General features: G+C 47.1%; 2 long non-coding RNA genes across 4 annotated transcripts; one reads left to right on the top strand and one right to left on the bottom strand.

The window, feature by feature from the left end:
• Positions 1-23,295: 23,295 nt before the first annotated feature.
• On the bottom strand, positions 23,296-218,545 carry LOC128928160 (uncharacterized). 3 transcript variants are annotated; one of them, XR_008472876.2, is made up of 4 exons: positions 218,409-218,545; positions 211,018-211,135; positions 66,339-66,378; positions 23,296-23,488 (listed from the first exon to the last, which is right to left on the bottom strand). It is a non-coding gene; the product is annotated as an uncharacterized LOC128928160 (long non-coding RNA). The 3 variants fall into 3 exon arrangements; XR_008472877.2 differs by lacking the exon at positions 23,296-23,488 and adding an exon at positions 56,974-58,211; XR_008472875.2 differs by lacking the exons at positions 23,296-23,488; positions 66,339-66,378 and adding an exon at positions 164,272-165,522.
• On the top strand, positions 66,249-69,820 carry LOC128928161 (uncharacterized). The gene is made up of 2 exons (XR_008472878.2): positions 66,249-66,485; positions 67,744-69,820. It is a non-coding gene; the product is annotated as an uncharacterized LOC128928161 (long non-coding RNA).
• Positions 218,546-264,023: the final 45,478 nt, after the last annotated feature.

Below are 264,023 nucleotides of genomic sequence, written 5' to 3'. Positions count from 1 at the left end.
CTCTCCACCCCAAATCCACAGAATATACATTCTTCTCAGCACCACATCACACCTACTCTAAAATTGGCCACATAATTGGAGGTAAATCACTCCTCAGCAAATGCAAAAGAATGGAAATCATAACAAACAGTTTCTCAGACCACAGCGCAATCAAATTAGAACTCAGAATTAACAAACTAAGTCAGAACCATACAACTTCATGGAAACTGAACAACTGGCTCTTGAATGTTGACTGAATAAACAGTCAAATGAAGGCAGAAATAAAGATGTTACTTGAAACCAATGAGAACGAAGACACAACATATCAGAATCTCTGGGAAACATTTAAAGCAGTATCTAGGGGAAAATTTATAGCAATAAATGTCCACATGAGAAGCAAGGAAAGATCTAAAATCGACACCCTATCATCAAACTTGAAAGAGCTAGAGGAGCAAAATAAAAAAACTCAAAAGCTAGTAGAAGACAAGCAATAACTAAGATCAAAGCAGAACTGAAGGAGATAGAGACACAAAAACTCTTCAAAAAATCCAGGAGCTGGTTTTTTGAAAAGATCAACAAAATAGACCACTCGCTAGATTAATAAAACAGAAAAGAGAGAAGAATCAAATAGATACACTAAAAAACGATAAAGGGGATATCACCACAGATTCCACAGAAATACAAACTACCATCACAGACTACTACACACAACTCTATGCACGTAAACCAGTAAACCTGAAAGAAATGGATACGTTCCTGGACACTTGCATCCTCCCAAGCCTAAACCAGGAAGAATTTGAAACCCTGAATAGACCAATAACAAGGTCTGAAGTTGAGGCAGCCGTTAATAGCCTACCAACCAAAAAAAGCCCAAGTCCAGATGGGTTCACAGGTGAATTCGACCAGACATGCAAACAGGAGCTGGTAGCACTCCTTATGAAACTATTCCAAACAATCCAAAAAGAGGGCATCCTTCCCAAATCATTTTATGGGACCAACATCATCCTGATACCAAAACCTGGTGGAGACTCGACAAGAAAACTTCAGGCCAATATCCATGATGAATGTAGATGCAAAAATCTTCAATAAAATACTGGCAAACTGATTGCAACAGCACATCAAAAAGCTTATCCACTGTGATCAAGTAGGCTTTATCCTGGGAATGCAAGGATGGTTCAACATATACAAGTATGTAAATGTAATTCACCACATGAACAGAACCAAAGACAAAAACCACATGATTATCTCAATAGATGCAGAGAAGGCCGTTGAGAAAATTCAACAGCCCTTTATACTAAAAACTCTCAATAAGCTAGGTATCAATGAAACATATCTCAAAATAATAAAAGCTATTTATGACAAACCCCCAGCCAATATCATACTGAATGGGCAAAAACTGGAAGCATTCCCTTTGAAATCTGGCCCTAGACAAGGATGCCCTCTCTCACCACTGCTATTCAATATAGTATTGGAAGTTCTAGCCAGAGCAATCAGGCAAGAAAAAGAAATAAAGGGTATTCAATTAGGAAAGGAGGAAGTCAAATTGTCTCTAGTTGCAGATGACATGACTATATATTTAGAAAACCCCATCATCTCAGCCCAAAATCTCCTGAAACTGATAAGCAACTTCAGCAAAGTCTCAGGATACAAAATCAATGTGCAGAAATCACAAGCATTCCTATACACCAATAACAGTCTTAAAGAGAGCCAAATCAAGAATGAACTGCCACTGACAATTGCTACAAAGAGAATAAAATATCCAGGAATACAAGTAACAAAAGATGTAAAGGACATCTTCAAGGAGAACTACAAACCACTGCTCAATGAAATAAGAGAGGACACAAACAGATGGAGAAACATTCCATGTTGATGGTTAGGAAGAATCAATATCGTGAAAATGGCCATACTGCCCGAAGTAATTTATAGATTCAATACTATCCCCATCAAGCTAATTATGACCCTCTTCACAGAACTGGAAAAAAACCACCTTAAACTTCATAAGGAACCAAAAGAGAACCCACATAGCCAAGTCAATTCTAGGCAAAAAGAACAAAGCTGAAGGCTTCATGCTACCTGACTTCAAACTATACTACAAGCCTACAGTAATCAAAGCAGCATGGTACTGGTACCAAAACAGAGATATAGACCAATGGAACAGAACAAAGGCCTTGGAGGCAATGCCACACATCTACAACCACCTAATCTTTGACAAACCTGACAAAAACAAGCAATGGAGAAAGGATTCCCTGTTTAATAAATGATGTTGGGAAAACTGGCTAGCCATGTGCAGAAAGCAGAAAGTGGACCTCCTCTTGACATCTTACACTAAAATTAACTCCAGATGGATTAAAGACTTAAATGTAAGACCTAACACCATAAAAACCCTAGAAGAAAACCTAGGCAAAATTATTCAAGACATAAGTATAGGCAAGAACTTCATGACTAAAACACCAAAAGCATTGGCAATGGAAGCCAAAATAGGCAAATGGGATCTAGTTTAACTCCAGAGCTTCTGCACAGCAAAAGAAGCAATCATTAGAGTGAACCAGTAACCAACAGAATGAGAAAAAAAAAAATTTGCAATCTACCCATCTGACAAAGGGCTAATATCCAGAATCTACAAAGAACTAAAACAGATTTACAAGAAAAAAACAAACCCATTCAAAAGTGGGTGAAGGACATGCACAGACACTTTTCAAAAGAAGACATATATGAGGCCAACAAACATGAAAAAATGCTCATCATCGCTGGTCATTAGAGAAATGCAAATCAAAACCACATTGAGATATCATTTCACACCAGTTAGAATGGCAATCATTAAAAAATCTGAAGACAACAGATGCTGGAGAGGATGTAGAGAAATAGGAACACTTTTACGCTGTTGGTGGAAGTGTAAATTAATTCAACCATTGTGGAAGACAGTGTCACGATTCCTCAAGGACCTAGAAATAGAAATTCCATTTGACCCAGCAATCCCATTACTGGGTATATATCCAAAGGATTATAGATCATTCTATTATAAAGACACATGCACATGTATGTTCATTGTGGCACTGTTTACAATAGCAAAGACTTGGAACCAGCCCAAATGCCCATCGATGATAGACTGGACAAGGAAAATGTAGCACATATACACCATGGAATACTATGCAGCCATAAAAAACAATGAGTTCTTGTCCTTTGTAGAGACATGGATGAATCTGGAAACCATAATTCTCAGCAAACTGACACAAGAACAGAAAATCAAACACCACATGTTCTCACTCATAGGCAGGTGTTGAATAATGAGAACACATGAGCACAGGGAGGGGAGCATCACACACAGTGTCTGTTGGGGGAAACTAGGGAAGAGACAGCTGAGGGTAAGAAGTTGTGGAGGGATAATATGGGGAGAAATGCCAGATATAAGTGATGGGGGGATGGAGGCAGCAAACCACATTGCCATGTATGTACCTATGCAACCCAGCATGTTCTGCACATGTACGCCAGAACCTAAAGTGCAATAAAAAATATAAAAGATAAAAGATATATCTATATAGATATATATATAGATATATAGATATATCTATATAGATATATATATAGATATATATATAGATATATAGATATATCTATATAGATATAGATATAGATATAGATATATAGATATATCTATATAGATATAGATATAGATATATAGATATATAGATATATAGATATATAGATATATATATTTCTGGCACAGGCAGCAGGGCCAGCCTTGGAGTGCCTGGGCTTCAAGCAGCAGTAGAGGGAATACTCCAGAGCTGGTGGATTCAGGCTGTAGAGGCTGTGAATGACAGGTCAAGGCACCATCCCGTGGGCAGCAGGAGCCCCAGGCAGCTTCAGAACAAAGAAGGCCTGGTTCAGATCCAGAGCACAAGCTAGGGCCTGACTTGAGGAGCCAGGGAAAAGAGAAAGCAGCCCCAGAGAAAGCAGGGTCTCACCCTTTCTCTGCCCACCCCACTGAGCTTTCAGGGTGCCAGGCCCAACTAGAGAAATACGGAGCCTGCAGCTCGGAGGGGGAGGAGACACTGAGTAGCACCCATCAAGTATGTGATGGCTACCATAGGACAGGGGACCTCCCTCAAGAAGTTAAAATCAATATGCAATATGCATTTGCTTCCTCTCTCCCTCCCTTCCTCTCCCAGCAATCCTCCCTCCCAGACCCTCTACAGTTTGCCCAGTGAGGTAGAGGCCATCTCCTCCTCCCATTGAATCTCAGTTTTCCCATCAATAAAATGGGAGAGGAGAGCCTCACCCCGCAGAGTTACCGAGAGGACTTAGGATAAGACAAGCGTGCCTGTGCTCATAGACCCCAAGAGCTTAGGCCTTTTGCTGGTGGTGGTGATGATGATGAAGATGACGGAGGATGGTATTTACTGAGCCCCACCTCCCCCTGTGCCCCTTGCCTGATCCCAGGAATAGAATGACCCATGAAGTCACGTGGTCCCAGAGACTTTCTTCGGTGATGGTGGGTGGAAGGGCACTAGACACACTACTGGGAGTCCCCTGGGAAGGGATCAACTCTGCGGAGTTGCCCACTCCCCTGCTCTGGAGCATCCCAACAAAGCCATACCCAAAGACAGACTGGGTATGTCTTTGGGTATGAAAGATTGGGCCAACCTCCGCAGTTGGGGGGTTGGACTTGGAAGGTAGTACTGGTTCTCCTGTCATCTGGGAGCTACCACCAGGAGGCAGTGTTGCTCAGGCTGCGACCTTAGGCTCTAAACAGGTGACCTGAAGGAGCAAGGTGGGAATGCGGGAGCTGGAGGGGCCATGATTTCCCTATGGACTCAGGCCCCTCACTGAACAGATAAGGGGACCACCAAGAGAAGGACCCACCCAAGGCCTCTTGCACATGTGAGTTGGAGGCCGACCTGGGCATCCAGACTCCCAGGCCCCTTTCTGGCCTCAGCACACAGGCTCACCTAAATACAGAGAACTGGCCCAAAGAGTCAAGTTCACCTAGGCTCCAAAAACCTTCCACCCCCCAAACCTGAGCCTGCAGGGTGCCAGGCCCAGCCAGAAAAATATGAAGCCTGCAGCTCGGTGCGGGAGGCAGACACTAAGCAGCACCCATCAAGTATGTGATGGCTACCATAGGACAGGGGCCCTCCCTCAAGAAGTTAAAATCAACATGGAATGTGCATTTGCTTCCTCTCTCCCTCCCTTCCTCTCCCAGCAATCCTCCCTCCCAGGACCTCTACAGTTTGCCCAGCCAGTTTCTCCAGACGTGTGTCTCTCCCCTCCCCAAAACCACGCTCCAGCCATAGAGATCGACTCGGGCTCCCTGAACATACCTCCAATTTCCCAACTCCTGCTCAATCCCACTGTCCCCTCCACAGCTAGATGCTCATTCTCCCTATTTTCACCTGAAAACATCTTTCCTTTTATTCAAGGCTTCGCGTAATTTCTGCTTCCTGGTAGAAGCCTGCCCAGGTCCTCCCGGCTCACACTGACACCTCTTCTGAAGTCCCAGGCTTTGTATGCATCCAGTCTTAGGTTACGGGTTTCCTATGGCTTTATCACCCTTCAAGTTTTATAAAGGGAAAGCCGTGCATGCAAAGCCCAGGTCTTATTCATTTTTCCATCCCCTGGATGAACAGTTTTGTAACAGAGGACAGACACATGATTAATATTCACTGCATTAACTTTAAGTCTGAAGACTAAGTATCATCCAAGAGAAGGATTAAATTACGTTCATCAAAAGAAAAACTGAAAGAAATGCATCATCTAGGTAGAATGCAGGTCTGAGCCTTCCCTCTCCTATGCCTGGCTCCTCTGAGGAAATCTCCAAATCAGTGTCTTTCAGCAGGAGTAGTATCACCACCCTCAGGATGCTTTGGGAATTCGTAGGGAGGTTTTGGCTTTCATACAGGTGTTGGGGAGGGTCAGAAGGTGGTTGTGTTCATGGGTGAGGGACGCTTAGTGACCTGAGAGTCCCACATAAAGAATGATCTCCCATCCTGCACAATTTTTGCATGCTTTGCCAAACATTCATTAGGGGAAAAAAAGTCACTTGTAATTATCTGAGCCTGGAACCTGAATCTATTTTATGTAAACATGTAGTATTTGTTTATAAAGGTTTAATATGCACTAAATCTTACAGGAATGCAGTTGTCATGTATATTGAGAGAAGAATGTACTCTGTTTTGTTCTGAACTTCACCAAGAGTCGTTCACTATTTTTGAGTGCCACATTTCTAACAACCATGCCTGTGTATTTGAGGTGTCAGAGAGACACACCACTATACCCCTTGGTATTTTAGCTGTCACTTTCAGGGTGACTCAGCAGTTAGGGAAAAGCTTTGACTATTACTTTATGTCCACAAGTGTTGATATGCTCAACCAAATTACATATTATTTTACTGTAAGCTAAGTTTATTTTTCCTTACAGTTAGGGCATTGAATTTATTTTTAAAAATCTTATGTGTAGGTGTGTTATATTATTCATAAATTGTATTTCATTATAGAAGGGACACTCTAAAGTGTTTGTGATAAAATGGGACACTGGGTCTGAAAGGATAAGGAGCCCCTGCTCTAGATGTTTCTTTCCAACATGAGAAATGAAAAGTCCTGAGCTGTTGTTCCATTCCCTGGAACCAGAGCTGTTCTGTTTTCTACTGCAGCCTTTTCTGCGTGATTTTCTAAAAGAGAGCAGCCCCTTTGGAGGAACAGGAGGTAAAGTGATACATTGAAAATAGCAACAGGCCTGAGCCCAAGACTCTCTTTGGCTACCTACTGGTTATTTTTCCTTGGACATTTCACTTAATCCTGGTCTTATCACCCTCATCTGGGAAAAGGAGATAAATAAGATTTACTTTATAGAGCTGTGATGGCAGCGACCTGAGACAATGGGTGTGAAGTGCTTTATATCTGCAAAATCAACTTCAGTGCGTGTTCTCATGGTTCTTGAAAGAGGAAAGAAGCATGTGCCCTGAATTTCCACAATCCTTCAAGCTTCGCTCAATAACCCTAAGTGCTGTGAGTGGAGGATTTTGACAAATTCCGGACCCAAAGAGAGTTCCATTCCTGCTTTGCTACTGACTTCATAAATAACATTAGGCCCATGACTGAGATTCAGTTTCCCTATTCAAAAAATGCAGCAATTACAGAGATGGTATTTGAAGGGCCTTCTACATTTGTTAGGTTAGAATTCCAAGTTCTCTACCCTCTAACCTCTTAATTCAACTCCCAAGTTTTAAAGCCATCCCTTCTAAAAAATTAATTTGCATCAAATGCTAAACCCTAAGAACTAATAGCAGCTTCCAGCCCGGCAGCCTGATCCTCTTTCAAAGGGGCCCTTTAACATCCCCAGGACATGGTAAGAGGCTTCAGATCCACTTTCCACACACATTCAGACAGAGGCACAAAGGCACAGCCCAGCTAAGTGGTGGGTGTGGCATACAGAGTGGGCTGAGGGGGGTACTCAGGAGGGGAGGCAGGAAAGACAGCCATGGGAGTGTGGGGCGTGGGCAGGCTGGGTAAGAGGGAACCATCCAGCAGAACTTTCAAGAGGGCGGTGGGGGCTGTGGACCACTGGTGGCTGTGTGAATGACAGAGAAGGAGGGCATGGAGAGACGTGCTGGAGGAGGCACTAGGCAAAGCATGTTAGCAAGGATGTGGTCTTCAAGCACACAGAACTCAGAGAAGTAGAGGGTCTGGAGTAGGACTTGGAAGTCCGGTCTGTGGATTTTGGATATGATCAATGAACGTCACTAAAAGTCTTTTATTCAAGAGGATGGAAAAAATCGCGTCTCTCTGGGACACTGAGGCTCCTAAGGAATGCAGGGGGTGGTAGCTGAGCCAGGGAATTCAGGAGGCAGCAAGGGCTGAGCCAACTCTCCCAGCGGGCCCAGGCCAGTCTGCCAGAGCAGGAAAGAGAAATAAACACAGGCCGGACGGATCCGGAGCCGGCACGAAGCCCCAGCTGAAGGTCTCCCTGAATCTCCACACTTGGCCACGCACACTCGCAGGCTGCCTGCTGGTGGGCATGAAGGCCGCTAGCTCAGACCTGTGCTGGAAGTTCCTCCCCGGCTGGTCATCCACAGCCCCTTCAAGCACTCCTGGTCCCATACTTCACAGGGACACAGGGACGCAGGCCAACAAGAAGAGGTGTTTGCCTGCAGTGGTGTATGCTCCATGAGGCCGCTCCCTCCTCTTCTGAGAAAGCTGCCCAGCTTGCTGCTCTGGCTCCAATATAACACTTCCCTTTCAGCTTTTGAATTTCAAAGCAAACCTGAGGCTGACTGCAAACAGATGGATGGGGTTATAAAAATCCCCATGCAGGGAGCAAAGAGGCTCACAGTTGTAAAAGAGAGACTATTTTGGAAGAATGAGTCCCTGCACCCATGCTGAGCTTCTGCCTCTGTGGGCCCCTGCTCCTTTGCTGCAAACACACTAAACATGTCTTTCTCACCTTCACCTCTCCACATTCTACCTGGCCTTCAACGTTCAGCCCCAGCCCCAGATTTTCCAGAAGCTTTTTGTGACTTTCTCCCTACCCCTCCCCACTCACCCAGCCATTTGATTTTTCCCTCATTTAAGTTCTATGGTACTAACTTCCCTTCCCTCTCACAGGTATTTACGACATACATCTTGGCATTGCCAGTAATTTTTTTGTAACCTCTCTTACACTCAAAATAGAATCTGGGCTTAAGATCAGAAAATACCTTTCCCTTCTTGACTAATCCAGTATTGGACACTAGGTGGGCACTGCATCAATAGTAACTGGATGCTTTTCATGAGAATGCAACTTTATATAGCTTGAATAACCATAGACAGGAAGTGGATGGAGTCAATATTACCTCTACAAATCTGCTTTGGGAATTTGTTATTATGTGACACAGGAAGTTTCATTTTACTGGGCAGTGGGGGATCCATTTTCAGGGTGCGCTCCAAGCAGGAAGTGATTTCATTCAAAGGGATCCTCTATTATGTCCATAGAGTGCAGAAGAGTTGCTCTTGGCAGAGGGCACAAAGAGACAGGACAAATAAATAAGGAGATAAAATGGGTGGTAAAACAGGCAGGCCTTGAGATCAGACAGGTCTGCAGGCAAACCTCAGTTCTGCTATTTACAAGCTGTTTGCCCCTGTGCAAGTGACTCAGCCTCCTCCTGAATCTCAGTTTTCTTATCTGTAAATGGGAATGATGACAATATCTATCTTGCAGGGCCGTTGTGAGATGTAAATGAGATAGTGATGCTCAAGATATACCAAGTGTTATTATCAAAGACAGAGGCCAGGCAAATGGCAGGAGGGACTGGTACCTGTATTAGCCAGAAGCACTGACATCCAGCCTCGGTTGGAGGAAATGAGGACTCCTCAGAAATGTACAAATAAGGGCTTGCATTTATTGAGGACTTTCTATGTGCCATCTGGCACCTAAAGAACAAATCAATCTAAACAACATACTTGAGAGTGAAGGCCATTGCCCCTGCTTTACAGATCAGGAAACAGATCAGGAGAGGTTCAATGATCTGCCCATGGTCACCCAGCCAACGTCAGACTCCAGGACTGCAGACATAACCATTTTTCTATGCTGAAGATAAAAGTTGAGCATTTGAGTTGAAGGAGTTAATATCCAGTATAACAGGATGTTACTTGGAACTTTTTCTGGTGTCTGCAAGTCACATCTGAGGCTCCAAAGCTAAAGGTAGTATGTTCCCATTCAGAAGAAGGGAGCCAGTCCACTCCCGCGGGACTTGCTGAAAGATAGCAAAGCTGGTTTGGAACCTCATATGTCCCCACCTTCCCACCTTCCCCCAACCAGCCAACCGATGGGCCAGATTGAAACCAGCAATCCTCAGGACATGAGGAGTGGACCATCAGAGCAGAAGCTGCAAGAGGGTTGGAAGATACTCTCTTGGGAGAGCTTTGCCCACACCAAGAAAGAGCACAGAGGCTCTGGAAAAAACCCACATATAAGCCCCTAATCAGGGAAAGAGCTAGCATTTGGGTGTCTTCACACAGAGGGCACTGATGTCCTCCTTTCCTTTTCTCTCACCTGGCTTAAAGTAAGATTTTGATTCACAGACTTAGCACTTAAGTTCACATTTCCCATGGTCGGTGTGAAACTTCCACCCATCCTTGCAGGAGTCAGAAGCAGCCTCCAGAGAGGACAAGAGGCTTGGTCTTACCCTGAGCTAAGGAGAAACAAACACTTTAAATTTCGTGAAAAATTTAGATTGATTTTGATCAGGTGAGAGTTTTTTTGTACATGAAAAGGAGATAGTGTCCCTGATAGTGACAAGGAAAGCTATTGGATCTACACGAGAGGTCCTCCAGGGGTGGGGAAGGGGGTCTGCCATATAGCCAGTCGAAAGGGCAGGGGGAATTGAAAAACTATTAGTTTTCTCTTAGTGTCCCAATGAGTCCAGCTGGAGTGATAGTGGGATACATTTGGAAACCAGGCTACTGGAGTAGGCCACACAAGTAGCACAAGGCAGGGTAAGGGAAAAAGGAATTCAAACCACAGCGTCACTAGGATTCTGCCCTCAGGTACTATGGCAATCATTCTTTCCAGTTCACGTGTAAGGAGGCATGGGAAATCCATCTCAGAAGTCACTGATGGGGCACTTCAGAGCAATTAAATATGATTTTGTTAATTACATAGTAAGCTGTGTATAATTTTCATTCTAGGGTATGGCTCAAACACTCCTCAAATGAAAGTTCTGAGTGATTTAAAAAAAAAAAAAAAAACCTGAAAATTTTGTTATGTGGATATGTCTCAACTGGGTAGATCATCAGAGTTCAGATTCTGGAGTCCAGAGAGAACCAAGTCAGCAACCAGTACCCACCACCATGGCATGATACATACATCGTGATACATTTTATCAAAGGATTCGCCACAAAAGATCCTCAAAAGTAGACATGTCTCTGGCTTAAAGTAAGATCTTGATTCACAGACTTAGCACTGAAGTTCACATTTCCCATGGTCGGTGTGAAACTTCCATTAATACCCATTCATATCCATTATCTTAGAGCCTCATTTTTCTGGTGTTCCCATGCAGAGTACTGTGCATAAATTGTCTGATGCACTTCTCCAGTGACCCTGAGAGGTCAGTGCTACTGACCCTGTTTTATAGACATGAACACTGAGCTTTTGAAGGTGAGTCACCTTTTCCAGACCTCACACCTAGGAAGTGGCTGCAAGGATGGGAATTAAAATCCATAAGACTCTAAACCTGTGCTTTTTCAACGTCCCTAGGCCAGGGGCTGATCCAGCCTCAGCTCCTGACTTTTGAAGCCTAAAATGTTGCTGCATCCAGATCTTACCACCCCCAGTCCCCAGCTCAACTCCATCTTTCAGAGAAGCTTCCTCCTTCTCCAACCCCCATCACCGTATACATTACCTACCCTCTCTTACAGCACATGACAGTCTGACTATGTAAAGACATTTGTAGGTAGCCAGATCTTTTTTTTTTTTTTAATGGCTGCCTTGGTCTAAGTCCTCTTCCCTGTCCACACTCACTCCCCTGGTGACGTTAGTCTGTTTCATGGCTCTAAATACTCTGCTGAATCCCAAACCTGCACTCCAAATCACCTCTCCCTTGACACTTAGCTGCTACTGAGACCTCTGCACTTGGAGGTCAGAAAGCATCTCCCAGGCAGCATATTCAAAACCAAGCTTGTGATGACTTCCCCCAGATCTCCAGCACCCCACCTCAATAAATAGTGTCACTATCCACTTGGTCTTTTAGATGAGACGTGGTGGAGTCAGCCCTGATCACTCTCCCCCTCATCCCTACATCCTTTCCACCCTGTTGCTTCTACTATCAGAACGTATCTAGAAATGGGCCACACTCATCCCCCACTGCTTCTACCCCGAGTCAGCCACCATCATCTCTCCAGCCTCCCATCGGGTTTCCTTGTTGCCATTGCGTCCACTAACCCCAGTCTACGCTCCACAAGTCACAAATGCTATAAAATGTAAATCAGATCCTGGCATTCCCCTGCTCAAGCCCCTATGCTTTCCCATTAGACTTGGAGTGAAATCACCATTGCTTTTCATGGCCTACCCCGATCTGGTCACCTCTGGCATTATTCCCTACCCCTTCTCCTTCTCCTTGCTTATTCTATGCCAATCACAGTGGTTCCCTTGTCACTCCCCAAACATCCTAGCATCTTCCAGTATTAGGGCCTCGCACTTGGTGTTCCTCCTGCCCAGAACTTTCTTCCCAGAACATTTGCTGACTCCTTCTCATATTTCTGCTTAAATGTCACCTTCTCAAAGAGGCCTTTCCTGGTCATTTCTTATAAAATATTGTCCCCAAGACTCTCCCTATCCTTTTTCCTGTATTGGTTTTCTTTGTATCACCAGTCACCACCTGACATCGTATTGCGGACTTCTCTGTGCCTGAGGTCAGCACTCACCACCATCACCAGAACTGGAGCTCCCTGTGGCTCACACCTTTTCTGCATCTCCACTGCTCTGCTTCCACTGTCTGGCCCAGAGCCGGCTCTCAAAAAAACAATTTTGTGCTATGAATGTTAAAAAGTTTTGTTTGAGGCCGGGCGCGGTGGCTCAAGCCTGTAATCCCAGCACTTTGGGAGGCCGAGGCAGGTGGATCACGAGGTCAAGAGATCGAGACCATCCTGGTCAACATGGTGAAACCCCGTCTCTACTAAAAATACAAAAAATTAGCTGGGCATGGTGGCGCGTGCCTGTAATCCCAGCTACTCAGGAGACTGGGGCAGGAGAATTGCCTGAACCCAGGAGGCGGAGGTTGCGGTGAGCCGAGATCGCGCCATTGCACTCCAGCCTGGGTAACAAGAGCAAAACTCCGTCTCAAAAAAAAAAAAAAAAGTTTTGTTTGTGATGAAATTAGGGTTATATATTTTAATGAGACATGTATAATGTAGGTAAATTTAGGCTGGGCATGGTGACCCATACGTGTAATCCCAGCAATTTGGGAGGCCATAGCAGAAGGATAGCTCAAGCCCAGGAGTTCAAGACCAGCCTGGGCAACATGGGAAGGCCCTATCTCTACAAAAAATAAAAGGTTAAAAAATTAGCCAGGTGTTGGTGATCCGTGCCTGTAGTCCCAGATACTTGGGAGGCTGAGCTGGAAGGATTGCTTGAGTCTAGGAGGTTGAGGCTGTGGTGAGCCGTGATCACACCACTGTACTCCAGCCTGGGCAACAGAGTAAGACCCTATCTCAGACAGATAGATGATAGATGATAGATAGATAGATAGATAGATAGATAGATAGATAGATAGATGATAGATAGATAGATGATAGATAGATAGATAGATAGATAGATAGATAGATGATAGATATATTGATTAATAGACTAAATAAATAAATAAATGGAAATTGGAGGCTGGTTTCAATCTCAATTCAGGGGCTGACCCACTGTCCAGATCTCAGATGCATGCAGTGTGTCAGTCCCTGCCTGGGCCATGAGAATCCACAGAGAAATAACACTTGCTCTTCAGGATGTGACTGAAGGCTGAAGTAAAGAACTTCCTTTCTGGTCCCTATGAGTGGACCCCCAGGTTAGAAAGCAAGCTTTCTAAACCATGGACGTTATACCCTTGCCATACTAAGGGTGTTGTTCTGGGTTGTAGTGACAGAAACCTCTACCAAAACAATAATAATATTCATGAAAAGTAGCACTGATTTAGCCCATCATACACTCAGCCCTGGACAAATCCTAGGGATGCCCTGGGTGTGAGTCAAACACAGGACCTGCTCTCAAGGGCTTCACAGTCTAGTGGGGCATAAATCAATGTGTTGGTTGTGGTGGTTAACAGATGGAGAACAGAGGCCTGGAGAGGGAAACCGACTTGCAAGCTATTGATGGAGCCAGAGAGCAGGGAGGCTCATCCCATAGAGGAGAGATGGGAGGTGTGTGGAGGGGAGGTGGGACTGTGCCAGTGCTGTGTGCTGCATTCATTCAGATCACCTCTGTGAATCTCCCTAACAACCCTAGACGGTGTGGTATTATCCCCTTTGCAGATGGAGAAACTTAGTCCCTGACGTAGGGCCACACAGTGGCCTGAGTGCAGGTGCTCACACAGCCGTGGATTTGTCCAGCAGATTCAACCCTCACCAAACAGTTGTGTTTGGTTGAAAATTGCTTCAAGCACTTTGCAAACTAATATGCAAAGATATCATATTATACATTGGGGGAAAAAGTAATAAAATGGTCAAATCACTAACATCCGCGTTTTTACACAACTCTAGGATAAAGTATCAAGTTAACCTCATTTATTAAAATAATTGCCAAAGACATTTGTCTTTGGATCCATCAAATATACTGTTTGATGACATCATTCAGTAAAAGCACCTTCCCAGCTCACCTGTCTCTTCTTATCCCAAAATAAATTCTGACGTTTGTAAATTACAGAAATTATAAAGTTTTTTTAATTTGCCAGTTTCATCTTCCAAGGATAATCTAAGGCTGCCCTTAAAAGAAGCTTCGAGCAAATTTGCATTTGCCGCTTAGATTTAGATATGAATTTTAGAAATAAGAATTTGGTTTTCTGTTCACCACATGTTCACACTCATAAGTGGGTGTTGAACAATGAGAACACATGGACACAGGAAGGGGAACATCACATACTGGGGCCTATCAGGGGATGGGGGGGACTAGGGGAGGGATAGTGAGGGAGGGGGAATTGGGGAGGGATAACATTAGGAAAAATACCTAATGTTGATGATAGGGGAATGGATGCAGCAAACCACCGTGGCAGGTGTATACCTACGTAACAAACCTGCATGATCTGCACATGTACCCCAGAACGTAAAGTATAATTTTTAAAAAATAAAAATTAAAAAAATTAATTTTTCTAGAACATAAAAAAAAAATTCATTTTAAAAAAACTCCCCACCTCCACTGAACTGTGAACTCCTGAGAATTGAGACAGCATCTGATTCATCTCTGTAAGCCAAGTCTGCACTTAGCATGGGACCTGGTCCTGTATCAGTCAGTAACTGCTGCAATAATACTGCATAACAAACCACCTAGCTTAATGGCTTACAATAGAATAGCCATGCTGTTCTAATCCAGGTTCAGCTGGGTGACGATGTCCACACTGAAGAGCAGCTGGATGGGCTCCAAGATGCAGCTGAGTTTAAGTCTAGCCCATATGTGCTCATTCTGGGGTAGGCTGAAGGGGCAGTGGCTTTCTAGAGCGTGCTCTTCTTATGGATATCACCAAAACACCAGCTCCTTTACCTCCTCTGCTGTGTTACATCCGCTAACTTTCCACTGGCCAAATGAAGTCATATGGCTAAGCCAACATCCGTGGAAGGAGAAAGTACTTGTCTCAGTGCAAAAGTACGTGGCAAAGAATGTAGGTGTGTAATCCTATTACAGTGGAATGAAGAATTGGGACCCAAAATTTAATCTACCCCAGTAACCAATAAATATCGACTAAATGAAGGAGCATGTGAAATCCTGCTCTACCTGTTTGTTTCCAGTGACAGAGTCATGGGCTTCCTGTTTAATGTGTCTGACACTCAGTAGCCACGTCTATAAAATCCATGCAGGACTTAAAACCTAGATGACAGGTTGATGGGTGCAACAAACCACCATAGCACATGTATACCTGTGCAACAACCCTGCACATTCTACACATGCATCCCAGAAATTAAAGTAAAATTTTAAAAAGCAACAACAATAAAAAATGGAGTGAATAATGCTTTCCAGCACTTAAGTGACTTACCCAAAGTCTTATGGCGAGCCACTGGTGGAGACAGGATTTGAACACAGACCACTTTTTCCCTTCAATCATGAAAAGAGCCTGGACATGAGATCAGACAGACCCAAGGGCAAATCCAAGCCCTGCCATGGGCTTGCTGTGTGACCTTGGCCACGTCTCTTCCCTACTCTATACATCAGGGTTTTTCTCTGTACAAGGAGGTGGTACCAGTCCAATGCTAAGCTCTCGTTGTTCATGCCCTCTAAACTCATTCATCCATTCAACAAATATTAATGTTAGAACAGAATACAACTCAGCGTTCTGTGTTAGATCCTTGAGGCACAAGGATCTTCAGTACAGGCCCCTAACTCAAAAAATCTCCCATTCCCTCAGCCCTTTCCCCAAGCTTGTCGCCCCAAGCTCAGCTCTGCTGGGACACAACAGTGAAGCTGTTGGTATCACTCCGTGTTATAGTCACCAGCCTCAGCTGGGCTTTCAAGGCTGCCCAGCATTGATGCTTTATTTCTGCAGTCACTTCCTTCTTGAGCTCCTTGTAATGACCATTGCATACTTGCCCCATCCCCAGACGTCTAACACCCATCTCCTCCCTCAGTCTCAGCATGTAACCCTGTCTCCTACTTCCCGGTAAAAGTTGAAGCCCTCAGATAAGAGCTCCCTCAACTTCTTGCTACCCTCCCTCCATACCCACCTTCCTGTCCTCTCCTCCTTCCCCCTTGCCCCACTTGAGGCCCTGCCTCTGCTCCCCTTCAAAGACTTTTCTGCCATCTGGGCTTTGGAACTCCTCCCCTCCCAGCTATGCGGGGGTTCACAAGATCAATTTCTCTTCTCAACAGCTCCCTCTCAACCAGATTATGAGCATCAACATTTAAACACACTCAAGTCTTTTACACCTTAAAAATAAAATCCTCTCTTGACCTAACGTCCCCTTCCAGCTGCCAGTTAATTTCCCTTCTCTCCTTCCGTGCAGTCAGATCTCTTAGCTACAAGTACCAGAAGTCAACTCTTGCTGATTTAAGCAAAAATGGAACTGATTAAAAGGATATTGAAACATATGTCCACAAAAAACCTGTACATAATGTTCATTGCAGCCTTATTCATCGTGGCCAAAAACTGGACATGGCTTTAATATTCACCGACAGGTGAGTGGATAAGCACATTGCAGTATATTAAATAGTGAAGAATATGATCTAGCACCAAGAAATAATTAACCACTGTAGATAAACATGTTTACTGTAGGTAGGCACACACCTACATGGATGACCCTCAAAAGCATTAAGCTGAGGGAAAGAAGTCAGATACAATATTGATTCAATTTGTATAAAACTCTAAAATAGGAAAAACTATAGTTATAGAAACAAACAAGCAGTTCCCTTGGACCAGGAGTTGGTAGGAAATTAACTGCAAAAGGGCACAAGGCAACTTTTTGGGGTGATGAAAGTGTTCCATATCTTGATTACAAAAGTGGTCACATATGTATGCACATTCTTCAAAATTCATTGCCTTGTACCTCAAAAAGTGTATTTTAAAAGCTATAGATACATACATATATAGTTGATGGGTGCATACATAGATACTTGGTCGGCTTACAGAATTGCCAGGAGGTTGGGGTCTGCTTCTAAAACCATCACCACCACCACCATTACTACCACCACCACCACTCCCACCAACATGACCAACACTATCACCACCATCACCACCACCATCACCATCATCATCACTGTCACCACCACCACCACCACCACCACCATCATCACTGCCACCACCATCGCCACCACCACCACCATCACCATCATCACTGCCACCACCACCACCATCACTGTCAGCACGTCACCATCACCACCACCACCACCACCATCATCACTGTCACCACCATCACCACCACCACCACCATCACTGTCACCACGTCACCATCACCACCACCACCACCACCATCATCACTGTCACCACCATCACCACCACCACCACCATCACTGTCACCACGTCACCATCACCACCACCACCACCACCATCATCACTGTCACCACCATCACCACCACCACCACCATCACTGTCACCACGTCACCATCACGACCACCACCACCACCATCATCACCGCCACCACCATCACCATCACTGTCACCACGTCACCATCACCACCACCACCACCATCACCATCATCACTGCCACCACCATCACCACCACCACCACCATCATCACTGTCACCACCATCACCACCACCACCACCATCATCACTGCCACCACCATCACCACCACCACCACCATCATCACTGCCACCACCATCACCACCACCACCACCATCACTGTCACCATGTCACCATCACCACCACCACCACCACCATCATCACTGCCACCATCACCACCACCACCACCACCGTCATCACTGCCACCACCATTGCCACCACCACCACCATCACCATCATCACTGCCACCACCATCACCACCACCACCATCATCACTGCCACCACCATCGCCACCACCACCACCATCACCATCATCACTGCCACCATCATCACCACCACCACCACCATCACTGTCACCACATCACCACCACCACCACCACCACCACCATCACTGCCACCACCATCATCACTGCCACCATCATCACCACCACCACCACCATCACTGTCACCACATCACCACCACCACCACCACCACCACCACCATCACCATCACTGCCACCACCATCACCACCACCACCACCATCACTGTCACCACGTCACCATCATCACCACCACCACCACCACCATCACTGCCACCACCATCACCACCACCACCACCATCACTGTCACCACGTCACCATCATCACCACCACCACCACCATCATCACTGCCACCACCATCACCACCACCATCACCACCACTACCATCATCACTGCCACCACCATCACCACCACCACCATTACCACCACCATCACTATCACCATCACCACTACCACCCCAGCCATCACCACCACCCCTGCCATCACCACCACCACCATCACTAACACCATCACTACTACCACTACCACCACTTCCCTTTCTGTTGGTGCCATGGTGAGCCATGCTCACACCACTGTAGCCAGCTCTGCTATGCCAGGAACTCATCATTTTACAGCCACCAGTTCTCTCAGAAAACATTCCTCTTGTGTTTCACTTGTTCCTGGTTTTGAGTCTGGGATACATAAGCCTTGTCCTGTGCTCATCCCCACTCAAGGCCAACTGGGAAGACAGGTACTATATCTATCTGGTACCTTCCTTATGTGTAATGTGAGACAGGCTCTGTTTCTCAGCAAGATCCACAGGTAGGGAATTCTCCAAAAATAGGGAAATGATGCAGTTACTGGGCCTACTGAGTGAAAGGTGCCTACTCCTACACCTCACACAAATTCCTCCACAGAGTTGTCTCTGCTAGCTACCTTTGTTCCACCTCCCATTCTCTTCCCCGATGCAATCCAGCTTATACAGTCTCCTTCACTCTTCCAAACATGGCTTGCTAAGGTCACCAATGGCCTCCCTTTCTCTTAACCTAACAGACAGGTGCCTCTGCTGGCTCCTCCCTCCTTGAAACACCTTCTTTGCTTAAAAAAAAATTGGTGAATTTATTTGATTGATTTAACAAAAATAAACTATGTTCTTGTTCTAAAACTGGATCTAGTGAGGGAGACTTCTGTGACAATTTACAAGGTATGAGGGAGGCAGAAAGGGAAAGCTCATATACCATGCAGCTTGCCTCCTAAGCTCCATGTGCCTTTTCTTATCAATCAAAGTGCCTCCATCAGTCAATGAGAATTTTTTTTCAACTTTTATTTTAGGTTTGGAGATATATGTGAAGGTTTGTTACACAGGTAAACATGCATCACAGGGGTTTGTTTGTACATGTTGTTTCATTACCCAGATATTAAGACCAGTACGCAATAGTTATCTTTCCTGCTCCTCTCCCTCCTCCCAACCTCCACCATCAAGTAGACCCCAGTGTCTATTGTTTCCTTTTTTGTGTCCATGTGTTCTTATCATCTAGCTCCCGCTTATAAGTGACAGCATGTGGTATTTGATTTTCTGTTCCTGAGTTAGTTTGCTAAGGCTAATAGCCTCCAGCTCCATCCATGTTCATGCAAAACACATGATCTCATTCTGTTTTATAGCTGCATAATATTCCATGGTGTATATGTTCCAGGTTTTCTTTATCCAATATGCCACTGATGGGCATTTATGTTGATTCCATATCTTTGCTATTGGGAATAACGCTGCAGTGAACATTCATGTGTATGTGCCTTTATGATAGAAGGATTTATATTCCTCTGGGTATATACCTAATAATGGTATTGCTGGGTCAAACGGTAGCTTGCTTTTAGCTCTTTGAAGAAACTCCATGCTCCACCACAATGGTTGAATTAATTTATACTTCCACCAACAGTGTATAAGTGTTCCCTTTTTCCCACAGCCTCCCCAGTATCTGTTATTTTTTTACTTTTTAAATAGTAATAGCCACTTTGATTGGTGTGAGATGGTATCTCGTTGTAGTTTTGATTTGCATTTCTCTAATGACCAGTGATAGTGTGCTTTTTCCATATGCTTGTTCTTCACATGTATGTCTTCTTTTGAGAAGTGTCTTTTCGTGTCCATTGCACACTTTTTAATGAGGCTGGGTTTTTTTCCTCTGGTAAATTTGTTTGTTACTTATAGATGCTGGATATTAGACCTTGGTCAGATGCATAGTTTGCAAATATTTTCTCCAATTCTTCAAATAGTCTGTTAACTCTGTTGATAGTTTCCTTTTGCTGTGCAGAAGGTCTTAAGTTTAATTAGATCCCACTTGTCAATTTTTGTTTTAGTTGCAATTGCTTTTGGTGTCTTTGTCATAACATATTTGCCTGCTCCTATGTCCAGGATGGTATTGCCTAAGTTGTCTTCCAGAGATTTTATACTTTGGGTTTTTACATTTAAGTCTCTAATCCATCTCGAGTTGATTTTTGTATATGCTATAAGGAAGGGGTCCAGTTTCAATCTTCCGCATATGGCTAGCCAGTTATCTCAGTATCATTTATTGAATAGGGAGTCTTTTCCCCATTACTTGTTTATTTTCAGCTTTATAGATCATCAGATGGTCATAGATGTGTGGCCTTATTTCTGGGCTCTTTATTCTGTTCCATTGGTCTGTCTGTTTTTGTATCCCTACCATGCTGTTTGAGTTACTGTAGCCTTATAGCATAGTTTGCAGTTGAGCAACATGATGCCTCTAGCTTTGTTCTTTTTGCTTAGGATTGCCTTGGCTATTTGGGCTCTTTTTTGGTTTCATATGAATTTTAAAACAGTTTTTTCTAGTTCTGTGAAGAATGTCATTGATAATTTGATAAGAATAACATCAAATTTGTAAATTGTTTTGGGCAGTAGCCATTTTAATAATATTGGTTCTTCCTATCCATGAACCTGGGATGTTTTTCCATTTGTTTGTGTCTTCTCCAATTACTTTGAGGAATGTTTTGTAATTCTCATTGTAGAGATCTTTCACCTCACTGGTTAGCTGTATTCCTAGGTATTTTATTCTTTTTGTGGCAATTGTGAATGGGACTGCTTTCTGATTTGGCTCTTGGTTTGGCTATTGTTGGTATATAGGACTGCTAGTGATATTTGTACATTGATTTTGTATCCTGCAACTTTGCTGAAGTTGTTTATCAGCTGGGGGAGATTTTAGGCTGAGACCATGGGGTTTTCTATACATAGAGTCACAGCATCTGCAAACAGATCATTCGACTTCTTCTCTTCCTATTTGGATGCCCTTTATTTCATTCTCTTGACTGATTGATCGGGTTAAGTCTTCCAAAATTATGTTGAATAGAAGTGATGAGAGAGGGCATCCTTGTCTTGTGCCGATTTTCAAGGGGACTGATTCCAGCTTTTGCCCATTCAGTATGATGTTGGCTATGGGTTGTCATAGATGGCGCTGTTATTTTGAGGTATGTTCCTTCAGTACCTAGTTTATTGAGTGTTTTAACATGAAGGGATGTTGAATTTTATTGAAAGCCTTTTCTGTGTCTATCGAGATAACCATGTGGAAACACTCTCTTCTCTAGGCTTCGGTGACACTGCCTCCTAAATTTATTTCCACCCTTCCTCATCTGATCACTTTGTAAGATGATCCTCCTGTACCCAGCCTTTCAATGTTGGAGCTCCCCAGGGCTCAGTCTAAGGCCTCTTCTCTTCTCCTCCATTCCCATCTCTCACTGGTGACTCACATTTATCTCTCTGGCCGAGAGAGACCTCTTGTCCAACCTTCAGACCTAGTCGACATCTGCACTTAGCTGTCTCTAAGACAATAAGTCACACTCTTATCTTCCTTTTGAAACCAACAGAGAGACAGATATGTGAATCATATATTAGGAGATTAAAATATCAGCCTCAGTACTGGTGAATCTAGGTTGAAAGGGCTGCTTCGATGTATGGCCACAATCATATTTCCTAAAACTTATCCCAACACAAGTCCTTTGGGTGATGCACACGGGTGAGCATTTGGGTCAGCAGAGCGAACATATTCCTGCAAACCACTTCTGTATGCCCACTGAACTACAATCATGGGAGCAAAGAGAGTACAAACTCTGGATAAACTCTAGAAGGCAGTCTAGACACTGCCCCAACGTGCTTCCTACACAAAAGAAGGAGCAGAGCAGAGCATGCCAAGCCTACAGGCAATCCTCTCTCTCCTGGTTCAGTGTTGGCTACCTTCAGATCTCACCTTGAGTACCTTCCCCTGGGCAACCATCTCTGCAGTCCTTCCTTCTCTCCAAAACCAGGTCCCTTCCTCAACACAGCCCTTCATAGCCCCCCTTTCTTTCTTCAGGGTCCATCTCAAGTATGCTGTTATTGACTCACTGGGTGCTAATGGATGCCCATCACACTCACTTCTCGTAAGCCACAGGACCTTAGGGAGGTGGCTGCTCAGCTGCCCTTTTATCTCCACCATCTATCCCAGTGACAGGCACAAGATGGGCCTAGTCAATGTTTATATTAAGTAAATGAATGAATTTGATGATCCCTCAGTTTGTTTTCTCTCTTCTGGACCAAGCACTGTATAAGCCATTCCCTTATTCCCACCAACCTTCTTCCCATGTATGTGTGTGTCTGCGTTTGTATGTCTTCTTCACTCCAACCCACTATTATTTCTTTACTTCTCTCCCTTCCTCACTCCCACCCAGAGATTCCTGTTTTGCCAAAATTTCTCAGTCCAAAACTTTTGTGGCCACAGCGCCACCTAGAGTTCACCTATGAGATGGGCCAACCCCAGAGCCCTTGACTGCTGTCCAGCCCAGTGCAGCCTAAGGTCCACCTTATGTTCTGGGCACATCTCTGGGTCTTCACACTTCATTTTCCTGGATTCAATGCATTACCATTTCTACAATCCCCTGAGTGCCTAGTGGAGACTTTAAAACAGAAAACTGCAGCAGGGCAGATAGGGGTACAGATGTGGTTCAAAGTATTTCCCTCTAATGTTTTGATCTGTTTTTCCCTTCTCTCCAATTCTGTTTTTCTCTGCTCGACTTTAGCTAATAATTCCAATTGTTATTACAATATAGCAAATATTTCATGAACAGAAACAATATTTAAGGCCCCATGCAACATATCAAGAGGAACTTACAGTTATAGGAGAAGGCATGTGAACGGAAGCAAGTATTTCTCTTATTCTCAGCTACCATTTCTTCTCTAAAGTCACAGGCATTGTTCTGGAAGTCTGGGCGGAATACCTTAAAAACGGGTCTGGTATTCGTCATGTGGGCAGAGGTTCATGCGTAAGAAACCTCAATCCATCATTGTAAATAGTGGCAAACACATAGGGACAGCCAACCTGCCAAACAATAGAAGACTAAGTTTCAGCACATCCATTTGCTTGATACTATGCAACCACGACAAATGATGCACATAAATGTTGGATCATAATGTGAGGACTTAGTTTCAAGCTAATTTGGGGGTAGGAAGACAGCTTACAACTTGTGTAGGAAGTATTATCTCAATTGTGTAAAATAAAAATACACGTGTGGAAAGATTATGAGAGAATAGTCTCAAATATTCTTAATGGTTGTTCTAGGGGACTTATTTTTTCTTTTTATTTATTCACTAAAATCTTTGTAATGAGCTTGTGGTTCATTTACAATGAAAAATTAGAATAAATCTAAAAATTACTAGGATAATCTGAAAGAAAAGAAATATTAAAATATTAAATAAATCTGTATTAAGAGGGTTATCTCAGAGAATAAAACAGTGGTTAGTACATGGAGAGAAGGGGAGAGAGAATGGGACACGCAGGTCAAAGCGTATTAAGTAGCACATATGTAGGATGAACAAGTTGAGAGGTCAAAGGTACCACATGAAAATTAAAGCTAATAAAATGGTATTGCATTGGGAAGAAATGGTTCTCTAAATAGTCTATAAAGCTCATTATCAAACGGGGAAGTTTTTGAACTTTTTCTACTCCCAGGATAGGGTTTCGAGGTCTTCTGAGACCCACCAGATTCAAGGTCAAGAAGGAAGCACCGGTGTCTTCCCATTGCCCTGCGCTCAGCCAACATCTCTTCGGTACTTAGAAATGTGATTGGATCCCACCGTTAAGGAACATATCTCAGCCACTGCCTGCCATAGAGCGCCAGTCTATTGAGAGGAGCAAATCGAACACTTGGGGACACTGTGTGAAAGCTGTCACTGGAGGCGCAACTGCTCCCCCTCAATTCCCACCACTTTAAGATATGTCACAGCAACCACTCTGTATAGTGGCTGTGCAATTACAGAGGAGCAGGGGCTGTGGCCATGTCCACTCCCTGCGGGCATTGCTGAGCATATGGTGGGTGAGCATTGAAGATCTGCTGAATATGAATCCTTCTCTGCTGGGTTCTTGCTCATATCCTGCCCCATTTCATCCTCACAGCAACCCCATGAGGAAGAGGACATTATTATATCTATTTGTCAGAGAACAGAACACATATGCCAAGTGGTGAAGTGATCTGTTCAAGGCCACACTTCTGGAAAGCGGCAGAACTGAGATGTTGCTCAAGATCTGTGTGTTGCAAGCCCCATGTTCTCTATCTCCAGAGTGGCTGCATGAAGGAGCATATGAGGAAAACAGAAGTTTGACTGAGTTTGGCCTGACTTTGAGTCTGAACTGACCCTGAATCAAGTGTCATCCCCACTAATTCATCATGTGACTTTGGGCAAGAAACTGCTTTGAGCCCTAGTTTCCTCAACTGCATAATGAAGACGATAATAATGCTTGCCTCGCAGAGTTATTGGGAATATTAAACACACACACAGACACATGGTCCCAGATGGGGTGACTCTGATATTATTTGAATTGTTCAAGAGCACAGAAAAAAATAAGGAAACCTTCAAAATATCTTTTAAAAATGGACCATAATGTTTAAAAATAAACAAATACTGTACAAAAATAAATAAATAAATAAAACTACAGAGTAATCTCACTTAGAGATTTAGATGCAATATCCTTAGTAAAATATTAACAATCAAGATACAGAAGAACATTAAAAGAATACAGGCAGGGCATTTGGGAGGGTGAGGCAGGCAGATCACCTGAGGTTGGGAGTTCGAGACCAGCCTGACCAACATGGAGAAACCCCGTCTCTATTAAAAAATACAAAAAAATTAGCCAGGCATGGTGGCACATACCTGTAATCCCAGCTATTTGGGGGGCTGGAGAATCGCTCGAACCCAAGAGGTGGAGGTTGCAGTGGGCCAAGATTGTGCCCTTGCACTCCAGCCTGGGCAACAAGAGCGAAACTCCATCTCAAAAAAAAAAAAAAAAAAAAAGAATACTACTATTTCCAAGTGGGATTTAATTCAGAATGTAAGGAGGATAGGTCAATATTAGGAAATCTATTATTCTTCATATTAAAAGAGCAAAGAAGAAAAATCAGATGATGGTCCCCAGGGACAATGACAAGATATTTGATAGAATTCAACAATTCTTGATGAAAAAGAAATAAAATATAAAATAGAGTGGAAATGGATGGATGTTCCTAAGTACATCTTCCTTGGGATAAGGAAACGCAGTATCATCTTTAATGTCACAAAAGCACTATCACTGAAACCCAGGAGAAAGATCAGAATGGCCACTTCTACTATTATTTTTCATTATTCTGAAGACACTTGTTGCAGGAGGCAGGGATGCAGGACTCTGTCTTCTCCACTCCTGATGTTTTCTTCATCTTGGAGGGAGTCCAATCAGAATAACATCCGTGGCCCTTCTCCACCCCTCATTCACTCCACTCTAGGGAAAATGGCGTGGTTTACACTGGTAGATTTGGGAGCCTTCCTTTGGGAAAGACCTGCCCACAGAAAGTACACCTTCCCCTCTGCACCCATCCCCACACCTTAATCTTACAGGTGCAGCTGCCACTCATTCCACCACATGAGAGTGTCCACACCCATCCCACAGTGCCCACGACAAGGTAAACAAGTCCATTTTAGAAAATCCCCTTACCTCAGATACGAGCCACATTCTGCAATAACTAGTCCTTGTGGATAAAACTGGTGCTGGTTGTAACCCCATCTGCTTTGCTACTTTCCCTGTCTTGAGCAGGGAAGAGGAAAGTATTCCTCGAATCCCCTGAGAGTCCATGAGTACTACTCAATGCAGTAAGACAAGACAAACAATATTGAGTCTAAAAAATGAAATGAAGAAGGGAAAACCTGAGAAAGTAACTACAGAAAGATTAAGAGGGCCCAGGAATTCAGTTAAATGCAAAATAAATGGCTCTAATATATACAAGTAACATTCAATTTGAAGATACAGCGTAATGGAGGAAAAATTTATAATAGCAACGATAAGGGTAAAGTATCTAGGAATAAACTCAACTAGAAATGTGCATGATCTATGTGTAGAAACCCCTAAGACATTCCCAAGAGACATGAAAACACATGTGAACAAAGGGAAAGGCTAGCCCATCTTCCTGAATGGGAAGACACAACATCGTAAAGATACCAGTTCTCCCTAGGTCAATATAAAATTTAATGCAATCCCAATGAAAGGATCAACAACATTTTTTTTAACTTAATAAGTCAGTTTTAAAGTTTATATGGTAAAATGTGTGCAATAATATTCTGTAAAAGTCTAAAAAGGAAGGGTGATGAGGAACGACAAGCTCTATAGTTAAAACAACATTTACAAAGACACGCTGACTAAAACAATGTGGTACTGGCACACAGACGAAGCCACAGAACAGAATGAAAAGTCCAGAAAGAGGTGAAGATACAGACTGGAATTCAGTGTATTGTGAAGGTGGCATTTCACATCAGTAGGGAAAAGATGCATTATTTAATAAATGGTGTGGCAACAACTAGGTAGTCTTCTGGGACAAACTACATTTGAGTTTAACCTGACACCTTACTTCAGGATAAATTCCAAATGAATCAAAGATTTGAATGTAAAAAATAAAAGTTCAAAAGAAGCAAGAGAGAATGATTTTATAATTTCACAGTAAAGATGACCTTTCTAAATATGACAAAATCAAGAAGTCACAAATTTTTAAAAAGCTAATGTTTGACTATTAAAAAAAACTATAAATTTTATTTATGGCAAAAACACTCAATAAAAGTATCAATAGAATTTTTTTTTTTTTTTTTTGGTAGCTTGGCTGGGCGCCATCACTCGCACCTGTAATCCCAGCACTTTGGGAGGCCAAGGTGGGGGGATTGCTTGAGCTTCAGAGTTGGAAACCAGCCTCGCCAACGTGGTGAAACCCTGTCTCTACTAAAAATACCAAAATTAGCTGGGAGTAGTGGCAGGGACCTGTAGTCCTAGCTACTCAGGAAGCTGAGACTCCAGAATCGCTTGAACCCTGGAGGAGTGTGGATGAGACAGAGGTTGCAGTGAGCCGAGACTGCACCACTGCACTCCAGCCTAGGCGACAGAGCGAGTCTCCATCTCAAAAAAAAAAATTGTTTTTGGAACTTTACAAACTCTTTCTAACATTCTTATGGAACATGTACCCCTTAAATCTAGAATAATAGAAATTGAAAAAATAAAGTTATTACACAAATGTAAATATGTAAAAATTATTTATAAGAAAGTTGAATAATTAACTGAGAAAAAATACTTTCATATCACAGGCTAAAGTAAATTTCCTTTCAAATGTAAGCTCTGAAAATCGATTAAAAAGGTCAACCCTTCACCCCCACTTCCCAAAATAGGTAAAGGATATAAAACGCACAATTGAGAGAAAAGAAAATACAAACAACTCTTAAATGAATGGAACGATGTTCACAATTAAAATATGAGAAATGCAAATTCAGACTTCACTAAGATCTCTTTTACACCTACCAGACTGGCCACGACGAAAGAAATTTTATAATATGCTATGTTGGCAAGGACGTGTGGAAGCTAACGTCACCCTCCTGGAGGAGTATTAGCTGTCTCTGCTCCGTTGAATGGCAATTAAAGTACATATGTGCATACTCTGTGTACCAGCAACTCCCCGTTTCTAGGAATTTATCCTGCTAACACAATTATGTACCTGCAAAGTGATGTTGGTACAAATATTGTTATTTGTAGCATTGTGTGTAACAGTAAAGAATTAGAAACAAACTAAATGTTAATTAATAGGGGACGTTTAAATATATAGAGGTATACTTATCAATTCCATTCTTCACAACCGTGGAAAAGAATAAGAATGCTCTTAGCAAGTTGCTAAGGAATGTTCTGCAAAATACATTGTTAGGTGCAAAAAGTGAGATGCAGAAGAACACGGTGTGCAGTATGCTCCTGTTGGTTTGTTTGTTTTTGAGACAGAGTCTCACTCTGTCACCCAGGTTGGAGTGCAGGGGCACAATCTCGGCTCACTGCAACCTCTGTATCCCAGGTTCAAGCGATTCTCCTGCTTCAGCCTCCCAAGTAGCTGGGACTACAGGCACCCGCCACCACACCTGACTAATTTTTTCTATGCTTCCATTTGTTTTTTAAAAACGAGCAGGGCAGGGTGACCATATATGCACCTTCATTTGCAAATGAGTAAAAATACCTCTGGAAAGGGGCACTGGATCCTTCAGAAGTAGGGGTCAGGAGAAGGGATGGCTGGAAGGCTAAAGACAGGGGTGGGAAGGAGACTTTTCACTCTATATTCTTTGTAACTTCTATAGTTAGAGTCATGCAAATTTATTCAATTTTTTAAATAAATCTTTTTTAGAAAAACAAATATTTACATGTGATTTCAGTCTTTGGGGGCAGAATATCTATTCGTTTTGGGAAAACACATGAATGGGCCTTTTAGTAATATCTTATAAAGCAAGTACCCTCCAATTTCTTTTTGGGGAACATTTGAGTAGCTTAGGGTGGATATTTCATCAATGTGGTTGTGGTGAGTGCTGTGTTTCTATAGGTTTTCTTGTCCTTTAAACAAACACACAAAAATAGAAAAACTACTTCTTTGCTGTATATGAATTAGACTTCATGGTGCTTGTGTGTGTTCTTATTTAAAAGTAGTTCTTCAGACAGTCTAAGCTGAGAGTCTGGAGACATGTCCAGACATGACACCTGAAGGACCAATGGTAATAATTAACGGGGCTGGGGCGGAAGCTCTAGCTGACCTCAGTTATAATGTCCTCCACAGGTTACTTAGGCCTAAATGACTCAGGCTTTGGAAAATGTGCTGACTGATGTTTGACTGTTGCTTTCTGATGTGATTGTGTTGGGGCGCTTAGTACAAGGCTTCATTCTTACAGATACTGGTAAGGAAGTAGACATCCCTATTGTCAGTCATCTAGGCCAGCCATTGATCCTGACACTGGAAATGAGAGAAAACTCCTTCTCATTGGGCCTTGTGGTGGTAAGAACAGCCTCTAGCAGAGCACCAGGGGCCTGAAGCACAACTGCATTTGGTCCCATGGGGGAGTATGACATGAGACCCAAACAGAAGAGCTGCAGTCACAGCACCAAGACTGCATACACCCACACAGTATTCATATCCTGGGCTCTAACACTATTCCCCACTAAAAAGAATTGGGATCTTTTACAGGGGAGGCGGTTCTATGCCTCGGAGAAGAAATGGAAAGTAGGGATGGCTATCAAGCACCCTGCTGTTGCCAGAAAATAAGATTGCTTTCAAAGGTATCAGTGTAGCATTAAAAGAGGTGAGAGAGTAGCTGAAAGTGTTTTCCAATGGCAAAGTTATGATCATCTGAACAGCAAAAAGAAGAAAGGAAATGAGGAGGAGAGGAAGAAATATAGTTGCTTAGAACAAGTTAATGAAAAGCCATGAATTCATGACACTAAAAAAAAGTTAATATAAATTATACAAAAATGTGGTTGTAATTAAAAGGGAAAACAATAAGATCTATTCATTTTTATTATTCCAGTAAGTTGAGGTATGGTTACATATGGATCTTTTATTTTCTGCTAGTCATTGTATATCTTTGTAAGGTATTGCCATGTATCTGTTTCTAGCTATAGAAACAGGAAAGAAAAGTCACAGAGAAACATGAGTAAGCTAAGAAGTCACAGAAATGGTATGAGAACCAAAACGGCAAGGTGGCACCACTGGTCTCTCTGACAATTGGAAGATGAGGTTGGTGGGCCAGCCCTGGCAGGCATGTGGGCCCAGTAATCAAGCAGACAGATCACTGTGCCAGGTGTTTCACGGTGATGGATTAGCTGAATGTCTTGGGGAGGAGAAAAACATGCAGACCCAATCTCTCATCTCCTGTGAAACCTCTAGATGACCCCACTAATTACAAGATAATAAAAGGTATCCAGCAGTCTTAAATAATGCTCACAGACCAGATCCATATGTCACACTGGCAGGACAATGGGTTATGTAACACTGGCCAATGAGACTTACAATGTATAAAATTTTGGAGAGAGACACCAGGTTGCAATTAAATGGAAGACTGTGCTAAAGACCCAGACTTACAAATTTCACTGATGTAACCTGTGAAGATTAAGCCAAAAAAAAAAAAAAAAAAAAAAGGCAGCCCAGGGCCTGTTGACCAGTGGCTTTTGTTCAAAACACCTGAGAGAAGCAATCAGTTTCCATGTCCAATTAAGAATCAAATAGGTAACCCAGATCCTATCTTGGCTTATTATTACTTTTTATTTCAATCTAGAAATTATTGCACCCCAGGTAGGTTTCAAAATAAATCTATGAAAAACTAAGAAGGTATAACATTATAGAAATATTAAAAAAATAAATTAACCCATAGAACTGATGCTTTAAGAGTAAGCATAAATGGCAACATAGCCATAAGTTATAATTCTGTTTTGTATATGCTTTATGTGTTTGCTTCATGAGTTTGAACAAGTTAAAAGTATATTGCAAAATTTATTATTGCAGATAAAACTATGTAAAATGATGTGCTTAAGTTTACAGCATGTTAAAGTATTTAAATATTGCTTTGTTTCAAATTATTATTTGACGTTTAATAATACCTTTCTTAAATACCAGTGGTATTTTGGAGTCTTTCTCTCCAAGCCCAGACACCACTTGTTCGTTGTTTCAGTTATCTACTTCTGTGTATCAACTATTCCAAAACTCAGTAACTTTTTTATTATATCTCTTGATGTCACAGGTCAAGAGTTCAGGCAGGGCTTGGCAGGGCAGTTCTTCTGCTCCGCAGAGTGTCAACTGGGAACACTCAGTAGTTTTCAGCTAGCAACTGGGCTTGGGATACAAGACAGACATAGTCAAATGTCTGGTATCTTGGTGGACATAGCTGGAGGGCTGAATTCAGGTGGACTCTGTCCATGAAGTCTCAGGGTCTCTCCATGTCGTCTCTCCAGGAGAATGGTCAGAAGAATCCTCACATGGCCAAGGCTCCCAGAGACCAAAATGGAAACAGCCTGTGCTCTTAAGGGCAGGCCAGAACTAGCACTAGGGTAACTTCAGTTCTGTTACACTCTATTGGTCAAAGCAGTCACAGGCCAGACCACATTTAATGTGTCAACCTAAAGGGCCCTTGTAATAGTCCGTTTTAATGGTGCTGACAAAGACATACCTGAGACTGGATAACTTATAAAGAAAAAGAGGTTTAATGGATTCACTGTTCCACATGGCTGGGGAGGCCTCACAATCATGGTGGAAGGCGAAAGGCATGTGTTATATAGCTACAGACAAGAGAGAAATGAGAGCCATGCGAAAGGGGTTTCCCCTTATAAAACCATCAGATATCATGAGACTTGTTCACCACCATGAGAACAGTATGGGGAAAACCAGCTCTGTGATTCAGTTATCTTCCAAGGGATCCTTCCCACAACACATGGGAATTATGAGAGGTACAATTCAAGATGAGATTTGGGTGGGGACACAGCCTAACCATATCAACTCTAAAGGAAAACGATATTTATTTGGAAATGGGCACCGCAATGGGAATATGTGTGCCAAAGTAAACTATGTGCTTATCAGGTATGTAAAGAAATACAAAGGTTTTTAAAGAAAAACATGAGGAGGATTACTTAATTGTTTTGAAATAAAATAACAAGGGTGTTGCCAGTCCAAGGTTGGACAGGCAGTTGCTGGGCAGATGTCCTCATACAGAAATTTGTGTGTGTGTAAGAGTGTGATCACCTTTGTTCAAGGCTGTGGTTTTCACACAGTCTTTTCTGACAATTCTTGTTATCAGGCATTTGCACATGACAACCCTCCCTTCATGGCCTTCCCTGATTTGATTTGATTTGATTTGATTTGATTTGATTTGATTTGATTTGATTTGATTTGATTTTGTCAAAATCAAAAGATAACCCTTCCCTGATTTGATTTTGACAACTTTCACATTTTCACCATTTAATTAAGACCTTTCTCTGAAAGCATGGCTGATTAACCATCCCATAGTTAGGCTTTGATCATCCCTCGGTGCCGGGATGGACCTCCCAGTTTGTTGGTCTGGTCTCACACTGGAGAAAATAATTGCTGACTAGGAGTGAGAATCATGGTAAGAAGTGGGTCAAAACCCATTAACAACAAGGGATGTTTAGAGGGCGTGGCCCTCGGCCCGTCTACCCAGTGCCTATTGCTAAGTTCAATTTTGTCTGTTCTGTAGCTGCTAACTATCGTCTCAAAGTACTGGGCAACTATTATTTCATTGAGAGTTGTACTTCTATGGAAATTTGACAGGCAACAGAAATGAAGTTTAAAAGGAAAATAATAATAATACGATAATCTCAATTTTTATAATAGTTTTGAGCCATAAACCTGGGCTTTTATGGGTCTTGGGAAGATGTGGGAGTTGGTGGGAGGGAGGGGAGACAGCAGGGAGGCTCCTCTAGTGAGGCGGTTTGGAACTGGGTTGGGATATTTCCCTGAGAGACGGCTTCCAGGGAGCCTAGGCTGCCTAAGGGAGCGTGGCCCAGGCCCAGCCCAAGATAGCTTAACGATGGAGCTGAATTCTGGGCTTCCAGTCCTCTGAGAAGACCTGTTTTCTTGTTTGACTCAGAGACTTTGAAGGGCAGAATGAGACTACAGTGAGCAGGTGAGTCAGCAGGGAGAGGTGCTGCTTTCCTAGCTGGGCTTATCTTCTGCCTGCCTTCCAGGCTTGCCCATCCACATACCCCACATGGCCACTATGCATAAACCACTGTGGTCATTTAAAGCTCAGCTCCAAAGCAGTGTGACAAGTTGTTAAAAGCAAAGGCTTGAAGTCAAATAGACCTAGGTCCAAATCCCAGCTCCAGAATTTACTATGTGACTATGGGTAAACCACTTAACCACGCTGAGCCTCGGTTTGCCCATACAACCTCATAAAATTGTTATGAGATTCTGTGTGATAATGTACGTCATTGACTTAGTGCAGGGTCTAGGGCATAGTCATTACTTAATAATTGGTAGCCAAAAAAGCCCCCCTCTGCTCTCACTCTTCCACAGCCCACATCAGCCTCTCCCCAATCCCCCACCCTGTCTCGTACCTAACTATGGAATGACATCTCCTGTGATATTTCTGTCTCGGGTTGACACTGTCTCTACACTCTTCCCCAGAGGAGAGTCCAGCTTACAGTTGGAACTGAGGTTTATGCTCCCCCTTCCTCTCCACAAACCACAGGCTAGTATTGGTTGGGTACCCTGTAGGAGCACAATAAACACTGATTGAACTAAATGGTCAATTTATGGCTTCTCTTTGAACAGACCTTAGATGATTACCTTTTATGGGGCTTACACTTTAGACTTAAGATGTAAAACAGAAGCTCAGGTTAAGAGGCAAATAATGGGATATTTTATGTGCTGTTCTGGAGCAAAAGTCCACAGCTTTATTGCAGTGGCTATAAAAAAGCATAATTGGAAAAGCCTCGATTGAGAAACCCACAGTGGAAAGAACTCTGGGTCAGGAGACAGGAAGCCCAGACTCCCCACTCTGGGCTGCACCATTCAGCCAGGCGCCTTTCCTGTCTGACCACATGTGCAAAACCAGGGACCCCTGAAGACTCTCCCATCCTAACTGTCCATGGTTCTTGAGTCTACAAGTCTAAGATCACTCTTCCCAGCATTTTATGATTCCAAAAGCTTAAGATTCTCCAATTCTAAGACTCTCCTATGATCCTATAACACTAAAATTTGGCAGCTTCAGATTGTACTACCTTAAGGTTCTATGGTAAAGCACAGTGCTTAACAGCCTGGGTCTGGAGCCATGAGATGTGGGGTTCACATTTCAGCCCACTGCTTATTATAACGTCAGTTTGAACAAATTACTTAATGAGATTCTCAATTTTCTCACCTATATAATGGGAATAAATGCTGGCGCCATGTGATGATGGAGAGAGAATGAAAAGAAACAGCTCCCACAAAGCATTTTCTTAGTGACATAGAGAAAGCTGTCAAGAAATGGTAGCTATTGTTATTGTTCTAACATTCCATGAATGCATTGTCTCAAGAATCGAATGTTCTCCCATACTAAGGAAGTACCATCCTGTGATTCTAGGAGTCTGTGACTCTCAGATGTCATGCATCAGTCTAAGTTCCCAGAGACGAAGATTCAGAGACCTCATTCTAGGAGCAAGGCTGTCAGCACAGCCATGGCCACCAGATGGCAGGCTCGGGTTGCCAGTCCCTCCGTAGCCGTAACTGGGTAGGTCAAGGAGCCCAGCCTCTGCGACAAGCCCTCGAGTCTTCTCTCTGGCTCTCATTTAAAAGTTCCTTTCTCTGTTGTGAACAGGGGATGAAGGAGGAGTAAGGGGAAGTTGCAATTACTATATTTTTCTTATCAATCCAAAGATCCGCAATGCCAGAATGAAAGGGGACCCATAGCGGGGAGAAGGTTTTATAACGAAATGAGCTTAATACGATGCAGTCTCAACGCGGCTTACTGCGGCCAGGCTGGAAAGTTAGAGACGACGGCGTCAGCACGTTCTGGGCTTCTCGCGAAGATTACTCACCGCCGTGCTGCCTGGGAGCTGTGTGGTCCTCGGTGCCCCAGTCCAGACACTCATCTGGGAGGGCAGATCTCCCCAGCGGCCGGGGGAGCAGGAATTCTCACTGCTGCCTTCACAGACGAAAGCATCCAAGGGGTCAGGGATTTGCTTCGGGCTCTTTTGTAGTGAGGCGGGATTCAGATGGAGAATTTTCCACTGCCGGTGCTGTGTCCCTGTTAAGCGGTTGCTGGCAGCAGCGCGCTCAGCAGTGCCATGAAGGAGGGAACCAACCAGAAGAAAAGGAAGGGGGACACAGGACAGAGGCGGACACCCCTCTGCGTTAGAGCAGCCCCTCCCTAAAGGCCCCCGAATGTCAGGTCCTGCGCTGGACACTTGGCCTGCATCATCTCTAATGCAATCCTTTCAAGAACCCTCTGGGGAAGGTGTAAAAATGACAGCTCTGAGGGCTCAGAAAGGGAAGGGACCTGCCTGCATGTACACAAAGATGGAGCCAGGAGTCAAGCCAAGGCGAGTTGCAGGCCGAACCTCCCGCTCTCTCTTCCCAATGCAGGAATTGCCCAGGTAGTACAGCGCCGAGACAGGAAGGACGCCTGAGACTCCAGGTCGGGTCTTGGAGACATCGGGCGAGACTCGCCTGTGTCTAGCCCTCAAAGACTCCTAGTCAGGGCCAGGGCCAGGGCCAGCTGGGATACTAAGATGAGGCCCTCGTGGCCCAGATCCAGCCCTGAGCTGGGGGAGGCCAGCGGGGCTCCAGGGTGCCCCGGGCAGGCGCCGCAGCCAATATTGACTTTGGTAAACACCATTTTGCACCGAGCGCGGGGCGAGGGCGGGGGCGCCCTGACCCGGGGGGCGGAGGCAGCGGCTTCGCATTTAGACGAGGCCATTAGCAGCGATCGATGACTGCGCCGCGCGCTCCGGCCGCTGGGCGCTCCCAAATGAAGGTTAAGTTTGCTCTGCGCCCTGGCGCGGCCGGCCATGCGCCCGCATAATGGCCCCGGCCCAGCCTGTCGGCGCGCCCAGGTTAAGCTGAGGCCTAGGGGCCGCGCTAGCGTGCGCGGGAGGACGCGGCTTGGCTGCCAGGCCCGGATGAGGGAACCGCAGGGTAGATGAGCTTGGGACCCAGCGTGCAGTGCCCTGGTCTGTCTCCCTCAGGGTAACCCATGGCTCTGGTGGGTCCTAGATGGGTGGAGTGATGTTCCTGTGCCTTCGCTTTCGCTCCAGGGCTACTCGTTTGAATGCACAGCCTATGTGACCGCGTGAGAGTGTGCCTGGGAATGCACACTCACACCTGGAATCTGGCTGAGCTACCTGGAACAGTGGAGCCAGCCAGTCCGGGAAGCCCGAGCTCTGTGTGCCAGAATTCTGGTTCTGTCATTGCCCTATCTCTTCTTGCAAGTCCCCTCACTGCTTCAGCCTCAGACTCATGCTCCGAAACAGGTGGGTCAGAGGGCGCCTGGCCCTGGACAGGCAAGGGGGCACTCACACGCATACTTGTGGGTGGCTAGGTTGTGTGAATGCACACCTGGGATGTGTGCATGGACATGGGTGTGGGTATGCCCAAGGTGTGGCAGCAAACAGAATTAGTCTTAGTGGTTCCTCCCTGGGAATCCACTTGGGGCCTGTTGGAAGCTCTGCAGGCCAGGCAGCTTCACACCACACACCACCCTATTAGACCAGTTTCCCAGAGGACTTGAGCCACAGGGAGTGTTTAATGAATGCTCTGGAAGCGCCTCACACTGCAATGGTATCACATTAATTCTCATACCTATTCTTTTCTCCACTTTTTTTTTTTACAAATGAGCAAACTGAGACTAGGGAAGGGAAGCAACTTGCCCAGAGCCATAAGTCAGCAAAGGGACTGGGATTCAAACCATGCTCTGCCTACGGCATCCTGCTGCTGCTGCTGCTGCTGGTAACTCTGGGGATGGGCAACTTGAAATACCAGACCTTTGGCAGGAAGGGGGTGAGGACAATGCTGTGTGCATCCACCTGCGTGCTAAGAGAATGTCTTCTGGTTTCTTCTGAGATCCTTTTTCTTTTCCCCCATGTTACAGCTGAGAAACTAAGGCTCAGAGAGGGGAAGGGAGTTGCCTCAACCCAGTCAGCAAGGTAGCACTGGAGCAGGGATCAGACTCCTGATGGGTTGTGATGTGCTGCTCGCCTTGGTCCTGACTGCCTGCAATGCGTGCTACAGAGGGGGCCCAGGTTCTAGATGGCAGCCATCAGCATGTGTGTGACAGGGCCGGGGGAAAGAGACTCAGGCAGTCTCCCCACTGGGAAATGAGTACCTCACTCTCCCCATGCCTTCTTGTGGCCCAGGCCCCAGTCAGTGCACTGAGGCAGGTGGACTCATGAGCTCTGACCACAGGGGTGACAGGATGGCCCAGAGGGGTTTGCATGCCATCCCGAAGGCATTAGGGAATGCTTGGGAACATTTTGTCACAGTGAGTAGTTGCCATAGGTGCTAATGCCTGACACAAAAGAACTGTCTGCCCAAAACACCAGCCAGGCCAAGAAGGACCTGACCAGAGATTCTGAGGAGCCAGGGAAGCAGGGGGCCGCAGAGCCGGGGAGTGGCCTCCTTCCTCCCACTCTTCCCCTCAGCCCCCCAGCAGCCCATTCCTTGATCCATCCTGATAAGATAAGGGCCTGCCCAGGCCTCCTCCCCAGTGCCTCTGCCTTGGTAAATGAATGACCCATGGAGAGAAGGGGCCGGGCCCTGAGCCCTGTAAGGTTATCACTGGCAAGGTCACGCCACCCACAGGCCCACCGTGCTCTCTTGGAGTTCTGGGTGCTGAGGGACCGCCACCCGTGCTCCAACCACACGCTGTGCCACCTCAGCCTAATCCTTTGCTCTTCTCCCATCAGGCAGGTGAGGACCTTGGGTGCAGAGAAGCAGAGCAGCTTGCCTCGGTCACAACACCGAGTCAGTGGTTCTAGAGCCCAGGTTTCCTGGTCCCCTGCCAGGGGTTCTGAATGTGTAACCTCCCTTAGCGCAGCCAGGCCTGGGTTACCAACCAACATATCCCTGTGCAATGACTTCAGATGGCCGGCTTTAGTGCCAGCTCTGCCATTCAGTACCTGGTGGTGTGGTCCTAGGGGACAATGCCCCTGCTTGGGACCTCCGTTTTACCCCACTGTAAAATAAAATAGTAAGCCAGTTCCCCAAGATAAAGAGTAGGGGAACATCACTGGCAGTGCTCACCTCTCTGGGAGGCCAAGATCTCCATCCATTGCCGCCACTACCTTTTTAGGAACACAAGACATGCGTTGCTTCCTGTCCTAACATGACCTTGGGGGTGCCAGACTGCCCCCTGAGGTTAGTGCTAACAGTCACAGGGAGTGGCAGGGGGAGGCTGAGGCTTATTGTAGCTGCCTCTTCATGGGAAGTAGGAGCAGGAAAGAGCTCTGTGGATCCTGAGCCTGAAATCTTCCTCTTCCACAACTTCAAAGCACTCTACTCTCTCCAGAAACTTCTGCAAATGAGCCCTTGACACCCCAACCTCCTCTCCACCATCAGAGAGTTTATCCATTTGAAGTCTTAGACTGAGGTCATGGGTCCAATCCCCTAGTAATTCAAAGCCAAGAGAGGTACAGGATGTTGCCCCAGGTCACACAGCAAGGCAGAGGTGAAGCCAAAGCTCGCCTACTCGCTGAGACATAAAGGGTGAGCTGCAGCTGTGATGCTTTTCTCAGAGGCCGCTGAGCAATTCCCTGGCCAGTCTCAGCCCCAGCCTGCACAACAACCTCTGCCACTAAACCAACTGCTGGGGGGCTGCCCTAGCTGATGCTGTCTCAAGGCCTGGGCTAGCTAGGCATCGTGCTGAGCACTGTGGTGGAAAGAGATGAACTGGGCATAGGCCTGCCCCAGAGGAGCTCACAGCCTAATGGGGGAGAAGGCACCATCAAGAAGGGAAGGAAATCACTAGACAAATAGTGACTGTGGCAGCCACCGTGGATCGAGACAGCAGTGAGCAAAATACACATGGTCCTGCCCTCATGGAGAAACAGCACTGTTTTTAATCTAATATGAAATCAAGTGATGCAAGAGAAAAGCTCCAGGGACAATAAGCACACCCACAGGCAAGGGCGACCTACTTCTGAGTGTTGGGAGAAGGTTTCCTGAGTGCAGAGGGAATGTCGGAGGTAAGATCTGGCCTTGCAGAGGAATTAACTAGGGCTGGCCTGGAGTTGGCATTCCTAGCAGTGGAATCTGTGCATTTGAAGGCTCTTGGGTGAAGGAAGCCTGGAGCATTTCAAATAGAAGGGTCCACAGTGGTGGTGTGATGGTTCAGTGGGTACCACGGTGAAAGATAAGCCTGAAGAAGCTGGCAGGTCCAGATCACACAGGTCCCTGGGAGCCACGCAAGGAACTGGACTCTTACCCTAAAAGCAATAGCAAGTCATGGACATAAGCAGCAGAATGTGTGTTTAAGAGATCGCACTAGCAACAGTGTTGAGCATGGATTGGATTATGAGCAGGAGCAGAGAGGGCAGGCCAGCTAGGGAGGCTTTGCTACAATCCATCCATGGGATGGCAGCTCAGAAAGGACAGCATAAGTGGAGATGGCCAATGTGGATGGAGACAGAATCCACGGGTCTCGGTGAGGGCTCAGCTGTGGAGGTGAGGAAGGAGGAGGTGCCACGCTGGCTCTGCCCTAGGGATAGGCCGCAGGTCCAGAGGCAAGAGCCCTGGAACAGACCTTCTCTTTGGGGCCTGTTGGCATTTCAAGTCCCTTTAAGACACTGAACTGAAGGGGTCAAGTAGGCAGTGGGATGTACGGTTCTTATGGGAGAGAGACGTTCATGTCATTGGCAGAGAGATGGTAACTGAAGCCAAGGGCCTGGATGAGATCATGTAGGGAGAGAGAATCTTCAGGTAAGGAAGCAGAATGGAAGGAAAGGATGACCCAGGAAAAGGCTCAAGAGAAAGCGGTCAGAACAGCAAAGCCTGGCACTGGCATTCAGCTCCCGGGGTCTTTACGCAAACTCCTGTCTCTGTCTGAAAAGCCATCTCCCCACCAAGCCAGCTAGCCTTTGCCCACTCCTTCAAGGTGCTGCCCAGGTACAGTCTCCTCCAGGAAGCATCCCCAACCTACCTCTCCTTCCCAAGCTTCTTCAGACTTCCCACAGCCCCTGGGGCAGAAGATGGAAGAAAGAGCAAGGCTTTGGAGCTTGTCATATGACAGAGCAGGCTGCCCTCTAAAGCCTCAGTTTTCTCAGCTGTCACATGGAATAATTACTGTGCAGTGATTATATTTCTTGTGAGGAGCAAATCATATACTACATATAAAACCTGTGGCTCATCACAAGCACTCAATAAATAGAAACTATCATTATCTGAGCTCCTATCATGTTGCACTGACATTATCTGTTTTTGTCTATTTATCTCATCACCTGATGAGCTCTTTCAGCTGACAGAGTTTATGCATCTCAGCATCACCTGTGCCTGGCCCAGGGCCTGGCATATAGTAGGTGCTCAGTGAAATGAGAGTGCAGGAAATAAAGAGGTTGATGGGGGCAAGAGTGTTCAGGGTAGACCTCCTGCTGGAGGAGGTGCTGGAGCCAGGCCCAGTGGGTCCCAGAGTACCACCCCCACCAACTGCTGCAAGTAGTGCAGTGGGAGGGACGGGGGAGGGGAGAGGGAGGCAAGAACTGCAGGAGGGGGAACAGCTTGAACACATTTTCCCAGCTGAGGGGCTGGGGAATGACTTCTCTGCTGAACTGCGACCTCAGAGCCACATATCCTCTTTGAACTGTCAGGCAGCCCCCAGCCCTGTCACTCCCCATCTGAGCTGGGTGAAAAGTGAAACTCCAGCCCTGCCCTGGAGCAGTCCCCAGTGAGTCCCAGGCCCAGCCCCCATGTCTGGGTTTATTTGTGTGGGGCTAGCCGACCTCCTAGCCAGGGCTCGCTGCAGGTCCATGGCCTAGGCCTGTACACCCTACACCCTCCCCTGTGGCAGCCTGGGCCTGCTATAGTCGAGGTCCTCAGTGGCTTTCCTCCCACCTGGGCAGGGGCCCAACACAGTGGCAAAGCTCAGCCTCCAGAGCTGGGCTGGAATCTTGTTCTCCCACCAAGCACAAGGCTCAGGGTGCTTAAGAAAGTGTCTTCACCTCTCTGGGCCTCTGTTTACCTGAAAAATGGAGGGGGGCCTACCTCTAGCTGCAGCCCAGAGGAAGGGGCAAGGACATACTTATTGTGTTTTTCTGTGCCAGATGCCAGCATCACACTCTACCCTCAAACACATTGGCTTGAACCTTGAAGCAGGATGAATATTTTATCCATTTGACTTAAGAGGAAAGCAGGATTTAGGAAAAAGAGAGGACCACCTGTCCAAGAACAAGTGATATCACTTGTAAATAGCAGAGCCAAGGTTCAAACGCAGGATCATCTGACCCAGGGATCAGAATGGCAGGTGGCAGTGGAACATAGCACATCACCCCTTGTACCTGCAAGCACAAAGCTCATGGCCCCTCAGAACCTGTCTCCCCACCAGAAGACCAAGGGCTGCACGATTCTCACACTGACCAAACCCAGAGATCATTCCCAGTGGTAGCCTCAGCATCCAACCAGGGCCTGGCACCAGAGGGGCTCAATTAATGTTTGTTGAGTAACTGTATGAATGAGTTTCCAACTCTTTGTAGCACATCTACGAGGACAGTCATGAGGTAAGTTAGTGAAAGTGAATGGGGAAGACGTGAGTAAACGTGAAAGATTCATTTGGTTGTGAATATGAAATGTTTCTCCCTGTCGTCTTTCGTCTATTGGCCTCTCTTCTTTTCCTTTATGAATATTTATTTGATACCCACCATGGACCAGACCTGTGTGGCTCCACAGACGCAGGGATAATAAAACTTAACATTTATTTAGCACTTACTGAGTCACTCACACTAATATTTCTCTCTTTTCTTTGGTATCTAAGCTTTCTTTTTAACGTTCCTTAGAGCGTAGCTAAGTCATTGACTAAAGAAGAAACTGAGGCCCAGAGAAGGGCAGGAATCTGCCTGTTCCCAGGCCACCAAGGCTAGAAGCATCAGTCTACTGGTAAATGTTTAACATCAGCTCTCCAGAGAAGATAAAGCCTGATTTGCAGCCTTTACCAATTTCTATGCTATGTTCTCACCATGGCAGATTTCAAACTGAAAGTGAGGTCACTTGATAGTGGAGTTGAACAGAGGCTCTGTTCACTCTGTTACGGTCAGCTCTAATCAATGCATGCAAACCAGCACTGCATACTGTGGACCAGAACTGAGGTTTTCTGACAAGCCAGGAGACCTTTACGGGATACCACCAAATCCATCAGCCCCAGGGTCCATGCAGGTGTCTAGTGGGGCTGTGAGCATAGGAAGAAAAGGGGAGGGACAGAGTGCTGAAGCCAGAATGCTCTGAAAAGTTCAGTGAGTCTTCCTTCTCCACACGCTCAAGATTGCTTGTTCTACGCTCTCTCTGAGAACTTGTAAAGTTTAGACTTGGGGAGAAGAAAAGGAAATGGCTTGGTTCCTGATACCCTCCTAGATTACAAGCAGGATATGGCAATGTGAGCTCAGTCCTGCCTACTTTGCAGTTCCTGAGGGAAGAAGCCGTGGCTGGGGTTGGCCGCTCCCTGGGTCCAGAAGAGGGATCAGGTGATTTCATTTCCAGAGTACTGCATGTATTTCTTGATTGAACACTGGGTCAATTTTGCTGCTTATTTCCTTCCTCCTGGTCTCCTAGTGTGTCCAGTGACTAATCCAAGACCCAGACTCTGGCATAGGGTTAGTGATCCGTAATGCTGGGCACTCTACCAAGCATCCCTTTTCATCAGCATGGCCTCAATTCCACTAGTAGCTCTCCCTCTAGGTCAAGTCGGTGGTGTGCTATTAAAATTATCCTACTGTTAATGGCAGCAGTAAAAACAATAACTGGACTTACTCTAACATCTCTGAACTGACTACTTAGCATTAGCTTATTGCTATCCCAAACAAATAAAAGAAATATTTAAGACCCTACTGTGTGTCAGACATGCAATGTGCATTATATTTAATCTTCCAAGCAAACTGACCAGGAAAAACTGACTTATCATCCTAAGATTTTACTGATGAGTAAAGAAGTCACATGGCTAGTAGGTGACTCAGCCAGGACTGGAACCCAGGTCTATTTGTGTTCAATACTCTATTCTTCCCCATTCTATGATGATTCATCTCAGGCCAATTAGGAAAAAAATCAAGATAACTCTGAGAGAGTGGACATAGGCTAGGCATGTTAGTTTTCTATTGCTGTGGAACAAATTATCACAAATTTACAACGTATAGCAGTACTTATTTACTATCTTATAATTGTGTCACCTAGAAATTCAGGTGAGCTCATCTGAGTCTTCTGCCCAGGGTCTCACAAGGCTAAAATCAAGGTGTTAGCCATCTGGGGTCTTACGGGAAAGCTCTGGGAAGAATGATCTTCCAAGCTCAATCAGGAGGTTGGCAAAATCCAGCTCTTTGCAGTTGTAGACTGAGATCCCTGGTTCCTTGCTGACCATCAGCTCCTTAAGGCCATACATTTTCGTTCTCACATGGTCCTCTCCACTTTCAAAACCAGCAATGACACAGCAAGTTATTCTCATACTTCAAATATCTCCAAGTTCTCCTTCTCCTGCATGTCTCTGACTTCCTTTTCTGCTGCTGGCTAAAGAAAGCTTGCTGCTTTTAAGAGCTCTTCTGATTCCACTGGGACCACCAGATAAGTCAGGGAACCTTCCCTATCTTAAGGCCAACTGTACCATATAACATGACATAATCACAGGAGTGATGTTCATCAGATTCACAAGTTTCAGAAATGAGGAAAGGGCAACTTTGAGAGCCCATTTTAGATAAGCCTTGTAGGAGTGGAGGTTCTAGGGGTACTCCAGGCAGGTAAGACCGGGAAGTTTGGGAGTCGGTCCTGAAGATGCAGCCTAGAATCTGTTTCTTCAGCTCTCCAAATATTTCCGTAAGCCATGAAATACAATAGATTGCCTACTACAATAGATAAGCCGTGTAGGAGTGGAGGTTCTAGGGGTACCTTCCAGGCAGATAGGACCGGGAAGGAAAGGGGCTTCCCCCTGGAAGTCTTGAACACCTGGAAAGCACTGTGGGAACACTGGGTAGCCAAGGGGGGAAGGACATAAACAAGAAGGCAGGGTCTGTAGTGGGGAAGAAATTGGAAAGAAGGTGGCAAAAAAGAACAAAGGAAATCCAAAATAAATAAATAAATGAAAGAATTCAGCCTTACATCTGTAGAGAAGTGCAAGTTCACTTTGTTCTATCACAGGGGCTCCCAAAAGATGCTCAGTAAATATGTATGAAATCAAATGGGCTGTGTCGCTTCCATGGAATGGGTTGGGTTGAGATGCATTGGGTAGGTTGGAATTAGGGCTGGGAGAGACTGAGTTGGGATGAGTTGGATGGAGTCATACACATTGAAGTGGAGATTAAATGGCTTGTATAGATTAAGAGAACTGACCTAGGCTGGGATAGGATGGATTGCATTGAGTTTAGATGGGCTGAAGTGGAAAGAGGTGAGTCAGGGGTAGCTTGTTTGAGGCTGGGTTTGGCTGAGCTAGGCTAATTTGAATCAGGCTGGATTGAACATACGTGGGTGGGTTGGAATGATTTTAGGATGGGTTGGCTTTTAGCAGGGTTAGACCAAGCTGAGGATACATTTGGTTGGGGATGTGTTCGCTTTTAGTTCCAGAGACAGAATCTACTCTGAATAGTTTCAGAAGGAATAAATGTATTAACAGTATTTCACGGCTTACAGAAATATTTGGAGAGCTGAAGAAACAGATCCTAGGCTGCATCTTCAGGACCAACTCCCAAAGTTAGGCTGCAGAACGGACCACCAAGGCAGCTGCTCCTTTTGCAACCATCAGGAAGCCATCTGCCAAATCAGGAAGCCACCAATTTGGCTCCTGACTCCAGAAACATCCTCGCCTGCATGTGCACACTAGCTAAATGCACATTGCAGTGGAAGCATTGACAGGTTTTCTCTCCAGAAAAAAAAAAGTATGGTGAGGAAATTCTTTGGGCAGGTAACACAAAATTGGAAAAATGTTCCTAATTGTTGAACCTGGGTCATACAGATAGAGGTACATCATATTCTTCTCCCTTCTTTTGCATGAGTTTATTTCTGTGGTTATTGTTTTGAAAGGACAGCTCATTCCTTGCCTTTCTGCCCCTTCAATACACTTCTGACTTGAAGCCTTGCATGAATATATGGCATGTAATAAAGCCTACATAACATCCTCGTTCTAACTCTAGGGCGGTCTGGGAAACACAGTTTTTAGCTTTTCAGCTGCTGTGAGACAAAAGGGCACACTAGAAGGAGTGGGGGGAAAGGGGCTGAATGAATCAGTCTACAGTTTCCACCACCATTGAGCTACACAGGTTGGTTTGGGGTGAATTGCAATGGGTGAGGTTGCCTGGGTTGGACTAGGCTGTGCTAAGAGGTGTTGGATGGATTGGACTAGGTTATGTTGGAAAGTTTGGGCTATATTCAGGTGAGCTGGACTGAGCTGGCTTGGGCAGCATTGGCAGGAGTTGGATCAGGATAGGTGATTTATGTTTGGAGCCTCAGAGAGGCCATTGTTTGGGTGTCAAGCACTTTGAGAGCAGTGGCGTGTGGGGGTTTTACTCACTCAGAGCCAGGAAGGGAGGACTTGGAGGATGACATTATTGATGATAGTAGCACCTGTCACTCCACCCTCATTAGGTTTCCTCTCCACTTCCTGGGGCCAGGCTCCTGTCCCCTTCACCCAAGCCAGTCCTCTCTTCAGGCTTAGGGTACTTCCAGCGTTCATGTTGGTCCTTTTCTGCCCTCCTTAACATGAAAGCTATTAGAGCAAGAGGCTTGGGGAATAAGTTACAAGCAGAGAAACTTGCAGGATGTGTTGTCTTGGGGCAAAACCAAACCCAAAGTCAGGATATCAGAGCCATATGGTTTCCTCTCTACATTTCTGGTGGGAGGAGTTGTGGATTTTATGGAATTTGGGCCCAGTTCCGGAGTCCCACAGGTGCTGTGTTCACTGAGCCAAGGAAAATGGGTGCTGGCAAGCATACATGTTTACATGCAGAGCAATGCATATGAGCACAAAGCTTTCCAGTTTGCGATACATTTTCAGTTTACATACATTCTTTCAGAGTAGCACTATAAAGCAGGAGTAACATCCCAGAGAGACACTCATGTTCAGAGAGGCTAAGTGCCTTGCCCAAAGACACACAGCAGAGACAGGATTTGGTTTTTCAGTTATTGTTTACACAAACATTGTCTTCTTAACTAGCATTTGCCCTCTGAGGTTTGCAACTTTGTCCGCTCCGCTGTTCACGGTTGTAGCCCTAGCATTTTGAACAATTAGGGCACATGGTGGGTGCTCAATTACATTTATTCAATGCAAATATATGCTTATTAAATAAATGGGGAAAGAAATCCCAGTATCAGAAACCCATGTTAAGAAACACACAAACACACACAGCCCTTGTGACATGGGCCTTTCGCTCCAAGTCCTTAAAGTCTTATCCCATCTCTGCTCCCTGGGTTTGCCTGGACCTGACACACTGGCTCAGGGTCAAGAAAAGAGGCCTCTGCCCTCAGATCTCCAAGCATGCCTGGCACAGTCCTGGTATGGTAGGTGCACAACAAACCTCACCCTACTTCACTACCTGCCTTCAGTTAGACCCTTTTTGAGGGCAGAGAATAGAGGAGATGCCAGACAATTCCATTTAGAAAATGGGCTTGCCCTTCCAAGAGAGGATAGGATAGCCAGCCCAGACAGGGGTCTGAGACCGTATCTCTCTACTCAGTCAACCAGCCTCCAAGTAGTTACTGCTCAGAACATGATCTTATTCAGTTTGCACAAACAAGCCTGAGAGGGAGGGGCCGTTATACCCATTTTGCACATAAGAAAACTGAGACTTCTAGAGAAGAAGTCACTGAAGTGCCCAAGGTCACAGAGCTAGAGAATACAAAGCCTGGATCAGAGACCGCATGTGTGTGACTCCAAGGTCCATAGGTGTCAATGCCAGACCACTCCCAGGCTCCCCCTGAGGGACGCACCTCTCCTTCATCCCTGGGCTCTGTGAAGAGCAGGGCCATGTCCCCTCTTCCCTCCATCCTGCCTCTGCTCTCAGTCTGGGTCAGCACAGGGTTGGGGGAAGGGGGACATTTCTTGCTGGCTCCGACTGATATTGATGGATGGAGTGACTATTGTAAATGCTACCGTGTTGTGTAATCAGTAGGAAAATGTGACTCTGTCCCCAGAGATGCCAATGGCATTTTGGAGAAAATCCTATCCTTGATTTTCTGGGCCTGCTCAGTTGAAATGTCTGGGTGAGAGGGACAAGCTAGGGGCTGTGATTCCCAGGGCCTGGGCAGGCCACTTGCTGTTCCAGCCCCTGCCTGGGAGAGCAGGGGTTGGAAAAGTCACACTGTGGGCTCAATCACAACTCTGTCACTTACTTACTCTCTCAACCCCACGTTTTCCACTATGAAATGAGGATGGGAAAAGCACCAGCTCGTTGTGAGGACAGGTGAAAAAGTGCAGCAAAGCAGCTAGCACTTAGTATAGAGTCTGGTCCAAGACTAATGCGGGAGAAATATTTGTTGAGTTAGTGAACAAACGAATGAAGGAATAAACGAATAAATAAATGAATGTGTGTGAATGCATGAAGAAGCACAGGCCAGCAGCAACAGAACAACATTTGGAGTCAGGAGACCCGAGTTGGATCCATGCCTGTCACCTACTAGCTGAATGACCTTAGGCAAGTCACTTAACCTTGCTGAGCCTCAGTTAATAATGGCAATAATCCCTGCCTCTCGGGTGGCTGTGAGGATTAAATGAAAGTGCTGGGTGGGACTGCTTTGTTCATGGCAGGGCGCTGTGCAAATGTTAGTTCTAATTATTCTCTACAATTATGACTGCTCCGTGGGAGGTGCGTGTGTGAGTGAGGGTAGGGAAGGCTGCGCATGGGGGGAGGTCTGTGACCAGGCTGTGTGTGCATGTGTATTGTGTGTGGGTGTGTTTGGAGAACTGGGGCCATTAGAAAAACCATCAGCCCTCTAAGTTGTTCTTTCTTTTGCTAAACTCAACCTGCCAGGCTGACATCGGAAGCCGGAATTAGTGGGAAGTCTGGGGGGACGGGATTAGCAGCTGAACTTTCTATTCCTGGAGACCCTCTTTTCTCAGGAGGTCAAAGCAATTTCCATATATTATCCTGCTGGCAGCTTGGGAAGGTCAGGGAAACAGCAAACACATGACATGCATTCCTCAGATGGAGAAACCAAGGCAGGAGGGGCAGCCGCTGTGGCCACTCTGCCCTGCTCCAGTTCAAACCACCATCTGAAGGACTTTTCAGCCACCTGGGCCTGGCCTGGGCAGGCTCTTTCCTGGCTGGCAGCAGTTCATTCATTTGAGGGCTTATTACAGTCCCCTTCACCCCTGTTTCCAGTCCTGGGCTGTGAGTGTTTCCTGGGGAGGATTAGAGCCAGGACCCCAAGTCCCTGCTGACTAGATGCAGGCAACCTTCGGAGGGTCTGACTTCTACTCAGCGTCCACCTTTCAGCTCCGGCCAGGCTGTGGCCCTAACTCCCCTCTAGCCGACCTTCAAGTTCAGTTCTCCTCCAGAAAGTCTGCCTGACTGTCCTGTCTGGCAGATGGAGAAGTCATTCTTCTCTGAGCCACAGGTGTGAAGGGACCAGGAGGAAGGGGGCTTGGAGCCCAGCCACATTGCTCCTGCTGATGCTGAGGGCCAGGCCAGAAATGCTCTGTGAAACTGATCAGAATAAGAGCAGCTCAGACAGAGGTACTGTGAATGTGGAGCTGGTGAACTGAGGAGACTCAGAGGAAGTTCTCTGAAAGGTTAGAGCAGTGATTCTCACAAAGTGTTGTCCCAGCATCAGCATCACCTGGGAACTGCCTGTTCTACCCCACACCAGATCTACTGTGTCAGAACCCCAGGAAAAGGGGCTTAGCAAGTGTTTCAGCAAGGCTTCCAGTTGACTCTGATGCTCCAGCAATTTGAGAACCACTGGGCTCAAACTGCACCACCTCCCTGCACCTGGAGCCAGAAACCTGTCTTCCCAGCTAGGTCTCAGGAAGCCCCACCTTCCCCACACTGATTTTGATTCGTTCTGAGCTCCTGCCCCAGACCCTGGGTCTTGCAGATGGGGAAGCCTGCAGCTTTCATCTAGGGGCCTGTGTGCCCCCACCTGTAAGGAGGAGGAGGCCTTCCCAGAACCTGTCCAAGGCCTTGGAGAAAGGTTGCTGAATTGCAGGACTGTGGGCAGCCCGCAGTACAGCGCTGGGCTCATATCCCAACAGCAGCCCCAGCCCTGAGGTCCCCGGTCTCTGGTTAGCACCAGAGGTGTGTAATCCTCGGTTTGCCACCCACCCACCATCCGCTGGGGTAGTCATCCTCCAACTGCCATCCTCCCTGATTAAAGCAGCCATGGTGCTGGTACCCAACACTGTACTCCGTGCTCCAGTCGCCTGGCCTCGGTTTGTAATTCACCCCTCCCCCAACAGTCCTAAGGGGCGCTGTCCTCCCAGTTTAGCAGATTCAGAACGGAGACCCAAAGATGTTCTGTAGTTTGTCTGAGACCTCACAGCCTGTTCGAGACTATAATTTGATTCCGAGACTGTCTGATTCCAAAGCCCTCTTCCTCAGTGAGAGCAGACTCCAGCCTGGGAGCCAGATGCACGTCGGGAGGGAAAGTAGATCCAGCCTGTGTGCTGGCTCCACTACACGCCGGTGAGTGCCTTAGGCCTGCCTCCGTTGCCCCATCTGTATAGTGGGAATAATCATTCTTGCCCTGCCGGCCTCACAGGACTCCTGTAAAAATCAAGGACAGGGGTGGAAGCGAGTGGAAAACTACAGTGGTGTTCAAACGCTGTGACCAGGCGTCCCGCGTGCTTTACAGCATACAAATCGTACGGTATACAAAGTGCACCCTCGTATTGCCTCAGGTCACCCTCTCCGCAGCTAATCGACCCTCACCTGCGCAATCATTGAAGGAGAGGAGTAAGATGCCGCGTCCAAGTCCTGCAGGATCGCGGGACCCGGGTCAGACCAGCAACCGCGTGCGCCTCCGGTCACAAGCGCAAGAGGGCGCCATGGGCCTGCAGCGAGCCCAGGCTGCCCGACCCGCAGAGCGCAACCTCTAGCGATCCGCTCCGCCTGCAGTTTCCAGGCTTCGCTGAGCGCCCGGAGGTGCCTGGGGTTCCATGGCGTCCGAGAGGGATGGCGGAGAGTTGTGCGGTTTCTGAACTTGAAATATGAAGTCGAAAAACCAGCTGCCTCTTACTGCTGTGTGACCTCTTGTGGGACGTTTGGCCTCTCTGAGCTTCATTTATAATTATAGAAACAGAATTCCCTTACCCGCCGCCACTCCAAGCCAGCCCGCCGCAGGCGCCTAAGCCCATGAAAAGAGATCACTCCCTCCCGGGCGCAGTGGCTCACGCCTATAATCCCATCACTTTGGGAGGCCGAGGAGGGTGGATCACGAGGTCAAGAGATCGAGACCATCCTGGTCAACATGGTGAAACCCCATCTCTACTGAAAATACAAAAATTAGCTGGGCATGGTGGTGCGCGCCTGTAGTCTCAGCTACTCGGGAGGCTGAGGCAGGAGAATTGCCTGAACCCAGGAGGCGGAGGTTGCGGTGAGCCGAGATCGTACCAGTCTGGGTAACAACGGCGAAACTCCGTCTCAAAAAAAAAAAAAAAAAAAAAAAGATCGCGAAGACTGGCTTGCAGTGCAAACATTCACACGTTAGGAATTCGTGTAAAGCCCTTTCTCCTACCCCACCCCTCCCCACTGCCTTCGTGTACTCAGTATCTGAAGCCCCTCCGACGAGGTACGCCTGGCTTCTGCATTCCCATTTGGTGGATGCGCAGACTAAGGCTCAGAGAGGCTGCTCTTTCGGGAGTCCTGTGGTTCATCCGGACCGAGACTGACGGGCTGGTCTCCCGGCACCGACACCAGACTCCAACCCTTCTAGGTCCCGCGGCCTCGGCGCCAGCCTGCGTGGCCTGGGAGATCGGGTCTCCGCGGCGGGGTGCTGGAGAGTCGCTTCCGATCTTCCGCAGACACCGGGTTGCTGTAGAGGCTAAACCAGTTGGGGAAGCGTAGGAGCCAGAATGCACAGCCCGACCCCGGCCCGGCCAGCTTAAGGGCAGCGAACGACAGCGGGTGTTCGTCCCTAAGTTCTGGGCTCAGCCTGTGGCCCGACTGTGACCGCCACACCGAGATTCCCGGGCCTCAGCGCGCGCCCGCGTGTGTGGTCGGGGCTCCGTGGCTCTGGGCGCGGACGGCGCACCCCAACTCCCGGGTCCCGCGGGCCTCCTGCGCGCCCTCCCCTAGCGGTCGACTCGAGCTGTGCCAGCCGAGCCCCTCCACTGCGGTGGGATTGCCGGGGTCAGGCCGGGGGAGGGATGGCCCCGCGGCCCAGCCCGCGCCCTCTGCCGCAGCTGTTTGCACACATGTAATTAGCTCTAATTATCCCGGGCTTTCAGCTTCCAGACTCCGGCCTGAAAGCCGCGCGCCCGGGGTGAGAGCGGCCGGGGAACCGCTGCCCCTCAGCGCGAGCCCTCTCCGCCCCGACCGGGGACACCGCGGCTCCATCCGAGTCCCCCGGACCTTGAGCCGTGTATCTGTGTGTGCCCCAGTGCCTACACTCGTGCTTGCTCGCGAGCGTCTTTGTGTGTCCGCCGCTGTGTGTTTGAAGATGCCTCCGGGGAAGGTTCGCGGGAATCCGGCGCAGATTGGGAGAGGAGGAGTCTGGGGCTGGGGGTAGGGGGGCGAAATGGTTCTCAGCTGCTAAGGAAGGATAGACCTAGCGCCACACTCCCTCTCGTCCGCCGCGGGTCCTGAGTAAACAGGAGCCCCCGGGGCAGCGACTCGGCCGAAAATCCCGGGATTGCTGCTGTAACCGTCCAGCCCAGGCGTCGTCGACCGAGACCCGTTTCCCCCGCCTCTGAGCCGCTTCGACGCTTCTTGAAGGCCCAGGAGCCGCCACCGCCTTCTTAAACCGGCCACCAGCGCGCCTTCCTTCTACAGGTGGCAGGGCGAGGCTCCGAGGGGTTAGGGCACTCGCCCCGGGCGGCGTAGCAGGCCGGGGGCGCCACTCCCCGAGCGGGATTAACGCTCGCCTAGAGCTCAGAGGGTCGGCCGGGGCCGGGAGATCGCCTCCAACTCCCGGGTCCTCTTCTCTCTGATCTCAGAACCCCAGCCCTGGCCGACCCGGGTCCTGCGTACTTAGTGCGTTCCCGCCGGGTCCTTCCACCCCTCTCCCAAGGGCCGGTTCAGCCTTCTCTATTCGGAAAGGAACCAGAGGGCCAGGGGAAAAGACAGCCCAGCCCCAGGTAACTTAGGCAAAGGTGGGGGCGTCCGCCGAGGCCCCTGGATCCCGGTTTCTCAGCACACCGTCCGCCCCTCGCCGCTAGAGCGGCCCCTGGGCCTTCCCCGCCCTGGGCTCAGCCTCCCTTGTCCAGGCTCCTGGGCACAGCCTCTCCGGGCCTTTCTCTCTCTTCTCCGACCTGCTTCCCCATTTCCCGAGTGTCTCGCTGTGCCTTTGCCTCTGTCTCTGCCTCTGTCTCTCTGCCCTTCTCTCATCGGATCTCTGCCCCTGAAGCTACCCCCGTCCCTCGCCCCTGCAAAGGAACATACATGGGCAGAATCCGCCTTTTCAATAAAAAACGACAACTGGGAAACAGTGAATTAAAAAGCATTAACTTAAAAACAATCCATGTGTCTACAAATGCGTTCCAAATGACAGCCCTTTGGGGGGGGGCGTGTCGGCCACATGTTCTGGAGCCTCAGACACAAAATGTAGGGGGCTCAGTGCCTCACGATGGACCCCTCTCACTAGCCACCTGGGAAGGCGGGATCTGGGGATAGGAAGTCTCCTCTCCACCCTGTTATAGACACCCACCGGATTCCCTGGACCCTCCTAGTTCTGGCATCTGCTGGTCCCACCTACCCCCCTTCCCCCACAAATGTTCCCAACACTGACCTCAACTCTCCTTTTGCACCAGCCCTCCCTACCCCCACCCCACTCACATCGATTCCACCTTCTCCCACCCCAAGTCTTCCATCCCACACTCCTTGCTGCACCAGAGGCCTGCCCTGCCCCACCCTCATTCTGCCCTCCTGCCCCTAGACCACCCAGCAGTCCTGGCTCCAAGAAGTGGTTAGAACCAAAGCTTTCCTTGGCCTGAGGAGACTCCCTAGGGAGCTGCAGGCAGAAAGGGTGCTGCCAGTCCTTCGAGCTGCAGCTGCTGTGTCCTGCCCATGCTAGTCAAAGACGGTGTCTCTAGAGGCTGGCCTCCCAAGGTTGCAGAAGGAGGCTTCTGTCTTTTGAAGCCCCTCACCAAGACAGGCCCTCCCTTCAAAGTTCATCATGCTGGCCCCCTTATTCCTAACAACCTTCCTTAGCCTTTTTCTCTGGAAACTGGAAGGATTGGAGTACATCCAGTAGGCTTAATTAGAGAAGATGGGACTGGGTGGGGGCCTAGATTTCTACTGTGCCTTCAGTGTCTTCTCAACTGGGAGAGAGATCTTGAGCCCATAAACCAGAGGGAGAAGGAGTTCTGGATTCTTAGCCTTGCTCTGCTAATCATAACTTATGATGATAACAATAATAGTAATATAGTAGCTAACATTTATGGAGCACTTACTGTGTGCTCTGTATATATTAACTCACAGAAATCACGAATGGCTATATGACTTCAAGCAGTAGCTTGTCCTACCTGGATCTCACTTTTCCTATCTGTAGCAGGAAAGGGTGGAACCAGAGGCCCTCCTTGTTTAGACAGTGAGTCTGAAACACCTATAGTAGAAACAAAATCTGGACCAGTTGTATTTGTCACTGTTCCTATCTGTTTAAAATGACATAAAGGCATCCACCAGGAAAGTTCTGGCTCCAAGTTATTCCGTTCTGGAAACAACAAAACAAGAATGTCATCAATTTTTTAAAAATCATGGCTGGGCACAGTAGCTCAGGCCTGTAATCCCAGCACTTTGGAAGGCTAAGGCTGGAGGATTGCTTGAGCCCAGGAGTTGGAGACCAGCCTGGGCAACATGCCAAAACCCCACCTCTCCCAAAAAAGATACAAAAAATAACCAGGTGTGGTGGTGTGTGCCTGTAGTCCCAGCTATTCGAGAGGCTGAAATGGGAGGATCACCAGCCAGGAGGTTGCAACAAGCAGAGATTACACCACTGTACTCCCAGCCTGGGCAACAGAGCAAGACCCTGTCTCAAAAAAATAAATTTTTTTTAAAAAAGTTTAAACAATAACAGTTCTCACCAAATCAGATTATTCTCCAACTTAATAGGATGAGCCATTTAATTTTATTTTTAATAATAAAAATATTCTGTTTTCATGACACAAGGGAGTCTTTCAGAATTCACATGGCTATAACCATGTCTCATTTGATGACTTAGCAAATTCTGGAGGAACCCAATCTGAGTACTTATACAAAGCCCCTTGGGGATGCTGATATGAGAATTCTTATTCTCATATAATTTCTGAATCCAGTATCAGATATCTGATATCTTTCATTCTTATGTGATCTTTCTTGTCTCTGATTCTGAGATTCCAATTGAGAATCACTGATGTTGGTTTCTGAGAATTTTTGTTTCTGTAGATTTAAGCAATTTCTCTATGTGTGTACCCTTACACATATGTTCCCAGATGCTGTGAAGGTGCATATGCTATACACGTGTCTCTGGGGGTGGGTGCCTACGCTTCTGGGCAAATGTGTGTGACTGTGCCTTTGTGTCACGTTTACGTAAATGAGGAGATATTTGTGCTCATGTGTGGATGTGTCCTGTGCCTGCATTGATGGGCTTGCCATTTTCTGAAGCCTCCAACAGGGAAGGAGTTTCTCTGGAGGAAGAGCCCATCCAGGTCCCTGAAATGCCAGTTGAGCAATCTCTGGGCTCCAGAGCTGACAGAGCTCCTCTCCTGATTGGAGAAGAGGGACAACAGATTTTGAGCATAAACACAGATCTCTGTGCTGAGCATTCTAATTCTGCAAGTCAAGTAGAGAGCCTGTGCAGCCGCCTGCTAATTAGCTACCCTGGGGAAAAAAATTGCCTGTGTTGGAGTGGATAATGTGTTTGCCTGTTTCCGTGGGATCCTTGACCAACTGAATGCCCCCACCTCCCTCTACCCTCCCCCATGGGCCCATCTCCCTGCACCCCCAGCTAGGAAAGATGGTGCCGCCTGTGCATGCCTCAGCTCCAAATTGTCAGCTTTTTCAAACAGACCAATTGCTAAGCAAATGTCATTTGAGCTGGAGCTTGGAAGGTTCTCAATGAGATAAATGACCCATTTGAATAGATGAAGATGAGTCCCACACTGGATGAAGAAGAGCTAATAAAGTTCCCATAATATCTAGGGCAGGCTCCATGTCCCCTCCCCAGGTAATCTTCACCCTGAAGGGCAGGGGCTCTGCCACAACACAGGACAAATCCTCAGGTACCTGCAGCTGAGGATCTCAGACCTGACAGATCCCCAGACTACTGAACCTCTGGGTCCCTCTGCCCGGGTCCCTTCGGCAGTGCTATGGGTTGGTGGGGGCTGGGGGTAGCTGCCCACTATGGCCCAAGTCATGCCCTTCCCATTCTTGTATACGCATGTGTACACATGCTACACACACACACACACACACACACACCTGCAGTCTGAGCCCTTGGCTTTGACCTGTGGTACACTGTCATCTGTAGAAAGGTCCATACACAGCAGTGTACACAGTATCTATAAACCTCCATACCTCCATAGGTACATAAAAACACCTATGCAACATGCAGGTTCACCAGCTGATAGAGATATGAACTATACAGATGTCAGATATAGATACTGTTATGGAATGAACGTGTTCCCCTAAAATTCATGTAAAAGCCCTAACCCCCAATGTGATGGTATTTGGAGTTGGGGCCTTTGGGAGGTAATTAAGACTAAGTCTTGAGGGTGAGACCCTATAACGGGATTAGTGTTTTTATAATCTCTCTCCTCCTCCTCCTCCTCCCCCTCCTCCTCCTCCTCCTCCCCCTCCTTCTCCTCCTCCTCCTCCTCCTCCTTCTCCTCCCTCTTGAGGATACAGGGAGAAAGTGGCCATGTACAAGCCGGGAAGAGGATCCTCACCAGAAACCAAAGCTGCTGGCACCTTGATCTTGGACTTCTCAGCCTCCAAAACTATGAGAAATAAATGTCTGTTGTTGAAGCCACTCACTCTGTAGTATTTTGTCATAGTAGCCTGAGCAGACTAAGACATGCACTAGGAGTGACACTTGCACACATTTGCACGTATTCAGTCACACATCAGTAAAAATTATTGCCAACTCCTAGAGACGTTCCGGAATATGCACCACTGCTGCCCTCACTGCTGCCCCTTGTGTATGCAACTCTTACCATGGTGAGCATTTCACACACTATCTCTCACTGCATTCTCAGGACAGCCCCAAGAGGGAGACATTTATTAGCTCCATTTTATAAAACAGGAGGCTAAAATGAGTAATGTGCTCAGGGTTAGTTGCACAGCTGCTAAGTGATGGAGCTGGGATTCGAACCCAGGTCTGCTGACTCCAATGTGCACACTCTGTCGGGATAACAAATAATCCAGCATTCAGAGCTGGGGGAGAAGAACCTCACTGGGGTCTAAAAGAACGATCCTGTCACTCTTGTATGGCCAAAGCCTCCACTCCCTAGGGCGAGGGACTTAGGAGCCTCCACTCCTAAGGTGCTAGGGACTAAGCCTAGCACCTTATGACTCACTCACTATAATTGGGTACAGCTGTCTCCCAGAGTGTGGCAAGGTTTTCCCAAGTGCTGATGCACAGGCATCTCGGAAGCCGTTAAAGAACTGGCTTTCAACTTTTGTTCAAAATAATGACCATGAGAAAAGTCATAATATAAACTTATTCTAATACATGCCCAGCTTAAAAGACAAGCTCCGCTCTAGTGTTGACGTTTTCTGACAATACAAAATTATTTTATTCTTAGTACAAAGTTGCTTATCAGATTCATGCTGCTATTTGTTTTTAATTAATAATGAGATCATTTTATGGCCCATCTGTACCTGATTTCTAACTGTAGCACCCACTCCCAAGCCCAGGTCCTCTCATTAACAGTTAACAGGTGCCAGGGTGTGTTCTGGTTTTTCAGGCCCTGACCTGTCTAAGTCCAGCTCTTCTGAAATCTCCCAAACCCATCCAGAGCTGCCCTGGGAATATTTTTGACTCTTCATCAACCCTGGGCTGCAGAAGGGCCTGGGGCAACCCCACAGGCACGTCACACTCCTCCATCCCTGGGCCAGTACCCTGGCTGGCTCCCCAGAAGAAAAATGAAGGTCCTCCTGACAGGCAAGCATAAATATTTTCTTTCCCAGCCTGGTTCAGATGGAGATCTTTGCTCTTAATAAAGTGGCAGCTGGCTATCTGGGAGTGTCTGAACGTGGCCTTCTCTGGCAGGGAGCGCGTCATCCATCTCTGTCCTCACCCCGTCAGATGACAAGACTTTGCTGGGCTGCTCCTTCTTGGAATGTGCCTTGGCTGGCAGAAAGCAGGCAGGAAGCATTTGCAAAACACCAGTTTCATCTTCTGTCTGTGGAGGGGCCCGGAGGAGCGAGTTGAGTTTGCTGCTCTTGGCAAGCCCATCTATCAGGAGTGTGGCCATCGGGTGCCGGGCAAGGCTATTTATTTAAGCCTCACATCAGGCAGTGAGACTTAATTTATGGGGACAGGAGGGAGGGTGGTGGGGCAGGCTGGGTCTTCCCACTTTGAAAGGTGCTCAGAACAGAAAGGGCAACAGCACCTAATGGGAAATTGTGCTGTGCTTTGTAGCATGTGGCCTGGAAATGGAGCTGCAAGGCTCGGAAAGGTTTTGAAATAACATTTCAGGTTGGAGCCCTCCCTGCCCCCACCTAGAAATAGGTGTTAGGATGGAAAACAGGGCAACTCGCTTCACCTCTCATCACCAGCCAGAGCTGTTGAAATGAAAACAAAAAATTCTTCCTTAAAAGAAAACGTGTTTTCCAAAGTTCTGTGAATTTTCTCTTGACTTCCAAGTCCAGAAAAGGCTGCATGAAGTCTTGGAGCTTTGAAGCCTGCTTAGGGGACCAAGGAGGAGGCCCTGTGGGGGTAGACAGCAGCAACCTCCAGGCCATTCAGGTTTGCTCATCCACACATTCAGTGAGCAGTAGGCCTCTGGATGGTGAGAAGATACAAAGATTAAGGGTTGCCAAGGCCTGGGCCCAATTCCCCGCTGTATTGGTTCCCAAGGTTACCTTCAGAAAATTATTCAAACTTTCTGTGTTTTAGTTTCCCCATAGTAGAATGGGGACAGTAATATAGATGTCTAAGGATTGGTATAGGACACTATTGAAGCCTGCAGGTGACAGTGCCGATTATCGCACTTGCTCACAATCAGTGCTTGGCAACATGTTGAATTTGCTAAAGAAACTCACAGAGGTTTCCCATTGCCTGCAGAATGGGGCAGAGCTCCTCAGTTTTATAGTCAATACCTACTGGGATCTGATCCCAACCAATCCTCTCACCTGGTGTCCCAGGATCCTCCTACTAAAATTGGTGTGCAGGGCCTGGCCACACCCCGTTCATTCACTCTACACCACTGCACCCCCAGCTGCTTGCCTATACCGTCCGGCACCCAGCACGCCTTCCAGCACCCAGCATGCCTTCTGGCACCCAGCACTCCTTCTGGCACCTAGCACGCCTTCCTTAGCCTCCCCTCCTCATCACACCTTCTGTCCGGAGGCCCTGTCATCGGGGTGGCGAGAACTACCACTGACAAGAGTGCACACCATGGATCAGACACTGCATGTGTGTTATTTTAGATCTATGTTTTACAGGATCAGGAGACACGTAATCAAGCGAAAGGAAAGGGAGCACAGTAAGAAATTTCTAGAAGGCAAACAATATGGTCAGATTTACCATGAAGGAAAGATCGCTCTAAGCCAAAGAAGAGATTGTGAAGTAGGGGAGGAGGCCGAGTGTCAGGGAGGAGGCTGGGGGTCAGGGAGGGGGCTAAAGATCAAGGAAGAGGCTGGGGGTCAGGGAGGAGGCTAAGAATTAGGTCAGAGGCTGTTGCAGGATCCCAGCAAGGAAAGACAGTGACAGCAGCTTTTAGATGGGAGGAGATGCTGGGTTTGAGAGTTTGCGTCATTTTTTCATTCAATGCATATGCAGTGGGCACCTACTGTGTGTCAGGCTGGATTCCAGCTGCTGGGACGCAGTAGTGAACAAAGCAATACAAAAATCTCTGCCCTCCTGGAGTTTACATCCTAGTGGGAGAAACAGATCATAAACTAATAAGAAAAATGTACAGTGTGTTAGATAAGGGTAAGTGCTATAAAGAAACATCAAAGCAAGGGAATGGGATATCAGAGGAAGTGGCCAGTGACAAAATTATGGACACAGTAGCCACAGATGGCCTCACTAACAGGGTAACTTCTGAGAGGAGACTGGAAGGAAGTGAGAGTCAGCCCTGCAGACGTCTGGGGAGAGTATCCCAGGCAAAAGGAATTAGGAGCACCAAGGCTCTAAGGCAGGAGCGTGCTGCCATGTGCCAGGAGAGGGGGGGCACAAAGGGAGAGGATAAGAAGAAGAACTCAGAGGGGGGGTGAAAGGAGCTGGGTCAAAAAGGGCCTTGTCTGTCTCAGGCTCCTTCCTGGAGGTCAGGACTCTGGTGTTAGGTCGTTAGGTGGGCCCATCCCCCTCTGGCTGCCCAGTGGAGGGTACGTGTGATGTGGGTGTGATTGTGAAAGCTTTGAGGATAATGCCATGTGCCGAGTAAAACTCAGACCCTGCAGCCAGGTTCCATGACTCACAACTGTAATCCCAGCACTTTGGGAGGCCAAGATGGATGGATCACCTGAGGTCAGGAGTTTGAGACCAGCCTGGCCAACATGGTGAAACCCGCTCTCTACTAAAAATACAAAAATTGGCCAGGTGTGGATGCGGGCACCTGTAATCCCAACTACTTGGGAGGCTGAGGCAGGAGAATCACTTGAACTCAGGAGCCAGAGGTTGCAGTGAGCCGAGATCACACCACTGCATTCCAGCCTGGCAACAGAGTGAGATTACATCTCAAAAAAACAAACAAACAAAAAAAAACCAACCATACCCTGCAGGCTCTGAGATTCTCCAAGTTAAAGTCTTCAACACAAATACCCACCCTTTCTGAGACTACAGTTTGGGAGATGTTAAGATGGTAGCAGCGGTGCCCGTCTCATGATGCAGAGGGCCTTAACTCTCCCTACCGGCTTGCTGCTCCTGCCATCTGGGAACAAAGAGAGGGGCTGACTTCAGGCCACACTAGCCTCTAGGCCTTGTATCCATAAATACTGTGTCACATGGCTTGGGGTCTTTTCCTTCACAATGAATTCATCTTCATCCATCCTTCCTTTACTTATTCTCCCCAGTACTCATTTATTTGTGTACATACGCATTCCCTCCCTCGTTCTATTTATTTTTTTCTTCACTCCACACTTACTTATTTTCCTCCCTCCTTGCATTGATCATAAGAGTAACTAAATACATGATAGACTTTGCAACTCCTGGTGTCAGCCTGCCTTCTCAGCTACAATGTGCAGGATGAGGGCAGGAAGCATTCTTCTTCACAGCTGTGATACCAGCATCCGGCCCCACGTGGAGCCCATAGCACGTGCTCTATAAATGGATTCCTACACCATTCATCCACTGCACATGCATTCATTCTTTAGGCATTCCTCAAACCTCTGTGGGTACCAAAACCTGGGCCAGACACATTTTAGGAGAAGAGGGAGGAGAGGGAAGAAGAAAAAACAGGATACATTATCCCAGTCCCTGTTGTCCATCATTCCATCCATCCATCCATCCAATAAACATTTACCGACACTTAGTACCGAATTCTGAGCCGGAAACTGCTTTCATAAGAATGATCAAGGGAAGGCTGAGATTGAACCACAGCTGGGCCTCAAAGAATGGGCAAAATGTCAGGAACAGGGAGCAGGAACTGTAGCCAGGGGAAAGGGAACGGCAGGAACAGAGGTTTCCATAAACCTCACCCCGCCTGGTGGTTAGGAGACAACTGCTATCAAGAAAGCTTGGGGCAAATCATGGAGGCATTTAGTTGCCAGGCATGAGAGTTTGCTGGGCTCCAGGGGAACTTGATCTGGGCCTGTCATTTTCAATTGTGAGGAGGCAGGTGGGGCAGCAGCACTGAAGGTTTCAGGTTTGTTGCTCCTGGGCAGAGTATGATTTCCTGTTTGCCCAGAGAGGAGGAAAAGGCCTTCGAAAGAGAGTAAAGTTTCCCCAACAGGCCACACAAGCCCAAAATGGCTCAGACAAAGCTTTGTGACAACTTTAATGCAAATGAACTAACAATATATGGATTAAATCTTCCTCCCCAAAATACATGAGCCGTGGAAACAGAAAAGTGAGTGTTTAGGGGCAGGCCCCTTGAGCTGTCTCTGAGCCTTTCTTAGTGCAATGACATACTGAGGGGCGCAGGTGCCACCGTTCACCCAACAGGCTTGGACTTAATCCTTGACAAAGGGGTCTTGGCCCTCTAACACTGCAGCTCTCCTCCTCAAATCTTCTGGGCCCCGGCAGGCAGTGGCAGAGCTCCTGGGCTACTCTTGGCCTCTCTGACCAGGCAAAATTTGCTCATGGGCCTAGGTCTTCAGAAAGCACCAGCTCTTTCTGGCTAGCCAGGAAGGTGAGTAAACACCAAATAATAACAAAAACAATAGGTATGATTTTAATACTTATTATTTCACATGTAAACATATTCAGCTAACAAAACACTGAATCAGTATCTCATTTGATCCTCATCAGAAGCTGAATGGAAAGTTGGCAGAGGAGGGTGATGGGGGTAGATTATTATTACCATATTACAGATGAGGAAGCTCAAACCCAGAGAGGTTAAAGTGACTTTTGTGAAAGTCACACGTTTGCTACAGTGCTCTAATGAGCCCACTACACCAAACTTCCAAATTGGTAAGATCATGGCATCCTTTTTCAGTGAAGAGTGTGTCCCGGATGTAAATAGCCATAAGTGGTTCCTATGGTTCTGTGGTTGAGATGGGCCATAAGCAGCTGTGACCTTTCCTCCCATCTCATGATAACCTGGGGGTTACAGGTAAGGCTACAGTCTGCAACTGAGGTCTGGACTCAGCCCAGGCAAGAACCAGAGACCAGGTCTCCTGGCCCCAGCCCAGTGTTATTTCCACTCTACCTGCCCTGACACTGAGCTAGGGCAAGGCCCTCCCGGTTTTTTCAGCCTATCTGTAGTGAGAGGGTGTGGGAGAGAAAGCCTCTAGGGCCCCTTCCAGGGACCAGGCTGTAACTGTGATCAGTTCTGAGCTCCGGATGTGAAGGTGAAGAATGAGAGCAGGAAGTGCCAGGCTCCAGGGGGTGGGGCAGGCCCCGCCAGGGGAGGCAGAGGGCACTGAAGCCACCCCTGACCGACTTCACAAGATAAGGCCCACCCTCACCTCCCCACTTCCTCCTCTCCAACCCCAGGGTCTCCTCCGCTTCCACATCTTGTTGACTTTTGAATTTACAAGGTGTGCCAGTTGCCAAGGCCCCCGGTTGATTACACCCCTGGACCTGCCTTAGGAAAGCATCCTCCTCCCCCAGCCCCTACCAGCAACTGGGAGGTGGGGCTGGGAACATAAGATGAGATCTCTGAGGTGCTGGGAAGAAATTAAAAAGAGGAAACATACTGAAAAGAAGACAGAAGAGAGAACGCGAAGGTAAGTTCCATTCTGAAAAGGAAAAGGGGAAGAGCCACGTGTGACTTTATAGCCGGTTCTGAAACTCATGACTCTTGACCAGGTCTGACTCTGACCGTGGGGAAAGCTCAGGTGGGGTGAGGAGCTTTATGGTGTTTGCTTGGTTTATTGGTTCTGTGGAAGAGGATATGAGGGCCCAGGCAGTTCTCTGGAGATAGGACCCCTCAAGGAAAGGCCGAGATTTATGGTTTCCGGAAACCCTCAAGGTTACTGGCCTAGGCCTAGGCTTTCCTTGGTTCCAGGGATTTAAGGGGGGAGGGCCTGGAGGTAAAGGAAATTCCAAATCGTGGTGGGAACCATTCCCCAAAAGACTTTTATCTTCTATCATCTCCCGTGATTCCCAGTCTACTCCATGATGCTGACAGTCTGCCATCATTTTAACGAAGCTGGGGCCTGAGGCTGAAAGAGTAGGCAGGCTGGTCCCAGGTCAGACAGAATCAGTGTCAGAGGAGCAACTCAAACCTAACTCTCCTGGTTCCCACTCTGGGGCCCTTTCTCTCTGGGCTATTTATACTGGAGTGGCCTTTGAGGCCCAATCAGGAAATACCTGAGTCACCCTGACTAAAAGAAATAAACTATCGCTAAGGGCTCTGGCCTGGAGTCACCTCTCTGTCACCACATGCAGGCCTGGGACAATAGGCGCCCATCGCTCCTCAGCAAGGTGGCTTAGGTGTCCCCTCCCACAAGCATGTGACCACACCAAGGGTGCTTGACCTTCCAGGAAATGCTCCTGTGGACACTGGCCCTGGCCAAGTGGCTCTGGAAACAAATGTTTCATTGACAACCCTACTTCACAGGCATAAGAGGCTAGTTCCTGACACAGCCTTCCAGTCTTCCGTGGACCCTGTTAGCAGGATAAATTTTATTTCTGAGCTTAATTAGAGGACATGCCATAAATATTCATGCAGCAAAATGAGCCCTGGCTCACAAGTGCAGCTGCTTCCCGCATGGGGGAAATTAACATTGTTTTCCAGCCATGAGTAATGAGGCGCCACTGCTGGAGAGAGGAGCCTTTTCAACAGCCTCTCTAGGACAGAAAGGGAGAGCCATACTCAGAGGCATCCACACCCTGGGGAGCCAACACGGCCCCCACAGACCCCTCTGCATCTCCAAATGAGGGGCACAGCTGGGATCCTCAGGGGCTCAGTCCTGAAGGGGGCCCCCAGCAGGGCACTCAACAGAGCAGACAATGCATCGAGAATAGGGATCAGCAAACTCTAACACGGGCCAAATCCACCTGCCACCTGCTTTTGTAAATAAAGTTTTATTGGAACCCATTTGTTTAGATATGGCTACAACAGCAGAGTTGAGTAATGTGACAGAGACCTTATGGCCTGCCAAGCCAAAGGAAAATATTTACAACCTGGTCCTTTGCAGAAGAAGTATGCCCTAGAACTATTTCATCCTGGATATTTGTGATTATTAATATAAGTCCCATAATCTCAAATTCTCTGTAACCTTAGGAATATGGAATGGTTTTAGAGTCTCATGGTTTTAAAATCTTCCGTGCATAGACTCTGGAACTAATCTCAGCTCTATCACTTCCTTAGCTGTGTGACTATGGGCCAGTTACTTAACCTTCTCTCTGCCTCAGTTTACTTATCCTAGCTCATAGTGTTGTGAAGACTGAATGAATATTTATAAAGCCCATAAAAAATATTCAGCATAGGATAAGCTATAAATAAGTACCTGGTAAATAAATGGATTCAATCTCCTAAAATTTCAAAATCCTCAAAAAATAGGATCTTAACCTCTCCCTACAAATTTCAGCCTGTAAGATCTTAGAATCTAAGCTGTGACAGGGAGTCCCCAAGTTTCTGACACTGTACTAAATGCTTTATAGTCATTATCTCATTTAATCTCCAAAACAACTCTGTGAAGTAGGAATTACAGGCAATTTACATATAAAGAAACGGACTTTGCAAAGGTAGGAAACTAATCCAAGGTCACAAGGGTAAATTGCAAAGCTTGAACCTGCAAAGCCCAGGGTACCTGACTCCAAGCTTTATCTCTCAGATAATCCCACCCTCACCCACTGCCAAAGTCTCTCCTCTGTAACTGTCACAGTCTCTGCTGGGCACTGCCATGTCAGGAAGCTGGGGAGCTCACACTGGGATCTACTCTTACTTTTGCTCCTCCTAACCCCCTTGGTCCTAGTTTGTCTGTTTGTGGCTCTGAAAATCCCAGGCAAGAGACCATGGACATTTCTGGGAACATCTCCCAACTTGCTGGGAGCCAGCAGCAGCCTGGGCCTCAAGCATTTGCAACAAACTAGACCCATGAAAAGACAGCGCTCCATAGCTTTATGCAAACCACACCCCCAGCAAGCCCTCTCCGGTACCAACAAGAAGCAGGGACCCCTCTTTCTCCTTAAGACTCCCAACATTGCTGACTGAACTGTCACTCGGTGAGACAAGAGCCACGTCCTCATCTAAATCTTGTCATAATACTCCTAGGACTCTCTAAGCCTTGTCACCTTTCTGCTTGCTTTCAGTGTTTTGAGATCTAGCCTCCCCTCTGGTTCTACAGCATAATGAAGCTCATCATGTGCTGGTAGCACTGTGTTTATCCTCACAGCATTCTTGACCTAGTGGGTCAAGAAAGTATTACCATTCTCATTTATAAGATGATGTACCTGAGACCCAGAGGCGAGGAGGAACCGAAAGAAAGAAGAAATTATACTACAGTAGAACCTTCTGGGGCCAGGCCCTGTGCTAAGCCCTTTGTCTCATTTCATCCTGACACATGTAGGTGCTCACCCCACTTTCCAGGAAAGGGAACTGTGGCTCCTAAAGGAAAGCTGTCTTGTTCTAGGTTCCATAGACAGCGGGAGGAGGAAGACATTGATCAAGCATCTACCGTGTGCTAGGTATATTCATACATATATATGCCTTATTCTGCCAGCACACACACAAAAAAACCCTAAGTGGGGGGGGGGGTCTTTTTAATGCCTGCTTGCCAGATGTGTAAACTCAGAGGCTGGGGTGGCTGTCCCAGGAGAGCAGGGCTGGACCCCAGGCCTCGCTGGCGTGGATGAAGCACTTTTGCCCGACCCCAGCAGCCGTGGCGAGACTCAGCCCATATCCTTTCAGGGAGTGAAAAAGGAAACACTGGGCCCTTTTACAGGGTTTCCATGTGCATGACCGGGAGCCCCTGAGGATCGCCGATCTGCCACGGATGGGAGGAACAGTTTATTTTTTCTGTGGGCCTCTCTGGAGCCTTTCAAGGGTGTGAAGTTCCATGGCCTGCAAAAGCTGATTCTACTGGCTGTTCAGAGCAGGCCCTGCCTGGGCTCCAGCCCCCGCAGCCCCTGCAGACCCCAGCTTCTTCATGTGCCGCCCATGGGAACTCCCTCTGGCCCTCCTGGCCTCTCACACACTGAAAGGCTGCAGAGTGACAGGCTGGCAACTGGACTCTGATGTTTATTCACCAAACACAGAGATGGCCCTCTAGGTTCTCCTCCACCATCCAACCCTCTTCTACCTCAGGGAAGAGTGGTCACCAGCCCACTCCCAGGCCAGGATCCCAGCACACTCACCTCTGGAGACTGGCTACGACGAGGGGCATCCAGACTGCTCCTGCAGCGAGAGAGACTCTGGTTAGACACAAGGAAGAACTTGCTGCCACTGAGGGATGTTCAGCTCGGAGAGAGAAGGGGAGTCTCCTGAAGTGCCATGGCATTTCGGTAAGGACCCCAAGCTCTTCTGTAACCCCTGGGATAAGGGAGGGGTGAGGCTGCATGATTCTCAAGCCCCACTCTCTACCAGTTCTGACAATATGATAATTCTGAGGTTCCACAGCATGAGACAGGGGCTCAGAGTGGACCACAGGATCATTTCTATAGGTTTCTATCTCCAGACCTGCCAAGTGATTGACTGGACCAGACTGAGCAATTGTGTTGGGAAACTGCTTGGTTGCTTCCCTGTACACAGTCAAGGAAGCTGCACGGTCACTTTGCAAAAACGGAACTGCTGCTACTGCTTTTCTGTGGTTCCTTTTCACGCTGCCATTTTTATAACTGAAATGACTGCTTTGATTGGACTGGCCCATTGTGCATCTAACCGATCCATTGCTGGACTGAACTGACAGGCCATTCGTTGGCCACAGTCAGCTGTGGATGTGTGTGAGCTGGTTGGTGTGCAGCTTTCCGGATTAGATATTTTGACTAAATGGGCTGGTCTGAGCCCTGCAATCGCCCCAGCCCCACTCCCCAACCTCACTACCAACCTTGGCCTTTCCAGAGAATTGCAGTTCCAAGAATATCAGTCATAAATCCCGGCCAAATCCACCATGAAAGGACACACAGTATTGTCACGAGTTTAAAGCTGGGATTCAAATCAAGAAGGGAGAAAGCCCCAGTGGAGGACCTGTTATGCCCTGCAGCCTTGCCAGGCAGTCCATGTGGGCTGGACAGAGCCTGCCGCCCTGCCCCTCATCTGTGTCAGGGGATTGCTGAGTCCCTAGCACAGCCCCTCACTTGCCTCTTTAACTCACTTCCTTTCATTGCCGGCAGGTCCACCAACTTTCAATGGGGCTATAGCAAGAGGGATTCACCCTGCCCACCCCTCCTTGGCCTTTCAGGCTCGTAGTGAAAGGGACTTGTCCACAAATCAGGGATTTGCCATTGTGCCCTTTGTAAAGACTCTCCATTTCCCTCAGCCCCACCCCTCCCATCTCCAGAATCAGTGGGGGTGGCCCTGAAGGGCTGCAGACAGAGGTAACAGAGCACAGTACACCCAGTACCCTTGTTTAGAATCAGGGCTGAGGCCTCAGAAACTCCAACTTTGTTTTGGAGCAAAAAGACGACCTCTAGATTTCTCCTGCCTCCACCCTTTCCCCATTTTACAGATGGGGAAACTGAGAGCCATAGAATGAGGCCTCTTGACACCTGGTTTGCTATTCCATTAGCTCATTTTCACTCCCCATTTCTTTTCTTCTTTCAGAATTGAGGAGGCAATGGCATTTGTCATTTGTGTTAACAATACGCCACACCATTGAAAACTGTACAATGGCTGCAGCCAGCAGTCTAGGAAGTTTCGCATCTGAAATCAAAAGCTAGAGCCACGAAAACAGCAGGTCGTGGTGGAACTGCCTCTAAAATAAATGGAAACACTCGCCTGACTAATTTGAAATTCAACTCACAAAAAGGAAACAAAGCCAAATTGTTCTTTTCCTGTTTCTAATATTTTTGCTCTCACATTTGGATTAGTTAATCCAACTACCTGTTTGTGGGTGGGCCTGCTGGGGACCAGAATGGAGCGCTAACTTGCCCAAAGGCACACAGTGTGGCAGGCATGTTTGGCCTGACCCCTTTCTACCTCTCCGGCAGGCAATTCAGTGTTGGGAAAATCTTGGCTACAACGAAATGGTATTCCTAGAAGCAGCTAGGCACTGCAATTTGGTTTGTTGTGGGGCTTTGCAGTTTCTAAACTAAATGATTTATTAAGAATAGATGTGTGAGGCCGGGCGTGGTGGCTCCTGCCTGTAATCCCAGCTACTCCGGAGGCTAAAGCAGGAGAATCGCCTGGACCCAGGAGACAGAGGTTGCAGTGAGCCAAGATTGCACCATTGCACTCCAGCCCGAGCAACAAGAACAAAACTCCATCTCAAAGAAAAGGACTAGATGTGTGAGATACTATCTCACGCCAGTTAGAATGGCGATCATTAAAAAGTCAGGAAACAACAGATGCTGGAGAGGATGTGGAGAAATAGGAATGCTTTTACTCTATTGGTGATAGTGTAAATTAATTCAACCATTGTGGAAGACAGTGTAGCGATTCCTTGAGGATCTAGAACCAAAAATACCATTTGATCCAGGAATCTCATTACTGGAAATATACCCGAAGGATTATAAATCATTCTACTATAAAGATACATGCACATGTATGTTTATGGCAGCACTATTCATAATAGCAAAGACTTGGAACCAACCCAAATGCCCATCAATGACAGACTGGTTAAAGAAAAAGTGGCATATATACACCATAGAATACTATGTAGCCATAAAAAAGGATGAGTTCACGTTCTTTGTAGGGACATGGATGAAGCTGGAAACCATCATTCTCAGCAAACTAACACAGGAACAGAAAACTAAACACTGCATGTTCTCGTAAGTGGGAGCTGACAATGAGAACACATGGACACAGGGAGGGGAACATCATACACCGGGTCCTCTCCAGGTGGGAGTAGCTAGGGGAGGGATATCATTAGGATAAAAACCTAATGTAGATGATGGGTTGACAGGTGCAGCAAACCATCATGGCACATGATACCTATGTAACAAACATGCACGTTCTACACATATATCCCAGAACTTAAAGTATAATCTAAAAAAATAAGAACAGATTTGAAAGCAGCAAAAGGGGTTGATTTCAATGCTTCATCTATGGGAAGATTGCCATGATCTCTCAGCATTTCTATCCTAAGCTGCTCCCTCCCCTAGGAGGTGCTTTATGTGAACCTGGGGCTGGGAGATTCTGTGTGGGAACTGAGCTGGAGAAAAGATCATTTGAGGAAGATAGCCTCATATTTCAGTGGTCACTGCACAGACTGTCTTCATGGTGCTTGAATAAAAAGCAGGAGGTTTCATACTGAAGTTGTTTCTCTTTGGCTAGTCCTTCTACAGAGCTTTGGGGATGAATTCATTCCGAAGGCAATATTTTCTAAATTGCCAGTGTGACTCTGAAGCCAACTTCATTCTGCTTTTGGTTTATTCCTAAACTTGATAGAATCCCAAGTGTTAATCTCCGGCTGATATCTAACCATCCTCTTCCACTACGCTGTCATGGCGGGGATTTATGGCTGGGTGACGAGCTGCCACATCTCTCTGAACCCTGATGAAGACACAGATAACATCATCAACTCATCACTGAACCATCCCCATCAACCCCGCTTTAATCACCCCCAAGACTGATAACCATTGGAGGCTGTTAATACCTAGCAAATTATCTAATCCACATGTTGTTCGATCTATGTAAACTCCAGCCCATGAGGATCATAAAATAAATAAGCGTGAAATGGCTTGCAGTTTTGAATCTCCTCTCACCTAGATAGGCCAGGCTGTGTGATTTCAGCCGCTGTTATGGCTCCCACCTCCTTCCTAGAGGGAATGAGCAGCACAGGTTCCTATGTGGGCCTATTGGAGACTGTTTCTGGGATGGAGGCCACACACACACACCCCTGTCTGTCCCTCCTGCTCTCCCTCCCACATCCCAAATGAAGTCAAGGCTTCATTTCACTGATATGTTAATCACTGAAATAGTCTTTTCCTGCAAGACACAGGCATGGTGAATTAAGATGCTGGATGATTTGCAAAACGAAAAGCAAGCTGTTCCTTGAAAAACAGAGGGCTGGTAGGAATTTGTAATGATGAGAGGCAGGCAGAGAGGGGAGACAGAAAAGGAGGTCGGCAGCTCTAGGGGATGTAAGGAGCGATAAAATTAGACTGCGTTGTCTAGACATAAGCACAGGGTTACTGAGAGGTTTTGCGTGTGTGTGTGTGTGTGTGTGTGTGTGTGTGTGTGAATAGGGCCCAGCCAAATGGCCTCTAAATCCCTTTTTGTTGCTGAAATTCGTCAAGGCTATGTCTAAAAGCCTATAATTCTAAAATTCTGTAATTCATAGATCTGATACTTCTCTAACAAAACAGACACTCCCTGATTCTAAGGTTCTGTGATTCTAAGAGTTTGTAATCCAGTGAGTCTGTAATTATAAACTGCTATGATTCTCTAATTCTAGACACTATGGTTCTAATTCTACCATTCCATGATGCTAATATCCTGTGATTCTAAGATTCTATCATTCAGTGTTTCTTTAATTTAATATCCGCCATTCTCAAGTTCTATAATGGAAGAGGCCATGATTCTGTATTTCTATAAATTTATTCTTTGATATTTCTAATGCTCTACAATTCTAGTATTCTAGAATTTTGATTTCATAATCCTAAAATTCTAGAATTCTGTTTTATGCTACTAAGAATCTAAAGCATTTATACGATTTTATAAATCAATTTTTCAAGAATTCCTACAATCTGAGATTCTTACATACTGAGTTTTTAAGATCCTACAATACAAAAATCTTTTTAAATTCAATGTTCTATATTTTGAAGACTAAATTTCAAGTAGTCTTAGTTCTGAAATAATATTGTATGCTATCTTGATTCCAACATTTCTCATATTTTATGATCTGATTATTACAAAAAGTCATTTTATCTACAAAATGCAGGAATTAAGCTGCAAGTGACAAAGAATCAAGGGACCTCCACAGCTGTCCTCCTAATCAGATTGGAGCACATCACAGGACCGTGGATTCTTCCTCTGTGGCAATGGAGACCTGAAGACAGCTGCTTTACCCAGCCAGGGCTCCAGGAACTGCCTGGAAAGACAAAGGCATGGGGAGGTGGGGGCCCGGCCAGGGTCAGGCTGAGGAGTCGGCCCCCTTGCCTCCGGGAGGCCTCTCCTCAACAGCCAGGTTTCCAAACATCTGCCAGCATTTGGGTCCCGATTGCTGTCCTTTAAAAGTATCCCTCTCCTTTTCTTGTTCTCCATCAAGGGCTCCCATGACAATCATTTCAAGCAGCTAATGAGTTTCAGATGGGCTTTGGGAGCCAGGAACGGATGGACGCTCAGAGAGGATCGTTCTTAGGCTGAGTTCCGTGGGCAGGGGGAGGGGTGGGGGTCAGAAAGGAGAATCTTTTGTAGCTGAAGCAATAGGGGCCACCCACCCCTCCCAGGCCTGGGGACAGAACCTGGAAAGGAGCCCGAGCCCTGGTCACACTGCCTGCTCCTTCCCGCTTGCCCATGTTTGCTCGCCGTCAATACAGAGACCCACACTCCCTTTCTAATGCATCACCCACTGTTTTGAACTTTGATGAAATAAAGACCCAGAAGTATTATAGGAAAGATTGAGGCCTTCTTGGGGCCAAGATGTGATTACTCACCTGCTAATAGAAGGGTCCTTGCAAAAGACAGAAATCGTCCTTGTTGAAATTATGTCGTCTGTGATTCTCTCCCCTTCCCCACACGGCCCGGGGTAGGGTTGGCTGTGGGGTCCCTGGGGATTCTGGCCCCTGAGCCCCCTAGCACCACACGGGGGCAGCTCAGCAATCCTGCCACTCCCTGTACTAGACTGCTCTCTCCCTTTGGCCTGGGGCTCTGAGGAGGGGCGACAGTGGCCCCAAAGAGCTTTCTTCCTCCTGTTCCAGGGGAAGAGGAGAGGCCAAGGGCCCAGGAGAGGCATCCCAGCCTTCATTTCCGTAACATTCGGAGAGCCCAGGGAGCAGCCAGTGCCCAGAATCTGGCCAGGATTATACAGTGGGTTCTGCAGCATTCTCGCTCCCTGGCTGCCTGAGAACTTCCGCTGCTTTCAAGGTCTAATTTAGGGATTCACGTAAATGAGCAGAACATTGAGAAAGACACAGCAATGCATTTCAGAGGAACTCACACTCTCCACAACCCATCGAGGCAGGAATGTAGGGAACATTCTGCAACAGGATGTGTATCGTTTAGGGTTTGGAGTGGGTCTCTCCCGGCAAGAGAGAACAAACCTTATAATTAAGTAACTCTTCGTTTCCTTTAAGGTATCAACAACAACCACGTTCTCCCCAGTTGCCTAAATAGGACAAGTCCCGGGTTAGGCAGTTCCTGGTGGTCTGTGCTCACACATGTGCAGAGAGAGAAAAAAATCCTCCTGGAAGCTGGCCTCCCTGGCTTCCCAGCAGCAGGCCACCTCCCTGTCCCACCGCTCCCCACTCCCCCGTTAGCAATTAGGGGTAATCTTTTGTTGCCTGGAAAGTGTAAAAATTGCCGGCTTTTCTTTTTGCATGCATAATATCCATTTCCCCTCCAAGCACGTTATTTGGTTTGGGAATTACATCTATTTACAAGAGTAGATGTTGCACAAAGGTTGTGTTTATGTGGAAAATTATATCGGTGACACGGGCTGATTGGCATGTGGAGGCTGGGAGAGCAGGCCTTCTCATCAGCTTGGAATAACAAAATGATTGTATTTTCAGCAAAGCTAATTGATCACATACCTCGCTGGGCTATCTGTTTACTCAAAGGCCATCCAGGCCCTGGGAAGGTGGAGAGAAGAGAGCCCGGGGCTGTGGTCACTGCCAGGCCGACTGAGCCAAGGGCTAGGAGTGTGAGACAGAGACCAGGGCCTTGGAGACCAGGTCCTCAGGTGGTGAGGTTCGGCAGCAGGTCGGGCTGACGCCATTCTCCCCAGGAAACCAGGCCCGGAGTTCACACTGGTGACGTTGTCCTTTCTCCAGACCCCAGAAGTCAGTGTGGGGCAGAGCAGGTGTGGGGAAGGACAGGTCGGAGTAGGATCCGGAGCCACTGATGAGAAAAGGCAAGTAAATTCCCTTCTTTCATCCTTGTGAAAAGCAGTGGGCTTTAAGCTGGTGCTGAGCTGGCCGCACAGGGCTTGTGGGAGTGAAAGCTCGGGAAACCTGTCTCCATGTGTCTGCCTTGACCCAGTGACTCTGTCTTTGCTCTTCTCTGGGGAGCTCTAGATCAGGGGCCAGGAATGAGACTAGAAGGATGGCTGGGAGAGAGGAACGTTATAGGGTGGGGGACACTGTGAAGGCAGCCTCCAAATCTGCGAACAGCAAAACCTGAGTGCAGCCCTCTCTGAGGCCCTGCAGGAACAGATCTTGCTGCTGCCTTTGGGGAAAGAGGTGCTTATCTTTAGGTTTATGACCAGAATTCCTGGCCCTGGGCTGGCTGAGCCTGTGAGAGGTCTCCTAAGAAGATATTACCTCCCCTCATTGACCCACACCAGCCAACAGCTGAAGCCACCTAAAAAAACCCAGAGTTAGAATTGCATTTCCTCCCTAGAGTTAAAACTACAGTTACTTGGGAGCAGAAAACAAAATGGTTGGATATAGTTAAGCAAGTATTTGAACTGAAAATGGCCAGTTATTAGAGAAACATCTTGTCCTCAATTCACTAAGAAACATCAATTTACCAGTCACTTTGCAAACATGAAGTTCCTTTGAAAACTACTGTAATCTGTTATCCCTCTTGGGGTTTATGAAGATGACTGGTTATTTCGCAAACTTCCAGTCGGGATTCGGTCATGCTACTAGTTACTCTTTACAAACAACTTGGCACAAGCTCCAGCTCCTGGTTTGTCAGGTTAGAACTATGATTTGGTCTTTCTTCCCATTGCTGATCAAATTCAGATTTAGTTAACTTTTCCTAAAGCAAAGATGAAGAAATATTTGGGGGCAATCAATAATGATCTTTCACTGATTTCCCGGAAAAATCCTAAAATCCTGTTGGCTATTCAACCCAACAGCGTCATTTTACAAGTGGGGAAGCTGAGGCCTAGAACATTGTAGTCTTTGCTGATCCCTGCTAATGACATCTGAGCCAGGTTTGAGTATATTTGTGGGTACTTGGATCAGGTGATGCTAAGTAAACTTCAGGTACTTCTTCTTCAAGCTCAGTCATGAGATTTTTCACCTCTACCCAGGTCTGAGCCACACAGTCTGACTTTGGAAGAGTTGAGATATTGCTGTAATACCCTTCTGGTAATACTGTGTATGTGTGTTTGTGTATGTGTGTGTTTGTCCACCAGGCATTTCAAAATCTCTGGCCTTTCTGAAAGACAGGCAAATTTATTAATGCAGAGCTCTCCGAATTGTTTTATAATTGGAAACATTTTGCAATGAAAGAACATTAATAAAACCTGAATCCAAATCAAACTTCTCTGTGTATGTTATTTTTACTCCACAGTCAAAAGCTTTTCTTAGATTTAAAACTTTCACTGTGCTTATCTCTGGCTGTATAATGTTCTACAATTAAAAAAAAGTCCAGTGACTCTGAAGTCTGGCACAATAATGTACTTTCATGGATGTCTCTGTGTGTTGCCAATTAGCTTTGCCGTGAACACAGGCCCCCATCCATCACCCGCCTCTGGGTGGCTGTAACAGAGACCTAATTTGTTTCATATGCCCTGCGCTCTCTGAGCCATTCACCAGCGCCTCCAACCTGCTGAGGAGCAGCTTGGCTGAGAGATGAATGACAAGAAAACCCGAGAGGAGCCAGAGAGATCACTTATCAGAAATGGGCCCTACTCTGCTCACCCAGTGGGAAAATCCCAGCCCTTCTTGCCTCCAATTCCTTCCACACACCTCCGCCCCACCCCTTTCTCTTTCTCCTTCTCCTCTTCTCCCCTTTCATGACCTCAAAGACCCAGGACTCACAGAAGGCGAGGTTTGAGCAGAGAGTGGAAAACTTAGCCTTGTCTTCCAGCTTCCAAGGGCTGGCTGCTGTCCTCTCCCCTCTCTGCCGGGTTCCCACTCCCTCCCACCTACTCCTTTTACAAGCCCAGCGTTTAAACCTCCAGTTCCCTAGGAATTTTATGAATGCTCAGCACAAGCCAAAATAAACTCGTAAAGAAAAAGTTTCTAAAGAAGGTCATAGACCCGTACAGCAAGTGCGAAGCGGTAAATACAAAAGTTCTTGGGGTCTTTGGGAGCGGTGGGCTGGGCGGTGGAAGGTTGGGGTCAATAGAGGGAAAAGGGAAGAACAAGGAGAAAGAGTGAAGTCTTCCTTTTCTCTCCTAGTTGTAGACCCTCAGAGTCTTCATTGTTATTATTTTGTAAAGCCCTATAGTTTGTGTAGCCCAGAGAGGTGGAGGGATTTATTCAATGTCACACAGGAAGCTGGCCCATGCAGGGCGCTGACACGCATGTCTGCAGGCCTCCCTCTGCAATACTGACATGGTGAGAGGAAGAAAGGAAGGGGCCTTGGGATCATGGAGCCATCTGTTTTAACTCTCTAGAGCAGTGATGTCCAATACAATTTTCTACAATGTTAGAAATGCCCTCTGTCCCTGCTGCCTAATAGAGGAGGTACTTGCCACATACAGCTATTAAATTAAGTAACATTTAAAATTCAGTCCAACCAGCCACACTTCAAGGGCTGCAATACTGGATAGCACAGATATAACACATTTCCATCTTTGTGGAACGATCTATTGGACAGCACTGGTCTGAGGGCCACTATCACCAGCCCCCAAGGACGTGCTTGTGGTCACGGTACTAGATGGCTCCTTCCTCTAGGCTTTCACCGTGCTCAGTATGTTCACTACCCCCAAGGACAGTTGCCACTCAATTATAAATGACCATGTCCTGTCTGTCTTGCCCACCTGAATGAGAGCATTCTGGGGGCTGGAGTCTTGGCTTTCTCTTTTCACCTCCACAGCATCCAGCACAAGATAGATTCTCAATGAAGACTTAGTCTCAGAGTCTTAGAGTTGGAAATGACCTTAAAGGGAGTTTAACAGAACTACTCCCAGGACAGGGGTCCGCCCTGCAGCCTCCCAGAGGTAGCCTATCCACCCACTGTTTGCACACCTCTAGGGGCAGAGACCTCACTATCTCCACAGGCAGTGGAGTCCACTTCGGAGCAGCTGGGATTATCAGAATAGACTTTCTCAAATCCAGCTGACATCTCCCTACTTGCATCATCTACCCTTGCTCTGCCCTCCAGCATCTCACAATATTAATTTTGCTTTTGTTTCTAGGTAATGACCCTTCTAAGAGCTAGACATAGTATAATTCCTCCATGTTCCTCTTCCAACATGAAGCTCATCACTGAATGCCTAATTCTAGATGTGGGCTGTTCAGCAAGGATAGCAGATACTGACCTCCCTGGATCTCCAGACTATTCTGCTAGGGCTGGCCACACATTGAGCAACGTCGTTACTCCAGAGGCTCATCTTGGGTTTGGGTTGTGTAAACCTCCCAGGCCATATGCATGGCCATGACTAAGTTACCCCAGAGGTGAATGGGATGGAAAGGCCTCTGCCGATGCTGCTCTTTGACCTGGGTGCGCAGGGGCACTGCTCCTGCCTCCTTCTCAAGCAGCCTCAAGCTTTGAGTATCAACCTCAACATTTCTAAATCCCTCTCCATTGCCTGGGACTGGCTGGGGCTGGCAGTGTCTTACAGGTGGGATGCTGTGAGCCAGACTGAGACCTGCCCAGGCCCTGGTCCACTTCTCCCCTTCGGGGCTCTTTCCAACCCTCTACTTTATGCAGGGGGTTAACCAGATGGCCTAAGGAGCTCTAGGATTACCTTCTACGGGCTTTTCCTGGGGCTGCATGGCCAGGCCCTAGTCCCAGTAGAGCAGTCTGGCACGTCCACTGGCCAGTGTGATACTTCTTTTGTAGAATCCTATGAAATTAGGTCTCCAGAATGATGCTGACGTACTGATTTTAGGTGACACATTGTTTCCAGAGGCACCTTAGAGGCAGTCCTGGTCCCTGTGTTCACAATCGGGGAAGGGAAACAGCCTACTCTGCAGTATCTGGAGAGAAGTGCTGGCTAAGCCCAGAAGAAAGAGTCTGGAGGGCTTCCTAGAGGCAGTTATATCTAAGCTCAGCCTAAAGAATGAGCCAGGAAAAGAAGGGAAGAGAGAATTATGGGCAGAGAAAACTGTGGGTAGAAAGATGTCTGAATGTGATTCAGCCTGGCTGTGTAAGCTTGGGGAGATGGCTTAGCTTTTTTGAAGCCCTGTTTCCTTATCTGTAAAACTGAGAGAATAGTGTAGGCCTCCAGGGTCAGGCCTTCATCTAGTCATTCAGAAAACGTCCTGAGAACCTACTAAGCCAGTCCTGTGCAGGTGTCAGGGACATTCAAAAAAGTAAGCCAGGCTCCTGTTGTTAAGAGGCTCCAGACCGTGGCCATGCAGCGGCTGAAGGGGCTGCCCCAGGGGTTGGGCCCAGTTCCACAGCAGCTCACAGATGGCTGAGCTGAGGCTGGCTGGGGCAGTAGGGGCAGCTTCACTGACTCCCTGACCCTCAGACTCAATCTTGGAAGAAGGATCAGTAAGAGAGTCAAGGCTGAGAAGATGGGAGGAAGGGTAAGTGCAAATAGAGCAACAGTTGGAGCAGTGTGCAAAGGCACAGAGGTCTGAGAAAGCCTGCGATCGCTGGGGCACGGGGAGCGGTACCATATGCCTGTAGTGTATGGGGCATGTTAACCATGGCTGGAGATGAGGCTGGAATTCAAGGCTATAGCCTGAATGGCCTCAGGTGCCTTTTATCACATGGGTGGCATTCAACTCTGGAGGATTTTACACCTGAGAGTCACATATGAGATTTGCAGCTTAGAAAGTTTCTCTGGAAATGAGTGATAAGGCTGGACTGATGAGCAAGAGGCTAGAGGCTGAGAAACCAAGGGGGAGGCTGGTGAGATGTCAAGAGGAGAGACGATAGATAAGGCCACCACCAAGAGGGGTGGAGGGGCATGGCCGGACTGAAGGCCCATGCAGGAGGCGAAGATGACAGGAGCCTGGTGATTGGAGGATGTGTGTGGCAAGGGAGAAGTGGGCCCAGAAATGACTCCAGGGTGTGCCGTGTTTGCTTTCCCGAAGAAATACCGTTATTAGCCATGGCATACCTTCAGGGAAACACAGGAGGGCACACACCTGAGTCACTCATGGTGCCACTTGCATGCAGTAAGCATGTATTATGTGCCAGGCAATGTGCTAAGCATTTTACCCGCACAATCTCATTGAATCCTCACAGCAGTTCTGTGAGGCAGCTCCTGTTTTATCTCCCATTTTGAGGATGAGGAAACTGGCTCAGGAAGGTAAGGTAACTTGCCGAAAGTCACACAGCAGACCCAGACTGGCATTCAGGGCAGCCCTCAGGCTCTGGGTTCCCACCAGGCAGTCCATACCTATCCAACCACCCAGGCACTCAGGCATAGGATGGGCCTTGCATGCCTCTGCAGGCCTTTTCTCCATGAGAACCCAGTCTCCTCAACTCACTCATCCTCCATCATCCATGCATCTGCCCCAGCACACTCAATGAGCTCCACTCTGGGCCACAGCCTGCGTGAAGCCTGGAGACACGAAGGTGAATAGATTCGCCTCCCCCACCACCCCCCTCCCGCCCAGTGCATTCAGCCTTCGGCCCAGGGCCGGGCAGGGGTTCCTGGGCTCTGCAGAGGCTCCTGCCCAACTTCCCTGTCCAAAGGCACGACTCCACTCTCCCTGTGCCTCTCTCAGCCCCGTGCTGTTAGTTCAGACCCTCATCACAGCTGAGTCGTTATTTCCACCTGTTGTGCCCATCTGCCCTATTCGAGGCAACCTCTTTGTTACTGGCTGAATTGTGTCCTCAAATATCCATGCTGATGCTCTAACCCCAGGGCCTCAGATGTGACTGTATTCAGAAGTGGGGTGTTTAAGGAGGTAATTTTGAGTAAATGAGGTCATGAGTCTGGGTCCTGATCCGTTGCGCCTGGTGTCCTTATAAGAAGAGGAGATAAGCACAGACAGATCTAAGGCAAGACCCTCTGAAGACATAGGGCAAAGAAGACCGCCATCTATAAGCCAAGGAGAGGGGCTGCAAAAGGAACCCACCCTACCAACACCTTGATCTTGGACTTCCATCTTCCAGAACCTTGAGAATATGTATTTCTGTCATTTGAGCCAGTCTGTGGCCCTATGTTGTGGCAACCTGAGCTGACATACACTCCCTAAGGGACACTGTCTTCTTTACTCGGTGTTCTCCTGAGCGTAGCATTGTATCCCACCCAGGAGTAGGCTCTGGGTAAACATCTGTTGATTGAATATGTATGCATAAATGTGTGTGATGCTTGCACATGTCTGTGTGTGCAAGGATCTGTAATACACTGTGAATATGTGTTTGCAAGTGTACCGGTCTGTAAGAGCAGATGTACCTGCTGGTGGGTGCATGGTCAGGTGTGAGCAGAGGTGTGACAGATGTGGGAGCATAAGCATGGATGGTGCTGTGTGTGTGTCCATGAGCTTTCTACGCAAGTGTGCATCTGAGCATATCCACGTGCTCACCTGAAAATGAGTGTGTGCCTGTCTTTATGGGTCACAATGTGTCAGTGATAGTGAGCATGAACTCGTCTGGGTCTCTGTGTGTCAAGCGTGCCCTTGCACTCACATGTGTCTGGCCTCTTCTTCCAGTAATGTTCTATGGCTGGGACAGTGATGGGTCTCTGCCCCAGCTGAGTTCCTGGAGGGCTTCGGAGCTGCTGGCCCTCCTTGAGGCAGACTCACTCACAAAAAGGGCTTTCTGAAGTGAGGTTGGGCAAGGCAGGCCCAGCCATGAGGGGTGGTGGAGGGGAGAAACAGAAACCCTGCCAGCAGTGGCTCTCCTGGGACCTGTCCCTGTCCCCGACCCCCTGCCCTGTACACACTATGCTTAGCTCTGCAGACGGACCTTTGCCTATGTAACGTGTCCCTCCTCGGGGTGCTTGTTCCCTGCTCCTGGTTTTGTTCCTCTTGTTGAGATGATGACTATGACAATGATAGTGGTGGTATGTGAAGAGAATCAGTATGTTTCCTTCTTCCCCTTGTAGTTTCTTCTTGGCCTCCCCCTCACTCCAGCAGAAACCGACTCTCTGCTCATTGCACCATAGGAGGTGTGTGGCGGAAAAAATGTGGCCAGCAAAGGCTCCTGGTTTTTCTTTCCAAAAGCTTAAGCCCAAGAGCATGGAGAAGCCCTGCAGAGGAGGTGGAAGGAGAAACAGGGCTGTCCAGCAAATGAATGCAGAGAAATGAGATGGACCAACCTGGGGGCACAGGAAGAGGCAGGATTTCCACAGACCCAGGCTGCACAGAGGAACACAGCAAGATCCGTGGATCCCCTCAGTGGAGAGGGCTGACTGTTCCCGGGATAATGCGTATGTGAGAGGTTCATCTAGACAGACACACCCCCAATATGGGGCAGGAGCCTCCTAGAGCTACCAGGCCAGATGGGGCCATGTGACGGGATGAGGCCGTCACATGCACCTCCACACCACCCTGCCTGTTCCAGCTGCCCTGAAATACCCTTCCTCCACAGACCACTTCCTCCAGGAAGTCTTCCCTAACTGCCCCTCTCCCGGCTAGAAGGGGGACCAGGAGGGGAGGAAGGATGGGATTTTAAGCCAGACATTCTCAGTTTGGTCCCTAATTTCTGTGGACCTATCCGTCATTTCTCTTCTCTGAATCTTAATACTCCTTTCCCTAAAATAGGAACGGGAAGGAGCCCCTGATTTGAGAACAGAGGAGATGCTGGCTGTTAGCAGACTTTGTAAACTACAAAGCCCCAGGGAGCCCCCTGAATGTGGCTCCAGTTTCCCCTGTGGCACCTCAGCTGGGGCATCTTGGCCTGGCTACTGGGCGTCCTCGAGCTCCACTTGCACCCAGGCCTCCCTCTCTGGGTGTGAGTCCAGCGGTGCTGACCCAGCCTGGCCCAGCAGGAGAACCTCAGCTCGGGAACTGCGGGGCCCCAAGAGGGAAGGTCAGGCTGGCAATTTATGGTGTGTGGGACCAGCTCCCTCCTGACACATGATCTGTCAAGGGCGATGTTTTCCTTGGAAAGCTGCTCCTGCGTGGAACCCTCTTCCCGGCAAGGAGCTCTCCCTCAGGTGCTCACAGAGTTCACCGGCAGGCAACGGGGAGGCCAGGGCCTCCTGGGAAGGGGCCGTTTCCATCAGAAATGACAAATGGATTTCCTTAGCTCCAGGCCTCAGCCCAAGCACATTCTGCCAGGCAGAACGGCCTCGTGCAGGTTCTCAGAAGACCATGGAGCACTCGTGTGCTGGGAGGGAGGCCTGGCCTGGTTCTCTAACCCTTCCATACCAGACTCTCTTGGTCTCAATAAAGACAGAGATACAGGGATGCAGAGATGGAGGGAGAGAGGCAGAGACGTAGACACAGACACAGAGACATCAAAAGTCAAAAAGACAGAATGACACAGAGACAGAGACTGGACAGGGAAGGAACAGAGGAAGGGCCCGAGCCAAACTGCCTGGTGGTGGAGAGCCTCAGAGAGGGAGGGACAGAGCGAGGAGGAAGAGGGGAGGGCACAGCCACGCAGTGAGCGGCCACAGCACGGGCTGGGGCCCTGGAGAGGCAGCAAGAGATGAGACAGACAGGAGGGAGGGCCTGGGAAGAAGTGTAGGAAGAAGCCGAGAGAGAGAGAGAGAGGAGAAGAGCAGTGGGCAGAAGGCCGAAGTGGGCAAGGCTGTCACAGTCCACACAGGATACTGAGGTGAAAAACCAAATCTCTGTGACCCCAGTGAAAGAAATGGGTTGGTTCCATTCAAACCGTATGGGCCATTCAAATCTCAGGCCTGGTCATGCAAACCTGCCTGCTCACCCCCTTCCTGGACAGCAGCAAGTCCACAGATGTACAGGTAAGGGATGAGAGCGCAGGTCCGTGGGGTCCCCACGGACTATGTCAAAGGCCTGGGGTGGGTGGGCGTGAGGGGAAACCAGGGAGGTAGAGGAAAGAGCCCTTTTGGGGGGCTGCAGTGATGGTGAGATGGAGGGATGGTAAAGAGAGAGCTATCAGGAGTCCTGCTCTGAGGCCACGGGCCACTGCGTTTTTCATAGACTTGACTTGGAAAGCTAGGGCATCCAGCCTCCACTAGGACAGGAATCTACTCAGTAACTATTTATTGAGCCTCTACTAAGTGCCAGACAGTCCTCCTGTTGCTGGGGATACCACAGTGAACACAAGAGACAAGCAATGTGCTCTCATGGAGCTGCTTCCTAGGGAGAGGAGAAAGAGAGATAAGGAACAAAGACGTGCAATGCTTGGCCTGTTGGGCAGGGATGGGAGCTGTGAATACAAGCAGCAGGGGGAGGCGAGAGCCAGGAGCCTGGTGATTTTCAGCGGGTGCTCACACCAGCCCAGAGAAGACCCAGGAGAAAGGCCTTGAGCGTGGGGAGGAGCAAGCTGTGAGGATGCTGGGAAAACAGGCCTGGCACGTCTGTGGACAGCAAGAAGAGTGGGCCTGTGGGGAGGAGACACGAGGCCGGGGGAAGATGAGGGCAGGGCCGGAGGAGGGGCCAGACCTTGCAGTTCCTGCAGGCCCATGTAGGTGCTGGCTCGGGCTGTGAGTGAGATGAGGAATCAGTGGGGGCTTTGAGCAGAGGACTGAGGTGAAAGGATTTACTTTACTTAGCAGGTGACTGCCACAGCTGTGACAAGAGATGGTGGTGACTGGGACCAGCGTGCTAGCTGTGGAGGTGGTAACAATAGTCAGGATCTAGATGTTTCAAAGGTAGAATGCACAGGATTTCACATGGATGAGGAGGTGGTTGCAGCGAGCCGAGCTCACGCCACTGCACTCCAGCCTGGTGACAGAGCGAGACTCCATCTCAAGAAAAAAAAGTATTGACCATGCAGATAATTATTATTGATAATTAAGAGTCAGACAGATATGGATTTGAATTGTGTGACCTTGAACAATCTATTCAACTTCAGAATCTCAGAGGATGTACCTTCAAAAAAGAGGGCATAGAACTTCCCTTGTACAGCTGTTATGAAGAAATGAGGTCATGCATGAGTGAAATTTGTCATGTTGCCTGACACAGAGGAAATACAGAAGTGGGTGGTCAAGTGAGTGTTGGGGTTCGTTTATTTCAACTTATAAAAGAAAGAGTATTAGATGTTTAGGAATTGTGTAAGTCAGCTATTAGTAAAACATAAAATATATAAACTTACAATGAAAGGAATTACCTTAAAAACAATAGTAACATTCAAACCCCATCATTTTCTAATGATTTACACCTACTGGTATTGATACTCTTAACAGCTGTTGTATCTGTGTAGGTAGATACTGCATAATGACGTGCTACTGTGCATCCCAACTCACGTCTGTTTAGTGACATCAGGTTCAGAGCTTGGAATTCACTATGGTAAGAGTAATTACACCCAAAATTTGCAAAGGCTACCAATCAGGGTTTGCTTTATTATTTTGTTGATTGTCTAGATTTAAGAAGATGATGGAGAAAATGTAATAATGCAATGTCAACTTAAAAGTATGTCGTGTCAACCAGGCGCAGCAGCTCACACCTGTAATCCCAGCATTTTGGGAGGCCGAAGCAGGAGGATCACCTGAGGTCAGGAGCTCGAGACCAGCCTGGCCACCATGGTAAAACCCCATCTATGTTAAAAATACAAAAATTAGCCGAGCATGATGGTGGGTACCTGTAATACCAGCTACTCAAGAGGCTGAGGCAGGAGAATCGCTTGAACCTGGGAGGCGGAGATTGCAGTGAGCCGAGATCATGCCATGGCACTCCAGTCTGGGAACAGAGTAAGATTCGGCCCAAAAAAAAAAAAAAAGTATGTAATGTCTGTAACACAAAAATTTGAAGAAATTGTCTTTAGCATTCCAAACTATTATGCAATTCAGCAAGAAATTTTTTCACATCATTGATGAATGAGTGAAGTTCCAACATAATACCTTTCTTGCTGTACTTTCATCTTCCTTGTTAATGTAAACAAAATTATCAACAGAGCTTTCTGTTAGAAATACATTCATTCATCAATTGCAAGTATTAGCTGGCTATGGATTAAAAAAATCAACAAAAGCATTCTCTAAGAATTAATTGGTGCTATGCAATCAGCTATAAAATAAATACACTGTATATTTAATTACTTGTAAATTGTGTGCTACACATTCTTGGTATTAGTAAAATGCATGATAAACATATATATGTATATTATACATATATATACACATTTCTTGAGGACAGGTTTAAGTATTTACCAGTACACCACTGTTGTCAATAATTGTATGACTATTGTTATTACATATAATTCAATGTGACTTCTAGTACTGGCAGACTAATTAATTTAGACCAAAATCTCCTGTTAAGTACTATAGAAAAGCTGAACAATAATAAAATACATTTGTTTGAAGACATTGGAGAACTAAGAAGGCAGTGAAGAATTATAGGAACAAAACTGAAAGAAGAAGGAAACTCAGACAGGGAGACTTAGCATTTAAGGTTGCTTTTTTACTAGGTGTGTCTGCTGATTCTAGAGAAGACCACTGAGAGGCTGAGAAACTGAACAGAACTTTCAACAGATTTGTAAAACAAAGGAAACAAAAGCTACAGTTCAGTCTGCCAAGAAGGAAGGATTCTAGTAACACTTAAGGCTTTTAGTGGAGATCCGGTGGTTACATCCTAAGAGAAAGGGTGAACAGGAAATAGGCTGCCCTATGAGGAACTGTGGCCTAGTTTTAAATGATCTTAATCACTGATTATGTATTAAAGTGATCTAGCATAGATAGTACCCACAACCACTATTAAAAAAAGGTAAATCATCTCTGGACAAAGATAATATCAGCCCAGGCCTCAAAATTATCTCTAATTTTTCATAGACAATGCTTAGAAAACAATTTAAATTATCCAGGGATATAAGACTGCAAATTTTAAAAATATATAAGATACAACAAAACAGACCTACGGGGGAGCCAGATAATTTAGTTAATCAGGCATAAATTTTAAAATAACCGTTGTTATATGAGAAACAAGTTCTACTATTGGACAGTTCTGTAGAATGACTATAATCAATAATACATAGTTTCAAATAGCTAGAAGGAGGATATTTAATGTTCCCACACAAAGAAATGATAAGTGTTTGAGATGATAGATAAGCTTATTGCCCTGATCTGATTATATGTATCACAATATCACTATGTGCCCCATAAATATGTACAATTATTATGCATCAATTTAAAATATTTTTAAAACATTATTAATATGTTTAAGAAATTAATTAACATTTTGAGGATTTCAGCAGAGAAAATAAAACAACAAAAAGATTAATTGGAAATTTTAGAACTGAAAATTAAAATTTCTGAAATTAAGAACTTAGTGAATCAATGGATCAGTTTAATGGCAAATTGGATGTAGTTGGGGATAGAATTAGTGAGGTAGAAGATAGGTTAGAAGGAAATAACCAGAATGACATACAGAGAGCAAAGAAATGCAAAATACAAAAGAGAATATAAGACAGGCCTAAGGCCAGGCGTGGTGGCTCATGCCTGTAATCCCAGAACTTTGGGAGGCCGAGGTGGGTGGATCACGAGGTCAAGAGATTGAGACCATCCTGGTCAACATGGTGAAACCCCGTCTCTACTAAAAATACAAAAAATTAGCTGGGCACAGTGGCGCATGCCTGTAATCCCAGCTACTCAGGAGGCTGAGGCAGGAGAATTGCCTGAACCCAGGAGGCGGAGGTTGCGGTGAGCCGATATCGCGCCATTGCACTTCAGCCTGGGTAACAAAAGTGAAACTCCGTCTCAAAAAAAAAAAAAAAGACAGGCCTAAAACACCCATAATGTGAATCCCAGATAGAAAAATGAGAAATGGAACAAAATCAATATATAAAAAGATGATAAAAGAGAACTTTCTAAAATTGCCAAAAGACATCAAACCACAGAATCAATAAACTGAAAAACCCAAGAAGGATTAACTCTAAGTAAATCATGTCATATTACAGTTAAACTGCTGAAGATCAGACCAAAAAAAAATATTAAAAGCAACTAATTTTTTTTTAAAAAAAGACATGACCTTCAAAGGAGCAACAGGTAGATTGGTAGCTTACTTCTCAACAGAAGCAACAGAAACTATACTTTAGAACAACATTAAACAGCTGGAAGAAAATAATCTGAAATTCTATTCCCAGTGGAAATATTTGTCAAAAATTGATGGTAAATAATTTTTAGACAAACTTTGAGAAATAAAAGAATTACTACCAGCAAACCTGAACTATAAGAAATATTAAGAAAGTTCTCAAAGGAAAAACATCCCAGATAGAAAGTTGGAAAGGCTGAAAGAAATGAAGAACAATAAAAAGTGTGAGTCTACGGGCAAATAGAAAGGAACATTGATGCTGTAAAATAACAACAGTAATATCTTGTGTGGGTTAGAAATAGAAATAATTAAAAATATGAAAGAATCCTATTAAATTTGAGAAAGGAAAAATTTAAATTGTTCTAAGATGCTTGTACTTTCAGGAAGAAGCAAAAGTATAAATTTTTATGTTATAAAATGTTCTATAAGTTAAGAATACATTTTATAATCTCTAAATAGATAAGATATTAGTAAACATAATAAATAGAAAAGAAAAAAGGAACATAGAACAGGAAGGACAAATAGAAAGTAAATGATGAAATGAAGATTTAAACCTAAACAATTTAGTACTTACATTGATGACCTAAACTCTTCCAGTTGATTAAAAAACAAAAATTGTTAGCTCGTATTTTAAAATAAAATCAAGTATATGCTGCTTATAAGAAATGTACCTAAAATATAAATATACAGAAAGATTGAAAATAGAAGGATGGAAAAGGACGTAACATGTGCTATCATTTGAATATTTTGCCAGTGCCATAATATTAAGAGGTGGGGCCTTTAAGAGGTGATTAGGCCATGAGGGCTCCCCCTTCATGAATAGGACTATGTATCCTTATAAAAGGGCTTAATGAGGGAGTTCAGCCCTTTCTCTCCTTTTGCCTTCTGCCACGTGAGCACAGCATTTCTCTCCTCCATAGGACTCAGCATTCAAGGTGCCATCTTGGAAGCAGAGAGCAGATCCTCATCAGACACTAGATGCCAGTGCCTTCACTTTGGACTTCCCAGCCTCCAGAATTGTGAGAAACAACTTTCTGTTCTTTGTAAGTTACTCTTTCTGTGATATGCTATGATGGCAGCACAACATAGACTAATATAACATGCAAATTATAATGTTAAAAATTGGTGTAACTATACTAATATCAGACTATGTAAACTTTTAGTAAGTTTTAGTAACTTTTTCACAAATGGTAAAGTTTTAGTAAGGTTGATGGATATAAGATCAATAATCTAAAATTCAATTTTATTTCTGTATCTCTCTACCAAACTTCAAAGATGGCAGGTATTATAGTACTAAACAATGTTTAATACCCAAAAATAAATCTAATTAAAGGCATGTACAATCTGCATCAAAAACCATAAAACACTGTGGAGAGAAATTAAAGAAGCCCTAAATAAGTGGAAGGACATTCCAAATTCAAGTATTAAAAACTCAGTGTTGCAGAGATATCAGTTCTCCTCAATTTGATCTATAGATTCAATTGAGTTTTAATAAAATTATCCACAATTGCTTTATGACAGTCGTTGACAAGCTGATTCTAAAATTTACATAGAATGCATTTAGCTAAAAACATCCAAGATTCACTTCAGGAAAAATAGTTAGATTAGAAGACTTATTCTACCGGATAGACAAATGTATTACAAAGAGATAGTACCCTACAGGAATGACTTTTTTTTTTTTTTTTTGAGACAGAGTTTCTCTCTTGTTGCCCAGGCTGGAGTGCACTGGCATGATCGCAACTACGCCTCCCGGTTTCGAGCGGTTCTCCTGCCTCAGCCTTCTGAGTAGCTAGGATTACAGGCATGGTGGGGCTAATTTTGTATTTTTAGTAGAGACAGGGTTTCTCCATGTTGGTCAGGCTCATCTCGAACTCCCGACCTCAGGTGATCCACCTACCTCTGCCTCCCAAAGTACTGGGATTATAGATGTGAGCCACCAAGCGTGACCCAGAAATTACTATTTTCCTGTTGGCCACAAGGATAGAGAAATAGATCAATGGAACAAAAGTCAGAAAGACTCGTGCTTATATGGGCACTTCTTTAAAGACAAAGATGGCCCCACAGAGCATTAGAGAAAGAATAAACTTTTTCATGAATGATACTCAGTCATATAGGAGAGAAGGGATTAAGACCAATTCCTTCCTCAAGCCATACAAAATCAATTAAAAATGAAGTCTAGATCAAAAGTGAAACAAGAGGCAATAAAGACAACATAGAAGAATATCATCATGAACTAGGGGTGGGGAAAGATTTCTTAAAGAGGACACAAAAGTACTAGTTATAAATAGAAAGCTTTAATGAATTGGATTATATTAAAATCAAGAACTATGTTGATTAGAAGACTTAGAGCAAAAAGGCAAGATAAAGAGTGGAAGAAACTATCTACAACATGTACAGCTGACAAAGAAATTGTATTCGGAATATTCAAAGAATCTCTAGTAGTCAACAAGAAGAGGGTAAACCAATTAAAAAGTTAAAAAGAGATTTCAAAAGCCATCTCACAGAGGAGGAAATCTGAATGGTCAATAAATACATGAAAAGGCATTCAACCTTATTGGTCCTCAGGGAAATGAGAATTAAACCACATTGAGAATAGTACACACCCATCAAAATGGCTAAATTTACAACAAACAAAACTAACGATAATGAGTGTTGGAGAGGATTTGAATTAGAATTCTTTGTATTGCTGGTGGGAATACAAATTGGTGTAACCACTTTGGGACACCGTTTGGCATTATCTACTAAACCTGAGAATATACATGCCCTGTTACTCAGCAATTTCACTCACAGGCAGGTATTTATGTCAGCATAAATACAAGCGCATGTGAAGCAAAAGACATGCTCAAGAATGTTTATGGCAGTAGTATCTGTAATAGTCCCAAACCGGTAACAACTTAAAATGTCCAATGACAGTAGAATGAATAAATGCATTGTAGCATATTCATACAATCGCATACCATACAGAAATGAAAATAATAAACCGGTTACATGCAGTAGTATCGATAACTCTCACAAGCAAAATGCTGCACAAAAGCAGCAAGAAATTGAAAAATATGATTCTATGTATATACATGATTTTATTCACATATTTATTTATTTATTCATTCATTCATTTATTTTGAGACAGAATCTCACTCTGTCACCCAGGCTGGAGTCCAGTGGTGCAATCTTGTTCACTGCAACCTCTGTCTCCTGGGTTCAAGCAATTCTTGTGCCTCAGCCTCCCAAGTAGCTGGAATTACAGGTGCCCACCACCACCCCTGGCTAATTTTTGTATTTTTAGTAGAGACAGGGTTTCACCATGTTGGTGAGGCTGGTCGCAAACTCCTGTCTTCAAGTGATTCACCCACCTCGTCTTTCCAAAGTGCAGGGATTACAGGAGTGAGCCACCACACCCGGCTTTACATAAAGTTCTGAAATGGCCATAACACATTTATGATATTGTCAGGTAGTGGTGACCCTTGGGAGAGGCGAGAATAGACTGGGAAGGGACATAGGCAAAGATTCTGGTGCGCTGCTGATGCACAGACTTTGTAATGATCAGAGTGCATCTTCATTCTGCACTTTCCTGTAGTGTTATATTAGATAAAAGGCTAAACAAAAGAATTAATCTTCTTCCTACACTCCAGTGGTTCCATCTTCCAGATATCTTCTCTGACTCTTAAAACTCAAATTTTGCGGGTGCCTGTAATCCCAGCTACTCAGGAGGCTGAGGCAGGAGAATTGCCTGAACCCAGGAGGCGGAGGTTGCGGTGAGCAGAGATCGTGCCATTTCACTCCAGCCTGGGTAACAAGAGCGAAACTCCGTCTCAAAAAAAAAAAACTCAAATTTTATACCATAAACAAGCCCCTCCCAGAACCCTCAAACTCATTATTGTCAAAACTTTCTTCTGCTCCCACTCTGTGCCCAACCCTCTATTAGGTAGTAGAGGTACAAGGATGACTAATACAGAGCTTGCCCTACAGGAGTTTAGATGACAGGAGGAGCAAGTAAAAAATACTACGATGCTCACGGGACAACAGCAGAGATGTGCAAGCGTGAGGTGACCTCAGGCTGCTGCTGAAGGAACTGTCGTTGGAACAAAAAGAAGAGCATGGGTCAGTATCAGGTAGACAAGGTGGCATGTCCTTGCTCTACCACATTTTAGCTGGGACTCTGAGTAAGTTCCTTGAACTCTCCATCCTCAGATATTTTTTTATCAGTAAAGCAGGGATCCTGCCAAGGTATTTTGAGTGCCAAATAAAACAGGTACGTGCCTGGCACATAGTAGGTGCTCAAGAAGACTTAGCCTTTTCCCTTTCCCTCCCTAGCAAAGGAGTCCCAGAGGTGGGTTTGTGCTGGGCTTTGAAGGATGCAGGAATATCCCAAGTGAGGTTCACTTTGAGGGAACTCCCACCACCTCCTCCTTCTCTCATCTCCACCCTGACCCCAGTACCAGGCTGAGTACCGGGAGGGTCTTTACTACAAGCTTGTTGATTCAGTCATGCCCTCCCTTCAAGTTGTGAGTCTCAAAGCACAGGATGGATGTGTTCTGTCTCAGAGCAAAAATCTGAAACAGCCAAGTGCTGGTTAAAGTCATGGTGATACATGTGCCGAGTTTGGTGCTAAGCTCTGCCACGCACCAACTCTGCGACTCTGGGTAAGTCGCTTTGTTCTCCAAACCTCAGTATCTTTCTACATATAATGGGATTTTAAACTCTCCTTCACATGGGTAAGATCATAATTGACTAAAATTATGTATATAATTATGTATAAAATTAGGAAATGAAAAATGCTGTGTAAATGTCAATAGGAATAATGATAGTGAAAACATTGATTGAGTGTTTTCCAAGTGTCAGACACAGGGCATGAGTATCTTATAGACATTATTTCACTAAATCCTTACAATCCTAGGAAGCAGTTAACAATTACCAGCTCTGTTTTACATAAGAAGGAGCTGAAGCTTAGGAGTAAGTGGTCACTCAGCTAAGAAATGCTGCAGTCCAGAAGCAGATGTAAACAGTCCGACTTCAGAGGAGCTGGTGCTCAGTTACCTTATGCTGCCTCCTGCCATAGTTCAAGGGAACTCAGTCTGAAGGTTTCTCAGCCTTCTCCAGGTGAATGCCAGGTACACCCCTTGAGGGAGTAGCAGGGAGCTTTAGAATGAGGAATAGGACCTCGGGGTCATTCCCATGATGCTAGGAAACTGTCTTAGTGCATTTCTGCGCTATAACAAAATATCTGAGACTGGGTAATTTACAAACCACAGAAATTTCTTTCTCACAGTTCTGGAGGCTGGGAAGTCCAAGATCAAGGCACTAGCAGGTTTGGTGTCTGGTGAGGACTGTTTTCTGCCTCCAAGATGACATCCTCTGGAGGGGTCAAACGCTGTGTCCTCCCATGGCTGAAGACAAGAAGGGCAAAAGGCAGAAGGGGCAATTGCTGCAGGAAGCCTCTTTTATAAAAGCCTTAATCCTATTAACAAAGGAAGAGCCCTCACAATCTGATCTCCTCCCAAAGGCCCCACCTCTTAATTCCATTGTATTGGAGGTGTTTCAACATGAATTTTGGAGGAGACAAAAATATTCAAACCACAGTAGGAACCCACTCAACTCTGATCATTTTTCCCCTGTCTGTTTTCTCACTGGATGCTCTCAGGTCAGATGTATATTAACCACATGTGGCAGATAGGAAATTAGACTCCATCAGCCAGGTATGGTGGCTCATGCCTTTAATGCCAGCAGTTTGGGAGGCTGAGACAGGCAGATCACTTTAGATCAGGAATTCAAGACCAGCGTGGCCAATGTGGTGAAACCCTGTCTCTACTAAAAACACAAAAAATTAGCCAGGCATGGTGGTACGTGCCTGTAGTCCCAGCTACTTGGGAGGCTGAGGCAGGAGAATCACTTGAGCCCGGGAGGTAGAAGTTGCAGTGAGCCGAGATCACGACACTACACTCCAGCCTGAGTGACAGATCAAGACTTCTTCTCAAAAAAAAGAAAAAAGAAATTAGGCTCCATAGAAAGAGAGCAGCTTACCCAAAGCCCATTGTTAGGCCAGGAACAAGCCTGAAGAAAGGCCTCTGACTACCAACAGGGCTCTTTCAATGCTACACTGACTCAGAAACTGAAGCCCAGAAGCCAAGACAGGCCACTTGCTAAGTTCCATTGGTGTGGGTTTTATTTGGATGGGAATCACTGAGTTGAATTGCACTGGTTTAGTTCTATTCATTTGGGTTTTGTTGGATTGAGTTTCCTTGGTCGATTTCCTCCTAACCTGACCTTGAGTGTTCCATAGGCACTCTCAGTGTAATTGACAGTAACCCAACTTAAACTGGTTGCAGCAAAAATGGGATTTATTGCCTCACTTTATTAGAAAGTTCAGGAGTGGCGATAGCATCAGGAACTCCAAGGAGCAAAGGACATTGTTGGATCTCTCACACACGTGCACCTGCTTCCACTCCAGCTCTCTTTCAGGCTCTCCTCATCATGTTATTAATACTTTCTGCTGTAGACGGGCATCCTGTCTCTAGACAGCTGTTCTCCATGCCTTGGGGTAGAGAGTGGAGGGATGGGGAGGGTGGTCTCTGACAACTTCAGTCTTACATTATTCTAGTTTGATGACTCCAGACTTTCTCTTTCCTGGCCTCCATATATTAAATCCTAAAGAAAGATTTAATACATGGTCTAGCTTTGGTCACGTGCCCACCCCTGAGCCAATCTCAGGGACTTTGTCTTCAGGGTCTTGAGAGGTGCATCCTCCCTGCTTTGGGGCCTTTGAAGGTGCAAGATAAGCTAATGAAGGCCTACAAGAAGAGTCTGGTGAAGCAGTTTCAAAGCCAGACGGAGATAGGTTCATTTGCATTCATTTTCATTTAATCAAACAAATGTTTACTGATTACCTTCCTATGTGTCAGGCACACAGGTAAATAAGATCTCGTCCTGCAGTAGACTGCGAAAATGACCACAAACTCTCCTCATCCTTGCATCTTTGCAATGCCACTTTGTAAATCTTCCAACCAAAAAATGAAATGTGTTTTTGAATCCCTTGACTCTGGACTGCCCTCGTGACTCGCTTTGACCGGCGGGACATTAGTCTATGTGACTTGGAAGCACACCTTGAGAAGCACCTGTACGGAGCTTGTCCACCCTCACACAGACACACACACACACACACACACACACACACGCAACCCGTATCCAGATGCTCCCAGACCCTAGGATCCTGCTCCCAGACCCCAGGATTCTGCTCCCAGACCCCAGCTAAGAATCCACTCCTTTGAGGGCTTTCTCCACCATGCCCATAGCTTCTGTTACTCACTTCCTTCAAGACATTCCTCCAATGTCACCTTTTCAGTGAGGCCTTTTGCTGCTCTTGAGAACCCTGCAACCACCACCAATACAAAGAAGCCCAGGGTTCACCTGCTGAATGATGAAAATCACGCCACCTCATTACCCCAGTAAACAGCCAGGCAACCACAAATGCCTGAGTGAGCCCAGCCAACACCAGCAGAGGAGCCACTCAGCTGAGCGCAGACCGAAATGATAACTCCCAGAATTGTCAGCTAGATACATGATTGCTGTTTTAAGACACCGAGGTTTGCATGGTTTGTTATGCAGTAAAAGATAACTGAGACACTGCTCATAGAGCCCTCTCTCTACCGTAGAAGGCAGGCAAGTAAGTAAATATGTGAAACTAGCTTGGTATAGGGAGTAGTGAAAATGATGGCAAATGGACTTCACCTAAAGGAAACAGCTTCTGTTTAGCTCTTTCTAAGTGCTGCCATTGAGGAATGTGTACCCAGTGTTGCCAGACATAGTTTTAAAAGAAGTCAAAAATTAGGACACATATGCAAGAATCCCCAATGCTGAAATGTTAACAATTTAACTTTTTTTTTTAGATGGAGTCTTGCTCTGTCGCCCAGGCTGGAGTGCAGTGGCACGATCTCGGCTCACTGTAACCTCTGCCTCCCGGGTTCAAGCGATTCTCCTGCTTCAGCTTCCTGAGTAGCTGGGATTACAGGCATGCACCACCACGCCCAGCTCATTTTTGTGTTTTTAGTAGAGACAGGGTTTCACCATGTTGGTCAGGCTGGTCCGCCCACCTCAGCCTCCCAAAGTGTGGGTTGCTGACGCCCAGCCCAATTTACCTATCTTGAACCTGAATGGTCTAAGCATCTAGAGGCCTAATCTGGCCCACAGGCTTCTAGCTTGCAACTCTAAATTAATGAAAGCAAGGAAACGCTTTAATGGCAACAACAGTGATAGTAACAAAAACAAACAATAATCTTAAATGGGGGAGTTACATGCAGGGAGAGTTAAAGCCCCCCGAGCTACCGGAGCTCAGGAGAGGCACCTAACCTCACCAAAGGAGGACAGGAGTGGAGTGTCAAGCAAGTGCCACTGGGCTTGGGTCTTGAAGAATGAAGACATGTAAGGCAGGTGACAAAGATGCTCCTGGCAGAGGAAACAGCCTGTCTTAAGGACAGGTGTGGCAGTGGTGCCATCTGGGAGAAAAGCATCCCTGTGCCATAGGTGGGACAGCAGTAAGGGTGGGCAGAGTGAGGCTGGGACAGTGAACCACATCAGGTAAAATCTGAGCTTTACTGACTGCGGACGTGGCCAGGTGATGACAGTCATTCAGAGAGCAGCCTCAGGAAGCAGGCTCTTTCATTTGAACTGCCAGCTTGGCCATTTCCTACCCATGCAAACCTTTGGCAAGTCACTTACCTTTGTGCCTCAGTTTCCTCATATCAAAACCACTGTGACCCCATGTGAGTCAAATCATTGTTATTACTGAGCCACGAAGAACCACAGAAAGGTGTTGGTTGTTTCTGTGTTTTCTTTCTTTTGTAAAAGCAAAATATATTCATTACAGAAAACTCACAAAACATGGAAAAGTATAAGGTGAGCATGGTGGTGCACACCTGTAGTCCCAGCTACTCGGGAGGTGGCGGTGGAAGGATCCCTTAAGACCAGGAGTTCAAGGGTTCAGTGCCCTATGGTCATTCTTGTGAACAGTGAATAGCCAGTGCACCCCAGCCTGGGCAACACAGCAAGATCTCGTCTCTTTTTTAAAAATTATAGAAAAGTATGAAGATGAGCATTTAAAAATCACCCATAACTCCACCACTCAGAAGCAACCATGGCTGACATTGTGTAGCTATTTTCCAAGTCTCTTTATCCATAAGGCATGATTTGCTTGCTTATTTTCATAAATTTGAAGTCCTACGCTATATGAAATTTTATTTTTTTCTCTTAATGGCACACCATAAGAATTTTCCTTGTCCTTAGAAATTCTTCAAAGGCAAACTTAAAAAAAACTATTATGAAAATATTAATAGCATGTGTGTAGGACGTCTTCTATTGGCTTTGATACACAGAGAATAATGCTAGCACTCGTGATTATTAACACTTACTGAACGTTCACTATGTCAACACCATTCCAGGATTTCGTATGTAGGGAGTCATTTCATTCTCCCAGCCTAGAAGTATGTCATTTGAATTACCCCCATGTGCTAGGATGCTCTCTTCCCTTCTCCCTGCCCCGGCCTCAGTGGGCTCATGTGTATGGATGGCCTCCACCAGCTCCTCTGCCTTCCGGTTGGCTATCCCAAAGGGAGGCATGGCAGGAGTCTATTGAAGAGATTTCAAAGCCAGAGCAGAGGGAGTGAAGGGGAGGGGGTGAAAGTTTTAAATGGGATATTGGGGTAGGCCTCACTGAGGTGACGTTTGGGCCTTGTCTCTGTTGGAAGAGAGAAGTTGGAATTTTTTATTCCCAGGGCTCTATTCCTGCTGTGGCTGCTGCAGATGAGCTGCCTCCCTCTACCCAAAGCCACAGCCCCCCTCAAAAAGCCCTCTCCACACAGCTCTCTTTCCAGTTTCACTAACCATGTCCTCGCCTGGCTCCGAAGGCCTAGGGGTGCTAACAGCTCCCAGGGTTGCTAGTCCTGGAGTACTCTCCCTACACCCTGCGTACACTTTCCTTAAAAGCTCTTTTATAAAACTCTTGTCAAATTAACCAGGTTGACTGGGCCATCTGTGTCCTGCTGGGGCCCTGCATAACATGTCGGGTGAAACATTCATGTGCACTGATAATCAGCCATTCTAGAGTGATACAGTGAAAACAAGCCTTCTTCCCTGGTTTTGGCAGGCTCCCACGTTGACTGCCCAAAGGTGGCCATCCTCGAAAGGTGAATTATTTGTTTAAACATAATAATTACTGACACATATAGCACTTTACAGACAAAGAAATTGAAGGACTGAGGCTAAGTGACTTGCCCATAGTCACACCGCTCCTAAGTGGCAGAGCTGGGATTCAAACCCAAGTAACCTGGCTACAGAATCTGCGCTCTTAGATATACTTATAAACACATTGCCTCAGTAAATACACTAACATTTACATCTGTCTTCATCTAAATGTTGTCTGTTGATTTTATACAAATTGAAGCACATTAGATCTAATAATTGATTCCATTCCCTTAGTAATAAACCTTTCAGTTCTCGCCTTACACCTCTTGTTTTGTCTTTCATTCGACATACCTTCACATGCTTTCCCTAAATAAAGGTTTACCTCATTTTCAAATTAATCCACCGGCTTCCTTGTCTGTTGGTTGGATGCTGCCAATGGGAGGCGAAGCAGGAGATTTGTATTTCGCTTGTTTTCAATATTTTGCTATTTTAAATAATACACAATAAACAACCGTGTGCATATATCTGTGCATATAAGGGAAGTCATATCTATGGACTAGATAGGTACAAAAGGTATGCACATTTATTTTTTTCGAGACAGAGTCTCCCTCTGTCACCCAGGCTGGAGTGCAGTGGTGCGACCTTGGCTCACTGCAGCTTCCACCTCCCAGGTTCAAGCAATTCTCCTGCCTCACCTCCTGAGTAGGTATGACTAGAGGCATGTGCCGTCATAGCTGGGTAATTTTTGTATTTTTAATAAAGACAGGGTTTCACCGTATTGTCCAGGATCACCTTGATCTCCTGACCTCATGATCCGCCTATCTCAGCCTCCCAGAGGGCTGGTAAGCCACCATGCCTGGCCAGGTATGTGTGGCCAGTTTTTAAAATCTGATGGCTTTTGCAAAATAGTCATTGATGATGATTATCCTCACAATATGTTTAAATGCTTGTCTTTTAGGTTGTGTTTCATAAATTATGTATTATTTTTATAGTTAAAAGGTGCCTTAACTTTCACCCTTTTCACTGTGAAAGAGGAATTCAGCATCTTTTCAAATAAAAACATTATTTCATTGGCTCCTTGATACTCCATCCTATGCCATAATTAGCCCATTTTTCAAAATTCACTATTAAAAATTGCAGTGTGATGATCATCCTTGTACATAAACATCGGTGCATATCTCTTAGTATTTCCTGGGAAAGATTTATAGAGGTGGAATTACTGAGTCAATAGGTGTAGGCTTTTCTTAGACTTTTGCTAAAAACTGCAAATTGTTCTAGAAACAATGAGATTACCCTCCCACCAACGATGTTTGAGAGAGCACCCTCACCTACCGCCCTAGCACTTCTATCATTTTAAACGAGTGTCTACAAATAAGGAAAATGGAATCTCAATTTAACTTACATTTCTTTGATTTCTAATAAGCTAAATTAATTTTGTTCATATTTCTTGGCCATTTACGTGGCCATTTCTGCCCTATTTCTACTGGGATCTTAATGTTTCTTTTATGACAGGCACTACACCAAATGTTTCTAAGGAGGTCAAATCAACATGTTACTTATTAAATTTCTACTGTGTAGAAAGCACTGAACTAGGTGTTTGGAGAGACGTAAATGAGAGGCAATCATTATTCTTATAGATCTTGTGATTTAGCCCAGCAGACAAGCCCATACACAGAGAAAGCAATTAGAGGGCAAGCCAGACAGTCTATAATCAAGTGCTGAATGGGCAGCTTGGGGCTACGTGCTGTGAGAGCTCAAAGAGGAGAGAACCGGCTGAGCAGGCATCAGCGAAAGCTTCTTGTAGGAGGAGCCCCATGCAGGAGCTGTGACATTTAAAATATGACGGTTACACTGCGACACACATTTTTCTCTTTCCTCCAACACAGAGGATGATGTCTCAATGGCTCTCTTAGCACTCTTCAAGGAAATCAGTCTTAAAGAGATAATTTGTTGATCACTGCCAAGGCTCAATCCAGCCAGCATTGGTTGGCCACTGTCATCATCGCCATGGTAATGACAGTGACAGCAATTGACATCTGTTGTACTCTGACCACAGACAGGCACAGTGTACCAGAGCTTTATATTCATTAACTCATTTAAGCTCCCCACAAGTCTGTGAAGTAGGTACCATTGGCACCCCTTTTCCAGATGTGGAAACTGAGATTAAATAAGTCACGCATAAGGGCATTAATGAAAGTGACCCATGTTTGTCCAACTCCAACAAGCATGTTCAACATGCAGGCTTGCTGCAACTGCTGTGACCAAAATCCTTTTCCACCCACCCAACCCATCCCTTCTTCCTCCACTGGCGCCTGCAGTCACACCATTCCGGTGCTTCCTTTGGCATCATTGACAAAGCCACACTTACCTTTGAGGGGAAAAAATGAGAGTCACAGAAGTTCAGCAAAAACTTCCTGAGCATCTGCTAGGGTTAGGGTAGGCACTGGCATCCCCACCCAGTAAGGGAATGATGGGGTAGATGACCACAAGACTGGGAGTGGGGAGCACCAGGAGCTCAGAGGTGGGGTTGGGGGTGAAGCCTAGGCTGGGAAAATCTTCTGGGAGGAGATGACACCTAAGTCAGTGCTGAGAGATGGAGGAATTAGCCAGGCAGAGGGGCACTCTAGGAAGAGGGACAGCTCAGGCAGAGCCTGAGGTGGAAGGCAGGGTAGATAGGAGGGCAGATCACAGCGTGCCTTCATCACAGCACTGATCATGCCATGTTGTCCTCCTCCGTGGCCCCATCTGTTCTGCCCAACAAGCGGTGTGCTCCCCCAGGGCAATGACTGCATCTGACTCTCACCTGGGAGCTCTGCAATGTGCCCTGGCACATACCAGGCAGGGGGTATGCATGTGTGAATGAAGGAGCTGATGACCAAACAGGTGGTGCCTGTCTGTGCAACCAGACCATGCACACTCTGAAAACAGGGACCAATGTCCTTCTTCACCTGTCCCTCAATACCATGTTGTCAGGCACAAGCCCGTGGAAAATGCAGCCCTAATTGTTATGTGATCAGAGCAGACACTTTCACAGTGAGACTTGCAGGCCCTGCTCTAAGTTGCTTTACACAACTTATCCTGTCTTCTCATTGATCCTCAGAAAAACTGCGGTACCCATTTTACATATCAGAAAACCAAGGCTCAGAAAGGTTGAGTAACATGCCTAAGGTCACCTGAGAGACACTAAACAATAGAACTTTAAGGCACAGGCATGGGAATCTGACTGGACGTAGGTTCAGGCCTCAGCTGTACCACTTGGCCACTGTGGAATCATTACTTACATTCTCTAGCCTCAGAGTTGCCATTTGCAACATGGTAACAATACCAACTTCACAGGTTTCTGGTGGGGAGCCAAGTATATAAATGTAAAGCACCTAGCTCAGTGCTTGGCACATAGTAGGTATTCAGGAACTGGTGGCATCATGTTGGCCCTGCAGTCGGGAAAGCTCTCTTCCCAGGGCTGGGGGCCACGTGTTGCCCTCCTGTTCTTCCAGATCCCCTTTCTCCTCAGACATGACCTCCCCTGCCCGGATGAGCCACTCACTCACAGGAAGACATGTGAATCAGCCCCGCTCCTCTTGGGCCTGCTGTTTCCCAATCAGCAGACTTCTTCCATATAGAGCAATCTTTTCCACTGCTCCTTGCTGCCAGCAGAGACCGGCATTAGAGAGCGTCTTGGCTCCCATCGGAAGAAAAACAAACTTTGCAGAAAAATAAACACTTTTTTCAAAAGTCCTGTGGTTTTACATTCAAGACCTAATAGTTTTTCCTTTCTTTTTTTCCCAGATACCACAAATCTTCTGCTGGAGGGGAAAAAAAGGAAGAGCAACCAAGAAGGGACTTCTAGATTGTTCTTCCACACAAACATGGCCCAAGATGGCTGCATTCAAGGTCCCAGGACCCATGTCTGCTGTAGTGAGAACTCCCAGCAACAGCTCCCTGGAGATTGGGTCCTCTCTTCCCCACTCCTCCTTAGTTCCACAGCTCCAGAAAGGGTGAGTCTGGGCACCTTTCCTCACCCACTCCCATTATTCCGGGGCTGTAACAGGCAGAGACACAGGCATAAATGTCAGGGAGGCCCAGACGGAGGCTCTCGTGTGATAGGCCTGGGACAGTTCCACTCCAAAACACGCTTGTTCCCCACAGTGAGGCTGGTTGGCCAAAAGCCATCCTGTTCCAGTGACAAGTCTAAAATAGGAAACCATTTCTTAGAGAAACACAAAACCGTTGCCTCTGAGAACACAGAAGCATCCAGCAAGAAGAAACAGCCTCTGATCTGGAGGGCAATTTCTTGGCAGCCTCCATTCCACCCTTCCCTCAGCAGGGCAGGGAAGAGAAGGTCCAAGTAACCCTGGCACTGGCTGCCCATGGTCAGGGGGCGCTGTACCCCTCATGCATGCCTATGTTTGCTCACCTGAGCCTCCGGTGCGTGGCAGTGGGTAGCAGGAGAGGCTGGTGGATGTGACGATTTAGTTTCTTCTGCAGAAACTGACACTTAGTAGGTGCTCTCCTCATCTTAACCCTGGGACCCATGGCTTCTGAAGATCCAGAAACACCCCGTGTGGTAGACTATTTTCTGTGCATATCTCCACTGGTGAAAACATTTATCAAAATCTCTAAGGGGTCAAATACCCCAAAAGGCTAAGAATCACTGGCTTTTTTACTCAACTTTTAAATTAAGAGTTGAACTCCTTAGAGACGAGGACCTGTCTATTCATCTTGGTGTCATCATGGTATAGGAAAAGACCTGGCATTTTGGACATTCAATGGAATGAATGAATGAATGAATGAGCGAATGAGTAAGTGAGTCAATGGATGATAGATAGCTTATTCATCCAAGGACTTCAGAGCTTGGTAGAGAAACTATAGCAAAAAATAAAAGGCAGAAAATGATCAGAGTCAAAGGAAATGGAAAAATGAAGCATTGTAGAGGCTCTGAGTGGGCATAGCTTCTCTGGAAGGACTGGGGTGGGGAAATGGCCAGCAGAGTGGAGCTGGGACAACTGGGGGAGTTAGGGGAGGGGAGGTTCGGTAGATAAACTGGGGAGAGGGCTGGGAAGTCATTCAGGAAACAGTGAAGAAAGGAATCACAAACTTTATAGAGACATGAACTGTTTTTTTTCACTGTGGTTTTGCATACGGGGCCTAATGATTTTTCCTTTCTTTTCCCATGCAAGCTGTCCAGTTTGGCTAGAGGAGAGGATGTGCTCGAGGAGTGGTGGGAAAAAGCTTTGGAAACAGAGGCTGGGGCCAAATCCTGGGGGGCCTCACATGCCAATCTCTGCCAGCCCAGCCCTGAAGCAACAGAGCCATTCAGCATGGGGAGGAGAGGCTGAAGGGAGAGAAGGCCAGCCTGCCCCAGCTGGGGGAGTGCCTGCAGGGCTCCAAGCAAGGGGCTCCGAGGCAGCAGGGCCAGGGCAGGCTGGATGGAGAAAGGGGACAGGTGTGAGGGGCTGCGGGGGGGACGCGGGCATCTGACAGCTGACTTCACGTGGGGATGGTGAAGAAAAAGCTGTCCTCAAAGAGTCCTCTGGTTTTCCCCAGCCTCTGTGAGGGGCCGTTTTCTGTACTCAAATAACAGCACATTTTAAAAGATAAAATGAAACTCAGTTATACGAATATATAAAGCAAGATTTCTTAAATGAGCAAGACTGAAGTAAATATGTGGAATAGGCACAAACTAACGTTTCCTCCAGTTTCACCTGTTTCATGATTGCTTCCTACGCCTCTGGTTTTCTCCCAGGCCTAAGCACCCTCACCCTGCTGCCTCACAGCATTTGTTCACTAAGATTCTGCCTTGAAACCCTGTCCTCCCACTCTCTCTCAATAATAGCTCCTTCCAGCATGAAACAGCTTTCTAGCGCAAAGATATAATGCTGGATTTTGCTAACGGTCTTCAGCCAAAAGTCACTATCATCGTAGATAATATGTTAGCAACCCAAACCTTCCAACCCAGTTCTCTCACAACTCCAAACAGAAAGCTCTATTCTTTTTTTTTTTGAGTTGGAAAAAAAAAATTCTTGCTCTGTCACCTAGGCTGGAGTGCAATGGCATGCTCTCGGCTCACCACAACCTCCGCCTCCCAGGTTCAAGCAATTCTCCTGCCTCAGACTCCTGAGTAGCTGGGATTACAGGTGGGTGCTACCATGCCTGGCTAATTTTTGTGTTTTCAGTAGAGACGGGGTTTCACCACGTTGGTCAGGCTGGTCTCGAACCCCTGACCTCGTGATCCACCTGCCTCACCTCCTAAAGTGCTGGGATTATAGGCATGAGCCACCACGCCCAGCTCTATTTATTACAATAACAATAGCAGCAGCTACCACTTCTGCCTGTGCCTGCTCTGTAACAGGCACTGCTCTGAGCACTTCTTGTCTACCAACTCATTTTATTCTCACAAAAATCCTCATGGGGTGGATACCACCATCATTCTTACTAACGGATGGTAAAACTGAGGCACAGGCTTTGGCTAATGAGTGGCCAGACCAAGATTCAAACACAGGATGTGTCTTTAGGGTCCAGGTTAAACACCTTCACCTTGGCTCCTTTGGGACCCAGCTCTTTCCTTCACACAACTTCATGGATATGCTTCATTGGTGGAGTTAATCACTCACAAGACTTTCATGCAGATAAAGAGGTTAAGGGGTGGGTTATCCCTGGCTGCCATATTCCTCCAAATATATGCTTTTAAAAAATGCCAGAGGAATTATTGGAATTATTGGATGTGAGACATTTTGGGAGAGCAGATAAGTAGCCGCTCTCTATGGCCTGTCCAGTTCTCTGCACTCCATGGTGACCTGAAGGGACCAGACACCGAGCCAATCTGAAACATGGGCTTGCAAAGTAAAAATTCACATCAGTCCACAGACCCGTAATGATAACATAAATTGCAGAAGTCTTGGAGAGAAGCTTCAGAGACTTGCCTATGTAAGGTAAGTAAGATCTTTCAAGAAAAAAACCACAGGTCTTTCAGGGGCCACAGAGGGAACTTGCTTTTTAGCACAGGAGAGAAACATAATAACAGAGAAAATGACAGAGTGGCATGGGTCTCAGTGCTACGTCTGCCGCTTCCTAGCTGTGTGGCCCAAAATAAAGTCTGCCATCTAAGCTTCAGCTGGTCCTCAGGTCAACGTGAACAGTCCTCACTTTGTGTCCATAACTTTGCTCCTTTTGTGCCTGGTCTCAAGTTTTCCATGAGTTGAACTTCTACATAGTCCTCAAAGCCTTGTGGAAGTGCCATCCCAGAAGCCCCAGGTGGAATTAGCTCCCTCTCACTGGGTGCAAGGAATACTCACTTCTCTCTCTCCCTGGGGCTAACATACCCTGCTATTGTATTTTATATATTTGTTTAATCGTTTAGGAAAATGTTAATTCGTTCGATGTGATCAGCAGGTAATCTGAGCACCTGCTCCAGGCCAAGGGTTATGCCAGATGTCGGTAATATAACCACGACAAGAGATTGTGATGGGCTGAATTGTGTGCCCCAAAAAGACAAGTTGAAATCCTAACCCCATCTAGCCCCGTGTTCCTCAAAATGTGACCTTGTTTGGAAATAGAGTCATTGCATATATAATTAGTTACATTAAATGAGGTCATAGTGGAGTAGGGTGGTGTCATTACAAGAAGAGACACAGACGCACAGAGGCAGAGGTGCTGAAAGAGGCTTCTTCCCTAGAAGCTTAAGAGGGAGCACGGCCCTGCCAACACATTAATCTCAGACATCTAGACTCCGGAACTGTGACAGAATAAATTTCTGTTGTTTTAAGCCACCCAGTTTGTGGTATTTTGTTACAGCATTCCCAGGAAACAAATACAGAAATGTTCGCCACTTTCAAAGAACAACACAAAAACTGATAATTACGAAATAGTAGGAGAATACTATAATAAAAAGATGTCCTCTGTACAATCACAGAGGACACACAAGTCACTCAGCCTTTGAAGAGGATCCAAAAAGGCCTCCAGAGCAGGCACAATTGAAGCTGGGTTTTGAAGGATGAGTAGGAGTTCACTGGAGGAAGGCAGTTGGAGAAAGCACAGCAGGCAGAAGGAACAGTAGCACTACCTGTGCATCCCCTTGGTCTCTCCTGCAGGATGTGCTCCCTGCTTCCCTTAGTGAAAGTCTCTGCTTATGACAAATGCTCAGTATGTAGAATGTGCAGGAAAAAAAAAATATTCTCTAGACAAGAAGAGGGAACAGGGGATAGAGTGTAGGTGGCTGCCACCAAGAGACAGGAAAAGCTGAAATCTTCAGACCCCTCAAACAGAGAGTAGATGGAGGGTAGCAACAGTGGCCAGAGAAATGAGGCAGCCAAGCAGGGTTAGCTTTGAACACATGAACACACACACATGCACACACACACACCCGTGCATGCATACACACACACACACACCAGAATTGGGTTGTTCTCTAGGGCTCCAGCTCAGCTAGAAAGGGAAGCAATTTATGGCCAAAGGAAGTGGCCTGACAGTAAACAAAAACACAGTGACCCTGAGTTCCCACTGGACAGAAGATAGATGGTGCCATCGTAAAAATGAGATTAATTTTAATAAGGGCTTTCACCAAGCAGCAGACCCTGGTGGCCAGAGGCCTGTCGGAGCGCCAATGACAGGCAGCATTGCTGATGGATGAGGCTGACCCTGGCAAGCTGAAGACATGAGGAACAATCAGAAGCTTGGGGCTGGCCCCTGGCTGTGCTTTGCGCAGCTGCTTTCTGTGCAGATTCTTTATCATGCTGGTCAGTGTCCAGGACGTAAATGCCCATAATCCAAATCTCTGAACTGTGGCTCATCCTCTGCCACAGCAGGAATCCCCTCTTTGCTCAGCTTGATGTGGGACTGTGAGGACAGTGCTTGCACACCTCTAGTAATGAGAAGCTCACTACCTATAAAGGCTGTGAGGCAGCTGTCTGTGTGTGGTCACTCAGAAAATGTCCTTTGTCTGTTTCGTTTGCCACAGGAGAATCGTGCAAAGTCTGTGATCCTTCCTGATTTAAGTCAGCAGAGTTCGATTTAATAATCACTAACTGAGCACTCACTGTGCAACAAGATTGTGAGAAGAAAGATGGTTAAGAACCGGTTCCTGCCTCCAAGAGCTTTCAGAAGGGAAAATAGATGGTGCCCTGACCCTGGGTATTGACTGAGCCATGACCCTGATCACAGTCTGAGCCCTGATTCTCTTCTAGACTCAGCCCTAATCTTGGACAGCAAACTGAGCCCTGAACTAAGCCCTACGCCCAACTCAGACTGGGCCCAGTTTCAGTGTGAAATTTAATTTTTTTATAGACTGAGTCTAGATCCTTGTCACAATTGAGACCTGACTCTGACCTATGGCCTCATGAACAGATGCCTCTTATTAAAGAATAAACGTAAAAGGCTCAATGCAGCTCATCGCCACACCTGGAGCAGTGTCTAAATCCATGATGCTTGAGGTAGACATATTTTACACGTAGCACTGTATGGAGCTCTCGCCACTCCTCGCTCGCCCAGCCACGGCACTTGTCACTGCATCACCGTTTATGTGTGCGCCCACCCGCTGGCCTCTGTTCTCCTTGAGGACAGGGATTGTTTATTCACTTGCCGGGCTGGGCTGCTGTCATGATCCTTCCTTCTGCCTCACTCCTGAACACCTGCTGAGTGCTGGGCCCTTGTCTGCTCATAGAGACATAGAGATGAGCAGCCTCATGGTCCAGCACAGACACTATGGAGGGCCCTGTTAGATCTTTAATCATTTACTTAATCAATGAACCAACGAGAGCAATCACCTTGCAAAGATATGGGATCCCAGGGCGTTTATGAGATGAACCCCTGCCAACCGTATAAAACCAGCCCTCCTAATTTCCCAGCACTCGAGCTCCCTGGCATCAGACAGCCCAATGTCGTGTCAGCCATTTCCCCAATAATGTATCAATAGATGTCACACAATCTAGTCTAGGCTCCCGAGAGGGTGTTTGAAAAGTCAGAGATGTTTGTCTAATGCAAACCGATGTCATGTCAGGAATTAGTTTGACTAATAGGCCTTTAATGAGATCCTTCTGAGGTCTGGGTCCCAAGCAGAGGCTTCCCAAGTTTTAATTTAGAAGATAAACTATCCCTTCCCCCAGATTGCCACCATAAATCTCCCTTCCCATGTGCACTAAGTGGCAGAGCAAGGCATGGATTTGAGTCCTGTGCCCAGTCACCCAAGGGTCAAGTCCCTGTGAGTCCCCTTGAAGGCTGGAACCCCCACAGAGGAGCTGGGGGAGGTGCTGGCTAGTTTTCACTGCCCCAGATGGGGACCAGAGCTTCTCACCAGGGCCGTGGAAGCATTTTCCCAAACAGCAACAGGAAATGTTCATTTTCTCAACCTGAATAACCCTTGCAGAGTCAATTCTAGAGCAGAGCAGAGAATAAAATGTGACCATCATCCAGGATATTTCTCTCAGGGGAAGGAACATGGAAACAGAGAAGCCTGCAGAATGAGGTCATCATGCCAGCCAGGCAGGCAGAAGGGATTTTACATGAAATAATGTATGTGGCCCACCAGGCACTGAGCAGGTGCTTAATACATGACAATATTGTGATTCATGCTGATTCACTCCTCCGCCCTGAACTTACTCGAAAAGTGCTTGAGTATGCACAGCCTAGATCGGCCCACTTCAAGTGTGCACCAGGGCCTGGTGCCAGCCAGCCCCTGACTGGTTACTGGTTTATGATAAGTTCACAGAAATTGAGAGAGAGCAATTAGAAATGCTTATAGATAGCTGGCATTGCCATGACAACATTGATTGTATTTCACGGAAATATTACTGGTCAGCAAAAGATTGAATATAAAAAATAGCCTTTGCCACAAATAGTTTGAGGACTGGGGGCCATGAAAACTTCCGAGGCAGTCTTATTATTACCATTTTATACATGAAAAACTGAAGCTTCGAATGATTAACTTGCCCAAGTCCGTCCATCCAAGTGGTCTAGCTAGTCCTTGAACCCAAGTCCTTCTTGCTCTAAAGGTTTGTAACTTACAATCATTCATTCCAGAGGCCAAGAGGGTTACAAATGTGGACTCAATACACTGCTGAGAATAAAAACATTGATCTGAAACAAAGTCTGGAGCATCTTGTCTCAGCTCTGCAATCTCACACAGTGAGCTGTCTCCTTGTTGGGTCCTCAGTTTCTGTATATGCATAACGAGAGATTTATCTTAAGGGCCCCTTTTTGCTCTGGCACCCTGAATGTGATCACAGACTCCCTCAACAAAAAGAGACCATTGATGTCATGTCACCAATTTCCCTTCAAAAGCACCTGGGTCTGGGGCTTCTGCAGTCTCTTGCATACTCCCTGTATGCATCCAAGATTGGATCGCTCTGACTTTCAGGCTAGAATCTTTCCCCGAAGGGCTACTGCCATGAGTATTGGGCAGGGTCCCTCTGTTGTCCTCAGGATGCTGACCCCCTCACTCTTGCCCCTAGGGGATTCTTTCCCAGAGATGGGTCCTCCCCATGTGCTGCCTTCACTCTCAGGTGTTCAGCCTCAAACCAAACCAGATGCTCTTTCCACCTTAAAAGGAAATTTGATCTGTCTGGGTTGGGCTCACCTTTGGTGCATAAGAATAAAAGTACATATCAAAATATCTTATATACCACATAAATATATATGTATATACATACACATACCCCTACTATGTGCCCACAAAAGTTAAAAAATTATTTTAAAAAGGAATAGAAGGATAGCCTAGAAGTCATTTGTGTTTTTTCTTTAGGGGAAGCACTGAAAGTCCTTTTGTCCTCAAATGTCCAGGGATTCCAACCTGTGAAGGACTAAAGACCCAGAAAGCTCCCATCTCCTTTTACAAGAGTCCTAAGGGGGCACAGCGACTACCTAGAGGTTCTCCCAAGGCCTGTGCTGGCTCCAGCCTGTGACCTGTTGGAGCTTCCCTCTGCCTGAGACACAGGCTGTCCTGAGATGAAAGCTGGGCATCAATCCTGACTCCCTCCACACCCCATCAAGTATACAAGCCTGCCCCAGTGAAAGCTGACCCCCAGACTTCATCCAACTACCCACCCCTGAATAGAGGAAATGAGCTAAAAAACTGGGCCATCTATGTGACATGCCACCCCCGACTCCAAACTCCCACTCCCCAAGTGCTGACTCATTGCAACCTCTTTTAAGCTGTCTCTGCAACAATCGGTTGGAAAATGGAAAGATTGGTCCCTGTTGATGCTAAATGAAATGACCCATTACAGATGTGGAGAGTCCTGGAAATTTGGAAATGCATAGAATTTCCCAGTAATCAGCTCAGAGAATCATACCGCTAAACATTGAACATGCACAAGGTGTCAGGCCCTAGGTCGGACCCTGGAGACTTGAAAGTACAGGACAGTCTAGAGTCAGAGAAACCTACAAACCATAGCATCATGAATTCTTCAGGTTCTGGAATCTTTAAAAGTATAGAATCACAAGACATTAGATAAAATCTAGAATTACAGGACCTTGGAAACCAAGAACCTCAAGTCTACACAGAACCAACACAGGTTGTTAGAAGTCTCTGTACTTCATCTCTGGTTCAACCAGGCCAGCCCACCCTGCACGGGAGGCAAGTTTGGAGAAGAAAAGACATTTCCACTATAATGTCAGTGAGGGGGTGGCAACCAGGACACGTGCCAGGGAGAGGAAACTGGCCTGAAGGATGAGAACGGGGCAATGAAGTGGCTCCGAAATAAAGACCAAGGACAGAGGGAGCCCTGACAGCATAAGGAAAGGCCACAGCTGGAGGCAAACCTTCTTGACCGGTCCCATTTCCTGCTAATGGTGGACGTCCCAGGTCCCGGACAAAGCTGAGGCAAGTCAGCACATTGCTGGGCGGCTCTGATGGGATAACTTTGCTTATATGGCCCTGGAATCAACCTCCTCTTCCTGTCCTCGTTCTGGCCTCTGCAGAATGCCAGAGTAATGGAAGAGGGTTCACAATACTTTATCCCACATCAGCAAGGGCACTCCTGACAAAGACAAGCATGTAAGCAAAAGCAGAGAGGCCAGAGCATGGGGCATGTTCACAGAAGGTGAATATGTCAGGGTGTTGAGGGCACAGCGGGGCAATGGAAAAGACAAGATGCTGGACGCTGGGATAAAATGGCAGAGGACCAGGAGGCTCAGAGGCTGGACTCTGTGTGCCTCTCCCACATCTCTTGGTAACATGGTCTATGGCACTGTCGTAGGTCGGGGGAGATTGCTGACGGCCTGGTTCCCAAGAGGGCCTTGGCAGGGACCTCTTATTCTCCCTATGGCAGGTCTGTAGGATGCCCTTTCCCTGCCCCTGGGTGGCTCAATGAGGCCCTGGAGGAGCCATGTGGTGGGCTCAAGGTGTAATGTGCAGGCTTAAGTGTCTCTAAAACAACTAGTAAAAACCCTGACCAAATCCAAACCAGATGCCCCAGGGCGTGCAGGGTTGAGAGCTGTCAGCACCTCTGCATTTTCACCTGCTCATGTGGGTTGCACCTGTAGGCCTCCTGGACGCAGGAGAGCTTCAGGCTGCCCACCAAGTTCAGCCCCCAACTGGCCTGAACTTGGAGGCACTGAGGGGCTGTAGGGCAAGGCCACAGACTGATCGTGGGACAGTCCCCACCTCTGATTATTTCCCCCTTCCTCCTAATTCCCAATACAGACCTGAGGATTTATTAACATCTAATCTATACTCACTCTTGAGGAGAAATTGAACAATTACCTTTTCTCTCTGAGCCTCAGCTTTCCTATAAGCAACATGAGCACATTAATAACGGCCTCCTAGTTTACTGCTAGTTCCTTCATTCACTCGGACAAATACTTACTGGGCATTTATTGTGGTTCAAGCATTGGATGAGGTACTGGGAACATGACAGTAAAGAAAACAGACATGAAAGGCAAAACAAGCCTACTCACGAACAAATATGCAATTGATAAATTGGTTAATGCTTTTAAACGGACATGCTAGGTGCATGTGTGCATGCTAGAGATCATTCAAAGGGCGGGGGGTGAAGGAGGCGTGTCTGGAGAAATGATATCTGAGCTGAGACCTGAATGCTGAGCAGGAGTAAGCCAGAGGAAGGGTTTGGGGCAGAGTGTGTCATGCACAAGAACAGCATGTGCCAAGGCCCTGAGGCAGGGAAGCACTTGACTCATTTCCTTCTCATGAGCAGAAAGCAAAAAGAGAGGAGGAAGTAGCATGAGGTGAAGGTGGCAAAGTAGACAGAGAACAGAGCAGGCAGGAAGCCCCAACTGTGTTCAACAGGGGCTTCATACAGCTCTACTCACAGCTGTGAAAGATTGTGCCGGCCAGGTGCGGTGACTCATGCCTGGAGTCCCAGCTCTTTGGGAGTGAATCGCGAGGTCAGGAACTCGAGAACAGCGTGGTCTACATGGTGAAACCCCATCTCTACTAAAAATACAAAAATTAGTCAGGTGTGGTGGCATGCACCTGTAATCCCAGCTAGTCAGAAAGCTGAGGCAGGAGAATCGCTTGAATCTGGGAGGCAGAGTTTGCAGTGAGCTGAGACTGTGCCACTGCACTCCAGTCTGGAGTGACAGAGTGAGACTCCATTTCAAAAAAATGCATCATGCCAATGGGGGTTTGTGATCATGGATAAAACTTCTTCACCTCCGGTCTGCAAGAACTTCTAGGATCTGAGGCTTCAAAGACAAAGGAATTGGCCCAAAGTCATCTGGCCAGTAAGTTCCAGGATCTAGTATATAAGCAGGTCCTTCCCAGGCCCTGGACTGCCTCCTTAACAATCAGAATGTGCTTACTGCCATCCTTGACCTCATTTGGCCCTTCCAACCCTTGGGGAGGGAGGCAGATACAGGTCTTCAATTCCCTGACCCAGTTCAGGAAGCCCAGGCCCAGGGAGGTGAATGGGCTTACCATGCATCATGCAACACATCAGAGGAACATGGCCCCACTAACTTGTCCTCTGACCTGAAGTTAGATGAGATTCCCCAGAATGAGCCCTTTATTAAGAACCTGGCCCTGTGGGAATGGACAGCCTCAAGGATGGAGATACAATGTTAGGGTGGAGAAAGGAGGCAGAAGTCACACCACATGAGCACAGGTATGAGGCTCAAGGTGCCAAAACTTGTCCAGTGGACAGAGGTCTGGGAGTGAGGTGGAATGAAATATGGTGGCACATCTGAGAACACCATGTAGGCAACTGACCGCTGTGCAAAGCCAACGGTTATGAAGATTGCCCTTGACTTGTCCCAGCCTTTCCTGGGGACCACATCCCTGCAACGTACCTGTTTTCTCTGCCCCAGAACATACCCGCCAAGACTTAAAGGCAATATCTCTGCCCTGTGTCTGAGCAACTCCCAGCACAGCTGCCCAGCTCCTGCCATCATCATTGCCAGGACAGAAGCCCAATCCCTCTTCATCTCCCTTGGACAGTGTCCCTCCCAGCGAGAGTCACAAATTCCACCTCAATATAGTCTGAGCAGTTTGGAGTCTGCAGAGGCTGCGATCCCCTTCTTTCTCTCATGATCTCTCTGTGGGTTCAGCCCAGATTTAACTCCTTCCACAGCCATGTGACACTCAGGACCATTCTCACTCTTCCCCTGGAGCTGCGGCAGCACTTGGCCTGGTCCCTCTGTCCCACAAACTGCTCCAGCCTCTTTCCTGGGCAAACACCTGCCATTCTTGAAGGCTTAGCTCAGCCATCTCTTCCCTGTCTTCCAGAGCTCAGAGCAGGTACCCTTGTCCTCCTCCAGGAAGCCTCCTCTGATATCAGGGAGGAGCCTGCCCTCTGGGCTCCTGCAGCCCCTCCTTCTCTTGCCTCTCCAGGTGGACTGTGAACCTTGTGAGGGCAGGGTTTATGTCTTCCTGGTCCTTGCTTCCTGCAGCCTGGCACGTGGTAGGAGGTCAGTAAATGTCTAGATCTCTTCCTTTCTGGGAAGAGAGCCCAGCAAAAGGACTTGGAACATGAAAAAACCAATTTGAAATTTGAACAGTAGTTGTTTAAATCCCCCAGTATCTAATAGAATAAAGTCCTCTCAGCCAGCCTTCCCCAGGGTCGTGGCTGCCCCAACCCCACCCTCTCATACTGCAACTGAGATAACCTGGGATCATTCATTCATTCCCCACCCCCCAGGGCCACATGCTTCCAGCTTCCCTTTCCTCTTTCCCTTCTCTCCCTCTTGGCCAGTGGAGCAGAATAAGTGCAAGAGGAACCTCATCTCTTTCACCAGCTGTGCTGGATGTGGCGTGACTATTCGAACCCTCACCTTAAAACAGGAGGCTGATTCCTGCTATGGAATAGCCTTCAGAAAATGTCAATTTCCCCTTTCTTGCCTTCTTTCCCTATATACATTGTTTTCCTCTCCCCATAGCTGGAGTTAATCCCTCACCCAGGAAGCTTTCGCTGACCTCCCCCTCCTCAAAGTTTGCCGAGCTTGAAAACTAGGTGGCCTCCAGCTCACTCCTGTCCCTTAATCGAAGAGCTGCAGGCAGGATGGAGCCGCCTCTAAGCCTGGATAAAGGTGAAATCCAACAGTTGGGAGAGGTTATTTTTGGACCTGACACAGATGCTAAATGAAGAGCCCCCAGCCTTCCAAGCAATCTTTGCTTTGTGCTCCAAGGCCCAAAACTAACATTTTCATAATAATTTTCCAGTATCAAAGTGATAGTTTTGATTCAAGACAGCTGAACCCTGCAAAACTGTGTGGCAGCCTCTCCCACCCTCGAGCCAAACATGTGCCTCTGTCTCTATTTTAACACCTTTGATAATCATCGAAAAATGCACGGCCCAAGCAGTTTTCTCGGCTTTCTGACCATAACAGCCGCCTCTGGAAGGAGTCTGCCGAAGTCTGTTTTCCTTCTGCATTACTCTGAGCCCAGGGCTTAGTTCTCCCAGCTCGCCTGGCTTTCCACCCTCCCTCTCTGCATTCCATTAGTTATGTCTGATTAAGGAATTGGCCTTTCTAGTACTATTAAAAAAGGGGGAGCCCAAGAAATACAGTAACACAATATCATGGAAAACTGATAGAATCTTTTCAAAACTATAAAGATTGCTCACCCGGAGGAACATCTGCACAGAAAAAGAAAAAGGTTTTAAACAAACTGGAAAGGGGTCGGGTAACTTGTAAAGGCTGGAGTGCTGAGGAGATGCTGGCGCGTCCTCAGCCTGCTGTCACTCTGGAGGGGGAAGGACATCCTCAGAGGAGCCAGCTCCCTCACTGAGAGCTCCCACCATCTGGAATTCATTGCAGGATGGAACACTGGAGTTTGCAAAAAGAAACTCAGCCTTACAATAATTGTTCCTTAAATCATTAATATGGCCCGAGCACCAGATGGAGAGTCAGAGGACTGCAGGGGCCCAGGACCAGCATCCTGGCCCACCCCCATGCCCTCTCCCTTGGAAGCTCCACCACCTCCTCCTGGGAAACCACCTCAGGTCAAATTCTAGGCTTTCCCCCAGCCAGGCTCCGGCCGCCCTGGAGAAGAAACTGCTGCAAAACCATGATTTGCAAAGATCCTTTCGGTTCCTGGTGCCTTCCCGACTCAAGACTTGGAAAGGGCTGACGCTCACACAGCAGAGTCCCCGCATGAGACCTGGCCCCCTAAGCACCCACACTCCCCGGAGGACCCAAAGCAGCTTTGGTGGTGAGTCAGCAAAGGCAGCATCCACCACGGCTCAGGGAACCTGCGGAGATGACCTCACACACTGGGTCACATTAAGGCACGGCATAGCCAGCACAGGCAAGGCCAAAACTGTCGATCTAGTCCACCACCAGCATCCTGAGGTGGAAGGAGTTCGTGTGGGCCCTAGTCACTGGATCTTAGAGTAACAGGATCTGCAGATCTGAGCATCCAGCTGAGCATCCAGCTGCCTTAGCAGCAGAGAGCTCTAGAAACTTCAGACTCTCCCAGCCTTCCTCCTTGGCATAGAGAATCCCAAACGCTGAACTTGTCTTCACACTTGGATGTCTTGATTTGCTGAAGAGGTGGTAGTGGGGCTTAGGAGGCCTAGAGATCCAAACAGGTGCCTGAGCCTCCAGGGACCAGAAGAGCCCTCAGGACAGCAGGAGGGCTCCCACCCCTGGACAAGAAGTGCCTCTGGACAAGGGTCTCTGCTCCAGAGTGCGGGTGGGGTCACAAGGGGAACATGCTCCCATTGCGGGTAGTCAGGGCCGCTCCACTTCCTGTGCCCCTCTGCCCTAGGAACTGCCCCAGGCCACTGCTCTGTGCTTCTGACCCTGACTCTCCATCCGGCCTGCCACTCCCCCTTGAGGGGAGACCCATATATCCAACTGCCTGCTAGACACCCTCTCCTTGATGTCTCAAGGCTCTGAAACCCAGCACATCCCAACCAGGACTCTTCGCCACCGTGAAGTGGCTCCTCCTCAGAGAAAGCACCGCCACCCACCAGTGCCCCACCCTGAAACCACGGACTTCTCCCTGACACCTCTCTTGCCCTCTCCTCCAACATCCAGTTTCCAAAATCTAAAGCCCCATCCATCCTTCCTTCCACGGATTCCTCAAATCCATTCACACCTTTCCAGCCTCACTACCATGCCCTAGTGCAGGCCCCAGCATTTCATGCCTGGCTAATCTCAGTATTTATACCGGGATGATGTCCAGACCCCCATCTACCCATTCATCCTCCACCCAGCAGCCACAGCCATCTTCCTGAAACACAGAACTCACCTGGGCTCTCTCTGCTCAAAACCCTTACATTAATTATTCATAGGAAATACTCCCACATCATCACTGTGCTAGTCCAGATGGGATAGGTTATGCCATAGTAACTAATATCTCAGAATTCTCAAAGCTCAACAGTGTTTCTCACTCACACATGGCCATTAAGGTATATACCTAAAGGACTATAAATCATTCTGTTATAAAGACACATGTGCACGTATGTTCACTGCGGCACTGTTTACAGTAGCAAAGACCTGGAACCAACCCAAACACCCATCAGTGATAGACTGGACAAAGAAAAATGTGGCACATTTACAGCATAGAATACTATGCAGCCATAAAAAAGGATGAGTTCGTGTCCTTTGTAGGGACATGGATGAATCTAGAAACCATTATTCTCAACAAACTGACACAAGAACAGAAGATCAAACACCACATGTTCTTACTCATAGATGGGTGCTGAACAATGAGAACATGTGGACACAAAAAGGGGAGCATCACACACTGGGGTCCGTTGGGGGGTTGGGGAGGGATAGAAGGAGGGAGGGTGGGGAGGGATAACATGGGGAGAAAAGTCAGGTATAGGTGGTGGGGGGATGGTGGCAGCAAACCACCTTGCCATGAATGTACCTATGCAACAATCTTGCATGATCTGCACAGGTACCTCAACATCTAAAGTACAATTAAATAAAAAGAGTTGATGAGGGCTCACTCAGGTCCTGGGCTGCTGGAGCCACTGCCATCTTGAAAGCTTTCAGTCACTGTGATGGAAGGAAAGGCTGCCTTGGAGGGTTTTGCATTGGCAATTAAATACTTAAGCCTGGGTCTGGCGTGGTGGCTCATGCCTGTAATCCCAGCACTTTGGGAAGCAAGGCAGGCGGATCACCTGAGGTCAGGAGTTGGAGACCAGCCTGGCCAACATGGTGAAACCCCTTCCCTACTAAAAACATGAAAAATTAGCTGGGCATGGTGGTGCGTGCTTATAATCCCAGCTACTTGGGAGGCTGAGGCAGGATTGCTTGAACCCAGGGAGGCAGAGGTTGCTGTGAGCTGAAATCGTGCCACTGCACTCCAACCTGGGTGACAGAGCAAGACTCTGTCTCAAAACTAAATAAACAAATAAATAAAATTACTTAAGCCTGGCAATGGCACATGTCACTTCTCACATGCATTGGCTGGAACTGGTAACGTGGTACTATCTACCCACAAAGGAGCCAGGAGGGCACCCTCGTATGTGCTCAGAAGGGGAGAGCTAGAAAGAGTTGATAACACCCCAGTCATACACTCCCTTCAGGGCCTTGAAAGTCCACACTCTCTGACTGACCTCTATGCCTTTCGAAAGGCTATTCCCTCTGCCTGAAACCCTCATCCTCACAGATCACTTAGGTAACACCTGCCCATCCTCAGTCTCGCCCTGAGAAGCTGGCTCTGGATCTCCCACTCTGCTGGGAGCCCCTCCTCCCAGCTCTCAGCTCTGCTGACACTCTGTGAGAACTGGCTACTCATTGTCTGCTCTTTCTTAGGCCGTGAGCTCCATGAACACAGGGGCTTGAGAACTTTGATTACTACCCTACCCCTAATGCCTGCTCAAGTGCCCATATGGAAGGATATTCAGAATGTATTGCATGAATAAATGAATGAATATATGTATGAGAGAAATAGATTAAGATCCAGTGGCAGAGATATCAGGAGTGCCAGGGAGCCTGGAGGTTTGGGAATAAAGCCATAGTCCATACTGGGTGAGCTCCAGAAGGCAGATGCCATGGGCTGGCTAGTGGAGTGAAAGAGAAGGTCTTTGACAGGGCTGCCAAGAGGAAGGGGAATGACGACTCGCAGCAGTCCAAATAAATAAATAAACAAATAAACTAGTCACCAAGTCCCAGGCTAAAAGCAGAGTCCTTGCAGAGCCAGAACCACAGCTGCCCTCTGACTGTCCTAAGCCCCTCTTCCATCCTCTGGCCTCCTCCAGCCTCCTTCACCTACAGCTGGGGCAGCTAAAAGGCAGAGACCCTTCAGCACATTTTACTTATCTAGACTGGGTGCTCTCCAGGAACAGAGACATGTCTCTCTGGCTCTCCCAGCAACTAGCACTGTGCTTGGCACATAGTAATAGCTCAGTTAGTGCTTGTCAAATCTGACTCTGATCCATTCTTTACTCTCCAAGCTCAGCCTGCCTGGTATCTGCTGTCCCTCTGGTCACCAAGATGTTGGCCCCTGACACCTTCCCCCATTCCACCCCACCCTACCCCACCCTGATATGTCCAGGGACAGACAGGGAGGTGTACACTGAGCTCAGACTTCACCCCTCAAGCTGTGTGAATCTCAGCCAAGCCTCTCTGGTATGTAAAGCCCTTGGACCAGCCTCCAGGGCCAGAGAAGACATGGGGTCTGTTCAGTGTAAGTGACATCTGGAACTCCAAGCTGAGAGCCCCGTGGATGGTGTCCAGGCGCTCAATGGGACCCACTGTGGACTGTGGTCAAAGCCCAGGGAGCTAGGATTTCCACACTGATGTCTTCATTCTCCCCTCCTCTCATACCCCCAACCCCTGCCCCAACCATCCTGTCAGTCACCAAGGCTTTCCAGGGCCACCTCCTAAATATCCACTCACCTGAATTCCCATAGCAGCTAGAGTCATCCATCTAATGCCCAAACGAGTTTAGCTCATGGCCCTGCTTAGAACCTTCCACCCTGGCATCAAGATGAAGGCTTTCGTTCATCTCTGGGTTCAGGCCTGACTCACTTGCTCCCTCCCAGTCTCGTCTCTCACCACCTCTCCCTCCCACTCCACCTTCCAGCCACATGCACTTCCAAAAGTACAACATTTCCTAGGCTTTCCAACTCAAAACATGCTGTCCCTTCTACCTGAAACTCCTCTCTCCTAGAAAATATCAATTCCTTTTTCAGCCTTGGCTCAGTCTTCACTTCCTCTAGGAATGTCTCCTGAATCCCTGCCCTGTAAGGAGTCAGATGCATCTACTCATTCATTCAGTCAGTCGTTCACCTGTCTCTAGTATCTACCTACATAGCCAAAAACATCTGTTGAAGAAGAATGAAAGGGGAGGGGGGTTGACTAGCTAAATCAATTTGGAACAGAACTGATAGGACAGACAAGAAAGATGGAAGAAGTGGCAGAAATCTCCGAATATTGAGTGATCTGAGAAGGCTTCCTGGAGGAGGAGTGGTTGGAGTCAAGTCTGGAAGGATAAAATGGCTTAGTTAAGTGAGCAGTCTAAGACTTAAGACAGCCCCGCATACCAAGTTAATGAGTTTGGACTTTATCCTGAGGTCAGTGGGGAAGTATCAGAGGATTTTAAGCAGGAGATGTTTATAATTAAGCCATGATTAAATCTCCATGTTAGAAGAGTCTCCCTGGCTGTGATATGTGTGTGGAGACCGGTTAAGAGGCTCCAGCAGCCTCTGTAAGAGAGATGCTGACAACCTGCTCTCAGGGGAGGGATGGAGATGCAGGCTGGATCTGAGACCTGCTCCAGAGGCGGTGGGGATACTTCGTGATTGACTGGATGCTGGAGGGAGAACCGGGATAACAGTGCCTCTGGGTTTTCCCACCTGGAACTCTTACACTGTGAACAAGGACTGGATTTTCTTTGGACACATTATACATGGAAGCTTCGTGTGGGAAACGGGGGTGAAGGTGGTCATAAGAAATCACTTCTGAGCACTTAGCAAGGGCCAGAGCACATGTTAGGTGTGCGTTAAGATGAATTGACTTAAATTGAGGTGATTTGCCTCCTTTCCCCAATGGAGTAGAGTGTCTCACTTGTGACAGCCCAGCTCACCTGAGGGTCAGGATGGGCATGGAAGCTCTGCTGGGAGGAGGACCAGCCTTGGCGAAGGCCTGGAGATGTGGGGGCATGCCTACAGCACACGGGGCGGCCAGTGCCATCCAGAGACGAAGGGTGGACAGCTGCCCTCTCAAGAACCCAGGCTTCATTCTAAAATGGAATGTTGGGTGTGCTCCTAATTTGTCTGCCAAGGAAAAGGGTCTGGTGGCCCTCGCAGACAGACAGCAGAAAGGGCATGAGTGGCGCTCCTGGCACCCTGACGCCAGACAATTACCCACAAGGAAGTCAGATAAGAACAGGGCATGTGGCAGCCAGAGACAGCCCACTCCAGCAGCCCAAACTCCAGGTCCAAGACCTGACAGACAGCAGGTTCTCAATCAGCATCTCAGATCAGTCCTTCCTCTGCACTCTGAGCCCAAATTCCCAACATCCAGGATGAAGAGAAACAGAGACCCTCTCTAGTGCAGTCCTCTCCTGCTCACCCGCACACCTCCCACCCTCCGCCCCAGGCGAGTGAGCCAAACACACTTCCCTGGGCCCTCTACACTCCCTCCTTCCTCCTGGCTTGTGTTCATGGTTCTCCCAGTGCAAGGAACATGGCCTTCCTCCCTGACTCCTTATCCAGCTTAGATGTCACCTCCTCCAGGAAGCGCTCTGATGCCGCCAGGCTGGAATCATCTTTGGACTCTTGCAGCCCCCAGCTCCAGCTCCCCTGAATCCCTGCAGGTGACCCCCTAACAATGGCTGCCTTATTCATTTCCGACCCAGGCACCTCACCCACTGAGACCTGGCTTGGTACGCTGCTGCGTTGCCTCCCTCCCTGGGCCACCACAGCTGCTCTTCCTTCACCCAGAAAGTGCACTCTTCTCACATATTCCTTCTGCCCAGCTCAGGACAGAGGTCACTTTCTCAGAGGCCATCCTATACTCCACACTATGCCAAGGTCCCCCACACTCAGCTCCCTCAGCCCTGTGGCCCTTCGCTTTGCCGCTGCAATCATACTTCTGTATCCTTCCTGTTTCGGTGAGTGGCAGTGAGGCACAGTAGTTAAGGGCATGGACTCGGGGCCAGGCTGCCTGGCTCACCTCTCAGCTCTGCCATCCACCAGCTCTGTGTCCTCAGGACCATCCCGCAGCCTCCCTGCACCTCAGTTTCCTCACCAATAAAATGGAGATAACACAATTCCCTACTTCAGAGGCTGGTGTGAAGTTTAACTTGATAATGGACATGAAGGCCTGTGGCAGCCACTGCTCACAGCTATCCTCATCCTCCCCTAGAACTGATGTCCCCTATGCAACTAGCTTTGCCCAATGATTTGAGTTACATGTGCCACTTCCAGAGGGAGCTTAAAAAGACATTTGCCATGTCCCTTTGCTCTGCCTCTGCCTTAGCCTTGGTCTCCAACTGAGATGTGCCAAGCACCTCCTGCTCACCCATATGCACACATGCCATGAACCAGAAATAAGGCTTTGTTATTTCAAGTCACCAAGATTTGGGGGGCATTTGTTTCTATAGCATGGCTGTCCTGAATGTCTCCTGAATCCCCGCCTCTCGAGAGAATTTCAAGAAAAAGAGTAACCACCAGCTTCAAACTCAGCAGAAGCTCAGGCAAGATGAGGACTGGAAAGTGTTCATTTAGCACAAGGAGGTCCCGAGCAGCCTTGGTGAGCACTGGGTCCCGGCAGCCGATAGGTACCAGCCAGACTGGGATGGGCAGAGGGGTGAGTGTGGTGCAAGCATTTAGAATAGGACCTGGCAAAAACTAAGCACTTTCTGCCTGGTAAGAGTTACCCACTATTATTGTATTTTCTGTGTCTGCTTGCCAGACTCTAAGAGCAAGGCCCAGCTCATCTCATTCACTGTGGTAGCCTCAGCCCTGGCACAGTGCCCAGCACATAATAGTTGCTCAATAAAATACTTGCTGACTGACCGGCCAATGGTCAGGTAGGGGCTCTGCTGAGCACCTGCACCTCACCCACTTGGCCAGGCCCCCACCTGTGGCTGACATACACCCAGAACCACCCCTCTGCACTCCCATAAATCCCAGTGGCCTAGATTCTTGTGAACAGCCACCGGAGTTCCTCCATCCTAGCAACGCCTGTCAGTTGTGATGGAATAATCTGGTCTCGCCAAAGTTGTGGTCTGCCGTGGCTCCCTCATGGACATTCCTCCTGGGCTGGCACAGCAGGCGGCCTTTCGCCTGGCAGTTAGTTGCCAAGCAGTTCCAGGTGGTTTCATTCTACTCTGCACAGTTAAAACACTGTCGGTGACTGAGAGGATTCTTGGTTCTGATTAAAGGAATACGGAGAGATCTTGCTCAGTCTCTTTGCAGCATCTCAGGAGGCCTCACTCCCTGCTTGCATACCTCTGTTGACGGGGACCTCACTACCTAAAGGTTTTTAACTCCGTCGTGGAGTGGCTCTAACTGCTGAGCTCTTCCCCATGTAGGACTGGATCTGCCTGCCTGTAACCTACCTTACCCCAGCCTCCAGGGCAAACGTGCCCCATGTGGATCATGGCAGCTTTACCTGGCCTGTGACAATTCTGCAAGGTGAGGAGACCATACTCTCCACCCACACTCACTTCCCCTCATTTTCTTCTCCAAAACATCCTCAGTTTCCTCCTTTCTCTGGATTTTTTTCTATTGAGATTTTAATAAAAACTTTTAAAATCTCCCATATGTGGGATTTTTGTCACCATGTATCATCAGTCCAGTCCATATTCTGACCTCAAAATATGCAGAGCTGAATGGTGGGTGACTCTGAGAGCCAACAGGTCTGATTTTACTGGGGAAGAAACTGGGGCACAGAGAAGCAAGTGACTTAGCCAAGGTCACATGAGGAGTCAGTGGCAGAGGAAGGCCAGGAGCCAGGGCCGGAGGGGAAATTACCGGCCCCAGATGAGCTGATGGAAAGAAATCAGAGGCAGCAAACATGTGCTCAAGTCATTGGGATTCTTGGTATTTCTAAGAGCCCTTGGCCATCCCATCCCGGGGAAATGAAGGCAGGGGAAGGGGAGGGAGGGAGGCTCCAGAGTTCAGGGCTAGCCCTTCATGCAGCCACTGCCCAATGGGTGGGAGGATGGGAAGACAAAGCTCAAGACAGTGACACCTCCCCTGGTGTATTTCTGTGCCAAAACACCCACCATTAACTTAAATACAGCCATGGAGAGTTCTTAGTGCAACATATCAATGGCTGTTCCTTTAGGGAAAGGTGTAAAAGGCCTCCAGAAATGTCTCCAGGAGAATGTCCACTCATGGTATCCTTGGTTGGCATTCAAGCTACAGCCCTGATATTAATTTTGTGTGATCCCAGGTTAATTCCCTAACTTCCTAGGACCTCCATTTTCTGCATTTTCTCACAATAAGAAAAGCTACACTTAAACGTCTAGAGCCCCTTCTGGCTCTATCAGCCACTCACATCTAAATATGAATCAGTACCTCAGAGTAGCTCTGGCAATGAGTATATCTACAAATGGATCCGTCATGGGTCTTAGTTGCAAGTAACAGAAATCAACTCTGGCTAACTTAAAGGAGAAGGAGAAAGAGAAAAGGGAGGAGGAGGTGGAGGGAGAAGGAGAAGAGGGATGAGGAGAAGGAGGAGGATGGCAGCAACCATGAGGAAGATGAGGAAGAAGAAGAGGGGAGGCAGAGGAGGAAATGCAGAAGAGGAAGAGGAGGAGAAGGGTTTACTAGGATGCTTTTGGATGGTCGACAGGATTCAAGGGAATCCTGAATGAAGAACCAGGCTCAGAAAACAGGCAGGAACAGGGAAAAGTGTCACAGCCAGGGTTGTTCTCCAGAAACAGCCAGGTTCAGACAGCGTGTTTGCTCCTGCTGGGATAAATTTTAATCATCTCTGCTTCTATGCATCACTAGCTCCAGATTCAGTGCCCTGGATGGAAGCACCCAGCTGGAAAAGCCAGGGGTCAGAGGGAGTGTGTGCACCCGGCCTTTTTGGCTTCCTCTACTTAATTGCACATTAAGCAGAGTGGGCGATACCATATCGGCAGAAAGGTTTGAGCCCTGAAAGTCTCCACCGAGTGCCTGTTGGGTGCCACTTGACCCCCAGGACAGCATCTGAGATGTGGCAGGCAGGCAACGAACGTGATTCTCCCAGTCCACATGCCTCATTGTCTCAGCCCATCTTTACCACAGGCCTGGGGGCGACGCAGGTACTGCCGAGGTCCCATTTAAGAGATGAAGTATTGAGGTTCACAGAGGGATCAGCCACACGTAAAATTAGGCCGAGAGTGTAAAATCAGGCCTATGTGAGACCAAGCCTGCCCATTTGCACTGGCACCTGCTGCCTGAATCAAGCACAGCAGTCCCCACTGATCCTGGGAGGATGCACTCCAAGACGCCCCGCCCCAGATGGAGACTGAAACCACAGATCATCAAACCCTCTGTATGCCATGGTTTTTCCTATACATGCATACATCTATACCTATGAGAAAGCTTAACTTATAAATTAGGCACATCAAGAGATTCGCAACAATAATAACAAAACAGAATGACAATATACCATAATAAAAGTTATGTGAATATGCGCTGTCTCTCTCAAAATATTGTACTGTGATTACTGCTCTTGGACCACAGTTGATCACAGGTAACTTGAACCATGGAAAGCAAAACCACAGCTACAGAGGGACAACCATAGTGCCTGGCTGCACCGTATGTATCTTAATTCCTGTGACCTTCACCATAGCCCCAGGAGGTGGCTGCTACGACTATCCCCATTTTACAGGTGAAGAAACAGAGGCATGGAGGGGTTGAGTTGCTGGTAAGTGGCAGAGCTGGGATTTGAACCAGGCAGTCTGGCACTACCATCTGTACTCTTAACTCCCCCAGTGTGCCGCCTCTCATGACAAAGAACTTTCCCCATTCACTGTCCCCCTGCTGTCTCTCCCTGACTCTGGGAAGCTGCCAGAGGCAGATTTGGGTGGAGCCCCACCAAACCCCTGAGGCCAGGCCTTGACTCAGTAGTGAAGGTCCACGTGTTCTCAGCAAAACCACACCTTCTCTGGGCCTGGGATATGCCTCTGCAAAAGAAAAAAGCAGAAAGCAAGAAGGACTCATGGGGTAGTGAGCTCTCTATTCCTGGGAGCAATCAAACAATACTTGCATAATGATTTCTACTGATACCCTTTTTCTGTTGCATCCCAGACTGTGAAACCCTCAGAGCAGGGACTCTGATTCATGGCTTCATCCCAAGTGCCTAGTGAAGAACTCGACACAGTGGCTGGATGGAGTAAAGGGCAGGGAAAGGGAAGAAGACATGGAGGGACAGAATGGTGAGATGTCAAAGAAGGAAGAGACTGGTCCATGCCCAAGCTAGAATTCTCCCACCAGCAGCCAGTGGGGGGTGTGGTGGCCATCCTTACAGATGCTCCTTTCCCATCTGCCCCTTCAGCTGTCTGCCCCTTCATCAGAGCCACTTCCTTCTTTTTCCTATCCTATGCCCACAGATGGGAACACTATTCCCAGCCATGCCGTAACCCCACAAGCCACCTCCCCCTGGAAGTCTTCCGAGCTCTCCATGCTACCTCTCCCCTGGGCTTTGCTTAGCTCCAGTGTCATTTCCATGACAGGTTGAGATTGGGGTGGTCCTCAGTCAATGTCTCCTCTCCAAGACCTGAAGTAGTGGAAAGTAGAGATTAGGGCCAGACACATCTGGATTCTACCTGTGGCTTTGCCAGATGTCATTCTGTCACTTGGGGCAAATGGTGTCCCTGTGTAGGCCTCAGTGTCCTCATCTGTCAAATGGGAGCAATAAAGATACCACTTCACATGCTGGAGATGAAGAAAATGACAGAACAGGTGGAAAGCTTCGGGCAGCTGCAGGAGCGCTGGATTCGGTGACCCCTCAGCAGCTCTATGAGACAGGCACTGCTGTCCCACCTTAAGAAAGAAATGAATGCACCGAGCTGCTCCAAAGTCACACAGCTAGCAGTGAAGGTGGAATTCACAGCCAGTGCCATGGGGCTTGAAATCTTCAGCTCTGGTATGCAGAGAATCATAATAGAGGTAGAATAATAACAGAGTTAACTTCCGTTGAGTGTTGACTACATCCTGGCATTGTGCAAAAGAGTGACATCGATTTATTCCATCCTTATGACAATGCAATGATGTTGCTTCAGAAGCTGAAGCTCAGAGAGAAACCCCAAGGCCTACAGCTGGAAAATGGTAAAGCCAAGATCTGAATTGAGGCAGCCTGTGACCTCTGAGCTCTTAACCACTACAGCTGGTGGCACTGTGCTGTGGCCCGAGAGCTGAGCAGTCCCTCCCGCTCCCTCTGAGCAAGTTCAAATGCCCCCCGCCCCTCGCTCATTCCCCCACAGGCCCCTATTTTCTGGCCCTACCTCTCAAAGCTCTTCTCAAACCGCCCACACCACACTCACCCCTCCGTCCATCCCAGTCTGGCTGGTACCTATCAGCTGCCGGGACCCAGTGCTCACCAAGGCTTATCGGGACCTCCTTGTGCTAAATGAACACTTTCCAGTCCTCATCTTGCCTGAGCTTCTGCTGATTTTGAAGCTGGTGGTTACTCTTTCTTGAAATTCTCTCTTCTCTTGGTTTCTGGGACAGTGCTCACTCCAGTTCTCCCACTGTCTCCCTCACAGACCACTTCCTTTTCTGCTTTTAATTCTTTGACTATACACCTTTTCTGCATATTCAGTTCCCCAAGGTTCTGTCCGTGGCTCTGAATGCATGCCTGATGGGATTCATGGTCAGCGCCAATCCCTCCACAGCCTGTGTCCTCTCCATGGTGCCCGCTGCCTGCCCTTGGGCAAGTTGCTCCAGCTGTCTGAGCTCAGCCTCCATCACACCAAACTGACCCCTTCTCCCCTATGGGCTTGTGAGACTTGAGAAGCACCCAGGACAGAGGTGCTGGGACCTCTGCGCTACCGCCCTCTCCACATGTGCTCCCCATCGGAGGATGGAGTTAGGGTGGAGGAGCCCCCTCTCCTCCTGCCCACTCCTTCCTGCTACTGCCATTTATAGCTCAGACACAGAGCTGATGCCCTGGACCATTCAGTCTTTGGCCCCTGAATTTGAAAGGGGCCCCCACTAAGTGTTTGTTAGGGGGTGGTGTCTCGCTGTTCTCTTCTTTACATTTCAGCCGAGAGCCCGCACCATGGAGTTGTGAGTGGGGGTAAGACACCCCAAGCCATGACTGCACTCGCCCCCTCCAGCCATGGTCCCGAAGTTCTCCGCCCTTCATGAAGGCCACTTGCACCATCATCAAGTTAAGTGGACATTTTCCTGGTAGCAGAGTGGGGCAAAGGAGCAGGGCCTTTTGGGTGGGTCTCAAAGGACCTCTGGCTTTCCCCCTTCCCCTTCTCATCCTGGAGATCCCATCCTACACCACTACCGTTCAGGGGGAAATTATACCAGGTTCTAATGGGAGCTGAAGGAAAGCGTCCCCTCTATTCATCCCAGCAGCTGAGAGGCCTCTTGAGCAGCCATTGTGCCCAGCCTGCCGCCTCCACCTCAATTGCTATCAGGTGGTCTGGTGTGGCCCCTCTCCCCCTGGCCCAGGACGGGAATGGGCTCAGGCAATGGGCCGGCCCACAGAGTTCTCCGTCCATCCTCTCAAGGAGCTTTTGTTGAATAAAATAGCACCCGCCACTCGGCCACTTTAAACCAAGGCCAGGCACTTGAATGTGAAAACGGGGCCCAGGCACTGGGAGCACAGGGACAATGGCCACCCTCAATTAGCTCACTGAGGTGCCCCAAATGGACTTGGGGAGGGGCCGCAGCCACAGCCCATTCATGCATATTTATCACAAGCTGCTGCACATCGGTTTGCATGGTTCCCATGACAGCCCCAGGGGAGGACAGAGGGGCGGGCTGGGGCCCTGCAGAGGTGTGGCTCAGGGACACTCTGGGGCTCACCCCAGCTATTGGAAAACTGCCCCCAACCCCATGTCCCCTTGTGGCCCACATAGGTTGGACATCCTAGAGCAACAGGGGCAAGGGACATTACTCTTGTGTGCTGGGCGTGCCCACTAGACAGGTGAAGATTTCGCAGCCCAGAGCAGAGGAAAATGAGCTTTCTCTTATTTTTAATTTCTATCTCAAATGGGAGAAGGTGGGTAATAATAAAAGCATGTATTGAATGTTTGCTAAGTGCCAGGATGGGTGTAAATGCTTTCAACTGTCCTGTCAATGCCGTAAGATAAATGCTGAATTGACTTCAATTGAGAAAACTGAAGCCCAGGAGAGGGTGGGTAATTTTTCCCAGATCACTGGTTGATGTAAGTAGCAGAGCTGGGATAGTCACCCAGGTTGTCATTCCCCATAGCTGGTGCCAGGCCTTCCTCCCTGCTGGTGAGCAGGAAGTTAGGGAGGGGGCTCTGCTGTTTGTCATCAGCTCCTAGATGCCAGGTGCCATGCTTGAGCCAAGTTCGAATCTCAGTGGCTCCCCAGGAGAGCCTGTGCAGGAGGAGCAGCAGCTAGACCTCCCCTCACAGCATCCTCCTCAAGAGCCCAGCAGAGGTCTAGCAGGCAGCTGCTGCTGCTCAGCTCCTCAGCAGAGCTCTGAGGTCCTCCTCTTTCTGTGGAGTTGAGCTCCTGCGAGGAACTCACAGCAGCAGCTGAGAAGCAGGAGAGTGTGGAGGTAGACAAAGCTGTCTCCCCAAGCCTGCAGAGCAGCGTGGCAGTGAGAACCCCCAGGTTCCTCCCAGTCTGTACCATGTTGGTGCTCCTGGCTCCACTGTGCTGTTCTGGACAGGCTGGCATGGCCCACTGTGCTCCTGCTTTCCCCCACGCAAGTGTGCTTGCCTTCGTATCTCTGCTCACGCTGTCTCTCCTGCTGGGAATGTGAGGGTTGAGTAGAATTTGATTACTTGGTTTGGACTGGGCTCTGCTCCACTTGCCTGGTTTGGGTTGGATGAGTTGGTTGAGCTCCATGTGTACCACGCTGAGCGAGGAGTTGTGTTCCATTGCATTGAGTTAAGCTGAGTTGAGCTAAAGTAAACTGAGCTGAGTGGAGTGAAAATGAATTGAAGAGATGGTTCCATAGACTGACTCTTGTACTAACTTGCTCTGTTACAACAAGTGAGCCTCAAGCTAGTGATCTCCAAAGAAACCCCGACTCTGAAAAACTAGGATGCCAAGAAGCAAGAGTCCCCGCACCCCCATAGGTAGAAAGTGTGTCCTTTCCACTCTGTCCCTCATTCGCTGGTGGACATGACTCCTCCTTGGTCTGGGAAGTAGACACGGGGCTCTGGGACAGTTTCCTTATTTTTCTCAGCAACATCCTTCAAGATCAGAGGAGCAAACAATCACGATGGCTGGTAGAAGCTAACATAAGTTCTCAACCTCCTTGACTTTCATGTCCAGTACAGATTCACAGCAGCCAGAAGCTCTTCCAGGAATAGCATGACAGACTCACAAGTCATCAGGTCTGATATTTCCCCCACTCTTCATTGGCCTCAAAGCCAGGACCCCTGCACATCTCCCCTGAAGGGGCCGCCAGCCCCTGCTCAGGTGCTAGCGGCAGGAAGCCCAAGACCTCGGGGAATCACAGTATTACCTAGTGGTAAAGAAATCCCTGGCATACCAGCACTGTAACCTGAGCCAAATAACTGTCCCTTTCTGATATATTTTTTTGAGAATAGGGTTTTGTCAATATGACAAAATGTGTAGCGCACTTAACATAATACCCAGCATACAGTGAGACCGTCATCAAAGGCAGTTTTTATTACCATCACTAGTCCTATTGGTCTATTACTGTTATTACTGACAATACTGGCCATTGTTTAGCAGCCTAATGGCCAAAAAATGCTTCTTGATTACCTGAGGTCAGGCAGGCCCTGGGTAAATGAATGAAAAGGTAAAGTTTCTCACCAGCCTGAGGTTTAGCACCCAGCCTCATTCTCTACTCCCTCCCTTTCCTTATTTAGCCCCTTCCTTGCAGCTTCAGATGCCAGGAACAGCAGACTCCCTCTGCTCACAGATGGTCCAGTCTAGCTTGGACACTGCTTTTCTGGGGGAGCAGCCTTGGGCACATCCCTTCTCTCCTCTGGGCCTCAGTTTGCAGAGCTATACAATGGAGGATCAGTCGAAACTTTCTTTGAGATGGCCCACCCCTCAGATACCCCAGTCATCTATCTGAGCCCTCTGCTGCTCCCTTCCCCAGCCCATCTCCTCAGCAGAAATCTATACATTGGCCCCTTTTCTTCTGGACAGTCCTGAGGACCTTCCCCTCTGATGATTTGCATCAATATTTTAAACCTTCCATGTGTTTGGTTCCCAGGGAAAAGGAGTCAGACTCAGCCACCACCTGCATACTCACAGAGTGTGACACTAAAGGCTAGAATCAGAATCACTGTTTATATCCTGGTAAGTCCCCAGTCATGTAAAGGGCCCTCACCGCCCACCTCACCCCATTCCTAGCCACTGAGCAGATTAAAGATAACAATCAGGCCTCAGATCCAGGTCTTCTGATTTCCAGTCCAGTACCCCTCTCCCTGCCAGCAGTCTATCATTCAATACACAGTAACTAAGCACCAAGTACTGCTAGGCACTGGGAGTATCAAGGTGAGAGGGACTTGGCCCATACTACTGACAAATTTTAAGAAAGTTCCTAGAAAGAGATTCATTCATTCATTCATTCATTCAACAAACACATAAGCACCTACTCTGGCCAGGTCAAAAGATCAGCTCAGACCCAAAGGCTGGCTTCCACGGCTCCCATGGCCAGGCCCCTGCGGTGGGGAAGAGGCCTGGTGGTTGGGCAGGCCACCCACCTCCTCCCAAAGGGACCAGCAGGCATGAGCTCATGTCTGCAGAGCCCTGCAGCTTTCACAGTGGGCTCTGAACACAAGGCCTCCTTGTGATTCCAAGAGGGATGTGGCGGGGGCAGCCAGCCCATGAAGCCCTGGGCATGGTGGGGCTGTCAGCAGACACTCCCGAGGCCGAGGGTGCTGGGCTTTGATACGGCATTAATGCGCTAATATCTTAATCCAGCCACCACCGGCCAGCTGCCTGGCCACACAGCAGAGCCCTGGGGACGGGTTTCCAAATTACATTATTGAATGTTTACCTACTGAGCTGTCCAAAGAGTGTTTAACACCAGCTGAGGGGAGCAACTACACACGGGACGGCCCCACACCCACAGCTCTCACGTACACCACACGCACACATGCACCCGCCTGCAGAGACTCACAGACACACAGGTTCACAAAGCTGAACAGGCAGCATGTCCCTTAGAAACACAAGTGCAGGCACATGCACACACACAGAGACCCCACACTTCACAGCCTTCACAAACCCCTGAAAACTCATACCATACACACACACACACACACACACACACACACACATTCCACAGGCGGTTACAGAGCCCTATCTGGCCACCACACCAGAATGCATGTTTCTCCTCACCTTGCACAGTCATCCGGGTGGAGACCCCTGTCAGACAACCCTGAAAAGTCGCTGCTGCCAGGGCCTTGCAACTAAGAACCCAGCCTCACTAGGCTCCCTGGCCCCAGTTTCCAAGTTCAGACACCCCCAGGCCTTGCTAATGGTGCTGATAATATAGCTGTGGAGATAACACAGGCAGGGAGTCCTGCCCTCGGGGATAAGCAGGGTTGACTTACCACCTGGTCCTGCCCTCTTGCTGGGATCCCCACCACCATCCCTCCACCCTCTTCACCTCTTGCCATGCTAAACACGTCCCCTCTTCTAAGCCTTTTGAAACGCTCCTCATGCTACCTGAAACGCCCTCCCCACCTCACATCCTCAAGTCCAAGCTACTCATACTTCAAGGTGAGCTCATCATCCCTCTTGAAAAAGCTCTCCCCACTCCAGCCAGCAGAGGGAAGGCTCTCCTCCATGGATCCCCAGATTGGGCCCTGACTTGAAGGTCAGAGCAGGCACTGCCATGACATGAAGATGGTAATAGCATCTACCTTGTGGGGCTATAGTGAGAAGTAACCATTGATTCATAGGCTGGCATGGAGTCATCATTCAATTAAAACTATCTGTTACACATGTTATTACATGCTGGCAGCCACAATGACTGGCTCATGAAGCCTGTGCCTGGTCCCTGCCCTGATCTGTGAACTCCAAGAGGTGAAGCCACCATTACCCTTTGGCCCACAGTGGGACTCAGTGTTGGTTGAGTGAGTGACTAAGAAGTTCACTGTCTGCCCTGCACTGTCATGACCAAAGAATGGATTTTTCTAGAAATAGTTGAGAAGGAAGTCTAAAAAATTAACTGAATTAAGTAGGGGTGAGGTGGGTGCCGAGATCCACCTACCCCTGGCTCTGCCATAGCACTCTGTGACCTCCAGTGGGTCCATTCCTCTCTCTGGGACTCAGTTTCCTCACTTGTCAAATAAAGAGGTTGGATGACAAGGTCTCCCAGTCTCTTCCAGCTCTGAAGTTCTGAAACTCTAAGCCCTAGTCACAACCTTTTCCTAGGGGTACAATCCAGATACAATATCGCTGGGAAACAGGACATTTCAGCAGAACCATCTGGGAAGGAGGAAGAGGCAGGAGAGAGAAGATGAGAGAGTATTGCAGTGGGGACACAGCAGAGGCAAAGGCACAGGGGCTGGATGCTATATGGGTTTTCTGGCAACAATGAGTAGACAGGCATAGAAGGAATGGAGGGTTGGCCCAGGGGGTGTCATGGATGAATGAGGCCAGAGAAGTAGACAGGGGCTGCCACAGCAAAGGCCTTGCATGCTAGGCTGAGTAGCTGAGGTTTTATCTTCTAGCCCTTTCATGATCATCGGAATTACCTGCGGCTTGTTAAAAATACAGGTTCCCAGGTCTCCACCTCAGCCCTATTGAGACAGAGCCTCTTGCCAAGGGACCTGGGAATCTGGAAGCTGTATTTCTATGAAGTGCCCTGGGTGATTCTTATGAACCAGGCAAGTTTGGGAAACACTGCTGGGTGAGATGCCAAGTAACTCAACAGTCTTTTACCTTGGAGGGACACACCCATGTGCTTATCACAGAAAGTGAACATGAACCATGGTGTGGGCCTATGCGACAGGCTCGGGTTGCCTGGGTTAGAGTCCTACCTGCCTCCTTCACTTCTTATCCCTGTTGCTTTGGCAAATGACATGACCTTTCTTTACTTTCCCACCTGTAAAATGGGAATATTCTTAAAGGCCGCTGTTATTAGTTCATTCTCACACTGCTATGAAGAACTGCCCAAGACTGGGTAATTTATAAAGGAAAAAGGTTTAATTGACTCACAGTTCGGCATGGCTGTAGAGGCCTCAGGAAACCTACAATCATGGTGGAAGGGGAAGCCAAACATGTCCTTCTTCACATGATGGCAGGAAGGAGAAGTGCCAAGCAGAAGGGGGAAAAGCCCCTTATAAAACCATCAGATCTCATGAGAATTCACTCACTATCATGAAACTAGCATAAGGGTAACCACCCCATGATTGAATTACCTCTCACCGGGTCCCTCTCATGACACATGGTGATTATGGGAACTACAATTCAAAACAAGATTTGAATGGGGGCACAGCCAAACTATATGAGCTGATCATGTAGATCAAACAAGCGGGCTAGGAATGATGAAGCTGTTTCAGGAAACATGGGTGAATGTGCCACCACCCAAGGGATTTTAGGGAGGAGAGGAGCTGTCTGTGAGTGAAGAGATGGTCCAGAGACAGGCAGAGAAAGAAGGTAATTGGCAAGGGAAAGTTTCCATAGACTCCCTTTTGGTTCTCCAGGATTCATTTTTTATCCATCCATTCATCCAACAGTATTTATGCATATCTACCACATGCCAGTTGATGCTAGGTGCTAGAGATTCACATAGGAATCCTTCTCTTTACAGACTTTACATGCTAAAGGGAAGGTTAGAAAAATTGACAACTAATTAAAATTAGTCTGAGACATAACAAGAGATATGAAGGACACCAACAAGAGGCCAACCAGAGAAGACTTCTCTGAGAACAGAGGAGTTGGCATTTATGAGGATTCGCCTCAGGAAGATGAGAAATAACTGTGTGGGCAGAGGGAACAGCATGTGCAAAGGCCCTGGGAAGGAAAGTTGCTTGGTATGTTACAGGAACTGAAAGGAACTGGCCTAGGTGGAGCCTGATGAGTGAGGGGCAAAGAGGCACAGATGAAGTTGCTGAGGTTAACAGGCTGGCTCATGCAGGACCTTCTAGGCATGGCTGGAAATCTGGATTTTATTTAAGTGCAATGAAGAGCTTTTAAGCTGAAGAGTGGCATGATTTGATTTATATTTTAAGAAAATCCCTCTGGCAGCTTTGTGGAGAATGGAGTACAGGCAGCGAGGGGAGCAGGAAGAGGTAGACAGATTCAAGGGGCTGGCTCTGCACCAGGTGGTGCAGAATGGATGGGACTCATAGATGGATTCACTATGGGGAAGGAGAACAAAGAGTTGGGGGATCAGGAATCACACTCTGGTTTATGGCTCAAAGAACTAGGCAGATGGTGGTGCCACATATAGAGTTGGAGGAGTTTGGGAGGCAAGGGCGCTCTTGTCAATTGGCCCATGGCATGTAAGATCCCCCGTAATTAGAGAGACTTAAACAAACGTCATGTTGGAACTCAGAGGGATTGCCTTTCCCACCGCAGGCCTGGGGTTCTCCGGCCTCCCTGCTAAGAGCTAATCTAAGGAAAGAATAAGATAGCCATCACATGCCACTTTATTCCAAGAAATTCCTCCAGGGAATGTGTATATAGCCAGTGTTTAAGATGGGGTCTTGGAGCCACATTTCCTAGGTTCAAATCCCAGCTCTACCACTTCCTGGCTGTGTAACCCCAGGCAAATGATTTGCCCTCTCTGTGTTTCTGTTTTCCCAGAAAACACAGGATGATAATAGCACCTATTTCCTAGAGTTGATGCGAGGATTAAAGTGCATTGCTGTGCTTGTGGAGCACTTAGGTGAGTGCCTGGCACGAAGTAAGTGTGGAGACATGCCAGCAAGTGCCAGCAAGTGACACCTACTCTGTTTGTAGCTACAGGCCAACTTGCTGATACTCACTTGCTAGGGAGGCAAGGGGTCCAGTGGCCAGAATTTGCAAGTCTGGGCTCCAGATCTGCCTCTTCCATTTAGTAACTACATGGCTTTTAGCAAGCTGCCATGATCTGCTCTGCAGACTTGGGGCAAGCACTCTGTTAGATGGTGGACAGGTGGGCCCATACAGAGAGAAGTGCTTTACCTCTGGGTTCTGCGCATGGGAGACTAGGTCACGGACCTGTCCTGGACAGTGGATCCAGAGGACAGGGCCTTGGGGATAAGGTACCCATTCAGGGCTCTGTGGCAGTCCAGGCCAGGCTCTCTTTGCTCTGATTCTCCCAGGGCCCAAGACGAAGATTTATCATCCTTCACAAATAATAACAACGATGTCCAAAATGCTTCCTTTTTCTTTTTTTCTTCCTTTACCTGATGCTGTCATGATCCAGAATCTCCGTGAACTAAGAGCCATTTGGACAGGTCAGGGACCGGCCTCTGCATTTTGGAGATGAGGACAGCAAGGATCAGGAGATGTTCATGGTCTTGCAGAGCTTGTAGTAGGGGCTGGACAAGGCCTTCTGACACCAAGCAAAAGCGCTTTCCCCAACATTACAGGTCCCACCACCTCGGCCCTGGCCCCCTCCCTGCTCGTGTGGGGCTGTCTTTCCCAAACTCCAGCTTCAGTGTGAGTCTCTCCTGTTGTCTATCTCCTTCACTTCTTTCACATTCTCTTTCTTCTTAAGAAATGTCTCAGATATGTATCTGAGGCTGTAGACCTGGAATTCCAATGTGCACCCAGACGCCTTCTGTGAAGGTGTGCATTCTAGCCCAAGCTTTCCTGGAAATGCCTGCCTGAGTGATACCCACTCCCCACAGTTTTCCACAACTGGGCCCTTGCTGGTATTCATTTTTGGGGAGTTTTCTGGGCTCCAGATAATTCCAGTTCAGCTCTTGGAAGAGAAAGTCAAAAGAGAAATGGAAAAAGAAAAACAATTTCCTTACCCCAACCACACATTTTCATAACCTGTTCCAAACTCCCCAGCTATGAATGACTTAAGTTTTACTGTTTTACAAGCAACTTGCCCTTAAAATGGATGGGAAGAAATGAGAAGGAAAGGGTCCCTTGAGGGACTGACCAAATACCAAAAAGTGAGATCCAAGGACTACCAGCCACAGTTCCCTCCTGCCTTTCTGTCTCAATCTACCCAGGATGCTCTAGGCTCTGGGAGGCAGGTGACGGGCTAAGCAGAGTTCTGGCTTCAGAGCCAAAAGATCCACACTCGTGTCCTACATCTGCCCTTATGTAGACCTCAGTTTCTCCATCTATACAAGCGGGGGTTGGAGGAGATCATCTTTAAGGTCTTCCCTACTCTAGAGACATGATGTGTGAAAGTTAGGCTGAGGACCTGGAAGCCATGAGGGAATGGCAGTAAACAAAAATCCATGTGGGCACTGGACTGGCCAGAGACACCCAGAGAAAAATTACACACAGTTCCCCGGTCAGCTTAGAGGGGAAGTAAAGGTGGGAATCAATAACCTCATAATATCTAGGATGTTCTAGCAAAAAACACCCTCTAGAGCTCTCTTAACCCAAGCAAATTTCTACTGGTAGACAAGGGGAGAGGGGGTAAGGGGGAGGGAGAGAGGAAGAGAGAGAACCCATTCCACAGATCACAGATGGGGAGGTGGAAGACCAGGGAAGTTAAGCGACTTGCCCCAATCATACTGCCCACAAGGGCAAAGGGCGGCACTTAAAGAAAGAGAAATGCTTTAAAAATATACTGGCATCTAAAAATAGCACGCAGCTTGGCCTGGCTGACTCAAAGGGGTCATGTTTTATGGCTGCCCCCATCTGCTTTTCTGGGATGATGCCGCTCAGCCTGCTCTGGTTATAGTTTTTCCATGAGCTCGGCTCAGAGTTTCCTGTCCCACTGGTGAGCCCATGGGTCAGTGCCTAATTTTCCAACGTTTATCTTTCCCACTTACAATTTCCCCATGCAAATGGCCAATTCATTTGGTCTCTTGTGATTCTGACTTTAGAGCTAGACTACGGGGTAACCAAGCAAGAAGTACTCCTCCACTTCTCAGAAAGCTCTACAGCCATTTGTAAGCACCTTAGGCAACAGGATTGAGCCCATCCTGAGCTACTCCCTGTGCCCCACAGAGACAACGCACTAGTCTGCCTGCCGGGTCCCTTTCTCTCCATGGGCCCTGCAGCCTCAGGGTCTGTGGCCTCAGTTCCCTCATTCATCTCCCCTCTGCAGCCTAGCTCCACACTAGCTTTGTAGCCTACACCAAGGAAACAAGGCAAATTTGGCAGCTTCCTTCCCTTCATAGCACCTACAGTCTAGGAGGAGACAGAAGTGAGTGGCGCACACGCCATGGGCGCATGGAGTACACGGAGGAGACGGTGGGCTCAGCCAGGACCATTTTAACATGGAGGCTGCCGTGGAGATGTCTGCTCTGCAGCTTGGATGTGGGGATTTGGGGACCCGAGGAGGAGTCAGGGTCGGTGTGTCCCTGGCTGCCTCAGTCCACTATGTAAGCACTGAAGGATCCTGGTGACACACTCCACATTGGGTTTGATCCCCTCTTGGACCTATTCCCAGTTGTTTCTCATGGGACTGTCTCATCTCCTCAGGGTCCATCACAGGGTCTGCACAGAGAGGCCCAGGAGGGTATACGGACTTGAGCTGAACAGAAACACTACTATGCCTTGCTAGCCAATTCACTAGCATCCTCAGGGAGGAAGGCAAAAGGAAGGAAAGAAGGCACAAGTACACAGGGTGATAGGTTTGGCTCAACCATACAGAAGATGAGTGTGTTGGCCGGGCGTGGTGGCTTACACCTATAACCCCAACACTTCGGGAGGCTGAGGTAGGGGGAGCACTTGAGGCCAGAGTTAGAGACCAGCTTGGGTCACATAGTGAGACTCCATATATATATGGAGTGTGGTGTATATACATATAAACGTCTATATAGAGAGAGAAAGAAAGAAAGAAAGATGGAGAGGGAGACTGGGAGATAAAAGTAGGCTGGGTATATATACACATGATGTATGATGTATAAACATACATACACATGTATATATTACATATACATATATATAGAGAGAGAGAGAGTTGTGGGGGACTGGGAGATAAGAGGAGGCTTGGTCACCTGGGCAAGTGCTCTGTGAGCAGGTACTCAAGCCCAGTTTTTTTTCCCCAACCTTGGGAATCAGATAATTTCTTCCTCCCCCTCCTCCTCCTATACCCAGGGGACAGCCAGGAGTGAGAGTAGCATCAGTGGCAATCACTGCACTGGAGACATTAGAGAAAGTCTCTAAAGGAGGCTACTTGAGAATTATTTGAAATTGGTTGGGATTTACAATTAGCATGGTCTATTGAAATTTCAGTTTCAAACCAGAACCTTAAACTATCTGAAGCATCTTGTTTCCTTCTCAATTCACCCCAAAGCAACAGTATAGTCCCTCATACTTGTATGACTGTCACAATCATTAAGTCATTTCATGTTCTGATGAGCAGTATAGTTCCATTGGACAAATGAATAAACCAGGCTCAGTGAAGAGCAGTCACTGAAGTTAGAAAATAATAAAAGTGGCAGAGCTGAGATCAAACACTGAGCTCCTCCCGGGAAGCCCCCATTGCTTTCCCCATGGGTGCCCTGAAAGAGTCACATAAGGCTGGACTTTGGACTTTCTAGTTGGAAATAGAGCCACGGCTGACTCATGCATATGCATAGGGTTTCCCTTGGCTCCTTTTAATTTTGTCCCTGACTCTCCCCTATGTGATCTTAGCCAGTGTTTGGGCTATAAATATTGTCTCTCTGACCATGACTCTAAAATCTAAATCCTTAACCATGAACTCCAGATGCATCAATATGGGCATCTAATTGGCATCTTCCACTTTCCCGTCCAACTCCTGATTTAGCCCCAAATCCTACTTCCCAGTCCTTCTGCACCTCAGTAAATGTCTCCAAACTTCCCAAGGTTGCTCACCTAAAAATCATCTTTGATTCTTCTGTCCCACACGCCCCTCATCTGATCTATCAGAAAGCACTGTTCCTCAGAAGCACATCCCAAATCTGTCCACCTCCCTTGACGGCTGCTGAGACATCTCGGTCAGTCACTGCCATCTTTCTCCTGGACACTGCAATAGCTTCCAAACAGGTCGCTCTGCTTCCACATTTCCCATGTGTCCCCCAACATTCTCCACTCTCTAGCCACAGCAATCCTTATAAAAGGAAATCAGAGCAAGCTATACACTTGCTACAACCTCCATTGACTCCCCACTGCAATTAAAGCATAATCCAACATCCTTCTACCAGTCTACAAGACCTACTTAATCCAAGCTTCTGCTTCTGGACTCATCTGCTCCCTGTCACCAGCACCATCCACCCTGGCTTTCATTCTGGTCCTCCAACACACCCAGCTTGTTCCAGCCCCAAGATCTTTGCAGTAGCTGCCCCCTGCTTGGATCACTCTTCCCCAGGAACATTACATAGTCAGCAATTTTTTTTTTAGTTTTGTAAGTGCTCTCCCTTCCTAAATCTACCTAGCAAAGTAGCCAACCCCCAGCCAAATGGAGCCCTCCTGCTATCTCAACTCAGGGGCATATTGTCTGTCTCTGACAAGCAAAGACCTTGTTACCTTGTCTGCTCTGACTTTCTGAAACAGCTGGACCCAGGGGAGGGGCTGAGTGAACAAATGGATAAATGAATGAAGCTGCTCACACCTCATAGTATGAGAACTGAATGCAATATTCTGAAGCAGCAGGAACAATTCATGCCTCCCTGAGATATATACATGTGCCTATAATGTACATAATATCCACAAAGGAACAAGAATTTGAGGGAACAGAAACATTCACTAGTGATATGGCTTTGGAGGATTTTTTAAAATCCCTCTGTACCTCAATTTTCTTATCTGAAAAGTGGGAATAATACTTACTGCACTGAAATAGTGGGAGGATTTAGTATCTGTAAATCACCAGTGACCAAGCCTGGCATGTAGTAGGTGGGGTCACTAGATGGCATCTGTCGTGATTATTTTTCACTGTCATTGCACGCCTCTCAGATTTCTTGCTTGGTAAAACAGGCCCAGTGACTCCGCCGCCCTGTGGCCTCCTTCTCCTAATCCTTCCCTTGTGTTGCTAGGAATTGAGGCTTTGAAGTGAGAAAGAAGCTCAAGCCCTGACTCTACCACTTACAGCTTTATGATCTTGGGCAAGTTACTTGAGCCCTCTGAGCTCCACTCTCTTTATTTGGAAATGGTGCTAATAATAGCAGTTACCTCCTGGGGGTGCTGTGAAGACTACATGAAGTCAAATAGGAAAAAAACGCACCATACATGTTGGAAAAGTGACCACTATTATTATCTATCATACACACCTGTGCCTGTACATGCACGCCCATGTGCGTGCACACACACACACATACACCCAAAACTCTTCTCTCTTGGCTGGGTCCAAGAGCTACTGATGTGAACTTTAGGAATGGAATCAATTAGAATTATTTTTGAAACCTCATCTGTTTTGATTTAACGGGAAGCTTCTGTTCAATGAAATGCAGCATTAGTCAATGAAAAATCAAAGGCCCTGGATTTCAGGGCTCAGCTGTCCATGAAGGCCAAGCAGAGACTCCCAGACCCCACAGGCTTTCCAGGTCCAGCCTTCACTTACACACATCCCTCTCCCAAGAGCTGCCTTGTCCTGACGGATCTCTGGGAGGAGAGAGACCTCTCTGTCCCAAGCCCGGGGCCACTGTTTGCAGGCCCTGAGTCATGCTTCTCTAAGCACTGGGCATCCCTCCCTGGGATGTACTTACCAGTATCTGCTTCTGTGTCCTCCTGATTCCATATTGAGGACAAGAGCTGCCTGATTTTTATCTGTAGCTCCAAGGCCCAGCCAAGTGTCTAGCATAGAAAAGATGTTTGATGAAATTTTTTATGGTAAAAAAATGAGTGATAATTGCATGAATGAATCAATAATTTAGTTGCAATGATTGTAACTAATATTTACTGTGCCACTTACCATGTGCCATTCACCATTTTAAACGCTTTTCATGTATTGATTCATTGAGTTGTTATAACAACCCCATGAGGTAGTTTCTCTTATTGAGCCCCATTTTACAGATGAGAAAACTGAGGCATAGGAAAATCAGTAACTTGCTCACAGTCACATACAACAAGTGCAGTAACTGGGATTCCAACCCAAGGGGCAGGACTCCAAAGCCAGCATTCAAAATGCTGGCATTATGCCACTCATTCATTCATTCATCAAATACCGAAGACCTCTATTGTGCCCAGCCCTGGACTGGGCTCTAGAAACACTCTGATGGTTTAGACCCACTTCCCACAAGGAGGTCACAGTCTAGGGGAAGAATAACAAAAATGGGTCATTACAGTGGGGCAACGGAGGGGCGAGTGTGGGGAAGTTCCTCAGCGGGGGTCACCACAGCCAACCCTCGTCAGGTTACGGGAGACTTCTTGGAGGAAGTGGACCTTGACTGTGTTGGCCAGACATAAGAGAGAGAAGGGGCACTGCAGGCAGAAAGACATGTACATACTGTAGAGGTAAATAAACCTGCTGCCTCTGAGAACAGCAAGCACCTGAGGCAAGGGAGTGGTACAGGTGGTGAGTAGGAATGGCAAGAGAAGAGGCCAAGAGGCCATCAGGGCCAGGTCACGGAGGACCGGTGTAGTCTACAGAGGAACTTGGACATTACCCCAAAGGTGTGGGTACCCAAGGAAAGACTCTTCCTATTGGATTGCATGATTTAGTGAATTAATGCAAGAGGACGAGGAAGTGCGGAGGCACTTCACACAGTAGACATTCTCTACACACACTTGCCATGAGCATATACATCCGCCATACACCCATGCACACCCTGCTGTGTGGCACCAGAGTTAGGAACATGGACAAGAAAATTGAGGACTGGAGATGATGACTTTTAACAGATTCCAGATTTGGGTCCCTCAGTATGACCACTTCCTTCCAAAGGAGGGTTGTACCCCAGGCCTGGAGGCATGCCCCCCACCACCGTTCCTATAAAATAGGAATGCCCCCCACCCTCACCTACAAAAGATGTTGGCAGTCATTTCACAGGAGTCCAGTATAGGGACCATAGGTGTCCATGTCTGAGGTGAGGTGCTACAGCCACACCATAGGCCAAGACCCACATCTCAGAGGATAATGATGGTGACATGGGGGAAACAGGCTTTGAAGTGAACAATTGGCTTTCCAGAGAGCTCAGTGATCTGTGGGCTTGAGCATTCACAGCCTGAAGGGAAACCTGGAGACAAGACCAGAGGACCTCACGTCCTGAGATGGTCAGGACATGGACTAGGTCCTTCTTGAGAGTCCTCCTTCCCTTGCAGTCTCCAAGGTTTGCTCTGGGATTCTGTCATTGTCTTTCTGGCTCCAGCCTCCAGTTTTTGAGAAAGTAATTCTAACATTATTCCCTGCCATGTGATTCCACCGCGAGGCACCGTAGAACAGGTCCAGAAGCAGCTAGCTTTGCAACCAGATGTCTATAGGTTTGGATCCTGACTCCACTACCATCGGCCCCATGTGCTCACTATGCTTCCTGGCCATGTCAATTCACCCCTCTGAGCCTCACTTTCTTCTTCTATGAACAGGCGTCAGTCATGCCCCCCTCATAGAGTTATTGTGAAGATTAAACCATTCAGAATGCAGAACTCAGAAGGGAAACCGGTGTCCTTCCCTCCTTTCTGCTCTATCCTCCTGCAGTGAGAGGCTGTGCAAGAACTTTGTGAAGTAGGTGGCATGTTTTCCGTCAAGGAGTCTCCAGCCTTATCCCAGAGAGCAGCTCGCCACTTCCTGTGCATGCAGATGCAACAGTGTCCAACTGATGGGACAGGTGAAATGGACAGAGTGGGGTGACTATATTGGGGTGGAGAGCCCTCCCATGGGCCTTGAGACTGCTGGTGAATCTGTCCCCAGGTTGGAAACCTACACCAGCCCCAATGACAATCCTGTTCTGCAGGACTCAAGACTCACAAGGGACTGGCCTGGGAGAAGTCGTGGGATTTTACTCCAAGCAGGGCCCAGGCACTCGTACCTCACCAAACTCCCAGGGGTTCTCCTGGTTGAAATGACAAGGACTCGCTCCTTAACAGATCTTGGGTCAGCTCCTCTGAGCCCTCTTCTGGACTAGGCTCTGAATCAGGGCTCTATCCCTGGCTTGCTTCATGCACTTTCAGCAAGAATCCTGCTGGGTCTGTTTAGTGAAAATCCCCAGCCTCTGATCACCCTCGATATATGATCAAATTCCTCATCCCCACTCTATATCCAGCTTGCCTTCCGCAAGAATCCTGGAGTCAGTTTCCCCAGAATCCCTCTTCCCCTTGAGGTTTCTTTCCTCTTAGTAATTTTCATACACTGCCCCCCGCCACTGCACCTTGGCTATAATTCACCATTTGTCCTGCTGTATTCGGAGTTGAGCTTGATCTGTCTCCCCTCCTGCAAAACCTCCATTGCAGTAGACCAGTAGTCCCATTTGGATAAAGTCTTCCTTGCCATTTTTAACAAGGGTCATGAATAATATTCCTTCCGTAGAAACTCCCAGGAACTGACACTGTGTTTTGGACCATTTAAGAACGTGTAGTTTTTCATGAGAGTGCAGAGATGCGGTCAGAGTTGGAGGTGCCCAGCTGGCTAAAGAACTCCTCTGCACTGGGGAAATGAAACGGCTCCATGAAGACTGACAAGTAATTCCTTTAGAAGAGGAAGTGGAGGTGTCCTTGACCACGAGTGGGGAAAGCAAATGCTATTTCCATCACCAGTGAACCAGCAGAGGGACACAAATGGAATCTTACCTCCTCGGCAACCTCACTGTGCCTTCCCTTCCCTCTCTTCTCCTCTCCTGTCCGAGCTTTCTGATTCACCAGTCCCTTCCCCAACATTTCCTCCTTCTCCTTCTCAGCCCAACCGCTGTGAACCTTGAATAAGAGTCTTTCTCTAGGTCCCATTTTCTCCTTTTGTAAACTGAAAACAGTAACCTCTCGCATAGCTACTTCTCTCTCTCTCTCTCTCTCCCTCTCTCCCTCCCTCCCTCTCTCTCTCTCTCTCTCTCTCACACACACACACACACACACACACACACACACACCCTTGATGAATCAGTGGTTTGTTGTTTATTCTGTTAACATTCAAAGGACCCTGACCTTTTAGGAGTTCCCCAAAAACATCAAAGTGCAGGAGCCCACATGACGAGGGATGGACTGAACCATCATCATGATTTCACGGGATGGCATTTACTATGCGTGAGACACTGCTCAGTGCTTCAGACATGATGGCTTATAAAACTAAGCAAACATCAACTGTCTTTCTCAAAGAATAGGATAAGCAAGAGGGGAGAGGGAAATGTTAGTACTACATTGAGTTTATATGTTAATTTGGGGAGAATTAACAGCTATGCAATCCATCAACATGCTGCTTCTATTCCTTCATTAAGGCCTTATTTTATGAGATTTTATTAAAGTTTAAAATTTTTCTTCATAAAGTTCTCACACTCTCTTAATTCCTACTTTATAGTTTCTATTGTTATTGTAAAAAGAGGGCACTGAGTAGTTTTCTAGTTAGTTATTATTGTTGTAAAGGAACACTTAATCTTTTGCAATTATAAAATATGTCTGACATCAGAAGGTACGAAGAATGAGAAATGAGCACCCAATACCTACCATTCTGATAAAAATAAAAACAATATACATACAGCTGAAGACCTCTGAGCACCTCCCCATATCCTCGTTCCTTTCCCTCCCACTAGAGCTAACCACCCTCCCTGGCAGGCTGTACCCTTTCTGTTCATATCTCATGCTCTTACACTCCTTCACACATTGTATAGTATCGTTTTGCATGTTTTTGAGTTTGTGTGAACATAAACGTCATATAGTATCATTTTGCCTGCCTTTAAACTTCATGCAAATGTTATCCTACTGTATATCCTTCTGCGATTTGCTTTTTTTGCTTTGTCTTGTTTTGTTATTGTGTTTGCGAGGTTTCCCCACATTGATTCGTGTAGCTCTGGATCCGTTTGGTTTTTTATTTTTGCTGACATATACTACCTTACAGTATAGAGTTATACCACAACTTATTCTCCAATCCTGCTCTCAATCAACATTTAGGCTGCATACATTTTTTAACACTTTCAGACAATGCTGAAAGAATATTCTTGTGCATGCTTATGTGAGAATTTCATATATATATATGAGATGTGTTCGTGTGTGTGTATCTTTATCAGATATTACCAACTTGCCCTTCCAGGCAGTTTCACAAATGTCCTCTCCCATGTGCAGTGTAGGAGAGCTCCTATGACTCCACAGTCTCTTCAACACATGAAATTGTCAGACTTTCACATTTCTGCAAATCGGATAGGTGCATAATATAATTACAGTGCAATTTTGCTTTGATTTTCACTGCTTAATAGTGTGCCCGAGCAGCATTTCAAATATGTGTTAGCCATTCAGGTTTTGTCTTCTGTGAATTGACTCTTGGTATACTTCGGCTATTTTTCTGTAGGGTCCTTTGCATTATCTAATTGCTTTGTAGGTCTTTTCATGTATTCTGCATACTGGTCACTTTTTTGTTCAATGTGTTACATATATCCTCTCATAAGCTGTAACTTTCTCTTTTTACATTGTTTGTAGTATCTTTTGATGCGTATAAACGTTTGAATTTTAATGTAGTCGAATCTATCCATGTCTTCCCATACTTGTTTCTGTTTCTTTGTAAACTGTTTAAGAAATCGTTTTATACCCTGAGGTCAGGAAGATATTCTCTTATGTTTTTATCTGAAACATGGTTTTCCATATTCTTCCATATTGATTCTAGGATTAATTTTTGCATAGAGTGAGAGTTAGCGGAATAATTTTACTTTCTCCATGGAAAGAGAACTATCTGTAAATAGATAACACCTGTCCCAGCTGATTGAATTGCCCATCACCCACTGGTTTAGAATGTCACCTCTGTCATGTAAAACAATGGATCCCAACCTTTTTGGCACCAGGGACTGGTTTTGTGAAAGATCATTTTTCCACGGACATGGGGGTAGGGATAGTTTCAGGTTGATTCAAGTGCATTACATTTATTGTGTACTTCATTTCTATTATTATTACATTGTAATATATAATAAAATAATTATGTAACTCACCATAATGTAGAATCAGTGGGAGCCCTGAGCTTGTTTTCCTGCAACTCGACGGTCCCATCTTGGGGTGATGGGAGATAGTAACAGATCATCAGCTTCTCATAAGGAACGTGCAACCAACCTAGATCCCACACACGCACAGTTCACAATAGGGTTTGTGCACCTGTGAGAATTTAATGTCTCTGCTGATCTGACAGAAAGTGGAGCTCAGGCAGTAATTCGAGCAATGGGGAGTGGCTGTAAATACAGACGAAGCTTTGCTCCTGCTCACTGGCTCACTCCCCACTTGTCACTCACCTCCTGCTGTGCAGCCCAGTTTCTAACAAGTTACAGATTCATACCAGTCAGCGCCTGGGAGCTGGGGATCCCTGATGTAAAAAGTTTCCATAGGGGTAGAGGTCTGGTATTAGGCTCTCTATTCTGATCTGTTGTTCTATTTATCTAATCTTGTACCAAGTACCAAATTATTTTATTTACGAGATTTTTTTAAGTATTTTATTATTTAAATAGGTAATACATGTATATACGGCAAAATAAAATATGAAATAAAAAGTGTCCATTCCACAATCTTTCCCCATCCCACTTCTAAACAGATAAACACAGATTTTTATGTATATTCAAGCAAATATAAATAATCATCCCTCCATCTTTTCACACAAATTGTGTGAAATTTACACTAGATTTTTTGCCTTCAGTATGTCCTGAAAATCTCCTATATGGGTACACTGAGAGATCCCTCATGTTTTGTATAGGTTTATGGCTTTCTTGTCTGAGAATAATATATGTACCATAGTTTATTTAACCACTCCCCTATTGAAGAGCATTTAAATTGTTTTCAGTCTTAACTATTACAAAGAAATCTGCATATGTCCCTTTCCTCTGCATATTCTGCAAATCTATCTTTAGAGTAAATTCTTAGATTTGTCAGATCAGAGAATACATACATTTCTAATGTGAATCGGTTTTCACCAGATTGTCCTTCATGGGGACCAGACCAGTTTAGACCTTATCAGCATTGTTTCCTCAGCCTTATCAACAGAGTATAGATTTCAAATTCTTTGATTTTTTTACATCATTCTGACAGGTGAAAAATTGTATCTTGGTGTTGTTTAAATCTACATTTCTGTTATAAGTGAGGTAGCACCTCTTTTTGTGAACCACTTGATCATATCCTCTGCCAGTTTTTCTATCAAGTTCTTGGTTCTTTATCTCTTTGGTTTCTAGGAGCACTTTATAAATTAGGAAGATGAACCTTTGGTGAAATATGAGTATCAAATATTCTCTCCCAGTTATCTTTGACTTTGTATTTTGGCATAAAGATTTCCTTAATGTGGTATAATTTTTTTATTTTTTTTCTCTAAGGTCTTTTCTATTTTAGGTCATAATTTGAAAGATCTTCCTGAATCCAAGATTACAAAAGGATTTTCTCAAGTTTTCTTCTAACATATTGTGGCATTGTTTTGGCTTTTCAGTCTTTGATCCATTTGGAAGTTATCCTGGTATATGGTGCTAGGTATGAACCTAACTTTGTATCTTTTTTTCCATATGGCCAACCAATGACTCAACCACATTTATTGAGCAGTTAATCATTTCTCCCATTGATCTTAGAAGCCAGTTTTTTCATATACTAAGCTTCCATGTGTGTATTCACTTCTATTTCTGGACTTTCTATTATGGTTGATCGGCCTGTCTTGCTCTTCATGCATCAGTTCCTCACCGTTTCAGTTACTGAGACTATTATGTTTTAATATCTGATAGAGCTAGTCCCCTGATATTACTCTTCAGAGTTTTTCTGAATGTTTTTGTTTCTTTATTTTTTCACATGAACTTTAGAATCAGCTTGTCTGGCTAAAAAATAAAACTGCTAGTATTTTATTGAGCTCACATTAAATTTAGAAATTAACTTAGGGAGAATTGACATCTTTATGATGTTGAGTCTCCCGAGCCAAAAACATGGTCTTTCCAATTATTCAAGTCTTCTTTTGTGTCCTTTAGAAATGTTTCAACATTTTCTTTGTAGAGGACTTGCTCCTACCTTTAACTTTATTGAAAGGTAGATTATTTTTGTTGTTGTCATTGTCACTACTCTTGTAAATGAGACCTTTTCTTTCATTCTGTCTTCCAAATGGTTATATTTATACATGACGGTAGTTAATTCTTGTTTTTTAACTTTACATATCCCTCCTTACTAAATTTTCTTACTGTTGGCAATAGTTTTCCTATAGTTCTTCAGGGCTTCCAGGTATATAATCATCTGCAAATAGTGCTAACATTACATCCTCCTTCCCAGATTTTATCTCTATAGTGTTTTTCTTTTGCCTTGTTTAGTGGTATAGAGGCAGTCCAACAAATTACATGCTTCTTCTTTGCCTAAATTCTGAACTCACTGAGAATAAAACGGAAGACAAAATATAATTTTATTGCTGGTAAAGTTTAGGTATTAGAAATTTTGGCTTCTGCTTTCCCTACCCACTCATTCACAAGCAGAACTGGCCTGGGTGCACCCCTTTAACCATAGACCATGGGCTCTGACATGGAATGTTTCCATCAAAATTAATTTTTTATATTTTCTTCAATTCATATTTCTTCTTTGACCCAAAAAAGACTTTGTTCGTTTTAATTTTCAGATAGAGGATGGTGTGATTTGGCTGTGTCCCCACCCAAATCTCATGTCTAATAGTAATCCCCACATATTGGGGGAGGGACTTGGTGGGAGGTGATTGGATTGTGGGGAAGGTTTCCCCCATGCTGTTCTCATGATAGTGAGGGCGTTCTCATGAGATCTGATGGTTTAAAGGTGTGTGGCAGTTTCCACCCCTCCCTCTCTCTTCCCTGCCACCATATAAGATGTGCCTTACTTCCTTCCCCTTTACCTTTCACCATGATTGTAAGTTTCCTGAGGGCTCCCCAACCATGTGGAACCATGAGTCAATTAAAATCTTTTCTTTATAAATTACCCAGTCTTAGGTAGCTCTTTATGGCAGTGTGAAAATAGACTAATACATAAAATTGGTACCAGTAGAGTGGGTACTGCTATAAAGATACCTGAATATGTGGAAGCACCTTGGGGACTGGGTTACAGGCAGAGGTTGGAATAGTCTGGAGGGCTCAGAAGACAGGAAGATGTGGGAAAGTTTAGAACTTCCTAGAGCCTTGTTGAATGGTTATGACCAAAATACTAATAGTGATATGGACAATGAAGTCCAGGCTGAGGTGATCTCGGATGGAGATGAGGAACTTATTGAGATCTGGAGTGAAGATCACTCTTGCTATGCTTTCACAGAGACTGGTGGGATTTTGCCCTTGCCCTAGAGATATGTGGAACTTTGAACTTGAGAGAGATGATTTAGAGTATCTGGTGGAAGAAATTTCTAAGCACCAAAGCATTCAAGATGTAACCTGGCTGTTTCTAAAAGTGTACAGTCATATGCATTCACAAAGAGATGATCTGCAATTGGAACTTATGCTTAAAAGGTAAGTATAGCATAAAAGAAAATTTGCAGCCTGGCCATGTGGTAGAAAAGGAAAACCCATTTTCTTGGGAGAAATTCTAGCCAGCTACAGAAATTTGCATAATAACAAGGAGCCAAATGTTAATAGCCAAGACAATGAGGAAAGTGTCTCCAGGCCATATCAGAGATCTTCATGGTAGCCCCTCCCATCACAGGCCTGGAGGTCTAGGAGGGAAAAATGGTTTCATGGGCCAGACCCAGGGCAGCATCAGGACATGGTGCCCTGCATCTCAGCAGCTCCAGCTCCAGCCATAACTAAAATGGGCCAAGGTACAGCTCAGATGGTGCAAACCCCAAGCCTTGGCAGCTTCCATGTGGTGTTGGGCCTGTGGGTGTGCAGAAGACAATAACTGTGGTTTGGGAACCTCCACCTAGATTTCAGAGGATGTATGGAAATGCCTGAATGTCCAGGTAGAAGTCCACCACAGAGGCAGAGCCCTCATGGAGAACCTCTATTAGGGCAATGCAGAGGGGAAATGTGAAGTTGAAGTCCCCAGACAGAGTCCCCACTGAGCCACTGCCTAGTGGAGTTGTGAGAAGAAGGCCACCATCCTCGAGACCCCAGAATGGGAGATCCACTGACAGCTTGCACTGTATACCTAAAAGAGCCACAAACACTTAACACCAGCCTGTGAAGGCAGTCATGGGGGCTGTACCCATGTCACAGGGGTGGAGTCACAGGGGTGGAGTCACAGGGGTGGAGCTGCCCAAGTCACAGGGGTGGAGCTGCCCAAGGCCTTGGGAATTCACCCCTTGCATCAGCATGCCCTGGATGTAAGACATGGAGTCACAGGAAATTATTTTGGAGCTTTGAGATTTAATAGCTGCCCTGCTGGGTTTCAGACTTTACATAGGGCCTATAGCCCCTTTGTTTTAGTCAACTTCTCCCTTTTGGAATGGGAGCATTTACCCAATGCCTGTACCCCCATTGTATCTTAGAGGTAACTAGCTTGTTTTTTGTTTTTTATTTTACAGGCTTATAGGCAGAAAGGACTTCTCATGTCTCAGATAAGATGTTGGACTTGGACTTTCCAGTTAATGTTGGAATGAGTTAAGACTTTAGGGGACTATTGGGAAGGAACAATTGGTTTTGAAATGTGAGAAGAACATGAGATTTTGGAGAGGCCAGGGCGAAGTAATATGGCTTGGCTCTGTCCCCACCCAAATCTCATGTCAAATTGTAATCCCTACATGGCAGGGAAGGGATCTGGTTGGAGGTGATTGGATCATGGTGGTGGTTTCCCCCATGCTGTTCTCATAATAGTGAGTGAGGTCTCACAAAATCTGATGGTTTAAAAGTGTGTGGCAGTTCCTTCTTCACTCCCTCTCTCCTGCTGACATGTAAGACATGCCTTGCTTCCCCTTTACCTTCCACCATGATTGTAAATTTCCTGAGGCCTCCCCAGCCATGCAGAACTGTAAGTCAATTAAACCTGTTTTCTTTATAAATTACCTAATCTCAGGTAGTTCTTTACAGCAGTGTGTATTAATAACAGAGAGGCTTTTTTGTTTTCTGATTTTAGTATTAATTTCTAATTTAAATTTATTGTAATTAGAGAATATTGTCTAAACCATCACTTTTACTTTTGTATTGATATATATTAGTTGATGATTTGATACCAGTATACAAGGTATAATGATCAAATCAGGGTAATTGAGATATCCATCACCTTAAACATTTATCTTTTCTTTCTGTTGGGAACATTACAGTGTCCATATTACTAATATTTTTATTTTTATTTTTGTAATTTATCAAGGTTTTTTTGTTGGCCTAATATTGTCACAAACATTTTATGACCAAATCATGCATGTTCAAAATCACTTGTCTATAGCCTTTATAACTGAAAAATTGTTCATTGAAGAGCACTTGGGCTGGATATAAAAATCCTCAGGTATCATTTTCTTATCTTGAGGATTTTGTAGCTGCTACTCTCTGACTTATAACATTAAAAGTTAATTTGAATGAATCTAAGGCTATTCTTATCTCTTTTTTTCCTCTATACTTGACCTAAACTTACCTGGATTATCAAGATTCTTTCTTTATCTGTAAGGTAGAATACATTTACCAGGCTATGTCTTGGTATTACCATAAATTAATATATATAGTCAAGCCTACTTTATTTCAGAAAGTAGCCTCTTGAATTAAGCCTTTAATTATTAATTCTGTACTATTATTTTGGTTAACTGCTTTGAGGACTCCAAAAGTGCACAAGTTGAATTTTCATTGCCTGTTTTATATATTAATCATTTTCTTTCCAATTCTTTTTTAAAATACTGTTCTGTTTCATTTTGCTTACTTTTCTCATTTTTACCCTCTGGTTCACTTACTGTTTTCCTCAAAGTACATTCTCCTTTGTACTCATTTTAAGCTATCTTCATTTCTGGATGAATTTTTTTTTATACTCCTTTCTTGGATTTTATCAGCTAATGTATTATTTCTTTCTATGATCATATATTTTCTTCCCTGGGCTCTTTCATCTTTACTTTGTTGTCTTACTTCATATAAGCAATAGCTTCAAAAAGATGTTTTAATTTCAGGATAATGTTTGGTCACAATTTTTATTTGCTCTGTGGCAACCTTTCTCTGGGGAGGAGTCTTTGCCCATTAATAAACTTCTGAATATTTTCTTTTTATCTTAGTACACAAAATTATCTTTGTATTGATGCATTTCTTATAATATCTTTGTATTGATGCGCTGTTAGGTCCTTGTTATTACTTCCCATAGCACGGAAAATCTTTGCTAGCACTAAATAAGTTGAGTTCCCTTTTCCTAGACTTTCCACCACCAGGCAGGAGAATACTTTGGTTGGGGAAAGATGGAATCTCTCACTTTCTGGTTTTCACTAGAAGGGCCTCTTCTCTGCTGCCACAAAAAGACATTGCTTCTGAAAAGAGGTTCACCCTTAGATTTTTTGTGTAGCCCTACATCTTCAGTGTTTCTCAACCAAATCAAGTACAGGAAGTCTTTTCCCTTTAGCACATTTCACTCCAAGTATTGCACCTGTTTTTGAAAAGAGGAGATACAGTTTTTGCATCTCTGAATAGGCACTCCTTATCTTTAGGAAGAATATTTTTGCCTGGCTATCTCATCAAAGAAATCTTTCTCGGAGCTTCTTTCTCTTCATTTCCTCCTATTTGTTTTCTTCCTAATCTTAGCTTCTTTGGACAGTTCTTACACATATTTGGGAGTCTTGGGTAATACCTGTCCTCAAGTTTTGCCAAAAACAGAGTTTATTTTTTCATCCTTTTTGTTGCTTTTGGATGATTTCTAAGAGAAGGAGAAATATGTTGATTTATACAACCATATCTATTCCAGATGTACACACTGTCTTAATTACTAAGATATAAAAATAAGTCTTACTTTTTGCTAGGGCAAATTTAACCGACTTGTTCCTTTTCTTCAATTGTTTAACTGTTACTGAACCTTAGTTCTTTAATATAAACTTTAGAACAAGTTTTAAAAATTATATACACACATACACACACACATTGTTGGTATTTTATTTTAATCCTAATAAATATATTATTAATTTAGAGAAAATTGACACCTTTATAACATTTAATCTTTCTATCCATTAATTTTTTTTAATTTATTTGGATCTTTGTTATCTTAAAGTTTTATAATTTTTCCCAAAAGGTCACTTACATATTTTGTTAGGTTTATTCCTAAGTACCTTATGTTTTCTGTGCATATGATAAATGCTGTCTTTTTAAATTTTTATTTTTAATACTTTGTTGTGGTATATGGGAATACTATTGATTTTTATATATTGATATTATTTGTAGTGAGTAAATTCACTTAGCTCTCATTCATTTTAATAGTTTGTCTGTAGATGCTTAGGTTTCTACATAGATCATTATGTCCTATCATAATCATTCACAATCTAGTTTATTTCTTTATCTTGCCTTACTATTCTGCTGAGGAATTACAATGCAATTTTGAATTAAAGCAATAATAGCAGATATCCTTGCATGTTTCTTATTTTAAAGAAAATGCTTCAAATATTTGCCTGCCAGATACTGTGTTAGCTGTAAGTTATTGGTAAAAACTCCTTTTTAGGTTTAGAAATATCCTTTATGTTACTAGTTTGCTGAGATCTTTATCATAAATGGATATGGAATTTCATCAAATCCTTTTTATGAATTAATTGAGACCATTTTTTCTTTTAACTTACTAATATTTGAGATTGAGTTAATAGATTTCAAAATGTTACATAATCTTTGCATTAATGAAATAAACACTACTAGTCACAATGTGTTAATAAACGGCTGAATTTGGTGATTAAGGGATCATTTATTAGTCTTATTTGTCTTCACAATATCTTTTTTCAACATTTTATTTTTAATGATTCTGGGTCGTTATGTTTTAAGCGTATTGGGGTAAACCACATGTAGCCAAAATGGGGTAAAAATAAACATATTTGTTTATTTTTGCCCAATATTACCATCTTTATCTTTTAACTAGAGAGTTTAATCCATTTATATTTACTAGAGCTCCTCATATATCTAGGTTTACATCTACCATCTTGTTATCTGCTTTTTGCCTAAGCTGCTTCTCTTTGCTTCTTTATTTACTCCTTTTCTATCCTCTTTTGATTTAATCAAGGTTTTTCTTTAGTTCATTTTTCCTTTACTGGTTTATAAGTTATACATTTTATTTCTACTTTTTTACTAGTTACCTTTAAATTTTTAATATGAATTCTTAACATAATCTAAAATGAAGTAATATTTTCCTCCTCCCCAACAATGCAAAGACTTTAGAATGTTTTGACTTAAATTACTCTTCCTCAATATTATACATCTTATACAATATTATTTTCTAGCATTTTAGTTCTATCTTGATTTTTGACCCCCAATTAGTCATAATACTTAATATTATATTATTGTTTGGCAGTCAGTGTTTATTTAAATGTATCCTCATATTTACTTTTCTTACCCAGCATTCCTTGTTGCATCACATTCCCTCGTTCTAGGTTCAATAACCTTCTTCCCAAATATGCCTCTAAAAGTTCCTTTAGTAAAGGTTTTTAGTGATAAACTCTCTCACATCCAAGATCTCCCCTTGTTTCTCCTCTGTAATTACTGGGACATGCTTTATCGTCCCCATATCCTACTTTATCTCTTTGAGGACTCTTTTACGCTTATTTTACATTATTGTTCCTCCTGATCTGCTAGTTCTCTCCCTCAGATGCAATCATCTGTATCTCAGATACAATCAAGGACTGATGGGGACTGGGGAGGTGGAAAGCTCAAGGGCTGACCCATGCACTGTGCATGTTATTATCAGTGTCACTGGTGTTTCCTACCCTGCAGTGGCAACAGGATTGGCAGTGACCCACTGAGGGCAATGTGGGGGAGATTCAAGGGTGCCACATTATCCTATGGTCCCTATACTCCTCTGCCTTACTTCATGACTGGCTTTGTGCCCTGGGCTCCCTGAGGAGAGAGATCTTTTCTGTGAAAGCCAGAACTTTTGCGTTAATTGCACTGTCATTTGGGGCTAGTTTCTTTTTTAGAGCAAAAAAAAAAAAAAAAAAGTAGATCAGAAACAGTCTCATTTGATGGTCTGTTTTCAAACTGTTGCCTTTTTATCAACCCAAACCTCAGCTCTGGGGAGATTTAGAAGATCATACATTTCTTGTATTTGTTTAGTGTCCTAATCAGGTCCCAGTCAGCTTTGCTATCCAGGCACAACTCACATCACAGCCTTCCACAAACCCACAACAAACGCCTTAAGAGCACTTCAACGCACATAGAGCTCCAAGGTCTTCCGGAGTCGCCTACCCCACACTGGCCACCCCACACGCCCAGGCACAAAGTCAGACACATTCAACACTCCCATGCATGTTGCATGCAGCCTGCGTCACCCACAAGCACACACATAACCACACATGCATGCTCATCCTGGCATAGGCTCATACACTGGCCTACAGACAGACAGGTCAACACACAGTCTCCTTGGGCAATAAAACCCAAAAGCAAAGCCAAAGTCCCTGACTACACAAAGCTGGAGCCAAATCTTCAAACTCCCCTAGAGCCTCGGGGGTGAGTATAAAGGCAAGCCTCACACACCATTTTTGAGCCCTAAGGACAAATTCTTCCTGCCTTACCTTTGAGACCAGGAACCGTACTCATTTAGTGGTGGCTATAAAAGTCTTTCATTACAGACATTTTGGTGTCGCATTTTTCTGAACGAAAATGGAGTCTATTCCCTTTTCCAAATTCTGAATAAACACACACAAAAATTTCATAGATTCACAGAATAGAGGTGCTTTATGGACAAAAGATTTTCCTTCAAGAAAAGCTGCAATGCTGCACCCACTCTCCATGTGCCCCAAAACCAGTAGTGCTCCATGTAGAATCAAGGCTCAGCCTGGGGCCATGATCAGTCTCAGGATATCACTATGATTAGGGCATCTATCATTCTGTATCATGGATGAGTTTTTAAGATCATGGTTCAGCACTTATTTGACTAAGGAAGAGGAGACCAAGAAAGGGACACAACTGCCCAGGGTCAGTCATGAGGACACTGTGTGAGGGCAGTACTATCAGAGGTGGGATGTGGGATCCCGAGGTGTACAGGGGCTCCATGTTTGTGGAGATAAACACCAAGGATGGTTCTGAGTGACCTCATCTCTCAAAGGGGGATCAGGATGGTGGCTGCATGAGGGGTAGATTGAGGCTCAAATAAGACGCATGTATTGTCAGGTGTGTAGTAAGGACTCAAAAAATAAGCACATACATTCACTGCAGCAGCCAGCCAGCCTCTTATGTCCTGTGGCACACCTGGTACTGCTACCTCAAATCTTCCACCAAAGAGAATGTGCCACCATTACCATGGTCGTAAGTGTGTAAAGAAAAGAGGAAGCACCCTGGGGGAGGATTCCTAGTCCTAGCCTCTCACCCCACAAAAAACTCACTCCATGACTTTAGACAAGTTCTATCCCCTCATTATATGAAATTGGCCAGGTCACTGAACTTTTTAAAGTTAATTTTAATTTTAATTTTAAGTTTGGGGGTATATGTGCAGGATATGCAGGTTTGTTACATAGGTGAAGGTGTGCCATGGTAGTTTGCTGCACCTAGCAACCCATCACCTAGATATTAAGCCCAACACGCATTAGCTACTTTTCCTAATGGTCTCCTTCCCCCCACCCCACCCCCACAGGCCCCAGTGTGTGTCATTCCCCTGCCCATGTCCATGTGTTCTCATTATTCAGCTCCCAGTTATAAGTGAGAATATGAGGTGTTGGTTTTCTGTTCCGGAGTTGGTTTGCTGAGGGTAATGACTTCTAAGTTTTAAGGGACAAAAGTAGTACAAGCTTAGAAGCCTGCTTTCAGAACTAAAGAAAAAGCACACCAAGCACTACCCAGAGTGCCACACAGCTAGCTCTCAGTGCCATTGCGACTTTTCAGTTTGAGAAGTGAAGTGGCTTATTGACACGCTTTAATAGCAGGGGTCTGAATTGTGGCCTGGCCCAGGGGTTGTTGCAGAGCCCAGAAGAAGCCTCAGTGAGTGATCTGGGAGGGTTGTCATGGGCCTGAGCTGATTGCTCTTCCCTGTTCACCCCACACCCCAGGCCTGGCTCCTCTGTGTCCTTTCCGGAATGAAGCTGAAATGACTGTTCTTCTTGTGGCCTTGTGGGCGGCTGTCAGGTTTATAAGGACTTGGCTTTGACAACCCAGGCTGCTGGGTCTGCAGCTGGAAGAGTGTTTGCTGCCCAGGGCCTAGCCAAGTGAGGTTGGGCCAAGTCAGCCAGAAAGAGATAAATTAGGGCTCTGTCCCAAAGAGGTGAGAGCACCAGACACATGTCATGTAACACAGTAACAGACTGACAGGGGATATGGTTTGGCTCTGTGTCCCTACCCAAATCTCATGTTGAATTGTAATCCACAATGCTAGGGAAGGGACCTGGTGGGAAGTGATTAGATCACAGAGGTGGATTTCCCCCTTGCTGTCCTCATGATGGTGATCAAGTTCTCATGAGAGCTGCTTGTTTGAAAGTATGCAGCACTTCTCCCTTTGTGCTTGCACTCATGCTCCTCTCTCTCTCCCTCTCCCTCCCTCCCTCCCTCCCCATCTCTCTCTCCTGCCACCATGTGAAGACACATTTGCTGCCCCTTCACCCTTCCACCATGACTGTAAGTTTCCTGAGGCCTCCCCAGCCATGCCCCCTGTACAAGCCTATGGCACCATGAGTCCATTAAACCTCTTTTCTTTATAAATTACCTTGTCATAGGTAGTCCTTTATAGCATTGTGAGAATTGACTAATAAAAGAGTAGTGCCCCCGGCCCCATTTCTTTTTTTATATCGGTGCCACTTGGTCCACAGTCTAGCAGCAGCCATCAGCTGTCATGTGGAGGTAGGTCAGAAATGCAAATTCTTGGACTCCCATCCCAGACCTACTGAATCAGAATTTCCTGGGATGAAGCACAGCAATCTGTTTCACAGCCCTCCAGGTGATGCACATTAACGTTTAAGAAGCACTGCTCTATATTACCTCCCATTATATTATCTCTATTTATCGTCATTTTCCAGAAGCAGCAGCTGAGGCTACAGCAGGTCAAGGAACTTACCCAAGGTTTTGAAGCAAGGACGTAACAGAAGTAAAATTCAAATGCGGGTGCAGCTGACTCTTCCCTTGCCCATCTTGGGGTGTTGAGTTCCTTGGCCTAAAGGCGAGCTAGCAGAAGTTGGTGACCCCTGCTTTTGGAGGAGCTTCCTGTCTAAGGTGGTCTTAGTCCATTTTAAATTGCTATAAAGGAATACTTGAAGCTTCATAATGTATAAAGAAAAGAGGTTTGCTTGGCTTACAGTTCTGCAGGCTATTCAAGAAGCATGACGCCAGCACCTGCTTCTGGTGAGGGCTGAGGAAGCTTCCAATCATGGCAGAAGGTGAAGGGGAACCAGGTGTGTCACACAGCAAGAGAGAGAGCAAGAAAGCAGAGAGGGGTGCCAGACTTTTAAACAACCAGCCTTCCGGTAAACTAATAGTAACACACTCTACTGCAGGGAGAGTAACAAGCCATTCATGAGGGATCCACCCCCATGACCCAAAGACCTCTCATTAGACCCCATCCCCAACACTAGGAGTCAAATTTCAACATGAGATTTGGAGGGGACAAATACCCAAACTATGTCAGGTGGCAAACTGGTGGCCTCAGCCCTGGCCTGTGACTTGAAGTTTAAATTTTAAGGCTCAACCCAGGAGTTCTACTATGGATGAGTTGGTAAGTGATGAGGTCTGGTGGGGAGATATGCTGAGGAGAGAAGAGAGGGCCAGAGCCCCCTCTTGGAGAGCACTTCAGCTCCTGCCAGCTGCCCCTTACAGTACCTGCCCACATGATCCCCCCATGGCAGACCATCGCACCTGCCAGATACTGAGATGAAGCTGGTCCAACCCACGAGACTGGAGCTACCCAAGTACATGGCTGGTCTTGCTCTTCTCTGACTCCAGTGCCCAGCTGAGGGCCTGGCTGATGGTCTGTGAAGCTGCATGGTCAAGTGAAGCAAGGAATAAGCCACTCCATTCTGGCTGATTGACTAGGGAGGGCACCAGGCAAGACCTTGCAGACCTTAAGTTGCATAAATATGTGGGCAAGAAGGAGGTTGTGGGAAATGTGTTCCTGGTGACAGTTACAGACTGAGGAAAAGCATGGTGTAGGAGAACGTGGAGTGGTTGTTTCAGCCTCTCCCAAGTGCTCATGAGATAAGAGCATGAAAGGTAGATTTGGAAGCCATCATGAAAGGCCTGCACTGTCAACAGATAGATTTGGGTTATTCTATAGGTCCTAGGGAGCCATGGAAGGCATTAGAACAGAAGAGTGATGGGATCATATGGAGTACTGGGCTGTAGAGGGACTGAGCAGAACCCGTGTCCTGAAGCCTATTCTGTGCCGAGCGCTGCACCTACTGCTTGCCTGAGTACACCCTCACCTACCTTAGAACTGAGGCTCAAGGTGTCTGCTCAAGGGAGCACAGCTAGTAAGCAGCAAAGCAGAATTTGCACCAAGTCTGTATGACTCCAGAGCGCAGGTCCTGGCTCCTCCGCTACGGCTCAGTCTCTGCCTTAGCTCTCTCCAGGGGTTGGCTCCTGCGTGGGAGTGGGGCTTGGAGGCTTCCTGCCTCTGCCTAGAGTATGAAGTCAGTTCTGGGACCCTGGCCCCTCATGGGGACTCCCATGGTGTCAGCCTGGGGCTGAGGGGTAGAAGCAGGTAGAAAAGATGCCCAGGAGAGGTGGGTGTGGGCATGAAGGGCAGAGCTTGACTGGGAGGTGAAGCCTGTTCCCAAAGCCCTTGGCAGGACTCCTGACCTGACCTCTGAGCCCTGGGCACGGAGGGCCACCTTTCTTCATGGGAATGCAAGGAGGCCGGGGACGAGGGGCGGAGTGGGGGTTGGAGGATGGGGTGGGGGGTGTCCAGGGCAGCAAGCGCTAGAAGGCAAAGCGTGGAATTGCGACAACCCAGTATCCCCCTTTCAAAGGGACCAGAGACCTCCACGATGTCTTTGATTCCACGAGATCTTAGAAACAGAGAGAGAAAACAAGAGACAGACTGTGCCCCACCGAGACAGAGGACAAGAGAGAACCCTGCGGGCGGGGGGAGACAGAGTGAGGGCCCGCGCCCCGTGGGCGCTGCAGGCCCGCGCTGCCTCGCTAGCTCTGCACGCAGCCACCGCCGTCCAGCCAGGGCGGCAAACTGGAAACAGCTGCGGAGGTTTTGGGTTTCCGCCCGGCCTCCCCCTAGCCCCTGGCTCTGGCCCACCCGAGCAGTTCCCCTTAATCCCGCTCTCTCGGGAAGCTGTGCTGTGAAAATCCTCCGCCCTGCTCTGAGAGGTCAGCCCCCGGCTGGCGGCGGCGGGCCGCGGAGCAGAGGTGCGGGCCTGGAGCTGCAGACCCTGCGGAGACCGCCCGGGCGCCGCCTCATCTAATAAGCGGGGCTGATAATGCCTTCCGCGCGGGACCGCAGGGACGCCTCTCCTGGCACCTGGAGGGCGCACCCAGAACCTTCACCAGTCCCGTTTTGCCGGGATGCTCCACCCACTGAGCGCCTTTTTCTAACTGTTCTAATTCTCACAAAAGCGTCCTAAGGGCAGGACAGACCTGCCTCCTCCTCTTCTCCTTCCCTCTCCCGGGGTCTGGGGATGAAGCCAGTGCCCGGCCAGTTCCCTGGGGCAAAGACCCAGTAAGCGTCCCCCGAGGGGATCAGTTGCCACTCCAGTCCCTCCAGCACTTCCTGATGCCCTCCCGTGCGCCAGCCCTTCACTGCATCCCACTCAGCACCTGCGCTCAGGAGCTGGGAGATCAAATGTTGTTCAATGGGTCACAGGACTTTGCCTCTGAAGCTGGGAGATCAGACAGGCCTCATTGCTCCCTCTGATCTTGAGAGGGCAGCCAGGCTCATCCATTCAGCGCTCAGAGAGGGCAAAGGGCTTAGTCAAGATCACACAGCAGGTCTGTGAGGCACGTGGGCCCCTGGGCCATGACTCCTGCCATTTCAGGTTTTGTTGCATTTTATTTTGAGCACTGGCTATCCCCACTGAAAGACCCAAATTGGGATTTGAGTCCCTGCCCAAGCTGATAGCTAGGGCTGCAGCCAGCTCCAAAAACTGCTGACTGGGCAAGGTTTTCCTGAGTCCCCTTTGCCCCAGCCCTAGGCTCAGCTACAACACGGAGCAGCACAGGTCAGGGCAGCAGGTGCAGATGGCAGAGGCCCTGGCGGGGAGGCAGCCACTGCACTCACTGTTCAGCTGTGGGCATTGCTGGCCCTGAGGATGTGCTGTAGCCAGGCAGCAGGATCTCTGATGGCCTCTGTGGCCCTGATGCTCGGACCCCAGAGAAGGGCTTCTGGGTTCCGAGCTGGCCCCTCACCGCCAGCCCTCAGTCCCCCTCCTTCCTGCCACCCACTACAAAGGAAGAAACCCTTGGGAAGAATTGGGGTCCCAGGAAGCAGGCATGCTCCTCCAGGCCTCCCTGCCTCTACCTGCTGCTGGCTGTGCACACACAACACAGAATCTCACACACACACCATGCAGTTACACATGCCAACACACCTCCTCACAGACTCACATGCACACTACACACACAACACAGAATCACACACACACACCCTGCAGTTACACATGCCAACACACCTTCTCCTCACAGACTCACACACACACTATGCACACAACACAGAATCACACACAGGCCAACACACCTTCATCTCTCAGACTCGCTCACACACACACACGCACACTCACCGTGTCATTGCTGTGCCGTTTCATGCTCATGCACAGAGGCCTCGCACAATCACACCCACCCACACTCAGTTTCCCACACATTGCAAGACATGTCCTCTTGTTCCCACGCACATGCAGCCTCACACTCTCTCACACCTCTCCCAGGCACTCCATTCCATCTTACTCTCCCAGGGATACACCCTACACACAAAGTCCCTCAGTGTTCCTGGCAGGGCAGCAGAAGGGACCCTGGCATCCCCGGCCCTGCCTTCCCCACTTCCCATGGGCTGGGCCTGAGAGGAAGAGCTCCACATGGGATTCCTTACAGGAGAGTGTGTGGTGATGCAGCCTAGTCCCCAGCCACATGCTGGCTGGTTGCTCCCAAACATGAGCTCTTTGTCCTTCCATAGGCTGAAGGCTGATGGCGTTCTTAGGGGGCTCAGCTCCACTGTCTGCCTCCCACCCATCCTGCCCTGCCCTGCCCAGCAGCCTGCCAGCTGCCCACCCAGCAGAGGAGAGAGATCAAGCTTGCACTCCCCACCTGAGTCTCAGACTCACACCCGCCCTCACACCCTCACATATACCAGAGGTGCCATCCTGAAAACCCACTCCCAGCATGACACCCTTAGACCAAACACCATTGGTAGCTCCCATTCCACTGCTGGGCAAAACCCAAATTCCTTAACCTATCATTCCAGGCCCCCTGCCCCAGCCTCCCACTCCATCCTCAGCTAATGCTGAAAACTCCCCCATTTCATACACACACACACACACACACACACACTTTCAAAAGCAGCTTCACTTCCTTCAAGGTGGTCTTCTCCAGGAACACAGGAGGGAAGCAGCAGCCCCAGCCACACTCAAGAAGCACAGGGCTCAGTTTCTCCATTTGAACAGAGGAGCTGGCCAGCCATGCATGGCCTACCTTGCAGAGCTAGTGAGAGGGTGTAGTGGTAGTCTTTTGGAAACTTAAATGGCTGTGTGCATGGAGGTGCCACTTAGTATTATAGTAGCTACTCCCAAGAACTTTTCCCTTCAACGATCTCTCTCCTCTGGGCCCTAGACCAGGGCAAGGAGCCCTGCTTGGACCTTAGGCTCTGCTGTTCCCCGGCCACAAGACGTTAGGCAGGCCCATTCCTCTTTATTCTCTCTGGGTCTCAGTTTCCTATGTGTTAAGAATAGCAGGATGAACTTGGACATTCTGTACTGTTCCTTCCATTTTTTTCTGTTTGTGGGATCCATGGGTACCCCTCTTGCAAATGAGGTCAAGGGGAGCGAGCCACGAAAACTCAGAGCGTTCATTCCCAAATTCATTTAAACCTCACTTCACACATAGTTACACACCTGTTCAGCCACAGACAGCAAGTGCCACCCCTGCCCCCCATTTCACATACCAAGCTAGGGACTTGGCACTAAAGCTGTCGCAAGTGAATGAGGCATTTACCATCCCTGCCCCGGGCACCCACAGTCTATCAGGGAAGAAGAGAAACTGAAGACATATGACATACGTTGCAAATGCACAGTTTTATGCAAAAAAGAAAGAAAGCTACTGAAGTTTGTAATAGACAGACCTCTCCTCTAACAGGGGCAGACAGGGCATCAGGGAAGCTCCCCACCACCTCCTCTTCACCCTGGAAGAAATTATATTTAAGGGAGACCTGAATGGTGAAGAGAGGAGTTAGGCAGGGGAAGAAGTTGGGAAGAAATCCAGAGAATGCAGAGAAGGACTGAGTGGCTGGAGATGGTGAGGGAAGAGGGATGATGGTGAGGGTGCAACGAGACATAGCTTTGGTTGTGGGAAGCCAAGGAAAATCTCATGTGCCACCTTCTGCATCTCTGTGAATTAGGGAATAAGGTGTCTTCTGGGTAAGGAGCTTGGACGGAAAGGGTGGGTGGAGATCTGAAAACATAGAAGAGAACTTGTGCACTTCACCAGAATGGCTACAGACTGTGTTTGGATCCCAGTTGGAGCTGGTAACCATGATGCAGAGTAATCCATGATCCTACTCTCTCCCAGACCTCGTGCTGAGCGCTGGAGCTCATGTGAAAAATAATTCTCTGAAGATTCCTCTCTATTTGCTTCTTTTATTTTATTGGAGCAAGAATGGATGCCTGGCCCCTTCAGAAATCCAAAGCAGTAAAACAGTCCATTATGTACAGTTGTATAGGTTGTTCACTGTTCAAGACACCCTGCCAAGAGGGGAATGGCAGCTGAAAATTTCAGTTCTTGTTTTGCTCTCCAAGCTATGTGCGTTGCCATGAGTTGTGTCTTTTTCTGGGGGAAGGGGTGCAAAAGGGCTCCTGTTTACAGTTTTTACAAAGACACCATCCCCTCTCCAGCATCCTAGCAATGAGCATACTAGCCAATGCCTGCACAGGGCACCTTTTCCTAATTCTCACGAGGTGTGCCGGCACCACAGGCTCTCAACGAGTCAGGAAAGCTAGAGATGCACTTTCTTTTCAACAAGCCTAAGAAATGAGCAGGTTAGATGTCAAGGCATCTCAGCATCTCCCCCAGGAGGGAGGTGTGAGCATAAGCTGCAGGCTTTTTGTAGAAAAGCTCTTTGATACCCAGCCTGAGGGTCAAAGAAGTATGAGCCAGAGAAATTGCCGTTTAGAGTCCCTCGCTGCGAGAGCTGGGAGGGAGCTCTGGGCCATCTTATTTCATCCCCTCATTTTTTAGATGAGAGAGCAGAGGACCACAGAAGTCACATGGCTTCCCTGAATCTGCCAGGATGTAGAGTAATCCATGATCCTCCTGTTCAGGACAGTGGCAGGGCTCTCCCCACTGCTCCCTTGCCAGGCCTGTCCCCGGAGAGCAGGAATCAAGCAAGCCTGTCCCTTTCAGGACCCCCAACACACACACACACACACACACACACACACACACACACACACACAGGCACCCGCAATCTTCGTGCCCTGGTGGCTGCCTCCAGCGTGGGACAAGGGCCAGGCTCCCTGTTCACCAGACAGTAAAACTTGGAGCTACTGGGCAGGCTCCCGGACCTTTCCACACCACCCCTCCCAAGGGATTTCAATTTCACTTTGCTTTTATCCAAATACGTCCCTGTGCCTTATCTCACAGGAAACAGAGTAGCACCTCTCCCAGGAGACTGAGCAGCCCAGGGGCTATGCAGAGCTTCCCAGGCCAATACTGCCAGGCAAAGACAGAGGAGACAGCCTCAGGCTTCTCACAGGCACCCAGCTCCCCCCATCACCACCACCACCTTTCCTCAACACGGACCCAGACCCATCCTCATCCAAGGAAGGACTGGTTAGGAAGGGACACACCAGTTTAAACGGAGACCTGCAAATTTTGCAGATTGGGTTTTTGTTGTTATTATTACTGTTGCCGATGTTTTTAAACCATGTGATTTTGGTTTGTTTTTTCCATCAGAGGGATGTTTCTCCATTTTCTTTATCTCTTTATCTCTGTGTCTCAGAGCGTCTTAGAAACTGCAAGAAAGAGGCCACTGCCAGTCAGGGCCACCCAACTCCAAGCAGACAAGGGCTGCCAATATGTAGGAGCTTGGGGGTAAGACCAGAATGCTGCATCTGTGACTCAGTCTTTTTAACCTTTTATTATAAAACAACAGACAACCACACAAAGCAAACATTTCATTTAATGAATCAGGCTAAGGTGAATACCTTTGTAACCATTCCCAAGGTAAGAAATAAAGCGTGTCAGCCACCACAGAAGCCTCTCCAGGTGCCTCCTCTCTCTTCTGCAAAAGTAACCACCAATTCTAACTTTTATAAATACTGTTTTCTTGCTTTTCCTTATAATTGGATCACCTAAATGTATATCCCTAGACACAATCATTCAGTCGTGTTCATTTACTACATTTGATGTTTCAGGTCTCGTGTAATCCCCAGCCTTCCGCCTCCGTCCCTTGCTTTACCTGACAGTTTATCCATGGAAGCACCCTGGCTCTTTGACCTACAGAGTTTCCATAGTCTGGATTTTGCTGCTGGCCGATTCATGATGCCATTCACCATGCACTTCTGTCCTGTTTTTCCTTCAAATTGTCAGCTGGATCCAGAGAGCAGATAACACTTAGGCTCAAACCCCTTTGGCAAGATGATAGATGGGGTTGCATGCTTTTGTCAGGAGCACACAGGGTCCAGCTACATCTCTTTCCAAGATTGTTAGCAGCCATCGACATTCAATGTCTAGCTCCATTAATTCTGCGGGTATTGCAAAGTAATAGGTGATACCAAATTCTGCCTTTTTTTTTTTTCCTTGATTAGTTGGAACACTTTAACTATGACCTATTCTTGATGTCTTACTTTCCATCATTCAAGGCCATGGATTTGGATCCTGGGAGGAGGAGGATGCCTCAAAGTTGGAAGAGGGGCAATGGCAATGATGTGACATGTTTAATCTCTGAAATCTCTTGGCAGCTTAGAACATGAGTCCTGGAAGTACCTCAAAGGTGCAGTCCACTGCAGTTCCACGCCCAGAACAAGAAGCCACTCTGCAGGATCTCTAATAATTGCCTGTTCAGCTTCTGCCTGCCTACTTCCCAGATCAGGGAGCTCACTGCTTTCAAAGTCAGTCCATCTCATCTTTGGGAATACTTGACTATGCGAGGGTCTTTTTACAGGCTTGAGAGCTTCCTCCTTGTGCCCTCCGTCAGGGGTCCCACAGAACAGGTCTGCTTGCTCTGCCAGGGAACAGCCCTTCACAGACTCCTCCCCCAGGAAGTCTTCCAGCTGCTCCTCTCCCTCTTCCTCTTCTTCTGGCTGTAATTTCACATAAAATCCATAGCTGTGGAGCTGTGACTGATGTTTGCTCAAAATTCCAAAGCAGGCTTCTCTATAATTTTCAAAAGGCAGACAATCATTTGGAGGCAATCAAGTCCAAGTGTCAAACACTAACGCTTCATTTCCCAGCCCAGTCTCACCACAGCTCATGGCAACCACGGTGAAGGAAAGCCCACGGGCGGGTCTTCCATTGTGCAACCCCCTTTCACGTTCATACCAAGAAGCCACATTTCACAGACACCGAGATGTAAGACAGCAGAGATGGATGAGGTGGCCAAAACACCCTCTTCTCCAGGCGCTTGGCAGAAGCAGACAATGTGAATCAAAAATAAAATCAACACAACGCAAAAAACATCAGCCAAACTGTAATTGAAAGTTGCTTTTGAAAGAGAGGTCCTGAAGCCATCATCTTTCCTTTTTTTGAAACCCCCGATGTCTCCCTTGGTCAATGACATCACTTCCACCCAGACTCTCCAACATACAACCTCAGTCATCCCCAAACTTTCCCTCACCCTCAGCCGCTACATTCAGTTACTCACCAAATCCAGCCCTTTGGCCTCAGGAGCATCTCGGCAAACACCATCTGTACTTTTCCACTTGCTTTGTACTCGCTATTCCACCCATCACTCAAGCATCCCAGCCTTCAAAGTTCACCCCACAGGCCTCTATCCCAAGCACCTGTCCTGTATCCTGACCCCCTTCAAAAACAACCCTCTATCCAGCAGATTCTCAGAACTGTATTTCTTGAATAAAATAAATAGATTCATTAATTCCATAAACATTTATCAATCCCCTTATGTGCCAGACACTATCCTAAGCACTGAGGACCTAGTCATAAAAGCAATGGACACAATCTCTGTTTATGATAATGGGCAGAGTCAGACAAGGAATTAAACAAATGAGTGAATTAGATAGTATATTAGGAAAATGCATGGAGAAAATTAAAACAGGAAAAGGGCTTTTCCTGTGGTGGGGGAAGAAGGGAGGGCCTCACTATGAATGTGACGTTTGAGAAAAAAGACTTGAAAGAGGTGAGGAAGTAGACCTACGTAGGTATCTGAATAAATGAATGAATGAGAAAATGAATGAGCAAACAAGCAAAAATAATTGAATACAGTGATGAATGAATGAGAGAATCACTGAATGAAAAAGTTAAAGTGTGAATGAGAAGATAGGAATGATTTCTAGTGTGCTATAATGAATTGAATTGAATTGGTCAAACTACACTGCCTGGAAATAAATCACCAGCTATTTCTGTGACTTCCTGGAGCCTGCTTGGGCCTTGAAAATGAGCCAAATGAACTTGCAAAGTGGTTCCAAGGGCCTTTCTTCTCTTGACACGTGCCAGCCTCCAAGGGTTCTGCAGGCTGTACCCAACTTGCTCACAGCCACAGGGGCTTGTGCCAGGCTGGCAGTGTGAAAACAGCCAGATCCTCCTTGGAGGGCAAGGCTGCAAAACATGGTCCAGTCTGACTCCAGCTGGACTCTGTACCCATCTGTACTCTGTGCCCTGCCTACTCCTCCTTGAAGGTTGGTAGGCTCCACATGCCTGGTGGCCCTGCTCAGGGATGCAGGCAAGGGAAGGTGCTATGGTGATTTCCTCTTCAGTCCCCCAGAGGAAGTAGCAGGGGTCCAAAGACGATGCCTGTGAGTGGTGCTCCCAACACACTGCACAATCTGGAAGGATTATTATTTAGGCTGGGCAGGGGCTAGAATAGAATACTAAGGACTCTGCTTCTACTCATCCTTGACTGTTCAGAAATCTGTTAGCAAAAACAGAGAGGCAGGCTGGACACACTGAGGGAAGCGCCACCCTAGGAAAGGACAGTCATCAGGAGGCAGGATAGCGCAGAGCTCAAAATCAGGGTCTTTGAAGGCAAACACAGGTGGGAATCCAATTTTGGTAGCCTTGAGTCAGCTACATCACTGCTCTGAGACTCAGCTTTCTCTAAAATGGATATAAAAATAAATACCTTAAAAAAATCAAATGAGACCATGTTTATAATAAAGCTCTATGCATAAAGCTGGCACATGGTAAACACTCAGTAGATTATCATCATCAGCATTAATAGAGTCTAATATATCATTAGTAATAATACTGATGATCTCAATATAGCACAATAAAATAACACGTTGCACATATTCTTAACGAGTATCATAAGCTTAATCTGAGCAAGCAGTGTGTCGGAGGTAATGAAAAACCGCAATAGCAACACACTGCTTGCTCAGAGTGCAGGATAAATGGTGGGAGAAAAAAGACCTGCTGTTCTCTGAGCTGGTTGGTTATGTGCCATGGGGTGGACTGTGTCAGGCCCTGGGCCTGCCCTTTGGCAGAACAGGGATAGCTGGGATGAATGCACAGGAGGCAATCGGGGAATGAGGGGCTCACAACCCCACCCTGTGAGAAGTGGGTGCTGCTCAGCCTGCAGGAGAGGAAGCCACAGCCAGCTACCCTCATTGTCATATAATCTTTAGAGCTGGCCCACAGCATAGGAAGCTGAAGCACTGGCGGGGCAGGGGGCAGTGGGGAACCAGAGGGAAGAGCTAGGGCTCGGGGAAGGGGTGAAGGCACAAAGGAGGCAGATTTCAGCTCTGTGTGAGAATGAACTTTCCTTTGGATCAACAAGACGCCTCTCCAGTGACTAGCTCTGTAAGAGAGGGAGCTCCTCACCACGGTAGAGTAAAAGAGTCTGGGACAAGCTCTGCCATAACAACAGGGGGTTCTCCCTAGTAAGGAGGTTGATCTCCATCAATATCTACCCATTTTCTGACCTGACACTGAGGGTTTCTGATTCATGGCACATTTGCCCTCATGACTCGTCCAGCCAGCCAGCCAGCCATTCATTCTCCTGCTGCTGCTGTGGTTTTCTAGGACATAGAAAACACAAATTCAGCCTTCCTAGGGTTAACGATCTAATGCAGTGACTCTGAAACTGTGCCTGCACCGCCCACAGAGGGACAACTGGATAGCCACATGCAAAAGAATGAAGTTGAGCCCTTACTTCACATCATATACAAAAATTAACTAAAAATGGATGGAAGACCTAAATGTTAGAGCCAAAACTACAAACTCTCCAAAGAAAACATGGAGAAGTCTCTGAGGACTTGAATTTGGCAATGAGTCCTCAGGCATGACCCCAAAAGCACAAACAACAAAAGAAAAAAAATACATAGACTGCACTTTACCAAAATTTTAAACTTTTGTGCTTCCAAGGATACCATCAAGAAGCGGAAAGACAATGCACAGAATGAGAGAAAATATTTGTAAATCTTATGTCTGACAAGGGACATGTACCTAGGACATATAAAGAACCCTTGAAACTCAATAAATTTAAAAAGTTAATTTTAAAATGGATGATGGATCTGAAAGACATTTCTCTAAGTAAGATAGAAAATGGCCAATAGGCATATAAAAAGATGCCCAGTGTTATTAATCATCAAGGAAATGCAAATCAAAGCCATCATGAGACACCACGTCACACTCAGGAGGATAGTTATAATCCAAAAGTCAGAGAAAACAAAGAAGGGAGAAATCAGAACCCTCGAACACTGCTGGTGGGAACATAAAATGGTGTGACCACTTTGGGAAAATGTCTGGCAGTTCCTCAAAAAGTTGAACATAAAGTTACCATCTGACACAGTAATATCCAAGAGAAAGGAAAACATGTGTTCACACAGAAACTTGCGTACACATGTTCACAGCAGCACTATTTATAATAGCCACAGGTGGAGACGACCGAAACGTCCACTAACAGATACATGGATTAACCGAATTCGGTTTTTCAGCCATAAAAAGAATAAAATACTGATACATGCAACAACGGGGATGAACCTTGAACTTTGAAAACTTTATGCTAAGTGGGAAAAGCCAATCACAAAAGACCATACACACACTCTATGATTCCATTTACATGAAATGTCCAGAATGAGAAATCTGTAGAGACAGAAGGTAGATGAGTGGTTGCTTAGGGCTGGGGAGGTGGGAGAGTAAGTGAGTGAAAGCAAAAGAATATGGTGCTTCTTTTTAAGGTGATGAAATGGTCTTAAATTGATGGTGGTGATGCTTACACAACTCTGACATACTAAAAGCCATTAGGTTATACATTTTAAATAGGTGAATTGTATGGTACATGAATTATGTCTCAATAAAGCTTTCATTAAAAAAGGAAAGGAAAAAGTAGAAAAGAATCACCCAAGGAGTGCTTGCAAACATCACTGGCAGGGCTACAGGCCCACAGTTGCAGATTCCATGCTGTTGGGGAATGCGGTCCAGGGATCATAGATTTTAGAGCTCCCCAGGCGGCTCCAAGGTGTAGCCAAGGTGGAGAACCATCAGTCTGGGGGAACTAAGACTTCCCGTTTTCTGAAAATCTGCAAGCTGCCTTACATCCACCCTCTCTTGCTGTCTTCACCACAAGACCACGGCATCACATGTTCCCAGTCTGCTATCAATTCCAGACTCCAAGAAGATCAGGAAAAATAGAGCTTTTCCATAAATTTGCAACAAATTAATATGGTGTCAAAAAACCCAGCCTGAACCTACATGAGGCTATTCATGATCTTTACAAATTCTACGTAATGTGAGTGAGTATTCATCCATTTCACTGCAGAAATCAGCAAGCGTTTGTTTACAGGTTGCTCCCCTTACCTGGCTGTGGGTGTTTTATAAAGTATGGTATCTACAACATTACTTCCTCAAAATCTGAAAAGTTCTGACTTCCAAATACATCTGGCTTCAAGGTCAAAGAAGGGACTGTGTACCCACAGTGTTCCCATTTTACAGATAGAGGAAACTGCATCTGGGAGAGGCAAAGCAACCTGCCTGAAGCCTTCCAGAGCCTGGACTCAAACCTTGGTCCTTCTCTGCAGTCAGGAACACACTCCGTGCCTTGCCTGTGTCCTTCTCTGCTCTTTGTTAACCCAGGGTAACTCAGGGGCTTCTACATGTCCTGTTGGGTGGACGCCTGCTGCTCCAGACCCATATAGGGCCAGTTCTTTGGCAGTGCCTCGCCCACCACACGAGGGGCCTGCCCTGCCAGAGTGGGAGCTAGAGCTGGAGGCTTCTTTGTAATTTGCTTTGCCAGCCTGACCTCCTTGTCTCTCTCCCAGCTGCAAATGGAAAATCTGAGAAGGTGGTCTGCTCTTCTGGCAGATGTCAGCCCCAGCAGGCTGGGATGGTGCAGCTCAGCAGGAAAAGGCCCGCTGCAGTCTGGCAGAAACACATATTGGGGAACTAGCAGGGAGGAAGATTGCTAATTCTGTAACACCAAGAGTCATACTAAATATCTTGTCTGCAACAAACAACAAAGATGCTTCTCACCTGCCAGTGACATTTGTTAATATATTTAATAACAACAATAGAAGCTACTACTTAAGGAGATCCTGCTCTGGGCCAGCAGCTGAACCCAGCACTTTCAGACACTGACATCCTCCAGAGTGTGACGTATTATCGTCCCATTTTTCAGAACCAAAACTGAAGCTTTAAGAGATGGTGTGAATCATGTGAGGTCACACAGTAAGAACACAGCTGAGCTGGACTGGATGCAACCCCTCCTGATTCTGAAGATCAGCTCTTTCCTATGACCCCACATGGAAGGTAATTTTACCCAAACGCCTGGCCTGTGAGAAGCTGAACCATTGCTCTCCTCAAGCTAGAGTTACTCAAGGGGAAACAGTAGAACAGCTTTAATTCGCTCTACTTCCTTCCCTCTCCTTTTGAATTGGAAATGCCCCCAAAACCATGTAACCCTCTGCAACTTTCCTCTCAAGAAGCTCTACATGTGTTACTAGCCCATTTCACAGATAAGGAGACGGAGGCCTGCAGAGAGAGAAAGTAGATGCACTACTGTGCTCAGTAAGGCTCCTCCCCTGTGCGGCTCTCAGCTGAATGCCAGTTTCCTGAAGCTTCACAATAGGGTGAACCTGTGCTGGGAAACCACAGTCCTTTTGCTTTAGTGGACAGAAAGACAGCCTAAGACTATAGGAGTCACAGGAGCACACTGCTGTGTATGGGTCTGCCATTCACTCATTTGCTCATTCAAAAACCCTCCATGCAGCTCATCTCTGACCTCTGGCTGGGCACTAGAGACTCCTCAAGGGATCAAACACACCTTGACTCCCAGGAGCTCAGAATCCAGGTGATCAACCTGCACATCCCAGTTCCGACTCAAATATAGGGCAACCCACAAATCCTCAGTTCCAACTCAAATATGGAGTGTGAGGAAAGACAGTTTCATCAGATCCAGAGGACACATAGAAGGAGACCCCAGCCTGCCAGGTGTCAGTGAAGGGGACAGTTGAGCCGAGAGCTAAAGGAGGAGCTGACTTTGCTCAGGTGGACAAGCTGGCAAAGGCACCCCAAACCAAGAGCACAGTATCTGCCACACCCAGAGTCAGGAAAGACAATGGGGACCCCTAAGCCAATTAGGGTGGCCAAAGCACAGAGCAGCATCCTGGACCGAAGACTGCACCAGTGTCTCAGGACCATCTCCTCAACTAAGTTTCCATAGAGTCATGACAATAAGAACCCTACAGAAGGGATGGCTCTTGAAGGTGGCTGTTACTTTTAAGGAACCGACATCCTAAATAAAGTTTTCACCAAGGAGAAGACCCTACCCTGAGCCCTGAAGTCCAGGCAGCCTCTACAGCTTTCGACCAGCCAGTGACGACTTCTCTTGGTCATTAATCACAGCACGTGCTAATGTTTGATAAATTGCCCAACAGTTGCATTAGCTAATAACTCCCCGAACACAAAACCAGAGAGTTCATCTGTTTTTATAAGACGCCCAAGAGCATCCTGGGAACAGGCACGGTGGTCGTGAATAGAAGAGAAACATTCATTTATGGTAATTGGTTTCAGCTCCTCACTTGGCTGCTTGTCCTGACCTAAATGTATCCAGTTGTTCCCTCTGCCTGGCTCTGGTTTGGGGGTCACTCCTAATGGTTTAATTCAACAAAAAATGTCTGCCATTTCCTGTAACCTCTGTCTTTTTTCACCCTCCTCCCAAACGGTTTTCTTGCAAGCAGCATCTCTGCAAGTCACTCCCAGAGCTGTTTCCTTCTTGGGGAACAAAGTCAAGATTGTTGACAGAGAAAAAAGGTCTTAACTCCAGGCCAAGAAAAAAAGGTTGGGGGAGGGGATAAATGAAGGTAATAATCATTTGTTTGTCTTCCACCCGGACTTCACAAAGCAGGTTTTGTCCAAGACTGGTGGTCAGGGACTCTGACACAGAACATGGCCCTGGTGACCAAGGGCAATTTATGGGGAGGGAAGGAATACAAATCCTCATTCACAGAGCCGGCTGTGGAGGAAGTGACTGGGAGGAACATTTGTGCCCAGCCAGCTAGGCCCTCCCTCTGTCCCTCCCACGGGTCTGAGGCTGTGGAGGGCTAGGGGAGAGGCTCGCTGGGTGCTGTGAGCTTTGGCCACACTTCAAAACCAGTGTGGCCCTGCCTCTCCTCGGGACAGCTTTTTTTTTCCCCAGTCATGAGCATAAATGGTACCCCTGCAGGGCAGTGCCTGAGAGGGTCAGAGAAGGGCCGGTCCCTCAGGCCAGCTGGGCTCTCCCATCCCTCAGGTGGATTTATGAGCCTCTGCTGGCATCTGGGCCCAAGAGTGAGCCAGGGCTGGAGGGTGGGGGCAGGGCGGGGACCCGAAGAGGATCTGGAATACATTGTGCCGTCAGCAGGGACAGCTTGTAAACTTTGTTGGGATGCATCTGGTAGAAAGGCGTTGTATAAATATTAGATCATTATCAGCGTATTGTGTTTCCCTCTTGGGCGGAGGAGGGGTTGGCAGACCCCAGATGCCTTTCGTCAAGAAGACAAGGATGGCTTCAAGGAGTCCTTGGAAAGTTGCCACTTGCCCACAGACAATCCTGGGAGCCAGGGTGGGTGGGGGAGTGGGTCAGAAGCTGGGGAGGGCAGCGGGGACCGCCAACCGAGTCTACAGGCTCTCTGCCACAAGGATGCAGTCCACCAGGCTGACAGGGGGATTGGAGCCGCGGCCTGGCCTGATGCATGGGACGGAAAAGGCCAGCGGGGGCGGGCAGATGGGGACAACCGTGTGACCCCGTCCCTCTCTGAGGGTCCCTCTCACTTCACAGTACTGATGCCACCCTGTGCTAGGCACAGGGGATGTAGTAGTGGATTCAGCCCCACAATCTCAGGGCCCTCCTGGATAGGCATTCTTGGTTGCAGAGCTCTCTCCTATTTACCAAGAGCACTGAGCACTTCCACTTCCTACTGCCTGTGCACCTCCAACCCACAGGAGCATTTGTGAGCCAACTGCAAGTACCACTCTTCAGGAAGCAGGGCTTAGCCAGCGCTGCCAGCAACAAGTCACTTTCACACCACTATCATCATCAACATCATCATCAAAACACAGCCTGCCTGTAGGGTCCTCTGGCTGTGACTCTCCACAGCCACCTGGGTGAGAGGTGGTTCTGACAACCTGGTGGGGTCTTGGAGCCAGGATGCTACTGTATGTTCCAGCCACCCCAATCTGCTTAGGGGCCCCCATTGTCTTCCCTGCCTCTATGTGTGGCAGATGCTATGCTCTTGGCCTGGGGTGTGTTTCCTACCTTGTCCACCTGAGCAAAGTCAGCTTCTCCTTCAGCTCTCAGCTCAAGTGTTTCCTTCTCCATGAAGCCTTCCCTGACTCCTGGCAGGCTGGGGTCTCCTTCCCTGTGTCCTCTGGATCTGATAGGATTATCTCCCAGTAACTTGCACTGTATTTGAGCTAGAATTGTGGGTTTGCACACTGGTCACTTAGATTCTGAGCTCCTGAGACTCAGGGAGTGTTTGAACCCTGTGATGTCTCTAGCGTCCCTCAAGAATTCGGAGAATGAATGCATTGTGGGGGTTTTGAATGAATGAGTGAATAAATGGATGTCATCATCATCGCAACAATGGCTCCATTTGTTATTCACATTCTCAATATTAAGCCACTTCATTTTCACAGCATATCCATGCGGTTGACACTATTAGTGGCCATTTTACAGTTGAGAAAACTAAGGCTTCAAGAGTGACTCCCCCAAGGTCAAACAGCTAGTAAGGCTTTCAAACCCAAGTTTGTTCATCTCCCTCACGGTGTTACAAAGCTTTTCTGTCAGCAGGTATCACAGAGCTCAAGGGAGCCCAGGAGAAGCCAGCTCAGCTGGTGGCTCAGGAAGGACTGCATGATGAGTCAGACTTTGACAAAGAGATCTTCTGAAGACCAGACTCCTTCCCTGCCACAACTCCTTCAAGATGCTCTGCTGGCACCTAGTCCGCTCCACCTTCTTGTCTCAGCTCAGGGGCATTTCCAAGCTGCCAGCCTCATGCTGCTTCTGCAGCCTTATTTCTTAGAGCCTGGTCTCCTCCCACATGCTGTGTCGTCCAATCCACTCTGCAACTCCCTAAGGGGACATTATAGTGCCCAGATAGGAAAACCAGAGTGCAAAGACGTGGCATGACTTGCCCCAGCCGCACAGCCAGTGACTGGCACGACTCAAACTGGGGTTTATCATCACGATGTGAGACCCCCTTGGCACATGAGTGTGCTCCAAGTACAGGGCTGCACCCTGAGAAACTGGGACTGAAGGGCTGGCTCTGCCCGTGTTTCATATATGACCATAAGCAGAACCCTGCTCCCCAGACCTCTGCATATCCTCCATAGTAGAGTCAGTGAAGGGGAATTTTGTGGTTTCTGAGGTGCCTGCAGGATGATGTCATCTTGTCCCTGTGTAGTTCTGCGAAGCTGGAATGCCTGGCGTTAGCTCTATTCTGCAGGTGGGGAAACTGAGGTCCTGGGGGATTTCATGACCAAAGCATTGGAGTATGTCCAGAAGAGGAGGCCCAGGTGTGGTGAAGACAGGACCCATGAACACTGATGAGCAGTGAGGGTGCTGAAGCCATTTAGTCTCCATCAGTGTGGTGCAGTGGGGGCAGGGTAGTGGGTCTATCCCAGATGTGAGCAGAACACATCCAAGTCAGAGAAAATAGGTAGAGTGTAGCCCCCATGGACAGATGACCAGCTTCTGAGAGTCAGAGGAAGTTCAGCAGCATCTAGTCTAAGCCATACATGATATCCCTGCCAGGTACTGTTTATGTTTTGAATGCCTCCAGTGACAGAAAGCTCAGTATCTGTCAGTACAGATATTTCCATGGGTGTGTTACTCTGATTTTAGCTCAGTCAAAGGAAGCATTTTCTATGAAGAAGCAACAGGAAACGTCTAGGAGAATAGGCTGCGAGTGTCGGGAAGACATCGGAAGCTATACCCAGACACATAATGAAATCTTCCCTCCCAGGGTGCCTTCCCTTTTTCCAGTGACCACAGATGTATATGGAGCATTTCATAGTTTACATTTATCCACATGCATCTCTCTGATCACCTGGCCAGAAGACAAGGGCAGAAATTATCAAGCAGCGGGGGCAAGGAGACTGGCAGGGCCCAGAGAAGATATGGCCCCTCTGCCCAGGTCACTCGGCCAGGGAGAGGCTGCACTGGGGCCAGAGCCCAGACCTTCCCTGTCCCAGTGTAGCTGCCATAGTGGTGCCTGCCCACGTCATCAAAAAGCCACCCATGTAGGGTGCCCGATGCAGAGAACATTACGGGCCACTTCCAAATTTGGAATGGGGCACCCTCAGAATTCCAGGCTCTGCTATTTTTAGGCTGATCAGCTGTTCCACCCCTGCTCCCCCACCCCAGGCCCCCACACAGATTTCCCAAACAATCAAATCCATGTGTTGCCAGTCCCAGCCCTGGTGCTCGGCGAGGTGAGCACTAGATGCTCAAAGAGCCACCAAAAGATGCATGCCCCCCTCAACGACTGGGACAGTGTCGCCTTTTCCCGATGGTCCAGATTCCAGAATCTCCAATCACATTTCATCTTGGGGTAGACTCTCAACACCTCAAGCCCACCCACACCTCCCAGGAAACTCTAGAGGCTAGGGGGAAGGAGGAAGCCACCTCATTTGATGGAGAAGCAGACTGAGAACCAGAGAAAGATCCAGGGGTACTCTGATCCCCTGGCCCAAGTTCCTTCCAGGCCTCACAGAACCCATCTAATTGCTTCCTGTCCAAGCTGGGCTGGGAAGGGCCAGTGGTGGCTCCTGTGCCCGCTGCTTCCTCAGGAAGTGGCCCTATGTGGAGAGAGTAGCACAGTCCCACACAGACCTGGGATCAAATGAAATCCCTGCCCGGCTGCTCAGCACCGTAAGACTTGGAGCCAGAAGCTCTGCCCCAGAGTCTATGCTCTCATTTCTAAAATGTGAGTAATAATAGGACCTCGTCCATTATGTAGTCGTGAGGTTTCAATCACTATGCATACAGCGCACAGTACGTAGCAAGTACCCGTACGTCTTCAGCTACTATGACTTCTTAATGATATAAAGGGAGGAGTGGAGGCCTTGTTGAATTATCACAAAAATGGGAGGGAGGCAGCAGGGGTAGGAACATCTACATAACCCCCTTGCCTTTCAGGGCCGTCCCTGGGATTCTCATCTGGACCCCCTTGCAGCCCCCTGGCGGTGTCAGTCAGGGGTGCTGGCTATGCCCACTCCAGCAGCCCTGGCCATCTCTAGAGAGACCCCAACCTGGGTGATACTGTCTGTGGCCTTGGACCTGGGATCCCTGTTCAATGACGGCAGAGACCACAGCCCCCACCTACTCCACAGCCCCATGGCATTGGGTATACAGCAGGCACTTGAGACCTATAAAGCAACAGATTTCAGGAAGTACACAGAGAAGTTAAAAAGCATGGACTTTGTAATATGACAAACTGGTTTCCATCTCAGCTCTGCCATTTTCTGGCCACATGACTCTGGGCATGTGCCTTGCCCTCTCTGAGACTCCATCTTCTTACCTGTAAATGGGTCTGAGAATACCAACTCTGCAGGACTGCTGTGAAGGGTAAAGAGAGTAGTGAGCACTTCTTTTTTTTTTTTTTTTTTTGAGACGGAGTTTTGCTCTTGTTGCCCATGCTGGAGTGCAATGGCATGATCTCAGCTCACCGCAACTTCTGCCTCCCGGATTCAAGCGATTCTCCTGCGTTAGCCACCCGAGTAGCTGGGATTACAGGCATGAGCCACCATACATGGCTAATTTTGTACTCTGAGTGGAGACAGGGTTTCTCTGTGTTGGTCAGGTTGGTCTCAAACTCCCGACCTCAGATGATCTGCCCACTTCGGCCTCCCAAAGCGCTGGAATTACAGGCATGAGCCACCGTTCCCGGTCATGAACACTTCTTAAACAACGTAGATCCGCATCCCAGGTTGTCAACTCAATGGCTCTAAGTGACCATAGAAGCCCCACAAAGAGATGGAGAGGAAAGGGCTCCTCCAAGGTCACACATTAGCAGCTCCTGCTGACCCAGGACCTAAGCGCCAGGCCCCAGGATCTTTTCCACACAAGATAAGCAGAATCGATAAGGAATGCAAACAGAAAAATACTGAAGGCATCTCCCTAGTCCAGAAAGGTCCTGAGGCCAGTTAGGGAGAAAGGGTTTCTGGGAAAGCCCTGCCCACCAAGCCCCCCAGGACAGCGTCTGCACAGCTAGGGCCCTCTTCCCGCAGCCAGCACACACACACAGCACCAATGTGTTTGGACTTATGCATGCTCCCCGCCATGGGAACCAGCCACCTCCCTCCACCAGCTGCCCCCTAATTCTTCCAATGTGGCTGAGAGCTCTGAGACTCTGAGGGAGGGAGGACAGGAAGGAGGAGAGGGAGCGGCGAGACCACCTCTGCTGACAGCTCGTTTATAGCCCGCCCATCAAGTGCACATTCCCTAAGGGGACTGGCCTTTGGGAGCAGAGAAGCTGGGGGGCCAGCTCACAGCTACCAGTGACACATTGCAGGCGCTGGGGGAGGCCTGACCCCTGTCACTCAGCATGGTCCTGGGGACTGCCACAGCTGGACAGAACCATGAAAGTCTGGGTTGGCCCCACCAGGCAGCAGAAGCCTGGCAGCTCTGGACCAGACCTGAGCCCGAAAATAACAAACCCTCAGCCTTCCAAGCCTGAGCCAGCCCCATGTCTCGCCAGGGCAGACAGCAGATCTTGGTACCACAGGGCTGCTTGGGCTAACTGGGCAGGTTCAGGGATGGCAAGATGGAGAGGGGGATTAGTGATCCAGAGCTGCCTTCCACTCCTGGCAGCTCGTGTGGCAGGTCTCCGTGGGCAGCATCCGAAGGAGTGAGGCTGTGTGGATTGCTAATTAGCATGAGAAGACCGGGCTTCTATTCCAAGTCTCTCATTGGCTCTCTGTGTAATGCTGGGTTGGTCTCAGCCTCTCTGGATCTCTGAAGTGAGGGAGTAAGACTGTTTCTCTAAAAACAGTAAGACTAAGGTTCCCAAGAGAAAAGGACATCGAGGCAACAGTTTACCATCTGACTCCAAGTCCGTTGCTATAATTCATACTATCCTTGAAAGTTGAGCATGAATTAGGATGGGGGGAGGAGCTCAACAGACATCACTCAGAGAACAGTCATTGATGAGTGCATAGGGCAGGGACTGGACAAGGCTGGGGTCAGTGAGCTGAATCCACATCGGTCCTTGCCCTCAGGACCTCCCAGTCTGGTTAAGGACTGATTGTGACAAAAGCTATCTGGTGAGTGTGACACTGGCGGGATGGACATTTTTCCCAAGAAGAAGTAGGAATAGGCCTTCAGATTCCACAAGAGAAGCTAGGAAATCACCTGGGGGAGATGGCAGTTGAGCCAGGCTTGAAATGGTATGGTCCTTCTCTTATTATGCATGGCACAGAGCAGGGACCCAGGGGAGGGAGGGAGGGAGGGAAGGAGGGATGGAGGGAGGGAGGGTGGGAGAGAGGGAGGGAGGGGTGGGTGGATGGATGGATGGATGGATAGATGGATGGGTGGATGTATGGATGGATGGATGGAGGGGTGGATGGACATGTGAGTGGATGGATGAGTGGTAGGTGAAAGGGATGGCAAATGAGGCATGGGGATAAATGATAAGTAGACAGATGACTGGGCAGGTCCAGTCATAGAAGGGTGGATGGATAAATGAGCGAGTGGGCAGATGGATGGTTGGATGGGTGAGTAGATGGATGAGCAGATGGATGAATGGATGGATGGATGGATGGATGGATGGATGGATGGATGGATAGATGAGAAGATATAAGAACAAATGTTATTGAACTGATTGTTACAACAATTCTGTCAAATAAAAGAATGAATGTGATAGCCTCCCCTACCCCAAGTTATCAAGATGAAAAAAAAGTGACTTGTTTAAGGTCACATGGTAAGTTAACAGCAAATCCAGGACTAAGATTCAAGGTTTCTGACGCCTGTCTAGTACTCTTCCCACTCTATAACCCTACCTATTTCATTCTCCTATTCCCCTCCTCCTCCACATAAATAGTTATGGCAAGAAGAAAGGAAAGGAAAAGAAGAGAAGCAGAGAGAAAGAAGGAGGGAGGGAGGGAGGAAGTGAAAGAACCAACCATGAGTATGTGGTAAGAGTCCTGGGTTCTGGCTGCTGATCTTGGACAAACCATTTGATTCATCTTGGCTTCTTTCTCTATTAGTAAAAATGGCCTTAGATCACGGGCAGGAAAAGCGCTTTGAAAGGCATGAAAAGCCCCTGCAAATGAGAAGAGAAGAGAGTCATTTCTTTCATAGCTCTTTGCCAACTGAGTAATGCCCCCTGGCCTTCCAGACAGAAATGACTCCGAGGGCCCAGTTAGGAGAACAATCCCACTGACTCTTCATCCAGGACCCTACCCCAGCATAGAGGCTGGGAGGTAGGGGCAGGGAAGAGGTGTGGAAAGACAAGCACGGCCCTGGTGCTGGGCTCTGGGTTCCATCCCCACTGCTCTTCCCCTTCTTTGGTAGAAAGGTAGCTAGAGCATGGATGCTGGAGCCAAGGGCCTAGGTTAGAAATCAGCCTTTGCCCTTTCTTAGCTGTGTGGCCTTAAGCAGGTCCCCTAATCTCCCTGTGCCTCAGTTTCCTGATGTGTAATGAGGAGATGTACGTGCCTCACAGGGTTGTCACAAAGATTAAATGACTTAACATACACAAAGGGCTTAGAACAGCACCCCACACATAAGATGCACAATCACAATTACGTGTTAGCTGTTAATACCATCTGAGGCTTCTTGGCTTTGAGTCCTCCAGGAAGCTACCCTGACCCACAGGCTGGGTTACACTTCACTTTGCTCCCACAGGCTCCTGTGCTTCCCTCCAATGAGGCCTTTAAGTTAAGTAGTTAAGTCCTATACTTGAGCCCACTTCACAGAAAAGGAAACTGAAACCCATAGAAGTTAAGTGACTTGTCTCCCTGCGCTGATCATCCATCCTTGGCACACATATCTCCAATTACAGGAAAATCTCCCAGTTTCCAACCAGCCCACCTACCCTGGGCAGGCGGTACCATCTGAGCTGAGTTTTGCAGGGTAAGAGGTAACCAGGAGAAAGTGGGGCCTGAGATAGGAGGCATTCCAGCAGAGGCCCAGCAGGATAAAGCCGCCAAGATGAGAAACCCCCAGTGTGTGAGGCACCTCTAGCAGTTCGGTGGTGCTGGAACACGAAGTAAGCAGGGTGCCAGCAGGGGACTGAGATGCAGAGGGGGGCTCTACCACATCACCAGGGCCTGGGATGCCAGGCTGGGAGGCTCAGACATGAAGCTGTGGCCACAGGGAGGCCAGCAGATCATTTTCAGCATCACATGGAAATGGCCAGATTTCCCTTGAGGGCCCTCAGTGAGCAATAAACACTGTGCAAAGCTTACTATTATGCTAATAACAGTTTATCACTCTGTGCCATAATTGCCATTTCCAGGTCCATCTTCCACTAATTCCTAAAGTCCACTAGGGCAGGATGTGTAGGTCTTGCTCATCCTGTGTCCCTTTGCTTGCCACAGAGCAGACGCTCAGAAGATGTCTGTCCAGTGATTAATAATTACTTAACAAGAAAAGGCAGCACATGGTGCCAACTGTTGTGAATTGTTTTGCAGAGAAAAAACTCCAGAGTCAGGCAGCCCTCAGTCCAAACACTGATGCCCGAGTTTCACTGAGGAATGGCCTTGGCCAGCCGCCTTCCATCTCTGAGTCTCAGCTTCCTCCTCCTCCAAGTGAGTTTAATCATTCCTTCCTCTTGGGGTCAAGGTGGAGCTCCCAGCCTGGTTCCTGACACACAAGTACGCCCTCAACAAACAGCAACTAAAAGAACGATATGAAGATCTCTAGGCCTGGTATGGTGGCTCATGCCTACAATTCCAGCACTTTTGAAGGCTGAAGCGGACAGACGGCTTGAGCTCAGGAGTTTGAGACCAGTCTGGGCAACAGGGCAAAACCCCATCTCTACAAAAACAAAAAATTAGCTGGGTGTAGTGGCTCATGCCTGTAGTCCCAACTAATTGGGAGGCTGAGGTGAGAGGATCACCTGAGCCTGGGAGGTGGAGGTTGCATTGAGCAGAGATTGTACCACTGTACTCAAGCCTGGGTGACAGAGGGAGACCCTGTCACACACACAAAAAAAGAAGTCTCTGGGTACAAAGTTGCAAAACCACTGTCTATTTCCAACATTGGCAAACAGGACAGGGATTGTAAAGGAGCAGAATTTTAATTCTTAGAGACATAGATTTGAATCCTGATCCTGTTCTTTCCTAGCTGTGCAACCTTAGGGAAGTACATGAACCTCTCTGGTTTCATAATGTGTTCATTCCAGGCATTCTTAATAATATCAATCTTGAAGAGTTGTTGAATGGACTAAAGGAGATAACAGATATGAAAGTGCTTCGTATACAAATGTGGGCGATTATTATTATCATGACCATTCATAAAACCCAGGTGGAGCTTCCTGCTATAGGCAAGTTCTCTCCCACCCCACCAGCAGTCCAGGGGCTGGCCCAGTGCTTTGTTCCCAGGAAGGGCATAGCTGGAGGGGCCAGCTGGGTTGGGGCAGAAGCCAGGGCAGGCTCCTTGCTCCCACCATCTGCACCAAGGGGTCAGCCCATCTGTCTAGCAATGGGCACACATGTGGCCTCATCTGAGAGTATGAGGTCATCAGGGTCAAGAAGGAGAAAATTGGGGGCAGATGAGGAGAAGATTCCAGGTTATTTTTAGAAAACAGGGAAAGAGAGGAACACAGGAAGGGCCTTGTTCCTCAGCATTTCCACCATGTGGATGGCAGGCGGGAGGGCGAGCAGTCAGCCAGGACAGGGCTGGGGACAAAGATGTGTCCACTTCTGTGGCTGCTGCCACAACCACCACAGGGTGGCCATCCCCGCCCACCCCACCAGCCTAGGCCTGGTCCCAGACCTGCACTCTGCCCCTTGAGGGACTCCTCTCTTCCCAGACAAAACTGAATTTGAATGGTAAATCAGATTGAATTTTTTCATTAATTGATTATTAAATTAATTTTAAAGCATTATAAAGAACCAAGATTACAAATTCCATCCTTCAAACATGCATCAAGCAGCTATTCTGTGCTATTTCTGTGTCAGGCACTGTGAACAAATTAATAAACTTAACAAGGTCCAAGTTGGTGGAAGAGCCTTTAATTCCAGTAGGAAAGAAGGACTGGAAGCTCCATGAAAGTACAGACTATGCCTGTCGTGCTCACAGCTGTATTTCCAGTGCCCAGCACATAGGCAGCGCTCAGTAAGTACCTTCAGAATCAGCTGCAACTATCCAACCCAAGGCAGGCTGAGGGGTTATATGAAGATGCAGACACAGAGCAAAAGGGGCTTGCAAAGACTGCCAATACCAGCTGTGTGATCTAGGAAGGCTCTCAGAAGAGTTGTCAATTGTGAGCTTTGAAGGCTGGAAGGAGGTGATGGAGTATACGGTATAAGCATAATGTAGGAGGTAAGGAAGTTTAAACCACGCATGAGACATGCAAGTGGGAGAAGAAGACACGGGGCAGGAATGGATGGGTTTGGGAACTGCGTCCCCTTTGCACCTTCAACCTCAGGTGACTGCACAGCCCAGCCCTGTCACTGCAGTATTCTCACTTCCAGCCCCAGCTATATCCAGTGGGAGTTCTTGTAATACAGACCCCAGGACCCTAAAGGAAACTGCATCAGTCCAGAGGTGTTGAGCTAGCAGGACCATATCTGGGCTTGAGGAGGGACCCGCTAGTTGCAGTGTAAGAGCCCAAGGGGTGGAATCTGATGGCAGCAAGGCCAATGGGCCCTTGCAGGATGGGGCCTGCACAAAGTAGGGCATGGCACACAGTAGGCCCATAAGATATACAAATCTCCTCCTCCCAATCCTCCCTGGGGTCTCAAAGTCCTGGAACCTCTTGGGTTAACCTGCCCTGGGTCCTAGCAGGTGGCACTACAGAGTGATTAAGATGGTGACTGTTGCCACCCATTAAGAGGGTGAGCCAGATTGCTGAGACATGAATTCTGGCTCGTCCATTTCCTGTGGTTTAGGATCGGTTGCTTTCCCTCTGTGCCTCCGTTTCTTAGTCTGCAGGATGGATGTAGCTATAGTCTATAACACACAGGTTTGTTGTAACAATGAGTCAATCTATATAAAGCACTCTAAACAGTGCCTGGCACTCAGTGTTAGTTGTGCCACTATCAACCTACAGCAGGCTGTGTGCAGCACAGGGTCTGGGGAAGAGTGGGTCGAGCGTGTACAGCCCTCTCCAGCAGGACTCTTGCTGGATGGTGGAGCAACCAGAGGGTGGTGGGTTTGGTGTCAATGAAGAGACTGGGCTAGGCCCAAGAAAGCTGGAGGCCTGCTCCTCGGCAGTGAGATCAGCCCAATGCTGGATGTCAGCAGGCCGTGCGCTGTGAGCATCTTTGTGGTTCCTGTGAGCATCTTTGGGAAGAGCATGGTACTGGTACCAAAAGAGATATATACACCAATGGAACAGAACAGAGGCCTCAGAAATAATGCCACACATCTACAACCATCTTTGACAAACCTGACAAAAACAAGCATGGGGAAAGGATTACCTGTTTAATAAATGTTTTTGGGAAAATTGGCTAGCCATATGCAGAAAAACTGAAACTGGACCCCTTCCTTACACCTCACACAAAAATTAACTCAAGATGGATTAAAAACTTAAACATAAGACCTAAAACCATAAAAACCCCAGAAGAAAACCTAGGCAAAACCATTCAGGACAAAGGCATGGGCAAAAACTTCGTGACTAAAATACCAAAAGCAATGGCAACAAAAACCCAAATTGACAAATGGGATCTAATTAAACTAAAGAGTTTCTGCACAGCAAAAGAAACTATCGTCAGAGTGAACAGGCAACTGACAGAATGGCAGAGAAGTTTTGCAATCTATCCATCTAAAAAAGAGCTAATACCCAGAATCTACAAAGAACTTAAACAAATTTACAAGAAAACAACAAACAACCCCATCAAAAAGTGGGCAAAGGATATGAACAGACACTTCTCAAAAGAAGACATTTATGCAGCCAACAAACATAGGAAAAAAAGCTCATCACCACTGGTCATTAGAGAAATGCAAATCAAAACCACATTGAGATACCATCTCACACCAGTTAAAACAGCAATCATTAAAAAGTCAGAAAACAGCAGATGCTGGACAGGATGTGGAGAAACAGGAATGCTTTTACACTGTTGGTGGGAGTGTAAATTAGTTCAACCACTGTGGAAGACAGTGTGGCAATTCCTCAAGGATCTAGAACCAGAAATACCATTTGACCATCAATCCTATTATTTATTGGGTCTATACCCAAGGGATTATAAATCATTCTGCTATAAAGACACATGCACACATATGTTCACTGTGGCACTGTTTACAATAGCAAAGACTTGGAACCAACCCAAATGCCCATCAATGATAGACTGGATAAAGAAAACGTGGCACATATACACTGTGGATTACTATGCAGCCATAAAAAAGGATGAGTTCACGTCCTTTGCAGGGACATGGAAGTTGGAAACCATCATTCTCAGCAAACTAACACAAGATCAGAAAATCAAACAGCGCATGTTCTCACTCATAAATGGGAGTTGAACAATGAGAACACACGGACACAGGGAGGGGAACATCACACACTGGGGCTGTCGGGGGGGTATCTAGGGCAGGGATAGCCTTAGGAGAAATACTCAATGCAGATGACAGGTTGATGAGTGTAGCAAACCACCATGGCACATATATACCTATGTAACAAACTTGCATGTTCTCCACATGTATCCCAGCACTTAAAGTATAACAACAATGAAAAATGACCAGAATTGGCCGGGTGCAGTGGCTCAAGCCTGTAATCCCAGCACTTTGGGAGGCCAAGGCGGGTGGATCACAAGGTCAACAGATTGAGACCATCCTGGTCAACATGGTGAAACCCTGTCTCTCCGAAAAATACAAAAAATTAGCTGGGCATGGTGGCGCATGCCTGTAATCCCAGCTACTCAGGAGGCTGAGGCAGGAGAATTGCCTGAACCCAGGAGGCGGAGGTTGCAGTGAGCCGAGATCGCGCCGTCGCACTCCAGCCTGGGTAACAAGAGCGAAACTCTGTCTCAAAAAAAAAAAAAAAAGAAAGAAAGAAAAAAGAAAAATGACCAGAATTTTCCAAATTGCTTGCTTTGCCATTCTCAGCCCCCTCCTCAGCCCCTGTCCTCAAACTCTTCAGTAGAACTTTGAAAAGTATCAGGAACAAGAAGGTGAAAGTCTAGAGCCCCCAGAGAGAAGTGTTAATCTCAAGTCCATGTGGCTGCACACCTGCCAGAGCTGCCAGTGGAGAAGTGTGAGAGAGTGTGGGGTGTGTGTGTGCATAAATGTGCACGAGTGAGCATGTATGTGTCCCTGACGAGAGCAAACTTGGACAGACACAGGTGCTGATGTGTATGTCAGCGAGGGGCTGTATTAACACAGTGGTCATGGCCACTCCTCTATGTGACTGTGCGCATGTCAGTGTGCCTGTGCCTGCACCTACCATGGGTGTGTTCCCATGTGAACAGCAGCCTGGCCACAAAAGGCACAAGAGATGGCTGGCATACGTTATGTATTTAACAGCCTGGTGCACAGTGAGTGTTCATCAACTGTGATTTTTATGTCCATTTACCTAAGTGTGTAAATGCACTAAACACACTTGACAATGTGTACAGTTTGGCTGTGTGTGACTGCTACACCAGTGCTTCTTGACAGGTCCAAAGAAACTCCTACCAGGGGCAGCTTAAGGCTGAGAGGCAAGTTCCCAGCTGCCACCCAAGGATCTTCTCCAGATCTTCCAGACCTGTTGTGGGAGGCCAGAGACCAAGCTCCTAGCTCCAGTCTTGCAGCAGTTAACGAGTGTCTGTTCCTTTCTGGGCCTCAGTTTCTCTACCTTTGTCAGAAGGAGCAGCCTGGATCTCTGAGGGGCTCCCCACTCTGAAGACCCCTGGCTACACAGAGGAAGGTAATTGGGACCAGCTGCCACTCAAGCAAGCATGGAGACATTGGGGAGGGGGGTCGCTGGGTTTCCCCAGCCGCCGGACACTGTCCCGTGGCTTATGTCAAATTGTCAGACCCAATCCTGCCTTCCTCCTGGGCAGGTCTGCCTTCAATGGACGTCAGAGGTGGCCTGTCCAGCCACTGTGTTTACAGTGCTCAGACGACGCCGGGAACCTGATCTAGGCATTCCAGGGTGGGCAGCCCCACTGGGCCTGCGCTGTGTCCACACTCATTTCCTGGAGACTGAACATGGCTGGCCCGCCCAGTTCGCTGGGTCCAGCTGCCCAGCTATCCTCCCACAAAAGGTCCAGCTCTTAGAGGCAGTCATCTTGAATGGCTGCAGATGGCACCAGGGCCCAGGGAACCAGTAGCAGGACTGGGTGGGGGTGCAGGGTGCAGAGGGAGAAAGGAGGAGTGTCCTTGCTCCAGACAGGTTCTCACTATTCCTTCAGGTGAGGGTGCTCTCCTGCCCCCTCCGCCAGGTGCATGTGCCCGCCGCCTCTCTGTGCCCTGCCCGCCGCCTCACTGTGCCCTGCCCACCACCTTTTGACTGACGCACACATTCACTCACTCACTCAGTTCTCTCCATCAGGGTTTCAGCAAACCCTAAGGCCCTACGGCTAGATCTGGCCTCCGCCTGTGAGCTAAGATTGCTCTTTACATTTGTAAATGTTTGAGGGGAAATTAAAAAAAGAAGATTTTGAGGCACATGAAAGTATGAAATTCAAATTTTGGTCCATAAACAAAGTTTTTGTCCATAAACAAATTTTACTGGAACACAGCCACGCTCATTCATATTTCCGTATTGTCTGTGGCTGCTTTTGCGCCACAATGGCAGAGTTGAATAATTGTGACAGAGACCATATGGCCTGCAGAGCTGAGATATTTACTATATGCCCCTTCACAGAAAATGTTTGCCAACCTCTGATCTAAATTATTCATGAGTGGCAGTATAAATCCCAGGTCTCAATCATGGGAACCCACAGAGGAGCAAGGGATGCAAGAAACATCACTTGCTTTGTTTCCTGTAACTTAATTTCTGGGGTCATTCCCCATTTCTGGAATTTTACATGATGTCAAGATGTGGGGCCCAGGCAGGGAAGGGCACGTAGTCCCTGATAATTGACCCACGTTGCTTATACCTGAGAAACCCCACATGACCCTGCCTATCTGGCTGCCTCTGCCACCAAAATGGCAACATCTCCTGGATGCGCCCACAGCCCCTCCTCCCAGGGTGCTTGTCACCTCCCCAGCAAAGCTGCCTGGAACACAGAGACCTGGTCCTGTCTCCTCCTCCTTTCGTGTTTCTTAGAGATACTATCATTTATCCTTCTTCTCCCCTTTACTTCCTCTGTAAATGTTCTCAATTCTAAAAGCTCAGAGATTTGCAGAACAAAGGCCAGAAAGTCTTGCAGGCTTTCTGTGTCCTGCCTGTCACATACCTCCCTTGGGGCAATGAGCTCAGAGCCAGGGGCCTGGGAGAAGGAGGAAGGCCTAGGAGGAAGGACAAACAGAACCAATGGAAACTCAAAATGCATTCGTTCACTTTGTACTCCATTATCTCCAAAAGTTCATTCCCTCATCCCCTGATTCACTCCTTCAGTCATTCCTTGTGGAACACCCAAGACCCCCATCAGACTCAAAAGGAAGACAGATGAGCAAGGCACAGGCCAGCCCTCATGTTGTCCACAGTCCAAGGCAATGGCTGATAATAATTGTTTAACAACTGGCTCTTTCGGAGGAAAATGCTCTTTATCTGTAGCATTTGCTGATTTCTGTGATGTTAATATCCTGCCATGGCCAATTTCAAGCTACCCACACAAGACCACTGAGCATAGACCTGGGAAGAGATGTGTGCCGTCAACTCTCACAGCTGGTAGGAGCCAACTCCAGCACACCATTGCTCCCAGGGGATTCAGACACACAAACAGACATCGCACACACTTCAGTAGTTGTGAAATGAGAAAAGCAAAGGGACAGTGGGAGCACAGAGGAAGAGCACCAACCCTGGCTTGGAGGGTCCATCCCCAAGGGTTTCTTAGAGGAGGTGGCATTAGAACTGGACCCCAGAGGAAGAGTAGGAGTTTGCTGGGCAAAGATGGGAGGAAAGGTCTTCACAAGCAGCTCACTCCACCTGTCTCTGCTTCCTCTGCACTCCTAGGTAACCCCCACAGCCCGAGCCACACTTTTATATACAATTTGGCATCATATTTCTCCAGAGGCTCCAAAGGTTCTTAAAGCCAGGAAGCAACTGCATGGGCCACACGAGGCTGGTGGAGGGAGCTGGCTGGAGCCCACGTGAAGGTTACAGCCTGTGATCGATGTGCTATTGCTCCTGATTATCCCTGCCCCAGCTTCCTGCCCCGTAGGAGGATTTACATTGCCAAGTAGCTTGCAGAGTCTTCTGTGGGCAGAGTTTACATGGGACCTTTCACAATGGACATCTGCACTAGACCTAGAAAATGAGAACAACATCAGGTAAAGAATACGGACAGAAGAGATGGTGCTCTACATAGAAGAAAGCCCTCGTGAAGACAGGAAGAAATGAGGTTCACTGATCTAGGACAGGACAAAGGCAAGAAATACAATGGGCCACCATGGCACACTGGAAAGAGAAGTGACTAGGAGTTAGAGTTCTGGCCTCAGTGTCACCACTTTTTGGCTGTGTCACTTTGGGCAAGTTACTTAACCTCTCTGTGTTTGTGCTACTACTATCAAAACCAACTGCAACTTGGGAGTAATAACTCTTTCTTACAAGGTTATTGAGACATTTCAGTGAGATGATATAAGCAAAGCATCCAGCACACTATCGTGCAATTAATGATGGCTCCCTCTTGCTTCTTCCAGGTTCAGTTCTCCCAGGGTCTGGGCCTTGCGGTGGCAGGGCTCTGCCTCCTGGCTAAGACCGCCACTTCCTCCCTGGTCTGGTACTTTGCTTCACAAAACTCTTTCCCCAATGGCCCTCTCTGCCCTCCTGCTCCTTAACCACTCCACTCCAGTCTCTGCACTTAATTGTTCCACGTGCACCAGTCAGCCCAGGATGCTCGCCAGGCAGTAGAGTGAGGCTGCTGGGTCTTATGCCCCAAGGAAGACATAGGCAGCCAAGAAGACAGTACAAAGGTCAGGTGGAAACACCAGAAGGGGCCAGGCCCTGCCCTTGGCTGCCACCCTTGCTATCTCGCCTCTCCTGGACTATGACGTCCCTGATGCTATTCCTGGTCTTGAGGCCAGTTTCCTGTCCCACTCCCTCTAATGCAGCTATCTCCATGAGATGGGAAAAGCCAAATAGCAATTAACTAAATTTAGAAGCAAATCCTCATTACAAATATGACAGACACTCAGGCCAGGGCCCAGGAAGGGAGGTAATTCAGGATTTGGGAATGTCGTTCAAGGCCTTTCAGAATTTAGTATGCACTCAATTAATATTTTTTAGCAAATGTATACCTGTCTCTGCTCACCTCCCCTGTTGCTCACACAGTCCTGTCCTCCAGTCCAGTGAGCCACCTGTGACTCAGTCTGCTTGCGACAATTGGACCTTTGCTTCTGCTGTTCCTCAGCCTGCAGCATGGACCCTGCCCCCTGCTCTTGTTTGCTCAACTCTGCCTCATCCTCAGAGTCTGGCTTAGACATCACTTTTCCCAGGAAGACTCCTGTGCATTCCTGCGGCTTCCCCGCTATCCCAGTCACAGGTCTTACCTACTGTGCAGACTGCATTTGGGTGGTCTCCGTGCATTTCTGCCCCCCTCATTGGACTGTGAGCTCCTCCAAGGACAAAGATGGGGTCCCTAGCATCCAGCAAGGGATCTGGCCTAGAGGAAGGACTCTGAGTATTTGATGAGTGAATACATGTATTTTCAGGTCAGGTCATCCCCAGAAGCTGGGTTCTCTGGGGAAAAAGGGAACGAAGTCAGGAGCAGCAGTAGCCCTCCAGGCCACCAGGGGCGCCAGACAGAAGTTAGGCAGGAATCCTGCTGAATGCCTCCCTCTCCCCCCTGGTACTCCAAGCAAATTACTGCAGCTTCTCATGGATTCCCCAAGGAGGAGCTCAGTTTTGGGACAGTCTGGGCTGAAATCTGAGACCACAGAATCCAGGAATATTAGAGCCAGAGAGATTTTACATCTTGGAGAGCTTGAGCATCATGCCTGTCCCCATTTAACAGATAGACAAATTGAGGTCCGGAGAGAGAATGTAGACTGCCAAAGGAAAATCCAGCTGGACCAAGAACCCAGACCTCCCAAGAAAGATGAAAAACAGCTTGAGGACAAGAATGTTCAAAGCGATGAGACTTCCAGCCTGCAGTGCTGCCTGATTGGCCCGTGGGTTCTATTTTGTCTCTTCAGGCTGCATGCAGCCAGAGCTGGGCACAGGCTATCACTTGTCAGATACTTAGCAATTAATTTGCCCTAAATCTTCTCCTTTAATGCCATTGTATGCTCTGGAAGGCGGGTTGGTAGTGTAACTTCAGACAAGCTGCCTCCCCCTCTCTGCTATTGATTTTCTCAGTTACTACTAGAGGGTAGGCTCGACCAAGAGTAGCAAATAGGTTTCCTTTCAGTACCAACTTTGATTAGTAGTGGCTGCTTCTGAAGATCTGTAAGGGCAGGGGCGCTGTGAATGATTAGCCAATGCCTGTCATGGGACCAGGGAGCAGCTTTGCACTCTTCAGAGTCACCTAGATCTATAAACGCCAAACACTGACCAGGGTTCCTAAGGCCCTGAGCTAAGCCCTTTCTAGCTCTCACCATCTGGATTCCTTCTTCCTCCTATCTCTACTGCAACCATCAAAAGTGATATCAACATCCATGTTGGATACAAAGTTTTCAGAGATAATCTTGCAAGATTCCTGTCCTTGAGAAGCTCATAGTTTGGTAAAAATTTGCCCAAGTTCACACACAAACACGTGCTGTTTTCCGTCTGAGCAACAGTCTTAGGGAGAAGGGGGCTTTAAAGGTCAGGACTCTGATGCCTCAGTGATTGCAAGAACCCTCTTGACCAGCCATTCATCATCCCTCACTCCCCACCCACTCACAGGCACTTGCTGTGATGGTGAAGATTTTAGCCCTGGAGCCTTGGTTTATGTACAGGCTCTGCTGCTTCCCAATAATGTGATCTCAGACAAGTTATTTGCCCTCTCTGTCTCTCCATTTCCTTACCTGTAGCACGGCCTGGTGGGATCGCCATGCGGAGTAAATACAGGTAAATCACCTGGCATGGAGTAGCCCTCACCAAAGATAAGCTGGCTGGCCAGGCACGGTGGCTCACACCTGTAATCCCAGCACTTTGGGCGATCACTTGAGGCCAGGAGTTCAAAACCAGCCTGGCCAACATGGTGAAACCCCATCTCTACCAAAAATACAAAAATTAGCTTGGTGTGGTAGTGCATGCCTATAATCCCAGCTGAGGCACAAGAATCACTTGAACCTGGGAGGCAGAGGCTACAATGAGCCAAGATCACACCACTGCACTCTAGCCTGGGCAACAGAGCAAGACTCTGTCTCAAAAAACCAAAAGAAAAAAATGAGCAGACAATATGACTCTCATTTAAAGTCTCCTCCTTATCATTCCCCTGGCCCTGCACTCTGGGGAGACAGACATCTGTTCCCACTACCCAAGGACAGCTCTCTAGGGAAGTAGGCCACCAATACAGCCCTGCCCAGGCTTCTGGGACTGACACGTGGCACCTCCACCTGCTGCTCCTGTGAACATGGACTGGCCATGGTGGCCTGACTCCAGAGTCTATGCCCCAGACCAGCTTCTCCAAGGGAGGTTCCAGATCCCTGGAGAAAAGAAAGTGAGACTGTTGTGGGGGCGCTCCCTGCCTCTCCAGCCTGGTTGCATACCCATACGCAGAGGGGCCTGGACTGGGAGCTGTCCTTTCCCTCCTGGGAGAGCCTACCTCTGTGCAACCAACCTCAACTCTCCCCCATGTGGGTCCGAATGTTTGCTCTTCCACCTCTCCCGGAATCATTAAACATTCTGCAGTGGAAACATGGTGGGTCACGTGGCGAGCACAGCTCGCCAACCTTGGCACTTTTCCTCTGATCCCGTTTGCTTTTCTAATATAAAACTAATATGACATAATGTATAATCTAATTTGGAAATTACCATTTGCTTGGCTGGCCCACACTGCCAGCCAATACCAACAGCAAGAGAAATTATTTAAGAATGTTTCTTTTCCTTCGGAACACGGCTGATAATTTATTTTTCCGTCAGAAGATTACTTTTCTCTTTACGACATTTCCTGCCTGTGTGATTTGCGTTAACGTTCAATAAAATGGTCTGTGCCTAATGTAAGGAGGTGAGTCAACACGACTTTCTTCCCCTGAATGAAGGGAGGGTGTCAATTGTGGTCAGTAATGGGCTCAGACCTCCTGCCCAGTCACAGGTGACAAGGGGGATTTCAGTGGCTAGGACTGAGCAGATCTCAGGAAGTCACCTGCTCCCTGTCCAGTAAGCCAGCCCTGAAGGTTGCCTGTAGGTCCACGGTACCCCAGGACCCACTGGCCTCTGGGGGAATGAGTAATGCCCATTTGGCATTCCTGGGCAAGAGGGCTTAGCACCAGGGTGGACTATAAACTGAGATTGTGCGTTACTGAAATTCAGGCTTCCAATCTGTCTACACCTGCGTCTCCACTGGAATGAAGTACCTCTTCTTTTGCGCTGCCACACGTTCAGACACACACAGGTTCATTATGCACCATCTCACCTACACCTTCTGTACGATGCAGCTCAGGCCAACTCATTCCTTCATCTTTTTTTCAATAAAGATTTCATAGGCACAGCTGGCTCCTCAAGTTAAAGCTGGTTTCAAATCCTGGCTCGGATACTTAACGACTCCATAACCTAAAACAACTTTCTTCATCTTTGTGAGCCTCTGTGAATCTCATCTGGAAAATGGGGGTAGTAACAGTGCCAATGGCACTGGGTTTTACAAAGATAAAATGTGATGAAGTACGTAGAGGGTTTCTTAAGCCAGTGCCTTGCACACAGTGAAAGCTCACTGTGGTTACTGTCGCTGTTAGTCTCCAAACAGTCTTGCTCTGCTGGAGACCAGAGTTCCTAGTCTTGATAAAGAGAGTTCCTGTCCCAGGGAAAGACTTGGATTTTGGAGACCAGGCTTGTGCTATGGGACTAGTGCCTTGCTCTGAGAATTAACTAACCTGACACATGGGTCATAGCTTACCACTAACTTGCTGCCGGTGCTGAGCAGCTCACCCTTCGAAGGTCTGGTCACCGAAAGAAAGCATCTCCCTCCCATATATTTTGCAACCAGGGATACCAGAGGAGACTTTTTTCCTTCCTCCCCAGTACAGACTGGGGAGAAGGGACAGAAACAGTTCTCTCAAACCTCCCCATCTGCCTATGACCATTCTCCCCTGACCTGAGAAACTCAATCTCCAAGTTAGAGAGTTTACCCAGAGGAGCGAGAGGTCTGATTTCTTCCTGGATGTTGCAAGACTGAACTGATGGGTGTTTTGGTGAAAGAGAGAAGTTAACCATTCACTTTGCTGTAAGACTGCCTCTTTTGGTGATGCTCAGCTGGGAATGCTGGACAGGGTGGAGGGTACATCTCCAAGTACGTAGCCTCATCATTAATTTAACCAAGTTAAGTGGTTGTTTTGGTTTCATAGTATCGAGGCAACCGGCTCTTGATGGAATTGACTGAATGTTTAGACACAGCCTCTCCTGCTTGAGTGGTTGTTTGACAGAACGGAGTGGGTGTTTTGTTACTGCTTGGTGACCAGTGTGACCTGTTGCTTTTGCATAGTTTGATTGGGTTGACTGCTTGTTTAGCTGTGGTGATTGGTGGTTTCACCAAGTAGACCAGTTATTCTGTCACGGTTGGACCCATTTGACTGGCTGTTTAGGTTGGGTAGGTGTTTTGCCATTCATTAACTCTGTGGACTGGGTTTGATGGAAATGACTGGATGTTTGAATGAATTAATCCAAATATTTTGACGTTGTATGAGGCCATCGATTGGTTGTTCACAACAGCTGGGTGTGTTGCTATTATTTGACCCAGCTGACCCACTGTTCTGGCATTGTTTGACCTAATGGCTAGTTGTTGAGTTGGTTTGGTGTTTTGACTTTGTTTAACTCTAAAGACAGGTTGTTTGAGAGTTGTTTGATCAAGCTGATTGGTTGTTTGACTGAGCTGAACAATTGCTTTGGTATGACTTGACCACATTGACTTGTTATTCAAATTAAGTGGATGTTTTGTTATAGTTTGACCCAGTTGTTTTGAAGGTACTCATTGCTTGGGCTAAGTGGATAGGTCGTTTTGGCACTATTCAGACCAGCTGACTGATGTTCGGCCACGCTGACTAGTAGTTTGGTCTGGTTGCCCATTTCTGCTGTTCTTTGGCCAACTTGACTTAGTGTCTCACTGACCCAGTCAGGCATTTAGATAGGGTTTCCAATGCTGACCAGGTTTTGATTGAGTTGCCTGGCTGTTTGGTCTCAAACCAACAGAAGCCAGGGTGGCCAGCTCAGACCTGTACTTGCCAAGAAGCCACATTGGGAGGCTCCCTTGAGTGGGAGTGAGAAGGAAGCAGGGGTCGAAAGGGGTGGACCCCAAGTCTCGCAGGCAGGTGAGAACAGAAAGGCTGGCGGTAAAGCAGCTGCTGCGTGCAAGAGCTCAGGAGCTGTGGTCTCGGAGCCGGGAGACGAATGCGTTTGGCAGAACACTTCAAGAATGCAACCTCTGGGTTAAGTGGTTGAAATTAGGCCCAACGGGGCTGTTTTACTGAGAATTTACAGTCGCTCGTAGAACTCAGCCCTGATCGAGTAAGAGTCCCTCCTGCCAAGATGGAGATTTGCTCCCCAGCCAAGGGGATTCACTGACAAAAACACACCTCTCCATGCCTTTGATTAGCCCTCATCTGTGCACCTCCAAGTGGTGACCACACGGATGCTAATGTTTGTTCTCCCGGTGGGTGGGTGCCTCTCCCTGAAATCCACGGCTGGTGCAGGGAGGACTTTTCCCCTGTCGGCTTCCTGGCGGAGGCTTCAGCAGAGTCAGGGCCGCCTACGACGCATATGATGTGAGTGACGCCACCAAAACCTCGGTCCCACTGGCAGGTCATGAGAGCGGAAATGCCCACATTATACACTCAGCACACCAGATATCAGGGCTGGCGGGGACTTTAAAGAGGAGCCAGACTGGCCCCTCACTTTACACATAGGGAAACTGAGCCCCAGAGACAGAAAGAGACTTTCTGAGCTGGGCTTTACACACTCCAAGTTATTAACCCTTTGCAGTGTAGATAGGTTGAAACTGGAAAGCCCTAATCAGGGAGCCAAGGGAAAGAGTCATTTCTGGAGGAAGAGGAGAGGAAAAGGTGTAGCCAGGATGGGGCTGAAAGAGGGAACGGCTCTCTAATTCAGTGTGTGTTTAGAAGTTCTGGTCAGTGAGGCTTAGAGGTTTGCAGTGCTTGGGCCTCCCATCTCTGTTTCCACAATAGGAGTGGCATATCAGGGCACCGGAGGTGATGGTCTCAGCAGGCTCCACGTGCAGTTCATAAAGGTTAATGGGTGGATAATAAAGGGAGCCACAGCCAGGAGGGAAAGGTTCGCCAAGCCATGTCCTGGGAAAAACTGATGCAGGAGGAATGGCTGTCCTTTCTAGGGAAAACAAGGCATGGAAGAGGGTCACTGCCTAGAAATCACAGACTCTCAGTGGACAGGTGGGGTAGATAAGCTTAATGAGTGTCACAGAGAGAAAAACAGTATGGCACCCAGTAGGTACTTGTAAACGTTTCTGAATAAAATTACAAGGAAGCAGAATACAAAGAAGAACTTTGACAAAACTACTACAAGCCAGCAGGAGAGAACTCTCGGTCACTGGAGGCTTGCAGCCAGAATTCTATGTTGGGTAAACAGCTCATCGGATGAGTCGGAGACAACACACTTGCTACCTCCTTGCATAGCACCATTAAGGCAGCCTCAGTTGTGCTTCCTTACTCCGGCATTGTCATCTTGCACTGAGCTTGGGTGCCACTATGACCTCCAGATTTTTTTGATACAAAAACTGTGAAACAGGACTCACCACCCTTTACTCAAATTGTCATTTTTAAGTTCCATGTTTTCAAACACTGAATCTTTGTGCATCCCATTCAGCCAACCAGCATCTCTACTCTTGCTCCAGCTCCATGAAGCACAACCGAAAGCAGCCCAGTAGCCCAGTGAGGACAGAGCCTTGCAGCACCTCACTGTAGACCTGCCTTGGATACACTCAAGACACTAAAAGGCAAGGGAGTGGAAGGCCACTCAGCAACAATCTGACAACTGCAAACTGTTAGTTTTTAAGTGCTGCCGTCCATTTGGTGTGGACCAGCCTGAGTCCCTGGGTTGATTCTAAGAAGGCATTGGAGTAAGGCAGGAAGGGAAGTCAGCAGGCCAGCCAGGACATTGAGCCTTTGGCCAGGGACTCCAAGAAAATACTGGGGGAGGGTGGATATGTGATCAGCCTCCACGATCCCCAGAAGCTTTGGCCAGACAAAGACATATTTTTTTTTGAGACGGAGTTTCACTCTCGTTACCCAGGCTGGAATGCAATGGCGCCATCTCAGCTCACTGCAACCTCCGCTTCCTGGGTTCAGGCAATTCTCCTGCCTCAGCCTCCTGAGTAGCTGGGATTACAGGCACGCGCCACCATGCACAGCTAATTTTTTGTATTTTTAGTAGAGACGGGTTTCACCCCGTTGACCAGAATGATCTCGATCTCCTTACCTCGTGATCCACCCATGCCACTGCACAGTGGGTCCCAGGCCTCTGCCTTCTGTCTAGCCAGCCTAGGGAGGCAGTGCAAGAACTCGCAAGACACCAGCAGGGCCCTTGTCATACTCCCTCCTGCAGGAAGCTGCCTTTCCAAATAGCCAGGGCCTCACCAGACCCACACAGCACCAGGGCCACTCAGGAGCAGAGAACAGAGGATCAGAGAAGGTCAGGCTTGATGTAGATTCTGCTGGAAGGCATCTCAGGCAAAGGACCAATCATTATGCAATTGGCAAGAGGCTGTTCCTGGGACCACTTCCCATTAATCCTCTGGGTGACCTGGGTTGTGCCGCCTGACCTTGCTTGGCCTCCTCTTCACAGCTCCTCAAGTAGGAAAAGTCAGGGCTGGGAAGGACTCTAGAAATCTTGCAGTCCCACCCCTCAGTTCGCAGTCAGGAAAACTAGCACAGCAAGTCAGTGGCAGAGCTGGGGCTGTCCCCAGCCACCACCCACTCTCTTGCCGCCTGTACACTCTAGGTCATCACCTCTAAAGCTCTAGAAGCCTGACGACTAGACACAGTTTATTCCTTTGCTCGGGCTGCCATAAAAAGTACTATAGACTGGGTGGCTTCACAAACAGAAATGGATTGTCCCACAGTTTTGGAGGCTAGAAGTCCAAAATCCAGGTATGGGCATGGTGGGTTCCTTCCAAGGCTGTGAGGAAGAATCTGTTCCTTGCCTCTCCCCCAGCTTCTGGGGGCTTGCCGGCAATCTTTGGAGTCCTGGGCTTGAGGAGGCATCACCCCAATCCCTGCCTTCGTCTTCACATGGCATTCTCCCTAGGTGCCTGTCTATGTCAATGTGTTCATTCATTTGTTACACATTTGCCCAATTCATTCATCCATTCATTCAGATGAGTTACTTGCCAATCTATGCATTCATTCATTCATTTATGCTACTTGCTGGTTTATATATTGAATCTGTTTCATTTACACATTCAATAAACATTTATAATAACTACCTACTAGGTGCTAGACACTGTCCTAGGCTTGGGGGATACAGAAGAAAACAAGACAGATAAAAACCTCAGCCCTCATGCAACTTGCATTCCAGAGAAGAAAGCCAGACAAACCTTGCAAACACTGACAAATACAAGGAAGAAAATTGTCTAGGGCTATGGGATTGAGAACAGCCAGTGTGAGGGGAACACCTTTGGCTAGAGGTGACCCCTCTCTCTGGAAAGTCTTCTGAGAAAATGGCAGTAAGGCTGAGATCTTAAAGCTGAAAAGTAGTTACCCATATAAAGACCTGAGGGAAGAGCACACTAGGCAGTGGGAACAGCAAGTGAGAGGCCCTAAGATGAGAGGTGCAGGTTGGCATCCCAACAGGAAACAGGAGCACACCACAGATAGGAGAATTCAGGCCAGGCACGGTGGCTCATGCTTGTAATCCCAGAACTTTGGGAGGTCAAGGTGGGCAAATTGTCTGAGGTCAGGAGTTTGAGACCAGCCTGGTCAACATGGTGAAACCCCATCTCTATGAAAGAAAAATTAAAGTTAGCCAGGTATGGTGGCACCTGCCTGTAATCCCAGCTACCTGGGAGGCTGAGGCATGAGAATCACTTTAACCCTGAAGGTGAAGGTTACAGGGAGCCAAGATCATGCCACTACATTCCAGCCTGGGTGACAGAGTGAGACTCTGTCTTAAAAAAAAAAAAAAAAAAAAATGGAAGGAAGGAGGGAAGAAGGAAGAAAGAAAGGAAGGGAGGGATGGAGGGAGGGAGGGGAGGCAGGGATTCAAGGAGAGAGTCTTTACATTGAGGCTATTGTGAAAGGAACACAAGGAATAGAGCAGTAGCTTTGGACCAGGAGCAACAGAACTGTTATCACACTGAAGGAAAGAGGGGAAGGAGTAAGTGCTGGAACTTCAAGTCTGCTTCCTTGGGAGAAGTGATGGCCTCTGCTAGAGGCACCAGTCCAGGACACCTATAGGGAGAGAACTGTGGGAATAAAGACCCTGACCCATACTACTTCTGTCTCTGTGGGTGCCTCAGAGATAGATTGGAGGCCTGACTCCACAGAGCCCAAAGATGGGACACACAGGTCAGCCTCAGGAACAGAGCAGGTTGGAAGAAGGTGACTGTGCCCCTGAAGGGGCCACAAAAGATCTCAGCCCAGGCAGGAACACTTGGGCAGGCCCTTGTGGCTGCAGCACAGTGGGAGATGGGACAGGAAGGGGCCACTGGAGGGCCATAGGGGAGGGACACAATCGGGAGCGCAGAGGTGGAACCGGGATTTGATGCTGCCAGGGTTTGGTGGGTGGTGGGGAGAGGCGGACTTCAGCAGCAGAGTGCTGTGGACATCACAGCCACTGCTTGGCAAGTTCACTTGCCACCCATTCACTTGTCTTCCTCTTGTTGACCTCTCAGCCCTTCTGAGGTTTTAGCAAGCCTCTCTGTGCTCAGTCTTCTGTGCTATGCCCATACCAGGCCCCACTCCATGGACTGAGATAGATGCATACTGAAGGTACAAACACCCCACAGAAGCTCACCCCTGGACCAGAAACTACCAGGTCCCTGGTGACTTCTGACACAAGGTGGAGATTGTTAAGGGCCTCAGGGGAGGGCCAGGCCAGTGGGGGATGCTCAGGGTGGGGTGGCCAGGCTGCTTCCAGCTGAAGAAGCACAGGCTCTAGGCAAGACACATGATCTCTGACACCAACTCACTGTGTGGCCTTGGGAAGGTGAGCAGCCTGTCTGAGCCTTGTTTCTGCATCTGCAACATGGGGCTGCTAGTTCTGCTGCCCGTCCCCCAGGCCTGGTGGAGGTAAAGGAAAAGGCTTCTGAGGCTACAGCAGGAACAAACCAGCTGTTCACCAAACACATTTGTACTTTATCCTGGGTGCACAGCTGGAGTGTATTCCCCAGCCTTCCTTGCAGTTAGGTGGCCATATGACTAGGTTCTATGAAGGACCACCCTCAAGTCAGAAAACCCCCCCTTGTGGTCTTCTATGCCTCTGCTCCCTGCCCCCACCAGCTGAGCACAGAGGACCAACACCCTAGTAGATGGTGGAGCCACCAAATGCAAGGCCTCTGGGTCCCTGAATCACCACATGGAGCAAGAACACTTGCATTAGACTTTGTTTTATTTTGGAAGCAGAAAAATATTTTATTCCAAGAGATGGAAGAGGTAAGAAGTTCGTCCTGAAAATATACTTTGGTGTAACGTGTTGTGATACAGCCTCTCTCTGAACATGCTCTCCTACTGACTGCCCATTGGAGTCTTGTTTATCTTGCAGCAGTTTTTAAACGCTTCACTGATTCCCATGTTACAAGAAGACAGCAGCCATCTTCAAATCCACAGATTCCAAAGAGAGAATAAAGTATTCTCAGAAAAGCATCGTCTCTCAGAAGAGTGCATAAACATATCACGGCATCAGCACAGTTTAGGTTATGTAGACACATCAGTCAAAGTGTAAAAAAAGTGAAGGAAGAAATAGGACAAGATATTCAGATGTGGTGCCATCGTTTAAGGCAGCTGATGCTGGAAACGGGAAAGTCAAGAAAGAAGGTCTCCATCTGGAGGAGATTTTGCATCTAGAAGGAATTCTCTTCTCGTAACCTCAACGGCTAGCACTATAGAGCATGTCTTCTTCCTCAAGGAAAGGATGCTTCAGATACCAGCTGGTTTCATTTTTCAACTGTGGTCCAAAGAGAGGATTGAGATGAGAAAGAATTGCAATCAGCCAAAAGAGACAGCAGTAGCTGGGTGCGGTGGCCCACACCTGTAATCTCAGCACTTTGGGAGGCGGAAGTGAGAGAACTGCTTGTGCCAGGAGTTCAAGACCAGCCTGGGCAACATGGTAAAACCCCATCTCTACATAAAATCCCAAAAATTTAGCCAGCCATGGTGGCATGCACCTGTTGTCCCAGCTACCCAAGAAACTGAGGCGGGAGAAGGATCCTAAGCCTGGGAGGTCGAGGCTGCAGTGAGCCCAGATCATACCACTACACTGCTGCCTGGGCAACAGAGTGAGATCCGGTCTCAAAAGCGAAAAAAAAAAAAGAGCAGCAAATTGAACAGGTCACCAATATGGTGATGATAACTACCCTGCTAAGACTCTTAGGGATGAACCAGGAAACAAAGAAACTGACGAAGCCCCAGAACATACTTATCACGATGAGAGGCACCGTGAGGCCGTGATGTGTCGTGATTGCCCTGGAGCAGCTGGACTCTTAACATGAGCAAGAAGCCAACTACCGGGCTAAGCCACAGAAATCTGGGAGCTGGATAATTGCAGCAGCTTGGGTAGCCTTCACTAACATGGAGGCTGTAAGGGCTGTCTTGATGTGAAGGAATGCTGAGTACCCTGTGGGAGTAGGAGGAAGTAAGGTCAGAGGGGAAGCAGGAGCCCAGTCATGTAGGGGTGTGGCAAGGAATTTGGATTGCAGTGTAATTAGTGGGGTTTAAAGCAAGAGAATATTCTCTATCCCAATCTCTAATCCACTCCATCACCTAGCCTGGCCCATCCACAGCAGCCTAAGAAGTTGATTCAGTTGCTAAATCTTAAGGTTCCATCCCTGCTTGAGGAATGCAGGTACCACGTAAGCCTCAGTCTCTCTGGGAAGGGAGTTTGGGGGAGAAGCCCAATCCAGGGACAGGTTCTAAGGGCAACCGGCAGGAGGAGCCACTGCCCAAGGGGCAAAGGTGAGGAGTTATTTAGGGTAAAACAAGAGGTAGTCCCTGTGTACCCCAAATACCTACCTCAGCCCACTGCAAATGGGAACTCAGCTACTCAGACAACCACAGACCATCCAAGTAAAGGGATTCTCAGGGACACATGGCCTTCAAGGACAGATGAGAAAATCAAGAGTCAGGACCATAGGGACGCCCAGGATCAAACAGTGAGACAGGGGTGGGGCTGCCAGGAGCTAGCCTGGAAGTGCAAGGACCTGGTGCCAAAACCAGCTCTTCCATATTCTGCCTGTGACCTTGAGAATAAGAAGAACCACCCTGAATGGAGGTTGTGAGGATTAACTGAGTTAATGTAAGATGTACCCAATAAATGCCTGGTTCGTAGAGGGCACTCGTTACAAGATGCTCAGTACAGTACTGCACTTCAGAAGGGATAACCTTGAACTCACCACTGCCCACTGCTATGGGGGGGAAGACACGCCCAGGCTGCCTGAAGTTCATGCTGGGGCCTGGCTGTCTCCTTACCCCAAGCCCCCTAACGGTTACCTGGGGGTCAACTTAAACAGGAGCACTTCTTTTTGTATTCCACGGACTGCTTTGCTACACTCTGTGAAAAGACGAAAAAGGATGAGAAGAGGAGGAGGAAGAGGAGGGGAAAGTAGAGAAGGTGGAGCAAAAGAATAAGGAGAAGAAAGGGACGCAGAGGAAGAAAAAGTCAGCTTCTGTTGCTATAGGCAGCTGTTAGGGACACTGTGTGCCCCTTTTCGAAAAATCACAGGAGACTTTTTTCTCTGGCCTGAAACCAAGTGACCATCACTTTTTCCAAGCAAAGGTCCTGTGTTTATCTTGTGGGCACAATAAATCACATACCTGCTTGTGTCCCCTCAGCTGGAAGCCTGGAGTGACACAATGACCTGCCTCCACAGCACACAGGGCCTACCTCAAGGCAGGATCACTGCTTCGGAGCCTCACTCCAGCCACCCTACCTTCCTCCACTCTATAATCTTTGTCTTGAATGCTTACCCCTAACTGTATTTTCCCATGTTTTAGTATATATTTCCATAGAGATTGCTTTCAGTCATCTCTGGGGAAAGCTGTGAAGGAAAGAGAAAGTGGCCTCATTCTCTGCTCTGCTTAGACCAGCAGGACTCTCCTCCCTCAAAAAGTCGTCTGCCTCCATGAACGCAGCCGGTGAGCTGGCCAGCTTCCTGGCATGCCCGTCCAGCTGTCAGCTTGCTCTGAACTGAGGTCCCCAAGAGATCCCCAGACCATCAGTTGAGCTCACAGAAGATCACCGTCCAGGGGGCCCTTGAGCAAAACTTGGGGGGCAGGGGAAAGGAGGGGGATGTGACTCAGCCAGAAACTGGAACCCCCCCCCATGTCCCCAACCACCTCCACAACCTCCAAAGCCAGCCCTGTGCTCTTAGCTGATGCCAAGAACTGCCCACTACCAATACCTCCCACCCCCATTCAGGGCCAAGGACATGGATTTGGCTGGGCTCCTCTGCCCCTCCTTCTTGGGTGGGGAGTTTACATGTTATAGGAAACATTCTCTCTGACCCTTCTCTAAGATGCCTGAGTAGCCCCTAAACCAATCCCTTCCCTACTCTGGGATGAAATTCCCATCTTTAACATGCAGGTGGGTGGGTGACTGCCAAAGGTCACACAAGCTCAGCTCCCTGCCATCCAGCGTCCACTAACCATTTCCTGAGTACCAGCTCTGTGCCTGGCCCAGGTCTGGGGATCTTTTGGGGACCTCAGTTCAGAGCAAGCCAACAGCTGCACATCCATGCCAGGAAGCTGGCCAGCTCAGAGGCTGCATCCATGGAGGCAGACGACTCATTGAGGGAGGAGAGTCCTGCTGGTCTAAGCAGAGCAGAGAATGAGGCCACTTTCTCCTTCTTTCACAGCTTTCCCCACTGACCAGAAAGAAGAGCCTGTTCACACAGAGAGAGAGATGTGGTGATACCACGAGCTGGCGGGGCAATAAGGGACATGAGGGTTTGACACTGTTAGAGCAAAGATGACAGTCTGACCAGCTGGTTAGGGAGTCAGAGGCTTCCCAGAGGAGAGGACATTTGGTCAGGGCCATAAAGAATAAGTAAGAATTGGCCAGAATCATAGGGGAAAAAAATTAAGAACTTTTCTATAGCATTTTATTTGTTCACTTCCAGAATCTCTTTTTATCTTTCAGACTCACGACTTGTGGGATTTAGAATATGTAAATGTTTAGCTCCGGGAGTTTCTTTGACATTATTCCCATTTTCTGATGGAGATTATTAAGGCCCAGAGAGGGGAAGGGAATACCCCAAAGTCACACAGCAGGAGATTAATGAGCAGATCTTGAAATCTGAATTGCTGGACTTCCAGTCTAATGTCCCCACCACAATAACTCATTCACCCCCTTTTCCTTTTCCAACCACCATCTGGCCTGACCAACTGCCCTTTCCCTCCCAGCCAGACTCAGGACAAGTTTTATAGGGAGGTAACTGATTGGGGTGGGGGTTAGGGAGTAGAAGGGAAAGTTTAACCCCACAATGTTTTCATACTTGGGATCTGAAAACACGATTTCCCCAGCAAAGAAGCTTAGCGTTAAGCGGAAAATCGGCTTGGAAGGATGTGATATCATTTATAACAGTACATTAAATGCAAGCTGAGAACCTGATATATTTTAGGAACATTCAGCACACTCTAGACTAATAAACATTTTACAATATTATTGCACATGTTCATTTCACTTTGTACAAATAATCATTCCCTTCACATCTAATAAGTCTGTTTGACACATAAGTGGTCTTGGGCAAACACCTCAGAGGGCCTTGTTTTTCTGTGCATTGATCATTTATTTGTGTAGCCCGTCGGGACAGTGACTAATGATTTTGAGGGTTTAAACATCCTCAAACATCGTCTTTGTCTCCCTGCCTGTTATCGTATAAATGTAAAATAATTTCATCTTGGCCCCAAAATGTATTGTTTTTCATGTATGAAAAATGCCTGTCCCTCCCCTGCCTGGCGTGGCATCAATCAGTTTAAAAAAATATTTGGAGGAGCCCTGGTCTGCAGGTCTTCCAGCAAGCTCTCGAGGTCCCTGGGAGACAGGCCCAGATCACCACTTACTGGGGAATTTCCAAACAAACCTGCCATCACCACTGCATCAACTCAGAAGCCTCGTCTCCCTACAAGATAGGCATGAGTCCTTCCCTTCCAAGGCCCAGAGAACAGAGATTCACTACTGAAAGCCTTCTCCTTTCAAGTCCAGGAACATTTCTGGAGGTCTCTGGGGCCTGGCACTGCTATGCTAGGAGCTGCGGGAACATGGATGAAGCCAATGTGGTGCTGACCTACAGAGATTTAGAATCAGGGCAAGGCCACCCCTGGCTCAAAGAACCCCTGAGTAGGAAACAGAAAAAGGTGCCCCCTCTGGGTAGGCTCAGCCACTTGAACTCATCACTTTGAGAACAGATACCTTTGTATGAATTAGAAAAAACACTCTTCCCTCTAGGGAGGTATAGCCCCCACATCGGGGCACGTTCCTCAGCTTGGTGTTCCTGTGCAGTGTACAACCTAAACAACTGTACAAAGAGGCCACCCTGCTAGAGTAGAGTAGAGGTCAGTGGGTAACAGACAGACACAAAAACAATGCTATGGAATACATGTCCCATAAAAAGATAAGCCATTAGGAGTGGAAGACCAGAAGAATAGCTGATAAGGCAGGAGGCTTCATGAAGGGAGAGACTTTTGTGTTTGGCCTTGAAGAAAAAGGAGGCAAAGGAGGGGAGCATCCCACCCCACCCACCCACTGAACAGAAGGAAGAGCCTGTTCACGCAAACATGAGGTCAAGGAAGCCGGCCATTTGGAGAGACTGAGCATAAGAAGAAAGAAAAGGAGGAGGAGAGATGAGACAAGAAATGAGTGTTTGTTGAGTGAGTAAGTGGCTGAACATAGAGATGAAAGACAGCCAGCTAGATGGCTGGATGGATGAATGGGGGTGGAGACTATATTAAAAAGTTTTCGATTTCTTGAATGCCTTACTAAGAAATGTGTGCTTTTTTTCCACAAGCAGCAGGTGATGCATTCAGAACCATATTTTGGACACTCTGACCAAAATGAACTGGGGAAAGCAAGTTTGGGTACCAAGGGGATCTCCTTGGGCCTCATCTAGAGTGACCATTTGGAATCTTCTTGTAAGGGAACAGAAAGGGAGAAAAGCAATGTCATCAGCAGCCTTCTAGGGTAAATGATATATTCCCAACTGAGCCATGGGAAACTGAGGCTCAGAAAGTGATTTGTCCAAAATTACCTGTCTACACAGAATCAAGATCGACCACATCTGCCCATCTATGCAGTTTGTGCCTCATCTGCTCATGCACGTCTGCTTGAGGAGATGGCCTGAAACTGAGCCACCCAATCCCTCTTGCCCAAGGAACCCCTGCACCTAGTGAGTGCTCACTTGAACTTAGCACCAGTTGCTAAATACAGGCCGCACTGGCTCTGCGGGGCCTCCGTCTGTACCTCCTCCCTGCCCACTTCCAGAAGAACGTGGAGCAGATTCACAGGGCAAGAAATCTGGACAAGGCTCTAGCTGTGACCTCTCTCTCACCCCTCAACCACCTCTACTGCACATAGTTTCAACCAGTGTAACATGCTATCTGACCCTCTCTGGGCCTTTGCACATGCTATACTCTCTGCATGACTTTTTCATGCTTTCCCTGTCTAGCTAATATCTTCTTGTACTTCGAGGCCAGCTCAAATGTCTCCTCTGCTAGGAAGCTTCCTCTGACCCCATGGCTGGGTTGGGACATCCTCTATGCCTCCATGGCTTTTGACTTTTCTCAAGATGGCACTTACGTGTTTATATTTTTTGTTGTCTAGTTGCATCATCTTTATCTATCCCACTGTGAGCTGCTGGAGATCACTCTAAGGTTCTCAGCACAATCACAGGGCCTGGCCCAGAGTAGAACCAGAGAGCACTGGAAAGATAGATAAGCGATTGGATAGACAGGTAGATGAACAGATAGATGGGTGGACAGATAGACAAACAGCTTCTTCCCTTAAGGGAAAAAAAACTTTGGACTTGACTCCCCCACCTGCAAGAAGAGTCTCCTGATCTGGGAGAAAAATCAGTCTTAAAAACTGAGACTCTTGATGGCACAGAATAACTGAAGATAAAAACGTATAGGTGCATAGGCCAGGCTCAAGCCTGTAAACCCAGCACTTGGAGAGGCCACAGCAGGTGAATCACCTGAGGTCAGGAGTTCGAGACCAGCCTGGCAATATGGTGAAACCCCATCCCTACTAAAAATAGAAAAATCAGCTAGGCATGGTGGTGGGCACCTGTAATCCCAGCTACTCAGGAGGCTGAGGTAGGAGAATCACTTGAGCCCAGGAGGTGGAGGCTGCAGTAAGCCAAGATTGCACCACTGCACTCCAGGCTAGGTGACAGAGCGAGACTCTGCCTCAAAAAAAAAAAAAAAAAAAAATTTTTTTTAAAAAACGTATAGTGCATAGACCTGCACATCTGATTCATTCAATTTCACTGAGGTTAAGGCTAAATGATGTGGGACATTATTGTGCTGGCTGGGGTTCAAGGACAAGGTCACAGAAAGTCTTGTACATAGATTTAAGGGTCTTGACTTTTATCACAAGGCTGTTGGGGAGCTAGTGGAGGGTTCCTGGGGCATGATAAGGAGGCATCCACATCTCCTGAGTCCCCTAAGTGAGGATGAGATTGAGAGTCAGAGGCATTAGCTTCAGGTATTCCTTCTTGTCCATTCTTCAAAGGCTGATTAGACAAACAGATGGTCCCCCAGACTTGAGGATGCCCATTCTGGGGCAGAGATGATGTGTTAGTCCATTTTCACATTGCTGATAACTCTCTCAAGTTCAAAGTTCCACAAATCTCTAGGGCAGGGGCAAAATGCTACCAGTTTCTTTGCTAAAACATAACAAGAGTCACTTTTGCTTCAGTTCCTGACAAGTTCCTCATCTCCATCTGAGGCCACCTCAGCCTGAATTTCATTGTCAGCATTTTGGTCAAAGCCATTCAAGACATACTGGAGACTGAGCAATTTACAAAAGAAAGAGGTTTAACAGACTCACAGTTCCACATAGCTGGGGAGCCCTCACAATCATAGTAGAAGTTGAAAGGTACATTTCACATGGTGGCAGACAAGAGAAGAATGAAAGCCAAGCAAAAGGGGTTTCCCCTTATAAAACCATCTGCTCTCTTGAGACTTATTCACTACCACAAGAACAATATAGGGGAAACTACCCCCATGATTCAGTTATCTCCCACTTGTTTCCTCCCACAACTTGAGGAAATTACAGAAGCTACAATTCAAGATGAGATTTGGGTGGGGACTCAGCCAAACCATATCATTCCACCCTGGCCACTCCCAAAGCTCATGTCTTCACATTTCAAAACTAATCATGCCTTCCCAACAGTCCCCCAAAGTCTTAAGTCATTTCAGCATTAACTCAAAAGTCCACAGTCCAAAGTCTCTTCCAAGACAAGGCAAGTCCCTTCCATCTATGAGCCTGTAAAATCAAAAGCAAGTTAGTTACTTCCTAGATACAATGGGGGTACAGGCATTGGGTAAATACAGTCATTCCAAATGGGAGAAATATGACCAAAACAAAGGGGCTACAGGCCCCATCCAAGCTCCAAAATGATTTCCTTTGACTCCATGTCTCATATCCAAGTCACACTGACACAAGAGGTAGGTCCCCATGGTACTGGGAAGCTCTGTCCCTGTGGCTTTGCAGGGCACAGCCTCCTTCCTGGCTGCTTTCACTGGCTGGCGTTGAATGTCTGCAGTTTTTCCAGGCACATGGGGCAGGCTGTCGGTGGATCTACCATTCTGGGGTCTGGAGGACAGCGGCCCTCTTCTCACAGCTCCACTAGACCAGTGGGGACTCTGTATGAAGACATCCACCCCACATTTCCCTTCCACACTGCCTTAGCAGAGGTTCTCCATGAGCACCCCACCCCTGCAGCAAACTTCTGCCTAAACATCCAGGTGTTTCCATACAACCTCTGATATCTAGGCAGAAATACCCAAACCTCAATTATTGACTTCTGTGCACCCACAGGCTCAACACCACATGGAAGCTGCCAAGGCTTGGGCTTGTACCCTCTGAAGACACAACCCGAGCTATACCTTGGCACCCTTTAGTCATGGCTAGAGTGGCTGGAATGCAGGGCACCAAGTCCCTAGACTGCACACAGCAGAGGAACCCTGGGCCAGGCCCATGAATCCTCCTAGGGCTCCCAACTTGTGATGAGAGGGCTGCCGCAAAGATCTCTGACATGCCCTGGAGACATTTTCCCCATTGTCTTGGTGGCTCCTACTCACTTAGGCAAATTTCTGCAGCTAGCTTGAATTTCTCCTCAGAAAAGGGAATTTTCTTTCCTATTGTATTGTCAGGTTGCAAATTTTCCAAACTTTCACGTTCTGTTTTCCTTTTAAAACTGAATGCTTTTAACAGGACCCAAGTCACCTCTCGAATGCTTTGCTGCTTAGAAATTTCTTCTACCAGATACCCTAAATCAGCTCTCTCAAGTTCAAAGTTCCACAAATCTCTAGGGAAGGGGCAAAATGCTACCAGTTTCTTTGCTAAAACATAATAAGAGTCACCTTTGCTTCAGTTCCCAACAAGTTCCTCATCTCCATCTGAGACCACCTCAGCCTGAATTTCATTGTCCCTATCATTGTCAGCATTTTGGTCAAGGCCATTCAGTAAGTCTCTAGGAAGTTCCAAACTATCCCACATTTTCCTGTTTTCTTCTGAGCCCTCAAACTGTTTCAACCTCTGCCTGTTCCCAGTTCCAAAGTTGCTTCCATATTTTCGGGTATCTTTTTTGGCAGCACCCCACTTCTGGTACCAATTTACTGTATTAGTCTGTTTTCATGCTGCTGATAAGGACATACCTGAGACTGGGCAATTTACAAAAGAGAGAGGTTTAATGGACTCATAGTTCCAAGTGGCTGGGGAGGCCTCACAATCATTACAGATGGTAAAAGGCACATCTCACATGGTGGCAGACAAGAGGAGAATGAGAGCCACGCAAAAGGGGTTTCCCTTATAAAACTATCAGATCTCATTGAGACTAATCCACTACCATAAGAACAGTATGGGGGAAATCGCACCCTTGATTCAATTATCTCTCCCTGGGTCCCTCCTGTAATACCTGTAATACAAGGGAATTATGGGAGCTACAATTCAAGATGAGATTTGGGTGAGGACCCAGCCAAACCATAGCACAGTGACTGAGACCTACATCCAGGCCAACCAAAATATCACCCTAAGTCTCCTCCTTATATTCTCTCTTAGCTCCCTCTAGCTCATGGGCCCATTCTAACTCTACTTGAACACAGATAGACATGCTGTGCCAAAAGGGCTGGGAAACATATGGTCTTAGAGTTTGAGCCCAAGTCCTTCTCCCACCTACTCCAGTCTCCAAGCAGAAAGAGATAGACATTCATTAGTAGATGCCATATACCAGGAGGCCAATCATATAAATCATTTCTTAACTCATTTAGTAAGTACATATTGAATGCCTATGCATCAATCAGAGAAAGAACCAGAAGATACACAGAATAAGAAATTTAGGGTATAGTGGCTCATGCCTGTAATACTAGCCCTTTGAGAAACCAAGACAGGAGGGTTGCTTGAGGCCAGGAGTTTGAGACCAGCCTGGGCAAAAGTGAGACTCCCATCTCAACAAAAAATCAAAAAATTAGAGGGATGTGGTGGCACTCACCTGTAACCCCGGTTACCCAGGAGGCTGAGGCAGGAGGATTATTTGTGACTGGGAGGTTGAGACTGAAGTAATCCATGATTATTCCACTGCACTCCAGCCTGGGCAAAAAAGCAAGACACTGTATCAAAGAAAAAGGAAAGAAAAATATTTATTTAGTGATTGGTCTTATGCAAGTGTGGGAGCCGATTAGATAGTTCACATGTTTCCATGTGAGGACCACTGGGCTAGCAGTGAAGAAGGGAAGATGATATGAAGTAGAAGCAAGGACAAACTGGCACCCACAAGCATTATCACCACCCTAAGCCTCTAACTTCAATGATGGCTGTCCTCTTGGAGAAGCCAAGGTACATGGAGCTGCACATGTACCCAGCCCAGGATTCAGCGAAGCTGAAGAGGCAGATGGGGTAAGAGCTGGAGGAGCCAGAGGGCCCTGGCTGCTGCCCCAGGCCAACCAGGAAAGCCAGGAGAGAAGCAATCAAGAGCAAGAACTCAGGTCCCCACACTGACTTTCCCAGCCCAGAAAGAATATGGCTGCTACTTCACTGCCACCTTCTGAATCTCAGGCAAAATATCTCCTGCAGCCCTTGTTAACCTGGAACTATGCAGGGGAAGGATGTCTGGGAAACAGGGCTCCAGCTCAGCTCAGCTGGCACAGTAGAGAGCCACTAACCTGCTGGGTGCCTGCAACAGGACTACTCATAGAGATTTAGCAGAGAAAAATCAGAGTCCCTGCCACTGCAGAGCTCACTCTCATGACAAAGACAACAGATGATTTTCATAACATTGCAGTCTGAGCAATACTACAGTAGGGCACATCTAGTTGTTGAAAGTCTACCACTGAGAAACAACAGTGAATTAGTTAGGATTACGTTCACATCCAAAATAAGAGACTTAAACACATCAAACTTTTTTTCTCTCTGACTTCAAAAACAGGCTGATACAATGGATCCTACATTGTCAGGGACGCAGGCTCCTGCTGCCTGGTTGCTGTACAATATGTGGCTTCATTCTCCTGCAGTCACTTCATGACCTGAGGTGTCTGCTGGCTGGTGCTACAGACATTAGGTCACAATCCCAACCATCAGCTACTCAGGAGGCTGAGACAGGAGAATCACTTGGACCTAGGAGGCATAGGTTGCAGCTAACCAAGATCATGCCACTGCACTCCAGCCTGGGCAACAGCATGTCTACTCCCTTCAAGGAGAGTTCCTGGAGTTTCACACCTAACTTCTGTTATCAGCCAGAATTCAACATCCAGCTGAAAGAGAGGCTGGAAAACACAGTCTTTATTCTAGATGGCAAGGTGCTTAAGTAAAATTTGACAGTTCTATTAGGGAGGAAGTGGATGCTGTGGGTCAACCAGCAGTCTCTATATCAGGTAACAGACAATAGTGGTCAACATCTGAGATTCTGGAGTTACACGAACCTAAATTCCATTCCCAGCTCTCCCACTTTACAGCTGTGTGATATTGAACAAAGCAATTACCTTATCTGAGCCTTTGTTTCTCCAAGTACATGACAGCATTATCATTACATGCCAGGCACTATTCTAAGTACCTTATAGAGATTGTTCTTCTTAATCCTCACAAGAACCTATGAGTTAAGTAATATTATCATCCCCATTTTACAGATGAGGAAGCTGAGGCTCAGAGTACTGAGATAACTTTCCCCAGATTATTTTCATACATAAACATACACTTAGTGAGTGCCTGTTCAGTCCCAGGCTCCATTCTGGGCTCTGGAGATGCAGGGAAGTCAGACATGGCCCCAGCCCTGTGGGGTCCCAGCAGCAGGGAGGTAGAACTTGGCCTGTTCTTTCCACTCCTCCAGGCTGTCCCCCAGTTACACGCAGGCAATGGATTGGGCACTGGGTGTAAGGAAACAACAGCAAAACATTTCCTTCTTTTTTTGTAAGTTCTGGGATACATGTGCAGGTTTGTTATGTAGGTAAACGTAATGGTTTGCTGCACCTATCAACCCATCACCCATTAGCTATTTATCCTAAAGCTCTTCCTCCCCGGCTCCCTCTACAGGCCCCAGTGTGTGTTCTTCCTCACCCTATGTCCATGTGCTCTCATTGTTCGGCTCCCACTCATGAGGGAGAACATGCAGTGTTTGGTTTTCTGTTCCTGTGTTAGTTTGCTGAGGAAAATGGCTTCCAGCTCCATCCATGTCCCTGCAAATGATATGATCTCATTCCTTTTTGTGGCTCATAGTATTCCATGATATACACGTACCACATTTTCTTTATCCAGTCTATCACTGATGGGCATTTGGTTTGATTCCATGTCTTTGCTATTGTGAATAGTGCTGCAATGGACATACTCATGCATGTATCTTTATAATAGAATAATTTATATTCCTTTGGGTATATTCCCAGCAAATCATTTCTTTGATTTGCTTCTTCCTAGAGTTTCCAGCCTGGCCCATACCAGCTGTTTGAGAGCATCTTCCCACCCCAAACTCAGCACAAACAGCTCACAGAGAGATCTGGCTGGGGCAAAGAGAAGAAGCCAGTCAATCAATGGGTCACTCAACAGAAGCTCCTGGTCAGACTGACAACAGCCCACTGAAAACAGCAACAGTGATAGTAACCCCAAGGTACACCAGCTTGGGCCTTCTGGTCACAAAGCACTTGCACATCCACTACTACATAAGGTCCTTCTTTTATAGAGGAGGACGCTGGGGTCTGAAGAAGCTAAGTCACTTGCTAAGGTGACACAGGAGGTATTCAAGGCAGGTATTCTAGGAAGCATTCTAGAAGGTAGAGGCAGAGGTGTGGCACTGCCTTGTCCATGTAAGGACTCAGACATGGCTTAAGTGGCCTTGGTACTGACTGGGTCAAGGAGGTGAGCACAGAGGCCATTAAAGAGTTTGGTGTTTTCCAGTAGGCAGCAGAGAGCCAATGGCAGGAGCAGATAATGCCCAGTGGGAACCCTGCAGTGGGGCTGCACGTTAGGGGTCTTTGGAAAAAAGCAATCCAAGTGTTTGGGCCCAATATCTTCAGCAGCATCTCAGGGAGCTAGCTTGAGCTTTCCCAGCCACAGGCCTCAGTGTGCCCCTCTGTGACCAGAAGGCTCCTCAGTGACTGTGAGAAGCTGGGTGAGAGACGGCCATTCTCGAGGCCTCGGTCTCCACTTCTGCAGAGCCCTTGCCTCACCTCGGTCCCACTCCTGGGCACACAAGGAAGGCCACACCACACTCTGCACACTCTAGACCTCATTCTAAATCAGGCCATCTGTCCAACCTGGTGTCAGTGCTTTGCCGGGCATACCAGGAGACAGGGAGGAGGGAGCCAGGTGGATCCTGAGTTCCCATGCTGGCCCTGGATTCCCCACATGCAGGAAGGAATCACAGCAAAGACCATTCAGGGGGGTTGTGCCAAGTAAACAAGACAACCTCCAGACAGTGTCAAACACCATATGGGCACACAAAATACCCTCCATGAGTGGGGGTTCCCTCTCTTCCCCATTGCTTTGCCCAAAAGTCTGGACAGACATGATTCACAGACAGAGAATACCAGAGCTGGAGATCAGCCCCTCATGGAGCCACGATGGTTGAGGCCAGAAAGAAGAAGGGACTTTTCCAAGCAACAGTGATGGCAACCCCACTGTACACCAGTTTAGGCCTGGCTGGCAATGCAGACCCAGGCAGGCATAGCACTCAGGTCCTCTGACACCCATCTGAGGGATCACTGCCCCTCTGATCCATAACTCTATGCAGATTATGGGGAGCTTAGTCATTGATGCTGGGACCTGCAAAGTGGTAGCTAGAGTCCACTGTGTCACTGATGAGCATTCAAGAAGCCCAGCCCAGCCACATCCCCATTAACATCTCCACCACCTATTGCTTTGAGGAGCAACTGTATGATTTGTGATTTCTGACATTTGCCCCCTTCCCAAACCCCTCCTCGCTTTCCTGTTTGGCCTGTGAATTGGAAAGAGCTGTAAACAGGCAGGCAGTCTCCTCGCCCCGGGGCGGGCCTGTCAGCCAGCCAAAGAAAGGTAGGACCCAGGGGACCCCCACCCCCACCCGCCCCACGAAGCCCAGCTGAGGAGCTTGTAAAGATAGGATTTGTTTGTTTTTTTGGATCTGGCTCAGGATCTGGTTGAGGCCAGACCCTTTGGGGAAAAGCAACTTTTAAATAAATGCTTCAAGATTGTGCAAACATTTCAGTAGTATTGGAGGCCTGGCGTTCTGGGTCAGGGAGGGAAAAAAATACCTGTCAATCACTCTAGAGATGAAAACCTGATAGCAGAATGGTTGCTGAGGACTAGGGCTTGGGTTGCAAATCTCAGTTGTGGCTGGCTGAGACCGAACTACACTTAAGCCCTCTCTCAAAAAATCATTTGCATGTTAATCAACAGAGCAGCCCTGTTTGACAGGCACACAGAGCACAAGGCATTTGCAATCACATCCATTCGATGTGTGCAAAAAGGACAGACTCCTTTTTTTGTTTTTTTGTGAGATGGAGTCTCGCTCTGTTGCCAGGCTGCAGTATAGTGGTACAATCTCCATTCACTGCAACCTCCGCCTCCAGGATTCATGTGATTCCCCTGCCTCAGCCTCCCGAGTAGCTGGGACTACAGGCACGCGCCAGCACGCGCCACCACACTCGGCTAACTTTTTGTATGTTAGTAGAGACGAGGTTTCATCAAGTTGGCCAGGCTGGTCTCTAACTCCTGACCTCAGGTGATTTGCCTGCCTCAGCCTCCCAAAGTGCTGCGATTACAGCCGTGAGCCACCATACCTGGCCCAGACTCCTTTTTGAGGCAGATGGAACTGAATTTTAGTCCTGGCTCTGACACTGATTAGTTCTACAGTCTTGGGTAAGTTATTTTGTATCAGTTAGCCTCAGTCTCTTCACTGGCAAGATGGGATTGTAAGTTATTGTAAGAATTAAATGAAATACAGATTGCAATATCAAACCTGGCCCAAAGCAAAAGCACAGTAATAAATAATGAAAATATTGGCGGGGTGTGGTGGCTTACGCCTGTAATCCCAGCACTTTCGGAGGCCGAGGCAGGTGCATCATGAGGTCAAGCGATTGAGACTCTCCTGGCTAACACAATGAAATCCTGTCTCTACTAAAGATACCAAATAAACCCAAAAAATTTAGCCAGGTGTGGTGGCATGTGTGCCTGTAGTTCCAGCTACTCGGGAGGCTGAGGCAGGAGAATGGCTTGAACCTGGGAGGTGGAGGTTGCAGTAAGCTAAGATCACACCACTGCACTCCAGCCTAAGCAACAGAGCAAGACTCCATATCAAAAAAAAAAAAAAAGACAATACTATTAGCTGCCATATATGAAGCATCTTCAATGAGCAGGGACTTACATTCATATGCAGTGAGCCTCAAAACACATCCTGCCTGGCCAGGCATTCACAAGCATATCCAAAATACCTATTCCATGCCAGCTCTCTGTTGGCCAAAAGTTACACTCAGCCTCTGACCTCAGAGCTCATGGTATTGAAACAAGGGTGCTCCAAGCTGACACTCCAAGCTCGGCAAGAGAAGTGTATGCAGAGCATGAAACAGGGAAAGAACGAGATGGTTCTGCGGGCTTCTGCGAAGAGGGAGGTCTATGCTGGGTCTTGAAGGAAGAATAAATGTCCACAGACAGGCTTTGGGAAAGAGTATTCCAGATGTAGGGACCAGTTTAAGCAAAAGCTCCAAAGCAGACCCTATATACAGAAAGTTAGGATGCAGTAAAGAGGGTTATTTGGAAAACAAAGCTGGCAAAGTTAGGCTGAAGTTGAAGAGCAAAAAATCCTGCACTGAGAGCATCACACTTGGTTTTCTGGGTCAGAGGAGTGTCTCCTCCTGCTCCACACCCTGCTTCTCCTCCCAGCTGCTGTGTAACTAAGGCAACAGCCCAACCTCTCTATGTCTACATAACCCCTTCTCCACCTACCTCAAAGGACTCCTGGAAGTGAGAAGGTTTTGAGAAGGTTAAAGCGCCACCACACTGGGTACCATTAGTTTACATGTACACACACAGAGAGACAAGCACATATGCATATGCTCAACACACCTACACACAGGCTCAGGAATCAGAAAAATCCGCTTCTGATCCCAGCTTCCCCCTTTACTGCAGCATAACCCGGAGCAATCATGTATCTAATGCATATAAAGCACCAATATGACACATGACATGTGGCAGGCACATATAATATGGTTATCATCGAACATGCTGACACACTCAAACTATGTCTCTCTATCAAGAGGAAACTGGCACCTAACCCACCCTATACATTCATGAGACCGTGCAGCCCAGAGATCAGCCCCCAACTCTCTCATGTTACATATGGGGAAACTGAGGCTCAGTGAGGCAAGAAAGCATACACAACTTGGAAGCAGAAGAGCACATGGCAAGAAGCCTTCCTGGAATGCCTAAAGCCTTCCTAAAATGCGCAGTCATCATGCTGAGTCTTAGAGATAGAGCAGAACTCCCACGGTGGCTCCATGTGGGAAGAGCATTTTAAGCAGAGCGGACAGCATGAGCCAGTGTCCAGAGAGATGTACTCAGGGAAAGGCCAGTCACCTAGTCTGTCAGGGGCAGGGATGGGGTGTGATAAAGATGAAGCTGAGGAGCTGGGGAGGCTCGAAGGTCTGGGAAGGGAGAGCCTGCTGCGGCATGCTAGGGAAGCCAGATCCCTTGGGAGCGTCGAAGAGCCCGATACTGGAGGACAGCGGCGTGGGTCAGCGTTTCAGAAAGATCCTACAGTGCCCCAAGCAGGACCGGAAGCTTGGCCCAGGGCAGTGCCAGGAGGGAGGTCAAGAAGTGGGTGGATTTGATAGACTCTGAGGAGATACAACAAGACTCCTCAAAGAGCATTATTTCCTGGAAAAAAAGACAGAATGGACACAGAGCAAGCACACACTCAAGGGACTGCAGCTGTGGGATTTTGAACAGAGGGACATGCTCAAAACAGGGGCCTTCCAGAGGCCTTCTCCCCATAGCCAGCCACTGCCCCTCCTGCAAGGACTCCTGCACTGCACCCCATTCCATCCCAGAGTGGAAGGCAACGGCCCATAGAGTAGGGTGGAGGAGAAAGGCCAGCGCCCCTTGAGGGGGGTGCCAGGGATGCCCAGTCAGCGGGCAGTGGACCAACTTCTCCTCCAACTCTATTGCCATCTGGCTACCTGCCTAGGGCTGCCCTCAGCCTCCTCCTGTGTGCCTTGGAGCCAGCCCCTTGCTGCTCTGACCCTCCGTCTCCTCCTCTATAAAGGGAAGGTAACAATTCTGAGGCTGCTGGGATAATTCAATGTAGTAGCTGGCAGCTGCCATGCCCACAGGGGACGCCCAAAGGGCGTCGGTTCCTCTCTCTCAGTAAATGATTCCTTTTATGTGTGATGTGCCCTTTCCAATTTACAAACCCCCTTCATTTACCTGCACACAACCCCGTGAGATGCGTATTGGGTCTCACCACCCGCGCCGCCGGGCAAACGCTCTCTCACACTGGCGAGTAGGATTGGAACCCGGGTTCCTAAGGCTCTCCAGGCCGCCACTGTCCCCCTCCTCTCTCTGCCTCTGGCTCCTCCCTCCTAGCCTGCCGCGGCCCGCCGCCCCCTCCTTCCTCCCCTCTTCCGCCCGCCCGCTGCCCCCTGCCTCCGCCTTCTACCACCCCCTGCCCCTCGCGACTTCACCCTCCCCGCTCCTCCGGCGCCGCCCCCTCCTCCTCCGCGTCCTCGGAGCCCAAATACGCGACACCTGGAGCAATAGCAGCCGCCCGGCGGCCTGGGCCTCATTACAGGCCAGCCCTTATCGCGGCGTGCATCACATTATTTCATTTCAAAGAATCCGCAGAGAAACCCGTCCCGGCCGACAACAGAAAGTAAAAACACAGCTGACTCCCATTAGGGCCCTCTCACAGGCTCCGCGTGAGGTAATGAAATATGGAAGCGGTGAGATATGTAATGCTTTATTAAGCGGTCTCAGCTACAACGGCGTGCATGCCAATTACGCCTGCAGGCTACCGCCCGCCCCCGGCCGCCGGACCACCCAGCGCGCCTCCCCCGCCCACCCCCCCAGTCCCTGAAGGGGAGGGGAGGAGCCAGGGGAGGAGGCGGAGGAAGGGGAGGATGGGGAGGATAACGGGGGAAGCAGAGGGAGGATGGAGGAAGTGGGTGTGAGGGAAGGAGGAGGGGAGAAGAGGGAAGAGGGAGGAAGAAGAGTTAGAAGATGAGACGGCAGAGGTGACCAGTGTCAACTCTGGGTCACCACCTCATGGGGCCTGAGAGCCGACCCTGTTCTCTTCCCCCAGGCCAGTGGGGCCCTGGGAATCTCAGAGCAGAAGGACGCCTAGATTCCTGGAAGACCAGACACGGAATGGCAAAATATAAGGCTCAGAGAGGGAAGGACACTCACTGAGGTCACACAGGTGAATCCTGAACAAGGTTGGAGGGAAGTCAGGCCTCCTGTTTCTTAAACTAGATAGCTTCCATTCTAACAGACTGCCTCTTCTTTTTCCCCTAATAATGTCTAAATGTCAAAGTCCCAGCCTTGTGTGGATGAGAAACCGTGTTCATTTTTTACATCTGCCCTTGAAACGCCCTGAAATCCTCTGTGCTCCTCCCCCCACCCCCTCCCACATATACACAATCTAAATGATCCTACATGTTTGCCCAAGAACACCTCATATTCAGTAATAAGAACTGAACAGCTACCGTGGCCAGGTGCTGGGGAAACAAAAATGAAACATGCATGCTCCCTACCCTGGAAGAGCTCACAGTCGGGCAGCCATCTAAACCAATAAGAGAGAGTGTAAGGCTTAGTGGAGTACCTGTTGCATAAAGAAAATCAGGCATATCTGTCCAGAAGGTCAGGGAAGCCCCAGGAGATGTGATGTTGGTACAGTCTTGTGAGGCGAGCAGGAGTTAGGAGAACAGGAGGAGAAATCCCTGAGAAATCTGCCTATGAAAACTTTGGAGCACTGAGTATCCACAACTCATTCGAGGAAGTACTAATATTTTTAGAAGGAAGGAACAAGACCAATGTTAGCTAAAGTGTAGAGATAGAGAGCACCAGAGGTTTTGTTAAGGTAAATTATTTAAATTAGTGAAAGGCAGGGTACTCATTCATCTCTTGGTCATTGTTTTTCTTTTGACCTTGCTCCCAGTAGAATTTCTCCAAGCTATTCATACTATTTTAGAGTAGAAAGGTCCAGATCTCTGTTTCATCATACAGGCAACATTACCCTCATTTTACAGATGAGGCTCTGAGAAGTTATTTGTATTTATTACACAGGAAAAAAATGGGACTTTTATTTATTGTGAACTTAGTATGTGCCCAGTACTGTGCTAAGCATTTTATATACATTTATTATCTCATTTGAGCCTTAAAAAGAAAAAAAAATCCTATGAGAATGTTTCCTAAAACTAACTTATTTCACTCTTAATGTCTTTGGACATGTTGTTTCTCCTGCCTTAGAAGTCTTCCTTTTTTTTTTTTAACCTGGTACACTATTTAGGCTTCTGGCTAAATAATGAGCTTCAGACAAAAGAGCCAACACCACAGTAGTTCAGATAGGGTAGAAGTTTATGCACCTCTCATGCAATGGCTTGGAGACAGGCTTATGGCCCAAGGTGAATGGGGCAGGTGTGCTCACCAAGCTCATATGGGGGCTCCGGTTCATACTATTTTGTTGCCCTACCATCTCCTTATGGCCAAAACTTGTTCACCCACACCATGGCCACATTCCAGCCATGGGAAGTGGTGGCAAGTGATTTGACTTCCACTTACGTTCAGTTAGTGTAGAAACACAGTCCCACGGCTTCACCTAGCTACATGAAAGGATGATAATTATCATACCTAACTAAGTGGCCATGTGTCCTGCTAAATATGGGAGGAATATTTCTGTTATTAAAAGGAAGAAAAGAGCAAAATGGAATGAACAACATACGCCACCATCCCCACTTGTCATTTATGATCCAGTTAGAATGTTTCCTCCTCTGTGAAGCCTTCTTGGATGCCTCCCCAAGAAGAATTAATTGCCCCTTCATCTGTGTTTTTTTATGAGATGGAGTCTCACTCTGTTGCCCAGGCTGAAGTGCAGAGACATGATCTCAGTTCACGGCAACCTCCACCTTCCGGCTTCTAGTGATTCTCCTGCCTTAGCCTCCCAAGTAGCTGAGATTACAGGTTTGCCACCACATCCAGCTAATTTTTGTGTTTTCAGTAGAGACAAGGTTTCACCATGTTGGTCAGGCTGGTCTTGAACTCCTGACCTCAGGTGATCCACCCACCTTGGCCTCTCAAAGTGCTAGGATTACAGGCATGAGCCACTGTGCCCAGCCCATCTGTGATTTTATCCAGTCTCCTGTATTTTGCTGCTTTATATGTCTCAGTTTATAGGCCTATCTCCCCAGCTGGCCCTTTGAGCTATCGGCTTCTCATCTGTAATAATACACCCTATAAATAATAATCACTTGCTACGTCCCAGGCACTCTGCTAAGCACGTCTGGTGGTGGTGGTGATGGTGGTGGTGGTACTTGTAGAGACAGGATTTCACCATGTTGCCCAGGCTTGTCTCAAACTCCCAAGCTCAAGTGATATGCCTGCTTGGCCTCCCAAAGTGCCGAGATTACAAGCATGAGCCACTGAGCCCAGCGAGCTAAGCAAGTCTTCTTAATCTTCCCACAACCCTGAGGATTTCTTTCTTTGTAAAATGAGAATAATAATGATATTGACTTCCTAGGGTTGCTGTGAGGATTGAAACTGGTATTGAAATGGGTATTGAGTACATGCTTAATGCCTAATAAATAATACTATTGTGTAAGTATGGGTTAATAAATCTACCAATGTAAGAGGTTAGTCCAGTTACAAACTATACTCCCTGCCCAACACAACTAACAGCTGAGCTATAAACATTAACCTTACACCGGGGTATGTAGGCACCTAAAGGTGCAAGGTCAAAGAGGGGCCCTTGGTAAGGTGGGAAGTATTCTACGAATACAAAATACAGTCAGCCTTCATTATTTGTGGGTTCCTATTTGCAGATTCAGCCCACAGTGGATCAAAAATATTCCAGAAAATAAAAAATTTTTTAAAACTATATAACAAAAATAATATAAATGTTTAAAACAACTATTTACATAGCGTTTACTTTGTATTGGGTATATAAGTAATCTAGAGATGATTTAAAGTACGCTGGAGGATATGTGCAGGTTATATGCAAACATTATGCCATTTTATATAAGGGTCTTGAGCTTCTGTGGATGTTTGTATCAGTCTACCCCCAGATACTGAGGGATGACTACATCATAGTCCTGGAAAGCACTACTGTTGTTTCCCTACCATCAGGTGAGAAAGCAAATTTACTCAATTCAGCCAGAACCATGGCCCAAAGCAGACTGAGCACTGTGTTACACTGCTTCCAGAAATGTTGCTTAATATAGTACATATTTCTATTTTAATGGAGGGGAAGGGACAGTAACTGGCTAGCTACAGTGCCTAAATCGCTGGCCACAAAAATTGGCCACAGAAGAAAGATTATAGTTTGGACACATAGCTATTTTAGACACTATCACTACCTGGTGGCAGCAAGAAATATTGCCAGCATAGAATCTCATTCAGTCAAATGAGGCAAAAATTCCCAAGTACCAATCTTGAATTGTTTTAATATGCTAGACATAATCAGAACCTTTTCAAAACATTTGGCTTTCTTTCTCTTATCAATAAGCTACCCCAGTCCATTTCCATTGTTCTTGGCCACTAGCATGTCCTGTATTTATTCTTCTTTATGCTTTAGAATTTCTGGAAACAGAATGTGTTTACAGTAGGGTCAGCCTCCAAGAGGAAGAGTTAATTATCAGGTAGTTCTCTCATGTTTATGTAATGTTACTTCAATTGTGTAATCTACAATGATAATAATATACCGATTGACTGTTAAATTTAGATACCTAATTATTGCTGTAAGTGTCCCACAAAAACATTGAATTTGGTGCAAAAATGAAGTTGGTGTTTATGCAAGAGATGTACTGTTACCCACCAGCCAGTGCAGTACCTGGCAGTTAAACTTGCCCAGGCTCCCTGAATATATCAGAGGATTTTCTGAGATGGTTCTGACAAATTGATCCATCAAGTCCTATAACTTGGTCACTAAACACCTGCCTATCAAACCATCCAGCTAATTTTCAAAAAAAGCTATTTAACTTCCAGAAATATGCAATGCAGATAATGGAGCACAAAGGAGAACTGTGTGTTTATTCAAAGCAGAAAGGCACACAAAACACCAGTATTATTCAATATGTCTTGAGATCATACTGTCAATTTTAAAGAAATAAAGTTCACATCCATGAGATGCAAAAATAGCACCATGGCCATAATATTCTGCATAATTGCTGATAATCTAAAGGAATTCAACAGAATGAAGATGTTCCATTATACCCTCAAACACTGATTGTGATCCTGAAAAAAAAGTGACCATTTGTAGAAACAGCTGCGTGTTATCAGTTACATTTTTAAGTATGTATTTTTAATGTGCAATTCTCCCCCACTCCAAACTGTAATTAAATCAATAGGGCATCTTACAAGTTGTAATGCCTTAGTACCAAGAAACTCCAATTTCAGTTGATGCTAAGCTGCTCTTTAGAGAAGAGGTGTTCAATATCTCATTAGCCCCTGGATTCTGACACTCATCCTAGCTTAAAGTTCTCCCAACCGTGACACAATAATAGCAACAATAATGATAATACTACCAATAAAACTAATGAACACCTGTATAGTACTTCACTATTTCCAGACTGCTTGTATGTATTTTCTCATGTCATCCTCACAACAGTTCCTGAAGACAGCTCCTTTTTATTGATGAGGAAATGGGACTCGGAGAGATGACCTGACCTAGCCAAGGCCACACAGTGTGACTAACATCCGCCATACCCCTCTCCTCCACACACCATCATCTTACCAACAGGGCTGACTTCCTTTCTCTCCTTCTTCATCCCTTCTCTGTTTCCCTTATCTCTCCAGGCATCTCTGTCGTCCTGTCTCTGTCTTCCTATTCCTGTCTTTAGGGCTCACTTTCCTATTTCCTTTCTCTTTTTTCTCTTTATCTCCCCGCTTTCTGTTTTATGATTCTGTCTCTAATTTTCTATGTCTTCTTGCTTTCCCTCTATTTTTGCCTTCTTATGCCTATCTATTCTTTCTTCTTCTCTCCTCTTCCTCTCCTCCTCCTCCTTTTCTCTCTCCATCCCTCCCTCCTTCCCCTTGTTTCTTAGAGCTTGAAGATGAAGGTTTTGTCTCCTGAGAGGCAGCATCTTTCTCTCTTCTGAGGACAGACCTAAGCAAGGAAGGAGGGAGAGGAGCGTGGGGGCCAAAATGAGGAGTCACCTTGGCCTTTGTCACCCCCTAGAGTCTGCTCATTCTGCCCAATCTTCCTGCCCCAGACTGATCCCCTTTAACCCCAACCAGTGTCTGCTGGGGAGACCATATTCTACCTGTGCGTCTGAAAAAAGAAAAATTAAATGGAGAGTTCTGGACATTTTGACAGGGAAAATATAACTAACACCACACTTGGAGTACCTAGAGCTGGGTTAAAATCCTGGCTCTGCCAGTGACTGGCTTTATAACTTTAGGACATCACTTTGTCTTTCAAGTCTCCATTCCTCACCCATGAAGTGGATTACCTTGCAAGGACTATTTTTAGGTATTGATTAAGGCCATGACTGTGAAAATGCCTACCATATTACAATTGCTCAAAAAATATTTGTTGATTTAGACAGAGTCCAACAAAAGGAAGATTGTTCAAGAGTGAAACAGTAGAGAAGGAAGGAGTGTTTAGAGTAATGAAAGATGTTACATCAGCTTCATGTTCTACAATTGCAGAAGTGATCACAAATTCTTCCTCTTCCATCAAGAGATGGCGTCTATTTTCTCACCCTTTGAATCTAGGTTGGCCATGTGACACGCTTTGGCCAATGGATCGTTAGCAAATGTAATGCACACAAAGGCTCTAAAAGTGCTGACACATCTAATGTTCTCACTTAAAAGTGGGAGTTAAGCTATGAGGACACAATGACATAAAAATGATACAATGGACTTTGGGGACTTGGATTGCAGGTGTTGGGGGGAGGGATAAAAGAGTATATATTGGGTACAGTGTACATGACTCAGGTGATGGATGCACTAAAATCTCAGAAATGACCACTGAAGAACTTATCCATGTATCCAAAAACTACTTGTACCCCCAAACTACTGAAATTTTTTTCAAAAAATTAAGTGCTTACACATTGAGGTTTACCTATTCTTGCTGCATTAGGAAGACTGTGACTACCACTATGTGAAGAATCCCAGGCTGGCCTGCTGGATGATGAGAGATGGGTGGCCCTTGGACCCTTGTCACCCCAGCCATCAGCCAGCCAACTGCCAAATATGTGGATATGGCTATCACTGCCATCTAATCACATGCATGAGTGACTTAGGTATTTATAGCTGCATAACAAATTACCTCCAAGGCAGCTTAAAACCATATTTCTTCCCTCACAGTTTCTGAGGGTCAGAAATCTGGGAGAAGTTTAGCTGAATGATCTGAATCAAGACATCTCAAGGCTGCAGATAATTTGGTCATCTCAAGGCTAAACTGGGGCTGGTGAATCTGCTTTCAAGCTTAGTTACCTGATTATTAGCAGGCCTGAGTTCCCCCTAGCTATTGGCCAAGACCTTTAGTTCCTCACCATGTGGGCTTCTCCATAGAACTGCACACAATCTTGCAACTAGCTTCCTCCAGAGTAATTATCAGAGAGAACAAGAAAGCGTGGATGAGAGTGCCCCCCCACCAGAAGGTGCAGTCTTTTATAACCTAATCTCAAAAGTGACATACCATCATATCCACTATTTGCTAGTGATCAGAGTGCAACCATGCTACAGTGTGGGAGAGAACTACTCAAGGATGTGAATACCAGGAGACAGAAATCATAAAGGATCATCTTGGAGGCTGGCTGCCACAATGCATGATAAGCCCAACTGAGACTAGCAGAAGAACCAAATGGCTAAGCCCAGCCCTGGATGCCAACCCACAGCTTTATAAATGGTGTTGTCATAAGTTTCAGTGTGGCTGGTTAAAGAGAAATAGATAACTGATGCAAATATCATATGCCCCAGCATCACCTTCTTGTCTACCCCTCAATTTAGACTTGTTTACCACTAGTCTAAAAGAGTCCCCCACCAGTCACCAGCAGGGTGGATCATGACTGTAAAAGCTGAAACACTGCAGAGTCTGCAGAGAGCCTGACTCTGGCTGCCATTCAGCCCAAGAAAGCTCAGAATGGGCCAGTCTCCTTCTCACTGTGGCTGCTCCCCAGAGAGCTCCCCCCTCCACTCTACCCAGCCCTCTTCCTTCTCCGGAACCACCTCATAGGTAAGATGAGTCTTTAGAAGAGAGACACATGAGACCAAAGGAGTCCAGGCTGGCAAGAGCAGGAGAAAACAGTTAACATCCGCCACACCCTGCCTTTACTATGGAGTACAGCCATGACTCAACACCCATTGCAAAGCATGGTGCAAGCCCGCTTCAAGGAACTGAACGTCAAGACCTGAAACGTCCTCAGCAGTAAGCTTCCTTAACCCCTTATTAAACAGATGAGGACATTTCCCCAAAGTCACCACAAACCTGTAGCAGCAGCAACAAGGTTAAACCTAGCATTTCTGTTCTCAGCCCTGGGCTTGTTTCTTTGCAATATACAAAGAGCACATTGCAACCGTGATGACATTTCTGTTCAGAACAGAATGTTTTTTTTTTTTTGAGACGGAGTTTCACTCTTGTTACCCAGGCTGGAGTGCAATGGCGCTATCTCAGCTCACCACAACCTCCACCTCCTGGGTTCAGGCAATTCTCCTGCCTCAGCCTCCTGAGTAGCTGGGATTAAGGCATGCGCCACCGTGCCCAGCTAATTTTTTGTATTTTTAGTAGAGATGGGGTTTCACCATGTTGACCAGGATGGTCTCCATCTCTTGACCTCATGATCCACCCGCCTCGGCCTCCCAAAGTGCTGGGATTACAGGCTTCAGCCACTGCGCCCGACCCAGAATGTATTTTTAAATATTGCCATCTGGGACTCAGAGAACAACCTAGAACAAGGAAGAACCAGCAAGAACAGAAAGGAAAGAAGGGAACTCGCCCTAAGTAAGAAGTATCTAATTACTTCTCACTAGGGCAGCACCTTCCTGCCCCTTCTCCCCACTCCTTGCAACCCAGGACTTCTGCCTGCTCATATAACCAGACCCCATTGAGGCATTTACCCCAGCCTACGCTTCCCAAGAGACACATGTCAATAATAGGATATCTGAATCAGAAACAAGTGTCCTGGAATCTTAGCATCTCAGAACAGGAAGGAACCCTCTCCTGGAGTGTACTCTCTTCATGACAAGTGCCTTTCAACCTCTGCTTACATACTCCCAGGGACCAAGAACTCACTACCTCCTGAGTTGGTTGGAAAGAGTTTTGGAGACAGATCTACCTCAGTTCAAACCCTAACTCTGTGACAGACAACTGTGCAACTTTTGATAAGTCGTTTGACCTCTCTATGCCTCATAGTCCTTCTCCACAAAACAGGAATAGGTTTGCTGTGATAATTAAATCAGTTTATCAATGCATGCAGAGTTCCCTGAAAGTAATCAGCACACCACAATTTTTATGACACAGGCAGAAGCTAAGAACGGTAGACACAAGGATCCTTTCCCTTAGTACTACCTGCTTCCCACTTGAGCACCCCAACCCAAACACGCAGAGCTGTAAGAGATTTAGGATGCCCCTAAGTTTCCTTCCCAGACACGAAAAGTAAAAAAAAAAATTACCTATTATCTCAGGGATGCTGAAAGGGACTGGGCAGTAGGGTACAAGAGGGTAAGAAGGAGGGGATTGTTCAAGTGGATGTGTCGGTCTTAGAATATCCAAGGATAAGGAAAGGGAGAGAGAGAGAATGATTGCAGATATGCACTAGTAGAGGTGATGGAAAGGTTTTAGCAGGAAGTCACATGGGCAGAGCTAAGATGCAACAGCCTGGGCACTAGTTGAAGGGGGTTAAGAAATACCTCCCACCAGGCATGGTGACTCACGCTTATAATCTCAACATTTCATGAGGCCAAGGCTGGAGGATTACTTGAGCCCAGGAATTCAACACCACCCTGGGCAACATAGTGAAACCCCATCTCTACAAAAATTTAAAAATTAGCCAGGCATGGTGGTGAGTGCCTGTCGTCCCAGCTACTTGGGAGGCTGAAATAGGATTACTTGAGCCCTGGAGGTGAAGGCTGCAGTGAGCCATGATTGTGTCAGGGCACTCCAGCCTGGGTCACATAGCTAAACTCCATCTGAAAAACAACAACAACAACAACAACTCTGCTCTGAAGGCTAAAGGCCACTGACAGTCTTGTTCTTTCGACAGCAGAAATTGGCAACTCCAAGATGTAAATTCAGAGGCATGAGCCATTCAGATAGAGAATTCAGCACTGGGGGGCAGGGACACACCTCTCAGCATGCATATCATCTGCCACAAAGCAAAACAAATTTGCAAGCCAGTCATTGAGTGTGGGAAGTTGCTAGGGAGCAAGGGACAGGAAATGGAAATTGATTACACCTTCCCATTGTCATTCACACACAATATACAAACCACCACAGGAGCCTTTTAATTTAGTGTGGTGCCTCTGTGATTCATTTTCATGTAATTAAACAGCTCTGAGGCCTTTCTGAGCTTGCTTTTGAGCTCACTATCTTCCACTGCCCCTTCACATCCACCTTCCACCCTCCTTGCTCTGTTTTGTGCCTCCAAGGTTGGCATGTAAGGACAGCACCAATAGGACAGTGGAGACCCGGCAGAGTTGAGGGAGAGAGGGGCGAGGTTGGGGTATTTACCCACCCGCTTCCCCTCTGCTGGCACACCAGGAGTTGGCACATCCCTTTAATTGGAAAGCCACAGCCCCTGGCAGCCAGCACCTGCCATAGAGCGGTCTCTCCAGCCTTCAGTACCTAGAGGTGGTAATAGCTTCCTGACTTGACCAGCCCCGGAACACTGCCCCATCCCTTGTTGCATTTCCCAAACCCTACCTATGCTTTTGTCAATAGTCCCTTTTAGAAACTCACCTCCATACCTAGGATAGGCAAGTTCACAGAGATACAGAGTAGCACAATGGGTACCAGGGGGAGGGGAAGAGAGAATGAGGATTTAGTGTTTAAAAGGTACAGAGTTTCAGCTGGGGAAGATGAAACCATTCTGAACATAGATGATGGTGATGGTTGCACAACAGTGTGAGCATATCTAATGCCACTGAACGGTACACTTAAAAGTGGTTAAAATGGTAAATTTTATGTTATATATATTTTACCGACATTAAAAAAACCTCACCTACATTAGCCAACCTTAGCATGCCATCTGTTTCCTCCTGGCATCCTGCCTGAGAGATATTTTCCCCCAGCACTGTTTTCCTCAGCAGGTCCAAAGCCTGTGAATCTTGGACCATGGGAGTTTCAGGACACTGACCTCAAGGTCAGGGCAACTGGACTCCCACAGGTTATATGCTCACTGAATGCAATGGAGGCCATTGAAACTGAGCTGAATAGAATGGAGATTCCTGTGCTAAGGACTGAATATTGTGTCCCCCCTCAAAGTTCGTTTGTTGATCTACCTCAGTTCAAACCTCACAATCTCCAACGTGAGGATATTTGGAGCTGGGGCCTTTGAGAAGTTATTAGGGTTAGATTAGGTCATGAGGGTAGAGCCTTCATGATGGAATTAATGCCCTTATAAAAAGAAAACAATAGCTCCCTTCTCTCACCTCTGTCTCTCTCTCTCTCTCTCATACAACAAGAAGGCAGCTGTCTGCAAGCCAAAAAGAGAGCCCTCACCAGAACTCAACTATGCTGGAAGCTGGCAGTTTGGTCTTAGACTTCCAGCCTCCAGAAGGGTGAGAAAATTAATTTCTGTTGTTGAAGCCACACAGTCTATGGTATTTTGTTATAGAAGCCGAGCAGACTAACATACCTGGGAGGGTGCATAATTCTGGGCTCCCACACACACAACTGGACAGGATGGTCACACATGAGGATATTCATAACCTGGTCTGTAAACTTGGTTCCAGACCAATGTTTCTTGTTCTCTGAGTATTTCACAGGCCAGTTCCAGCTCCTCACACAACTGGGGGCCAGGAGTTGGATCCTTACTCTGCAAATGTCTATGTGACCTTGGGCAACTCTGTCCCCTTTCTGGGCCTCATTTTCCCTTTTGTCCAAGAAAGGAATTTACAGTGATATTCAAACTTTTAACCAGAAGAATCCATTCTTCAAATGAAACCTTAGAAAGAAAAGCTTAAAGTCAAAGCAAAGGGCCGGGCGCGGTGGCTCACGCCTGTAATCCCAGCACTTTGGGAGGCCAAGGCGGGTGGATCACGAGGTCCAGAGATCAAGACCATCCTGGTCAACATGGTGAAACCCCGTCTCTACTAAAAATACAAAAAATTAGCTGGGCATGGTGGCGCGTGCCTGTAATCCCAGCTACTCAGGAGGCTGAGGCAGGAGAATTGCCTGAACCCAGGAGGTGGAGGTTGCGGTGAGCTGAGATCATGCCATTGCACTCCAGCCTGGGTAACAAGAACGAAACTCCATCTCAAAAAAAAAAAAAAAAGTCAAAGCAAAATAAAATCAGGGCTACTCAGGCTGAGGATGGGGTGGGAGGCCCAGAGCTCTGCTCCTTTCCTACATACTTCATCCTGATTCCCAGTGGTATAATTTCTGAACCCTAGAGTTCCATGAGGCACAGTTTGATGATCACTTTCCTAGATGGTCCTCTTTGGCATTGTGTGGTGGGGACCATGCTGAGCATGTGTGCTCAATGTAAATGTTTGCCAGTGAATGAAAACAGAACCTGGAAGCACACACAACCCCCTGCCCTCTCCCCTCTGCCTCATTTCTCACCCCGCAGAACTGAGCGGAGGGGGCTCGGGCCCAGGCCTACCGTTCACTAAACAAGGCTCCTCACCACTCACTCCCTCCTCACCCTGCAAGTAATACTCTAGTGGATGAGGAATTGCCAAGCCCTTGTCTGCCTCCCTCTTGATGGGAAACTTGCAGTTCCCTGGCCGGGGCAGCCTGTTACCTCTGAACACAAGCAACGGGGCCAGGCTGGGGCCAAGAACAATATTTTGTCAGTGAGTCTATTATAAAAATAATGGAATAAAAGAAGCCTCCCTCAATAAGTGATGTGCGAGTTCCCCTTCGATCTGCCATGGCCTGACAAGGGCTGAGATGGCCCTTCCAGAATGGGCATGCAGCCAAGAGCTTTAAATAATCACTAAAAATATGTTTGTGATTTATCACCGGGAACTCGCTGGGTGTGGGGCTGCGAGGCAGCAGCTCCTTCAGCACACCACAGACCTCACAGCTCCGCCCCTTCCCTCTTCCACTCTGGCAAGGGGGGAGATGGGCATGGTCACCCTCACCCTCCCAGGTAATCCCTGAGCTGTGGACTTCCTGAAGGAGAGAACAGATCCAACTACAAAAGGGGTCTATCTTCCTCCTTCTGGCCAAGGGAGAGCAAATCAAGGTCATGTTAAATGTTTCCTGTGTGTTTAAGGCATTGTTCCAGGAACTGTACATGGATCACTTCATTCAATCCTCTTGACAACCCAGTGAGCCCTATGCTAGTATGACTGTGCCATTTTAAGACTGAGCAAGCTAAGGCATAAAGATTGCAACTTGCTCCCTGAGAAGTAGAGGAGTAGGGATTGGAACCTCATGTGCTTGGCTCCAGAGTGCCCTTAACTGGGACTTTATGTGCCTCCTAGATGAGGGTGGGGCAGGACCTTTCTCCTGCCTTCACTCCAGATTTTCAGTCACCACCCTCCTTGGTGCCTTCATGGCCTCTGTGAAAGAGGAATCCCGGCATCCCTCAGCCCCCAATTCCATTGATCATTTATACCTGTGAGTAGTAGGCATAGAAGCCCCCACTTAGCCTGGCTCTCCTGTACACAAGACCTCACCTTCAAGCCCCTTCCTGAGTTTCTGTTGAGGTAAGGGCAGAGAAAACCCTCAAAAATGGAAGATGACCAAGAAAGTGTGGAGGATTCACCTAAAGGCCTGAGTCCAGTATACCTGATGCTTGGTGGCTCTCCAGGAAACTGGAGGTGGTCATGTGTACTTAGCCAAGAAGAAGGAAATTTGTTAAGTGAAAGGAGAGGGGGAAGAGAATTTGCAAACTATAGGGGGCTGGGCCTGTGGAAGGGCCTGTTGTTATTATTGACTTCCCAGGTGCCAGCAAACTTCTTGCTACATGAACGACTCTCCATTTAGTTGATGCCGGCTTCAAATCCTGGGCCATGCAGTTGGAGCTGGGTTGAAGATGCCTCCTGAGTCAGCGACTGCTCCTCAGCAAGTACAGCTCTTTCTGGAGACAGGGCCCTCTTCAGTGGTAAGGACAGTGACAGCTTTTCCCCAAAAGGCTCACGCTGACCTGAAGAGATAAGTCCTGGCTTATCATGAGTGACAGACAGGCCAGCCAGGGATGCCCTTGTTCACCAGTGGACAGCTCTGTTTGCTCATGTGGCTCCCTGTACAGCTGGGCAGACAGTCTTCCATCACTCCAATGCTGATCTCCTCTCAGAGGACAGTGTGCCCTTCAGCCATAAGCAGTGCCCATGGCCATAAGCAGCCCCAGCCCCATTCCAGGTGCTCATCCTGCTTTGCTGCCCAAAAGCTACACTCATTGGCCAGTGCCCAGGGCTTTGCTCACATTAAATCCTCAAAGCCACTGTGTGGTCTGTATGGCTGATGCCCATTCTATAGCTAAAGAAACTTAGTTTTAAAAGGATGAACTGCCTTGGGCAGAGTCAAGGCTGTTTCTCCTCCTGATCCATCATGCCTTCATCCACCCTCCCTCCCCGCCCACACCATCACTCATTCATAGCTTCATGTATTCAGTCAACCATCAAACATTCTTGGGTGCTTTATCCTTTCCTTGGCCCACTGAGTTTGATCAGATAAGGCTCCGGCCTTCAGGGAGCTCACAGTCCAGTAAAACACACTTTGAAATCACAACTCTGAATAGCACAATGCTATAGTCAGAAACCTGGTGACTCTACTCTTTTTTTTTGAGACAGAGTCTCACAACCTTCCCCAATCAATTCCACCCTCCAGAGGCAAACAGTCTTCTGACTTCTAACACACTAGAGATTAGTTTTGGTTTGTTTGTTGTTTTTAGACAGTCTTGCTCTATCGCCCAGGGTGGAGTACAGTGGATGGGGCGATCTTGGCTCACTGCAACCTCTGCCTCCCAAGATCAAGTGATTCTCCTGCCTCAGCCTTCTGAGTAGCTGGGATTACAGGTGTGCACCATTATGCCCAGCTAATTTTTGTCTTTTTATTAGAGACAGGGTTTTACCATGTTGGCCAGGCTGATCTCAAACTCCTGCTGCCCACCGCGGCATCCTAAAGTGCTGGCATTACAGGCATGAGCTGCCAAGCCCATCCACTCTTATATAGCCCTCTCTGGCTACCCCCATGCCCTTATGTTCATTTCCTATTTATAGGCCAGTTTCTGCCACCAGATCCAGGGACTCATGGATACAGGCGCTGAGTCTTATTCATAATAATGATAATAATGCCTTGTGGCTCTTAAGCTGAGGTTTCACAATAGCAATTGCTAATAAGCACTGGGTGGCTATGGGCCAAGCTTGGCTAACCACATAATGTGGATTATCCCTATTCATCTTCACAGCAATCCTCAGAGAAAAGGCCCATGTTTCCCACCATTTTACCTTGTGGAATATAAAGCTCAGAGAGGCTAGATAGGTTTTCAAGGTTACACAGTTGGAAAGTGGCAGGATCAGGACTCATACTTTGGCCAGGTAAACAGCTAAGTCACTACTCTTAAGCTTGTGCTGTACATCTCCCTTCAGTGTTCTAGTACCGCAGTGCCCGAGTACGAGCTCCATGAGTGCTTTCTGAGTAAATGAGTAAACAAATGAATGAATACATAGCTGCCCCACCACCACTAGGATTCTTGTGGATGTCTCTTCTCCCTAGACCCTTTAAAGTCACTCACCCAACACCCACCCTGCAGCCAAAGCACCCAGACCACTTGCGTCTTAGCCTGCACAGGCTGCTATAACAAATGCCTTAGATTGGGTAATGTATAAACAACAGAAATGTATCTCTTATGGTTCTGGAGACTGCAAAGTCCAAGATCAAGGCACTGGCAGATTCAGTATCTGGTGAAGGCTAGCTCTCTACTTCAAAGATGGTGCCTTGCTGTTGCATCCTCACATGGCAGAAGGTGTAAACAAGTTCCCTGGACCCTCTTTTATAAGGGTACTAATCTCATTCATGAGGACAGAGTCCTATGGCCTAGTTACCTCCCAAAGGCTCCACCTCTTCATACCATCACCTTGGAGGTTAGGTTAATTTGAGCATGGGAAGGATGCATACGTTTAGACCATGGCAATCTGAGTCTCAGGAGGTGACATCTAAACCAAAAGGAGAGGTAAGAGGTAGTTGGGTAGAGAGTGAGGGGAGAGTGTTGCAAGCAGAGACATGGGTGTAAGCAGAGGATAGGAGGCAGCAGAGCCAGTGGAGCAACACTGAAGGGTCTGAGAAATGCTCTGTGTTGCTAGAGCAAGATGGGAGGGAGCAAAAGGGAGAGAGGCTGTTGACAGATAAGGCTAGAGAGGAAAGCATGGGCCTGCAAATCTTGTAATCAAAGAATCAAGCAACTATGGGAGCTGACCCAGGTTTCTGGTCCCAAATCCAGGAGACTGACCAGGAGGCCACCAGACAGCCAGTCTGCAACTCCAGAAAGAACTAGAGACAGATCCAGGTTTGTGGATGTTGGTTCATGGACTGTGGTTGGAACCATAGGAGAACCTGAGATCCTGAGCTGGAGAGATTAGATGAGTAAGGATGAGATGAGGGTGAGATACCACTGTGGGGATGGCCATCATTTTCCAAACACTCCTATAGCCCACATGTTCCACACCCCCAAGAAATAGGGGTCTTTATTCCCATTTACACATGAGAAAACTAAGTTTGGAGGGATTATTTGTGTAAAGGAACCCTGGTGGTAGGCGGTGAGGCTGGGGTTTGAGCCCTGCCTGTCTCATCACAAAGCTTAGGATTTTGTGTACATGCTACACATTTAAGTGGGCTTCAGAACTGTAACCCAGGACTCCCACTATTGGTCAGAAGACAAGGTATTCTGTGACTCTGTGCCCAGCACTGTGTTTATCACACATGGTGCCCAACCAGTCAGCACTAAGGAGCTAAATGCCCCCTTCCACATCTAGAATGATTTCCCTGACCCCACAGCCCATGCCTACCCCTCTGTCATCTCCTGATGCCTTTCCAAGGAATTCTTCCAGAAAACACCACAGGATTACCCTCTAGTCAGGTGATAAGCTCTTTGTCACTGAAAGCAGAAGCAAGAGCCCTGGGAGAGGCCAAAAGAGAGGTCTAGTGAAGTTCCTTCCAGAGTTTCCCTGGGAATCTCCCTCACTCTGCCACCAAGATTGCACTGTGGATTGCCCTTGCCTCTCGTGCCTTTCCAGCTGTGGCTCATGTGGCTTATGGCTCCTAGTCTTCAGCATTCTGATGCTCCACTCCAGCTGAACAAGCTTCTCACCCCATCTTCCAGGGGCTAGCTCAGCTCCCATATTTTAGAAAGCAGTCTTCAGATAGAGCAGGGACCAGAAAGACCCTGGACACTCACTACCTGGACCCTTCAAAATACTCCACCTTACACAGCTTCAGAGGCCATCATTAATCCTGCTCTCACTGAGCATTTTTTGAGCCAGACCCTGGGACAGCTCTATGAGGAAAACAGCAGCCCTGCCATTAAAAGGTTGATGGTAGATGGCTTGGAGACAGATGTGTAGATGAAAAATTAAAAGGCAGCTAGGCATGGTGGCTCACACCTGTAATCCCAACACTTTGGGAGGCTGAGTCGGGAGGATCACTTGAGGTCAAGGAGTTTGAGACCCTGGCCAGTATGGTGAAACCCTGTCTCTACTAAAAGTACAAAAATTAGCAGGGCATGGTGGAGGATGCCTATAGTCCCAGCTACTCAGGAGGCTGAGGTGGGAGAATTGCTTGAACCCAGGAGGTAGAGGTTGCAGTGAGCCAAGATCTCACCACTGCACTCCAGCCTGGGCGACAGAGTGAGACTCCATCTCAAAAAAAAAAAAAAAAAAAAGAGGTTTAATTGACTCACAATTCCACATGGCTAGAGAGGCCTCAGGAAACTTACAGTCATGGTGGAAGGCAGCTCTCTCCACAGGGCAGCAGGAGAAAGAATGAGTGCTGAGCAAAGGGGGAAACCCCTTATAAAACCATCAGATCTTATGAGAATTCATTCACTAATAACAGCATGTAGGAAACTACCTGCATAATTCAATTATCTCCACCTGGTCCCCCACTTGACACGTGGGGATTATTACAATTCGAGGTGAGATTTGGGTGGAGACACAGCACCAAGCTATATCAATTACCTGAAGGAGAACATGAAATAGAGCAAAAGAAAGGGCAGATGAAATGCACTCAGTGATCCTAGAAGGGGTGAGAGGACATCAAAAATGGGGGAGGGATGAAGGAAGGCTTCCTGGAGAAGGTAGCATTGGGGCTGTACCTTCTAAGAGAAGTATTTCTACAGGCAAAGAAGAGGGTGGAAGGGCATTCCAGGTAGCATACACAACATAAGTAAAGGCCCAGAGTTTGGGTTAAGGTCACTAGTCGGTGTAGCTGAAGCACAGGGGTGTGACTGTATTGAGGTCAATTCCAGAGATATTGAGCCCCATGTTAAATGTATCATGGCAGCAACTCTCTTCCCCTCAGTTTCACCATCTATAGAATGAGGCCACTGGAGTCAGTAACCCCTGGACCCCTAGTCCCTCCAGAATATGTCATTCCACAGTGCCCAATCTCCCAGGCTCCTAAACACTTCCACATGTCAACCCTGACCTGGCTCCTTATCTTTGCCTATACAACATGGCCAGCCAGTCCTGCTTCCGGGACTTGGATGGCCTTCCTGTGGTCCTGGAGTGTCCAGCTATTCTAGGGCCCCCAGCCAAGTAGCCCCCTCTCCAACAGAAACACAACACCCAGGGTGGTGGGTCCTATGGAAACATCAGCCATTTCCCACCACCCTTCCCTTTTCTCCTCAGGCCTCCACAGAGCCTGCGGAAAACGTGGGTTTATTTGGGGTCTGCGGGATGCAGAGAATGTTATCATTCTCAGGGAACTCCAAGTCCCGGTTTCACTGCTTATTCTGGCCCCTCTCTGCGGATGCTGCAGGCCTATCGGGCAAGGAGGTCTCCCTCCTGCTCTCATACCACCCAGGGCTCCCAGTTCCAAGAGAGGTTTTGGGTTTCAGAGAAATGAAGTAAATGCCTAAAGGGGTAGGCAACATCTTTAACTCCTGGAGCAGCTGGCTGAGCAAGGCTGAGGGCTCAAGCTGAGTCATTCCCCATCATGTCCCCTGACCCCCACCCCTGCAGATGGCAGGAATTTGCTTTTTCAAATTGGACTCTGAGAATTCTAGAAGCCTGTGATCTGTGGATTCAAGGATCTTCAAACTGATGGAATCTTAGGCTGCCAGAACCTTAAAAAAAATATTATATCTTAGACTCCCAGAACCATGAAATTCTAAAATCTCAGGATCATACCGTTGTGTCCAGGAAAGAGATGGATTCCACAGCTTCCTAGGTATGGGACTTTAGGTAAATGATTTAACATCTCTGTGCTTCTATTTTCTCATCTGTAAAATTGGGTAATAATTGTACCTACTTCCTACAATTATTGTGTGGTTTGAATGAGCAAATATGTGTAGAGTACTTACAACACTGCCTAGCACATGGAAAGCACCACAAACGTGACAGCTATAGTTCCAAGCTCAGCAGGGTAACAGCAGAGTTTGTGCTACAGTCCAGGTCCCTGGCCTCCCTCTCTAGAATTTTTCTGCCATTCAGCCATACCACCCACCTTTCAAGATCATTAGGAAAAGACCAATCTTGGGACCAGCTAGACTTTCAATGGCACAATGGAGACCTGCTTTGGAAATGTCCATCCAGGAGACGGGTTTCCCATCATTTAGAAGTACAATGGACAGAACCACGTTTCCTCCCAGAACAAAAAACATTTGGCAGATGAAGTCAGTGAAAGGCTCTTGTACAATTTAGTGTACTCTCTCAATGGGCTGACTGGGCTCAGCTAGGTGGTTCTTCTGCCCTACATGTAAGCTGAGGCTGCAGTCTTCAGAGGGCTCAATTGTGCTGGAATACCCAAGGTGACTCACTCATATGTCTGGAACCTTGCTAGGGATGGCTGGAAGGCTGGATTCAGCTGGGATACTAGGGCATCTAGGTCTCACTCTCCCCAAGTCGTTCTCTTCATCCCTCCCTAGCCTCTCCATATGGTTTCTCTATCAGGGTAGCAGGACTTCTTATATCATAGCTCAGGGCTCCCAAAAAGGGAAAAAGTAAAGTTGCTGTGTCTTAAAGTTTGGGCCTTTGTGATAAGTAGAATTCCGAGTTGGCTCCCAAGAATCCCATCCTCAGTGTACACACCTGAAAACATGTACAAAATCTAAAAATATGATGGAAAAGACACTCATTTGATTAGGTTACATTATATGAAGTGATAGCATAGATTGCGTTAGACCACGTAAGACTCCATTATAATAGACTGAAGAAAAATTCTCTTGCTGACTTTGAAGAAGTACCATGTTGAGAGAGAACCACTCCACTAGGACCTTAGGGCAGCTTCTAGGAGCTGAGAGAAATTGCCCAGTTAACAGACAGCAAGAAAATGAGGGGTTCAGTCCTATAGCAACAAAGAATGGAATCCTGCCAGCAACCTAAACAAGCTTTAAGGGTACTATGAGCCTCAGATGAGATTGCAGCCCCAGCCAACACCTGGATTTCAGCCTGCTGAGGCCCTGAGCAGAGAACCTAGGTCTCACTATTGGGAAAATAGCACCAAGCCATTCATGAGAGATCTGCCCCCATGACCTAAACACCTCCCTCCCTAGGAGTCATCTCCCACCACCACATTTGGGACCAGATTTCAACATGAGTTTTGGAAAGGACAAACCATATCCAAACCATGGCACACAGCAATCCAGAGACCAGGGCTGGAGGCCAGGTGTCTGGAGTCTCAGCCTATGACTACTTCCATTCAGGTCTTGTTTTTAGGTTGAGTGAATAAAATCTGTCTCCTCTGTCCCCAAAGGCAAGGCATTCATTTTGTCTTGGCCCTCTGCCTCTCCTGAGCTCTACCCTATCCTGGTTTCTTGAGGATTCTGAAGCTCACTTTTTACTGCCTGGGAATGGCAGGTTAAAAAGAGAAATCAGGAGTCTCCAAGAACTAGACTCCAATACACCTTCACCTCCAGAAAAGGACTGACATGGTGGGGAATCCTCTCACATATAGCCTACCCAAGACCTGGAGGTTTGGTGGACGGTGTGCACTAGGAGCTAGAGTCCACCCTGGTCCAGATGTGAGTCCTGATCCCCAGATCCACTCTTGGACCTTAGTTAAATTACATCCTCTTTTCATTCTTCACCATAAATGAGGAAAATGCCCTAACAGGTGAGATAAACCAAGTGAATGCATGCCCTTTATAGACAACAAAGAGTTGATTTCTTGAGCAAAGTTTTTCGAAGGAAAACTTTAGCTCCTGTTTCCTGATGTATCATCCCTCTCTCTCCAGTTAAGGACCCAAGCCTCCCACCTTCTCAGTCCCGTGTTCATCTCCTTCCTTTTATCCAGTGGAAAGTGTCTGGAGTTCCCAGTCCTAGGAATTCCTAGCAATTCCCAGGAATTCTTATCCTTGTCCAGATGTCATCTCCTCAGAAAAACTTTCCTGATCTTCTTGTCTAAAAGATCATCTTCCTTCCTGCTATCTTCTCCTGCTCTTTTTTTAATAGCATTTATCAGTGTCTGAAATTATATTAGGCACTTGTTAGCATTCATTTCCCACACTAGATGATAAGATCAGCAAGGACAAGGATCTGTCTGTTATCACCCAAGAATTTGACAGGTAAAATTCTGTGCTCAAAAACTACTTTTTTTTAAATTGCATTTTAGGTTTTGGGGTACATGTGAAGAACATGCAAGATAGTTGCGTAGGTACACATGTGGCAGTGTGATTTGCTGCCTTCCTCCCCTTCACCTGTATCTGGCTCCCCATGCTATCTCTCCCCAACTCCCCACCCCCCGATGTCCATCCCCTATTCCCCCCAACAGAACCCAGTGTGTAGTGCTCCCCTCCCTGTGTCCATGTGTTCTCATTGTTCAACACCCACCTATGAGTGAGAACATGTGGCATTTCATTTTCTGTTCTTGTGTCAGTTTGCTGAGAATGATGTTCTCCAGTTTCATCCATGTCCCTACAAAGGACACGAACTCGTTGTTTTTGATTGCTGCATAATATTCCATGGTGTTTATGTGCCACATTTTCCCTGTCCAGTCTATCATTGATGGGCATTTGGGTTGGTTCCAGGTCTTTGCTATTGTAAACAGTGCTGCAATGAACATTCGTGTGCATGTGTCCTTATAGTAGAACGATTTATAGTCCTTTGGATATATACCCAGTAATGGGATTGCTGGGTCAAATGGAATTTCTGTTTCTAGGTCCTTGAGGAATCGCCACACTGTCTTCCACAATGGTTGAACTAATTTACACTCCCACCAGCAGTGTAAAACTGTTCCTATTTCTCCACATCCTCTCCAGCATCTGTTGTCTCCAGATTTTTTAATGATTGCCATTCTAACTGGTGTGAGATGGTATCTCAATGTAGAAAAACTACTTGTTAAACAAATGAATGAATGGAATCAAGACTAAGCACTATGAAAAACTTCAATGCTGATCCAGGCAGGACTGTGTCTTGAGATATCAGCTGGTTCCATGAGGACTATAATGACAGGAAGCCTGACCTGAGCAGCCCACCTCACACTGGCCCCCTCTTCTCTGGATCCTGATTGCACTTAGAGCCTAAACCTTTCACTGGACACTGACTTACAAAATGCTGAGAAAGTTTCTAGATTGTTGACATTTAGGAATAAGTAAGCTCTGTAGGTGACAGTCTGGTTTATTTCTCTCTCCCAAATTTACTGAGGGCATATTCACCTTTGTATCCTTCCCCAGAGTGCCTAACAAGTACCATTTGAGAGGTAAAACCTCAATGAATTAATAAATAAGTGAATAAGTGGGTGAGAGAGTAAATGGATGAATGAATGGATAAACAATGGATGACTGAACTATTAGGTGGATGGATGATGGATTGATGGATGGATAGAAAAAAGGAGGGAAGGTGGCTGCATTGATGGATAGATGGTTGATAGTGAGTGAATGACTAGATGGGTGATGGAGAGATGGATTGTTATATGATTAGTGGATGATAGAGGAATAGATGGATGAAGAGATTGATGGATAGATGGGAGGATGAACAGATGGATAAAGTATGGGTGGGAGGCGTGTTGAAAGGGTGAGAGTGGGGCAGAATAAGTGAGAAGATAAATTTGATTTACTGTGTTTAAATCTCCAAAGTCACAGAACAGAGGAAGTACATTTGCCCTGTGGACCTACAGGAGAGGGTTAGGATCACTAAGTCAGAGTGACAGGGAGGCAGATTTCAGTTCATTATATGGTAGAAACTCCCTGTTACTAGAGATGTGGAAATAGAAAGTGCCCACCTCCCCACCCAGCCACCAGCCCCTGCCCCCAGTCAGGTACTGGGGAAGGGAAGAATTCAGATCCTGCTTAAGATGTTGAATTATATGACTTTGCCTTCAGACACAGAAACTGTAGGATTCTAAAAGAATCAGAAGCAAACCCACCATCATCTGGGTTTGGTGAAATCTGAGCCCTTATTCTCTACCCAGAATCTTAGGGATGCTCTACCTTGATACCCCTCCTGGAGCTGAGGACAGAGGCAATGACACTGGATAACACTGTGAGAAATCATTGGGTGCACTCTGACCACAAACCATGAGGTCAGGACTGCTTCTCACCCATATCTGTCTACTTTTTCCACTGCTTTATAGGCAAGAATTTAAAACTCTCAGACTCTTAAACAGCAACAAACTGTGTAGCCTTGAACAAGTTAGTACCCTCTTTGATCTTCAATGGTATCATGTGCAAAATGGAGACAATGCCTCATAGGGTTGTTGGCAGAATTAAATGAAAAAATTATGTAACATGTGTAGTGTGGTGCTGAACACATTGAAAGCCCTTAATAAATGATAATATTGGAACTGGTATTCATTTTAGCATTGATATCAGGTTCAAAGCCACATTTGTATTCATATGTATATTTTTTTAAGATGGAATCTCACTCTGTCGCCAGGCTGGAGTGCAGTGGCGCAATGTCAGCTCACTGCAACCTCTGCCGCCCAGGTTCAAGTGATACACCTGCTTTAGCCTCCTGAGTAGCTGGGATTACAGGTGCCTGCCACCACACCTGGCTAATTTTTGTAGTTTTTAGTAGAGATGGGGTTTCAACATGTTGGCCAGGCTGGCCTTGAACTCCTGACCTTGTGATCCACCCACCTTGGCCTCCCAAAGTGCTGGGATTACAGGTGTGAGCCACTGTACCCGGCTGTATTCATATAAGTATTGCCATAGTATACCATTGTATCACATATGTTACATGGCATTGACATAGAATCATAAATCTAGGGCTACAGATCCATATATACCTGATAACAGATTTTCTAAACTGACCACCTCAGAAATTTAGAACTTTTGAATTAGAATCAAACTTAGAGCAATCATGGATGGTTGAACTACTCTCAGAGTAGACAAGACCTTTGAAGTCATGAGTCTAATTATCCCAACCAGTCTCTCTACCCATGACAGATGCCTCTGCCCCATGTCCTCCACCCTCCATCTCCAGGCCAGAACATCCTGTGAGGCCGCTCTGGGGGGGCCTGATGGGACCCTTTCGCCCTGTGTCCTGTTCTCAGACAACCCAGAATCCCAAGAATTTGTGGCCACAGGAGTGGGAGCCTTAGATTGGGCCCGGGGGATGATGAAATATGGAAGCTCCCAGAGTTGAGCCTGGTGGGGAAGGCCACATTTTCTGTGTCATGTTCTATTGCACGCCAATCAATTACAGTGTGCCCTATATAAACACATCATGAGGGCTTTGACAGGGGGCCGGGGTGAAGTTGGGTGTCAGGGTAAAACAGGGGATAATAAAATCACTGGAGATTTATTTCTCTAAATTGGAAACTTCATGCTTACACCTGACTAAATCATCAGGCTGAAATTGGAGCCGACTCCCACGGAAAACACATGTAACCTTATCCCATCTTTGTTTAACGGCGACCCATCAAGCCGCCTGATGAATTCTGCAGATGCAGCCAGCATCCTCCTTGGGCTCCTTGAGTTCTGGGGGTCTCAATCAGACCTAGTTGCTCTTCCAGGGATGGCCAAAGAAGATTTTTCTACAGGTGGGTGTCCACATGGTAACCCTGTCTTCTAAAATAGCTCCACTTTGCTCCCATGCCTGAAGGTACACGAATTGTGCACTTAAGATCCGTCTGCGTAAGATCCTCCTCCAAACCATCCTCCCTGAGAAAGGGAGCAATGCTGAATAATATGAGAGGCAGTTGTGACATCAAGAAGAGTTATCTAGACTAGAAATTGTCCAGGCTGGCTTCCATCACAGTTCTGTGATAACATCCCTTATCTCTCTGGGTGAAATGACTTTGCTACTTCTTTTTACCCTGTCTCTTCTCTCATAGGACTTTTGCGAGAATCTGATGAGCTAATGGGTTAAAAGTGTCTATAACTTGCTAATTTATGGTCTACATTAGTATATAATTTTCTGTTTGAATTATGAAGCACTGTATGTAGAACCAGGAGGCAGTGTGAAGTCAGCCACCCACTGTGTTCGGGGGTTTCTCCTTTACCAGGAGTGACCAGCCAGGGTGGTAGGAAGAATGTGGGAGCAAATCTCATCAGTAAGCCCCATCTGTGTGCTGGGCACTGGGTTAGTGTATGACACGCATACAATATTTCATGTGATCCTCACATCATATGTAAGAATCATGCCCATTCCAAAGATGACAAGTCAGGGATCAGAGAGGTTACCTAACTTTCCTGAATTATGCAGTGGGATAGTGACCAGGGGGTCAATCTAGATTTGTCTGACCCCAAAGTTCATTAAAATACATGACAAGAGCTCTGTGGGGCCTGAGGGAGAAAAGGAGGGCAGTCTGTGCCCAGGCTCAATAGAGGCCCTGCCCCTTTCTCGGCCCCTCCCTCCAGGTCCATAAATTCTTACACACAAAAACACACTCACCCCAGCACACACCACAGGTGGTCGGGGGCAGGGAGGCTGCAGGCTGAGGCTTCCTCCTCAGAACAGCACTCCCTGCTCACACCTCTGCCAGGGCCCTTTGGGTGGGGTGAAGTGGGAGGGAGGGGAGGGTAGGAGGAGCCCCCGTGTGTCATTTTCGGCAGCAGTCAGCAGAGCCTTGCAAAGTGCAAGATGGCTTTTTTAGCCCAGCATAAGGATCTAGTTAAAAACCAATAAATCAGCAGTGAAATGTGCATAGCAGCCTGCTCCGTAAAATCAACATGGCTTGTGCCTCTGCAGGGAGCCTTCTGCCTGCCCGCTGAAGCCTGCGGCTCAGGCAGAGCCCTTCTCTGTCCCATAGACATCTTCTGGGAGAGAGGTCTCTTCTGTCCCTTGAAAAGACAGAGCCAGGCCACCGGAGCCCCTACTTAGGAGATGCCTCGCTTACGATATCCCCTTTCTAGATGCAGAGACGCCAGAAAAAAATGTGTGAGCAGGGCCCAGACAGCTCTCGGCCTCCACACTGCTCCGCCCTGACACAGAAAATGGAATTAGGAGATGAATGGGCTGAGGAGTGGACGAGAACGGAGAGCCCCAGGGAGTCTCCCCAGCACCGATTACAGAAAGCCATCTGCAGAGAGGGACTGGGACCCCCGCTGAGATGACCCCGGTGGAATGGGCATCCCGGACCTCGGTGTGCCCAGCGCAGCCCCGGGGCGGGAGTGGGGAGCGAAGGAGCCAGGCTCAGCCTCGGGTCGTTATTTAATATCTGTAAAACTGCCACTTGGGCAGCCAAGGTAAACAGCGTCCCTGGCAGTTCAAAGGTGAGCGAGTTTAAATGTTTCCCCTCTGCCTGAAAGGAATCCGTGCCGGGCCTGCGGCCGCGGCCCCAGAGAGGGCCGGCCCCCCGCGCCGCCGGCCCACAGCATCTGTGCACACAGAGGCTGCGTCTCCCACACAAATACTCAAAATTTCTCATTAAAACTTATGACTGTGTCAACAGCGCGGGCTGGGCCCCTAATCTGGAAAAGCCATTTCGCCACCGCGCCCCGCCCCCTGCGGCCCGCGCGCTGTCCCCGCCCGCGCTCTTGTCGCGTCGCCGCCCGCTCCACACCCCACTCGGGGCGGGCGCCCCGCGGGGACCGAAGGTGCCACCCGCCAGCTCTGTCTCCGGGGCCGAGTGGAGGCCAGGACAGACTGGCAAGGGGCGGGCGTCGCCAGCGGACCGCGGGCGCACAGGGGACCCCGTGGAGGAGCTGGCTTTCCCGCCACAGGAGAGCACTGGAACCGGCCAAGCGCAGGACGCCCGCTGCGCTTCCGCTCAGCTCCTAAAGAACTTTCTCCTGGTGACGATCCCCTTCAGAGTCCTCTGAACAACCCCACCCGGCCGCATCCCCTTCAAACTCGTTCCCAGGAGTCCCTTTCTGCCCCGGGGAAGGTCCAGCTCAGCTTGGGCCTGACGCCACAGCCAAGCTGAGACTCGAGGCCCCCAGGCCCCCAGGCCCCCAGCAACCCTGAGCGGGAGGGGCCCCGGTGGGGGACAGAGCAAAGCTGTTCTGAAGAGGGGTTTGAAGTCGACTTGCATTAAACTCCCGAGCAAGAGGGAAATCACAGAAACACTTGGGAGTAGAAAGAATCCACCCCGGGTTCAAATCTCAGCTCTGGCACTCACGATACTTCCTTTTCCTCCTCCATAAAATTTAGGGGACAGTAACAGAAAGAAAACAGCTGTGCCCACCTACTTCAGATCCTGGCACAGAGTAACTACTCCATACATGGTAGTCATTCATTCAACCAACATATATATATATATATATGTTGAGAGAGAGCACCCTCCGCCTCCGGGGTTCGAGATTCTTCTGCCTCAGCCTCCCGAGTAGCCGGGACTACAGGTTCGTGCCACCATACCAGGGATTTTGTGGGGTTTTTTTTGTATTTTTAGTTGAGACGGAGTTTCACCATATTAACCAGGTTGGTATGGAACTCCTGACCTTGTGATCCACCCACCTCAGCCCCCCAAAGTGCTGAGATTACAGGCGTGAGCCACCGCACCTGACCTATAGGTATTTTATTAAGGCCCTTTTATGTGGAGCCAGAGACAGCTGACAATCTAGGGAGAAACAGACAAGTAAAACAATAGAGGCTAAGTGTTATGAAAGGGGAAGTAGAGGGTTCTGAGTAGGTGCTCCAGGCAAAGGTCCCAAAGGAAGGCCTGGATACATTGTGACTGAAAGATCAAGCAGCAGGGGAAGATATTTCAGGAGCAGAACAGCCTATGCAAAGGCCCTGAGATAAAAGAGCATGTGATCCTGGGCAAAGGCACTGAGACAGAAATAAGGCTGCAGAAACGTGAGGGCATACACGGTGTGCTCCTCTCAATGAGCACTTTTAGATTGATCATTGTTGTTTGTGTGCTTATGTATACACATGTGAGTATACACTTAACGCATGTGCATTTGAATATGGCCAAAGACATGCACTTACACCTATGCATGTTTACAATGTGTATGCCTGTTTGGATGTGTGCACATGTGCCCGGGTATTTATGCATGAACATGAGTGTATTTCTGTGTGTGTGTGCCTGTATATGTGACTATACTTGTGAATCTGAATAAGCACTTGTACCTTTGCATTTGCACAAGCATCTGTACTGTTGATGTGTCTGTGTGTGTGCACTTGTGCTCACACACACTTTGACAAATGCTGACACCTCCCTCCCCACACCTTCTCTGGTGTCCGAGGTGTAAGAGCAGGCAGCTAGGTCCTGCATGCACCCTTACCTTTTATTGAGGTCAGATATTCCCACTGACAGGCCTTGCCTGGAGCTGGTACCCATGAGTCTGATGAGACCCCCCGACTGCCTTTTATTTGCTCCACTCCAGAGAAACAGGAAAATAAAAGCATGTCAAGATTTCCCTCCAGAAAGCTAAAATCCAGGGACCATAGCTCCCACCCCATTATCCTACCACAGTCAGAATCTTTGGAGACACTGGTATATGGTGAGCAGGAATAGCTCAGCACTGGAAGTGGGAAACTGCTGTCCCAACCCCTACCAGTTTCTCTGCAGACGTGCTGTGTGACCTAGGACAAGATGCTTTGCCTCTCTGAGCTGGTGAAAATGAAAATGGTGCTCGCTTCATCTTGGGCTGAAATAGAACACAAAGAGAGATGTGGCAAGATGATAATCATCCTTCCAAATTTTCCATTAGACTGGGTTAGCTACCTTTAAAAATAAAAACAAAACAAAAATAACCCTCAGAAAAGCCTCATGAAGTCCAAAAGCTCCATTGCATATGTTGCTTCCAAAGGGGCAAGAATTTTGCCATTGTCATCCCTGTATTCCCCTCCTAAAACAGAACCTGTCATACAGTAGGTGCTCAATAAAAATTGGTTGAATTGATAAATTGGTTCATTGAGCTATTTGCTCATTTATTCACTTATCATATAATCCCTGTGCCCTTGTTTTGTGCCAGGCCTTAACTGTCCCCCACCAGAAAAGAAGGGACTCTCTTGCTTAAGCTTCACTAATATCCCAGGTAAATGCATACCACTTTAAATTCATGGCTGCCTACCTCCACTGAGCCTGAAAACTGCCAGAAAATGCAACTGTTCCCCGACTCTTTATGCTTCCCACAATGGCTTTTCAAATCTTCCCCTCTGCAGGTCCTCCAGCCTTTCCCTTCCTTCCCCTGCCCTTTCAACAGGTGACCCTCATGGAGTAAACAAAAGCAATCAACTTTCAGCCACAAAACCTACACATTTACCTGTGCTTTCTACAAACCTCATCTCCTTCCCTCTTATTGTAATGAATGGCATCTCTCCTCCAGTAAGAAGCCAGCTGTTCCCCTCTGGATCCACCCAGTAGAGTTCACCCCACTGACTCATCTCCTTTTTGTCCATATCTTCTACCTCAGAATTTCTCAAAATGCCTATTTTGAGGCCGGGTGCAGTGGCTCACACCTCTAATCCCAGCACTTTGGGAGGCCGAGGTGGGTGGATCACAAGGTCAAGAGATCGAGACCATCCTGGTCAACAAGGTGAAACCCCATCTCTACTAAAAATACAAAAATTGGCTGGGCATGGTGATGTGCACCTGTAGTCCCAGCTACTCGGGAGGCTGAGGCAGGAGAATTGCTTGAACCCAGGAGGCGAAGGTTGCGGTGAGGCGAGATTGCGCCATTGCACTTCAGCCTGGGTAAAAAGAGCGAAACTCCGTCTCAAAAAAAAAAAACCTGCCTATTTTGAACCATCTGAGGTTCACAAATTCAGTTCAGGGCACTGTGACCAGCAGTTTTCAACAATAAAATAAGGTAGGGCATGGTGGCTCATGTCTATAATCCCAGCACTTTGGGTGCCTGAGGCAGGAGGATCACTTGAGCTCAAGGGTATGGGACCAGACTGGGCAGATCGTGTCTCTCCAAAACAAATTTTAAAATTATCCAGGGATAGTGGCACGCACCTGTAGTTCCAGACAAGAGAATCGCTTGAGCCCAGGAGTTCGAAGCTGCAGTGAGCTGTGATCATGCCACTGCACTCCGGTCTAGGTGACAGAGCAAGATCCTGTCTTTCTTAAAAAAAAAAAAAAAAAGAAAGAAAGAAAAAAATTGGTTGGGCACTGTGGCTTATGCCTGTAATCCCAGCACTTTGGGAGGTCAAGGCAGGTGGATCGCCTGAGGTCGCGAAACCAGCCTGGCCAATATAGTGAAACTGCGTCTCTACTAAAATTACAAAAAATTAGCCTGTCATGGTGGTGGGTGCCTATAATCCCAGCTACTCGGGAGGCTAAAGCAGGAGAGTCACTTGAACCTGGGAGGTGGAGGTTGCAGTGAGTTGAGATCGTGCCATTGCACTCCAGCCTGGGCAACAAGAGCAAAACTCCGTCTCAAAAAAAAAATTTTTTTTTAAGTAAAATAGGAAAGAAAACATCAGAGCACATCATACACAGGAAAGATGAGTACATTTCGTAAAACTTATGTTTCAGGTGTGTAAGTGTCTCAGGTCTGGAAGGACATGTCTGTCTGACTGGGTTGTGTCAAGAAAATATGAAAGACATTCTTCTACCTCCCTTTTTCTACTGCCTCCTTCCCATCAGTGGGTAAACTCCTTACCCACTTCCTCAACCATTTCCTCAGGCCCAATTTTCTTTCAGCTACTGCACCTCCCAAATCTCCTCCCAACCAGTCTTCTTTAAAGAGTTATCTACATTCAGGCCAGGCACAGTGGCACATGCCTGTAATCCCAGCACTTTGGGAGGCCAAGGCAGGTGGATCACCTCAGGTCAGAAGTTCGAGACCAGCCTGACCAACATGGTGAAATCCTGTCTCTACTAAAACTACAAAATTAGCCAGGCCTGCTGGCACATGCCTGTAATCCCAGCTACTTGGGAGGCTGAGACAGGAGAATTGCTGGAACCCAGGAGGCAGAGGCTTCAGTGAGCCGAGATTGTACCATTGTACCCCAGCGCCTGGCCAACAAGAATGAAACTCTGTCTCAAAAAAAAAAAAGGAGTTGTCCACACTCAGTATCTACATATCCTCCCCTTCCATTCCTCTGCACATCAGCACACCTCTTGAGACCCACTACCCCACTGTGGGCGAGGCTGCCACCTACCTGCTGCTAAACCCAGCAAGAGCTTCCCAGGCTTGGCTTGCGGGGTTCTCAGAGCCCTTGCTGTTCCTTGGCTCTCACACCCTCATCTTCTCCTGGTTTTCCTCCTTCCCCTATGACCTGCCTTCTTTATCTGCTCTGTGGGTTCTCCCATTTCCGCCTAGCTCTTGGTGTTGGTGTTCCCCAGGGCTCACTCCTCGACCCTCTTCTCCCTTCAGTACTCGTGGTCTCAAGGTCCCTAGGCTGATAATGCCCAACTCAGCATCTCCATCTCAACTGTCTTCCTTGACTCCAGGCTCTCACCTTCCTCTGCATCCCTGCTGGCTGCCCCACAAGCTCCTCCCTCTCAGCATTCTCAAAGGGCAGCCAGCGTCTTCCTGCGCCTTTCCTAATGTTCCTTGTCTGTAGCAGCACCTCTGCCCATCATACCACCCCAATAAGACAGCGGGCATCCCTGTGACTCCTTAGAGCCCGAGCTGTCCAGACACTACCTCCTGACACCTCTCCTCTCTCTCCACTTCTCTCCATCCGCCACCACCCTCAGAGTCAGAACTATAATCATTCTGCCCAAATTACTTCCAAAGTCATCTCACTATGGGGTCTCCAATCCGTCTTTCTAATAGGACCGTGTTGCCCTCTGTTTTAAACCTCTGGTATCTCTCCTCAGCTGCTGGAATAAAGTCCAGTCTTTGCACACCCTGAAAGATGTGTCCATGCGGAATCTCCGCCTTCAGCTGCTCTGATTTTGTACTCTCACCCTGACTGGTGCTCTTTGGGCTGGGTGGCCTGGGACCGGCTGGCCCCTCAGCTTGCTCAGCTTCCCTAAATGTGCTCACTCTCAGGTTCCTCTGGCCAAGACCAGGCTGACCCAGGGTACCCCAAGCTCACGTTCAAAGACTCAGGCCGGGCCCAGCTGCTTGGCTCCATAAATAGGGATTAGGCGCCCCCCTTTGAGGTGGGCGGGTGGGCTGTGAGAAGAGTTGGTTTGGTATAGATTTTATGGCAGGATCACATTTCGTCATCAGACCCCCCTCTGAAGCCAGCCAAGGGCAGGTCAGGGGCAGGGGAGTGGGAACCTGAGCTGTTCCATCAGCCCAGAGCCCAGAGTCACTGGCACAGGAGGGAGTCTTGCCTGGGAATCTGGGGCCCTGGGTTCCAGCCTCCCCTTTGCTGCCCCCCTGCTGTTGTCAACTTGTGCACATTCTTTCATTCTCTGGTCTGTGAAATGGGGGCCGTAGACTAGACAGGCTCACAAGCCAACTCCATTTCCAGGCCCCTGACGCCTTCTCCCAGTCTGAGCCATAACAAAAGCATCACCCCTCTCAGAAGGCTGCAGAGCTATGATACACTTACACGCTCATGGATTAGGAGTGCCACAAAAAACACAGAATGTCTAGTTGAATTTGAATTTTAGATAAATCATTTTCAGCATAAGTATGTCTCAAATATTATACAGACATATTTATATTAAAAACTTTGTTATTTATCTGAAATTCAAATTTGACTGGAAGGCTTATATTATTTTATTTATTTATTTATTTTTGCTATATCTGGCATCCATATCCTGGATGCACTGGAGTGCATAGGACCAGAGCCTCATGGTCCACCTAAGCAAAATAGGTTAGATTTTGGACAGGTTTAAGTTGTCTTGGAAAAATCATCAAGCTGGGCTGAGACCTGTCATCAAGAGCCAGTAGAGATTTGGTGAAGGATGTTCCAGGCAAAGGGAACAGCATAGGCAGAAGCCTAGAGGAAGGATAGCATTGGCCAAGTTCCGGGAAAGGCAGTGAGGGACCAAAGTGTAGGCTATAGACTCAAAGTGGCAGGAAATGCAGATGGTAAGATTAGTTGGAATCAAATTGTGCCATATTCAATCTATGCTGCTACTGAAATTAGAGGAAGGGACCCAGAGGAGGGTTTGAGTTGAAACAGTACCACAGCCAGAGACGAAGTACAGGGAGCAGGATCAGCTGCTCGAAGATTAGAGGAAAGACAACTGGGATGATCTGGAGGAAGGACCTTCAGGACCTAGCCAGGGAATTTGGGCTCAGATCTTTTCGCTGAACAGAATAAACAATAAATAGCAGTCAGTAAGTGATAACTGCTGAGTTGTCATTATGATCAGATGCTCAGTAAATGCTGTGGTTTGTTACCAGTTGACCTCATCCCCGGACTATCAGCATGGGGCCAGAGCCATTGCTTAACTGCTGGGAGCTCAGATATGATGGAACAATGACAGCTTGCAGATTCTCCATCTAGCTGTGCCACCCTTCCCTTGTTCTGTTGTCCAATATCAATGAGAGATAAGCTACCAGGGAGAATACTATGAATACAAGGACATTTTAGGGACCCATGAAAAGGAGGAGAGGAGCTACTTTATAAGAGTCTCTACAAAATCCACTTACATGAATCTCTCATGTCACTCTCACTGCAACTCTAGGTGGTGAATATTTAAGTTCCATTCTAGAGATGTGAAAACCAAGGCTCAGAAGGACATCATTTGCCCAAGATTCTTAACTAATAATAGAGAGGGGTCAGTTTTAAAATCCAAGAGGTGGTACATGCCTATAGTCCCAGCTACTTGGGAAGCTGGCATGGGAGGCTGGCCTGAGCCCAGGAGGCAGAGGTTGCTGTGAGCTGAGATCACACCACTGCACCCTAGCTTGGACAATAGAGTCAGACCTTGTCTCAAAAAAAAATAATAAAAATGAAAATAAAATATAAAATCCAAGAGCTCTTTTTCTTACATAAGGCTGTGTCTGTGGATCAAAGCAACAAAGCTCAAGTTCAGTGTGTACTTCGGCCTACACAAGCACCTTCACCCCGATGGGACCATCAGCTTACTGAATACCAAACCTTCCAGCACCTGACCATGCGGCCTTGGAATTCAACTTGGCCCCAGGTCATGCACAGGCTTCCTTCCATTGTGCTGGGAAAAGACTGGAGATTTCAGAAACCTTGGATCCAGTCTCAAATTCTTCAGGTCCTGGCTACATGGTTTCAACTTTCTAAGCTTGTGCTTCCTCATCTGAAAAATGAGGATAATAATGCCTTCTTCCCAGGTACATTGTGATAATGTATAGGAAAGTGCTTTCTAAACTGAAAAGCATGGTGCAGACTTGTTTCATTGCCCAAATCACAGACAAACAACACCAGCTTATAAACTTAAAAGCTGTTGCTAGTTCACATCTTCCAGATTTACGGGGAGGCCTGTAGTCTAACAGCCAAGTCTGGTTCACAGATGATTTGCAAGGCAGGACTGATTGATGGCACTTCATTTTTTCATTTGTCAGACATTTGCTAGTCTCTTCTGTGCCAGGCTCTGTACTGAGCACTGGTAAATAAAGACATAGTCCTTGCCCTTGGGCAGGTGGTCAGTGGGAGAGACAGAAACAGACAATAATGATACAATTGTAATCAGTGACAAAGTATAAGCAAGTACAGAAACAGTATAAACAAGTGAGGTGAACTTCTCTGAAAATAAAAGAAAACTGCCAGGTAAGGCTTCTGAGAAGGGATTATTTGCACAAGGTGTCAAATAATTTTTCTATTCCTTCATTCAACGAATTTTATGGGGTTCTTCTAGAGTGCTGAGATACATCAGCAAACAAAATAAATAGTCCCTGCCTTCAAGGAGCTTAGTGGAGAAGACAGATAATAAAAAGATGAACAAATAAATTATTACATTGCCATAATCTCATAGCACATATATTATATATATAATATGCTATATAAATACATTATAGTAATACAGTATAAGGTGTTATTAAAAGGTAAAGTTGTTATAAAAATATAATAAATATTAGGTGTTATAAAAAATAAGGCAGAGTAAAAATCAAGGCAGAATAAAGTAAATAAGGCTGGTAAAAGCAATGGGGCTATTCTACATGAATTGATGAGGGAAAGACTCTAAGAAACTGAATGGAGCAAGAGCATGAGCATTGAATGATAATGAAAACACAACAAAAATCTGTGGAACGTAGCTAAAGTCATTTTCTAGGACATTTTTAAACTTTAAATGTTCATGTTAAAAGATAAGAATAATTTAAAATCCATGATCTAAGTTGCCATTTTAAGAATGTAGAAAAAGAGGAGTAAAGAAGAAGAAGACAAATGTTGATGAAAAGTAAAACTCACTGAAATAGAAAATAAACAATAAAGAAAACCACTTAAACCAAAACTGGTTCCCTGACGAGATGAACAAAATTGATGTGCCTCCAGCTAGACTGTTCAAGAAAAAGAAAAAGAGAAGATACAAATTGCCAACATCAGAAATAAAAGACATCACTACAGACGTGAAAATGATCGAATATTATGAACAATTTTATACTAGTTAATTCAACAACTTGGGGGAAATGAACACATTTTTTGAAAGACACAAATTGCCAATATTGACACAAGATGAAATAGAAATTCTGAATTAGCCCTGTCTTTAAAGAAATTGCATTCATAAATTTTTAATTCCCACAAATAAAACTCCAGATGTTTGCAATAGAGAATTTTTTCAAACATTTAATGAACAAATAATACAAAAGTTACATAAACTCTTTCAGAAAATATAGGAGGAGGGAACACTTTCCAATTTTATATGAGATTAGTATAATTCTGATGACCAAAAACCAGGCCTGATAATTATAAGAAAAAAAACTATAGACCAATATCCCTCAAAAACATAAACACAAAAATCTTTTTTAAAGTACTCTCAAAACAAATTTGGTTACATATATTCTATATGATATAAAATAGATAGACAGACAGATAGAATGACCAAGTGGGGCTTATCTCAAGAATACAGGTGACTTGTGCAATTTTCCATATTAATACAATGAAGGAGAAAAATCAAATGATCATCTCAATAGATGCTAAAAAATAATTTGATGAAGTTCAATACCCCTCTACATTCCAAATTCTCAGCAATCTAAAAACAGAAAAGGGCTTTCTCAATCTGATTTTTCAATGTGAAAAATATACAACTAACATGACAATAATGAAATATTAAGCTCTTCTTTCCCTAACATCAGGAACTTAAGACTGCTTGATTTCAAGAGTTATCATAAAGCTGCAATAATCAAAAGAGTTGGAACTGGCATAAGCATAGACAAATAGATGAACAGAACAGAGTCCAGAATAGATCCACGCATATTAACTGATTTTTGACCAAGTCAATTTAATAGGGAAAAGAAAGTCCCTTCAAAAAATAGTACTAAGACAACTAGTACTATATGGGGGAAACTGGCCCTCAACCACTACCTCACCCCATACCAAAAAATAATTCATTCAAAATTGATTCTAGACCTATACACTTAAAAGTGAAAACTATAAAACTTCTAAAAAAATGGGGAAATATATTTGTGATTTGGGGCTAGGCAAAAATTGCTGAGGACACAAAAAAATCACTAACCATAAGGTAAGAAATTATTAAATTGGACCTGATCAAATTTTAAACTTGTATTCATCAAAAAATATGATTAAGCCTTTCGGCCAACCTCTATCTTCCAGTAATTCACCAAAACAACAACACGAAGGGAAAGAGGAGAGGCACCTGATACATATTCTCTAGGCCTTTTAGAAAACAGAGTTGTTCCTTTAAATACACTTGAATCTATAAGAAAGGCAATATTGTAGACATCAAGGAAATGGGCACTGTTCAAAAAGTAATGTCCTACAAATGTTACCATGGCAAAACTGGGAGAGTCTACAATGTCACTCAGCATTAGTGAGTTAACTTATTGGGCAAGATTCTTGCCAAGAGAATTAATGCACATATTGAGCACTCTAAGAGCCAAATAGCTTCCTGAAATGTGTGAATAAAAATGATCAGAAAAAGAAGGAAGCCAAAGAGAAAGGAACCTGGGTTCAGCAGAAGCACCAGCCTGCTCTATCCAGGGAAGCATACTTTGTGAGAGCCCATGGAAAGGAACCAGAGCTGCTGGAACCTCTTCCCTCTGAGTTTATGGCATAACAGGTGTTAAAAATAAGAGACCTCTGGACAAGAAAGAAAGAAAAAAGAAAGAGAGGGAGACAGGGAGGGAGGGAGGGAAGCAAGGAAGGAAGGAGAGAAAAAATCAATATGGCTACCTTACATATTACTTATATTCAGAATATATAAGGAATTCTTAATAAAATGACAATCCAATAAACCTGGGAAAACACTTGAATAATCACTTCACAAAAGATATACAAATAGCCAGTGAGTGCATTAAAAAGTACTCAACATCATTAATTATCTGTAAATTAAAGTTAAAATGACAAAGAAATATAACTACACACCTTCTAGAAGAGCTAAAATGATAAAAGGCTAACAACAGCAAATATTGGCAAGATGTGAAGCAACCAAAATGCTTATATAGGCCAGGCTCAGTGGCTCATGCCTATAATCCCAACACTCTGGGAGGCCAAGGCAGGAGGAGTGCTTGTGCCCAGGAATTCGAGGGTAGCCTGAGCAACATAGTGGACCCACATCTCTCAAAAAAAAATTGACACCAGCCAAGCATGATGATGCACACCTGTAGTCCCAACTACTCGGGAGGCTGACTAAGAGGATCACCTAAACCCAGGAGTTTCAGACCTCAGTGAGTTGTGATTGTGCCACTGCACTACAGCCTGGACAACAGAGTGAGACTATGTCAAGAAAAGGAAGAAGAAGATGAAGAAGAAGGAGGAGGAGGAGAAAGAATAAGAAGAAGAAAAGGAAGAGGAGGAGGAGGGGGAGGAGAAGAGAATGAGGAGGAAAGGAAGGGAGGAAGAGAGGGAGGGAGGAAGGGAGAGAAGGAGGCCAAAAAATGCTCACATATTGCTGGTGGGAGCGTAAAATGATACAACCACTTTGATAATTTCATATAAAGTTAAAAAAACAACTACTCAATGGCCCAGCAATTCTACTGCTGAGTATTTACCCAAGAAATAAAGACGTATGTCCATTTCTCTTGTATAAGAAATGTTTATAGCAGCTTTGTTCATAATAGTCCAAAACTATGCATAACCCAAATAAATGAATAAACAAAATGTGGTATATCTCCATTCAATGCAATACAACCCAGCTGTCAAAAAGAACAACCCACTAATCTACCAACAACATAGATGAAGCTCAAAAACATTACTCTGAGCAAAAGAAGCCAGACACAAGAGTTTGACAGGCAAAAACTAACCTCGCTGGACACAGTGGCACTTTGGGAGGCCAAGGTGGGTGGATCACCTGAGGTCAGGAGTTTGAGACCAGTCTGGCCAACATGGTAAAACTCCTTGTCTACTAAAAATACAAAAATTAGCCAGGTGTGATGGTAGGTCCCTGTAATCCCAGCTGCTTGAGAAGCTGAGGCAGGAGAATCGCTTGAACCCCGGAGGCAGAGGTTGCAGTGAGCTGAGATCGCACAATTGCACTCCAGCCTGGGTGACAGAGTGAGACCCCGTCTCAAAAAAACAGAAAAAAAAAAAAACGAATCTCTAATGTCAAAAGTCAGAAAAGTGTTTGTCTCTGGAGGGTGGAATTGATTGGGGAAGGTTATGAGGTACTTACTGGGAAACTGATGAAAATGTCCTGGCTTGACTGAGGTCATGGTTATACAGGTATATGCATTTCTCAAAGCTCCTCAAACCACACTTAAGAGCCCTACATTTCACTGTATGTAAAATATACCTTAATTTTAAAAGGGGAGAGCTGGGCGCAGTGGCTCACATCTGTAATCTCAGCACTTTAGGAAGCTGAGGCAGGAGGACTGCTTGAGCCCAGGAGTTTGAGACCGTGGTGAACTATAAGTGCACCACTGCACTCCAGCCTGGGGCAACAGAGTGTCACCCTATTTCTAAAACATAAGATAAAATAGGTTTCAAAATGTGTGATAAAATCCACAAAAAGGCAGCAGAGGGAGCAACCAAAGGGTCTGGGGAAAGATGTGGCTGGAAAAGGCTGCAGTGAGGAGATGGCATTTGCACAGAGCTTGAACAGCAGGAGGATCTGCATGGGAGCATGGTGAGAATCAGAGATGTCAGATATGAAAGAACTTAGGGAATTGCTAAATATAATAGATTGCTTAGCTGAATTGCCGATATCTCCTCAAAGCAAAAGAAGAAAGACCAAAATAAGAATTTGAAGAGGGAGTTGGGGGTGACCACATGGAGCTCCACATCTCAGGAGATTTGTCAGGGACAGATCCTGGAGACTGGAGTGTGTGAACTCCCGGAGGCACAGCCATGTGTCAGGGGTAGACTCAGCACCTAGCTCACTGCTGAGCACATAGAAAGTACTCAATAAATGTTTTTCAAATGTGAAATAGAAATAAAAGCGCTGCTCACAGATCTGAGCCTGAGAGATGGCTTGGAGCCCCAGTAACGACAGGAGACTGGCTGTGGTTCTCCCTGTAGAGAAGCTGAGTATAGTCAGGGAGTGCTGAATTTAGACACATTCTATCACGTAGCTGAAGCTGCCCTGGGGGCGCCATATAACTTTATTGTAAGCTCGTGCAACAACACAGGCAAATGGAATAACAATGTAAAGTTGGCTTTAATTAAAATGAAGGGTGTTTGCCTCTCCCTGCTTTTAGTCTTAAGCCAGGGCAGCCTGCTGAGCCGTGCAGAGCAATCAGAGGAATGTTTCTAATGCAGGAGGCAGCTCCCAACCCCCAACATTTGAGCGTCCCTCCCACTCCCCAGCCTCCACCACACTCCTTCTTATATGATCCACATGGCAAAAGGAAAACAGGAGTGGCAATGCCCCTCTAGGAGGCACCAGGAAAGGAGAAAGAGTGTTGCCAGACAGTGTGGGAAGGGAAAGGGTTCCAGCTGCACAAATCTCATCCACGGAGCCATTCTGCCCATGCCTCCTGGACTACTGTGTGTGAGCTAGACCTTGTGCCCAGTGTTGGGACCTGTTCTAAAAGAACTCCCTGTCTGGTAGAAATTCATCAGTACAAAAGAGGTATCCACCAAGGAAACCATGAAATATCCATGAATCCAGGGGTTCATCTATTTTCACTGACACCTAGAAAATAAAGTTGATCCTAAGAATTTGCTAACTAGAGAGAAGGACCAAATTTGAAGGGCCCAGGAGAGATGGCACAGTGCTAGGCAGGCACTTTATATACTTCATACCCTGTATCAGCCTCTGATGTGCAGGTAAGGGTTTAACCAGATAAAGTTGCCATTTCTAGGGAGAACAGAGCCCTGATTTGTAGTGTTTGCCAATTTCCCTGGTGTAAATTCCCCCAGAGTGGCAGACTTCAAGCTACCAATATGATATTAACTAGCTAGTGAAATTTCTGAAAAGTTAGCAGTGTGGGCTAGCACTGGTCCCGCACACCACGGGTTCTAGCTGTCTGTGGTGCTCTCTGCCAGCTAGAAGAATTCTGAACACTGACATCTCAGCCAAGGGTTTTCATTCAACAAACACTTAGAGAGCATCTTCTCCATGCTAGGATTTATGCCAAGAGATCTCAAATCCATATTAAATAATCACATAAAAATTGTTAGAGTTAGCATCTATTGAGGGTTTGCTGTATGCCAGGCTGTCTTCTAAAGGCTTTTTCACAAATCTGTGCATTTAATCCTCAAAATCCTATGAAATAGATACTACCTATTAGAAAACTGAGGCTCCGAAAGGATAAGTTACTTACCCATGATCACACAGCTAGTGAAAAGAAATAGCAAATAGTTGTCACGATTGAATGCCCTTCCTTCCTCCATTCTGAGTCCAACATTCTCCAGGTGGAGGCCAGAAAATTCTCATCCCCAGACCTCTTTGTGGCTCAGGGTCAGACATATAACCTAGGTGCCATGAATCAGACACACCTAGATGAAAGCTAGATTCAGAAGAAGGAGGCAGAAATGATCTTATGGCCAGGGCAGTTGCAAAGGCGTCCAGTTCTTTGGAATGGAGTGCTGGAGTCTCTGGTATCCAGCCCTAAATGCTATAAGGACTGAGTGACCAGGCAGTGGTGTTTTCACTAAAAATGTCCTCATGGTTTCATCAGGCCTTTTTCCCAGGAGCCTCCAGAGATTTCTGTAAGCTGCCCAACATCCTGTAATAAATGCCTGCTCTGCTTAAACTAGCCATAATGAACTCTGTTGTTTGCAATTAGGAACCCCAGTAAGCTGGGGGATCCAGGGTTCAAATTTGGGCCCTGGCTCCAGAACTCAAACTTTGACCCATAATGATACACAGCTTTCTTTTCTCCTCTCTGCAACTCCGTAAATGAGGCTCTACTCCTCCCATTTCACAGATGAAGAAACTAAGTCTTAAAGACATCAGACCAACTGCCTGAGATTATGTATTAAATTGAGCCACATGAAACTTGAGATTCAGTCATCTTTGGCCTACTTCATATAGTTTAACCTAATGGAATCAGCACCTTCATTATGGTTGAACCTCATAGAAACGGGAATTTAGTATAGATTTATCTGACTCCAAAATCCTTGCTTTTCCACTGCCTCTGCTTTCTCACAAACTTGTTCATGGAATCTAGTGGATAAGAAGTGTATTCAGGTGGTCTAAGTTGAGGAAGTGAGGCACAGAGAAGTTCACCTTCCAGTGAAACCTAAAAGACCAAGAGAAATGGAAACAGCAGACTACCATCTTTACTTGTTGCTTCTTGTGCCCAAGCTCGGAGCTCACTGCTTTTGGGGAGGGCACTGAGAAGAAGGCTTGGTTCCTGCCTGCATGGAGCTTAGGTCAAGGATTCTTGCAGGGGCCATGTCAGAGGATAAATAGCACAGGAGGATGAGGAGAACGAGAGACAGTTAACCTGTTAGTGTGCAGAGGGAAGGCCTCCTGGAGGAGCAGAGGCCACAGAGGAGTCCTGAAGGACTGGCAGGTTGTGGGTAAGTGGAGAGAGGCGGCAGGACCTCAGACAGTAGGAACCGCATGAGCAAGGGCAAGGAGGCTGGAATTTGCATGGCAGTGTGAAGGGAAATAAGGAAGGCAGTTTAGGAGAATAGGAACCCGATGAAAAAAAAAGGCTGAGAAGGTGATTTGCTCATTCACCAGCCCTCTTATGGGGCACCCACTATGAGTCAGATGCTGTGCTAGGGATACAGCTATGGGCTACACAGACTTAGTCTCTGCCTTCCTGGGCCTTATGACCCAGCAGGAAAGCCATGGGTCTAACAAGTAAGGGGCAAATAACTCATTAATTTCAGTTTAGCTATTTTTTGTCAACATGAAGTTCTGGAAGCCATAGGAGAGCCATGAGAGGGGGTGGCACCTGAAAAGAAGTCAAAGAAGGCTTCTCTGAGGAAGTGACGTTTAAACTGAAACCTGAAGAATGATGGTAAACTAGGTGATGAAGGAGTATTCCAGACAGAAGATGCAGTGCATGGCAGGGCCTTGAGATGGGGAATAGCTTGTCACAGTCAAGGAACTGAAAGAAAGACAGTGGGGCTGGCATGTGCTGAGTGACGCAAGGCCAGCAACACATAGGACACAGAAGACAAGCCAGGAAGAGGGACCCAGGAGCCGTGCTACATAGGGACTGACAAGGTATGTTGAGGAGTTTGGGGTTTAGCCTAAGAACCATAAGTGACAAAATCTGCTCTGTACTTTTTTTAGCAATCACTTGATCTGCTCTGGGAGAGAATGGGCTAGATGGAACAAAAGTGGAGACCTGCTAGGAAGCTGTCAGAGTCACTTGAAGAATTGGTGACAGCAGCTGGGACGGAGTCATGGCAGGGAGGAAGGACAGATGTGCAGCATTTCAGGTGGATTCCCAGTTTACGACTCAGTGAGCCAGGACAGTGCAAGTGTTATGTGATGTAATTTCCCGCTTCCTTAGTGTCCTCATCTGGAAATGGGCTGGAGCAGGTCCTTACCCACAAGGCTGTTGAAAGTACTGAAGTGAGTTGACACACAAGGAAGACTGTGAAATGGTGAAAGCTGGCTATGTTTGGCTGACTCAGGCGGCTTTGCAGGGAGAATGGGAGTCCCATTTTGGATGCATTCAGTTGGAGAGGATTATGGGTCATCCTGGTGGAGACATCAGGTGAACTGTCAGGTGGACTCAGGAGGGCGGCCTGGAGGAAGTTTGGGGACTACTGGTGTACAGATGGTGTCCAACACCACGGGAAAGGAGGAAACGTCCCAGAGAGAGAGTGCAGGGTGAGCTACGCTGCCACCCAGATGGACCATGGGGCCTTGCCCAGCTTTGCATGCCAGGTTAGGGCACTGGAGCTTGCTCCTAGACCCCAGGAAGAATACTGGGAATGACAGTGGCTTTGGCATTGCCCCTGGGGACACCAAGCAATTCATCCTGACTCTGACCCCCTGGCAGTCTCAGCTGGTGGCCTTTCCCTAACTCCCGGGGGAGCCAGGCCTGAGTCAGCTCCTCTGGGCCCTGAACCTGTCTGAGCCTTCAGACCCACGGCTTAGTCTGCTAAGCCCCAGCTCGTGCTGACAAATCCCTTCTAATGGGGAGATCAACCTTTCAATACTACGCTGCACAAGAGACATGTCCCAGGGCTGCAGACAGCAGGCTGGGCACTGGCCCAGAGAGGCCATGGGAGAGTGGGCATCCCAGCACTGTGGGCTCTCGCAGGCCTCTCTGGCTGTCACCACCCACTCCAGCAGCTGCAGGGACTCCCAGCGCCCTGGCTTAGCAAAGCCACATGCTGGGTGCCCTGTGGGAGATTCAGAGAACAGATGAGAAAAGAATCTTGTCCCTGTGTGGCTGTGATCATAAAAATTGCATTAAAAGGAGTGCCATAGCCCTTGGGAAATGCAGTGGCTTCTGCATTTCCCACCTGAGGTTTTTGAACTTGCTCTTATTTCTGTCTGGAACATTCTTCCTTCAGATATCTGCAAAGCTTGCTCAATCATCTGCTTCAAGTCTTTATTCAAAAGTCATCTTCCCAAGGAGGCAGTCCCTACTACTCCAGTCAAAATTACAAACACAGCCCCTTACTGCTTCCTACCCCCTTTCCAGCTTTATTTTCCTCCATAATGTGGCCACAGTCTGCCATCCTGCCATCTATATTTGGCTTTTTATTTTTAATTGTTCATCTCCCCCAACCCCCAACTGAAGAGAAAGTTCCGCAAGAACAGAGATTCTGGCTCTGTTGCTCACTGGTGGATCCCCAAAGTCTAGAACAGATCCTGGCCCACAGTAGACAGTCAATAAATATTTGCGTATTGATTGATTGAGTAAAAGTTTGCCTGGTGTCTCAGGTCACTGGGCCCAGAGTCAGAGCCCAGGGTTTGAGTTCTGGTTCACTCCATATCTTTTGTCAAAACACTGCTTCTCTCAAAGTCTTTGTCTCCACCTCTGTAAGATGGGAATTCCAAAACCATTGCAAACTACTGAAGTAGGAACCAAGAGAAAGAGAAGTAGAAGCAGCCAGGGCCAGAGACTGTGGGGTCAGAGTGCGGGGATGGGGCAGTCAGGTGTCTGGCATTGTCAGCCAGGAGAGTCCATCGGCCTGTGAGGCTAAATCTGGAAGGGCTTGACTAGGAGTTCCCAGAGGGGCTGTCTGATTCATTTCTGAGGCCCTCACATTCAACACTGGAGAGGTCCCTTCCTAGGCCTGAGCCCATTCTGAAGACGGTGTGTGCAAGCAGGCCTGGGTCATTCTCCAGGAGAGGCCCCTTCTTTCTCTGAAGGGAATACTTCTTAGGGAGCTGGAAGAACCCAGATGCCACATCCAAATGGCCCCAAGCACCTTGGGGAAGAACAGAGCATCAGAGGAGTAGCCCAGCATTCTAACTACAGGAGAGAATTGCCAGCTCCCTGTACTAAGGCAGCTGTGGGACAAAGCAGGACCTCTCCTTCAGACCTGCCCACTCCCCCAGTCATCTGCCTGGTGAACACCCACTGATCTTTAAGATTTGCCTCCAGCATCGCCTCCCTCAGGAAGCCTTCCTTGACAGCTCCTCCCCACCCAACTCATTGCACCCCAGACAGAACAGACCTGCCAATGACTCCCTCTTTGGGGTCCCTTGTGCCCTGTTCAGTCATTCATTCCTTGGAAAAAAAAAAAACTATGTATGGAGTGTCCACCATGCACCAGGCACTGCCTAAGCACTGGAGATACAGCAGCAAAGAGACAGACAAAGACAATTGCCTGCCCTTATGGAGCTGATAAGCACTACCAGAATGCTCCGCCAGCCTCTTCCATCCACGTCTGCTTCTCCCACTG

The sequence above is a fragment of the Callithrix jacchus genome, chromosome 7 (genome assembly GCF_049354715.1).
Source record: "Callithrix jacchus isolate 240 chromosome 7, calJac240_pri, whole genome shotgun sequence".
NCBI lineage: Eukaryota > Metazoa > Chordata > Mammalia > Primates > Cebidae > Callithrix > Callithrix jacchus.
This window is presented reverse-complemented; position numbering and strand designations above follow the sequence as displayed.